The sequence below is a fragment of the Miniopterus natalensis genome, chromosome 9, assembly GCF_054644295.1.
Source record: "Miniopterus natalensis isolate mMinNat1 chromosome 9, mMinNat1.hap1, whole genome shotgun sequence".
Classification (NCBI taxonomy): Eukaryota; Metazoa; Chordata; class Mammalia; order Chiroptera; family Miniopteridae; genus Miniopterus; species Miniopterus natalensis.
In genome coordinates, this window is record NC_142089.1 from 26,118,223 (window position 1) to 26,400,813 (window position 282,591).

General features: G+C 44.3%; 12 protein-coding genes, 1 long non-coding RNA gene and 9 other non-coding genes across 29 annotated transcripts; 12 read left to right on the plus strand and 10 right to left on the minus strand.

The window, feature by feature from the left end:
• The first annotated feature begins 2,375 nt into the window (after positions 1-2,375).
• Positions 2,376-21,513, plus strand: ARMH1 (armadillo like helical domain containing 1). The gene is made up of 11 exons (XM_087820849.1): positions 2,376-2,572; positions 4,034-4,261; positions 7,613-7,681; positions 8,583-8,749; positions 10,558-10,754; positions 12,279-12,363; positions 19,956-20,229; positions 20,615-20,744; positions 20,818-20,895; positions 21,166-21,247; positions 21,330-21,513. Exons 2-11 carry the CDS (start codon positions 4,056-4,058, stop codon positions 21,443-21,445), a joined length of 1,404 nt encoding a protein of 467 aa, XP_087676975.1. The 5' UTR covers positions 2,376-2,572; positions 4,034-4,055; the 3' UTR covers positions 21,446-21,513.
• Positions 21,514-23,365: 1,852 nt separating this feature from the next.
• Positions 23,366-23,481, minus strand: LOC148092408 (U5 spliceosomal RNA). Its single transcript, XR_015715068.1, has one exon. It is a non-coding gene; the product is annotated as a U5 spliceosomal RNA (small nuclear RNA).
• Positions 23,482-29,297: 5,816 nt separating this feature from the next.
• Positions 29,298-29,512, plus strand: LOC148092409 (small nucleolar RNA U3). The gene has a single exon (XR_015715071.1). It is a non-coding gene; the product is annotated as a small nucleolar RNA U3 (small nucleolar RNA).
• A 442-nt stretch (positions 29,513-29,954) lies between these two features.
• On the plus strand, positions 29,955-30,057 carry LOC148092410 (U6 spliceosomal RNA). The gene has a single exon (XR_015715140.1). It is a non-coding gene; the product is annotated as a U6 spliceosomal RNA (small nuclear RNA).
• Positions 30,058-38,632: 8,575 nt separating this feature from the next.
• On the plus strand, positions 38,633-57,692 carry KIF2C (kinesin family member 2C). Of its 2 annotated transcripts, none has more exons than XM_016199243.2 (21): positions 38,633-38,806; positions 39,770-39,864; positions 42,818-42,913; positions 43,079-43,127; positions 45,181-45,303; positions 46,421-46,543; positions 47,093-47,193; positions 47,826-47,921; positions 48,388-48,442; positions 48,533-48,695; positions 50,093-50,183; positions 50,440-50,503; positions 50,581-50,672; positions 51,882-52,024; positions 53,060-53,264; positions 53,462-53,572; positions 54,145-54,212; positions 54,800-54,905; positions 55,007-55,120; positions 56,805-56,928; positions 57,040-57,692. In XM_016199243.2, the coding sequence occupies exons 1-21, from the start codon at positions 38,743-38,745 to the stop codon at positions 57,120-57,122; spliced, it is 2,166 nt and encodes a 721-aa protein (XP_016054729.2). In that variant the 5' UTR covers positions 38,633-38,742; the 3' UTR covers positions 57,123-57,692. The 2 variants fall into 2 exon arrangements, with proteins under 2 accessions (XP_016054729.2, XP_016054730.2); XM_016199244.2 differs by having other exon boundaries at positions 42,818-42,901.
• LOC148092411 (uncharacterized) lies at positions 42,774-69,516 on the minus strand. 4 transcript variants are annotated; one of them, XR_015715034.1, is made up of 6 exons: positions 69,469-69,516; positions 53,761-53,863; positions 52,974-53,168; positions 45,105-48,526; positions 44,861-45,018; positions 42,774-43,286 (listed from the first exon to the last, which is right to left on the minus strand). It is a non-coding gene; the product is annotated as an uncharacterized LOC148092411 (long non-coding RNA). The 4 variants fall into 4 exon arrangements; XR_015715033.1 differs by lacking the exon at positions 69,469-69,516 and having other exon boundaries at positions 53,761-53,929; XR_015715036.1 differs by lacking the exons at positions 42,774-43,286; positions 44,861-45,018; positions 45,105-48,526; positions 69,469-69,516 and adding exons at positions 49,956-50,233; positions 51,028-51,228 and having other exon boundaries at positions 53,761-53,934.
• Positions 63,399-66,141, plus strand: RPS8 (ribosomal protein S8). The gene is made up of 6 exons (XM_016199245.2): positions 63,399-63,473; positions 63,895-64,001; positions 64,498-64,597; positions 64,995-65,170; positions 65,410-65,539; positions 65,983-66,141. Exons 1-6 carry the CDS (start codon positions 63,470-63,472, stop codon positions 66,090-66,092), a joined length of 627 nt encoding a protein of 208 aa, XP_016054731.1. The 5' UTR covers positions 63,399-63,469; the 3' UTR covers positions 66,093-66,141.
• LOC148092412 (small nucleolar RNA SNORD55/SNORD39) lies at positions 63,728-63,809 on the plus strand. The gene has a single exon (XR_015715084.1). It is a non-coding gene; the product is annotated as a small nucleolar RNA SNORD55/SNORD39 (small nucleolar RNA).
• LOC148092413 (small nucleolar RNA SNORD46) lies at positions 64,317-64,420 on the plus strand. The gene has a single exon (XR_015715091.1). It is a non-coding gene; the product is annotated as a small nucleolar RNA SNORD46 (small nucleolar RNA).
• LOC148092414 (small nucleolar RNA SNORD38) lies at positions 65,233-65,303 on the plus strand. The gene has a single exon (XR_015715087.1). It is a non-coding gene; the product is annotated as a small nucleolar RNA SNORD38 (small nucleolar RNA).
• Positions 65,802-65,870, plus strand: LOC148092415 (small nucleolar RNA SNORD38). The gene has a single exon (XR_015715086.1). It is a non-coding gene; the product is annotated as a small nucleolar RNA SNORD38 (small nucleolar RNA).
• Positions 69,517-69,676: 160 nt separating the features above from the next.
• On the minus strand, positions 69,677-72,943 carry BEST4 (bestrophin 4). Its single transcript, XM_087820623.1, is given in 10 exon segments — positions 69,677-69,831; positions 69,834-69,918; positions 70,029-70,208; positions 70,281-70,361; positions 70,474-70,671; positions 70,983-71,060; positions 71,535-71,689; positions 71,803-72,036; positions 72,611-72,705; positions 72,792-72,943. Coding segments are annotated over 10 exon segments (1,413 nt in total).
• Positions 72,944-76,392: 3,449 nt separating this feature from the next.
• Positions 76,393-76,499, minus strand: LOC148092416 (U6 spliceosomal RNA). The gene has a single exon (XR_015715124.1). It is a non-coding gene; the product is annotated as a U6 spliceosomal RNA (small nuclear RNA).
• A 2,135-nt stretch (positions 76,500-78,634) lies between these two features.
• PLK3 (polo like kinase 3) lies at positions 78,635-83,371 on the plus strand. Its single transcript, XM_087820850.1, has 15 exons — positions 78,635-78,844; positions 78,972-79,079; positions 79,174-79,290; positions 79,430-79,559; positions 79,641-79,728; positions 80,536-80,631; positions 80,721-80,919; positions 81,027-81,153; positions 81,351-81,442; positions 81,683-81,776; positions 81,914-81,997; positions 82,091-82,253; positions 82,336-82,465; positions 82,626-82,739; positions 82,848-83,371. The coding sequence occupies exons 1-15, from the start codon at positions 78,635-78,637 to the stop codon at positions 83,037-83,039; spliced, it is 1,944 nt and encodes a 647-aa protein (XP_087676976.1). The 3' UTR covers positions 83,040-83,371.
• A 19-nt stretch (positions 83,372-83,390) lies between these two features.
• Positions 83,391-84,047, minus strand: DYNLT4 (dynein light chain Tctex-type 4). Its single transcript, XM_016199320.2, has one exon. It carries the CDS (start codon positions 84,045-84,047, stop codon positions 83,391-83,393), a length of 657 nt encoding a protein of 218 aa, XP_016054806.1.
• Positions 84,048-85,894: 1,847 nt separating this feature from the next.
• On the plus strand, positions 85,895-90,619 carry BTBD19 (BTB domain containing 19). 2 transcript variants are annotated; one of them, XM_016199321.2, is made up of 8 exons: positions 85,895-86,246; positions 87,440-87,653; positions 87,742-87,795; positions 89,027-89,086; positions 89,184-89,252; positions 89,324-89,455; positions 89,587-89,712; positions 89,832-90,619. In XM_016199321.2, exons 1-8 carry the CDS (start codon positions 86,164-86,166, stop codon positions 89,961-89,963), a joined length of 870 nt encoding a protein of 289 aa, XP_016054807.1. In that variant the 5' UTR covers positions 85,895-86,163; the 3' UTR covers positions 89,964-90,619. The 2 variants fall into 2 exon arrangements, with proteins under 2 accessions (XP_016054807.1, XP_016054808.1); XM_016199322.2 differs by lacking the exon at positions 89,587-89,712.
• A 3,730-nt stretch (positions 90,620-94,349) lies between these two features.
• LOC148092417 (U5 spliceosomal RNA) lies at positions 94,350-94,465 on the minus strand. Its single transcript, XR_015715151.1, has one exon. It is a non-coding gene; the product is annotated as a U5 spliceosomal RNA (small nuclear RNA).
• Positions 94,466-96,247: 1,782 nt separating this feature from the next.
• Positions 96,248-112,204, minus strand: PTCH2 (patched 2). Its single transcript, XM_087820393.1, has 22 exons — positions 112,048-112,204; positions 111,409-111,601; positions 104,775-104,964; positions 104,598-104,667; positions 104,320-104,411; positions 103,506-103,701; positions 102,836-102,957; positions 102,539-102,686; positions 102,330-102,461; positions 102,085-102,240; positions 101,868-101,999; positions 101,454-101,579; positions 101,246-101,364; positions 100,793-101,138; positions 100,367-100,679; positions 100,133-100,275; positions 99,875-100,055; positions 99,465-99,745; positions 99,220-99,357; positions 98,035-98,177; positions 97,852-97,951; positions 96,248-97,471 (listed from the first exon to the last, which is right to left on the minus strand). The coding sequence occupies exons 1-22, from the start codon at positions 112,117-112,119 to the stop codon at positions 97,217-97,219; spliced, it is 3,648 nt and encodes a 1,215-aa protein (XP_087676519.1). The 5' UTR covers positions 112,120-112,204; the 3' UTR covers positions 96,248-97,216.
• A 5,742-nt stretch (positions 112,205-117,946) lies between these two features.
• Positions 117,947-183,675, minus strand: EIF2B3 (eukaryotic translation initiation factor 2B subunit gamma). 2 transcript variants are annotated; one of them, XM_016199252.2, is made up of 12 exons: positions 183,651-183,675; positions 180,469-180,625; positions 177,286-177,431; positions 163,949-164,108; positions 154,916-155,027; positions 145,655-145,744; positions 137,858-137,985; positions 136,555-136,745; positions 134,425-134,502; positions 133,547-133,695; positions 124,008-124,111; positions 117,947-118,150 (listed from the first exon to the last, which is right to left on the minus strand). In XM_016199252.2, the coding sequence occupies exons 2-12, from the start codon at positions 180,614-180,616 to the stop codon at positions 118,098-118,100; spliced, it is 1,359 nt and encodes a 452-aa protein (XP_016054738.2). In that variant the 5' UTR covers positions 180,617-180,625; positions 183,651-183,675; the 3' UTR covers positions 117,947-118,097. The 2 variants fall into 2 exon arrangements, with proteins under 2 accessions (XP_016054738.2, XP_016054736.2); XM_016199250.2 differs by lacking the exons at positions 117,947-118,150; positions 124,008-124,111 and adding an exon at positions 128,393-129,246.
• Positions 183,676-188,142: 4,467 nt separating this feature from the next.
• On the minus strand, positions 188,143-198,557 carry HECTD3 (HECT domain E3 ubiquitin protein ligase 3). The gene is made up of 21 exons (XM_016199253.2): positions 198,187-198,557; positions 197,844-198,004; positions 197,482-197,574; positions 197,269-197,404; positions 196,878-196,993; positions 196,679-196,792; positions 196,463-196,545; positions 195,860-196,025; positions 195,553-195,634; positions 194,694-194,876; positions 194,490-194,542; positions 194,245-194,309; positions 193,979-194,082; positions 193,594-193,713; positions 193,389-193,478; positions 192,203-192,409; positions 191,797-191,926; positions 191,625-191,699; positions 191,445-191,526; positions 191,255-191,326; positions 188,143-191,092 (listed from the first exon to the last, which is right to left on the minus strand). Exons 1-21 carry the CDS (start codon positions 198,535-198,537, stop codon positions 191,008-191,010), a joined length of 2,568 nt encoding a protein of 855 aa, XP_016054739.2. The 5' UTR covers positions 198,538-198,557; the 3' UTR covers positions 188,143-191,007.
• Positions 198,558-200,811: 2,254 nt separating this feature from the next.
• Positions 200,812-204,078, plus strand: UROD (uroporphyrinogen decarboxylase). 2 transcript variants are annotated; one of them, XM_016199324.2, is made up of 10 exons: positions 200,812-200,884; positions 201,516-201,628; positions 201,749-201,828; positions 201,905-201,967; positions 202,155-202,352; positions 202,474-202,635; positions 202,958-203,095; positions 203,257-203,357; positions 203,439-203,505; positions 203,842-204,078. In XM_016199324.2, exons 1-10 carry the CDS (start codon positions 200,865-200,867, stop codon positions 204,001-204,003), a joined length of 1,104 nt encoding a protein of 367 aa, XP_016054810.1. In that variant the 5' UTR covers positions 200,812-200,864; the 3' UTR covers positions 204,004-204,078. The 2 variants fall into 2 exon arrangements, with proteins under 2 accessions (XP_016054810.1, XP_016054809.1); XM_016199323.2 differs by lacking the exon at positions 203,842-204,078 and having other exon boundaries at positions 203,439-203,833.
• Positions 204,079-207,066: 2,988 nt separating this feature from the next.
• ZSWIM5 (zinc finger SWIM-type containing 5) lies at positions 207,067-274,298 on the minus strand. The gene is made up of 14 exons (XM_016199255.2): positions 273,713-274,298; positions 235,260-235,616; positions 231,348-231,496; positions 229,938-230,088; positions 227,304-227,483; positions 222,164-222,340; positions 219,325-219,471; positions 218,694-218,831; positions 217,009-217,269; positions 216,658-216,793; positions 215,552-215,709; positions 209,322-209,485; positions 208,769-208,850; positions 207,067-208,027 (listed from the first exon to the last, which is right to left on the minus strand). Exons 1-14 carry the CDS (start codon positions 274,296-274,298, stop codon positions 207,165-207,167), a joined length of 3,549 nt encoding a protein of 1,182 aa, XP_016054741.2. The 3' UTR covers positions 207,067-207,164.
• Between the last annotated feature and the right edge of the window lie 8,293 nt (positions 274,299-282,591).

A 282,591-nucleotide genomic window follows, 5' to 3' on the forward strand; every position in this document is an offset into this window, starting at 1 on the left:
GTTCTTTTTAATTCTTTTTAAAATTGTATTCAATGGATTTTTTTTCCCAATTCTCATCAAATCTGCTTTGAAGAACAATTGAGATAAAAATAAATAATAGCCTAGCCAGGCGTGGCTCAGCAGTTGAGCATCAACCTGTGATCCAGGAGATGGAGGTTCGATTTCAAGTCAGGGCACAGGCCCAGGTTATGGGCTCAATGCCCAGTGGAGGGCGTGCAGGAGGCAGCTGATCAGTGACTCTCTCTCATCACTGATGTTTCTATCTCTCTCTCTCCCTCTCCCTTCCTCTGTCTGAAATCAATAAAGACATATCTTTAAATACATAAGTATAAATAAATAAATACCCTGGCCAGTTTTGCTCAGTAGTTAGACCGTCGGCCCTTGGACTGAATGGTCCTGGGTTCGATTCCAGCCAAGGCACGTACCTCCATTGCAGGCTCCGTCCCCAGTTGGGGTGCATGCAGGAGGCAACCAATCGATGTGTCTCACATTGATCTCTCTCTCTCCCTCCCTCCCTCCCTCCCTTTCACTCTCTCTGAAAAGCAATGGAAAAAATATCCTCGGGTAAGGATTAAAAAAAAAAAAAAGACATCAAGAGTGAATAAAACAAGCCACAGACAAAGGTAAAGGAGTCAATGAAGTCAGACTTCTCAACAGCAATACTGGGAGGCTCAATTCCAAGGAAGCTTATTTCTAACGTGAAATTACACACCCAACCAATCTAAAATGAGGTCAAAAGGATTTTTAGACTTCCAAGGACACACACGAAAATAATTTTCCTTTCTAAGAAAGCTACTGGAGAATGTGCTTCAACAAAAAGCATAAACCAAGGAGGAGGAGAAGGAGGTAAATCCAAGAAATAGGGTGATCAACAGAGAAAACTGGCAAAAGGAAATCCCAGGACATTTGTGCACCATCATGGTTGGCTTAGCAAGCAACCTTATCCAGAGGAGCAAAGGACAGTGGGCAGAGGTCTCCAGGGAAAAGATGGAACTGATCAGTTAGGCTGAACATTTGGAAAAACCACTGCTACATGTTTGGAACATTTAGAAGAAAATAGCTCTAGGTACACAGAAAATTAAACAATTGGGGGGAAAATTAACTCCAGGTAAAACCAATTTATAAGAGAAAGAAAATGTAATAGGTTACAGCTTGAGTACACAATGTTTATTTACTTGGCCAACATAAACACTGTTGATTTAACTATAAGTTGTGGGAAACTATACTATCGTGAGGATAAGGGGATAAAATTAGGGGTTAGAGTGTACAAGAGAGCTAGCTCCTCAACTGCCAGAATATTCATATTGTCTAAAATTGATAGTATTAATGTGCTAGTTTGCTAGAGCTCCCATAACAAAGTATCACAGACTGGGCAGCTTAAACAACAGAGACTTATTGTCTGACAGTTCTGGAGGCTCTGATAACACTTTGAGGTCACAAGTTACAGGGTTGGCTGCTTCTGTGGCCTCTTTGGCTTGTAGATGGCTGACTTCTATTGTCTTCATATGGTCTTCCTTCTTTATGTGTCTGTGCCCTAATCTTTTATAAGGACACAAATTATATTGGATTAGGGTCGACCCTAATGACCTCATTTTAACTTTATTACCTCTTTAAAGATCCTATCTCCAAATACCGTCACATTCTGAGGTACTAAGGGTTAGGGGGCGAGGGGGACACAATTCAGCCCATACCAAATAGTATAAACTCATTACTTGGGAATATAGAGGTAAACACCAGAAGAAATAGCCAGAAGAGTCTAAAGTGGTTGCCTCTGGAGTGAGACTGGAGGATGGCGAGGGATAAGGCAGTTATTATTGATGTTTTACAATAACAAGTGGGGAGCTGGACCTTTAACCTGGTCTGATGTCAGATCTGATGTTCTTCACTCTACACAAGATCTGGAGTTCCTCGGGGGCCATGGCACCGCCGTCTTCATCTCAGCATCTCCCACAGCACCTTGCACGATGCCATGTAATGCGTCTTCACCACATATTCACTGATTTAGAGCTATATTACTGTCACCTTCAATGCTGCCATTTGTTGGTTTTCTTTTCTATTTAAAAAAAAAGAAAATGGAATCTGAGATCCAAGGGAACCTCAGGTGGCCACAATCTGGAATGTCTAGCTGAAAGTTTCCTGCCCTTGAATTCTGTACCTAGAATTGCTGGGTACATCTCCAATAGCACTTTGAGTTTTGACCCTAGAATGGGTCCATCCACAGCAGGGTATGGGCACCGGGTGCTTTCCTGCCTGATTAAGCTAATGGTGGTGTTTCAACCCCTCCTCCCTGGGGTCCAGAACAACCACTTATCCCCAGTTTCTTGAGGCCAGTTTGGCTGTTGAAGATGGCCACGGACTCTTCAAAGTTATTCTCAGGCATAGGGTTGTGATGTTATTCACAGTGATTGATGAATGATCCCATGAAGGGTTTCGGTCATTTTTGTGTTTAGATGATCCACAGCTATTCATCTGGCTGTTTAGGCTGACAGGATTTCGTGGTTGACTCTGTCCCAGAGGCTACGTGACACCCTTCCTGGGAACACATATCCCGTGTCCTCTGGGGAGTAAGGAGGTTGGTGTGTATGTCTGTCTGTCTCAGCATGCTTCAGGTTATTGCTTCCTAATAAAATTCTGATAGCTGGGCCCCATCAATATCTCAAATACATGTGAGGAAACGTTAATTTAGAATCAATTTTAGGATGTTTCAGACTGTAAAGTCCTTTTAACTAGATCTCTGGCAAAGATGTAGAAGCACTTTATGAGACTGTAAATTTCATGTTGAACCGTCTTCGTGAAATACACATCTCCCCTACACACAAGCTGTTCTCTCCATATCAATCATGGCCACTGCAAGTAATGTTTCACAAATATTCTGTAAATCACAGAAAACCCCATGGTAATGTGAAATATGACTTTCACTTGTCTGTTAGACAAAAGAATCACACATGCCTCTCTCCCATCAGCACTAACATTTGTTATGGATAATAACACTTTCAATCACAACTATTTTTGGAAAACGGGTTTATTTTAAACCTTCCCTCCCCCCACTGAAAACATTCTCCCAAGGACACAGGCTCCTACAAACCACAGCCCATTAATCCAACTATGGAATGGGAACTTTTTCTTCCCACTAACTTTTTTTAAAAGTTGTTTTCAAGACTGGCTGGGTGGCTCAGTTGGTTGGAAAGGTTGTGGGTTCGATTCCTGGTCAGGGCACATACAGAAGGCAACCGATTGATGTTCCTCTCTCTCCCTTCCTCTCTAAGCATGTCCTTGGATGAGGATGTTTTGGAAATTAAGTTAAAATAAAAACATCCTCAGGTGAGGATTTTTTTAAATATATCTATTGGTTTCAGAAAGGAGAGAGAGAGAGGGAGAGAGAAAGATAGAAACATCAACGATGAGAGAGTCATCATTGATTGGCTGCCTCCTGCACACCCCTGACTGGAAATTGAGCCCACAACCCAGGCGTGTGCCTTGACCAGGAATTGAACCATGATCTCCTGGATCCTAGGTCAATGCTCAACCACTGAACTACGCCCGGCTGGGTGAGGATTTTTCTTTTAAGTTGTTGTTAAGAGAGTTAGTGTAAAAGCCCAAGGTACAAGGTTAAGGAGTACCTTAACTGATTGATTGGCATAAGAGGGGAACAGGTCTCAAAAGTCCGCACATCTCTGACCCTATGTGAAGTTAGAGATGAGAGAGGCCCATGTTGTTAGCGAGCACCTTCATCTCAGCTGGAGCCTGTGGCACTGGCAGAGACACCAAAAAGCTAAAATTTTAACCCTTAAAGTTGAGGCAGGCATTTACTACCTTGATATTCTTCATTTCATTACAATACAACTAGGTCTTCCCTGTTCGAGTAGCAGGTGACCAGTTGTAGAGGTATTTTGAATGTCACTATATCTGTGTGGGTGACAAAGGCTCACCTGCTTCCAGGTGATTGCCTGAAAAGCAAAACCTATAGAGCAGCCTATAGGACTTGCATGGTTCTAAGCACTTTGGTAACCTGTCTGTTTCCTTCCCTCTGTAGCCAACTTCAGGACTGACTGATCATGACTTCTATAAAGGAGCAGGCAGCAATTAGCCGGCTCTTGAGTTTTTTACAGGACTGGGACAATGCTGGAAAAGTCGCAAGGAATCACATCCTCAACACTTTCATTGAAGCCAACCAAGGCAAGACTGCACCCGAACTGGAGCAGGAGTTTTCCCAGGGAGCCAGCTTGTTCCTAGTACGCTTGACCACCTGTCTTAGACTCACGTATCCTTTCCCGAACAGAAAAGAAAAAAAAATAGGCCATCTTCAAAAGAAAAAAGAGGAGAAATTACTGAGGGAGCTCTTCTCTCCATTCTAAGATTTTAGACCAGGACATCCGGTGGTCAAAATATCATTCCTAGCCTGGCCAGCCATGGCTCAGCAGTTGAGCATCGGCCTATGATCCAGGAGATCGAGGTTCAGTTCCTGGTCAGGGCACATACCCAAGTTGCGGACTCAATCCCCAGTGGGGGGCATGCAAGAGGCAGCCAGTCAATGACTCTCTTATCATTGATGGTTCTCTATCTCTCTCCCTCTCCTTTCCTCTCTCCGAAATCAATAAAGATTTTTTTTTAAATCATCCCTACAGTCAAAGACTCCCTCAACTTCCTGTCTTCCCAACCTGTAAACATATCCTCATTCTCACTCCTAACCTCTTTCATGCCCATCAGAGTTGAAGTCAGTATTCCTTCTGTCTAGAGCTAACGCTCTATTGGTATTGCACTTGAATCTCCTCCCATCCCCTTAGAGATTTCATTCTTTCTCTCCTGTAGTTTCCATCTTTGCCTCATTACCACCTTTTTTCATCAGCATTTATATCTGCTCAAGTCTCTTCTACCTTAATTAAAGCCCTGTCTCAAACCTGTATTCTCCCCAGATCTTGCACTTCATGGTGAAGCTTCTAGAAAATGTTATTGGTCTCTGCCTCCACTTGCTCACCTGTCTCTTCTCCTCCACCCACTGCAGTCTGACTTCTGTCCCCCCACCCCCACCCCACTATGCAGAACTTGCCACGGTTACCATTCAACAACCTCTTTGACACCAATCTAGAGACTCTTTTCCCTCCTTATCTTGATGTTTTCCGTTTGACCACAGCATGGGGTGTGAGAGGCAGAATCATACATGTGCAGGGTCACATTAGATCTTTATTTAAATGTTGATATTTTCTGTATCATGGATTTTTATATTAATTTTTATTTTTCTAATAGTGCATTGAAATATTATTTGATTACTGAGTTCTCTGGTGCCCCTCTAAATTTTACACTGAAGCAAGTGCTTCACTCACCGGCCCTGCCTGACCACCGCCCCTTCTTAAGCTCCTTTCTCCTCCACCTTCTTCCATGTCTGTTTCTCAGCCACTGTTTTGGGATGTTTCCTACCCATCCCTTAAATGTTAGTGTTTCCAAGAATTCTGTTTTCAGCCCATCCATTTTCTTAATTATTGCATGGATTACCGGTATCCTTCTCTATATCCTAAGTGCCAATCAGAGTGCTTATTGAACGACTGAGTGAACCACACTTTTAATATACAGATGTATATCCAGTTTTTACACCTGAAGTTGTTCACAATTTCCTTTCTGCGACCTTGTCATAAAACAGAGAAAATAGACCAGCTGAGTGACATAGATTTTGAAGGAAAACAAATCAATATAGTATCATTATGTTTTACACAAATAACTAACACATAATCCCACATAAGCCTCAAACCCCTTTTTTGACCTTGAACTTCCAGAATATATGAGTGAAACTAAGGATTTGTATATTATAATGACAAAATTATTAGTTATCACTTATGGAGTCTTTTTCTAGGTGCTGAGTTATGTACTGTACAAATATTTCATTTGAGCCTAACACCAAGCCTAATAAGTAATTGGTATTATCCCATTTTATAGATAAGAAAGGTGAGTCTTTAAAAGGTTGAGTAATTTACTAGTAAATGGCAGAGATAAGGTTTGACAGGCCTGTCTGGCCCAAAGCCCACATGCCATCCACTCTACTTCAGTGTCTCCCACCCAGTGGACAGTGCAGACCCTCAGTTCCACCTCCAGCGCCATATAAGGAGATAATCTGCTTGAATAGCCCCCTCCCTCCACCTGTCTACAGGCAGGAAGACCTGACTATAAGAACTCAGACTCTGAGTTAGACTGCCTAGGTTCATATCCTGGTTCCATCAGTTAACACTGGGACCGTGGAATAGGTCATTAGCCTGTCTGAGGTGTTTCCTCATGAGTGAATGGAAATACTAATAGCACCCACTGCAGGGTGTGATGAGCCCAATGCAAGTGAAGTAGTTAGCACAGTGCCTGGCACACAATAAATGCTTTGCACTTGTTAGCTGCTGCTGATATTGTGGCAGACTTCTGAAACTAATTGCTGAAATAATGAACCAAGAATATCTATAAGTGAGTGGCTATGAACATAGGACTTGCCTGGGACAGAGGAAAAAGGAGGTGATGAAAGTTGGTCAGCCTAGCTGGTAATTGAAGGAAAGAGGGAAGGGAAATGCACTGGGGCAGGAGTGGGGGCTGGGGTTTAGGGGAACAGAGGGAGGAGGACAGGTAGGAATAGAGAGACTACCATGTGGGCTGATAGCCAGGCCCCCAGCTGTAGCGGCAACAGGCAGAGGAGCCTGGCTTCAGAGCAAACACTGTTTTCGCAGTAAAGAGCCTTTCCTAATGAGCCAATCTGTCTCTACTTCTATTGGCATCTTGGGAACCAGGGTGCAGCAGAGATAATTTGCCTCACACACCCTCCCCCCCAACAAAGCAGCATTACCTCCAACCCATTACATTAGCCTTTATCCGTCTTGGAAGCTCTCAGTCATCCTCCATGAGCTGCAATAATTTCAGCTAATTTCTTAAGTGTTCTAAGAGCCTGTGATGTGTTATGAGCCTAGTAATTGTTGACTGGTTCCTCTTCTGTTGTGGTTTGATTTCATACCTTGTATCTGAGCTGATGCGTGCTCTGGGTGCTTTATTACAATGAAGCTTTTTGCAAAGGCTCACATTAAAAATAACATTAAATACTGAGGTTGTTTTAAATCAGAGTTTAATTTTTCCACTATGTCCTGTTGTTCTTATTAAGAAGACATGCAATTCTTCATAAAGATAGTGACCTCCAGTGTAAAGCTCTGAGCAAGTACAAAATTGGGAATTAATGATGAAGCTGATTATTTTTAGGGAAGTCTAAGAATGAGGCACAAAGTAATGAACTATGCTGAGACCCGAGGGTGCAATGGTCATGGCAGAGAGAGGCTTGGAAAATTGACCACCGGCTTTCTCCACACACCCTTTTTTCATCAGAGCCTCCTTGCTCTCTAGAGAGCCAGTCAGAGCCAAGGTGGCTGAACTATCCCAGAAGAGCTTCCTGGAAAACCATGAACATGCCTGCCAGCACCCCCACCCCCCTACCCCATGTGTGCTGCTCCTCCTCCTTCAACCTAGTGGCCCTTCTCAGATAAAGGGCTCAATTCAGCTGTTGATCATCCGGGTCACTGGTGGTGCCAGTGATCAGACACAGGATCTGGTTTCTATGTGGAAAACTACCCTGAAATTCACTCTTTAACTTGTCATACAGCTATATGACTGGCTCTTGCCTGGAGAAGCTTTTAAGGTCCATTGGCATCTTCTTATCAGCTGTAAACAGGTGAGTTCTGTTCTGGAGAGATTCTGGGTTCTCAGTAGCATATTAGGCGCATGGTGTCCTTGGCATTTGCGCCACATGGAACCAGAGCTTCTAGTTATCCTTGGGTACCTGGTAGCCCCCAGGATAGGCCCAGAGGTAGTGTGAGCTGTGGTCCTGTTCTAGTTGCTCCTCCATCCCATGTTCTCCATTGACCCTTTACTAGTCAGCACCCTCTTAGTTGTGAAATACAGAAAATCAACTCATGCTGGACCAAGAAAAGGGGGAATTTATTAGCTCTGTTAACCGAAAAGCCCAGAGGGTAGAAATCCATATTTCAGGCCTGACTAGATCCTGGGGTTCAAAATATGTCATTGGCACTTGGTCTCTCCCTCTCTTTTTCTGCATGTCTCAGCCCTGTTCTCTGTGTTCATAGGCCTCATGCTGTGATCCTCAGAAGCTCCAGACATGCATCTTTGTAGCTCAACCACACCAAAAAGAGAGTATATCTTCCCCAAAGTTTCCCAAGAAAGTCTCAGATTTTGAGCCTCAGTGGAACAGCTTAGGTGACACCCTGGCCCCAAACCAATTATTGCAGTCAGAAGGATCACACACCCTGTCGCCTGCTTACCCTACCAAAACCACATGGCTCATGAGCGGTGGAGGGGTGATTCCCCAAAGGACAGTTGAGGTGCTATTACAAGAACAGATGCTAGAAAACCAGACACAAGAATTGTTCATTGTTTTGCATTTCCTGCTGAATGCAAAAGGAAGAATTTCCCAACCATTGTGTCACTTTACCCATGAGTATTTCCTGGATAGGAGGGCAAAGTATGTGAAGAAGGGAACTTGAGATCCCTTAGAAAGGTTAGTGCCAAGGAACTTGACAAATGTCTTGTTTCTACTCTTCTATCCCTCTGAACAGTAACCGGTACCTTATAGAATTTCTTGAGGTCGGAGGCGTCCTAACACTCTTGGAAATACTTGGGCTGGAGAAGATCACAGAGGAGGACAAGAAGGAATCCATCAAGCTACTCCAGGTTATTGCAAACTCTGGCAGGAAGTACAAGGAGCTCATTTGCGAAAGCTATGGTGGGTACCGTGTATGACAAGGGTGAACTCCCCTGGCTCCCTCGGGGCCTGGATGAAGTGGTGGCAGCACCCAGCACTGCTACAGGAAAGTGTGTCATGGAACTGGTCTCGCTGGAAGCACTCTGCCCAGTGGACGCAATTAGCTCCTGTCCATCTTGCCACCCGCAGACCCAGATTTATGATTTTCCTGATTTATCATCTGCTCAAATCTTTGTGTTGTGGTTTTGGAAATACGTTTTCCATTTTAAATATACCCTTTTTCATGCATCCATTCAACAGAGTTATTGAGCCATTGCCTGAAATCCCTTGTGAAACTGAGTTATGAATAACTCTAGAAATAAAATTGAAATAGAATCATTGAATATGAGTGCTAGGTATCTGCTAAGGTGCTGGGAATGCGAAGAATAAAACAGTCCCTGTCCTCAAAGAGTGTAGAGTGCGGTGAGAAAGGTAAGTAATCCAGGATTTTCAGTGTGATCTATCAAGTGCTCTGATTAAGGTGTGTAAAGGAGATGCCACCCCCTGTGCATCCCTTTGTCACAGCACTTCTGTCATTGCTCTTTAATCGTGGTTTTCTGTGTGTCCCCAGTGGACTCTCTGAGCCTCCATGTATTTATCCATAAAATGGGACTAACACCTTCCTCTCAGTATAGTTTCTGGGATTAAATGACATAATATCTGTGAAAACATTTTGTAAACTGCTGAGCACTATGCATGTGTTAGTTAACACATAGCAAGCAAAAGTGCATTTTTTTTTTTTTATTTGTGCATTTTGCAGAGCCATTTTAAATTTTAAAACATTTTGAGCCCTGACCGGTTTGGCTTAGTGGTTAGAGCGTAGGCCTGCAGACCGAAGGGTCCTGGGTTCGATTCCCGGTTAAGGGCGCATACCTCAGTTGCAGGTTCAATCCTCGGCCAACATCAGGGCTCGTACAGGAGACAAACAATTGATATGTCTCTCTCATGTCAATGTTTCTCTCTCTCTCTCCCCCTCCCTTCCACTCTCTCTAAAATCAATGGAAAAAATATCCTCGGGTGAGGATTTTAAAAAAATTTTTCATAAGCTCAGATTACTATGCTGAAACAAAACCCTCCAGCCACATAGCCAGAGGTGAACAAGACAATGGTGCAACATGAGGCTAAGCCTCAATTTTGCTTTGATTGAGCAGACTTGGTTAAATATATCTTAATCCTATTACTTCATGTTATGTAATTTTTTTTTAATCCTCACTGGAGGATATTTTTTTCCATTGCTTTTCAGAGAGTGGAAGGGAGAGAGAGAGAAACATGGACATGAGAGAGACACATCTATTGATTGACTCCTGTACGAGCCCTGATGGGGGCCAAGGATTGAACCTGCAACTGAGGTACGTGCCCTTGACCGGGAATTGAACCTAGGACCCTTCAGTCCATGGACCAACGCTTTAATCACTGAGCCAAACTGGCCAGAGCTAATCTTTTTTTAAATTGAATTTATCAGGGTATAAGTTTCAAGTGTACAACTCAATAAAGCATCACCTGCACACTGCATTGTGTGCCCATCTCCCCAGTAAAGTCTCTTTCCATCCTCATTTCACCCTTCTTTGCCCACCTCCACCTACCCCTCCATCCCCCTTTCCCTCTGGCTGTCATCACACTGTTGTCTGTGTCTGTGTTTTATATATATATATATATTTTTTTTTTTTTTTTTTTTTTTTCCTTCTCCTTAATCCCTTCACCGTCTTCCTGGATGAATATTATGTAATCTTGAGTGAGGATTGTTTTTATAAATCCCTTCCAATTTAGCATTTCCTCTCTTCTTTGCTCAGGTGTACGATCCATAGCAGAATTTTTGGCAAAGTCTAAGTCAGAAGAGACCCAGGAGGAAGTGCAGGTTCTGTTGGATTCTTTGGTCCACGGTAATCCCAAGTACCAGAATCAAGTGTACAAAGGTCTAATAGCTTTGCTGCCCTCTGCATGCCCAAAAGCTCAGCAGCTGGCCTTGCAGACCCTCAGGACTGCCCAGGTGAGCCCAGGCTGCATGCTCTTGCAGTCCTGATTCACACACACTGATCTTGCAATTGCCTTCCACAGTCGCACTCCACACAGGCTGGAGAAATGGAGCTCAGCCTCCCACTGCGTGAGCTGTTCAATCAGCGTCACTTCTGGAAGGCCAAGGCCGGGCAGAGAGTTCACATCTCCCATCAGAGTAATTTGTCCTGTTTACTTAAGGATCAGAAAGATGCTGGCAGACTTATAAGTGTTTGAAACAAGCCACAAGGATGATGAAAGGACTGTGGAAAAGATTAAAGTAGTCAATTTGATAGGGAAGGAATCATGGTGCATTTGTAGACAGTGCATAAGTGAAGAAACCAGATATCCGGTGCTCAGAAGAACTCCTGTTTTTCTTGGCTTTTGCCTTCCTCTCAGTGCCCTGGAATGAGAGCAAAGTCAGATTTGGGGCATGGTGACTATAGGAAGACACTGCCTAGTAAGGAGCGAATTAGCTACTCAAAGAATGGTTTCCAGATTAACTATCAGAAGCTCTCAAAACAGCTCCAGGGTGGGCTGGAAACAAGGGGACAATTAAGGGATCAAAGAGATGGTAAGGCCTGAACTGTGGCAATGGGAATGCAGGTGACCAGGTTAGACAGACATTTTGAAGGCAGAATGCATGGGACTTGGGACAATAAAAGGAAAGGAGTCAAAGATGACACCCAGCTTTGAACTTAGACAGCAGGGTGGGTTATGTGCCACGGAGAGAGTAGGAAAAACCTATTTGATTTGGAAAGAGTTAGGTCTTGACTCAATAAACTTGATGAGCTTTAGTGGCTCCCAAGTGCCCATCTGAGGAGCAGGCCAAGCTGGTTACAGAAGATAGGTCACTTGTTTAAAAGATACTTAATCCTGAGCCTCCCTCCCATAGACTCTGACAACTCTCTAGTAATGCTTTTTCTTTGTAAGCTCCCCAAGTAATTCTGATTCCTGGCTCAATTGAGGAATCACTGTTTAGAACATCTAGTAGAGATTGGACAGCAGAAAATAAAAGACTGAAGCTGCAAAGAGAGACCTGAGGTGAGGATGGCAGTTTGAATTTCATGAGCAGAGAAGTGATAACTGAAACCATGAAAGTAAATAAGATCACCAGGTAATATGTAAAAAGTAAGAAGAGAGCCCTGGCCGGTGTGGCTCGGTTGGTTGGAGCGTTGTCCTGTACTCAAAAAGGTTGTGGATTCGATTCCCCATCAGGGCACATACCTAGGTTCTGGGTTTGATCCCCAGCCAGATCACAGACAGGAGGCAACCTATAGAAGTTTCTCACCTCTCCTTCCTTCCCCCTTCTCCTCTCTCTAAAATCAATAAGCATGTCCCTGGGTAAGGATTAACAAAAAGAGAGCGAGAGAGAAGGAACACCACCACATTTGAGAGATGAGCTCAGGACACTCTCCCCGTTCAGCCAGGCTGTCTAGCTATTTGGAAGGCTGCTTTTCATTCCTGCCAGATGGACACCATGTCAAAAGTAACCACCTTGTCCTTTTTGTCTTGCCAGTCGATCATTGGAACCACACACCCCAGCATTGTGGACTGCGTGCTGAATGTGCTGCGTACAATGCACCTGGAAGTCCAGTATGAAGGTAGGGGAGGGGGCAGGTCTGCTCCACATCGCAGTGAGCGCTCGGCACATCCACTCTTAAAAGTTCTCTCCTATTCACAAAGAGCATTGTGGAGTGCCCTGGGTAGCCTTGGCAGGTGGAAGATGCTGATTCCATATTGATGGGCAAGTTATTCAGAAAATGATGGTCAACATCCTGTACTTCAAACCAACCACATGATGCTTTAATAGTTGTTTAGAATCTGCCTGGGTCTGGAGCTAGCTCTGGTTCCCAGTCTTAGGTGGTCCTTTCCCTCTAAACAGAAATCACCCTGAGGACTGTCCTTCTTCTAAGAAACTAAGTCTGATAATGGTAGTATTAGTAAGTTTTCATTTCTTGAGTACCCCTATGTGCCAGCCACTTAATTTTTTTAAATATATCTTTATTGATTTCAGAGAGAGGAAGGGAGAGGGAGAGAGAGAGATAGAAACATCAATGAGCCCGGCTGGGCGTGGCTCAGCGGTTAAGCATTGACCTGGGATCCAGGCAATCGGGGTTCGATTCCCGGTCAGGGCACATGCCCGCTCAGGGCACATGCCCGGTTGCGGGCTTGATCAATGACTCTCTCCTCATTGATGTTTCTATCTCTCTCTCCCTCGCCTTTCCTCTCTCTGAAATCAATAAAGATACATTTTTTAAAAAAAGAAAAAAGAAACATCAATGATGAGACAGTCATTGATCTGCTGTCTCCTGCACTCCCCCCCACCAAGCATCGAGCCTGTGACTCTGGACACGTGCCCTTACAGGAATCAAACCAAGGTCTCCTGGATTATAGGTCAATGCTCAACCACTGAGCCATGCCAGCCGGGCACCCTAGCCGATTTGGCTTAGTGGTTAGAGTGTTGGCCCATGGACTGAAGGGTCTCAGGTTCAATTTTGGTCTAGGGAACATACTTGGTTGCAGGCTCAATTCCTGCCCGGGTTGGGCTCATGCAGGAGACAACCAAGTGATGTGTCTCTCTCACATCAGGGTTTCTCTCCCCCCCATCCCCACCCCCTCCCAGTCTCTCTAAAAAGAAAAAAATGTCCTCAGGTGAGGATTTTTAAAAAAGTCTTCATGTAACGTGGAATATAGAGAATGTACGTGGAGTAGATTGTCCACTAGGGGGAACTGTTTCACATGGTCGATGGAGTGGAGGTTGAGGGAGAGAATGGAGTATTCAGCTTCTACTCACACTCCTCCAAAGGCAGGTAAGGGAAGCTGACAGGTCTGAAATGTGGCCCTAACTGGTGTGTGGAGAGGATCAGACATGAATTTTTCTTGAGAATGTCAAATTGCAAGACCAAGATGAAGCTTTGCCCTTACCTCCAGGATGATGGTAACAGTCAGGACAGAAAAGCCTGTGGCTAAGAAGAGTGGGTGTTATAGCTGACTGGGCTAACCTCAGAAGGTCAGGGTTGGTTTGTATTTTTTTTGTTTTGTTTTGTTGTTAATCCTCACTGGAGAATATTTTTTCCATTGATTTTAAAGAGAGTGGAAGGGAGGGAGGGAGGGAGGGAGAGAGAGAAACATTGATGTGAGAGAGACACATTAATTGGTTGCCTCCCGCATGCGCCCCAACCCGGGCCCGGGATTAAACCCTCAACCTATGTACGTGCCCTTGACCAGGAATCAAATCTGCAACCCTTTGGTGTATGGGATGCTCCAACCACTGAGCAACACCAGCCAGGGCATGGTTGGTTTGTTTTTTGAGAACAAATATTGATTGAACATCTGTGATGTGCCAAGTACTATGCCAAGTACTGGAGTTTTGTGCTTGTTTATACTGAGGAGAAAAGTGAATGGTTTGGAAAGAGGAGAGTGCACTCTCCCTCCCATGCTTTGCATGTGGTGGATGTGGAGATGACATCCTTCCCTGAGAAGGCTACAGAGAAAGTGGAATGTTTCTATCTCTCTCTCTCTCCCTCTCCCTTCCTCTCTCTGAAATCAATAAAGATATATATATTTTTTTAAATCTGCTGAATATTTTCTAAGGAGGTGATATTTCCCTAAAATTATATGAGAATTCTACCACTGAGCCACCAATGCAACAGCCCCCCCAGAATTATATGAGCACTTCAACTGCAACACTTTATTGATTTGAGAAAGAGAGACAGAGAGACAGAGACAGGCATCCCGTAACCTTGGTTTATCGGGACAACACTGGAATCAGCTGAGCTACCAGGCTGGGGCCTCAACTACAACACTTTATTTAGCATTCATAAGTTTACGTTTCATTATACACTCATCCAGAGTTCTGGGGTTTTTTTTAATAGAAAGCCCTTGGGGGAAAATTTGTTGCTAATTTCCCAGTTTGCCTGGCCCTCAAAACCTCTGTGTTTGCGCATGCCTAGTAGAGCAATGCTTGACTCTGGTGTCAGGAGCAGTTCAGAAGGTGCCAGCAAGTAGGCTGGTGGGATTCGGTGTGAGACTTGCCCAGAAGAGCAGATACCAGTGGAAGACACACATAGCAATTCATATACCACCAGAGTGCATAACATTAATTACTTTGTTGCCTGGCTTTTTAAAACAAAATAGTGCACAAAATATAATTTTAATGTTTCAATATTGGGCATTGAAAAGGATGTGGTGAAAGAGGTGGTGAAATATACAGAAATAAGAAACAGAATGTAATTGGTCAGGAAAATGCCTCCTTGCAACAGCGGAACTTTCCAAACACACTCTTACCCTGCTGGGAAAGGAAGCAAACCTGAGTATGGACACACACTGAGGCGCACTTCTCACCTGTGGCCAGGAGGTGGCAGTCTTGTCTGGAAGTGAAGATAAAGAACTGGACACGGTTTTCCAGGGCTCTAGGAGCAAAGAATTGTAAAACAAACCTCATCCCTGCTGAGTGACTTGGAAATTGTTGCATGGCACAGCCACAATTCCCAAGTGCAATCCCATTTCTAAGACTCGTTCTGCCAAAAGAATACCAAGCCTGCTGCTGCAGCTCTGTCTCCTCTTTTACCGTGATTCCCTGGACAAGTCATTTGTTCTGGGTTTCTTCATCTATCAGACAGGTGATCACCTCACTGAACTTTCTTCCAGTGCTGACAGGCTGTGGGTTCTATAGTTCCTCTTTGGATTGAAGGAATCTTTCCTCTTGCAATAAAGTTTCCCCTGAGTGTCAGTGGCCCACTCCTTGCATCAGTGCTGTTTTCTGCTGTTTCCATCAGCACTGGCATTGTAGCTGATACCTGCTCAATTTATATTTGTCAAGTGAATGAGCATGGGCCCTGCCGAGCTGCTTCTCAGCCTCACTGCTCAAATTCTCAACTGCTCAAATTCTCCTGATCCACCCTCTTCCCTGAATACTCTTCTCTTCCTCCCCAGACCCAGCTCTCCTGGCTTCCTCCCATCTCTCTGGAAACTACTTCTCAGATCCTTGTACATTCCTGCTGCTCCACCACTCCCCTTCTTTTCCTCTCAGGGTTCAACCCCAGGTCCTCTTCTCTTTCTTTTCTTTCTTTGGTCCCTAATGCACTCCCATGGTTTTAACTACCATCTATTATAATAGAAATAATAAGGGATAACATTTATAGAGTATTTACTGTATGCTAAGTATTGCTCTAGGTCTTTACTCATTTAACCCTCAAAACAAGCTGATGAGGTTGGCACTATCATTATTCCCATTTTACGGATGACGGGCAGAGTGGTTGAGTGACCTTTCTGCAGCTCAGACCCCTCCTGAGCTCCAGACCCTTACTTCCATTTGCCTTCTGAACATCTCCCCTTGGATGTCACTAACCACGTTCAGAATTGGACTCCTGATATTCCAGCTCCAAACCTTTCATTTTCCAAGGTCCCAACCTCAGTGAAAAATACCCAGTGGCCCAGAAATGTGGGCAGTCATCATTTCTTCCTGCTTCCCATCTTCAGCCAACTTCCAACAACGTAGTCAACTCTACCTCCTTAATAGCATTCAAGCCAGGCTGGGCATGGCTCAGCGGTTGAGCATCAACCTAGGATCCAGGAGATCGGGGTTCGATTCCCGGTCAGGACACATGCCCAGGTTGCAGGCTAGGCAGCTAATCAGTGACTCTCTCATCATTGATGTTTCTATCTCTCTCTCCCTCTCCTTTCCTCTCTCTGAAATCAATAAAGATATATTAAAAAAAAAAAAAAAAAAAGCATTCAAAGATGTCCCCTCTTCTCCATTCTGTCTCCTCTAATTCAGGTCTTTGTATTTCTCACCTCTAAAACAAACTCCGTCTCTCCAGTATGGTGCCCACACACAGCCTATTTTCCTGGTTCTCCACCAGAGCTTAGCGGTGAAGGATATGAACTGCAGAATCTGACAGTCATTCTACTACTTATCAACTGGCCAAGCTACTCAACTTTTTTGAATCTTAGTTTTCTCTGAAATGAAAGATGAGAAAACACCTATGCTACAGGGTTGTTGGCACATGCAAAACCCTCAGAAGCGGGGGCTGGCCTACCACAGGCTTAGCTCTCACAACACCCGGTGTCCCAGCCAGACCTCTCTGCTTGCCTGGTCACAAGGGTGTCATGAGCTTTCCAACATGGCACTTGCCACATTCTTCATCTGCATCCCTCCCTCCTCCCTATGACTTTGTCAGCTCATATGTTATCTTCTCCAAGGAAGCCTTCTGATTCTCTGTCCCCCACCCCCTCAACAAACCCTCACGTCAGCCTGGCTTCCTTTGTGCCCCATGGCTCTTTTAACATGACATCATAAATGCCAGTTTCCTTACTGATATCCATTAGATGTGTCATCCCTGAGGGCAGGGATTATATCTTAGTCATCCTCATTGCCCTAGCACAGGGGTCTGACATGGAGAAGATGCTCAATAAGTATTTGTTAGATAAATGAATGCATCAATGAATAAATCAGTGACTGCTTCAGTGCAGGACAGAGGTGTCATCAGCACTGCAGGCTTCAGGCAGAGCTGCCAAAGATGGTAGTCTCTGGTTGTCCCGGGCTTTCCGAATGAGTCTGCTATGCTTAGTAACTAACAGTGTAAAGAGTTGTAACTGGCTGTGTGGCTCTTGTGGAGACCTTTGGGCAGGGACAAGCACTTTCGCTTTGGATGTAAAAAGTGACAGCTGTGAATTTTATTTTTTTATTTTAAATATATCTTTATTGATTTCAGAGAGAGGCAGGGAGGGAGGGATAGAAACATCAGCCTGGCCAGGCGTGGCTCAGCGGTTGAGCATCGACCTAGGATCCAGGAGATCGGGGTTCGATTCCCGGTCAGGGCACATGCCCAGGTTGCAGGCTAGGCAGCTGATCAGTGACTCTCTCATCATTGATGTTTCTATCTTTCTCTCTCTCCCCCTCCTTTCCTCTCTCTGAAATCAATAAAGATATGTTTAAAAAAAAAAAGAAAGAAACATCAATGATGAGAGAGTCATCATTGATCAGCTAGCTCTGCCTCCTGCAGGCCCCCAACTGGGGATCGAGCCTACAACCTGGGCATGTGCCCTGACTGGGAATTGAACCTCTATCTCCTAGATCATAGGTCGATGCTCAACTGTTGAGCCACGCCCAGCCAGGCGACAGATGTGAATTTTAAAACAATCAAAAACGATTCAGTGCACAAATCTTCACTTTTCTGAGAAGCTCCAAGTGTTGCAGATACATAATCAATAAAGGATCAAGCATTCAGTGTAAAGTTAATAGGCAGAACCAGACATTTGTCGCCTGGAGTACTTGGTCTACGTAGGCAGAGAATGCCATTTGTAGTCAGGGAAATGTCATAAAATATCTTCATTTCTTCATTTCTACCCTGAATGTTCACTGAGTCACTTCTTGCCTCAGGAAGAGCTCTGTGAGGCACAGGTGGGCATTTTTCCCACCGTGTCCTCGCACTAAGGTGCTACCAGCTTGTGCCTGAAGAGCCCAACTATTACTGAGAGACGTGCTGCAGCTGACAAGGCCCAGTGTGTTGAGCATTAGGAGGAGCCAACCACTCAGATCCAAAAACCAAACTGCACTAATTCAAGAGCAAGGAAGAAAAGGTTTCATAACCGAACAGTAAGAGAACAAGTGAGAAAGACTTGGGGGTTTCAGGCTCCAGCCAGTGCAGGAAGTGGGTGCCAAGCAGCCAAAGGCACCCCAGGCTGCATTTCTATGCAGGTAGGAGAGTGTTTGGGGGTAGCCAGGAAGGCTTGGTGTGCTGGTCCCTTTCCCTCCACAATGTTGCTGGCTCTGTGATTCCAAATTAGAACCAAGTTAGCCCTGGCTGGGTGGCTCAGTTGGTTGGAACGTAGTCCAGTACACCGAAAAGTTGTGGGTCGGATTCCCGGTCAAGGCATATACCTAGGTTCTGGGCATGAGAGGCAACCAATCGATGTTTTCTCTCTCTCCCTTCCTCTCCCTCCAAAAAATCCATAAAAGCATATCCTTGGGTCATGATTAAAACAAAACAAAAAACAATTAGAACCAAATTAGAGCAACTGGTGGGTTTTCTCCCATTGTAGAGAATTATCCCAAATATGTTCTTACTGGGTAAACACAATAGTTCTGTGTCTACATTGCATTCTGGTATGCAAATGAGCTAGTTAGGGAGACAAGAACTGTTCCTAAGCCCAGTCTCCCCAGGAGTAAATGGAGAGATAGGCTCCACTTGGCTCCTGTGCTGGGGACAGCACCTTTCTAAGTCCTGTCACCATGCAGCAAGCGCGTGTGTTTAGAGTAACATTTCCTGAGGGTATGCCACGGTGTACTGTCCCATTACCATCTCAGCCTGCCCCATTCTAGCTCTGCCTCTCTATGGTTCCTCTCTCTTTACAAAAATATGCACTGCTTCCCACCTTCCCTGACACTCCCACAGCCTACTGACCCCTTTTATAGCCCTCCTGATCATACTGTGCACCTGGCACAACAGGCATCCTAGAGGCTGAGTGACTGTTGGAAGGAATGAATAACTGGAAAATAGCTACAGAAAATCCCTTCAATAAATTCTAACTGCCTCCTCCCTCTCACCAAATCTCTCTTTTGCTTCCACCACTTCCTAGCTGGGGTGCCTTAGGCAAAGTGCTTTACCTCTCCGAGCTTCATTCCCTCTGGGGATAACAGTCAGAGTGTTACTGCAAAGCGAATCTCATTGCCCTGAGCACAGAGCCAAGGCAAAGAGGGGCTCAGAATGGTCCATCAGAAACTAGTTTCTGTAACGCTGTCAACTCCGTCCACCCCTTTCTCATTCTGTGCCGCGCATCCCCTCCCACTTGCTGTCTCCCCTCCCCACCCCTTGTCTTTCCCCATCCTCGTCTCCCTGTGAAAGCCCATCCCTTCCCTCCTCCACGAATCCTTCCGGATTCCTCCAAGCGCCCTTGGTGGGTGGGCTCACCACCCAGCCCTTCCTCCCCCTGCTGTGGCTGGCTGGGGCAGGGAGGGCTGCCTCCCTCCTCCTCGGCTGCAGCCCAGGGCTCCTAGAAGGCGGGACTGAGGTGTCCCCTGCCCAGCTCTCCCCACACCTTGTACAGTGCTGGCCAGTGAAAGGTCAGGAAAGGTCAATGAGGAGGGTGGGGGCGAAGCAAAGCAACTTGGCTCAAGGGGCTCTTCGCTTGCTCGGCGCCGGCGGAGGGCGTCGGAGCGCCGGCTTCCCGCCGCCTCTGCCCTTCGCAGCCATCGAGCTGATGAAGGACCTGGTCAGCTACGACAGCGTGAGCGCGGCGCTGCTCCGGGGCCTCGTGGACCTGCTGGTGCCGTCCGTCGAGGAGACCGACAAACCGCAGCCCAAGATCCTCAAAGGCAGGGATCCGCGGGGCCTGGGGGGACGGCGGCGCGCGGGGGGCGGGCCCTGCCTCACCGCCGCGCCTCCCGCAGACCCCGCGGTGCGCCCCTTCGCCGCGCCCCTGCCGGTGTTTCTGCAGCAGGCCGGGGCCGCCAAGGCCATCGGGTAAGGGGGGGAGATGCGGGGGGGGGGGGCGGGTGCAGCAGGCGGGGGGGGAGTGGGGGGGCGGGTGCAGCAGGCGGGGGGGGAGTGGGGGGGCGGGTGCAGCAGGCGGGGGGGGGAGTGGGGGGGCGGGTGCAGCAGGCGGGGGGGGAGTGGGGGGGCGGGTGCAGCAGGCGGGGGGGGAGTGGGGGGCGGGTGCAGCAGGCGGGGGGGGGAGTGGGGGGCAGGTGCAGCAGGCGGGGGGGGAGTGGGGGGGCGGGTGCAGCAGGCGGGGGTGGGGGGTGCAGCGGGGGGGGATGCAGCAGGCGGGGCGGGGGGGGGGCCGGAAGCACCCCTGGCCGGCGCCAGGGAGCCCCCAGAGGTCGCGGCCACTCGGGTCCCGGCCCAGGGTGCTGGCGCGCAACAACACGAGCCTGGCCGAGGAGATGCTGAGCCTCCGCGTGGTGCACAACCTGATGACCGCCATGGGCAACACGGACCACAGCAACAGCCAGCGGCAGGCCAGCCTCACGCTGGAGGTGCGCGGGGGGCGCCGGGCGCCGGGCGGGCGGCGGGCGCGGGCACCGCAGTCACACCGCCCGCCTGTCGCAGTACTTCGTGCGGCTGTTCCCGGTGGTGGAGAAGCACGTGCATAAGTCCATGGGGGAGAAACTCTACGAGCTCTTCCTCGTGAGTGTTCCCGACTCGCCCGCCGCCACAGAGGCAGCTGGCCCAAACAGAACGGAGGCGCCTCCACACCGCCCCTCCCCAGTACCCCTCTCGCAAGCACTGGGCCGGGGCCGGGCCGGCGGCAGGGGAGGGCCGCCCTGGCTTGGCCTCCGCCTGGCACCTTTCCGTCCCTTTTCCTGCTCCTGCCTGCAACATCCCTCTGCTCGAGCCCATCTCCAAACCCACACTGCCCTGGCACCTCAGCCAGGTTCCCCTTGCTCCTGTCCTCAGAGCAACGCAGAGGACTTGTACATGAAAATGGATAACGTTCAGGTGGACATCTTGGCAACCAACAAAGTCAACGTTACCCGAGGTGAGTGGGGAGTGAGGAGGGGACCTGGAGCATTGATTGGTACAGCCGGGACCCAGACTCAGGCTCATCTCCTTGTTTCCAGCATTATCCTGCAGCGGCGTCTTCTACAGCAACAGGACCCTTTACTCAGGCGCTTGTGATCAGGAGCAGCTGGCTGATAGCACTCACTTCCAGGAGGATATGGAAGGAAAGGAGTGACAGAGCCTCTGAGGCAAGCCAGGAAGACCAAGGCAGAAAGTCCAGCTGGAGGAGGCTGGCGTCCATCTCAGGGCCACTCCACCTGGGCCTAGGGGGAGGCTGTGGGTTAGGCACACCAGGGGTGAGAGGGAGAGCTGCCGGCTGGGGAAAGTTCAATAAAGTCTTGCTATTTATGTGTTCTCTGTGTGAGGAGCGGGGAGGGAGATAAATGAGAGCAGGGCCTTAGGTGATCTAGTCTCCCATTGCCTCTGAACTGTCTCCTACTTCTCTCATTTGCCTTCACTGGCCCCAGACACACTTGCTGTGTGTTTCTTAAAATTAACAAACAAGCTCATGCCTTAGGACTTTTGTACTGACTTTTCTGCTGAATGGTGAGAGAGGTTCTGTTCTTAGAACCTATCACCCCAGATATCTAGCTGCATGGCTAACTCCCTCATCTCCTTTCAGCTCTACACAGAATCACCTTGTCATGGAGGGCTACTCTTGGTTTGATTGATTGATTGATTGATTGATTGATTGATTGATTGGAGAGAGAGAAACATTGATTTGTTGTTCTACTTACTTATGCATTCATTAGTTAATTCTTGTATGTACCCTGAGTGGGATCAAACCAGAAACCATGGCATATTAGGGGAATGCTCTAACCAAATGAGCTACCGGGCCAGGGCTGAGAGCTACCCTAACCCTATACCACTCCCTACACCATGGCCCCAGCCTCCTTGCAGTGCCATTTTTCCCTATAATATATATATATATATTTTTATTGTCTGTGTCCACCTGAATGCACTACGGGAAGGATGGATAGATAGACATAGATACATAGATAAGATATAGAGATATAATATGTACATTTTTTTATTTACTGATATATCCCAAACTGAGATCAATGTGCCTGGCCTGCATGAATACTGGAAGTATTGTGAAGGAATTGTCCCTCAAGTCAGAGAAAAGTCAGTCAGATGACAGTAATTCTCCAGGCTGCCACAAGAGGGCATCACCGGCCCTGATATTGTCAGTCTAAGGCGGCTAAGCTTCTGCTCAACTGATTGTGAGCTTCAGCTTTCCTCTATTTGGGCTCAGGGGGTAGAAAAAAGTTAGCAAAATATAGTTATATTTCCATAAAGCTAAATGGATTTCCTATTTTAAAGAAGTGTCTTGTCCTTTGGTGTCAAGTCATCCTTTAGTTTTTAGTCTCGAAATGGCCTTTCTTTTGTAGAACAATAGTAAAAAAAAATTAAAAATAGTATCCCAGAAATACTTTGGAAATTTTAATTGGAAAATCCAATATCTGTAAACAACTAGTCTAAGGTAATCATCATTTAATAAAAACCTAAAAAACCTTTAAAAAAAGGAAGAAACCTTAAGAATAATACAAAAATCTAAACTATAACTCTGTGTATACTGAGCAGGTATGATTAAATTAGAAGTCCCGTGTTCCCGGGTCCTTCCGAAGGAGGGCGCTTGTCCCTCCTTAGCTCCATCGGGGTCACTCCAACAAGAGCACGCAATTCCCAGAACAAGCTGCATATTCCAAAGTACATCTCTCTCTTCTTTTCTTCCTTCCTCCCTCTTTCTTTTAAGCCACACCAAAAGATATTTTTCCCATTGCTTTTCAGAGAGAGAAAAACACCAATGTGAGAGAAAACACACAGGCCCCGCCGCAGTTGGGACTGGGGAGTGTCAAATCTCTAAGCCATACTAGTTTGTTCAAAAGTGACAGGTGAGAAATCTATGGGTAAGCAATTTGGAAACTCCTAGAAAATCAGTAAGAAGACCTACGCACCCACCCATTACAGACACACTCTACTCAGTTTCCAACACCAATGAGATTTTACTGTACTTGAAGCTCCTCACAAACCTCTTTAACACCCACAACTTAAATAGGAACATCCCATGTCTTACTTTAATACACTTTTGTATAGTCCTGCTAACGCAAGACCTCAAAAAATTGAGTATAAACTCAGAATTGTTCCTCTCCACGGAAATCTTTAGTAAAAGGCGAAAGATTTATACGATCTGAAGAGAAACCAGAGTATGCGTCTGTAAGTTTTCACACAGTCCTCAGGTAACTGTAACTCCTAGAAAAGCAATGGTAACTATTTCCACAAAAGAACTAGTAGCTTCTGCCTTTAGTTCACATAAATCTGTAAAAGTAGTCTCATGTTCAGTGGATGGGGAAAGTTGAAAGAAAAATAATCTAGCCGTTTTAAAGTAGAAAAGATCCTATGCACAATGCATTGTGGGTATATAAATAAGATGAGTCACCGACTCCCGGTTTCCGGAAATACCTTAAATAGTCCTTTAGTTCTCCCGCGCGGCCTAGGGCCACCACCAGGGGGCAGAGCATAAACCAGATTGGCAGGAATACGGAACCCTGGTCCAACCAGAAAGTCTTTTATATACATGTAATTCCAACCTAACACTTCTCTTGAATTAAAAAATAAAATATTTCTTTTGGAATTTTTTTAAAGGCTTGAAAATAATTGTCTTCATACATTCATTCAACAAAAATTTATTGAGCGCTAGGTCAAACCCGCGCTAGGCCCCAGGAGGCAGGTTTGTGTGATGAGCACTAACAGAATGTTCCGGGACACATGGGCAGAGCATTAAAGGATCCATAGAAATAGGGCATTCTAGGCAAAGAGGCACCATAAACAGTGTGAGCACGCGTGGTGAAGGAAGGGCACGGGGTTAAGTGGCAGAGGCCAGATTTTGATGGGCCTTCGGTGGCGCCAAGCTAAGAGCTTGGATTTGCCTTGAGAGCAGTGGAGAACCATTGAAAAGCTTCAAAGGAGAATAATATGATCAGACTGCTGTCTTAAAGCATCATCAGCATCACTTGGTGTTATGAGTTGAATTGAGCCCCCCAACCCCCCAAAAAGTGTAAGTCCTAACCCTCAGTACCTCAAGAACTTGACCTTTGTTAGATAGGACAAGGGTCCCAGGGTCTGCCTGGCTCTTACTAAATGCTGTTCTTACTAAATGTTAAAATGTTAAAATGTTGCAGATGCTGCTGTAAACAGGATGAGCTTGACAAGAACTCAACCTGATAAGTGTAGCCAACTGCAAAGAAGAAATCAACATGTAATTAACCAAGTATTGTTATAAGCAATGGCTAAGCCTCCCTTGGGGAAGACGAAGGTTTGGATGTAAGTCCCTCTCCTTTACTTGCTGCAAGTAAATAAAACCACCTTACAACTAGGTCTTATTCTTGAATGGAACAGGGGCCTGAAGGAGGGATGTAGCAGAAGAAGCGTGTGAAATTAGGAAGTTTGGAGGAAAACCAGGAGTGTGGCCAGCACAGAAAGCAAGAGCAGAAAAGAAGTTTCAAGAAGAGAATGGTGAATACTGCCAAAAGAGAGATCGAGTGAGACAGGGGCTGCAAAGTCCATTCTCTTCAACACCAGGGCAGTTGCTGGTGACTTTGGCCTTCACTGTTTCCAGAGTGAGCCTGATGGAAGCCCAACTGTCCAAAGTTGGGAGTTGGTGAGTGAGGGCGTGGAGAGCAGAAAATGCAGGCAGAGAGTGTAGTCATCTCTTTTGAGAATTTTGACCCTGAAAAATTAAAGAGACTGTAGCTGGAAGGGGTGTGAGATTAAAGGCAGCCTTTCTCCCCCCATTTTTGTTAACAGTAAAGTGTTAAACTTATGTTTCAACGCTGATGGGAAGGAGCCAGCACAGAGGGAGAGAGTGAAGCTCCAGGAGAGAGGAATTAAACAATAGCTGGGCCAAACGAAGCTGCAAAACTGTTATTTTCAGGAGCGTTTACGATCTTGCTCCAAGGCCTATGTTTACGAGAAGGACACAGACTCTGACTCCGTGGTGACAAATGGAAGGAGGGGGAGGAAGGAGTCTCGGTAATAACTCCCCCACAAGGATGGTCATTTATGGAGCTGGTCCTCCTTTCTGTGGTTCCCGGCAGTTCCTCCTTCACTAACCCCTTTCGTCTTCCATCTTCCTCTACCTTTTCAGCAGCTGGTAAAGCCCCAATCTGCTCCATTCTAAGCATCTGTCCTTTAGCAGCTGAACTGTTGGAAAAATCAGACGACTGAGCCAAACCCTTGACGAAGGCCCCACTATTACTTGACATGTCTCTTGTTGGCTGTTTCCCACTCCCGAGGCACCCATGTTTTACCTTCTTCTCTCACCGAAACCATCCCACACCTCCTCCCCAACTCGCACTCTCAGCAGATTTCGCTGAGAAAGCACAAGCCATTTATTTCCCTTATCTTCCCACCCTGCAACCTAACAGCCCCCAGCTTCTGCCCTCCTCCCATCAGAGGCCGACCCCTCCACTAGGGCTGTGGCCCAGCCCAGCCCACAAGACCAGCTGCTTCTCATTCCCCCTCCGAGGCACCATCTCTCTGCTCACAACTGACCGGCTCTTCCCTGAAGACCAAGGAGGCTCCGTTATCTCCCAACTGACAGAGGGAGAAGGAAAGAGGGAGGGCAGGAAGGGAGAGAAGGGGCTCGCTAGACCGACAGCACCTTCCAGCCATGTTCTTATGGGAAACGGTGATCAACCACAACACGGAAAAAAGCTGCACTTTGTTTTTAATAGAGATTTCTGTCAGAATTTTCTTCCGAAACAAAAACCAAACTTTCCTGCAGCCACAAGAGAACAAATGGAACTTTTCATTCTAAACAGTTTCCACTGAGCTTCACCTTAAGAAAGAAACTTAGTAATCTTTACTGTGGATGCATTTACATCAGCTGATACAGTTTTGAATTGTTATATTAGACTTTTAAAAGTGACTTCTGTAATTTTCTAAACAGTGCTTCACAAATCTTGAAATTGATTCAAACATCAGAGACTTCAATATGTATGTGTGTGTGTATATGTGTGTATTTTTAATTAGGTGAAATGACTCCTATAGTAAAACAAGGTTCTTAATTTACTCTTTGTCTCTGCTTCCTCACTTCTCTTTCATTATGGCTTTTAAAATTCATCAGGAACTATTTCTAACTCCACAGAAAAGTATAAAGGACAAAAACACACCTGATACTCAGATTTAATTGATATAAACATTTACTCGAATGTGCTTTAGATCTACTTGAAAAGTAAATAAAGCCTTACATGGTCCTCTTTTCTCTATTTTGGAGCCTGTGGAGGCCTGCAGGAAACAGGACTTCTAAAACCACAATCATGTCTGGAAGGCTGTGGTCCAAGGCCATTTTTGCTGGCTATAGGCAAGATCTCTGGAAACAGAAGGAGCACACAACTCTTCTGAAAACTGAAGGTATGTATGCCCAAGGTAAAACAATTCTCTCTAGGCAAGAGATGCGCTTATGTGTACAAAGCAAAAAACAACACAGTGACTCCTGGTGTCAAACACACCCAGAGTGATCTGAAAGGTGATTCATGCCCATGGTAACAGTGGTGGGGTTCTTGCCGAATTTTGAAGCAACCTTCCTGCTAAGGCCATTGGACAACAGAATCTGTGTGATTCTGTACCCATCAAGGATTTAAACTCATTAAAAAGTAAATCAAGCCCAGCCAGCGGGGCGCAGTGTTAGAGCATTGGCTCGCTTACTGAAGGGACATGGTTTCACTTCTGGGTCAAGGGCACGTACCTGGGCTGCAGGTTCAATCCCTGGCCACAGTGCTGTTTCTCTTTTTTTTTTTTCTCTCTCCCTTCCTCTCTCTCAAACAATAAACATATGCTCACCCGGCCAGGTGTGACTCAGTGGCTGAGCATCACCCTAAGATCCAGGAGATCATGATTCGATTCCCAGTCAGGGCACATGCCCGGGTTGTGGGATCGATCCCCAGTCCGGGGGTGCAGGAGGCAGTTGATCAATGACTCTCTCATCATTGATGTTTCTCTCTCCCTTCCTCTCTCTGAAATCAATAAAGATATATACATTTTTAAAAAATTTAAAAGACAGAGGAGCCCTGGCATTAGCTCATCCTCCTGTCCTTGTGATGTGACAAGGTTTGGGTTCCATCCCCACTCAGGTCAGGTACAAGAATCAACCAGTTTATGCATGAATGGCTAGAACAACAAACAGATGTTTCTCTCTACCTTCCTCTCTCTCTAAAATCAATCAATCCATAGAATTTTTTTAAAAAAATTAAAAGACAGAAGACCTGGGAAGGATCAGAGAAGATTCCTGGTGATCTAGCATATTAGTTATTGCCCTGGGGGCAAATCCTGTCGGCCTTCTCTAGGAAGATCATGAATTGCTGGGTACCCCCGGTATGAGAGGGTGCAGGAGTTGTGCACCCTCAGTCAGTTTTAGGATTAGTTTCCTCTTGTGGAGGCTCTTTTCAGATCATCTTCGGGGATTGACTCGGTTTAATATAAACCTTCCTATTTCCGTAAGTACTTGTAAAGGCTTTTTATTTACTGTACACCTGCAGGAGCGCTAATGAGGGCTGGGGTCTGGCAATTCTCGGCCTTGGAGGCACCATTTCCCGCGTTTAACTCGCGGACCTTGGCGCCTGGACCCCGGGCCAGGGTCCCTGAGAGCGGCGGCGGCGACGGCGGGGGCGGGAGGGGCCTCCGGGCGAGAGCGGGGCGCGCGCCCGCGGGGGCTGAGAGGCTGGCGGGGGGCGGGGGCGGGGGCGGAGAGGCTGGCGGGGGCGGGGGGGCTGAGAGGCTGGCGGAGCGCGGGCCCGCGGGGGCTGAGAGGCTGGCGGGGGGCGGGGGCGGGGGCGGAGAGGCTGGCGGGGGCGGGGGGGGCTGAGAGGCTGGCGGGGGGCGGGGGCGGAGAGGCTCGCGGGGGGCGGGGGCGGAGAGGCTCGCGGGGGGCGGGGGCGGAGAGGCTCGCGGGGGGCGGGGGCGGAGAGGCTCGCGGGGGCGGGGGCTGAGAGGCTCGCGGGGGCGGGGGCTGAGAGGTGCCGGGAGGCCGGAGCGGGCCCGCTGTCCCCGGGGAGGGAGCAGAGGGAGGGCGGGGAGGAAAGTAGGGCCAGGGGAGTTCGGGCGCGGAGCTGGAGCGGAGACGGCGAGAGGAAGCGGCCCGGGCGGCGGGTGGGGCAGAGGCGGTGGCGGAGGTTCAGCCGGACGGTGAAGGAAGGACCTGGGCGCGGGGGAGGCAGGTCCGGGCGTCGGCTCCCTCCTCGTGAACCGCCTACTGGAACGAAACCACCCGGGACATTAAACAAGGGACATAAATAGTAGAATTGCTATAAAAAAATCCAGTTCCCATCCATCTGCTTATTTAAGGTTGCTCGGATCTCCCACTTTTTAAAACAAAATTAGGTATAGGATTAGTGGCAAACTGTTATTACACGTGAACCAACTGAAAAATATTTTATTCATCTCATTAGAAGATGCACTAACAATGATTTTTTTATGTTAAAACACCAACTAGCTTTATTTTAAGTACTCAAAGTGTGAACAGATAATGCAAACATGATACCAAAAAAAATTGTTTCCCAGCGCTGGTTCCCAACCGCCAGTTCCTCCCAGCCACAGCCATGGTGACCTGTCTCTAATCCATCAGAGTCTGAAAGACTCTTTTGGACAACCGCTGCGTGCAAGTTTTACTAATCACTGGAATCGACTGGATCCTCTCGGGAAGGAAAAGCCCGCCATTTCCTTTAGCTGCGGGGCGAGGCCGCTTCACGCGAGCTGTTGAGTGAACGCCTCGTGGGCTTTAACGGTGCAGATTGTGATTGGCTGACATTCAGTATTATGTTAATGAAGTGGCCGTTTTTAAAAACTTTTTACATTTCATTGCCACTTACAGTTTTTAAAATTCATTGTTAAGGGATAGCATTTTAAGGATTGTACATACTGGAAAGACTGTGTCTTTGCCAGTGAAACCAAAAAAAGGGAAACTATGTTACCATGACCGAAAAGCGTACGGCTGCCATGGACCCGGCAGGGGCGGCGGCGGTGGAGCTAAGACTATACTTTCAGGGATCATTTCTATAGTTTGTGACTAGAGAAGTTTCTCTGAACGTGTAGAGCACCCGAAACCACGAGGAGGAGACGCAGTGTTCTCTCCTGAGCGTGAAGCCGGCGCTTGGTGTTGCTCGCGCAACTGCCATTTGCCATTGATGATCGTTCTTCTCCCTCCTCTGAGGGAGCAAGAGGGAGAGGACGCAGTCTGAGTGGTTTTCGTTTTTTTCGTTGGTTGGAAAAAAAGGTTTTGTAATAGGTTTTCTTCCTTTGTAGTTGTCTCCTTTAAGTCTTTATCGAGCGGTGAAATGGACGTTTGATGAAAGTGAGTTATAAAGGGGGTTTTACTCGCAATTACTACTGTCTTTGCTTTTTATGCACTCGGTTTTCTGAGGGTGCTCATCAAGAAGTATTTTTTTGTTTTAGAGGGAAAGTGATTATTGACTTTCTTTCTCTTGCATATTCTCTTTTTGGGTATGTTTTTTTTTGGACGTGCGTGCCCAGAACTCGCGCACCGTGGGTCTCTCGGCCGCGGGAGGACGCTCAGCTAACCGAGCCATATTGGGGCTAACACGTCTGCTTCTTGATAATAGAATACGTAGTCTGAGTACTTATTCTTTAAGAGTTATCAAAATAAAGCGTTTAAAATGCATCTTTCTGTGCTCGATTCGGCAGCACATACACTACAATGGGAACGATACAGATTTTTAGCATGGCCCCTACGCAAGAATGATACAAATTCGTGAAGCATTCCATATTTTAAAATAAAAATGAAGTGCATCTTCGTATTTTCTTGTACAGTGGTTTAGTCTACCCCCACCCCAGTTCTTATTTCTTTGTTATTTAGCGAAGTTTTTATTAAATTTATTGTAACATTGGTAAATTTATTGTATAACATTATATAAATTTCAGGCATACAACTTTATAACACAATATCTGTATGCTCTATTGTGTTGGTTTAAAAATATATATATTGATTTCAGAAACGGAGAGGGAGAGAAAGATCAATGATGAGTCATCCATGGGCTACCTCCTGCACGCCCCCTACTGGGGATGAGCCTGTCTAACCGCAATCGCCTGGCTCATAGGTCGAGCCGTGGATCAACCGCTGAGCCATGCCCACCCCGCCTGTCCCTTCATTTTAAAGAGCTCTCTAGGTACTAAGGATATTAGTCCTTTATCTGCCATGTAAGTTGCTAATATTTTCATTTTTGTCAAGCAAAAATGTTGTTTAATGGAGTCAAATTTATCAATCTTTTATATTTTCTGGACTTTGAGTAATAGTTAAAAAGGCTTTCTTCACATACATATTAAGAAAAATTCACTTTTTTTCTACTACTCATGTAGGTTTATTTTTTACATTTAGATTCCTGGTCTGAAGTTTATTTTGGTATATTTATTCAGCTGTGGATCCAGTTTTATGTTTTCCCAAATGACTATAACTAGTGGTATGAGAAAGGAGCTAATTGCTCCTGGAAATTTTGGCAGAACTTATCTATAACCGTTACAACTTGGAGCTTTGGAGATGGAAGATTTTTAACCCTTTGCGGTCGTATGTCTACTCTCAGCCACCAAAACTTTTTTACCGTTCAGGTCGTATGTCTGCTCTCAGCCACCACAGCAAGGAACCGTACGAATCTTAACTCTATTCATGTATCAGTTCATAATTTCTCTGAAAGCTCTTAATTCCAACCAGTACGACACCCATGTCCAAATTTAATACGACCGCAAAGGGTTAAATGATCATTTCAATTTATTTAGTAGGTTTGCTATGTCTTTATTATGCCAGCTTTGACATATTACACATTTTTTCTAGAATTTTTCCACTTTATCTAAGTTTTGAAATTTATTGATGTAAAGTTTATTTTATTAAATTTTTTATTGATTTTTTTTTAGAGAAAGAAACATCAATCCACTGTTCTACCCACTCATGCATTCACTGGCTGTCTCCTGTATGTGCCCCCACAGGGGATCAAACCAGAAACCCTGGTGCATCAGGATGATGCTCCAACCAACTGAGCTACCTGGCCAGGGCTGTTCATTAATTTTTTAAAAATATTTTTATCTATGTTGTATTTGTCCTTGTTTCCCCTTTTTCGTTCTGTACTTTGATCATTTGCATATTTTTTTCTTTTTTATCACTCTCAACAGGTTTGTGTAGCTATTAAGACTTTCAAATAACTAAATATTTTTTGAACTTTTATAATTCTATTCAGCAACCGACAGTTCTCATCCTCATTAACTGTAGATTTTTGAAAGTGGTGACAGGTACACAGGTAACCAGCGTATAGACCTTGTTTGGTGAATCTTAGTCCTCCTTACATTTTCTGGACAACCACACCAGGACACAGTATGGAACATTCCTTATTCCTTTGGCGCAGGCAGCTTTGTTGAGCCTGGTGTCAATGCTCACATCTGAAGTTCCCATCTCCTTCGTGGCAAATTTCAGATCTCTTTGAGTGCCTGAGGGGCACACTTCTTGAAACCCACTCCATGGATGCACGTGTGAATGTTGACTCTCTGGTCACTACTTTGTTGATGGCAGAACAGCCCTTCTCCCATTCTTTATGAGAGCTGTTTGACTGGGCCAAGTTGGAAAGGCAAGCAAGAAGTTTTTAAAAATTCTTTTTAAATCTCTTTTTCACTGGCTCTGCCTCCCCCACCCCCACTCATTTCTTTGAATCCCAACGTGTGTGTGTGTGTGTGTGTGTGGTGGATATATTCTATATTTTTAGTTGACTTGAATTTTTTAAAAAATTTTTATTATTTTTTTAATCCTCACCCAAGGATATTTTTTTCCATTGATTTTCAGAGAGAGTGCAAGGGAAGGAGGGGAGAGAGAGAAACATGGATGTGAGAGAGACACATTAATTGGTTGGCTCCCGTGCACGCCCAAACTGGGCCTGGGATCAAACCTGCAACCGAGGTACTGGTATGGTATGTGCCACAAACCTCCAACCCTTTGGTACTCAGGCTGATGCTCTAACCACTGAGCCTCGCAAGCCAGGGCTGAATCCCACCTTTGTACCTTTTTCCAAATTATTGGACAAAGTATCAGGAATGTTTTCAGCTTCAGGTTAAAGAGAACATGAATAAAAGTGGCTTAAACAAATAGGTGGGTTTTTGTTTTGCTTTGTTTTGTGTTACACAACAAGGAGTCTGTATGTAGGCTGTTGCTGGCATTGGTTCAGTTGTTTAGTCAGGAACCTTCCTGGACTCTTCCTACCTTCCTACTTGGCTCCTGAGTGTTGGATTTTTGATCTGATGACTATCAACCTACCTCATGATCACAAGGCAGCTGTTACAACTCTAGACAGAACCTCCATGTCCAAGGCAAGAAAAAAAGGGGATGAGATGTCGTTAGCAAAGCATCCTCATGCCATTCCCTTCTATTAGAAAACAACATACCCTGCCCAGAAGTCCTCCAGAACACTCCCACTTATATCTCATTGGCCTGAGCTGTGTCTAATTGCATGGGAATCTGGGAAAGCAAGTACGTGGCTTTTTTAGTCTCCAATGTAGAGATGAGTAAGGAAGAAGGGGGCTGGGAACAGCTATGGGATTATCCACCAACGGTGTGTGTCACAAACAACTGGCTCATTTGTTTTCAAATCTTCCTTGTTTTCTTTATCACTTCCTGATGCCTTTTGGATGAATCCCCACCCTGGTCCTGTTGCTCATCCTTTCATTTTGGCTATAACCATTCTGCTATCCAACCCAATGGAGCAGATAATGATCCACCCAGGACCCTGGGGAGGAGGGCAGGGAGGGAAGGGGTAGTGGTGAACACAACTAAAAATCTCTCCCTCTTCTCACCCCCATCTCAAGGCGCCTGACCCTCTTCCACTGTGGCTGCAGTCTCTCCACAACTGGCTCCCAACTACCTTCTGTCTCCTTATGGATTTCTCAGTTTTCACTTTAGTTTCTCAAATCCCCAACCCTTCTTCACTTCTTTTTCTTCTTTGTTGCTGGTAAATAGAAAATTTCAAACAAACAAAAGTTGAGTGCAAGGATGCCATTTCAAATAGTGAGCACCATTATTTCTTGTATTCCCACTCATCACCTCTCACCCACTGGATTATTGGATTATTTTCAAACAAATCTAATTTCTAGTAACTTTCCTCTGGCTAAAATTTGCTCTGAAATTAACCTACCTACTCACTTTCTTTTGATTAGCATCAGCATGGTCTATCTCCATCCATTTATTTTTAATCTCTGTATGTCTTTATATATACTGTAAGTGGGTTTCTTATAAACAACATGTAGTTGGGTCTTTTTTTTCCCCTCTTCCCCCTGCCCTTCGGCAATCATCAGCTTGTTCTCCATACTTATGGGTCTGTTTCTGTTTTGTTTTTAAATTAACCTCACCCGAGGACATGTTTTATTGATTTTATAATTATTTTTCTTAAGTCTTATTGATTTTGAGAGAGAGAAACATCAATGGGTTGCCTCCTGTATGCACCCCACCAGGGGATGGAACCTGAAACCTAGGTATGTGCCCTGACCACGAATCAAACCCAAAACCTTTTTGGTGTATGGGATGATGCTCCAACCAATTGAGCTACCCGGCCAGAGTGGTCTGTTTCTGGTTTGTTTTGTTCATTTGTTTTAGTTTTTTAGATTCCACATATACATGGAATCATACGGTATTTGTCTTCCTCTCTCTGACGTTTCATTTAGCATAATACCCTCTAGGACCAAGGGAATTCTTTCTTTTCTTTTTTAAAAATATGTCTTTATTGATTTCAGAGAGAGGAAGGGAGAGGGAGAGAGAGAGAAACATCAATGATGAGAGAGTTGTCACGGATAGGCTGCCTCCTACATACCCCGGACCGGGGATCAAGCCCACAACCCGGGCATGTGCCCTGACTGGGAATCGAACCGCAATCTCCTGGATCCTAGGTCGATGCTCAACCGCTGAGCCAGGCCTGGCTGAGCGGGATTTATTTCTAATTTACTGAAGTATAATAATGATATTGTGATTTTGTAGGAGAATGTTCTATTTCTTGGAAAATGCATGCTGAAATACAGCTAAAGAGTCATGATGCTTGCAACTTTCAGGTAGTTCAGAAAAAAATAATGAAGGAAACCTAAGTCTAGAATCTGAACTGGATCTAGATTACACATTTTTGGCAAATCTCCTTTCTGAGGCATCTCCAGGGTCTACGGGAGGAATCTTCCACTATCAGTCTGGATTAGTTCACCATCTTATCTGCTCCATTTAGTAAATTTTCCCCAATACAGTATAATTAAAAACTAGTACATAACCACCTGTATACCAACCAACCAGATTCAACAACTCTTAATAGCGTGCCATCTTTAAGTTGAATTTGTGTGTAGGTTATTGTAGGGGAGGAAAGATTTTTTTTTTCCTTTTACCCTTCTAGGTTCTCTGCTGGGGCTCTGTGACAAAAGACAGATTAACGAGAAAAACAGAAAACAAACAAAAAAGAGAAAAACAGACAGAAGTTCCCTAATGTGTGTATCTCCTGTATACATGGGACAAACTCAGACATGAGTAACTCAAAAGGTGGCTAGAACTGGGGTTTTATATGCCATCTTCAATGGAGGACACAGTTGTAGAGAAATGACTGTCCAAAGGAAAATGGTTTTAGGTTTCTCAGGACTAGAAACTGAGAAGGTAAATATATGAGGGGAGACTAACAGAGTGTGAGGTTTGTCTGCAGATTCCTCTCCTGCCATTTACAGTCCTCTCCTGTAAAGGAAAATTTATATCCTGTCTTTTAGGCAGAAAGGAAATGAGTAGAGTTTTCCCTGTATTTGCTGCTTAACTGCCTTCAGTGAACAGTAATTCTTATGTCAAAGAGGCATATTTTGGGGTGACATAGTCTGATTTCCTTCTTTTCCCCCCCCTGAACTAAGTGAAAGTTGCAAACATCATTACTTTTGTGTCACAAATGTATTTCAGCATGCATCTCCCAATAAGAACATTCTCCCACATAATCATGGTATCGTCATTGTACTTAAATTAGAAATAATCTTCTAAAATCTTTCATGTTTAGTCCATATTAAAATTTCCCCAATTACTCCCAATTTTTTAAAACCACAATCCAATCACAAGTCATTCTCCTCTAACCTAGAACAGTTGTAGTACTCTTTTTTTTTTCTTGATAGGGAACTTTGTGGAGGCCAGGCCACATGTTTTTTAAAACAAGCTGCATCCTACATTTGCCTGATTATTTCTCACGGCGTTGGTCAATTTGTTCCTCCATCCCATCTTTGTTCGAAATAGGAAATTAAATCTAGAGGCTGAACTGGATTTAGGTTATACATTATTGGCATTATTATCTCCTGAATGATGCTGTGCACTTGGAGGCACATCATGTCAGGTGCCCTACTACTAGTGATGCTACGCTTGATCACTTGGTTACAGTGGCCAGTTGCCACATTTTTTTCAAAGGTATGCATTCCCTTTGCAAATTGTTAATGGAAATAAAATGTGGAGCAATACTCTGGCACCGTGCAACATCCTATACTCAGTAACCTTTACCATCCATTGAATCATATTTTTCATTGGGAATTGCAGTAGAGTTTTTGTTTTTATTTCAGTGGCTGTATTTTTTTTTTTAATTTCATTGGCTGTATTTTTAAAAGCTTTCCAGTTTTTTTTTCCCCAAATGTCTGTTCTTTTTTTTACATATTGCTCAATCCTTTCACAATGATTTTATTTTTTATACTTGCTATCTTTTTGTATATTAAGCATACCAGTTGTACATACTTTGTTCTATTACCAGCGTGAGGGGGGGGGGACGCTTTTTTCCCTCTGTCATGGTTATGTGTGCATGGTAATATGCTGTAGTTTCTGGCATGTGTTAAGTGTCCCTAATCTAATGGCTTCGTGTTTGCCGAGGTTTTAAGGGGTTCATTATTCTCAGACCATGGACTTCTCTAGGGCCAAGTCCCCTCACTGTTCTGACTTCTCTATTCGTCTTTGGCACAAAAGGAATTCTCAACTTTGGGAACTTTGAGTTTCCTATGGGTTTTAATGTTTTTTTGGACCACTCAATATTACTTTCTTGACTTCAAATTCCTATAACAGGAGGGTATTTTAATCAGAAACGAGTTCTGACTGCTGGAACTTTATTACTCATGTGTCTTTAGCCAGAAATCAAGAATCATCCATGATTACTCCTTCTCCTTCACCCCCACACCCAAACCATGTCAACCTAAATAAAAAGGTAAATTGAAGCAAGCTTGGATTACCAGAAATTGAGTTTGGGAATAGCAGAGGAATTGCAATTTTGGAAACACATACTGTAGCAAGCCGCAGGCTAGTCTGTTGAAGGTTTGGGACAGGATGTATATATGGGCAAGCAGCAGAAAGAGGGGGAATTTCAGCCAGAGTCCAAACAGTAATTTCACTGGCTTGAGAAGAAGGAGAGATTTTTAGTGGGTGTTCACTGGTCAGGAGGTAAGTCTCTCCATCTTCTGTACATCAGGCATTTATGGGAAATCAGTCTTTTTTTTTTTTTTAAACATATCTTTATTGATTTCAGAGAGAGGAAAGGAGCGGGGAAAGAGATAGAAACATCAATGATGAGAGTCACTGATCGGCTGCCTAGCCCGCAACCAGGGCATGTGCCCTGAATTGAACCCCGATGCCTGGATCCTAGGTCGATGCTCAACTGAGCCACGCCCAGCCAGGGGAAATCAGTCCCTTTTAAGTTCTTAAGTTCCTTTCCTCCGAGGGCGCGTGTGAGATTCTCCATTTCATATCCTCTGGTTTCATTTTAGATTGAAATCCTTTCACAAACCCATCAGCAAGATCCATTCACTCCACTTCCCAAACAAGATACACCTTTAATCCAGTCTCTTAGCTACATTTCCATTGTTACTACCCCAGGCTAGGGGGGCATACTGTCTTGCCTGCTAAATGCTCTCACTTCCAGTCTTGCCCCCTTCAAATCAGCTCTCCACCCAGCAGCACGCCTGATATACAGAACATCAAACGTAACTCAGATCTTGTCACTGCTTGTCATTCCTCCATTATTCTCTGTTCCAGGTCTGTTTTCCTCAGAGCACTTAACCACAATTTGTAATTTACTGGTTATTTACTTCTTTTTGTCTTCTGTTAGTATTAGAATGTTAAGTCAAGGATGGCGAGAACTACTAAGTCCAAAATCAAACAAACATCTCCAGCACCTAGCACGTGGTACACACAATAGATAATCTAGTCAATCTGTGTCTTCCAAGCACTTATTTTTTCAATCCTCACCAGAAGATTTTTTTTCAGTGCTTTTCAGAGAGAGGGGAAGGGGGAGGGAGAGGGAGAAGGCGAGAGAGAAACATCGATGTCATGGATTGGCTGCCTCCCGCACGCGCCCCTACAGGCCTGCAAACGGCTTGGCCTGAATTGAACAAGAGACCCTTCAGTCTGCCGGCGGCTGCTCTAATCACTGGGCACCGGCTAGGGTCCATGCCCTTTAAACATAGTCCCTTCTTTAAATTTAGCAGTAACTCTGCCAGGGAGGAAACATGCTCCTCCTTATGCAAAGGGCACCAAGACTGAAGTTTCTAACTTGTCCGTGTTCTGGCTACCGTGGCCAGAAGACTATACCTAAGGAACTAACAGTAAAGGTAGAACAAGATCCCTATTGTACAGGACAAGGCCCAACAAGCTAGCCCAATAATTACCAACCCCCCCCACCCACCAGAGTTCCCACAGAAAGAACAAACCAGTCACACTCCGGCCAAGCATAACCCCATTACTCATTGTAAAACAGTGTGTTTAAATCGTCCTTTTGTGTTGCTAAAGGTTCCCCCCTTGTTTCCTGTACCAAAAGCTGACAGCCTGACAAATTATTGGAAACCCCTTTACTGCAGTGCCTTTGCGGTTACTGAGCATAAAGTGAGGGAAGAGCTAAGGGTCAGGGCTGCAGTTCGGCTCGCACATGGGTGAGGCTGCAACTGTAGCCGCTGGCCGGCCAATAAAGGCTCCAAAATTCAAACACAAACTCCAGGGGCCGGATGTCGCCGGTCCCCCCAGAACAGTCCGCGGTCACTGAGCTAATACCTGAAAGAGTTGGGATTGGAACCCACGCCTGTCGGTCCCCAGAGCCCTCATTCAAACACCATACTGAAGTCTCCAGGCGGGGTAACCCAGCAGCACAGGAGTCCTTGGGTGACGCCAGCACCGAGAAACCACCGCCCTGCGGGCTCCCAAACGTCCCGGCAGGCCCTGCGCCCCAGGCGCTGCCGGAGGAGTGGGTGCAGGAAGACCGACCGGAAATATTATCCCAAAAGGCTCCGCCCGGCGCTGCTGATTGGCCGAAGCGAGGCCTGCGACAGCGTGATGACGTTCAGGGACGCTGGCGCGCGGGATTTAAACTACGGCGGTTTACGCTGCGTTTGGACTCTGTAGGATTAGCAGAGTTGTAGGTTCTTCTCATTTGGTGTTTCTTTCCCGGCTCACCCGCGGCCTGCCCGATGGACTCGTCGCTTCAGGCCCGCTTGTTTCCCGGTCTCGACATCAAGATCCAGCGTAGTAATGGTGAGGGGCGGGGTCCCGAGGCCCGGGAGACCCGTGGGCTGTAAGAGGGCTAAAATTATTGCCCCTCCCCAGACGGCAGGGCAGGAGACACTGTTGGGGATTCCCCTCACCCCGCAGATCCGGGTCTCTGCACTGGCCATCAGTCTTCCCTGCCCAAGCCCAGGGCCCCCTGCACTGGCGGTTGGTCCCCTCCCTGTCCTCTGTGAGTAGGCGGGGCTCCTCTGCGGGAATGGACCTTCCAGGGAAGTTAGGATTGCTAGAGTAACTTCCTCTCCAAAATTCTCCCCTGAAACTGCCCTGGTTTTGCAGGGACCTCGGCTTCCTTGCCCTTCTACTCTCCTATAAATATTGCGCGCCTGCAGCACGTCAGGCACTGGGAGTCAGTGTAACAAGACAGACCAGATCTCTGCTCTTCAGGAGCCTGCAGTTCATTCCCCCTCCCCCCTCCCCCTCCCTCCCCCCCCTCTTTCTCTCCCTCTCTCTCTCCCTCTCTCTCTCTCTCCCTCTCTCTCTCCCTCTCTCTCTCTCTCTCTCTCTCTCTCTCTCTCTCGTCAAGCAGTTCTGGCAGGTCTAATACCCGTGTCAATAGGCGAACCATCAGGAGTGAGGTAGGGAAAGCCAAGGGTGCTAGAGCCTCAGTGCTGTGTTGGGGAACAGTTCACCCAAGGACTTGAGTGACTCCCCTGCTCAAACATACCTTCACTCCACTCTGTAAGCTCTCTTGAGTGGGGCTGAGTCCTTATCCCTTGCAACTCGGTTTTAAGACTTGTTCTCTGCCTTCCTCGCTGTGGGATGCCCTAAGGGTGAAGTACCAGGAGGTTTATGTCTCCTACTGTTGGAAGAAAGAAAGAGAGAAAGGGAGGAAGGGAGCTATTCTTTCCTTCAGGTCAACTCCACATTGAGAGTTTCTGTGGGATCTTAAAAGTGAAAAAGATGGGTAACTCTGGCCTTTTCATACTATAGGTTTAATTCACAGTGCCAACGTAAGGACTGTTGACTTGGAGAAAGCCTGTGTTTCGGTGGAATGGACAGAAGGAGGTGCCACAAAGGGCAAAGAGGTACGTTCTGCCTGAAAGATCTGTGAAAATGGGACTTGTGAGAGCCTTTTTTTTTTTTTTTTAATTTTTATGTATTGATTTTAGGGAGAGAGAAACATTGGAAACATCAATTTGTTGTTCTGTTTATTTATGCATTCATTGGTTGCTTCTTGTATGTGCCCTGACTAGGGACTGAATGGGGACTGAACCTGCAACCTTGGCTGAGAGCCTTGCTTTGTTTTTGTTTTTTAAACATATTATTATTGATTTGAGAGAGAGGAAGGGGCGGAGAGAGAGATAGAAACATCAATGATGAGAGACTCATTGATCCTCTGACTCCTGCATGCCCCCTACAGGGGATCGAGCCCGAAACCGGACATGTGCCCTGACCAGGAATCGAATCATGATCTCCTGGATCACAGAGGCCAATGATCAACTGCTGAGCCACTCCGCTGGGCTGAGAGCCTTATTTTTGATGCTGTGTTGTTCTCTCTGATCTCAGACATGTTCATCTTTGGATGCATTGGGATTTTCTTTAGTAATACCTGTTCTAAATTGAAGCAATCAACAGTGTCTGGTGTGTTTGTAGAAAGCGAACTGCACAGAATCCTAAAACCTTGCTCACTCAAGCTAGCTTCTGAATGCATATAATTGTTTGGGGAGCAAAATTGATAAACTGGTAGGAAAGTATGTTTCCGAAACACCAAATAACAAGGCAGCTTGTGATAAATGGCACAGGTGAGTAGTCTAGAGCAGCTCGGAGGTGGAACTCATTGAGGATGAGCTGGGCTTGTGGGAGTGGGCAGGGAAGTTTAGCATATGGCCCTCGTGCGGACTAGTGAAGAAGCTGGCTACAGGCAGTAGAAGGCTCAGGGTGCTGGGTCTTCACCTCTGGCACTAAAATGTTTGAGATTTTATTCTATAGCCAGTGGGGTGCCTTGGAAGAATTTTGTGAAGAGGAGAGCTATGACTAAGACCTGTATGTTTTAGAGGCATTGCAGTGTGGTGAAGAGGTCACCAGGCTAGGAATATGAAAACCTGGATTCTTAATCTGTCTCTGCCACTACTTTATATATTCTCAGGCATGTTTCTGCCCCTCTTAGAAACTCAGTTTCCTCGTCAATAACATGAGGATGATAATATCTACCTCATAGGATTGTTGTGAGGACTTTTTTAACAAATCCTTTTGTGCCAGTTCCAAAATGCCAGAAAAGAGAAAACACACTACAAAAAAAAAAAAAAAAGAAAGGCAGACAATGTATTTTGTGCTAGGGATACAGAGGTGGATAAGATAGACCTGGACCCTCTTTCATGAAGCTTAATGAGATAAATGTAAAGGGCTTGCTTACGTTTGGTGCCTTATGGTAAGTATGCAGATATTTAGATGGTATATTGGAGAAATAAAAGTATTGAATACTTTACATTATCTGCCTTGGATATAGAAGTTCCTAAAATTTCTTTCAACTGGCTAGTTGCTAGTTCTTTATGATTTTTGTTTTGGTTTGTTGTTGTTTAGAATTACAGCTCTTGTTGGGTCTCTCTCCAGCTCAAATATTGCCTGTGGAATAAGGTCCAGACTTCTTGTGAAGCATTCAAAGGCTTTTAAAGATCTGATCCCAATGAACCTTTTTCTTTGTATCACACAAAATATTCTGTGCTAGGGGCAAATGGGGCAGTTCCGCACTCTGTGACCATGCCTAGTGCCTTGCTGCCTACACACTCTCCTATTCTTTCCTCCTGGAATGTTCACCCTTAATCATCAACATGAAAATCAGTTAATGTCAGAACTAAGATTAGGACTCTGGTTTCCTATGTTGTTTATGCTCTCTGTAGTTTAGGGATTGGAAATGGGGGAGGGATGTGTAGTAAGGGTCTGTAGCAATCCAAAGCAAGTGGATACAAGTGTGGTTACTGAAGTACTTGTCAGCTTTTTGCATTTGGTCATTCTGTCTCCCCTGTCTATCCCATGCTGCTTTGGTTTCCAGTCCTTTGTACATATGACTTCTCTTCCTGCATTAGAATGTAAGCTCACTAAAGGCAAGGGTGATATATGTCTTAATTCATCTTTTTTTTTTTTTTAAATATATCTTTACTGATTTCAGAGAAAGAAAGGGAGAGAGATAGAAACATTAATGATGAGAGTTATTGATCGGCTGCCTCCTACACGCCCCCAACTGGGGATTGAGCCCACAACCCGGGCATGTGCCCTGACCAGGAATCTAACTGCGATCTCCTGGATCCTAGGTCAATGCTCAACCCCTGAGCCACGCCCTGCCGGGCCTAATTCATCTTTGAATACCTTCTTCTTGCTGCCTTACTTATGAATAATAAACCTTTGAATAAGCCAGTTAATAAGTAGGAGGTAAAGCTCTCACTCTGGTGTGTTTGTGTTGTTCCTAGAGAGTTTCAGGACTCTGATGATGTAAACCTAGAATTGTGACCTCATTGCCGGCATGAGCAGATCACTGTGACTAGGGAAGAGTTTCTGGGCTTATTAGAAAATGTAGGTAGACTTAGGGTTAGGTAGCAGCTCTCTCTGGAACCTGTCCCTGCCCGTAAGATCCTGAAGGGCCCTCCATTTTGACTATCACTGGGACAGTTAGAACTTGTTTCCTCCTTTCTGTCAGCCAGCAAGAGGTGTTTGGGGCGCTGTGCCTAGCAGGATCCCACTGCCAGAACAGTAGGGGAGCCAGGCACCCTAGACCTACTGTGGACTGCCTGCCTGTTTGCCTGTCTTCCGCTTCACCTCATTCTCATCACTGACATAAACCATTAGCTTGGAAATCAGAAACCAATATCCATCTAGATGGTAAACCACATCTAAGGAATACATATTTGTTCATAACTATTAGTACTTGGTGGAACTTAAAGTTGGTAAAGTCTGAATCTAGAGGTAGCCTTGGTTGCAGAAATAGATGCAGTTGGCTTGAACAAGCTATGTTATTTCATTGAAACTTTAATTTGCTCTTTGCAGATTGATTTTGATGATGTGGCTGCAATAAACCCAGAACTCTTACAGCCTCTTCCCTTACACCCGAAGGATAATCTGCCCCTGCAGGTGAATGTAATGGTAGGTGCCTGTCACCTGGCTGCAGCCAGTGCCCCACAGGATTCACTTGGCTTGTTGGCTCTTTGCTGGGTTGTTTTCTGGGACTGCCTAGGACTTTAGCACAGCACGTGGGCCCTTGAGAATTAATAAGAGCCATATATGGTGGTGATGTGTTTTGTTTTTCAGAAACAAAAACGCAGATCAGTCAACTCCAAAATTCCTGCTCCAAAGGAAGGTAAATGGATTTCTACTTGCTTATTGTCATGGGATTGTGCCCGGAATGATGTTCCTAGGGTTCAGGAAGCTGTGAAGTAGACTCATTGTTCCAGTTTAGCAGGTGTTTTCTATGTGAGCAGAGTCCTGCCCTATCTTCCTCAGTGAGAAAGAATCCAACCTACAGGGAGGAGGAAATGGGGAGGTATTCGTCAAAGTGTACACAGTTTCAGTTATGCAAGATAAATAAGTTTGAGAGATCTAATGTATAACATAGGGCCTATGATTAACAATATTGCATTGTCTACTTAAAACATTACTGTAAGAGTATATCTTACATTAGTACAAAAGGAAAAAAGTAACCATAACATAGGGAGTGGGAGGAAACTTTTGGAGGTGATGGGTAAGTTCATGGCATTGATTGTGACGATGGTTTCATGGGTGTATACTTATCTCCAGACCCATTAAGTTGGACACATTAAATATCCACAGCTTTTGTATGGCAGTCATTCCTCAAGGCAGTTAAAAAAAAAAAATGAATCCAGCCATTCAACCTACAGCTCTTAGGCCAACCTTTTGGGGACCTGATAACATTTGGAAAATTTGCTGACTGGTCTAGAAGTCTTTGTTGTAGAACCCAGAGCAGTAGTCAGCCAAGTTTGTTTTCTTTCCTCAGGAGAACAATGTGCCTTGGAGTGAAGTGGTAAGCAGGTTGTGAGAAAAGCTAGGTCTGGGCTGTTTAAAAGTATAGTTGATGGTGCTATGGAGATCTGGGGGTGAGGTAGGATGGGTGGGATTTCAACAATTCCTTAAAAGGTTAGGCTGTCTCTATAGAAGGCAGCATAAACCTACTTTGACTATAATAGTCCATGACCATAGTCGGTGGCTGTAAGCACAAACTGCCCAAGAAATCCAGCTTATTGTTCAGAGCCAGCTATACCTGCATGGCCTATCCCAATCCAGGGAATGTCACTGCCCTGCATGGTCTAGCTACCTCAGGGGCCAAGATAACTGCTTGACTGGAGCTTCATATTCCTGGGAGCCCAGGGTGAAAGGTGGTGCAGTTGTAAGCTTGGGCTGGGCATGAGTGGTGTGATGCTGGTACTCTCTTGCTGGCCTGCAGGAGAGATGGGAGTGGCAGCGGTCTCACTCCGCATGCACAGCCCCAAGGGATATTGCCACAGTTCCTTGTAATGGAAAAAAATCTTAATAAAGGTGCATGTTATTGAACAGCAGAAATGAAACACAAGATTAGAAATCTTTTGGGAAATAGGAAAATAGTAATAATTCATGCTCTTTATGAAAAACATGGATTATATAGAGCCATCAGATCAGCCTAAATTTAGGAGACTCAGAAACTCAGTACAAGTTCATCTTTGCTATATGACACCACATGTTCTATTTCCAAATTTATGACTTCTTTTATTTTACAGGTGAATTGTTTCTCTCTTAAAATGTTAAGAGACATATAGATGGGTAAAAATGGACAAGAATTCAAATATAACTCATTTGTTTCTCTCAGTTAATCATTCTTCCAGAAAATCAAGGTAGCTGATTCCCTGGGTTTCTGATGATTTGGCCCTGGCTTGACTCTGTAGTTTCCTGAAACTGTAGTAAAAGCCCAGACTTTGGAATATGACAGTCCTGGGTTCCCATCCTGGCTCTGACACTTACAATTGAATTACACTGGGCAAGTTGCTTAATTTCTCTAAACTTTAATGTTCCCTTCCATCAGATGGGAATACTGATATTTACCTTATAACGTTGTTTTGAGGTATGGAAGGATTGTTGTAGAATGGTAGGTGCGGGATTAGGTCTATCTTTCCAGAAACGATCTCATATTGGCTGTAGGTCCCTCCATTTACTTAAGATGGTCATGTGGGAGATATCCTTGCCCTCAGGAGCTCTCAGATCTGCAGAATGTGAACAAATTAGATTTGGGATCATGAGTACTTAGCCTGTCTATTTTTCCTTTCCTGGTGGTGAGGGCCCATCTCACCCTGTATAGAATCTTGGAGGGTTGCTCCCATCTGCCCTTCTGATCATGGTGCACTGATTGTTCCCCGGTTCTTCAGGTCTCCGAAGCCGCTCCACTCGCATGTCCACTCTCTCGGAGGTTCGCATCACCACGAAGGAGGAGGATATGGAGGTGGAGCTGCCCGTACCTGCCAATTCCCGCAGGCAGTTTCCAGTTCCTAGTGAGTAATGAATCTGTTCTCCTGTTCGAGGCCCTGGAGCAGCTCCTCACATGTTGCCTGAACCTGTTCTGGAATATCCTAAGATTCCTACACTCCCCTGGCTTAGTACTGTTCTGCCCCTGCCCCCACAGTTCCCTTATCTAGAAAATAGCTTTCTTTTTTTTTTTTTTTAACTTTATTGAAACATAATATACAGTATATACAGAAGAGTGAACATATCGTTGAGTATATAGTTCTTGAACACATTCATGTAACTAACACCCAAATCAAACAGCATTACCAGCACCCAAAAGTCCCCCTCAGGCACCCTTCTAGTTCCTAAACCCCCAACAGAACCTATAATCCTGACTTCTTTTTTTATTTTTATTTTTTAAAGATTTTTTTATTGATTTGAGAGAGAGAGAGGAAGGCAGAGGGAGATGGGGAGAGAGAGAAACATTGATGTGAGAGCAAAACATCGATCGGCTGCCTCCTGCCCCCTACCAGGGATCAAATTGGTAACCTTTCGGTGCACAGGACCACACTCAACCAACTGTACCACACTGGCCAGGGCTAATCCTGACTTTTAATAGCATAAATTAGTTTTTTTCTCTTTTTGAACTTTGTATTTATGGGATTTTAAAACTATCTTTAATTGTCCATTTTTATTAGATACATAAAGTAGATGTCGATTTTGTAAGATACACAATCATTACATTTTATATGTATCAAATTTAGCTCTTATAAAATGAAGGTAGTTTTTGCTCAGGTTTCCATTATTGCTGCCTTTGTAGTCTTTGCTCCTGTTAGCCACCTGAATTCCAAGGCTCTTGAGAAGTTAAAAAGGTCTGGCTTTTCTCCCAATGAGTAGAAAGGCCTGGCCTAAGAACACATGCTTGGGTGAAGCCTAAGGAATTCAAACCTTGAAAAGCTTTTCCCGTCATGATGATGCCCATACTAAGGTACTCACACACCCTTTTAAGATTTTTTGACCCAGGAACCAGCCCCTGCAGAGCTCCTGGTCCGGGTCAGGGTGTGGGCTGAGGTGAAGGGGAAAGCCCAAGCTCTGCTCACACTGTAGGAGCCTGAGACCTTGCTGAGCTGGCCTGCTTCATCATTGACTCTTGTTCCCCCACAGCTGGTCCCCCTAGGAACTCCTGCCCTGCAGTGGCTGAAATACCATTTCCGATGGTCAGTGAGGAGGTGGAAGAACAAGTCCGTTCCATGCGAGGTAGCTCTTCTGCAAACCCTGTGAACTCAGGTAAACATGCTGAGCTGTCTGCTGCTCTGCTCCTACTGCAGGACACATAGTTACATCCTGTCTCAAACCTGGCCTGCCTGGGCACCTGAGTTCAAACTGCATTTGTCACTTGGGGGCCATGTTTCCCTGTGGCCATGGAGTCAATTTTTCACAAGAGGTGACCCTGTCTCCTTAAGCTGGCAGGAACCTTCTGATGTAATTGAGGTGTTGTCAAAGCTATAGTGTCTTGGCTGACACCTGAAGAACAGCCCAGAATAACCATGAAGACCAAGCAGAGATGGTCTCACGTCTGGTTGTTGAGAGAATGCCATAAGAGGTGTGGGGAGAGCTTGGGTTAGGCCTGAAGTATTCACATTAGCAAATCTTTACTTTGTGGGTTTGGCCTTCCCAAGAGTCACATCTACTGCTTCCTCTCCTTGCATATGGTAATTTAAGCGCAAGGGTCTAGACAAGGCCTAGTCCTGGAAAAGGCCCAGGACTCAGCACAGCAGCCAAAGAGCAGGCTGGCTGGCCTAGACAAGTAAAAGAATGAGCTTTCTCCACCCCTAGTTCGGAGGAAATCATGTATTGTGAAGGAAATGGAAAAAATGAAGAACAAGCGAGAAGAGAAGAGGGCCCAGATCTCTGAAATGAGAACAAAGCGAGCTCAGGTACCTTTCCTGGGAAGCTAGGGCAAGGGTTTTTGGACAGGCATCCTTAACTGCAGTGTTAACGGCAACACAGATATGGTTGGGCCCCAGCATTACTGAGGCTCTAATTCTGATATCCAGGAAGTTTAACTGGTATCTCATCAGAATTCAGAGAATAAATAAGTCAGATATTTTTCCGAGGGCCTTCAGATGAGGCCTATTTTATGCTGGTTGTCCATAAGCACGCCCATCACATAGGGCAGTGGCCAGCAGGCTGCTGGGCACAGTTGCCTGCTTTCCCCCAACCTCTTGTGTATGTGGTGGAGGTTCTGCAATGCAGTTCTAGTTTGGAGCATTTCCCCTTAGTTGGGGAATCCCAGCCTTTTGATCTCCTAAGATGTGGGACAGTGGCCCTTGCCCCAGTTCCTACAGTGGTTTGGTGCATGCCTAGGCCCCCCTGCCAGTCTCTATTCCTAGGGCTTTGTTCCTGGGTTCTCAGCCTAGAGCCAGGGTGGGAGGAAGTGAGATCCTGTGGGGTTTTGTCAACTCAGATGTGCCAATTGCACATGAAGAGATGTTGCTTTTGCTTAGTACTGAGGTCTAAGAACACTTACATCTTAGCAGTCAGTTTCTTTTGCTCTTGTCCCAAACAGGAATATGACAACAACTTTCCAAACTGGGAATTTGCCCGGATGATTAAAGAATTTCGGGCTACTTTGGATATTCATCCACTTACTATGACTGATCCTGTAAGTAAACCCAAAGGGCTTCTACCTCTCCTTCCTGCGTATTAGGTGTACAATTAAGAGACAGAAAACTTCTCTTTAAAGGAGAGCACTGAGAAATTTTCACTCATGCTTAAGGGTATTTTTAAGATCCTTTGGTGGGCTGGAGTTAGTGAGACCTGGATGGGAGAGTCAGATTTTTATAAACTCCTCTCTACCCCATCCCCCACTTCCATAGGTTGGCCAGATTCATACGAATAATTATGAAAGTGTGCTGAAACCTGTAGGCAGCAGAGTGAGAAAACTGGGAAGAAAATTCAGAGCTCCCTCTGTGCTCTTGAGTAACTACAGGGGAGGCAGGGTCCTAGTGTTAGATCTTGGCCCCTGACTAAGCCAGACATGGGATTAGAGAGGAGGGGTTCTGGAGAAGCTTTCTTTAATACTGCCCTAATCTTTTGTTTGTTGGTTGTCTCCTCTCATTCTCTTGAAGATAGAAGAGCACAGGATATGCGTTTGTGTTAGGAAACGCCCGCTGAATAAACAAGGTAAACTCCAGTCCGTCAGAAAGAGGCTTTGAAGTGACTGAGGGTTCCTGTGTCCAGGGAGCTTCTCCTGAAAATACTCTCCTTCTGCAGAATTGGCCAAGAAAGAAATTGATGTGATTTCCGTTCCTAGCAAGTGTCTCCTTTTCGTACACGAGCCCAAGTTAAAAGTGGACTTAACAAAGTATCTGGAGAACCAGGCATTCTGCTTTGACTTCGCATTTGATGAAACAGCTTCAAATGAAGTTGTCTATAGGTTTGCCCCTTGCCTCTTCCCAACCCCCCTTCCCTACCCCATTATTTGGTCTTTTTTTCTTCTTTTTTTAAAATATATCTATTGATTTCAGAGAGAGGGAGAGGGAGGGAGAGACATGGAAACATCAATGATGAGAGAGTCATTGATCGACTGCCTCCTGCACGCCCCCCACTGGGGATCGAGCCCGCAACCCAGGCATGTGCCCTGACCAGGAATCAAACCTCAATATCCTGGATCATAGGTCGATGCTCAGCCACTGAGCCATGCCGGCCTGACCACACAAGTCAGTTTCAAGTGCTTGGTAGCCACATGTGGAACTGGCTACTATTGGACAGCATAGATATAGAACATTTCCATCAGCGCAGAAAGTTCTATTGGGCAACACTGCTCCAAAACAGGAGCTGACAAACTTCGGGGCCAAATCTGGCTCACAATCCCTTTTTTTTTTTTTTTTTTAAATATATCTATTGATTTCAGAGAGAAGAGAGAAAGTGAGAGATAGAAACATCAATGATAGGAGAATTGTCATTGATCGGCTGCCTCCTGCACGCCCCTGACTGGGGATCGAACAGAGATGATCTGGATCCTAGGTCAATGATGCTCAACTGCTGAGCCACGCCTGGCTGGGCACAATCCCTTTTTATAATGACTCTAAAACCAAGACTGGTTTTTATGTTTTTTTAAAAAATGTGACAGCCCTAGCCGGTTCTGCTCAGTGGTTAGAGTGTCCATCCTCAGACTGAAGGGTCCCGGGTTCGACTCCAGCCAAGGGCATGTACCTTGTTTGCAGGCTCGATCTCCAAACCCGGGCACATACAGGAGGCAACCAATGGATGTGTCTCTCAACCATCGATGTTTGTTTCTCTCTCTCTCTCTCTCTCTCTCTCTCTCTCTCTCTCTCTCTCCTCCCTCCCTCCCTCTTTCCCTCCCTCCCTCTCCCACATTCTTAAAAAGCAACGGAAATATATCCTTGGCTAAGGATTTTTAAAAAAAGATGCTTAAATTTAAAAATGTGACCTATACATGGTGCACAAAGACTAAAATATTTTAGGCTCCTACTTTAGAGGGTTTCCTCTGATCTTATTATGTCTAAGTGTATCTTATGCTGGAAGTCAGCTAATAAGTTCAGGCTTTTGTCTTAGATCTTCAGAGTCAGGGGAGGGGCTGGTGGCTCAGAATGTGAGCCATCGGCATGCTCTTGGTAGGTCAGTCCAGCTCTCTCCAGTTGGCTAGGAGAATTTCAGATTTTAAGTGGGGATCCGTTTGCAGGAGAGAAGTACTAGTGCTTGGAAGGAGGAATCAAGGACCCAGAAATTCTGTAGTGGAAGGGCAGCAGGACCATGTTCCAGGGTGCACATTTTGGCCAGATATACACTCTTCCCTATCCTTTCTTCTAGGTTCACAGCAAGGCCACTGGTACACACAATTTTCCAAGGTGGAAAAGCGACCTGTTTTGCATATGGCCAGACAGGAAGTGGCAAGACACATGTGAGTATTCAGGCATAGTAGGGTGAGTTTCCCGTGGGGCAGCACTGGGTCTGAAAAGGAAGACAGTTTCTTGTAGAAAATCCCCTCCATGCAGATGCCCCATCACCAGATACGCCTGCTGTGCCACGTGCAGGTCGGGACCTTAACAGGTCCAGCCTCCCAGCTTTGGTACAGCCCACTGGGGTGATGGAGCCAGTAGTGCTCTAGCCTAGGCCAAGGGCCCTTTACCAACATCTTCTGCCCCTTCCCTTTGCAGACTATGGGCGGAGGCCTCTCTGGGAAAGCTCAGAATGCATCCAAAGGAATCTATGCGATGGCCTGTAAGTAGAATGTTCTGCTGTAGTGGGGTTGGGCACAGAAAGCAGGTTACTTACTTAATCCATGCTCTCTCCCATAGCCCAGGACGTCTTCCTCCTGAAGAATCAGCCCCGGTACCGGAACCTGGGTCTGGAAGTCTATGTGACATTTTTTGAGATCTATAATGGGAAGGTAGCTGACAAGGAGACCCTGTTTATGCTGTTGGGCCCCCTGAACTCTCTACGACCTTGATGTTGGCTAGAAATGGTAGAAGCCAATCTGTGGGCTGTGAAGCTTTTGGGCCACTCTGCCCTGACACATGGGGGGTTTCGTCTGATGGTGGGATAGTACTCAAGCTCAGCAAGTATGGCAGGAATACTCCTCAGGGCTCCCTCTCAGATAGGAGGTTTGCCTTGTGTGTGCCCTGTGCTCCCGTGACCCACCTCCCTCATACTTCTTTTCCTTTGATCACGCATATTTATTCATATTCATCCTTCCTCTCCCTCCCAACCCCCCTCTGGGTGTATATATATAAATAAATACATACCTCTCTGTGTTTTTGCAGAGTTGCTTTCTTCAGAGCAGGATCTATATATAATAATAGTTAATGTTGACTTTGTTTTTTAATTTAAAAAATTATTGATTGATTTTAAAGTGAGGAAGGGAGAGAAACAGATTTGTTGTTCCACTTATTTGTGCAACCATTGGTTGATTCTTTCTTTTAATCCTCATCTGAGGTATGTCCCCACTGATTTTAGAGAGAGAGGAAGGAAGGGAGAGAGAAAAATTGACTTGAGAGAGAAACATCGATCAGTTGCCTCCTGCACACACCCCGACCAAGGATTGAACCACAACCTGGGTATATGCCCTAACCTAGAATCGAACCCACTACCCTTTGGTGCACGGGACAATGCTCCAACCAGGGCAGGTTGATTATATTATTTATTTTATTTTATTTTTTCCAGTACCATGATTCTTGTATGTTTCTCTTTGGTGGATCTGGCAGGGATTGAACCTGCAGCCTTGACACTAACCGAGTTACCCAGCCAGGGCTGCTAATGTTGCTTAATATGACATTATGTGCTAAGTATTATTCTAAGCACTTCTTTCAATTCTCTTATCACAACAACCCTACAAAGAAGTATTACCATTACTATTTGCAAATGAAAAATAAGCCTAGGGTGGTTAAGTACTTATCCAGGCTCACACAGCTCATAAAGTATCAAACTAAGGCAGTCCAGTTCAGAACCCAAGCCCTCTGCTAGTCTACCCGGCTCAGCTTCTGTCTGCCTTTCCTGCTGTCTGCCCTTGTCTAAGCTGGGACCAGCCCTGAAGGAGGGAGGAGTCAGGTGGGGTGCCCAGTGCCTGATGGCCTTAGCCTTGTTCCCCTGCCTGGCACAGCTGTTCGACCTACTGAACAAGAAAGCCAAGTTGCGCGTGCTGGAGGACGGGAAGCAGCAGGTGCAGGTGCTGGGGCTGCAGGAGCACCTGGTTACCTGTGCTGACGATGTCATCAAGATGATCGACATAGGCAGTGCCTGCAGGTCAGAATTCTGGCGAGGGGAAGGTCCCACTTTCTAATGCCCAGTTCTGGTGACAGAAACTTGCTGAGCCCATTGTGGTTCCACAGAGCCCTGCTGTCTCCAGCTTGGGGAGGAATGTGAAGGCCTCTGCAGTAAGGGGTCCTAAGAGGCTCATCAGGAGCAATTCAAAATGTCTTTTTTTCCTTTTTTTAAATCCTCACCTGAGGATATTTTTTCCATTGCTTTTCAGAGAGTGGAAGGGGGTGGGGGGAGAGAGAGAGAAAGAAACATTGATGTGAGAGAGACACATCGATTGGTTGCCTCCTGCACACGCCCTGACCAGGGCCTGGATTGAGCCTGCAACCAAGGTATGTGCCCTAGAATCAAATCTGAGACCCTACAGTCTACAGGCCAACCCTCTAACCACTGAGCCAAACCGGCCAGGGTTCAAACTGTCTTAAATCTAACCAAGGTAGGCTTTATTCCCAGCCCCTTACTCCAAAGGCATGCTTCCTGACTTGTCTAGGTTTCTCTTTTCTGTTCCCTGCCTCTGTGATGGAGACAGGAGCTCTGGATCTGTTCTAGGCTGGAAGTGCTGGGACCATAGCTCCTGTATAGAGTTAGGGACACGCTCTTCTTCCAGAGCCCTAGGCGTGGTGCATTGGAGTGTTGCGGAACTTATGGTAGCTCAGAGCAAACTGCCCTCTGCAGGGCCCTCAAGTTTTGGCAAGTGTCTCATGACAACCCCTCCTTCCCTGTGTGCCCTGCAACAGAGGCAACTCATCTTTCCCCATGTCCTTATGGGCCCCCAGGTCTGTCCACACCCCTAACACAGAATCCAATACTGTGGCTGCCAGGAAAACTTACTACTTCCAGAGCTGGAGGGACAGTTTCTGCCCTGGGAAGGTAGAACAGAATTCTATGACAGAAAAACAGGACTTCTTAGAGTCCTGACCTGTGTCCCTCTTACCAGAGAATTCACTGGTGTGGACTGGGTGCCATGGTGGCTGGTGACTTCAGAAGCTCATAGCCATTCTTTGCCCTCCTTCATCACAGGACCTCTGGGCAGACATTTGCCAACTCCAACTCTTCCCGCTCCCACGCCTGCTTCCAGATTCTTCTTCGAGCCAAAGGGAGAGTGCATGGCAAGTTCTCTTTGGTGGATCTGGCAGGGAATGAACGAGGTGCGGACACTTCCAGTGCTGACCGGCAGACCCGCATGGAAGGCGCAGAAATCAACAAAAGTCTTCTGGCTCTGAAGGTAGCAGGGGCTAACTAGAGGTGGTTGGGGTAGCAGGGGCTAACTAGAGGTGGTTGGGGTAGCAGGGGCTAACTAGAGGTGGTTGGTCTGGGGGGCTGCTGGTGGAGGGAGGAAGTGGGCAGCGTGAGAGGAAGGAAGGTGTGCATTGGAGCGTTGGGCAGCTTATGGAGGCTTGCTGGCACTTGCTGTCCCCACAGGAGTGCATCAGGGCCCTGGGACAGAACAAGGCTCACACCCCATTCCGAGAGAGCAAGCTGACACAGGTGCTACGGGACTCCTTTATCGGGGAGAACTCAAGGACCTGTATGGTGAGTAGTGGTGCTCTGGAGGTGGTCTAGTCCTGTCCTGGGCAGGAGACCCGGTGCCCTTGACTGAGCTTCATTCCTGCCTTTCAGTTCCAGGCTCCTCTGACTACCCAAGAGGGGAGGGAAGGATGTGCTCCCTTTACCGTATGTCCCTGCAGCTCTAGGTTTGGGGGAGGTCATTCCTCCCTTACCTGGTGGAAAGGAGGCTGCAGAATTCAGAAGGAGGACCTTTGGGGAAGCAGGAAAGAGAAGTCCTGGCTTCTGTGACTTTCCTCAGATTCCTTGGCTCCTAGCCTAGAAAATAGGAAAGAGCTGTGGCCTTGAGTGGCTTTTTGTCCCTTATTTTATCCACAAGCCCCTCAAAGGCAGGGAACCAGTTTTTAAGAAGCCTTAATTTGCCATGCCTGGGGCAAGTTGCCTGGCACAGAGTGGATGCTTAATGAGCTCTCCCTCTAATACTATGTGGATTCAGTGACTTAGAGAAACTTCTCCTGGCAGCCTCTCCCCATGATCCTCGACCTCCCCCCCACGCCCCATGATCCTCAACCTTTAACCACCTATTCCCTCTCTTACAGATTGCCATGATCTCACCAGGCATAAGCTCCTGTGAATATACTTTAAATACGCTAAGATATGCAGACAGGTACCCGTACCTACGGCCATGTGGGATGGGGAGCAGGGTGTGGGAGTGGGGAAAGGAATGGCAGTGATGAAAGAACTCTGGGGCTCAGTGCCTACTGTCTACTCTTCTGTGATTCAGTGAACCTGAGGCTCAGGAGTTCAGACATGATGCTTAAAGATCTGTCCTAATCCCCTCCAGGCCTTGGTAGGGAGTCAGCATGCATGAGGGTCTTTTCCTAGGCCAGAAGCAAAGCTGCTACTCCATCCCCTCGAAGCCTCAAGTCTGGAGTCTTTTTTTTTTTTTTTTTTTTGTAATATATCTTTATTGATTTCAGAAAGAGGAAAGGAGAGGGAGAGAGAGAAACATCAATGATGAGAGAGTCATTGATCTTGATCAGCTGCCTCCTGCACGCCCCCTGCTAGGGATCGAGCCCACAACCTGTGCATGTGCCCTGACCAGGAATCAAACCCCGATCGCCTGGATCCTAGGTCAACGCTCAACCACTGAGCCACACCCGGCCGGGCAAGCCTGGCAGTCTTAAGTGGTGCAGCACTTTTATGAGTGCCAAGGAGGTTGCTTTGGGATCTGATACCTTCTTGTTTCCTCAGGGTCAAGGAGCTGAGCCCCCACAGTGGGCCTAGTGGGGAGCAGCCAACTCAAATGGAAACAGAAGAGACAGAAGCCAGCTCTCATGAGTCCCTGATCACAGGCAATGTAAGGGGCAGGGTGGGGCCTAGCAAGAGCAAGACAGAAACATGGCCTGCTGAGATGGGAACCATGCCATACCATTCTGTCTTTCCTTTTGACCCTCTTAGTTTTCCAAGGAAGAAGAGGAACTGTCTTCCCAGATGTCCAGTTTTAATGAAGCCATGACTCAGATCAGGGACCTGGAGGAGAGGGCCATTGAAGAGCTGAAGGAGATTGTGCAGGTGGGCAGCTGGCCCTGGCCAGGGATGGACTAGACATCCACCCTGGCACAGGCCTGCAGCTGTGCTCAGCACCATTCTCTGAATGTGACCTGGGCTTTGCTCCCACAGGTTTTCAGGTTGGCATGGCAAGAGGCAGCCCTCTACCCTCGCATTCCTTAATTCTTTACCTATTCATCCATCCATTCTTTCAGGGAACTAATATCATACCCCCTTCCTTGGCCTGGCACACACAAGCTCTTCTCCATCCTAGCCGGAGCCAGTCTCCACCACGCTCCTGGTTGGGGCTTTGGAGGGTGGTTTATATGCAGGGACTCTGTTACTCAGTGGCTGTTCGGTGAGTATGTTCTGTATGCCAGCTCCTGTGCTGAGACCAAGGACCAAAAACAGGAAGTATGGATGGTAGACCCTAAAGTAAGACTTGTTCAATCCTGATTCTTTCTTATAAGCTGATTTCCTGGTGAAAGTCGTTTAGCCTCATTGGACCTCAGTCTCTTCATCCCTTAAATGGCTAAGACAGGATAGTTTTGTCTGAGGGTTAAGTAATGTGCTTTTAAAGTGCTCAGCAGTGCCCAGCATGTGGTCAGTGTTTAGGAAGTCGTAGGTACTAGCACCGCCATGATCCTATGTGGAAGAGCAGGTGGAAGGCAGAGGCCTGAAAGTGCACTGTGACAATGGGGTTCTCAGTGCAGAGCAGAAAGGAAAAGCTTGGCGCCCTTGGAACTAAAGGGAATGTGAAGGATAATTGCTTAGTCATACCCTCCCTCCCTGGAGTACTTGGGTACACACGTTTAAAAGGACATGGTACTTTCAGAAAAATGAGAAGTTTGCTCTGGTCAGAGCAGAAGGTGTGAGCAGGTGATGGAAAGAGATTAAGCTGTGGACAGGTCAGCAGGGACTTGATGCTAAAGGGCCTTATGGCTCATACCAGAGGCCTAGACTTCGTTATGAGGGCAGTGGATGCCTTTGAAGGGAGTTAAACAGTGGTTCCATGGTCATATGAGAGCTTTGTGTATATCACTGTAGCCACAGTGTGGAGCCTGGTTTGGGGACATGGGGAGAGTGTGAGTAGAGGAAGTTAGGAGTTGAGTGCCATTAGGAGATGTTGGTGCCTAGACTGAGTGTGGTAAATGGCCATAGGATTCAAGAACCATTTAAAGGGTAGACTTGGGCCTTGGCCAATTTGCTCAGTGGTTAGAGCGTCGGCCCTTAGACTGAAGGGTTGCAAGTTAGATTCCTGGTCAAGGACATGAACCTCTGTTGCAGGCTCCATCCCTGACCCCAGTTGGGATGCATGCAGGAGGCAACCAATCAATGTGTCTCTCTCTGTCTCTTAAAAAAAAAAAATCAATGGAAAAAATATCCTCGGGTGAGGAATAACAAAATAAAATTTTAAAAAAAGGTGGACTTGGTAGGATTTGGGAATAAGTGAGGTGAAACAAAGTTGTTGCTCAGATTTCTGGCTCGGGCATCAAGACAGATGACAGCATTCGTTTGATATGAGCGACAGGGACAAGTTTGGGGTATGGAAGAGGCTGAATTCAGTCCAGAGGCTTCTGTAGGAGGCAGGCAGGCCATGCCTGGAGGAATGGGCATCTGCATTGCGGTTGGTGGGGTCCTAGGAATTATTTGCTAAATTAGTTTGGTCATTGTTTGAACTGACAGGGTCCTCCTGGTGTCGTTGCAGCAAGGGCCAAGCTGGCTTGAACTCTCCGAGATGACTGAGCAGCCAGACTATGACCTGGAGACCTTTGTGAACAAGACAGAGTCTGCCCTGGCCCAGCAAGCCAAGCACTTCTCAGCCCTGCAAGGTGGGTGCAGCAGGATGGAGTCTTTGCAGGTGATGGCAACTGTGCCCTGAGGGAATGGGGCCTCTTAAGACACCCACTAACCCCTAGTGTACCACCTCCCCTTCCTTCTAGATGTCATCAAGGCCTTACGCCTGGCTATGCAGCTGGAAGAACAGGCCAGCAAACAAATAAGCAGCAAGAAACGGCCCCAGTGACGATTGCAAATAAAGATGTTTGGTTTCACACCCAGCCTTTTCACCACCCCACTCCTCCCCAGTGAACTCTGGGCACCTGGTGGGTCTAGTCAGGTTCTGAGCTCAGACAAGCTTTGGTAAATGCCAAGTATTGGGGTATCAGAACCAGGGCGGCTGGGGAGGGGATCAGAGTGACATGGGACACTTTCCTTCCTCAATTGCAACCCTGAAGGGAGCAAGGATGGGAGGAGGGAACTTCTAACTATCTTGTGTGGCCCTTCTCTTCAAGTGGGGAAGGCTTGTTGGCATAGTTTTTCCTTGGTCAGCATTCTGCTGTGTGGACTGGCTGCTGGTGGAGGGCTCCCTGGGGTTGGCCTGGCTCTGGGGCAAGGGAAGGAGCCTCTAGTCTGGCTCTGCTGGCTGTGGCCTGCCATCCACACCCTTGGTCTGGGCACTGATATGTCTTGTACTTTTTAAAAGTTTCTGGAACATCTTCCTTCCTTGCTGTTTTTTAAGGTCCAAGAGGATCCATGCTGTTTTTTGTGTTGTGTTTGTACATTGTGTCTAACAATAAAGAAAGGGGAAAAATCAGCCTGTTGAGTGGTGTGTGTGAAGGGCCTGGGATGTGTCTGAGCCTTCTGAGACTAAGGACGCAGCTACATCTCTGGGTAGTGCTGATTCTGTCCTCTACTTGGGAAACCAAATCCACACCTTCCATTAAGTGACATGTTGAAGACTTGAACCTCTGTCTTGTTCAGTGATGCTTATGAGGCCCCAGGCTCTGTCCTGGGAACAGGAGCTATAAGCAGACAGGAGATGGGACTGTCAATTAGTCTGCTCGAGGCATGTTAAAAGATTCTGTGGGAACACTGACAAGAAAGCACTTGGCTTGCTAGACAGGAAAGGATCTGACAGGCAACACCAGCTTGGTCTTGAAAAATGAGAAGTTTCCCAGGTAGACTGAGGGACCATACAGGGGGTATGGACAGTTTGGGGACTGGAGGACTCCAGATTCAGTATCATAGAGCATGAATTATCTAGATGGACCACTAAAAGGTCTTTAGCCTCAGAGCCACACAATCCAATGTGTTCTAGGCCTCAGTCAGGGAGATGCGAGGGGAGCAGGAGCACGTGGGCTCCTATAGGAACTCAGAAGGGTGAGGTTGAACAGACCAAGTTCTGGCCCTCTAAGCCTTGGTTACTTCATTTGTAAAATAGTGTATTCTCTACCTCATGGTGAAACACATGAATTTGAGGTACCATTAAATAACCAAATATAAGACCTGGATTCAGAAATTCTGGTGAATCCGAAGTTAGAAATGGCACTAGCTCTACAGTCCTTAAAGCTTCCGGATACCTAACTTTTCCCCCCCCACCTATAAAATGTGGCCACCAATACCCACTCACAGAATTAAAAAGACTTAATGAAAGAACGCCACCAGCTGGGGCCTGATCACCTTCTCACCTGGAATATCTTCCAAGTCCCAAACTGGTCTCCTGTTTCAATTCTCGACTCCCAGTGATCCATTCTCCCCAGCCAGCCAGAGGAATCCTTATAAGTTACTCCCTGTTTGGAATCCTTTAATAACACCCCTTTGCACAAAGATAAATTCTGAATGCTCTACTGTGGCATATTAGGCACTGCCCAGGCAGCTCTTTATGGGTTCAGTGGGAATGTAATTTGGACAGAACAGTTTGGAGGCTAAAAATTCAGCTTGTGAAGCCACATTGCAGGGTGGGATCCTAGCTCTGAGTGCAGAGCCTTAAGTGGGTTGTTTACTCTCTGTGCAGTGAAATGGGGATAATATGAGCATAGAATCGTTATGACTATTGAGTTAATATACATACAGCAGTAAGTACAATGTCTCACATTTAATAACTGCTTGCTATTTAAGTACATAAGAACAAAGGTTTTTGTTACATTTAATGCTGTATCCACAATGTCTAGAACATGTGGTAAGCACACAGAACATGTTTTTGAATGAATAAATGCATCCTACACTCCCTGTTCTCCAGCCACACTGTCCTTTATATCTTGAATATGTCAGGGCGCTTTTTTTTTTCCGTTTTCTTTTTTTAGTAACAGTTTTATTGAGATATGATTCACAGACTATAAAATTCACTCTTTTAAAGTGTGCAATTCAATGGTTTTTAGCATACTCATTTATTTGGGCAACCATCACCACTAATTCCAGAATGTTTTCATCACCTCAAAAGAAACCCCATACCCATTAGCATTCACCCTCAATTCACTTCTCCCCCAGCCCTAGGAAACCACTAATCTTTATGAAGTTGCCTAGTCTGGATATTTCATATAAATGCAATCGTACAGTGTGTTGTCTTTTGTGTCTGGCATATGTTTTAAAGGGTAATTCAGTACTTCATTCCTTTTTGTGGCCAAATAATATTCCATTGTATGGCTATACCACCTTTTGTTTATCAGTTAATGAACATTTTGGGTTATTTCCACTTTTTGGCATGAATAAACCAGGCTATGAACATTCATGTACAAATTTTTAGGCATATGTTTTCAATTCTCTTGGGTATATATCCAAGTCCTTTGCTCATTTTTAAATTGGATTGTCTTTATTGTGGACTTTTAAGAGCTATATATATTCTGGATACTGTGGATACTGGACCTTATCAAATATATGATTTGCAAATATTTTCCCTCATTCTGTGAGTTGTCTTTCACTTTATTTTATTTTATTATTTTTTTAAATATATCTTTATTGATTTCAGAGAGAGGAAAGGAGAGGGAGAGAGAGAGAGAAACATCAATGATGAGAGAGACATTGATCGAGCCCACAACCCGGGCATGTACCCTGACCGGGAATCGAACCCTGATCGCCTGGATCCTAGGTCGACGCTCAACCGTTGAGCCACGCCAGGTCGGGCTGTCTTTCACTTAAAAAAAATTTTTTTTTTAAGTATTTTCAGTTATTTTTTATTTTTAGATTTTTACTGATTTTTAGAGAGGGAGGGAGAGAAACATTGATTGAGTGCAACTGATCGGCTGCCTTCTGCACACACCCCTCCCCCAAGGATCGAGCTGGCAACCCAGCTATGTGCCCTTGACCTGGAATTGAGCTGGAAACCTCCTGGTGCACGGGACAATGCCCAACCAACTGAGCCACACCAGCCAGGGCATCTTTCACTTTCTTGATCCTGTCCTTTGAAGCACAAAGGCTTAATTTTGATGTTCAACTTACCTTTTTTCTTTTTTAAATATATATTTTATTTCATTCTCACAACAATCCGAAGAGGAAGGTATTATCATTACCATTTTATAGATGACAAACTAAGGCTAGAGAGATTAAAGTACCTTATATACTACTTCAGCTCCCAAGAAAAGTCCTGATAGACTCCAAACCTTATATAAAATCTAAAATAGAATTTCATATGGAGTCCTTTACTTTTATAAAGATAAAAAAATTTCTCTCCACCTTTTACCTCCAGGCAAATAAATAAAGAAGTTATTTTATAAAGACTTGTCATAACGTTCCCTCTGACCAATGAATTCTATCTAAGCACAATACTCCTTTATGGTAGTTCAGTAAACTGGGGAGAAACTTTGGCTACATGTTATTCTCTAGTACATATGTGTTGTTCTTAAAAGCCTACCTCCGCAGAGAATTTTACAATGACTGGAGGAATTCAATCAACAGAAGACAGGTGCATCAGGGTGTAGGAAGAACCATGAAGAAGTTAGTTCATAGGCCAAGTAAGATGTCTGGATACACATACTAAGCCGGAGGTGAACTAAGAAGCCAGAAGAGCAACCATCAGCAGCAAAAAACTAAATCCAAGGATACCAGTATGAGCCATAACATAAACTAAGCCAAGGATGCCACTTCCCATGATGGCATTCATCAAATTAAAGACTGGGAAAACACATGAAATGAAACACGGGGGGGGGGGATCCCTGTCTGTGAAGTTTGTTGCTTAGCAATGGGCTCAACTCTCACCTCCACCGCCTCCTGGGGCTGCTGGGGGAAAAACGTACCAGCGGGGTTGGACATTGATGACCCCCCAGGGCACCTCCGTGCTGCTGGCTGGCCGACTACCAGGTCCATCCTCAACTTACCTTTTTCTATTGTTGCTTATGTTTTTAGTGTCATATCTAAGAATCCATTGCCAAATCCAAGGCTGTGAAGATTTATGTTTTTTCCTGAGAATTTTATATTTAGGTGGTCTATTTTAATTTTTGTAGGTGATATGTGGCAAGGGTCTGAATTCATTCTTTTGCATGTGGATATCCAGATTTTCTAGTACCATTTGTCAAAAAGACTATTGTCGCCCGGCTGGTGTGGCTCAGCAGTTGAGCATCATCCTAGGATCCAGGAGATCAAGGTTCAATTCCTGGTCAGGGCACATGCCTGGGTTGTGGGCTCATCCCCAGCAGGGGGCGTGCAGGAGGCAGCCAATCAATGACTCTCACCATTGATGTTTCTCTCCCTCTCCCTGCCTCTCTGAAATCAATAAAAATAAACACAAAAAAAACCTCCCCTCTGCTGTGTTCCTCTTCAGCCACCATCCTAATTTTCTCTTCCCCTTCAAACTTCTCAAAAGAATTACCTATTTTTAAATGTATTTTAAAATGTATTTTTAAAACTTCCCTTTTTCAAGTTTTTGAAAAAACTGATCGTTTTTGTCCACTCCATTCCATTGCACAGAAACTGCTCTTGCCAATGCCACTCAATAATCTAATAACCACTTTCTAGTCTTCCTTTTCACTAGACATTACAGTAGCGTGAGACCATGACATGACCCTCACCCTGTTCTGTCACTCTAATTGCTCCTTCTGGCTCCCTTGCAAGCCTCTTCTCTACCTGGCCTTAAATGTTGCCATTCCTCAAGCCTTGGGCCTAGGCCTTCTTCTTGTATTTCTTTATGCCAGAGGTTGGTGAACTACTGGAACTAATGAGGCCCATGAGCTGAGTGGCTTTTGTGTTAGAAAAAAATTCAAAAGCATAATATTTCATGACAAATGAATCCCAGCATAAAGTTTTACTGGAACATAGCCATATCCACTTGTTTACCCTTGTCTATGGCTGAATAGCTGTGACACAGACCCTATAGCCCACAAAACCTATTTACTTACCCTTTACAAGATAAATTTGCCTTATGCTGTCTCCCTAGATTACATTCATTCTGGTAGCATTAATTACCATTTATATACCAATGATTCCCAAAAGAACATCTTCTGTCCAGATCTCTTCAATAAGGATGACCAGACATGAACATTCAGCAGCCTGTTGTCAGGGAGAGGGAGAATTCCCCTTTTACCCTCTTTAGTTCTTATGGCGGGAATAGTAACAAAATAATAAAATTGACATAAGACTAGATTAACAGAAGAAAAATTTACATGTGCACATGGAAGAATCACAATATGATGTTCAGATAATAAAATGAGGCTCCAATAAATGATCAAACCAGGCATCTTTTAATTTTTTTTTTTTTTTTTTTAAAGAAACAAATTTGTGAGAAACTGACAGGACAAAGAAAGCTAGTGCTCAGGAGAAAGTAATCTAAGCAAAGTTTGGGTTTGGGTGGTAAATTAGTAAAAGCCAATGTTTGTTTATATACACTGCTCAGCTCTGAGCGCTTTAACTCTGTCAGTAAGGGGCAGGGAGGACACCTTTCACACGGGATACTTATTTCCCGCATTCAAGGAGACCAAGGGAGAGTCGGGGTGCCTTTCTGCTTCTCAAGTAACTAATTAAAGTAATCACTATGCCATATGTTACTTTGGAGTGGCCTGTCTCGGGCCTCAACAGTCATTGCCACTTAACACGAGTCACCAAGCTCCTACCTTAGCCTACTCTACTTCAATAAAAATGGCATCAATATTCACCCAACTGATCAAGTGAGTTATTGAAAATTCCTAACACATCTTCCTCTCCCTACACCCCCACATCCAATCTCACCAAACCCTTCAAAACAAACCCAAGCCCACCCTTCCTTTCCATCTCTACTGCCTTTCACCCTTTTCGAACGCACCCACGTCTCTCATCCTGGACCACTGGAAAAGCTTCTAAAAGGAGTCTTTTCAAAAAGTAAACAAAGCCAGGCTATTCCCCCTCGGTCGTGTCCCAAACAGAGCCTTCAACCTCCACCAAAGCTTGCACAGCTCTTGGCGCAGCGACACTCGCCACCTCAAGCCCTCCCCAGGGCTTCGGAGCTCAGAACTCACTTTCACGCCGGCGGGCTCCCACGCGGTTGCAGACACGCCGTAACTGCAGGCCTCTAGGACGCGTCGCAAAACCGTCGTAACTGCCTGCCACTTACAACGTACAGGGCGGGACTGCGTTTTACAAACCGGACCGTGATTCCTTGCGTTTTCTCTTTCCAGCCGGCGCCGAGCTATGGGTAAGTGTTGCTTGTGTGGCTGCTGGGGTTGAAGAGCTGTTCAATCCGGCGCCATCCTGTCTAGCAGCTAAGTTAGGAGGGTGGGCGCCTTGACCCTCGGCAACGAACAGCCATGAGGAGGGTGATGTTTGGGGTTGGGCCACCGAGCCGACTCTGGGGCTGGTGCCAGAGCGCGAGCCGGTGCCGGAGCGCGAGCCGGGGCTGCAAGCGGCACCAACATGGCTGCCGCGGGAAGGACTGCGGGCTGGGCAGCACGCGTATGATGACACCTTAGGACTGCTGTAAAAACTCCTGAGTGCTCAGTGGGGAAGCCAACCTTGGAGAACTGAGCGTGCGGCCCGCCCTGCTCGGGGTCTGGAGCGGCAAGGCTCGGCCCTGGGTCCAGTGGTTCAAGCTTCCTCGCCCCCTCCCCCGCATACAGGCATCTCTCGGGACAACTGGCACAAGCGCCGCAAAACCGGGGGCAAGAGAAAGCCCTACCACAAGAAGCGAAAATATGAGCTGGGACGCCCTGCTGCCAACACTAAGGTGCGTGCCGAGGCCTTGCCTCCGGCTGGGCTCTGTGGTCCGGCCTCTGTCCGTGGCTGTTGAATCTTGGGGGGTGGGGGGGGTCCGAGATGTTTCAGGTGTGAATGGCCTCTTCACTTTTACCTGTTGGGTAAATACTAAAGAGATGCACGGAAACATGCTGTATATTAGGATTGAAAAACGCCTGGAGGGAGTGGGCTCCGCACATGCTGGTTAGAAATCTGGGGTTTTTTTTGTTTCCACGAATTTGCGTGTGCCCATGCTAATCATCTCGGTATCGTTCCAATTTTTTATTTTATTTTTTATTTTGGAGGTAACTAGAGTGATGAAAAAAATACCCTTAGGTGTGGTGTGGCTGTCTTGGCCACCTGTGTACCACTTGCCAATGCTAGGACTTGTCATAGTTACACTGACTGTTTCCTCCATCCAGCCCAGGCTCCCTTCCCCTTGTCTTCCTTTCCTTGTAATCTAGTTCCTGTCTCCTTGTGTGTTGTAGATTGGACCCCGCCGCATACACACAGTTCGAGTGCGGGGAGGCAACAAGAAGTACCGAGCCTTGAGGTTGGATGTGGGCAACTTCTCCTGGGGCTCAGAGTGTGAGTGAGGCCCTCCAGGAGTGGGTGGGAACTCAGCACCTAAACCCTTCTAAGCTTCAGTAAGTGCTTTTAGCAGGAAGCCCATGGCCTCCACCCAGATACTGAAGTTTCTTCTTGACCCTGAGGTTGTGGTAACCAGAGCGGTCTCTCCAGCCTGTCCTCTTCTCTCTCAATTCCTATAGGCTCAGGGAGGGGGCTGAATCTAGAGACTATGTATGTGTGGTGTCAGCCACTTCTGGGAAGATGGGCTTGTGGAAGATGAGCTGGTGCCTTGTGGCTAGGTAAAGGGTTAGAGTTCCCTTGCTTCTCCTTAGGCCCTATTAAGGTGGAGGTGGGAAGGAAAGGCCAGCTGGCCTCTAGTTTACATGGCTTGATTCTGAATTTCTCTTGCAAGCAGGTTGTACGCGCAAAACGAGGATTATTGATGTTGTCTACAACGCATCCAACAACGAACTGGTCCGCACTAAGACCCTAGTAAAGAACTGCATTGTGCTCATTGACAGCACACCATACCGACAGTGGTACGAGTCCCACTATGCACTGCCCCTGGGCCGCAAGAAGGGGGCCAAGCTGGTGAGTTTTTAGGGAGCCAACCTCCCTGTAGGGGTGGGGGGAGGCCAACCTGATCCTAGCCGCCTTGTGATGAAAATTCTGTCCAGTTCTGCTACTGAATGGAGAGAGAAGAAAACCTTCAGTGCTGAGGAAGGCAGCAGAAGTTGAGGGGTGTGGGGTTCAAGGCTATGGTTACATTCTTTCCCCCGAGCTAGGACTTTGGGACCCCCAGCTAACCCATCTCTGTCTCCTTTATTCAGACTCCTGAGGAGGAAGAGATTTTAAACAAAAAACGATCAAAGAAAATTCAGAAGAAATATGATGAAAGGAAAAAGAATGCCAAAATCAGCAGTCTTCTAGAGGAGCAGTTCCAGCAGGGCAAGCTGCTTGGTAAGATGGCTGTTGTGTTGGAGTCGGGGAGTCATAAGCTGTGGTGTGCTCTCTGCATTTTACCCTTGCTTCACTCCTTTTGACTGCCAGCCATGTGGACTAGAGGGTTCACCAGGACAGTTTAATAACAGCATACAAGTCAATGTTTGGTCAACCTATTAGTGTGAAGCTAAAGTAGGAAATGGTAGGCAGGAGCCCATAGGTCTGAACTTGGCTTCTGCCTCTCAGTTTCAGGAGCAGTATTTTGAGAAGTTGGGGGCTGTCTCAATGATGAAAACTTTGTCCAGTTCTGCTACTGATTTTAAGTGACGATAAAGTATATCTGAGGAGACAGCAGGTTTCATGCCTGCCCCCCAGAATACCTAAACCAATGTGTGTGAGGGCACATAAGTATGGGTAGGGCCACATGATTATTTTGCTAAGGACCACATACTCTCTTACAGCATGCATCGCTTCAAGACCAGGCCAGTGTGGCCGAGCAGACGGCTATGTGCTCGAGGGCAAGGAGCTGGAGTTCTATCTGAGGAAAATCAAGGCCCGGAAAGGCAAATAAATCCTCTTTCTTCCTGTCCTAGCTCATGTAATAAAGGTGTTTAATCTGGGTTCTGTGTCCATGTTGTCTGAATACTTGATCACATGTTAAGAGTGCCCTAATTCCCTCTCCCTGAAGGCCAGGCCTGTTACATAGGCTGTTCCTTAACATACTACAGGGATCATTTCTCACCCCAAAGTGGGGGGTGGATGTGACATGCAGGCCAAACAAAGACCATATAAGGGAAGTATTGCAGCACTGGGGCCCCCAACAATATTGGGGTGTTGACCGTGATTGGAACCTAAGGCAATGTTACCTCTTAAGCTGGCTTTTTTAGAGATCCTGTGCCCCTTGGACCTTGGTTTTAATGGTCTAGAAATCTTGAAGTTACGATTTTCCCTTGAGCCCTAACCCCTTCCCCCTCACTTAAAAGGGTGTATTAGATTACCAGTGATTTCTGCATTGCTAAATCTGAGGGTCGGCTCTCTGTTTTGGCTACGTTGTCTCACCAGCATTTAAATAAGGTTTGTGTTCATTTTTCTGACTTTAGCCCAGACCTACTTGACACCTGCACTTTCAGCATGTTCAAAATTATCACATTCCTCTCAGCTTTCGATTTTCAAATTGTTTCTCAACTATTTGATCGTAACACATACTTGTCTTCATACAACTGCCTCAATCTAAATCTTGGGTCATTCTGACCTTTATTCTTAACACTCCTACATATAAGGTCACCAAATCTTGTTGGTTTAACCTTTACCACCACCTTTACCATTGTCACATTTTTTTATCTTACTTGTCAGTGCTGCTTCTGTTGCCCCCAGTGCAATCCTAGCAGTCAGTGATTATTTTTTTTAAAGATTGGGTGTTGTTTTTTTTTAATATGTCTTGATTGATTTGAGAGACGGGGAGAGAGAAACATCAACAATGAGAGTCATCGACCAGCCGCCTCCCATATCCCCCACTGGGGGGTTGAGCCCACAACCTTGGGCCTGTGCCAGGACCAGGAATCAAACCAGCTACCTGGGTCATAGGTCGTCAGTGCTCAACTGCTGAGCCACACTGGCCAGGTTAAAGATTGGGTTTTTGGCAAAACAGCTTCCCACCTCAAGATCCTGACCAAATACTATGGAACTCAGTATGACCTGGTACATTTTTTCTATAGTCACCAGCATCCTGGCCTTAATTTATGAACACTTCAAATGTCCACCTGGCCTACTCCCTCCAGACACCCTAGTGGGCTCTCTGATGACAGAATTTTACATTGCAGTCCACTCCATAGCGCCCTTTGCCCCAGTTTCTCCTTATCCCTTAACCTGGCATGTTTTGTTCATTTTATTTGTCTTTTTTGCCCTCATAAGGCAAACAGATATGTGTTTCCTGTTGTGTCTCCAGCTTCTGGAAAAGTGCATGGCAATGTGCCAGACACTCAAATATGTGCTGAATTAATGAGTTGGTGAAGATCCAATTTAAAGTTAATGGAAAGTGCAAATATCTTATGAACCAATTCGATTTTGCATTTAGCTTAATCCAATTGGTTCATCACCTTGGCTAAATTGCAGATTTAGGTGAAGAGTTAATTGGGAAAAGTGAACTAGAAGATTAACCCCCTTTTTGAGAACAAAAACTACTTAAGGATAAAAACCCAACCCTCTAAAACCTTACCATTGGCTCTGGGGAGACCTGGCCTCTGCCTTCCTATCCAGTGAGGATCTTCATGTACCACCTTAATAGCTAATGTTTAGCCCTGGTTGGCATGGCTCTGGTGGTAGCATTGTCCCAGTCAGGGCACATTCCGGAAGCAACCAATCGGTGTGTCTCTCACATTGATGTTTCTCTCCCACTCTGAAAAATGATGGAAAAAATACCTTCAGGTGAGGATTTAAAAAAAGAAAAGCTAATTTTATTGAGAAGTGTCAGGCATAGCAAAGCAACACTCAACAGTTTGCCTTTCCTTTTTTCCCCCCACCTTCTGATCAAGACTGGAGGACCTACTAGACAAATTCAGAAAGCTGTGAGCACTACTTTGCCTTTTCTAATTTGAGCTCTGCAAGGCATTGACCCTGATTCCTCTTCCTCCTTTACTTCTACCTCTAGTCTGTCAATGTAGGTTCTCTCTAAGGAGCTTCCACTGCCTTCACAGATGACATTCTTGCCCTGGAGCAAGGCTACCTTCCCCTTAAACCCAGCAAAAAACCTGATGGAAAGTACAAATAAGATATGTATTTGCACTTTTCAGTGAATGGCTCTGTAGAGGTGCTGCTGTCTCCACAATTATAGATTTGGCCACCGAGAGGCTATGAAATGTTCACTATCCCATGGTCACCCAGCAGAAAAGTAGCAAAACCAGCATTATAATCTAGTCAGTTAACGAATACCAGACGCTGCATTCAATCTCTATCTACTCCTGCCTCCCCTCTGAGTTCTGGCATTGGTCATCCTTTGGCCTTATGTTCAGTTGTTTTTTGTTTTTTTAAATCTTTATTGATTTCAGAGAGAGGAAGGGAGAGAGAAACATCAATGATGAGAGAGTCATTGATTGGCTGCCTCCTGCACGCCCCTGACTAGGGATTGAGCCTGCAACCCGGGCATGTGCCCTGACCGGGAATTGAACCCCGATGGCCTGGATCCTAGGTCGACGCTCAACCGCTGAGCCACACCCGGCCCGGCTTATGTTCACTTTTGACATTCACCAATTTATTTACTGGAGGCCGAGCTTAGAAGACAGGAACCTTAGAGAAGCTCAGTTTAGCAATGACTCCAACCCAGTGCTCTGGGACAGTTTTCCATAAGGTGCTTCTCTTAACCATGAACGGAGTGCTCCCAGCACTGCAGATAGACTACAGTTTTCACCCCTTACATTTATTCATTCTCCCCGTTTGGTTGGTGGGAGTGAAAATAGGGAGTGGAAGTCCAGGCTGGGTGGTGTATGTATGTATGACTGCCTTCACATCTGAGTTTAATCAGCCTCCAGGGCAGATCCCCAATCCCTTATCTATCTCACCACACAGCACGCCAACTCAATTTTAAACAATTGTGACTGTACAAGTGATAAATTCTCATTGTAATAAAAATGTACATTACACATAAAGCAAAAGTGCCCAACGCATGCACTTTGATCCGTCTTCAGAGTAAGGTGATCAGGATAAGGTATAGTCTTAAACATCTTATGTATGACTCAAATTGTGATCCTTGAGCTCCATTCCAGGTCTAATGAATCAGAAACGTTGGTACCTGGAACTTTTTAATGAGCCCTCAGTAATGCTGATGCTCCCTCAAGTCCGAGAACTGGCCAAGCCCCCCAATGCCAAGGAAATCAACTGCACCTGGGCTGCAGTCCTCTCTCCCTCGCCCCACGTATCCTTCCCGCTGCATCTCCCCAAACAATCCATCCTACCTTCTTCTCCCGCCAAAGTGAACACATTCCCTGCCTTGGCTCGGCTCTTCCCATCTTCCTCTTTCAAGGCTGGTCCCTAAATGCCCCGGGTCAGGTCACACAGAAGGTGCCGCTCTAATAGGCTGCCGGGGGCAGGACGGGCAATGTCCAGGAAGGGGGGGTGCGGGGGGGGGCTGGGCCTGAGGGCTGCCCGCCCGGCGGCCTCTGCTCAGGGATCCCGGGCCTGGTCCCCGGGACACCCCGCCCCCTCGATGCAGCCCGTCGCTTCGGCGTCCCCGCCCTCCTCGGCCCGGGAGCGCAGCAGAGGAGGGGTCCGGGAAGGTCCCCGTGTCCAGCCCAAGGTCCGGAGGCTGACGGCGGGGGGGGCGCTCCGGCGCCCAGGACGCGGCGGAGCAGCGGGGCCTGCGCCGAGGCGGACGCCGGCCGAGCGGCCCCGGGAGGCGCCGCCGCCTGCGGGCTCGGCTCGGGGGCGTCGCTCACGCCGCGGGCGGGAGACGCGGCGGGTGAGCCTCCCGCAGGCCCGCTGGGCGGCCGGCTGTGCAGAGGCGCGCAAGAGGCACCAAGGCCTTGGCGCCGCAGAGGGCGGGCGGGGGCCGCTCGCTCACCGCGGGGCGGAAGCGCCGCGACTCGGGCGCCGTGGCCGCGGGGCGGGGCGGCTGCGCCGAGCCTGCGTCCCAGCACAGGTCCTTCTCGGCGGGAGGCAGGTTCTGGTACATGGCGTCCACAGGCAGCAGGGACACCTGGGGTGGCAGCAAGTCACGCAGGCCCTCCTGTCCTCCACACCAGGGCTCTGTCCCTGGACCACTACTTACCTGCAAGTTGCGGTCAATGAGCTGGTTGGTTTCAAAGTCACCATCATCCTCACCAAAGGGGTTGATGATCTGTTCGGCCACCTGCAGGTTGTAAGACAGTGTTTTCTGCCCCATTCTCTGTGCCCAAAGTTGGGATGGGCCCTGGGTTCATGTCTGCACTGAGCACACTGGCATGACCACCTGAAGTGCCCACCTTGAGCCAGCCAGCATAGAAGAAGAACTGCAGCAGAGTGGTGAGAGGCACATACACGTCCAGGTCTTCCAGCGCTGGCCCTGGCTGCTGGCCTGGCTTGAGAGGCTCCCGAGGTTTGGCAGCCCCTGCCTCTGGCTCCACAAACTGGCGGCCAACCAGGGAGAGGGCAAAGAAGGAGTATACTGCTATGGTCACCACCTGGAGAAGGGGAAGCTTGGCTGACTGGGACAGGGAGGAATGCTGCCTCTGTCCCTAAGGGCCTGTGGAGGGGGGTGAGTGGAGGGGTGCGACAAGTAATGAAAACATGTAGCCAGGTGTAGCAGCACCAGAGAGGATGTGCTCATCTTAGGGGGTGTCCAGCGGGGCTTCGAGGATGAGCCCTTAGCTGTTCAGTGTCTCGCTAGACTGAACTACCCCAGGGCAGGTACTATCTCTAATTCCTCTCAGTGTCTCACGCATAGCACAGGACATACAGTAGGCACTGGGATTGGCAGGTAAGAGGCAGTTACTTGGGTGTAGACGAGAGGGATGCTGATCCAGTCATAGTGAAACAGCATGCTGCACTTGGCTCGGTACTTGTTCAGCTCCTGGTGGGACAGCGGGAAGAGGAAGTCAGTGAGGGTGAGGAATGAAGAACAGGGAGAGAAGAGGGGAGCCCAGCACAAACTAGGCCTGGGCCAGGTCGGGAGGCTCATTTTGTTCTGAGGTGTTTTCAGGCTGGGGTGCTTGTGATGGGAAGCAATTTAGCAAAGTAATTGTAAGCACAGAACCTGGAGCCAGAATGTCTGAGTATGAAGCCCAGCTTTTCTAGTTAGTTGGGTGACTTGGGTAAATTTCTTTTCCACTCTGTGCCTCAGTTTTCTCATCTGTGAAAGGGGGGCGGTAATGATAGTAACTATCTCAAGGATTGTGAGGTTTAAATGAATTAATGTAAGTACAGTGCTTCCAACAATGTGCAGTATATAGTTGGCACAATATAAGTGTTAAGTGCTAAAATTATTATTCCAGTTTGCAAAGCTAGGGGAAAGACAGCAGATGGGCCTGGCCCTAGTCTGACTCACTTCCAGGAGCAGGCAGAGAGCAATGTCATCATGGATTTGCCCATCCCTTCGTGCCTGGGCTGCCAGGTTGGTGAACCAGACACAGGGGACCCAGTATTTGTTGAAGTCAGATTTCAGGCTCTCAAACTTTTTCCTTTCTTCCTGAGACATGAAACCTGCCGAGATAAAGTGGGTGGAGCACAGACTCTGCCTCTAAAAGCTGTGATCCTGGGGCCCTGGAGCTCCCCCTGGGGGTCAGACCTCCCCTCCCAGGAGGCACATGAGGCACCTGCATCCACCACGTGCTCCATGGTGGGGAAGCGCTTGAGCACCCGGGTGCTGACGCAGCGCAGCACTAGCACTGACGCCAGGTTGGCATAGCGGACAAGGGTGCGGCGCAGCAGGCAGCCGTGCTGGTCCAGGCCATGCACGCTGGCCGAGATGACACACATCAGCTGGTCCGGCAGCGGGATGCTTGTGTACTGGGCCCACCAGCGGTTCACCACCAAGGTCACGTAGAAACCTGGTTGCCACCAAGGGTAGCAGGGATGGGATGGAAAGACGAAAGGCCTGGGAGTCAGCGTGTCCTGCCCCTCAGCCAGAGTGCCTGATCCAGGCCATGTTGAACCAAGGCAGAGGGAAGGTTGCATTTGGCTCCGATGCCCTGCCTTACTGTCAGTAGGACAACCTCTTCCTCTGGTCCCAACCTGATGTGCTAGACCAAGCTGGGAGGAAGGAGGGCAACCCTCCTCAGGCAGAGAAGTGGTGGTTCAAGGCCAGGTAATGGTTAACTCTGACCCCTGCTTAGGTGGGAATGGGGTGTCATCTCTCTCCAGCTCCCCTCCAGTACCCAGAGGTTGGTGATGCCAGTCAGCAAGTGGCTTGGGTTTGTTTGGAGTGAGGATCCACCAAGTGATAGGCAGGGCCTAGCACTCTGGAAACCCTGGACCCCGCACGCAGCTCCCATGCCCACTGAGCCCTCTCTGGTTGATCTCCAGGCTGCGCTGCTGGGGTAACTTCTGACCCTCAGAACTATCAACCAGCCCAAAGATCAGGGAAGACAGGAGGATACCAGGGAGAACTAGAGGGAGCCTTACCTAGGACAAAGGACAAGGGGATGAGATCTGCAGAGCGGTTGCAGTATCGGGCCACCTGAGCATACACATGCCTCTGCTCCTGAGTCAGCAGCAGCCTGGAGAAGGTGCGGGGTAGGCCTGGGTTAGAGGGAGGTGGGCAGCCTCGTCCCCCAAGACCAGCCCTGAGACCTCACCCTCGCACCGGTAGGTGATGCTGAGCAAAGCATACAGGACAGTGAAGAGTAGAAACTCCTTGTACAGGAGCTTGTAGATGCTTCCCCTCCAACGGAGAAGCAGCCCAGAGAAGCCTCCGAAGCGGGCCTCCGCCACTTTGAGAGTGTATGAAACCGTCATGGTGCTGGGGGCCTAGGGTAGGAGGTCACAAGAGCTGTCCCCAGAGCTGTCCCTTTCCCCCAGAAAGCCTTCTCCTTAGCTTGCCTTCTCATCACCAAGCTTAATTCCCCAGGCAACCTCCCTTCAACTCTGGACATACACACCCCAGCCTTCACCCAAGTAGACAAGGTGGGAGGGAGATGCAGAGCAGTTCTGAGTTCCCTCCAGAACTCAGGGTTGCAGGGGTCATGCCAGGGTGGGATGGGACAAGGAAGAGGTGAGATATAGGCCCTCTCATACATGAGGCTTCCCCAGGCTCCTCTTGTACTTGCAGGCCTAGGAATAATCAGATCTTGAACCACTAAAGACAGGAGATTCAACTCTAGCCCAGACCCACCACTATCCCTTGGGGTCTTGCTCTTGAAGCTGATACCTGGACTCCTGAGGCCCAAAGCCTTCTTACCCCCACCCACGCCTGCCTACCTGCTCTGGGCAGCAGCCTGCATTGAGGAAGGAGAACTGGGGTAGCCTTCACCCCACACACACTTAAGTATCTCCTGGGCCATTAAGTTTGACTGGACCAAGGTTATCATTGATGGATTGAGGCTGTCACCCAGCGTCTCCTGGCCCTGGGAACTAGATATGTTTCCCTACCAATGCAGGGCTGGGCTGCCCTTTGAGTGGCAGAATTGCCATCAGCACTGACCCCATAGCTCACACAGATGACACTATGTCCTTGAAGTCAGGATGACAGGGATTACTGTCCCAAGCTGGTCGAGGTGAGAAAATAGATGAATGACAAGTTGCTACAATTATAACAGCTGCTGATCCCAGAGCACTGACTGACAGGCACTGTGCCATAGGCCCCTCTACATCATTCTCTCATAGAATCCTCATTGCAACCCCAGGAGGTAGGAATCATTCCCATTTCACAGATGAGGCTCCAAGAAGCAAATGACTTGCCCAGGATCATACAGCTGGGACGTTTTGGACTTGATGGATTTCAAAGGCTGGAATTGGCCCATCTGGGCCTAAACAAGGGCTTCCATCCTGGGACCAGGGTCCTGTCACCAGCCACACTGCCAGGCTTCTAACCCAGGCTCTGGTGAGGCAGGGTGGCTGGCCTGGCCCTTCCCCATTCCCATTCCACAGGGCTGATGAGACCACAGATCTGGGACTCAGCCCTAGAGATTCAGACTCCTTCAGCCATGTCCAGCATCCTGACTCCTAGGGGTGCCCAGGATCTTGAGTGGTATTTCCACTTCTGGGCTTCAATTTCTTCATCTCTCAAGCAGAGGAAATAATACCTGAGACACCAGATAATTGTCCACCCAGTGCCAAGGTCACCCACAGAAACCCAGGAGTGGTGGTCCCACTTCTGATTTGTCTTGGGGAGCTCCTTCTCCTACACTGTGATCTGGTTCCCTCGCACAGATGTTTCCTAAAGAGGAAGCACGGAAGCGAGAGCCCAAGCTTGGGAGTCAGAGAAACCTGGGTTTAAATTCTAGCTCTCTGTAACCTTGTACAAGTTACCTAACCTCTCTGAACCTCAGTTTCCTCCTCTGCAAAACAGGATCAATAAGACCTTCCTCACAGGACAACTGGGACTATTCAAAGAAATGATGCCCAGACAGAGCCTGGAGCACTGCAGGCATTTAGCTTGAGCTGCTATTATCATGAAAAGCCATATCTGTTCCCTTTGGTTTCCACCTACTGGTTCACTGTTACATCCCAGAACCAGGCAAGCCTTCAGAGATGAAGATTCAGAACTTTCCCCTGATGCCCCACCAGCCTGCCCCCAAGCCAAACAGTGCCAGGGCCTGGCCTTTAACCTGGATACACAAGGCCCTCTGAGATACCCCCATCTCATCTTTACCCCCCCATCACCAGCCTCTACCCAGCTCCTTTTCACTGTTCCTTCACCATCCAGCTCAGAGCACCCTCTGGGAAGTCTGCCATGATCTTCCCATGGGTCACTTCTCAAAACCCTCTAGGTTTCCTCTCTCCTCTCGCAGCAGGTCATCCTATTAGTCTGTGATCTGTCTACAGGGAGATATCCACTCCAGCCCATGAGACCCTCGAGAACAGGACTGGACCTGATTCATCTTGGTAAAGCTGGAGAGGATTTGAACTCAGGCAGGCTTTTCCTTTCTTTTTTCTAGTTTGTGTCTTTTTTTTTTTTTTTTTTTAAATATGTCTTTATTGACTTCAGAGAGAGGAAAGGAGAGGGAGAGAGAGAGAGATAGAAACATCAATGACGAGAGAGTCATTGATCGGCTGCAGCCAGCAACCCAGGCATGTGCCCTGACCTGGAATCGAACCCCAATCGTTAGGATCCTAGGTCGACGCTCAACCGCTGAGCCACGCCTGGCCAGGCATCCCTTTTAACCTGAAAGACATCTGGTTCACTTCCCTCTTTTTCATTAACAATTTTTTGGATGAGTAAGTTCTAGAAACCTACTCATGGCCTGAGGAGTTCTATTCTCCTTCCAGGGCCTGGTGAGATGTCAATATGAGGAGAGAACAGGACAGGTGTGTGTGTGTGTGTGTGTGTGTGTGTATGTTCCTATCTCAGAAGCCTAGAAGACCCAGGGCCTGACCAGGGGAAGATGCGATACCAGCTCTGGGGCCTCTGGCCATCATGGCCATGTAGCCCTTTCCCAAGCTTTGATCTGTGGTTCCTGGAGCATTCTGAACTGCTTACCATTTAAAGAGTTTCTTGTACCTGGCTCCTCTGGGACTGGAGGAGCTCAGGCCCTGAAGTCCTGGGGGCTTCTCTCTGACTTCAATCCTTGAGGGTAACCCAGTTGGCTGCATTTCAGTCCTCCACCCCCAAGCCCCTCTGTGGCTCTCACACTTCTTGTTACCAACTCTGGATCACTGGACTGTGAATTTCCCACAGAGCCACCAACAGGGGAAAAGACCTGAAGCCTCTGCCAGAGGAAGGGGTTGGTCCCCAGGCCCCATCCAGCCCCTCCCTCCTGAGTTTGCTTATCTCCCTTCCCAGCTGCTGACGGGTCCCTTTGATTTATGGTCCAGGAGAGGGAACCACTCCACCCTAAATCACCTGGCCCACCCTTTTTTATCATCCTCTAGCTCTAGCCTCTCCTCCTGCCTGGCTACCTTTTTCTGATCCCAACCACCAGTGCCCCTCTCCCCTCCTTACAGCGGAGAGCTGGATTTAATGGCTTGGCAGTTTACAGCATGTAGTCTGGAGCCAGCCTGGTCAAATTTGCAAACCCATACTCCACCCTGAACTACTACACTAGCTATCAGCATCTCTCTTTTCTTTGGTCCGGCATTAGCACGTCCACCTCTGCACCAACCAAGGACCACCTGAGATCTCTTTATGGCTGAATCCAATAGGCCCTCCCTCCTGAGTCCCAGACTTATTTGACATCTCTCATTTTCGTAAGACTCCCTTAGCCTCTGTGACCTGATTCTGTCAAGAGATTCTTTTTTTTTTTTTTTTTAATATGAAACAGTTCACGAATTTGCATGTCATTCTTGCACAGGAGCCATGCTCATCTTCTCTGTATTGTTCCAATTTTAGTATATGTGCTGCCAAAGTGAGCATTCAAGAGATTTTTTTTTTTTGTATTGAAAAAAACTTTCCCCCAAGAGATTCTTGACTCTGAGTTGCCAAGTGGGCACGGAGTGTGGACATGTACTCACTAAGGGCAGCGGGCCTATCAACATCCATCCTCTGGGGGATGGAGATCCAGAGAGCTCAGAAAAACCTCAGTATGGGCAGAGGTTGTGAGAGACTTTGGGGGAGGAGAAAGGGCACTAGTAAAAGAGACATGCAGACACAGAGTAGTTAGTGTAGGAGGGCAGATGCAAGGACTCACCAGTGACTCCTAGAAAACCCCATCGCCCAGTGCCCCTCATCTGAGCTACTAGTGTTTCTCTATGCCTCAGGCTGTCTTGGTCTCCCTTCAGTAGCTGGGAAGGCCCCCTGAAGCCTGAGGAGGGGTTGGGTGGGATGGCTATGTGGAGGGAGGGTGAAAAGGAGATGAGACTAAAGAAGGGGCACCAGCAAGGTGTTGTAGCAAGAGTCCCAACCAGGGAGACTGTGACCCAGATTAGGGTGTGGAGGAAAGAAGGAGTGGACAGATCTCAGAGGTATTTGAGAGATAAAACTGACATGAGTTGGGTACTCAAAAATATTTGTTGGCCCGGCCAGGTGTGGCTCAGTGGTTGAGCATCAACCTAGGATCCAGGAGATCGCGGTTCGATTCCAGGTCAGGGCATATCCCCGGGTTGCGGGCTCACAGCCAATCAATGACGACTCTCTAATCATTTATATTTCAACTCTCTCTTTCTCCCTTCCTCTCTCTGAAATCAATAAAGATACATTTAAAAATATATAAAATTTAAAAAATTGCACATGAAATATATGAATATATTTTTAAAAAATATTTGTTGACTTTCCTGGTTATTCTTTCTAAAGTAGGCTCTTTGGTTACTCTTCTGTTTACTTCCTTCACAGCACTTTTCACAGCCAGCAATTATCTTATTTATGTATTTGCCTGTTGTATGTTTCCACCAAGCAGATTGTAAATTAAAGGACTGTACCCTTGACCAGTCTTATTCAGACAGTGCAGGGCTCTTAGCAGGTGCTCTCAATAAATCTTTGAGAACTGAATGGCGTAATAATTGGTTGGATCATACCGAATGAGGGCAGAAAGGTGAGGAGGACAAGGCCAGGAGACCTGTGATCCTGGGACAAACACTCCAGAGAGGTTAAGACCCCACCTCTCTGTCTCTGGCCCTGGGAAGGGTGGGCATGTACCAGGATTCTAGGGGTCCATTTGGCCCCCGGACCACCTGCCCAACTGTCCATTGCTAGGTCTGAGCAAATCCAATTCCCATTCTTCACTTTCTGGCCTTCTGATTGCTGACTCAGGGCAGTGGGTGTTTCCAGGAAAGGGAACAGGGGGCCCCGCCGGAATCCTAGACCTGCCCCTCGTGTGTGGAAGTGGATAGCAAAAGATGTAGCCTGGCGCAGGGTAAAAGCCTTGAATGCCAGGCTCTATTTGACCCCGAAACTCGGGGTGGCGGCCCCGGGCCCCGCCCCGCCCTTCCCCTCTCCCCTCGCGCAGGCCAGGCTCGGCTCGGGAATGTGCTTCTCCAAGGCCCTAGGGGGCAGCACTGGGCTGGGCCTGGCGGCTGTGGCCCGGGACGCAGACACTTAAAGGGGAGTGCAGGTGACGCGGCCCGGTGAAAGCGAACGTCGGCCCTGTCTCTTCCCTCCCGGTTGGGCTGCTGGTCCACCTAGTTGCTGGGGAAACTCCCCGGATGCCCAGAACCCACTCGGACTTCAGCCTAAACCCCGAAGGCTGAAATGGGAAAGAAATGCGCGCAGTCCCCAGGGCGGGTGGGTCGGCAAACCCCACATCCGGGCGGGACCCACATGGCGACTAGCAGTATGGCGGCGTCTTTAAGGCGTGGGCTTCGAGGAGGTTGGGTGGGAGGAGGAGCCTCCGGATGACGTAAGGCCTGGGAGGGGTGTGGCTTCCCCGCGACTCGCCGCCAGGAAGGGGGCGGGCTCTCGGCGACGAGCCACCCGGGAGGGGGCAGGCGTTCATTGATAAAAACGCCGGGCTCCCTCGGGCGCGAGCCCAGAGTAGCAAATCCGGACAGCGCCGCGCGCGGCCTCGGTCGGGCGCCACCGAGAAGAAGCCCGGCCCGCGCTGCGACGCAGTCCGCATGGAGCCCGCGGCCGGCATCCTGTCCCCGAGCCCCTTCCAGCGTGCGGCCGCTCCCCCCGCGCCGCCCGCCGGGCCCGGGCCCCCTCCCGGCGCCACGTCGGGACTCGAACTGGAGACGCTGGCCGAGCCCCCGGCGCCGGGCCCCGGGCGCCTCATCACGGACCCGGGCAGCGGCCGCACCTACGCCAAAGGCCGCCTGTTGGGCAAGGTGAGCTGAGGGTGAGGGTGGAGAGGGGCCTTGGCAGGCTCTGTGCCCGCGGTGGGGGCGCGTGGGACCTCTGCGGGCCAGATCCGGCCGCCCTTGGAGCACCATGCCCGATGCCCCCTCCTCACAGGGGGGCTTCGCGCGTTGTTACGAGGCCACTGACACAGAGACCGGCAGCGCCTACGCGGTCAAAGTCATCTCGCAGAGCCGCATTACGAAGCCGCATCAGCGCGAGAAGGTGGGCTCGGGCCCAGGCCCGGCGGACTAGGGCTGGGGTGGGGACGGTGGCGTGCGAGCCCTTGAAGGATGACAACCCTGCACCCCTACTGCAGATCCTAAATGAGATTGAGCTGCACCGCGGCCTGCAGCACCGCCACATCGTGCGCTTCTCGCATCACTTTGAGGATGCTGACAACATATACATTTTCTTGGAGCTCTGCAGCCGAAAGGTGAGGGATAGTGATGCGTGGGGAGCGGTAAAGGGGTCTTAAGATCCAAAGCTGGAGATGCTGTCTCCTCCTCATCAAACACAGGTTGAGGGAGGGCCAGGGAGGGTGGTCCAGGGACTGAGGCAGTGGCTCTCTGTAGTCCCTGGCCCACATCTGGAAGGCCCGGCACACCCTGTTGGAACCAGAGGTGCGCTACTACCTGCGGCAGATCCTTTCCGGACTCAAGTACTTGCACCAGCGTGGCATCTTGCACCGAGACCTTAAGCTGGGTGAGACTCCTGGGCCAGCAGGGTGGGTGGGGGTGGGGAGGCATAGAAAAGAGTGTGACACACCTCTCTGCCCCCTTCCAGGAAATTTTTTTATTACTGAGAACATGGAACTGAAGATGGGGGATTTTGGGCTGGCAACTCGGTTGGAACCCCCAGAGCATAGGAAGAAGTGAGTGTTTAAGGGAGGGGATAAAGCCTGTGTGTGACACAAATGACGTGCATGACAGACAGTATGTGGGAAGTACACTGATTGCCTGATATCTGTGTGTGTGTGTGTGTGTGTGTGTGTGAGTGTGTGATGGGGAAGAGATGATGGGCTGTTTGTGTGTGGAGGTGGCAGCCTGGGTTACTGGGACTGGTATAGAGGCTGAGGGTCCTATGGGTGTCTGGGTCCCTGAGGCAGATGGAGGTATCAGGATTCTTGGAGGTGTATGACTGATCTTGTGTGTGGATGAGGGAAGGCAACATAAATATTGTGTGTGTGAGACACAGAGTGTGGGAATGGCAGGACATGACACCCTGTGTGTAAGAAAACCCTGCTGTGGCCATGACTGGATGTGAATGACACAGATAGCATGTGTGGCAGGTGAGTGTTTATGAGGGATGTGACAGCTGGTGTTGGTGTGTGTATGTGGCGCAGACCGTAGGAGGTGACAGCCTGGTGTCTGACACACGGGAGTGGGGGAAGGAGTAAGGGATCAATGATGGACCCTCTGTTGACCCTGGAGGGTGGGACTGGGTTGGGGGCCAGGGCCTCCCTCCCCCTGTTCTGTAGAGCAGCTGAGCAGCTGGGCCAGGCGGGTGGGCGGGGAATCAGCTGCCATCCCCAGCATCCATTGTCCCAGGACAAGCAGGAGTTCTCTGGCCTTTGGTGACAGGCAGCTGCTTTGTCTGGACTCACAGTGGGGGCAGGGATGGGGCAGAGGCTAGCTGGGCTGGGCCTAAACCTTCCCCTCTCGTCCCTACCCCTTTTCAGGACCATCTGTGGCACCCCTAACTATGTGGCTCCCGAAGTGCTACAGAGACAGGGCCACGGCCCAGAGGCAGATGTGTGGTCCTTGGGCTGTGTCATGTGAGTCCCAGGGTCATCTGTACACAGATGGGTGCATGGGTGGAGCATACCTTCCACTTTACTCCTGAACCCTTATTTCTGCCCCACAGGTACACGCTGCTATGTGGGAGTCCCCCCTTTGAGACAGTCGACCTGAAGGAGACGTACCGCTGCATCAAACAGGTTCACTACACACTGCCTGCCAGCCTCTCACTGCCTGCCAGGCAGCTCCTGGCCTCCATCCTTCGAGCCTCACCCCAGGACCGCCCCTCAATTGACCAGATCTTGCGCCATGATTTCTTTACCAAGGTCTGTGGCTCACCAGACACTTAAGTCCAGTTTGCACATTCCCAGGGGGTTGGACAGGGGCAGGTGCAGGACCCTCTCTTTTCTGCTCACATGGCTTCACTCCTCAGGGCTACACCCCCGACCGGCTCCCTATCAACAGCTGCGTGACAGTCCCAGAACTGATACCCCTTAATCCAGCTAGGATTCTGTTTGTCAAAGTTACCAAGAGCCTCTTTGGCAGGAAGAAGAACAAAAGTGAGTCTAGGATGCCAGTGGTTTTGAGGGTACAGAGTGGCAGGGGGACTTGTTACATATACATACATTGTGGTGGTGTGAGTGTGAGTGTCTGTGAGCCCGGGGGAGAGCGTGTGTTATACAGGCACTTGGTTGTGCCAATCTGTATTATTCCTGTGGGAAGTAGGGTACTGAGGGTTATGTCTGCCCTCATCCAGGTAAGAACCATCCTGAGGAGCGGGATGAGGTTTCCTGTTTGGTGAGCGGCCTCACTAGGACGTCCATTGGCCATCAGGATGCCAGGCCCGAGGTGAGGTGCTCACGTGGGCATGTTCCCCTGACTCACCCCTACCCTAGCAGCTGCGGGAAGCTTGGGATAAAAGAGTCTGGTGAAGCATCTAGCCTCATGGTGGCCTAATTGGCTGTGTCTCATTAGCCAGCCGGGACTGACCTGGGGTGCCCTGGGTGCCAGGGTAGGGCTGGGCCATGGACTCTCAAGGATTTGGATTTCAGGACCTGTCTCACTCCCTCCCCCTACCCAACCCTCCAGGTTCCAGCAGCTTCTGGTCCAGTCCCCCTCAGCTTGGTAGAGACAGCTCCAGAAGACAGCTCACCCCGTGGGACACTGGCGAGTAGTGGAGATGGTGAGCAGCCAGGAATATGAGAGGTGCTAGAGATTGCTGGGGCTGAGACCAGGGGCCAGAGGGAAGGAATGGGCAGAAGGGCATGGCCTGGGTCCTAGGGGACTGATGCCTAATCCTGAGTTCCCCATTCCCTTTAGGGTTTGAAGAAGGTCTGACTGTGGCCACAGTAGTGGAGTCAGCCCTCTGTGCCCTGAGAAACTGCCTCGCCTTCATGCCCCCAGGTAAGGTTGGGGTCTGCTACATGTGAATGGTGGTGGGAGTTCTGTGGCTGGGAGGCCAGGAACAGGTCCTTACTCATTCCTCCCCCATGACAGCGGAGCAGAACCCAGCTCCTCTGGCACAGCCAGAGCCTTTGGTGTGGGTCAGCAAGTGGGTTGACTACTCAAACAAGTTTGGCTTTGGGTATCAGCTGTCCAGCCGCCGAGTGGCCGTGCTGTTCAACAATGGCACACACATGGCCCTGTCGGCCAACAGAAAGTAAGTGCTATTATGGGGTGCCTTGTATCCAGGCCTTTGTACCCTGCAGGGCTCCCTCTGACCTCTGTCTCCTCCCCTCCAGGACTGTGCACTACAACCCCACCAGCACAAAGCACTTCTCCTTCTCTGTCGGTGCTGTGCCTCGGGGCCTACAACCTCAGTTGGGTGTCTTGCAGTATTTCACCTCCTACATGGAGCAGCACCTCATGAAGGTGTGTGGACTGGGGAGCGGCACACTGAGGACTAACACATCCTGGTCCCTTCTATTCCCCTTTATGGAGGGGCTCAAAGCTAAAGGCTGAACTTCTAAGGGAGACATCAATGGGGAGGGCCCTGACTCATGTCAGACAAATGACTTGCCCCTGTTCCCAGGGTGGAGATCTGCCCAGTGTGGAAGAAGTGGAGGTGCCTGTCCCCCCACTCCTACTGCAGTGGGTCAAGACTGATCAGGCCCTACTCATGCTGTTTAGTGATGGCACGGTCCAGGTAAGAGCTTCTCCTGGAATTGGGGGAAGGTGTGGGAGGCCTAGGGTGGTGGGGAGGGAATTGGACCTGGGGCCTAGGCCCTGATTAACGCCACCCTCTTGTGCATAGGTGAACTTCTATGGAGACCACACCAAGCTGATCCTCAGTGGCTGGGAACCCCTCCTTGTGACTTTCGTGGCCCGCAATCGCAGCGCTTGTACTTACCTTGCTTCCCACCTTCGGCAGCTGGGCTGCTCCCCAGACCTGCGACAGCGGCTCCGCTATACTCTGCGCCTGCTCCGGGACCGCTGCTCAGCCTAGGCCCCAGCCTGCAGAGCAGGCTATGACCCAAGCCCTCAGGCCTGAGGCCTGTGCCTGTAAGGCTCTGGCCCTTGCCTCTGTGGCCCTCCCTGTCCCTTTGGTGCCTCACTGGGGGCTCTGGGCCTAATCCCCCAGGGAATCAGGGACCAGCTTTACTGGAGTTGGAGGCTGCCTGTCATAGCTGCCTCCTGCCCCTTCTCCAAGAAAAGCCTGAGCCTTAGCCCCCAGCTAGGGGGCATTATTTATGGACCACTTTTATTTATTGACAGACATTTATTTATTGGGATGTACGCCCTAGGAAGGGCCTCCTCCTGGGATAATAAACCATTTTTGCAGAATTTGGACACCTCCTCACTCGTAGTAGAGCCCATGGACCGTGGCCACTGCAAAGAGCGAGGCGTTGGTGAAGGTGGCAGAGGCCAGGCCGTCATGCGCTGAGTCCCAGAGCGCGCGGCTGACCACGTGCACACCCTGGCCAGTGTGCTGCCCCAGCACCACGCTGCACACCAGCTTGTAGCGCGGCGGGCTGAGCTCCCGCAGGCGCATGTGCACCAGTTCACACAGCTCTCGTGCCAGCGGCCCCGCCTTGGTGCCAGAGTAGTCTGTGTCCTGCAGTCGCTTGGCCAGCACTTCCTCCAGGGTACGTTGTGCTCGCGTGGCCTCCCAGCGCTCCCCAGGTGCTGGCTCAGTGCGATATGAGGGCGCCATCCGCCGGGGAGGTGCTAGGGGCAACCCGGAGAAGCTGACCCGCGAGCATAAGGGGGGCACTGGACCCAAGGATGGTCGCCGACCCCCAGGACCAATGCCTGGTCCAGCCTGCGAGTTGCAGCGGGAAAAGGAGGAAGCCAGGCCCAGCACGGAGCCACGGCGGGAGGCTGGGCCCGGACCTGCTGGCCGGGCCTCATCAACGCTGGGCAGGTGGCCTGGAGGCCGCACAGGTGATAGTTTCAACCCAGGGTCTTTGACAGTCTCCTCCTGGCGTCCGGGGGGCACAGGCCTGCCAGCCATGGACCTGCTGGCTGAGAGACCCACACTTGGATTGGGTGGCCTTCACTGGCCACCTTTGAATACCACCCAGTTTCTTACTTGGTTATAAGGGTTTTTATCCCCTAACCCTTTTCTTACCTGTGTTTTTGAGACAGGTAAATCAAATAGGGTGGGGCTGAGTGGATTCCTAGGTGCTTGGAGGGTTAAGGGCTGTTAGGGAAGTAGGCAAGGGAAGGATGCTGCTTAGACTATCATCTTGGGCTAGACCCTGTCCCCTTCACTCCGCCTTCCCTTGGGCACTGGAGGTTAGCCACGAGAAGGAGGAGAGGTATCTGCCCTTTGCCTAGACAGTGGTGCCTCCAACCCCTAACCAGAAGGAGGGACAGACAGACCCAACTCCAACCCCATAGGTCCTTCTAGCCCTGTGGGTACTGAATCCAGTCATCTTCTACCCCACCTCCTCCTAGAATGACAGGCACAACTATCTTCCCACAACTGGCTGAGTCTGGGGGCAGGTGACTCAGGAAGCTCCTTCCACCCCCTGCTTTTGGCCTCTAGTCCTACCTCCAGAATCAGTTTTGGGATGGCTGTTCTCTTCTTCCGAAACTCCCACAGGCACCCTGAGTCACCTGCAGCCTTTGGCTCCAGCTCTCACAGCCTGGCTGGCCTGACCAGCAGGTGGGAAAATAAGGGCCCCTTGCCTGTGTTGTGGAGTTGCTATGGGTTGCTGGGCAAGCACCCCTCCCTTCCTGGTTCCCTCCCTCCATCCAGGCTCTGACTTAACCTGGGAGTGTTACTACTCTGAGCACGTGCTGAGCGCAGGGCTCCTGAGTCATCAGTGGAGAGGGGACTACGGGCTTAGAGCCCAGGAACATTCTACCCTGACAAGGACAACTGAGGGAACAGATGTAGAGAGGGGCTCTGGTTAGAAAGGTATCCCTACCTCAGGGCTCTTAAGCCACTGTCCATTTCTCCCCTTGCGAAGAATGGCTCTTCACTTATAAGTCTCAGAGGCCTGGATATGGGGAGACCTTGAGGCTGCTATAGGGGTGGGTGGTCAGGAATCAGGATCTGGGCCCACAGGAAGGAACACATCATGACTATCCTCTCTCCTTCAGTCTAAACAAGGACAAATATTTCCGCTCCCTGAGCAGAGCTAGGGTGGGGCTTGGCTGACTTCCTCTACTCAGGGCTGCCTTAGCACATGGGGAGGGGGAAGGCTCGCTCAACAAGGCATCCAGCCTCCCGACCTCTGCTGACCCAAGTACTCTGGGGCTTGTCCCCAGCTTGCCACACCCTTTGTGTGGCATTTCAGGGATGCCAGAGGCCATGACTCCTTTGTCAGAGCTGACACCTCCTCACCTGACTCCCTCTGGGAGAGACAGGACTGCCCTCTCCCAAATAAGCCCTGTGTGGGCCCTGAAAACTGTTCAGGGCTTTCCCTGGATAAAAATCCCTTGCCTGTGTTAGGAAGTTGCCATGGGTTGCTGGATAAGCACTCCCTTCCTGGTTCCCTCCCTTGTTGGGGGTTCCCCAGACCTGGCTAACCTGATCCTAATACTGTGGGCATGTGGGTGGAAGGGTAAGAGGGGCAGGGAGTTAGAACTCTGAACCCAGGACAGGCAGGGCCAGGGTGCTAAGACCCTCTGACTCTGCTGAGGGCCCCTCTGAGGTTTAAAGTTTTCCCTAGGCCTGTGGAAGAGGGGCGGGGCCTCCTCAGGCCCGGCTCCAGTTTCCTTGGAAACCCACAGGCTTCCCACCCTAGCGGCGTCTGGGCAGGCTCCCAGCTGGGGCCTCATTTGCAGCTAGCTTCTCCTCCCCCATCTGGTCTGCTCCAATTTGGCCTCTTTTGGTCCCCTCCCTGAGTCCTGATCCCCAAACCGAGCCTCTGGCGGACTCCACCAGCCTCTGATGCCTTCTTCACAAACCTGGGCCTCTCCTGCCGCATCCCTAAACAGCTTCTCAGCAACACAGGCCTCCCAAACTCTTGCCCCTCCCCCTCAGGCCTTTCTAGTCTCCTTACCAGCTGTAAGGCCTGGCCAGGCATCTTACTCCTCACCTCCCGCCTCCCACATACCAACCGACAACAGACCTACTAGGCTATTTCACTCACTTATTCTCCTGCCCCACCCCATCCATGGAGACCCCTGGACTGGTGCATGGGGAGGCTGAGCCCTTTTCCAAAGCACTCCGAAGCCTCGTCAACAACCGCCTATACAGGTGAGAGGTTTGACCCGGTCTGTGGGTTTTTGATAGCTGGCTCTGCTGGGCCCCATGACTGTGAGGAAGCCCTGGGTATAGAAGAGGCGGGGAATTAGGACTTGACCCTCTTGCTTAACTCAGGGGCCATGATATCCTGAGAGCCAGAGGTGGAGGGCAGTGGGTGACTGTGACCTCAGGCAAAGGCCTTTCTTTTTTGAATCTTGGGCTCCTGGAAGAAAAGAACCCTCTGCTCCCTGGATCCCCATAGATGGGATATAACTTGAGTCCCTCCCTGGGGAGGCAGAGGAGCAGATGATCCTGTTCTGGGAACTGGGGAATCACTAGAGGAACAAAGTTCAAGGGATTGAGCCAAATTCTCAGACAGGAAGTGGTTCAAGGGTACTGCCTGGGGCTCAGTGGTGTCTGAAACCAGGGATAGAGTATGGGGGAAGGGCTGGTGGAGAGAACTAGAATGTAGCTTTCTGTCCTTACTGGCCCAGAGCTGAGCTCCTCCGCAAAGGTTGGTGAATCCCATAACCCTGCTGTTTTGGGGATCACAGGCTGGTCTGCGTAGTGTGAACTCCAGGTCTTAGACCTGGAACTAGGAGGCTCCAGGAACTCAAGTTTCATCTCCTGCCTCCTACCCACTGTATTGTCAAGAGGCCCAGAGGCTGGGCCGGAAGTGATCATGAAGATGGAAAATGTGGTCTGGCCTCTTGATGGTGCGTTACTGCTGTGTCTGCAGCCAGTGCACTCTGTACACCCCCATCCTTCCACCCCCTCCTACCTGGAGGAGGCTGAAAAAAGCTAGTTTGCAGTCTGTGGAGGAGGAGCCAGGAAGAGCTTTCCTTCCCCCAAGACTCAGACTGGAGAGGAGAGGGGTATGTGCGATCAGTCTTGCCTCAGCCCTGGAGCTCCCTCAGTGATCAAGCACAGCCACTTCTCTGAGACCTGAGAGTTTGGGATTACCATCCCATTTCATGGGGGAGAAACCTGAGATTCAAAGGTAGAAAGTACTGAGGTACTTATAGAGTAGAGCTGGGACTAGAACCCATGCCTGTGTGTCCCAGACCTTCAGTTGGAAGGTCTAAGCCCTGTCTCTTATATGACAGATAAAGAAACAGACGCCCAGAATGGACAAAGGCAAAGCCTAGAGTTGCACCCTAGACTCTAGCCTCTTCTCCCCTGCTCTCTGACCCTCTCTCCCACAGTGATGTTTGCTTTGTGGTCGGTCAAGAACGGCAGGAGGTGTTTGCCCACCGGTGCTTGTTGGCCTGTAGATGCAACTTTTTCCAGCGACTTCTGGGCCCAGAGCCAGGCCCTGGGGTGCCTAGCCCGGTGGTGCTAAGTACTGTACCAGCCGAGGCTTTCCTGGCAGTGCTGGAGTTCTTGTATACCAACAGTGTCAAGCTGCACCGCCATTCTGTGAGCCCAGTGGGCAGAGGTCTGGGTGGGAGGAGGGGGTGGGCTGAGGGGCGGGGACACTCTTCCATGCCAAACACCCACTTTGCAGGTGCTGGAGGTGCTGACAGCAGCTGTGGAGTATGGGCTGGAGGAACTGAGAGAGGTGGGTTTTCTGTGGCAGGCCTCTGTCTCATTTCCCTTGCCTCTTATGGGCTCAGTTAATACCCTTCCTCACACTCATTCTGTCCTGGAGAGGAACATGTACCAATACAGAGAGAAGTACGGATATGCCTGTGTTAATAGGCATTTGTGTGTGCCTGTGTGCAAAAGGATATGTGCATGCCTTGTGTGTGCTGTGGGGCATATGGAAGGTTTATGGCTGGTGTTTATTTGGTAGATACCAAGTAAGTCAGCCTCGATTCTTGTTCTTCAAAGAGAGACAGACACGTGAAAACTCTCCTGTGTGGAGGGCTGGGCTACATGCCTCTCAAGTCTCCAACTTGACCTCCCTTAACCCAGTAGCATAAGAAATGTGATAGATGAGGGTAAATGGTGCTGCGACTGTACAGAGGGTTTGTCTCTCTAGTCTCACCACCAGGGAGAGAGGAGGGGAAGACTTCCTGGAGGAGGAAACATTTGTGTTGGGTCAGGTAGAACGGGTAGGTGTTTGTTCAGGGGAGGATTCTAGTCACAGAAGCAGAAAAGGAGCTGGTGAGATGTTTAGTGTGGCTGGACTAAGAGTGTGAAGGAGGCAGGGAGAGATGAGATTGGAGAGGGTGCCAGGGCTGGTTCATGAAAGATATTAAAAAGTTTGTACTTTTATCCAGAGGGTAGTGGAGATCCACTGGCTGTTTCAAGTAAAGGAGTGAAGATTTGGGAGCTAAGGGGAGATAGGATTGGGAGGGATGAGAAAGATTTGCCAGTCCTATAGGAATGGGGGGGGGGGGGGGGCAGTGAAGCCCAAGGGAGCACTTCATGGCTTTGAGGAAAGTGGACCTGGCATGACCCAGGGCTTTTCTGGATGTGAGGATGAGAAGGCACTGTCATGGATGGAATTCAAGTTTCTAGTTCTGTTTTTGTGTGTCTTTAAGTCAGGAGGTGGACAGGTAGAATAAGATAAGCATCCTGAGTGAAAGGAAGAGTGGAATTTTTGCATGGCTCTTACCTAGTCTGATTAGTGGGGAATGTGCTAGAAGGTATGCTACTGGGCTTGGCTTGCCAAGGCTTAGGCCCTGGTGATTCCTTGTCCTTCCTGGCCTGGGGGGGTCAGTGGGCCTGGGTCTGCTAGGAGCGTGGGTGGATGACTATTCCAAGACTGTTCATTGCTTCTGGAATGTGTTGGGATCTGGGAGCAGGGATACCTCAGCACAATCCACATTCATTTCTGTTCCCAGTTATGCCTGGGGTTTGTTGTGAAGGTGCTGGACGTGGAGCTGGTCTGTGAGGCCCTGCAGGTGGGTGTTGCTGGACCCAGGCAGGTAGTCCCCAGGGTGGAGGGCTAGGCAACATGGCCTCTTATCTCTCACTTGATCTCTCTTATTCTGCTCCCAGGTGGCTGTAACCTTTGGCCTGGGACCATTGCAGGAGCATTGCATAGCCTTCATAGAGGCCCACAGCCAGGTACAGCTCCCGCTTTTCATACAATCTCACACACCTCCTGCTCTCCCGTGACCCCATTCTTGGACCCACAGGAGGCCCTTCGGACCCGCGGCTTCCTGGAGCTGTCGGCGCCCGCGTTGCTGCCCCTGCTGCGCAGTGACAAGCTCTGCATGGACGAGGCTGATCTCATCCTGGCGGCCAGGAGCTGGGCGCGCGTGGGCGCGGTGAGCGCGGAGGGGGGGCGGCGAAGGGGAGCGAGGGCCGAGGGTGCTGAAGGATCAGGCCGCAGGAACCCGGCGAGCGGGCGGTGGGCCAGGTGCCCCCGTCCGCCGGGGCTCAGGGCTGGTGTTCGCAGGCGGTGCTGGAGAGGCCTGTGGCAGAGGTAGCTGCCCCGGTAGTGCGGGAGCTGAGACTGGCCCTGCTGGCCCCCGCAGAGCTGAGCGCCCTGGAAGAGCAAAACCGGAGGGAGCCACTCATCCCGGTGCGGACACAGGGAACCAGGCTCAAAGCCACTGAAAGGCGCGGGGTGGGGGCCCAGGGTCTTCCGGGTGAGGGGGGCGCTGCGGGACTCCCCCGTGAGTGCCTGGCCTTCCCCTGCAGGTGGAGCAGATCGTGGAGGCGTGGAAATGCCACGCTCTGCGCAGAGATGCGGCCCGAGGGGCCTCGTGCCGCCGCCGGAGGGGCACCCTGCCCCGGGAGCATCACCGCTTTCTGGACCTGCCATTTAAGTGACCGAAGGCCACGTCTTGCGAGGAATTCTGCGCCTGCCTAAACTACATCTCCCGACATGCTCGGCCCTCTGAGCGGGCTTCCGCTCCCGGCATGCTCGGTGAGCCGGGCGCGGGAAGAGCCGCGGGCTGCTGGGCGCGGAGCTCTGCGGCGGGCGGAGGAGGAGGGCTAGGCTGGAGGAAAGGGCGTGGGCGTGGGCTGGGCCCAGCCTCCTGGCCACGCTGAAAACCGAAATCCTTTCCCCCGCACCGCACCCCGACTCTCCCCCGGGCCCCTGGGCACTCTCGTCCGCCCCGTTTACTTACAGCCACCTCATAGCTTTTCGGCTCAGCCCCTTAGATCCCAGACCTGCCTCCTGGAGATCTCTTTCTAAATGCCCCACGGATACCTCAGGCCCAGTTCAAAGCCGAGCTTCCTCGTCTTTGCCCAGGCCGATCCCAGCAGTGTTTCTCATGGCCTGGGCCCTGGGTTTCCTCCGGGCCTTATTCCCCTTCCTCACACCGGCTCCCCGCCTTCTACCTCGTCAGACACTGAAGGGTACGGCCTGCGCCGAGCTAAAATACGCCTTTTGGGCATAAGGGTTATTTTAAGCTGATTATTTTGAGAAACCGGAGAAGCTCTGAAAATAGAGTACAAGTTACCCTTTTGTAAGGGAAATTTCTATTTATAAAGGAAATCTCCTTTTGTAAGGGTGCCTCACTCTTCGTGCCAGGAAAGGGATGACTAACTCGGAAGCAGCTTATCAGTGAAGGTACCGCCGAAATCTGCCTGATAACCTTACCCGTGTTTACTGGGCTTTTCCTAGTGGCCCCCTCACTTTTCTTTCTTTTGTCTTTAGCCGAAGATGGTATCTAAGCGGGTGTTTTAGGCCACCTCAGGGAGCTACTCATTTCCCCCTGGGTATCGCCCATGTATACGTGAAGTGTACATGTTAATAAATTTCTGTTTGTTTTACTCTTATTAATCTGTTTTTTATTTACAGGGTCTCAGCCAAGAGCTCAGAGTTGAGGAAAAGTTATTTTTCCTCCTTTACAAGATCTTTACAGCAGTCTCAGCTCTTTCGGCCCCAGTTCTCAGTGCTCTCTGTGGCAGGAATTGCCCCACCAGACCCGTAGTTGGTCTTCTTGCCTTCATTCTGGCGCCCCTCCCCCAAATTCATTTCCCACAGTGCTGCCAGGCTTATCTAAGATTGTCAGCCCTACTCCCCTTATTAAGTTCCTCAACATCTCCATTGCCTGCACGACAAAACTTAATCTATTTTGCTTCCAGGGCACCCAAAATTTACTAGTGGCTTCAAATAATAGCAGTTTTTCTCTCAACAACTATGTTTTCAGGAATTCAGTGGTCCTGAAGGCACTAGTCCTCTAGCTCTGGATTTCCTCTCTTGGGTTATTGAAGACTCCCCATGCTAGTCTTTCATTTGTTACACATTTTGTCTTCCTGAGGATCTGAATCTCCCTGGAGAAAGATCCCTTAGGCCTGGAGTGGGACCTTATTAATTTCTGCTTCCCAGTCCCTATCACATAAATAGTGCTCTGTAAATGTTCAGTGATGACTTACCCCCACTTATTTAAATGCTATTTTATTGCATAAAGAGTTTAAAAGAACTGTGAAACAAAATACTATCAATCTAACATGAGGGAGAATTGACTATTTGGAAGAAAATAAAGTTAGACTAATATCTCAAAGATTTTATACAAAAATATATTGCATATGATTAACAGTACCACTTTATGACAGCAGTGTTTAGTTGATGAGAATTAATAACAATGTCCTAGAGGATTGGTTTACCCTAGAGGACTGGTTTAATTATCTATGGTATAGCCCTACAATGGTATAAAAAGATACCCGTGATCTTTGGTGAAAACACAGCGCAAACCAAATAGAGCATGAACCTGTCAATGTGAGAAATGTTCAAACCTGTAGAGAATTGATAAGAATTTATTTGAGTCAAACTGATGACAGTGCTGGAAAGCAAGATCTCAAGTGCTCTGGAGAATGACAGTTATGCAGTTTCTTTTTTAAAAACTCCTCATCCAAAGACATTTGTTTCATTGATTCCAAAGAGAAAGAGGAAGGGAGAGAGAGAGGAAAAGGAAGGGAGAGGGATATATATATACATATATATGTATATATACATATATATGTATATATACACACACACATATATCTATATATATATCAGTGTGAGAAAACATTGATCAGTTGCCGCCCGCATGCGCCCCCACCAGGGATCAAACCCACAACCTGGGTATATGCCCTGATTGGAATTTGGACCCACAACTCTTTGGTGTACAGGACGATGCTCTAACCACTAAGCACACTGGTCAGGGCAGTTGTGCAATTTCTTTTCTAAATTTGGAGTTAAGGAGGGAACGTAAGGAAGATTGCATCAAAGTTGGAGAAAGCAAGTTGGGGATTGGATTACAGGACAGTGCGTTCTTGATTGTGGTTACAGCGTTTTTCAAAGGCGGGTTAACTTAGATGTATAAAAGCATGGACAAGGCTTGCTTAAGGAAAAGGTAAGCCTTTTACTAAAGAAGTTATGGGCCTGGGGCATGATTACCTACCATGACCTGCCCAGTTAGGATTTTATGATCAGATCACCCTGTGAGGTTACTTTCAGTTAGATTTATTATGGTGCCCCTTTACACCCACAGTTCCTTTTGCTAAAAGAAAAGGTATTAGCTCGTCTGGTGTGGCTCAGTGGATTGAGCGTCATCCCATGTACCAAGAGGTCACTGGTTCAATTTCTAGTCAGGGCACATGCCTTGGTTTCGGGCTAGGTCTCTAGTGGGGGGCATTCAGGAGGCGGCCAGTCGTTTCTCTCTCATTAATGTTTCTATCTCCCTCTCTCCTCCCTCTTTCCCTAAAAATCAATAAAAATATATAAAAAGTTTAAAAAAAAGAAAAAGAAAGGTAGTGTTGAAGAGGAAAAGTTTTCTTTCCCCTTCTTAGGGTCCCTTGCTGGGTCTGAAATTAAACTAAGACAGATTAACAGGAGAAAAGCATAAACACTTATTTAAGTTTTACATGATACGGGAGCCTTCCTAAGGAAATGAAGACTGGAAGAAAAGGTTAAACCTGAGTATTTTTATGCTAGGTTTGATGAAGAAGTGGACTTCTGTAGAGAAGTATGATAGGTTACAGAGTAACTGGGGGAAACTTAGCAAAGCCTGTTGGTTAGGATTCTTCTCAGAGCCTTTGTCTTTGGCGATAAAGAGAGCACATTTCCTCCCGGTACAGTGATGGTTCCTCTCATGTGAGGATTTATGACCTGTTTTTAGGGGGAAGGGAGTGGGGTAGGGTGGGAAGGTCAAAGTACCTTTCCTGTTTTCTCTAATTCCTTCAGTTTAAAATAGTCCATATGCCAAGGTGCCATATTTTGGGGTAGCATGTCCTGAACCCCATCAGTAGCACAGTGATTAAGAGTATGCCTCTTCTGGAGCCAGGCTGCTGGGTTTGAATCCCAGCTCCACCACTTTCTGGCTTTGTGACTTGAGTGAGGCTATTTAACCTATCTAGGCTTCACTTTCCTTATTTATAAAATAGATATAATAATAGTACCTACTCAATAGGGTTCTTAGGAAGATTAATTTTGTAAAGTGCTTAGAACTGTAGTGGGAGAGATGAAATACTGTATATGTAGTTTAGAAAATAAATCTATTCATCCATTTGTTCCACAAATATACATTGAGTGTTCATGTGCCAGACATGGATTTTGAGTCATGGAATCCATCAGAGAACAAGTCAGGTGAAGTCCCTGACTCACGGAACTTACATTCTAGGAGGAGAACCGTGTAGCAAATGGATTAATGTATGCCATAATTAGGGAGTAGTTTGCGCTCTGAAGAAAAAGAAAGCAAGTTAAAAGGATAAGCGGTGATGTGGTGGGAATGGAACTGTTTAATACCGGATGGTGAGTGCTGACCTCTGATGAGATAACTTCGTCCTAGAGACCTGCGGGAGAACTGAGCTTGAGCCTTTGGTCCTGGGGAAAGGGAGGGGTCTGTGCGGAAGAGCGGTGTGTGTGATGGGATTTAAATTTAAAAAATAATTTGCTTGTAGTGCAGAGCCTTGGGAGGAACCAAGGGGTGGGGAGGATGGAGAGTAGGGGAAGGGCAATCTAAATAGAGTAGTTACAGAGGAGCCTATCGCTTGAAAACCATCAGGAGACCCTTGGCCCAGGGTGGCAGCAGTAGAGGGGTAAAAGATTGTATGAAGCGGTGCTGTGAACGTGGGAATCAATGGGACCTGGAGATGGGTGTAAAGCAGGTTAGCAACTACAAAACCTCCAAACAAGGTGTTTTACTTACGGGGAATAGTGTAGGACGAAACAAAAGACAGGACTTATCACTGATTTCTTCTTTTTTTTAACTTTAGTAAAGTAGCCTCGTAAAAACGAGGCCTCAAAAAATTGAGTGAAAACTCATAACTGTTCCTCTCCACGGAAATCTTTAGTAAAAGGCGAAAGATTTATGCGATCTGAAGAGAAACCAGAGTATACCTCCGCGTTTCGGCTGGAACTTCTTAGAGCAAGCTACCCCTTAGCTCACTTACGGTTGCTCCGCTCTCGCGCCGTCCGCGCTCCCGCGCCGGTGTTTGTGTAGAGCTCAGCTCTGTCGCCCGCAGTGTGCCCGCGCGCGTGAGAGATTCCCGCGGGGCTGGAGCGCGAGCGCCGGGAACCGCTGTCGCGGTGCACCATGGGTATGCAAATCGCAGGCGGCGGGGCCGCGGCGCGGCTGCCCGACCCCCAGCCGCGGCTCTTCCTCTTGGAACCTGCGCCCCGTTCGCCCGGAGAAAGGGCTGTTGCCGCCGCTGCCGGGCGCTTACTTCCGTGCGGGGCTGGGATTAAGTCCTAATCGTTGAGGTTCAGTCCTGTCATTCCATACTCGCAGGGACCCCCCAGTTCTAGGGGCAGAAGGGGAAACTGTCCAGCACAGACGTTCACGCGCAGTGGGACCACGGGAGTCACCCCCCCCCCGAAGGAGATGGCATCCAGTTTATCTGGAAGGATAGTTCAGTCAAGGGGAGGTGGAACAGTGCTAGCAGACGGGAAGGCCTAGGTGAACACGGAAAGTAATTCAGCTGGTGTAGAGCAGGGTGTGTCTAAATGAGGGCGTGTCTGGCGGGCGCAGTCACTGTCACCCAGAGAGCTGGGGGGGCGACAGAGGCTAAATGGAGTTGGGCCTGGAAAATGGCTTGGATTTTATCTTGTCAGTGATGGGGAGGGCTGGAAGGGAGTTAAAGTCGAGGGCTGAGGAGTGTGAGGTGCCACACAGGGTGCACTGCCCTGCAAGCAGTGGGCCCTGTCGCAGAGACTGGATGTGGTCAGTGCCCCAGGACGGGCATTCCTGCGGTTGGTGGAGCTCCAGCTGGCTGGAATCCCTTCAGCTGCTGCCATACCAGGACACAGCCTTCATTCCATGTTTCAGGGTTTTCCCCTAAGCATGCAATCAGAGCAAAATCTTTCAACAAAGCTAACATCTGTACAAACTGCAAAAACAGGGAGCACTTACGAAATGCCAGGTCATGTCTTACATAAATGACTTAATTTAAAATCCTGAAAGAAAAAGACAGCACCCTACAAGATAGACTAATCTTCCCATTTCACAGAGCAAGGCACTGAGGCTCATGAGGTTAAACATACAGCTGGTCACTCAGCTGGTGACACAGTGGACTGACAGCTTTTGCACGTTCCAGTCTGGTGAGCTCTCCTGCTCCACTAAAAAGCCCCTCCTAGTGAACCAAACACTCCTGGACCAAAATCCAGCCAACCTCCACCCCTTGGATGTGTTGGATGAGCCCACGTCCAAGCCAACTACTCACTTCTCTTGTCTTTTTAGGTGTTTTAGTGTTGATTCAGCTGCATTAAACATATTTAGTTATTTTTTTCATTTCTGGTCAGAACATGATTATCTGGCCTTTGGGGCGGTGGGTGAGGTGTGAGAAGGCAGTGCTCTCAGGATGGGACTGTTTCTGGTGAGTGGGTGGTATATGTGTCAGTTGAAACTGAGCCCTGGGATAGTTGGGGAAAAGCAATAAAGACCCCCACCCCGAGGGGTGAGGCACTGTATTCTAGCCCAGGGGTGTGACCAGAGTCTTCAAGACCTCTGTGCAGTGGAGCTGCTCAACCTTCACAGAACAAACAGCTTAAACACAGTGCCTCACTGGTTCCTAGCACAATTTCTGAAGTTCCCCCACTGATCCCCTGGATGTCTGGCCAAAGATGCTTCTGGGGCGCCAGGCTGATTGCTGACTTGTAGAAGCCTTTGCCTTGGAGGTCGGTCTGGGCACCAAACTCCTAAAATCTCTCTCTAGACCCTGCTGTCCTCATCTCTTCAGTTAGCTACTTTCCTGATCTTCCATCTCACTTCCCATTTGCTGCATGGCTGTGCCCTTCACCCATGGGCCCCATGCTGCTGAAACAGGAAGGTGGGTGATGAGTCTGGTGAAGTGCACGGGGCTGGATTATGATGCTCCGAAAGCCACACAGTAGGGTTTGACATCAAAAACATTCATATCATTTTGTATGCTAAGCACCTAACCTAGACCATTACCAAGTAGATGACCAACATAATGTTTGCTGAACATCATCTTCACTTTCAGGTGAATAAATAGACTACAGTGAAGTGACAAAAAATTAGAACCTGGGGCGCTTCCCAGCCAGGAACAGAGTAGCCCTAGGACCTTCGGTCCTGACATTTCTACTTGCAAACTCCCAACTCTGTTGGAAAGAAAAGTATCAGTCATTTGAGATGAGTTCATATAGAATATATTTCACTCTTTAAAAATAAAACTTTCAGCATAGCTAACATCTGTATAAACTACAAAAATAAACATCTTCATATAAATAATTTATGTGGTAGGAGGTAGGCAGGGATACAGGGAGCCTACGCAGGAGTCACCAAGCAGTGTGGGGCCAGGACTGGTAAAGGGTGCTGGAGGATCCCTCAGGCTTGGTCTGCTGGGGGCAGCAGTGGGGGGGGGCAGCCTGAAGTGCTAGCTTTTACTCCTACCCAGACACAGGGACGGCACACAGGACGCGGGTGTGGAAGGCTGCTCACAGCCTAGAAGCGTTGGTTTTGTATCGATATCAGGGAGGTCTGTGATGGCTGAGTCTGGGGAGGGAGTGCAGGCAGACAGGCAGCAGCAGTAGAGCTCTCCAGGAGTCCACCCTGCATTCAATAACCCACCCATTGCTTTTCAGTGATTTCATGTGGCCCAAGCAGGGTCTCCATGCTTCAGCTGCTCTTTCACTCAGTGGCTGGACATGGTGCCCTAGAAGTGAGGTTGCTGGAGCCGTTGGCAGTAGGGGACCAAGTAGGCTCATCAGAGGCTGGGTGGATGTAGGCACCAGGCAGTGGGGGTGGGTGGAGGGCCACGGTCATGGAGGTAGTCACTCTGGCAAAGCTCTGGGGCAGGGTGGGGGAAAACCCCCACCTGAGTCCTCCTGCTCGTGGAGCTGGGGGGTTCAGGATCTCCGGGCTCTCCTTGTATATCTGTACCACCTGTGGGGAGACACCAGCCTCAGTGAGCCCAGGGGCCGGAGCCTTAATCCCCTTCAGCACCTCCCTGGTGCATCACCAGGGTTGTTGGAAGCTGGGGGCCTTGTTGGCCTCCAGCAGGAAATGAGAGCTGTCAAGGGACAGGATGTCAACGCCCAAGATAAACAGGGCACCTTGCTCTGGACCCTAAAGGCTAAGGTGGGTTCTATGAAGAAGCCAGGAGAGATGAGGGGCAGAGGCATGGTGTCTGGGCAAAGGGGAAGGCTCCTTGTGAGCTGAGCCCTGTCTCTTGGCCACTGAGGGCCTTTGTCTTGGCTTTGTCCCTTCCCTTTGCCTGTCCCCCCTCGTCCCCTGGGCGAGGAGCAGAGGGAGGGTATGGTCACCTCTGGGGGGGGGCCCAGGATGGACAGCAGCACCGGCAGCAGCACAAGCCCATGGAGAAGGCCCAGGAGTGTGAGCACTGTCAGCACCACGAAGAAGTACCTGGGGGGGGGGGAGGTCAGCTTGAGCAGGCCCTGAGGTCAGCAGAGGCACGTCCTGCCTCCTGGGCCTGAGCCCTCACCTACCTTACGATGAAGTCAAAGTTGGAGCCAGCAAGCATGAGCAGACCCAGCAGTGTGGAGACGGCCCCATCAGTCACCGGGGCGAAGGTGTGCTCTAGGGCCCGGGCAGCCCGCAGGTTCCGGCTACCCTGGGTGGTCAGGAAGCCCTGCGGGAATAAAGTGGTCCTGTAGCTGCTCCTCAGCCAACCATGGCCAGCTCTCCTATGTCCCCAGCTTCTGTTCATCTGTCCCTGGGGGCCACTCATGCCTTGGCCCACAGAAGGCCAGGTAAGCTGAGCTCCTGGGAACTGTCCAGGCAGCGGGCATGAGTCCATTTAGGTAACACTGTAGAGATGTGTCTGGTGAGACACAGAGCAATGTCTAGAATAGGCTGGCAAACTATAGCCTGTCACCTACTTTTGTAAAGTTTTGTTTAACACACAGCCCCACCTATTCATTTCTATATTATTGCCTGTTTTTGCTTTAATGTTACAATGGTGGAGTTGCAATAGAGACTATATGACCTGCGAAGCCTAAAATATTTACAATCTGGGTCTTCACAGAAAAGTTTGTCTTCCCTGGTCTAGGAGAATGGACACCAAAGTGATAAGTTACTTCTCAGGGTGGCGGTTCAGAGGATTTCTATTCTTAGTACTTTTCTGCAGGCTGACCCCCCCCCCCCCAAGGAGTATATTGTTCTTATGATCAGAATAATAATAGAGCTATTATGGGCAGAAAAGAGAAGGGAACTGTTTGTGGGGTCTGGTTAGTGGTCCGTGGCCCCCTGTACCGCCCACTCCTCTTCTCCAGGAGGGCATGGAGCTTTGCCAGGCCTGTGTCTGCCTCACTTCTCCTACCTCTTTCCTGGTAGAATCCCTCCTTTACCCACATTGCCACCCGCTGCCATCCCATTTCTCCGATCCCCTTCACAGTATAACCATCTAAAAGAATCACTGGTTCCCATTTTCTTTCCCTCCATTCTTGTCAGGGCTTTGTCCCTCCTCTCTACTGAAATGGCTGCTTATTTATTTATTTGCTTACTTGTTTATCACTACACTCTAGAACATAAGCTCCTTGAAGGTAAAGCCTGTCTATATTGCTATTATATCCCCAATTCTTATACAGTCCCCAGCACACAGTAGGTGCTTGATAAATATTTGCTGCTTACTGAAGCTGCTGGCCCGCCCCTCCCCCAGTGCCTGTGCTCACCAGAGCCACATGAACTGTGAACTCGACACCAATGCCCACAGAGGCCACAAGGATCACCACAGGGATGGCGCTCAGCTTGATGCCCAGGAAACCCATGATGCCAAAGAGCTCCACGGTCATCACTGCCAGGACCAGCACCTGGGGAGGGCAGAGCTCACCCAGGGCTCCTCGGAGGGATAACAGGATGGGCAGGAGAGGGTGAAGGAACCCTGGGTCTCTCTGGCCCCAATCCTGCAAATACTCACTATGAGGCCAGCTGTCCAGGGGTTGAGCAGCAGCAGGGCACAGACGAGGAAAGTGCACACCAGCAGGATGCAGATAGCCAGCAGGAAGCAGCGCCGCAGGCCCAGATACTGCTCCCAGAAGAGGAAGGGGGAGCCGCTGGGGTAGGCACGCACCCCGGCCTGGCCTGCCTTGGCGCACGCGGCCCGGGCCCCCTCGATGGCCTCCACGAAGTCCGAAGTCTTCTGGAGGCCGCGCAGTAGGAAGGGGAACTGAGCAAACTCCAGGGGCTGGGCCGCTGGGACTGTGGAGGGGAGGGGGGAGCAAAGAGAGGGAGGGGTGGCCAGTGAGCACAGGGAACAGTGGGCAGGGCCTTAGGGTAGGGCCTGTGTGGGCCCAGGCCAAGGCTCTTGCTGGCTTCCCCAGGACTCACTGCGAAGGTTCTCCCCGGTAGTGTCGTACTTGTCATGCAGCCACTCGGGAGGTGGGGGGTAGAAGTTGGCCTGCGAGGCTGCCAGGCCCAGGGGGTCACTGCTCACCCACACGGTCAGCCCCAGGTAGAAGAGCTCGGGTGGAATCAGCCCCTCCTTGTCCACCAGCTTCCTTGTGGTCAGCTGCAGAGGCAGGGAGTGCTGAAGGCCTGGGCCTGTGAGGCCTGGAACCCCCCTAACCCATCCAGCCCTCTCCCAACCTGGCTGAAATCCAGAGGTTCCTGGGCATCACCAGTCTGGATGAGCAGTTTGTAGGCCAGGGCCCCATCCTCAGAACCATTGCGGTACGAGTGGCGGGTAATGTGCCCAGCAGCCCAGTCTTGGTCAAATGCAGCCTGGATTCCTGGGGGAGAACAGGGTAGGGTGCAGTTAGCCTGTGGCCCTGGGGGCTTCTGCTTGCAGCAGCCCTCCCTGCCAGTCTCCTGGCCTCTCACCCTGTAGCCAGTTGCGGTAATAGTGCAGCCAGGTGCGGGGAGCCTGAGTGGCAGGTGGAGGCAGCACGGCCTTGAGGGAACTGAAGTGCTGGTGCAGATCAAAGAGGGCGCGTTGGGAGTGGGCGTAGTCAAAGCCACCCTGTGTCACCAGGGCCACCTCATACAGGGAGAAGTACCTGAGCTGGGCGCTCAGGAAGGCATGCTCCTTGGTGCCCCGAGGCACCACATCTGTCAGGGCCAGCCCGTCCTGCACCAAGGTTGCTCCGTAGAGGCTCAGGCCCAGAAGAGCCCCAAAGAGTACCAGTACCACAGCCTGTGGGAAATGGCAACTTAGATGCGACACCCAGGGACGCCCCCCAGCCAGCAGATGGTGGGCTAGGCCCCCTGCCCTGACCCACCCCCACCCCTCCAGGCTTGGAGTCTTACCTTGGTGTGTGACTGGAGCAGCAAGGGCGCAAACTGATGGCGGGCAAAATGGGCTAGGGTCCAGCGGGCACAAGGCAGAGGCTTGCAGGCTGCCTTCTGCCTTGTCCCCTCCTCCTGGCCCAGAAGGTCCCGCGTGGACCCTCCTGGGCTGAAAAGTTCAGAGCTCAGTGGGTCAGAAGGTGGAGGCACCAGGTGGGCTTGGGGAGGCAGGCTGGTGACTACATGCTGGCTGCTGGATTCACAGTGGGCAAAAGCATGAATGGTGGCAGTCAGGTGGGCAATGCCCACTGGTACTGTCCTATCCGCCAACTCCTGGGGCAGAATCTGAATCACCCGAGAACAGGGGCTGAAAGAGGCAGAGACAGAATGATAGGTCTGTGCTGGGAAATATGAGTGAGGGGACAGGACGGGGTGGGACCTGGTGGGACAGGAGTGGGGGTACAGGGGCAGTACCTAGAGAAGCAGCAGAGCACATCAAGGCGCTGGCAGTGGCGCCGGTGCAGGTCCAGGCTGAGGACCGCTGGGAAGATAAGCATCACGGCTGCAAAGTTACAGCCAACCACTATGGCCGCCTGGGGTGGACAGGGAGGGCGCGAGGCTGGATGAAGCATGCCCCCAGCTTCACACCCGACCTGAGCTGGCCCCCTTCCTGAAGCCTCACCTGCAAGGAGAAGGCTCGCAAGGCGGGGATGGGGACAAGGGCGGCCATGAAGAAGGCGACCATGTTGTTGATGGATGTGAGTGCGACACTGGGGCCTGTGCGGAGCAGACACTCGCCCATCCGCTCCTGCCAGGACAGGGGAGGGGCCATGAGTCTTCAAGGTCGAGTGAAGGGGAGGCCTGAGAACTTGGGATGGCAGAGGAGGGACATAGCCACACAGCAAACATTTACTGAGTACCACGTGTGTGACACGCACACTGTTCTAAGAACTCGAATTATCTCACTGATCCTCACATCAGCCCTTACAGTACAAGCACTGTTATTACATTCACTCACAGATGAGGGAACCGAGGCGCAGAGAGGTTAATTACTAGCCCAACGTCACCCAAACCAAGAGACTCCTAACCCCTGTGCTGAACTCAGGCGAGCCCAGGCTGGAGAGGGGAGCCGCACCTGGAGGGGGGTGCCGGGTGGAGCCTCTGTAAAGGCATGTGCCAGCAGGAATATGTCATCCACGCCGATGCCCAGTGCCAAGAAGGGCAGCACCTGGAAGGGTACAGGGGCGGGCAGCTGGGGGAACCAAGTAGCCTGAGCTGTGGGCACCCAAGTCTGCCCTGCAGTTCTGTTGTACCTGGGTGGTGGCAGCATTGAAGGCGATGCCAAGCAGGGCACAGAGCCCAAGGCCTGATGCCACTGCCAGGGCCACCAGCAGCACCCCAGCAAGGCCCACGGCACCCTGGGACTGGGCACAGTCCCACCGCAGCATAGTCACGCAGGCGTAGGCCAGCTGTAAGGAGAGGGGACACTGTCTTGGACGGGGGTTCCCACGGTAGACACCGGGTGGAAGTGGGGCAAGGTGCTAGGAGTGGGACCCACCATAAGCAGATAGCCTCCCACCACACGGGCGGCACTGACTTCAGAGAAAGCGTGCAGGATGTCATCCAGGGTGGTGGAGGAGAAGGCGTGGATCTGCTGAGACGCATTCTCAGGCAGGGCCTCCTGGGCCAGCTGGAGAGACAGGGTGGATCTGAGGGGCAAGAGGGGGTGTGGCCTCAGGGTACCGCCCTGCCCTTCTCTGCACTGACCTGCACGAAGCGCCGCTGCCAGGCCTGCAGCACGGTGCCAGCCTGCTCCTCGCTCCAGCCGATGTCGTGTGTCTGGTAGTCGCCCCGGAAGTGCTCATACAGCTGGCGGGGGCTCATCAGCAGGAAGGTGCTCTGCAGGGCCTCTGCCCTGGTGAGGGGGCAGGAGAGTTGGATGTCAGAGCTGCTGGCCTAACACCCAGTGTGGGGCATGCAGGGGGCTTTTGACAGAGCTGCGTGGCACTGGAGTGTGGATTCCCAGCCTGGGGTCCCCTTGCCAAGTCCCAGGGGAAGCCCTACCTCAGCAGTTGTCCTTGGGGGTCTCTGGCCATGCCTCCCAGCAGCAATTCCTCCTGCCAGTGCATGAACTTGTGGGAGAAACCGTGGCAGCCCCCGCTCAATTCCTGAGTCATGTTGGGAGCCTGGAGGGGGACAGAGGAGAGGATTATTACTCAAGACCCTGGCTGTGGATAGCTGGTGTCCTCAGGAATCACGGAGCTCTATAGGCCTGAAGCATAGAAAACTGCCTCCTGAGCCTCTTGCCTATGCTTTAAATGAACAGCTAGCGTCCTGCAGAGACAAGGCCACAAGGAGGAGCAGGGGCCTGGGAATAGGCTGCCGGGAGGAGCTGGCATAACTTCGGTGGGTTTTGGAAAAAGGTCCACATTCACAGGTCCACAAGACAATCAGAGAACTAGGTGTGACACTCACGCTTACCTAATTGGTCCTGTTTCTCTGTACAAGTCTATTTCCCTGTACAGGCCTTTCTGGCTTAGGAAAGAACCAAGGGACTCATATGCCACTTGAGGATTCCTTAGGAGGACTCTAGGTGTCTAGCACAATGGAAACAGGGTAACCATATCCAGGAAATGGGGGGCAGAGCACAGAGCACGACCTGCTTTCTTCCCTAACAGGAACACGCGAGGAGGGGAAAGGCAAGGGAAAAAGCCTTTTCCTGGCTGGAACCCACCTGCCTGCTGCGATGGTTAGGAGCACTAGGTGGGCAGTGAGGGTCGTCAGGGTTCAGACAGGGCCGCCCCACGTAGGCCTGGCCCACCTGTGCCTTGTCGAGCAGCTCCCGGAAGCCCTCGAGGGAGGCAAAGGGACCCAGTTCTTCCAGCAGCTGCTCGGGATCCAGGTTGGTCCATTGGATGTCAGGACGGCCGCTGAGGGGAGAGCCCGTGGCTAGTGAGAATCAGGGATCAATTCCCACCCTCCAAACTGCTGTTAGGGAACCCATGCTGTACCCCACCCTCCTCTGTATGGAGGGAATGCGAGGCCCAGCTTTCCAAAGCTCCCAGGCTGCACCAGGTTGCTGCAGTGAGCTGTGGATGCAGGCAAGGGGCTGAGATGGACCTCAGGCTCAGAAAAGCCCCACTGAGTCCCTTCCCAAGCCATCTATCCTTGGTTCTAATACATAACCATATAGGCACCTGCCTCTAACAGGTTTTCTTTCTGGCCTGGGCAACAGCTTAGGTGATACCTAGCTAACTCCCTGGCATACTCTTTCTTGGGATCTTTTTTCTCCTCTGCTCAGGTCTTATAGACCTTTGTGTTTTGTTTTGTCTAAATAAGTCAGGCCTGCCTTTCCTTTGGAGTGAGGAGACAGGGGACATGGAGAGAGCCCGGGACAGCCCATGCTCTGACTCTGGCCTGGGAGGTCATTGGGCCCTTGGTAAGGTTTTGAAGGTTATCTTTATTCCCACCCCTCTTTTCTTCTGGAGAAGTCCCCACACCCCCACAAGACAAGGCAGGGCCCTGGGAGCAGCTGTAGTGGCACTCACGGCAAGTAGGCAGAGCCTCCTTGGAGCTTGGCTCCCTCCCAGAAGCAGTCCAGGGGAGTGAGGATCACGCATGGAAACAATTTCTCAATCATCTGCCAGGGACACGCCAGGCCACATCAATCCTGTTTCTGGGCTCCTTTCTCTATCACCTTTGTACAGTGCCCTCTACAACCCCCCACCTCCCAACTTTTAGCCTCCCGGAGTCTCTCTGAGTCTTCCCCTACTCCAGAAAAGGTTCCACTTTCACCCAGTCTCAGAGAACAGCTCATGCTACTCACCCGCTCAATCATCCCATTTTCAATTAGGGGAACTCCTGACTTGTAGCAGATTTTGTTCAAGTCCCACGACCTGCAGTAGCCAGGGGCACAGGAGATCAGCAGAAGAGGGGGATTCCTACTCTAGCCCTGCCGTAGTGCATGTCACCCCCAACTGCTCAAGGGACCAGCCAGACTCACTTTCCATAGAGTGATACTTGCACTTTACTGGCCGTGAGGGCTGCCTGGAGGTGGAGGCGAAGTGCTTCAGGTGTGAGGACGTTCTCTCCCTCCTGGCGTGGGGTCTGTATCAACATCTGGGAGGTGTACGCAGCCTCCTCCCCCAGTTTCTCCTTGGTGTACTGAAGCTCCTGGCTCACCCGGCTGCCCACTGCCAGAGAGAGAAAGCTCAGGAGAAAGAGCCTCGGTGGATCAGAGCTCTGGGGAATGTGGGACCCTAACCCACGGACGCAGCCCAGTACAAAAGGGGAAAGTGCTGCTGAGAGGAAATCCTGCCTTCTCCCTGATGGCCACACTGACTCCCCAGGCTCCTGTCCCTTTGCTCAGAATCTGGAATTCTACCACGGAAGCCAGAGCCTCAGCTGTGTAGCTCTAGGGAATTCTTGTGTGGTCTAGATTTAAGCATGAACCAAGCTGACTAGGTTTGGGGAAAATAACTTAAAAATGAGAGATCAGGCCCGGCTGGGCGTGGCTCAGCGGTTGAGCGTCGACCTAGGATCCAGGCGATCGGGGTTCGATTCCCGATCAGGGCACATGCCCGGGTTGCGGGCTTGATCAATGACTCTCTCATCATTGATATTTCTATCTCTCTCTCTCCCTCTCCCTTCCTCTCTCTGAAATCAATAAAGGTATATTAAAAAAGAAAAAAAAGAGAGAGATCAGGCCCTAGCCAGTTTGCTCAGTGGTTAGAGCGTCAGCCCACAGACTGACGGGTCCCAGGTTCGATTACGGCCAAGGGCATGTACCTTGGTCGCAGGCTCGATCCCTGGCCCTGGTTGGGGTGAGTGCAGGAGGCAACCAATCGGTGTGTCTCCCTCACATCGGTGTTTCTCTCTCTCTCCCTCCCTCCCCCTCTTCCACTCTCTCTGAAAAGCAATGGAAAAAATATCCTTAGGTGAGGATTAAAAAAAAAAAAGAGAGAGATCAGTATGAGCTGGGCCAAGGCTGGGACTGTGAGGGCACCCTGGTGAGGGAGCCTTCACTCGGTTCCTATCTGAGCTGTTAGGGAAGACAGAGGGACAACGGAACCAACAGGGAGGCTGCCACTGGGAGGGCGTCCTAAAAGAACAGGCCTGGGGTTGGGCCTGGGGCTGGTTCCTAGCTCAGGTTGCCGTAGGCAGCAATTTTATAGCCATACACCGTTTGTAAACTGTTCTGCCAAGAGGGTCAGGATGGGAGTGCCTGGTAACGATGGGCCCTGTGGTGGCACAGGCGAGGGGGAGGACCGGACAGTCGTGCAGTGTGATGCTGTTGACACTGCGTCCACTGACGCAAGAAATCCCTGGAGTCAGCTCATGTACCCTGGCGGAGGTGACAGCAAAGTGGGCCAAGGGGAACAACCGGGTCCAGGTCCCTTTCCCCAGTCTCACTGTCCAGACAACAGGGAGTCCCAGTGCGAAGCCCGCCTCAGTCTCCTTGGCGTCAGTGCCTCTCATGTCCTATGTTACGCTAGCTGTGGAGTCATGCTCTGTCACTGGCGCCTGGCGGAGGCAAGGACGCTGTGAGTGGGTACGACCTGACTGGTTGGAGGAGGGCGAGGGGCAGTGCCAAGTCACCCCGGAGGCTTTGTATATACACTTGGTCTGATCTTAGAGCCACTTCTGCCCCTCCCTGTCTGGGGCCCCTTCCTGTCAGTCACTGCTACCCCTGGGGCCCCCACATACTGCTTCTCTGAGATGTCATCGCCACCTGGGATCATCATGCTCCCCAACCTCTTTTTCAAACCCACATAATCTCACTCATGAGAGCCCCAAACCCTTGGTAACCCCTCAAAACAGATTTACCTATATGCTCACATCCCCCCACCCAAATCACATTCCTGGCCTTCCCTCACGAATCCAGTTTCTCACAGCCACCCTGCCCCCTTCCTGCTACTCTTTTTTCTTTTTTGAGAGAAGAAGAGAGAGAGAGAGAAAGAAAGAGCAACATGGATGTGAGAGAGAAACATCGATCGGTTGCCTCCCATACACGTTCCAACCAGGGATTGAACCTGCAACCTGGGTACGTGCCCTGACCAGGAATGGAACCTGCAGCCTGGCCAGGGCATCCACCTCCTCTTTCTCCTCCTCACCTGACTCCTCCTCCTCTCCCGGGCCTGCACTACAGTGCTTATTTCTCCCAGCGTGGGCCAGAGCTGCCGTGAGGGGACAGGAGGGGAGGACAGACGTAGCTCCCCACAGTGAGCGAGGGTGCTGAGGGGAAGGAGGGATGGGCGAAGGCAGGAACCCAGAAAGAACTAGTAGGAAAGCAGGAGAAAGAAGCATGGACAACCTAAAATACAACATCACAGAGAATAAAGAATCCTTAGGAAAAATGAGGAGGAGAAAGATGACCCCCGGCTGATGACAGACGTGAACTGGGACGTATTACACGGGCAGGAAGAGACACAGGGTGTCGGGGACAGCACAAGGGCTCTGTGCAGACCTGGCTTTGAGCCTCAGCTCTGACACCAAGTCTGTGCTTGGGGCAAATTACTTAGTCTCTGGCCCTTAATTTCCTCATCTCTAAAATGGAGACGATCCCTACCTTGGTGGAATTAGAATCAGTGTAGGCGAAGTACTTAGGAAACTGCCCAGCACGCAGTAGGCGCAGATACAGCGGTCCCTCGGTTTCCGAATGTGACCCGTTCCCGAAGCCCGAGTCTGAAACGTTCGAAAACCGAGGGATCAACAGCTGACAGCTGGGCCTCAGGGTCTTGCCCGCAGCGGGAGCCGCGTGGCGTGTTCCACTTCTGGGGCGTGTGTGGAAACCGAAGCATTTCCTTCTGGGTTTACGGCGTTCGTAAACCGAAATGTTCATCAACGTTAGAAAACCGAGGTACCACTGTACAAAGTTGTTATTCAATCGTTGCTGGGAGAGAAATGATGTGACAGAAAAATGAGAAAGAAGTGGAGAGAAAAATAACTGTGGGTGAGGAGGAGGTACGAGAAAAGGAGGAGACATCAAAATGAACATTTGTTAAAAACTTTTACCCTGCCCGGCCAGGTGTGGCCCAGCCGCTGAGCGTCGACCTAGGATCCAGGTGATCGGGTTCGATTCCCGGTCAGGGCACATGCCCGGGTTGTGGGCTCCATCCCCAGTCGGGGATGTGCAGGAGGCAGCCGATCAGTGACTCTCTCATCATTGATGTTTCTACCTCTCTCTCTCCCTCTCCTTTCCTCTCTCTGAAATCAATAAAGATATAAAAAAAACAAAGAACTTTTTTCCTACAGAAGGGAGACTATAACTGGTTAGCCAGCATGGAAAAAGAGCTCACCTTATAGCTAATCTTATAAATACAAATTAAAAGAACAATAAATTATTGTCTATCAGATTTGCAAAAATAAAAAGTTGATAGCACTCATTGCTGGCTTACAAGAGTGCATTCTAACCAACCATGGGAGTGTAATTTGGTACAATATTTTGAGAAAAGCAATACTGCAATATGTGTCAAGACCCTCGGAAATGTTCATAATGTTTGGTCTAGAAACTTCACCTGTAAGGCATGTAGGCTACTGTAGGGTCTCAGGAGGTTAGTGAAATGGGAGCCATGGCAGGTCTTGAGCAGAGAAGTGAGATGACCTGATTTTTCCATCACCTAACAATATATTCTAGAGCTGAGTTGTGAATGAGGAGTAGGAGTTGGCCAGGGGAAGAAGTCAAGGAAAGGCATTCTGGATCAAGTGTGTGCAAGGCTAAGCGTTGCTGGACTGCTAAGAGTGAGACAGAGACAATGCTGCAGAAGCGATTAAGAGTTAGATTGTGGAGGGTCTAGAAAGTATGCAAGAAGCTTGGCCTTCATTCTGGAGCTTCCCCAGAACCTAGTAGAAAGAGGCGGAAGGACTCTTATGCGGAGTAACTTGGCAAGACTTAGATACACCACAGGAGGGCAGTGTGGAGGCAGATTTGAAGGTGAGGGGACAGAAGATCAGCCACCTCTCTAACAGACCTTGATTTCATTGACCATCCTCTGACAGGCCTAGTGACTTAGGGCAGCAGCGCCCCTCCCCAGCCTCAGAGGGTGAAATCTGATTAGTCTAAGGAGTCAATCACAGTAATTCTATTGCTTTTGCTAGTGAAGAATTTAGGCACAGGGTGCTGCACATTCTTGCCAAAGTGACCATATGGGAAGTCAGCTGGGAGGCTTCTGGTAAATTTTTCCTCACTTGCAAAGAGGGATGCAAGAGAAGGATGACTTCTTTTTCTGCCACTGAAGCAGCCACAACAAGGAGGTGATGGGCTTGAGGACAAAAGCCCAACATGCTGAAGAATGCAGAGGAGAAGATAGCAAGGACCTGGGTCCTTGCTGATGTCCTTAGGTTGCTGAACTAACTATTCTGGGACTTCTCTACTGTCTACTGCCAGATTTCCTGTTACTGGGGATGATAAATCAATCTTCTCCCTTCCTCCCTCCCTCCTTTCCTTTCTTTCTCTTTCATGTGGCTAGAAGCATTCTAAATGATACAATCAGAAGTGTACTCCAGAGATTGAGAAAGGCTTCAACTAGAGCAATGGCCACAAAGGTGGGAAGGAGGGTCTGTAATGAGAGAAGGTAAGAAGGAAGAACTTGCTGATTTAGTAACTAATTAGCTGAGCAAGGGGAACGGAGCCTGACCTCCAAGCTTTTAGAAAGAAAATCTGCCCTAGCTGATTTGGCTCAGTAGTTAAAGTGTCGACCCTCGGACTGAAGGGTCCCAGGTTCAATTCTGGCCAAGGGCACGCACCTCGGTTGCAGGCTTGATCCCTGGCCCTGGTTGGGGTGCATGTGGGGGGCAACCAATCGATGTGTCTCTGTCACATTGCTGTTTCTCTCTCTCTCTCCCTTCCACTCCCTGAAAAGCAATGGAAAAAATATCCTCAGGTGAGGATTAAGAAAAAAAGAAACAAAGAAAACCAGAGTATTTTCCACCAACTGCTGAGGTATGGCCATCCCCTGCCTTCTACATAGAACGGGCTATATGTTTCTTATCTTCAGGGACAGCTCCAATTTCAAACCATCGCTACTACTGTTTCTGTAAGTACGAATTGGGCTATATGTTGTGATTTTTATTTTAACAACCCATTTCTGAGCCCTTTAGCTTTATTTTAAAATCGATCAGGAGGGACAAGTCAGATTCCAACTCTCACCATGGCAAAGCTGGAGAGGATCCTGAACTCTGGTCCAGAACTCTGACAGCCAATGTCCTGCTTCTTTCTTTGCTTTCTGTATTAGCAAAGTGGAAAGGAATAGAGAGCGTACCTTTCCATCCTCACCTAGATTAGCTCCTCACTGCCTAGGGCATTGCTGGGAGAAGCCTCAACAGCAGAAGCATGGAGAAAAGGTCAGGTCAAGATCACTGCTTTGACCTCACGCCCAGCCCTAGCCATACCGGGCAGACCAGTATTCTGAAATAAAGGAAGTGCTAGCCTGTCCTGGGCTAGAGTGCAGGAGGGAAGATGAAGACACATGGAGGTTCAAGCAGTGTTGAGATGGGGAAGATCTGGTGAGTGGAGAAGGAGGAAGAGGGGGAGACAGCCTGTATTGTGGCAGGAAATCCAAGAGTAATTTGGGACCACCCAGGCAGCAGTGGTGTGGGTGGGGATGTGTGCATGTGCGTGTATGCACATGTGTGTCCTGGGGCTGCGGGAAGGCAGGCAGGCACAGAGAAACATCTGCCCTGGACCCCCGGGCTGGCCTCGAGTGTATATGTATGTGAGAGTCTGCAGAGGGCTGGGGGTAGGGTGGGGATGGGGTGTGGGAGCCCAAAAGGCAGGCAGGCAGGCTCCAAGAAACATCTGCTCTGGATCCTAGAGCTTGCCAGCATTTGAAATAACTCAAGGGTGTGAGACTCTAACCTGGGCCCTGCCCTTGGGTGTGGGCTGGAGGAGGTTTGGGGGAACCTACAAACGCAAATTTTTAGGCAAGAATAGAGGGGAGTTTGACTCTGTTAAAGAGCTGCCATAAGAAACCAGGCTCCAGGAAAGGAGGGAGTTATGCCGAAATTATTAATAAGAAATCATTTTTATCTAATACTTCCGTTAGGAAGTGAGGATTTGGTCCCATTGGATCCTACCGTTGCTTCAAAGTGCAGATTCACTAAATGGCTGCAGGGGGCCTGGGGGCATGGGACGTCTCCCTGGAGCCCTGCCAGGTGATTTACTCAGTTTCCCCAGGCCTCCAGTTCTAACTGTTCTGGTTCTCCTGGTCAGATGTGATCTCTCCCTGCTTTCGCTATACAGCACAATCCTATTCTGCTTTGTATTATATCGTATATTTTATTCCAGTACATATTTTACTTTTCTTGCTACTAAAAGATGGGTCTTTTTTAGCTGACTTTGTAAACCCTGCCATGCAGTTAAAAAATATACATAAAAGGTGGGCAATAAATGCTAAACACACACACATTCACTTACTTGCAGATAACTAGTCTATATACCTATTCACAAGACGCCATCTGCAGATATCTATTTACAGGTGTGGGAGGGAGCAGTGCTCCCAGATGCCCAGGCTCTGCTGGGCAGGTGTCGCCTCCAGACCCAGAGCCAAGCCCACTAGAACTTAGTAGCCAGCTCCTCACCCTGTTTGTGCCTTGGGCTCACCATACCCAAGCAGCTATGGTCAGTGTCCACAACTCACCTTCCACCCAGAGCTGTTCTAGGTCTGTCTCAATGATGGCCACGCGAAGACCCAGTGCCAGGGCCCCAAAGGCCAACAGTCCCAGGAAGAGCACTTTGCCACAGTGTCTCTGGATCCTGCAGCCCAGAGAGAAGAGGAGGCCCTGGAAGTAAGCACGAAGCCAGAGCGGAGCCTTCAGGCTCCCAGCTAGGATCTGGGATGGAAAGAGAAGGGTCAGTAGGCATTACTGCAACCAGGCGTGAAATCCTTCCCCTTTCTCCCTGTGTACACTCTCTGCCAAGCCCTAGCTTCTTGGTTTCTGGATGCAGGACGGGGTGGATCTACACAGAGGCAGGGCCAAACAGGGAATAAGATTTAACTCCATCCCCTGTCCTCCCACCCAACACACCTGAGGAAGGCAGAGGCCCGTTTTCTGAGAGCAGGGTACCCACAGACACACCTGTTCTCAGGTGGGCAGAGGTGGAGCACAGACACGCTCCCCGGCTAAATGCCGAAGGAACAGACCTAAAGACACACCCCCTCCTGTCCCAGGCGGCAGCACCACCAGGCGCCGAGACGTCCCGCCTCGCACAGGCCGGCGCGGCAGACCTGGGGTCCCAGACCCGTCCCCACCCTCCTCCCGGCTTCCCCTCCACTCACCTGGGGTGCCGCGGCTCTAGCTGGGGGCGTGTAGTCCGGAGGCAGCTCCCCGAGGGGCGGCGGCCGGGCCATGCTGGTGGGGATGGGGGGGGCCTGGGCGCCCCCAACCCGCGTTATCTGGGGGCCCCCATAGGCTGGCCTGATCCCCGCGTCGGGATCGAGGGGGCCGCACGGGCCCGGGGCGTGGGAGGGGGTCGCGCGCAGGTGCGCCGCGGCGGCCGTGACCGGAGGACGCGGGAGGCGACCCGCGTGCCGCAGAGCTCCCCGCCCGCGACGCCCGCGCGGCTCGAGGTGGCGACCGCAGTGCCGGGGAGGCGTCTGTAGCCCCAGAAAAAGGGAGAGGGCAGGGGTAACGCTCTCCCATTGGCTGAGGGGTTCGCAAATTACCCGGATCCTCGCGGCCCGGATCCGCTGCTAGGCAACGGCCCCGCGGGGGGTAGCGCAGGAGACCACCCAGGCAGGGCCACCCCGCGCCTCGCTCCCCGCCCGCCCGCCCGCGGGGCCCTCGGGGAGGGGGGTCCCGGAGAGGCCCGGCGCTGGCCAAGGGTAAGTCCGGAGAGGCCGGGGCTGAGAAAGCGTATCTGCTGGCCCGCCCGGCCAAGGCACAGACCCTTCTTTTCACTCTTCTCTGCCTCCACTCCTGTCCCATTCAGCCCACTTTCTCCACGGAGGCCAGAGTCGTCTCTCTAAAGTGCAGCCCTGCTAACTCCCAAACCCGAAGCCCGTGTGGAGCGCAGCGCTCAGCACGGTCCAACTAAAAGCCTCATCTCCCGTAGTTTCTCCACACCCACCCAGTGTGCCTTCCAGCCCTGCAGAGCCACAGGTAATTTCCTAAAAGCACCATGCCTGCGTTTCTGCCTTTGTGCATGTCGTGGCAGACCACCTTTTGTTTCTGTAGACAACCTTCAGAACTAAGCATGCATCAGTCACCCCTCTTTGAAGCTTCCTTGATTCACACCTCCCTCCCCACAGTTCACTTCTCCCTTTGCACTTCTTATGGCACGCAACTTATGTATTTATTATTCCATTTATGATAATTTGTGTGCTTGAAAGTCTGCCTCCCTCACTAGAAAATAATTGAGTGAGTCACTGAGAGCTGCAGAAACCAGGGTGGAAAGGACTGGAAACAGGGAATAGTCTCTTAATTAAACTTTCATCAGCTGTCCCATCTGAGTGTGCTGCTCCTGCCAGGTTCCTGACTGATTAACCTTGGGTGGCAGAGGAGGTAAAAAAATCAATATTCTAAAGTAAAATTTGGGAAAAAGAATCTCCAATAAATTCATTACTTTAACGCAATGACTACTATCTCCAGCCAATTTCTTGGCCAGTTCTTCAGCCTTGTTTATCATTACATCATAAATATCTCATGTTACTACATAGTCTGTATCAATCATTTGGAGACTGTCCTTAGGACAGATTCCCAGAAGTGGGGGTGTTGAGTCAAAAAGCAGTGCATTCTTCTGGCTCTTGCTACAGATTGCCAAACCGCCTTTTGAAAACTTGTGTCAAGTACCATCAGCCCCAGAGCCTCAGTCCTGGGAAAGGGAATCTTTAGGCTGAGGGTGTGAATGCCTAACAGGTTTGCTGGTTCCACTGTTCCACTCACGTAGCAAAATGCCTGTGGAGCAACAAATATATGTATGATGCTGCTGGCCAAGTAGTAACTACACATTGAAAGCAGTGTATGTGCATAGCACTTTCTTCCTCCCTGTCACAGAGCAGTGAGTGGGTCCTGTTGTGGATAAAAATAGTATACCTGAACAATTCTCTGGAAATGGAAATAGCCTCTAAACTAGGCTGTATGGACACTCTACATTGTTCCTGGGGCTACAGCCAAAGATGGGTATGGCTGTGTGTCACCAGGACTACAAGTGGAGAGAATTAGCTGTAGTAGCTCTTGAGACCTCCTTCCTTCTTATCATCTCTGCAAGAGATAAGGTCCATGGAAAAATAGATTGGTAATTGCCTGGGCCTTGGAACTCTGCTTCCATAGCAGGCCCATCATTGCTAACAACTGTGGTGAAGTCCAACATGCTTGCAGGGTAGGGCCTGCCTGCTGAGAAAACTTTTTGCCTTGTAGTTCAAAGACCAGAGTGGGAGAAATTGGTCTGCAGTTCCAACCATTCCAACCCTGGGCCTAGGGACCTCTGGCTGCTCCAAAATGACCTTTCTTCTTCCCAAAAAAGCGATTTCCTGAGTGCAGCTGAGCTCAGCCAGGGTGCGCTAAAGCACAGACCCCAGGGAATAGGAAGGGAAGTAGAAGCTCCTCTTTCCTCTCTACAAGCAGCCTGCTTCACTGTGGAACAGCCGGCTCACTGTCGCTTCTCCTGGACCTCGGCATGTGTTTTGGGCTCAAACTAGAGAAGTTGTACAAAAAATAACAAGAGAAAAGCAACCTAATTAAATTCATTCTCACCAAGGAGTAAATATACTGATTAATGAGAGAAACATCCCTTAGGGTTTCTTATGTGTCTTACCCCTTTGCTAAACTCTGGGATTTGCAGAGTACCTGCTTTTTAGACATTCATAGCTTATGAGGGGAGCACAGAGGCCTCAGGGGAAACCACTGTGAGCTGGAATACTCAGGGAGGTTTCCAGAAGTGAGGAATTGGATTGGAGAGGTGGGAGGATGACTGAATCAAAAAGAAGATATGATTCCAGGTCTGAATCTTTAACTTTACTGGTCGTGAGTTCTTGGGTAAGTCAAATAATCTTTGACATTGACATAAAGATTAAATGAGGTAATATATACGGCTGAGGAACAGTGCCAGGAAAAGTGAGGTCACTCTCTCTCACACACACACATGTTGGGTAAAGTGACCAGGCCTGGCTTCAGGGTAGGGTCCATGTGGGAGAAGCCAGGGCAGGCCTCTTTCCTTGGCACTCCCCCAAGCTTCTCACCATGCTTGGGGCTGGCTTCTGTTATCTGGGCCAGGCTGAGTCAATGACCCTGAGATGTGGAGAGGCCAAGGCAGTCCCCACTGTCACCCATTTATGTTGAGGGACCAAGCCTGGGAACGTATGCCCCTTCCCAGTTGGCAGCTTTAGAGCCTGTCAAGGCTCTAGTGCCAGAGGCTGCCACCAGAGATCTGAGAATGCCTTTCACCTTGAGGGTGGGGGAAGGAGAGAGGTGGAGAATCAAAGTAGAATCTCCCCATTTACCCATGGCAGAAAAGCCATGATGCAATCCTTCTGGGTGGTGGCAGACAGCTCAGGCCAAGGAGAAGGTCATCCTGGCCTCCAGTAGAATGTGTTCTCCTGCCCAGCCCCTTTCCCTCCCTGTCAGCTGCATCAGAGCTGAGCTTTCTAGACCTTCTGTCTGGGTGGTCCTTCCCACACTCCTCTCCCCCTTCCTCAAACACATTTAACTATTTAGAAGGCAGTATACAAAGGCCCGGCTTATGTACCTCCTTAGGGGTAGAGATGGCTATGGATAAAGTACTCTCTGCAGTTCTCTGGAAATAGAAACAGCTTCTCAACTAGGCTGGGCAGGCCCCTGGATTGCTCATGGGGCTCCAGCTAAAGATGATCCCCGCCCCCACCCCCGCCTCCTCTGTGGATGAGAGTGCAATAGGAAGAATAATGCGAGGAAGAACTGGGAAGTTTAGCCTCTGGCCTTGGGAAAAAGCTTAGAGGGAACCTTAGCAGTCAGTTCCCTTACAGACTCAGGGAGCTCTTGCCAGCAGGTAGGGGTGAAGTGATAGTGGAGGAGGAATTCCTGGAGTAGTAGCCATCAAATTTTGTCTGGTCTGGCAAGCTCCCAGAACCCTGCTCCTCAGTACCTCCCCAGAGTCCCCCCTGATTTGGCACAGAAGGCCCTCTTCCTTCTCTCCTCCACTTCCCTCATGAGCATCACTGGGAGACGCAGGGCAGATCCTATCAACTGTTCCCTGCCTGGCTCTTCTGGCTTCTGTCCCACAGAGAGGTGGCTGGCCAGTGGACATTCAGTTGTGCACTGTATTTCAGACATACTCAAACCCTCTGTAGCTGCTGCCAAAAGGAAACAAAAACTGTCCCTGCCTTCTGGCAGACAAATAGAGCAAAGGGAAGAGAAATCAAAGCATCTTGGGCACCCAGCCAGTCCTGGAGTTATTAGAGACAATAGCAGCAGTGTCCTGAGCTGGGGGCTGCTCCCAGCTGGGACTCAAACTCAAGGCCTTCCCCTGGGAAACCCTTGCCTTGCCTGTTTCCTGGAGCAGGGGCTGCTCATGGGCTTGTGCAAGGGAAGGCAGGGAAGAGGTTTTTCCTCTATTTACCATCAGGGTTTCCAAGGGCTCAGTGGGGAAGATCAGGAAGAGGAATGGGAAGGCTCTGGGACAGTTTAGTCAATCCCTTCTCCCCCATCCAACCCTCCCTCCAAACCTACCCAGGTCCATCCCCTTTCTGTGGTCAAGGACCAGTCTTCTGGCCCCTTGGGCCACCCAGACCTCAAATGTCAGAAAGCTCTGAGAGTGGTGACAAAACCTGAGAATACGAAGGGCATTTAAAAGTTACCCAGTCCGACTTTCCAGTTTGCAGATGGGGAAACTTAGGGACAGAGGAGAGGCAGTGATTTGGCCAAAGCCAAACAACATTACAAAGGGCAGGTCTTCCTCCATCCACGCCAGGACTATCTCCAGCATCCTCTGGGCCCCACAAATTTAATTTCAGTGCCAAAGGGGACCATCTTGGGCACCACCACAGCTCTTTATTCCCACCTCCACTGTAGTTAATTCAACCACCTCTGCTGGGCCATTTCAGCAAACTTTCAGGAACCTTGTCCTGGCCAGTGGGAACAATGTGGAGCTCTCTAGAGCTCCCGAGAAGCCTGTGGAGGTGGAGGTTCCCCGGGGAAGGAAGGTCATGTAGTCTCTCTCACAAGTTCAAAAAGAACACTAAGATTCAGGCAAGATTACTCAAATTAACTTGAGAGACTTCAGATTTTTGAAGCAATGTAGAAACCAGTACTTTTATAATTATTGCCACCCACAGTGAGCACATCAAGAGAAACTTTTACTTTGTTAATTCTAGGAGGTGAAACCTCACCCCAGGAACTGCTTTTATCTTCCACCAAACTTCTGCAGGTTGTAAAAGCGGTACAGGGAGTGGTAAGGGCAGAGTGTACTTGAGTCTGGGAGTGGGGTGGTGAAGGGAAGGTGGATAGGACCCCAGGAGAGCTGTGAGTATGTAAATCTCATTTCTCAGTGATCTGCAGCAGGAGAGTCGATGTAATTAAGATATAAAGGAGTGCACCTGGAGTGGAGTCAGAAAGAATTTCAACCATGATATAGTTTCCTGGCTCTTCCTTACCAGGTTGAACAGACTTCACTAAGGTTAGATGCGAAGGGGTCTGGCTTCTCAGACCATGGCTTTTTTTTATTGCTCTTGCCTCCACTAAAACTGGTGAGGATATTGATGGCCAGGCATGGGCTACCTTCTGCTTGCTTTAAGAGTCTCCAAGGGATAATAGTTAACCTGGAGAAATTGGCTATAGACTGGGAGGTAGGGATGGCAGGGGTTAGAGGGTGAGGCTGGGGGTAGGGTGATGACAGGGGCTGGGAATCTGTGTGGCAGGTAGGATGGGGGCTGAGTGGTAAGTCCTGGGCTGAGGCTCAGGAGCCAGGCTGCCCAAACCGGCAGTTGTAGAGGGGGTATGATATGCAGAGACGGCACTGCTAACTAGGCCTATGGGCCAAGGACTGAAGTACTTCTAGATCTTTTCAGATGGGATATGCTTTTATGGACTAGGCTAGACCAGCCAGTCAGAAAGCAGTCCTCCTAGGAGCTTTACCACTGGACAGCTGCTGCCCCTGCCTGGTAACTTCAGTACGTGGGAGCTAGGCCTTTGTGTCCTATTTTGTTCTACACACTGGTTCTAGATGGTCTTGACCACATGACTCATGAACACACACTGTGTATCCCTGGAGCGCCCCAGGGCACCACTCCATAAGTCTCCAGCATGCCTGTGGGAGCCCTTCTTTATTGGGAAATAAATACAGAGTCAAACAGGTGGGCCGGCCAACAGCTGTAGTTCTGGGGGCCAAAAGGAAGGCGTCTGACTTGCACAGAACTCAGATCTCCATGAGCTGGTCATTCCCCACAATCACCTCATTAACTCGTTTGGCTACAAAAGAAAAGGAAAAGGTTGTTTGAGAACTGTCAGCAAAAGATGTCATTTTCAAACCCAATTACTTCTTATTCTGTGTTTGTAAGCATTTATTCCTTTCCTATGTGGTTCTGCTCCTGAGAAGCTCTTGGGAATATAACTTGCCAAAGGGACTGTAGGAGAGACAGCATCTTCCCACACAGCAGGAGGGACTGACTCTGTACACCTGGCTTTCAGGGAGACTTCACATAGGAGGGGGACTGGAGCGGAGTCTTAAAGAATGAATAGAGTTTTTTCAGGCAGTGTATCAAAGGGAAGGCACTCCAGGTTATTAAGACAACAGGAGCAAAAAATAAAGAGGTATGAGAGAAAGGAAACATGAAATAGTGCGGTGTGGCCTGGGGATGGGGAGTAGGGGGAAAGAGTGAGGAGAAATGAGACTCAATGGTTAAATGGAGATATCCAAAGGAAAAAAGGGAGGTGCCTCATATGTAATATGGAAATAACGCCACCAACTGTATAGGGTTGTCGTGAGGATTCAATGAGTTACAGAATCATTGAGTTCTCAACAGTGGCCATAATTCTTTTCATATGTCCAAACCCATAAGGCCCTCCATGGCCTGGCTCTTGCCTGCCTCATCTGTCCGTGACAGATTGTGAGCAGCTGGACAAGAGACAAGTCTTATTGATCTTCATACACACCCTACTAGCACCCAGACTAGAGAAGGCACTAACTCTGTGGAATGTGTGGGTATTCGGGGGGTTAAGTGAGAGTACAGATGTAGGAAAAAAAGTATGTATAGAAGAGAAGGCCTCCAATTTCCTTCTCAAAGAGAATATAATTGACACATTTGGTGCAGTAGAACAACAATGGTGCTTGGGGATCTGGAACCCTCTGGCCCATTTCTCTCACCTTCTCCACTGGGAAGAGAAACCTAGGTCCAGGTCTTTCACAAAGTTTGCTGTTATGGCATTGCATTGGACAGAGGCAATCTCATGTGAGAAAAGGACAGGAAAGAGAGGAAGGAAAGGTGACAATGCAGGAAAGGAAAGAGCTTCTGAGTCATAAAGACTTGAATTCTAATTTCACTTTGAGCAAACTGTTCCAGGTCTTTGGGCTTTAGTTTCCTCATAAAGTTGTGGGGATTTGGTAAGATAACTGATGTAAAGAGCCCAGCATAGTGCTTTGATAAGTATTAAACAGAAATTACAAAATGGGTCTGGGTCTGGTCTGTGTACTCCTGTCCTGGGAGGTGCTCCTTTTTGGACTACATAGCCATCTGCTTCCTTCAGTGAGAGGAATGGGGCGGAGGCCCAGACAGTGCTCAGGCTGCCAAATTCCCTAGGACTGGGCTGGTCCTGGAATGTGACTGTCAATGGGGCTCCGCCCTTGAGATAAGACTGACCAGAAGAGAAAGGAAATACTGCTCTGGCTACCTTCCCAGGGTACCTCCAAAAGCTCTACTTTACCCTTTATCCCTGTATAGCCATGAGTCAGCCTCATCGGCTCATATGCAGACTCTGACATTTGCTCTTCTTCCTTCATTCAGTCTCTTCCTAGTCTCCAGGGGCAATGGGCTATTCTGAAGACAGTCCCAGTTCCAACAAACATTCTTCTTGGCCTTCAGTGCTCCAGACCAGAGGAGCTAATTAGGTGCCTGGCTGGGGCAGACAATGCTCTACCAGGCTCCAAATAAACACCTGAGCCTTCATTGGCTTGCCCTTCCCACTCTCCTCTCTGTCCTCTGGTCTGCTCTTGGCCTGGGGGTGGGAAAAGACTCACTGGGATTCAGGGGAGAGAGACTCTATCTGGTATTGGGGGTAGATGTATTTTCATGGAGATTCAGTAAGGTGGGGGAAACCTGGAGGGGAGCAACAAGCAGTCCTAGTTCTGCTTGGCCAGGGCTGGAAGCAGGCTTCAGTAAACACGCTGGAAAAGCTCTGAGCTAGAATATGGTTGGGAAATATCTTAAAGGTAAGAGCACAAGGGAGGATGGTAAGTTGGGGAAAAACCAGTGGGCTAGAGGGGAATAACAAGGCACATATGAAAAGCTGTGCTGTTGGGAAGCTGGGAAGGAGTCCTGCTAGCCAGGACTTGACCTGTGCACCCATAACATCTACGTTCATGGCCAAAGGACTGATCACTGTGGTCATTGCGAAGAGATCCAAGTTCTCTTGCTGACAGTGATAAGAGACTCAGATGAAATATTTAATTAGAGTCTCCCAGGTTTTGACTTTGTTGGATATGGCTTTTCTACTGGCTTAAGCAGGAGGTCATACGTGGTTACCAGGATTTTTGCTAGAGATAATCTCACTGAGCATGGTGAGTTGGGTGAGAAAAGCCAGAATTGTCAGAAAATGGCTTGTTCTCCTGGTAGTGTTAAAATAGGGCAGAGAAGCCTGCACTTGGTTATGAGAGTCATATTTTTGGGGTAAAAGATTGCTATGGATGTGGTGACTGTGATATACAAGTAATTGGAATTTGGACAGGGGACAGCATTACTTCTGTATGAATGTTTTTTCCTGAAATTCCTCTATGTGAGAAAGACTGACTGTGGACTTTGCCATCTACTGAGCTCTTTGCTGGTGAAGACCTGAGTTGTTGATGTTTGTCTGAATCATCTATATGAATAGGTCTTGAGTGCTACACTAATGGATAGGAATTTGCTTTATCCATACAGTTCAGCCTCAAAGAAAAGTGATAGTGGAAACAGGTGACTGGCAAGGAGTCTTTGTAGCAGGAAGGCACTGACTACTGTGTTGGATACACAGGTCCTCCAGCATAGAGGACAGAGCAGGAGGTGTTGGGGCTCTCTACTTTAGAATCTAGATAACTTCCTGACCACCTCCCCTTCAGGAGGACCATTAAGAGGTCTCCTTGCTAAAAAATGGGAACATAGCCCAGCCAGTGTTGCTCAGTTGTTGAGCTCGACCTATGAACCAGGTCACAGTTGGATTCCCTGTCAGGGCATATACCTGGGTTTCAGGCTCAATCCCCAGTAGGGGGCATGCAGGAGACAGCTGATCAATGACTCTCCTCATCACTGATGTTTCTATCTCTCTCTCCCTCTGCCTTCTGCTCTCTGAAATCAATAAAAACATATTTAAAAAAAAAAAAAATGGTACATAGTGTCAGAGACAGAGAGCCCAGGAGACACTGAAGCCCAGCCCTGGGCTCCCTGATGGGAGATGCCATGCCTCAAACCCTCAGGAGCTGGCATTCATGCATTCTGCACATAGAATAAAAAGGGTCCTTGCAAAGTAAAAGGAAGGGGCACCACTACTTTGTTGGAAATGGGGAGAAGCAGCAGAAATTGAAATTCCAGGTTCCAGTACACAAGAAAGAAGGGACCTCTAGGGTGGTGGCAGATGGAGTTCACTCATTCAAATAAACCTACAGAGTAAAATCTTAAAAACAACAAAAGGAAGCAGCTCCTGGTTCCAGGAGAGACTGAAAGAAGAAAGCACCGGGGGATGTTTCTACTTTTTGTTGAGCAGGAGATAGTTTACAAAGAGGCAGGAAGGAGGTGGAAGAAACATTGTGTGGGGGTCACAAACCCAAACAGAAGAGAACAAAGGAGGGAGAAATACAATGAGGAGACAGGAGGGGACAGGATAACAAAGCAGCTCCACAGACCCGCTGAACAGCTGCTTTTGAAACTGTGGGGACCCCTTTTAAGTTCTTCCACAGTCAGAGGAAAGGCTGGGGTTCTGAATCCTACTTTAAAGAAACTACCAACAGGCCCCAGCTGCTCAAGAAACAAATTTCTCTGCAACCTCAGGGTAGGCCTCGGTGAGCTTATGTTGAGCAGGGGGAAAAAGCTAAGACCTGAGGTTCCTGAAGATCACAAAGAACTTGGATACTCAGGCCAAATACATTTTTCCTATTGGTCCAGGAAAGATGGATTAAAAGGAGAAACCAGATATCATTGATCAAATTCTGCTGGGCAAGCCAGGAGTGGCCTCTTCCTCTGGTCTTTTTTTAATTTTTAATTTTAGGGGAGAGAGCGGAAGGGAGGGAGGGAGAAGGGGAGAGTGAGAGAGAGAGAGAGAGACTGAGAGAAACATTGGTGTGAAAGAGACACATTGATTGGTTGCCTCCCATGCGGTGCCAGGGATGGAACCTGCAACCCAGATAAGTGCCCTTGACCGGAAATCAAACCCACCACTCTTTGGTGTGTGGGCCTATGTTCTAACCACTGAGCATACTGGCCAGGGTGTACGTAATTGTTTTATTAGCATAAGTTTAGAAAAAAAGCAAGAAGAGATCTTATGATAATTGCAACCATCTTGCACATGCCTTTCTGCCCTGAAATCCCCCAAAATATGCTCTATGGATCCAGGATTCACTCATTTACACACACACACACACACACACACACACACACACACCCACCCCCCCACCAGGATTCACTCATTTACACACACACACACACACACACACACACACACACACACCCCACCCCCCCACCTCAGCATCTACTATAAACCAGGACCTGCTCTGAGACCTAGGGATACATATTGGAATAAGTCAGTCTTTGCCCTTGAGGATCTCAGTCTGGTAGGGAAGGTATAGATTCATGGATAATTGCCATAACTTGTGAAAGTACTTTAATAAAGGTGTTGACAAAGTGCAGGGGTGTAGAGGAGGAAGGAATGCTCAGTTTGGCTGTAGGGAGTCATGGGAAGAGTGAGGGAAAGCTCTACAGAGAAAAAAACACTTGGGCAAAGTCTTCGAATGAAATTCCAGAGAGAGAGAGGGCATGTGCAAAGGCATGGAGAGGCAGAGCAGCACAGTGTGTATATGGAACTTTAAGTCCCTTGGTATGCTCCAGGAAGTGTGTGTACTCCTCACAACATTTGTTTGTATTTAATTCTCATAAAAATCCTTCAAGATATGTATTATTGTCTCAGTTTTTCTAGTTTTGAAAATCTGAGGCTAAAGATTAAAATTTTAACCTGGTGCACATCCATTGAGTTGTACATCTGAGATGTGAACCCAGGTCTGTTTGATTGGAAAGCTCAAAAAGGGAGGTATGCGACTCTATAAAGGGGAAGGAAAAAGACAGTGAAGGCCTTTGCTTATTGGGAAGAAGGGAAATGACGTGGTTCCTATCAATACAGAACTGGTGGGGTTCATTCCTTCAGCACCTTCCCTGTCCCACCCTGTTCTAGGTTTAGGAATAATCTAAAAAGGAATTAGCCATTCTTATTGATTTTGAGCTTTGTTTATTTTTTGGTTAAAAACATTCAGCCAGCCCAGCCAGGCGTGGCTCAGTGCTTGAGCATCGATCGACCTAGGATCCAGGAGATCGAGGTTCAATTCCCAATCAGGGCACATGCCCGGGTTGCGGGCTCTATCCCCAGCTGGGGGCCTGCAGGAGGCAGCCAATCAAGGACTCATCATTGATGTTTTTCTCTCTCTCCCTCTCCCTTCCTCTCTCTGAAATCAATAAATATATATTTAAATACACACACACCCCTCAGGTCAGACGAAGTGCTCAAGGACTTCGGGGGCCAGAGCCTTTGCTGGATTACTGGCCCTTCTCTCTCATGTCCAAGAGTCCTCGTAAACTATTGGTGCGAAGCAGGGCCATTCAATCTTTTTGGTATGTTTTAAATTTTTTGATAGTAACGATGCATACATATATGAGCTCATCTGTAAGATAAAGTCCTAAAAATGGAACTGTTCGGTCAAATTTTAAAAATTTGACAATGGTGTTAATCCCCCTACAAGAATAGCTTTATTAGTTTATGTTCTCACTGTAGTGTATGTATGTGCTTGTTCCTCAGTCCTCACCAGCACTGAGTATTGTCTGTGCTAGTGTGGTAGGTAAAAAGAGGCATCTGTGATTGTAATTTGGGTTTTGTTTACCTTTGGCTTCAATCCTTTGGCCACTTCCAACCAGGCAGTCCTTGATGTCTGCTCCCTTCTCTATCACAGCATTGTTGCAGATGACACTGCCGTGGATATTGCTTCTGTAACAGAGTAGCCAAGTTAGGAAGTGCTGAGGGCTCTCCTCACAATCCTCACCGCTATGGGCTGGGGTCTGGCTCCTCCATAAGCTAGGAATAGCTGGTCAGTCCAGTTAATGGCTACATGCTTGAAGCTATTACTGGAAGACACAATGGCTCAGCTGGGTCCAGGGAAGACCTGGCCTTAGGGAAGTCCAGAGTTTAGATATGCTCACAGTGATCTTTCTCCTAAAAGGCGACCCCAGGCCTAAATTCCACCCAATTTTTCCTCCTTTATTGAGGAGTAGAAGCTGGTGCTGGTCCCTAAACTGACCTATCCCTCCTGCCTCTCATCTGGGAATATATACCAAATTTCATTTGCAGCTCAGATCCTGTGAATCCTCCTAGATCAGCTCTGGAAATAATGGGTGCCTCACAGCTCTCATACTCATTTAATAAAGTTAAAAAAAGAAAAAAAATACTCATTTAGGAAAAAAAGGGATGCTTTTCAAACCAGCTCCACACCTCATAAAACACTACTCCAGACCCTATATTCACTCTCAAGAGTAGCACCGCTTGCTTGCTCTTAACATCCTTAAATGTGTTTAAATAGCATCTTCCTGGCCCCTGAAGTCTGGTGGGTGAGGAACGATCCTTTTGAAAATCATCACTGGCATTTATTGCATACCTACTCTGTGCCAGGTACTATGCTAAATACTCTATGTATATTACAGGAGTGACTTACAAATCTAGCCATTTTATCAGAAAAATCACGTGGGCAGTCAGTGATAAAACAGCAAACAAACACTCTCAATGTCCTGGCCCCATCAGCCTTTTTGGTAGGTCTAGGGTGAAGGGCCTTATGTATTTAATTAGGGGGGAAAAAGCTTCCTAGATGATTGTGTGAGTATCATTATTACCTCAGATATAGTAAAAATAACCACATTTTGTAGATAAGGCAACATAGAAGTTAAACCATTTACCCAAAACCATGTAACTGTGAAGTAGCAGATTCAAATAAATCTGGGTCTGCCTGACTCCAGGATCCACACATTTAACCATAATGCCATACAAAGAAATTAAGGGGAGAAAAGCCTGGAGGAAGCCTGGAACTGCCAAGTTGCTTTTCTGAGCCGAGATGGCTCTGGGAGGAGCTCGGTCTTAACAAGTTAATATTCAGTCCTAAAGAGTCCAGCAGCTGGAGGGGAAAAGGGGGTAAGAAGGGTGTGAGCATCCATTCAAACAAAACAAACAACAAACAAAAACAAAACATCTACTAAGGAAATATCCTCACGCAACCTAGGAGGCATGGGGGATAGAGAAGGGATGTTCTAAGGACTGAAACTATCGATGCACAGGCCATTAAAAAAGATTCTCCCAAACACCAAAACTTTAGTAAAATGCAAGATAAAATAAAATAAATCTAGCACTTTATGGCACTACAGAATCTTCTTTATTCTTCTTTAAGCCTGTCAGAAAGCAGTAAAAGGCCAAAGCCATAGCACCTCTGTGGTATGGGCTAGAGATGGGTGGAGACAGAATTAGTTTGTGTGTTTTTTTGGCTCAAACTCAGGATACACTCACTGGGTGGGCATTAAGGGACCCTCCAGAGCTTTTCAACTTGCCCTCTGCTTTAAGCAAAGCGGTCCAGTCAGAAGTTAGAGGAGTTCCTACTCCTTGGGAAAATTCTCCCAAAAAGAATAGTAATGACGTATAGAAAGCCTCAGATACACAGGCTCCTGGGACAGAGCAGGCTTGCAACTGGATATTAGTTTGTCACTGAAAAGTCTCCTTTCTTTTTCCAAGGTGGGAGTAGGGGATGTTTCCTGCTCAGTAGTTTTAAGAGCCTGTGAATGTGAAAGCATGCTCTGGAGCTAGGCAAGAGGTAAACATGGCCAGCAGACAAAAAACAGCCAACAGAAACTTAAGCAGCCATAATTAGAGACTACTAACTGGCTATTTTGGAATCTAGGATATAAGTGGGAACCATGTCTGAAAGGATGAGGCTGGAATGTCTGAGGTCAGATTCCCAAAGCAATGGATAGCCTGGGCTCTCCTTATGTTGAGCAGGTCTGACTGAGGTCTTCAGAACTTCCCATATGGCTTTTCTCATTTAGTTTGTGTGTAACACCCTCTGAGACACATAAACCATTACTGTGGAGTCTGCAGATGTGAAAGGGAAAAATTAGGTTGATTGATGGGAAGCTGGGGGCTCTCCTGAGGCTCTTGGTCAGTGGATCTGTGGGAGGCTTTGAGATGAACACCTGACAAAATGCTTAGTGAATGTGAAGCTCTTTCTACCACTTGTTTCTTCAATTGTTCCCCATGATCATGCTATGGTCACAAGTTACCTCCATTAGCAAGGCTGAGGTACTTTGGAAAAATTTCAAGTCACTATACCCCTTCCCTCTGTACAGAAAGAAACTCTAAGGTTAAAGATTTTACTGGAAGTGTGTGTGTTTGTTCATGCTAGAGGGGAAGGACAGATACTACTATATGAAACAAGCCCTCTCCAGGTTGCTAATCCACAGTAATGACTTTGCCTTTTCTGCTCAGTGCTTAAAGTGGGAAGGTAGCTTCCTATGTAACTCAAGAAAAGAACTGGCTCCAGTGCTAGAACTACAGTTTTTGCATCTATTAAAATTAATATAGCTTTATTGATTTCAGAGAGAGGAAGGGAGAGGGAGAGAGATAGAAACATCAACGATGAGAGGGTCATTGATCGGCTGCCTCCTGCACGCCCCCAACTGGGGATTGAGCCCGCAACCCGGGATGTGCCCTGGTTGGGAATCGAACCTCGATCTCCTGGATCCTAGGTCAATGCTCAATTGCTAGGCTGGGCTTGCATGTAGTTTTAACTCTCAACTGGGTACTAAGGGCTCTGTTGTGCTAATGCCTGGTTGTGTTCTCTAAGAAGCAGCTCAGAGATGGCCAAGATTAATGGAGTTTTGGTCCTCATTTCTCCTTGGTGGGGTTAAATTTTAAGCAAAGCTGTAGGTCTTGATAAATTACCCTGCAAATGAAGGGTAAATTACCCATACTTCAATGGAGAGGAGGCTAGGAGAAAACACAGAGGTCTACAATAAGATCACCACTTGGCCAGGCTCAGCAAGCCAGACGCTGTGGCATACGACATGAGGAAGAAGCCCTGAGCTGGGAAGCAAGAGTGCCTCCAAATTCTTGTTCCTCTTCTGGCTCCAGTTAGGGCTTTCTTCAGTTTATTCCAGGAGGAAAGGGAACTCACATAAATCTAATGTCTAACACATCTCGATTACACAAAGCACTTTATACTCATTATGTAACTTAATCCCTTTTTAAAATCATAACCCAAGGATATTTTTTCCATTGCTTTTCAGAGAGAGTGGAAGGGAGAGAGAGGGAGAGAAACATCAATGTGAGAGACATCGATTGGTTGCCTCCTGCATGCACCCTGAACAGGGCTGGGGATCCAGCCTGCAATCGAGGTACATGCCTTTGGCCAGAATCGAACCTAGGACGCTCTAACCACTGAGAAAAAGTGGCTAGGGCATAATTTAATCCTTTTAGGAAACCTGTAGGGTAATGGTATTTATTCTAATTTTTGCAGAGAAAATTGAGGATCAGAGAGGTTAAGCAATGTGCCCAAGCCTACATAGTGGTGACTCTCCACTGTGTCATGGGCTTCTGCCTCAGGTGTGGACTCGGCAGTATTCGGCAAAGAGCCATGAAACTCTGAAGATAGTAACTCTGAAGACAGGCAGGTTCTTCTCTGGGGTTAGTTGGCAGGCTTTCTAAACTTGCTCATAACCTTTTCTAGGCATGTGACTAAAGATCTGACTCGCTACTTCAGCCTAAAGATTATGTCTGAGTCATGCATATCTTCCCAGATGCCAGATCCTCCTAATCTTAGCCCAGTGATTTTTTTTAAATCCTCACCTGAGGATATGTTTAGAGGGAGGGAGGGAAGGAGAGGGAGGGGGAGAGAGAGAGAGAGAACCATTGATCGGTTGCCTCCATATGTGCCCTGACCGGCTATCAAACCCAAAACCTACGTATGTGCCCTGACTGGGAATCAAACCCGCGACCTTTAGGGGTATGGGACAATGCTCCAGTTGAGCCACCTGGCAGGGCAGATATGATCTAAATTTTATGTGTCTGGCAGATATTCTTTAGTCTGTGTATGGGTATGTGTGGCAGGAATCCAGGATTTATTTTCATTTGTTGAGCTTCAAGGAGTAAAATACTCTGAGATTTTTTTCTAGAAGTAGACAGGGCTCTCTTGACAGATACTCAGCCACTTATAGTAGAGGGGTTTAAATCAGGGGTTTAAATAATTTTCATTCAGTAAATACTTACATAGTATCTAGTATATACAATGTACAGCATTAGGAGTTAAGTAATACAAATACATATAAGAAGTATTTCTCTATTCAAGGAACTTACAGTCTTGTTGAGGAAAAAAGAAAGGTACAGTGTCATGTGAGCATAAGTAAAGTGTTATGGGTGCACAGGGAACACAGAAATGGGGAAAATGATTTCTGGCTAGGACAATTCAAGAAAGCTGCATGTAGGAACTAGAATACGTATTGGACCTTGAAAGATGAGTAGGATTTCTATAGGTAAAGATCTCTAGAGAGAGGCAATTCAGGCAGAATGCATGTCAGGAATAAAGGGTTGTAGAAAAGTAAGGGACCCAGTGGGCAGGGCAGTCAGTTGAACGTAGGTGAAGAGAACATTCAGGGTAACAGTGAGCAGTGGTATCATCTTGTTTGGTCCTGAGGGCTGCACTTGCTGCTTGCAGAAAGCATGGAAAATCTAGGTGAAAACCTGGTTTCCTGGCCTGCCTACATGTAAAGGTGCCACCCTAGACTGCAGCTTAGGTCATTCACCTTGGACTTGGAGAAAATGCAGGAGATGTTGCTCAGGATTAAGGGCCAAAGATGCAGAACACAGGACTGACATGGAAGTCTTGACAATGAAGTTTCTACTAGACTTTGGATTGCTGAGCATCAGCTGTCATATAAATTGGAAGTGGTAGAAAATGAGAAAGACAGGCAGGAGCCGTCTCTGCATAGTCTCGCCTACACCTTCCCCAAGGTGGTCCTATTAGCATCCCTTCAGCCCTGAGGACCTTGGGCAGGTGTCCAAGCCACTGTCCAGAAAGCTTCAGCCGTTCATCACTGTTGGCAGAGACAAGCAAACTAGTATGAGAAACTCCCTCTGGACAAATTCATGCTCCTACTCTACCACTCAGTCCAGATGTAATAGCAGCAGAGTAATCAAGTCTCACATGACTGCAATTTAATTACCTTCCCAAATTTATAAGTAATTAAAACTAAATGACCTGAAAATAATGAGAAAAAGTTCATGTGGGATTCAGGATGTCTGATCTTATCACTGAGCTAACTTGCAGGGCTGGGTAATCCCTAATGGCCTTCCTGGTCATTAACCCCATGCGGGCCATAACTTTACCTCAACTGTTTTAGTTGGAAAAATAGCAGCCGCCGCCATCTAAACCTTTATTATTTCCCCAGCTAGAAACCTTATTAGGCCATCCAAGATTCTACCTCTTCCAAAACTGTAATTGACTCTGGGATATTATGCTAGGCCTTTTTCATGAACTTCTCTCCTATAAGCAAGCTGGAGTTTCTTAGCCTTGGTTTTCTCACCAAGTCTCTTCATGTCAAACCAGGACACTAACACTGGACTTTAAAGAGGTGCTAGAGAGCTGTTCCTAAAGAAAAGTGTAGTTATGGTTTTCAAGAGAATGGGGAGGTCTGTCAGTCTCACACAGGAATCTAGAACGGGGCATGGAATAGCAAGGGTGCAAAGAGACAAAAGTCTGGAATGCCACAATTTATTTATCTGTAAAAATGCAGGAGGTGACACAGATGATTTCTAAGGACCCATCTCACTCTAACATTCCAGGACTCAGTGATGGAGCTAGATCATGAGAACTTGAAGTTCAAACTTAATTCTCTAAAGGTAATGGAGAGTCTTCAGAAGTTTTTTAATAGAACAGGGATATGATTAGAAATATCCTTTAGGAAGACAATGCTGGCAACACGCCACCTCAGTGCAATGAGATAAAGTAATGGTGATGATGATAAAATGACAGCTAACATTCTATGTGCCATGTACTGCTCTAAGGGCTTTATGTCTGTTAACTTGCTTTGTACTCCTAACATACCTGTGAGGTAGCTCAGTTTTTACTCCATTTTATAGAGAGAAAATCAGGCACAAAGAGGCAAAGCCAATTTCCTAAGTGACTAGTAAGTGACAGACCCAGGACTCAGTCTGGCAGTCTGACTCTAAAGTCATACTTTAGATGGTGGGTTACATGGTGGGAGGATTTGGAAGAGAAAGAAAAATGGAGACAGGAAAATAAATTAGAAAAGATCACAGTGATTCAGAAAGAGGTATCTGGGTTTGACCTTTTCTCTTAACCTCTAATCAAACTGGCTACTAGATACCTTTACATACCTGGATGAGGTACGTCCAACCTCATGTGCCCTTCACAGGCCTTCCATCCCCATAAACCTGCTCCTCCCTCACCCTTCCTCATCTCAGTGAGTATTGCACCATCTACCGTTTACCCAACTAGAAACGTGCGCTTCACCTACCAACTGACCTCTCCCTTGCCCTTTACACCCTTTCCCTGAGCACTTTGTCAGTCCCTTTAGATCCCATGTTTTATGTTTAAAACTGCTGATGTTCCCCAGGATTTTGTCTTGGTTTCTTTTCTTTTAATGCCACACACTATCCCTGAGTGATCTTATCTACTCCCCATGGCTTCAGTTACCATTTCTATGCCAACCACTCCCAAATCTGTACTTTGTACAGGCTTCTTTCCTGAGCTCCAGTCCTGCACATTGAGACTGCCTGCCATGAACTCAACTTGTCCCAAGAGGAACTCACCATTTCCCTGCCTACCACCTTGCAAATCTTGCTCCTCCTGTATTGATTCCTACCTTAGTGAACAGCACACGAGAAACCTTATTGCTCAAGCAAAACCCAGGCATCTTAATTTCTCACTCTTTTACCTCACATATCTAGGCAGCCACCATGTTTTATAGTTATTATCACCTTATTAGTTCTCCTTCCCATCTCCACTGCTGTAGCCTTAGTTTAGGACCTCTTTTTTAAATTTTATTTTAAATTAGTTCACATTCAATATTATTTTGTATCAGTTGCAGGTGTACAGCATAGTGGTTAGACAATCATATTACAAAATGTTCCCACTGATATTTCCAGTACCCACCTGGCAACATAGTTATTATAATGTTATTGACTATATTCCTTATGCTGTACTTTATATTCCCATGACTATTTTGTAACTACCAATCTGTACTTCCTCTTCTTTTTATTTATTTATTTATTTTTTTAGAGAGGGAGGAACAGGGGTGGGAGGAGAGAGACAGAGAGAGAGAGATTTTGTTGCTCCACTTATTTATGCATTCATTGGTTGCTTCTTGTATGTGCTCTGACTGGGGATTGAACCCTCAACCTTGGTGTATTGGGATGATGCTCTAACCAACCGAGCAACCTGGCCAGGGCCAATTTGTACTTCAGGCCAGGCAGTAAAAATGCTACAAAGGATATAAAATGCTACAAAGGTTGACATAATGGAATGTATTAGGACAGGTTACTACTGATAGGGTAGTCAGCCTTCTTCTTAAATAGTGAAATCTGAGCTAAGATCAAAATGAGGAGATGTTTCTAAAATAAGAAATATGTTACCATATTTTTAATTGCCTGAAGTTCTTTTTCTGTTCTTTGAAATGACAGGTTACTTGAAAGTATTTCTCTCTCCCTGCAGAGCCTCTGTTTCTTCTGAGTTGCTTTTTTCTATTTGTTTGACGTGGTCTCTATCTTTCATGATAGAAGCTTTCTTTAGATCTCTGGTAACCTTTGATTATGCCTCTATATTTAGGAGAGAATTCTTAAAAGCTGATTGGAGCCTGGCTGGGCATGGCTCAGAGGTTGAGCATCAACCTAGGATCCAGGAGATTGTGGTTTGATTCCCGGTCAGGGCACATGCCTGGGTTGTGGGCTCGATCCCCGGTCAGGGGCATGCAGGAGGCAGCCAATCAATGACTCTCTCATCATTGATGTTTTTTTTTCTCTCTCTCCCTTCCTCTCCCTGAAATCAATAAAGACATAAAAAAAAAAAAAAAGAAAAAAAAGCTGATTGGAAGCTCTAAGCACATAATAAAATTTGTCACTACAGGGTGATTTGACTGGGCTGTTAGAAATCTCTGATGTAAATAAATGTAGGTTTTTCTTCTTGGGCTGATTGGATTCGCCAGAGAAGATTCTTCCAAACTTTTGGCTGAAGGCATTAGGGCTGGTTGCAAGGGTTCTGGAAGTCAAGTCAGGTAGTGGGATTGGGGAACAACAGATCTTAGAGGCCAACATCCCTATGGTCTCCAACTGTCCTGGTTTTTATTATGGTACTTCCTCCCTAAATTCTGTCTATCGTTTTCCATTGTCATTCTTCCTAAAGAGCAAAGGCTTAACCTTTAGTTCTATCCCTCTTCCCAAAATGCTTCTCCCAACCCACCATGGCAGCTGTGAGAGGTAGTTCATCGTTTGCCAGCCTTGCAGTCTTCCCCTATTCTTCCCTCCTACCAGCTCCTGGACAGGGAAAGCCACAGATGCGTGAGCTAGAATCAATCTCAGGCTGATCCAGCCCAGTGGTTTTCAAAACTTGATTTATAGATCTGCTTCACATCCTATAGAAAGGACAAGTGCCCCTTCCCTGCTGTATTCCAAACTACCATGCATTTATCAGTTTTAAATACTACATTTAAGAAAAAGTCTGAAAACCTTTCTAAAGTCTGAAAACCATTGAATTGGTAATATCCTTCCTCTCTGCCATCACCTATGCTTGCTTTTTATACAAGAAAATACATGAGGTCCATAGAGAGGAAGAATCCTACTACATATCATTCAAGTTTTCTTACTCTAAGTATAGGCTGTTCATAAATCAAGATTTTAGGACAGTATGGTATCTCAAAATGGGGGGATATTCTCCATATTAGTAACAGAGAAACTCTCCCTCAAAAACAGTGTGTGGCTTATACATCTACTCCTCCTAAGCCTCTGTCTTTTTTCAGGGCTGCTCTGGACACTGAGATAAGGCAGGTGACCCTTAGATATCAGGAGAGTGTCATTCCAGCCCTGCCAGTGGCTCACTACTGAGGCCGTCCCATTAAGCAGGATATCAAAGCAAGAGAGGGCAGTTTCTTCCAGGACGACGATTGTCATAAGTGTGAGAAGGCTGCTGGAAATGATTTCAGAGATCATTTCACTACGGAACCAAAACTGAGACCTCAAAGGGCCTAGAGCCAGTCCCCCCTCGTTCTCTTTTCTTTCTTTCCTTCCCCAAGCAGAGCCCCTTCCTCGGCTCTACTGGCCCCCAAAGCCTCCAGGGGGTACCAGGGGCCTTGTCTCAAGTGGGCACAAAGGGAAACATACCCTTCCTCCACGGTGACTGAGTTCATGAGAAGGCAATTGGCGATAGTCACTCTGTCTCTTATGACGCAGGATGAACCAATGACTGAGTGCTTAATGGATGATTTCTCTCCAACCTGTGTATCTGGCCCGACGAGGCAGTCAACGCCAACCTGCAAAAGGCAAATATAAAACCTTGTCCATTCATCTCAGCCAAAAGCAAACTAACCCCCAAGATCCCTTGAGCTGGGGTCTAATAGGATATTTTCCCAGAGATGCTTCAGCAAGAGAAACCATCATCAGTATTTCTCAGGGCCACAAGGTCACATAATACCTCTGAAACCAACTCAAACTTACACACTCATGCACCTGGGTATATAGATATGCTCTCTTGAAGACAGTGCTGAAATTGGGGTAAGAAGAGGGAGAGAAATGGAGAGCTCCTGTGTCTGAGTTCCAGGATTATAATGGACCTTCCTTATAGGGTTTGTATACCTGTCCAGGCAGATTCTAGAGTGCCTAGGCTAGAAGGTGAAAAATAAATTTTGTTTTAAAGATTTTTTATTGATTTTTACAGCACGAAGAAGGGAGAGAGAGAGATATGAGAGCAAAACATCAATTGGCTGCCTCCTGTATGCTCCCCACTGAGGATCGAGCCCACAATGTGGGCATGTGCCCTCACTGGGAACGAACTGGCAACCCGTTGGTGCACAGGACACCGCCCAACCAACTGAGCCACACTGGCCAGGGCTGGAAGGTGAAATTTTATAACCAGAACCCAATTGGGATTTCCCTGGGACTAATGAGGTTCTGGGCTTGAGAGCCTAATTCAGCTTCACAAGGACAAGACTCGACATACCCAGAGATTGTCCCATACCTGCCCTGCCCAAGCTAGTACCTACCAAGTGTTTGTTGACAATCTGGGCTGATGAATGGACCAGGGATTCTTCTGGACAAAGATCAGGCAGCAATTTGGGCACCTTGAGGAAAGAGGTATGGTAATTAAAGTAAAACCAGAAAACACCTGAAAGCACCTTAGGTAGAAGCCAATGCCCAGCCAGAGATGTGGGGAGTTTTCAGCCACAGCTTCCTGTCTGGATGAGGCAGAGCAGGAGGCTACTGCATTTTTCCCTGGGACATGGGTTATTTATGCAGCAGCTTCTAGATGGTCTTACCCTCAGTTTTTGAGCTGAGAGTATCATCCCTGAAAGTAATGCTTGTCCCTCAGCTGGGAGGTGTTGAGATAAACCTTTGAGATACCCAGGTAGCACTTGGGAGAGGAGGCCTAAGGAAGGCAAGGAACATCCTGAGTCCTGACCATAGTGATTCTAGGATCTTGCTCATCTCCTAACCGCTGTGGCCATGTATGAGGTGAAGATGGGAGCAGTGTTGGACAAATTCCATAATCAGGACAGACCCTGAGAAAGCATCCATGTCCTTCACCAGCCAAAATAAAATGCTGAAGGGAAAGTCCCCACCATTCTCTCACCAGTATGAGAAAACTGAAAAGGTTCTGAGTATGGAGTTTTTTCGCTCTGGACCCGTTAAGAAGGCAGAGGTAGCATGCCTATCTGTGATTCTCTAGTGTGGGCAGAATAATATGATATCCTACTGTGTGTGGTGGCCACATGGCTGAGGGAGACCTTGCCAGGACTGGCTACACTGGCAATAGGAGTACGAATCCCTCAGTCCCTATCCTTGGGATCTCCTCTTTTACACTTCAACTGAGGCCATTCAGGCCTGTCCGCTGTACAGCCCTTGCTGGACTTCAGAGGATAACTCTCTAGCCTCAGGCTGTCCATGGACCTGCTTTTGACCAGTCTGACAGACTGTAGTCATAGAATTGAAGAAAGAGAATTAAAAGTCAAATTAGGGAAGCTTTCTAATAGCTCTGACCCTAAACTGGGGCGAACCTTATCTAGCATTGCCCGGAGTAAACAAGCGACTAGTCGTGATTTCCCATAAACTCCCTGGCCTGGATTCCCTTGGACCTATAACCAAGTCAGGATGAGGCCAGCTTGGACTCTGGGGCTGGGGATATACCCACCATATGGTGTGGGTTCTGAAGATTCCCAAGCCAGGTTTTCTTCAGGGACTCAGTCCCAATCCCAATTTTCAACATCTTTAATCACTCTACCTGACCTCTCCACCCCACTCCCCGGCTAACACCTGCACTGACAGTTTTCATAAGGTTCTACCAGGAATCGGCTAATCTTTTGACCATCTCATCCCTGTTGCCCTTGAGTGCCACTCTAATGCAGTTCCCTCAACCATCTATCTTTTCCTATTCTCATTTCAACCCTTTACTGCTCTGTGCTTCTTTTCATGGTCGCATCATCCCTCTCTCCTAAAACCTTCCCCCTGTGACGGCTACACAATAAAGAGCTCCCGTAAACCCTCAGCCTCTTCACTGCCCCCTCTGTACCCCTTAACTAAACTAAAGCCTGGCTTGTCTTTCATGGCACTGCTTCCCCTTCAATAGAAGCCACCCATTCCCCATATCTCATAAACCTCAGGGTTATAAAAAGGGGTTACGAAGACTCCCTACCCTCTAATGCTATTTCCAGACGTTTCTCTCTCATAGACATTCCTTCCTTGAGGCTTCGCCATCTCGCTACTCTATATTCTGTTCACTTTCTTAGGAAAGCCTCCTCTGTGTGCCTGTTTACCTCAACACAGTAATGATTATGCAGTATTTATTTGCTTGTTTATGAAGTACTGTAGATATCCCCATGCTGAGCAGAATAGAGGAAAGCTGCTGAACCCAGAGGCCATAAATTAGCGTTCCTGGAGATCTTAGCCTCTCCTTGGGGTCACAGAGGCTCTGCCTCTATAGACCAGGCTCTCTGCTGCCACTGTTGCTGTACCTGGGTACCCCAATGGTCTCCCGACAGTCCAGGTCTTTCTCAAACTTAGGAATGAAAGGATTCTGAACGAATCACTGTCTACCTAATGAAGAAATAATATAAAAGACTCAGTCTGTTTCTAGGGAAAGAGCTCCCATAATTTTTCTTCTAAACCCATCCTCTCACCTGTCTGTTTGCTTCTATGTAGAGTCCCAGGGTGCTCAATCGAAGGCAGAGCCCCTCTTTCATTATGTGGACATAGCAGCGCAACTGTGATCTGGATAAGTCTTCCCATCTGTCTCCTCGACAGGCATTCCAGCAGCCATCATAGGGAGCAAAGGTCAGTGTATTGGCTTCTTTGATAAAACTGTAAATATCTTCAGAACAAACAACCAAACCGAGCATGTGAACAAGAGAGATGACAGAGACTCAATAAGTTTTGAGAGGGCACAGCTCACACCTCTGCCCCTGGAACTCACCCATGCAGCATGGACCCTGGGGAAATCCCACTAAAACCTGAAAGACTAAGTAAAATTAAAAGAGGCAATGTGCTTTCTTGTACGTTTGAAATATTATATGATACAAAAATGCTTAAAAAGAGGTCCTAAAGCAAGTTTGACCAATAACCAAGCACTACTAGGGAAAATAAAATAGGTGACCCTTGTAAATCATCAAGTAACACAAGCAAATGTCCAGGTTTTAGCAACCTGCCATACTGTGGGGCTAGCCTCCATTACCATATCGGGTAGTTGTACCAGGACAGAAATAGCACAGACCTTGTTTTTCAACTCTTAAAATAATCACTTGGGGTCTCTTATTTTATGATAAGAAAACTGGGGTTCAGAAGACTGAATACAAAAAGTAATCTAAATCCATCTATATATCACAACTGAGACAAACTGGGGAGTATGTTGTCTAAGGTCAAATAAAATGTACCGGTTTAAAAAAAGAAAAAGAAGACTAAGTACCCTCCCTCAGGTCACAGAGGTAATAATTCACTTGATAAATATATATTTTTAGGCAGGGATATGAGAGCAAACAAATCAGACCTCAGTCCTACACCCTGGAAAGGAGACCTCTGGTTGGCCTTTGGTTGGACTGTAACCGTATACCTTTCTTTCCTTGACAGAAGAGGCTGAATTTAGTCAGAGGTGGGGCTGCCCAGAGCCTAGAAAACAGGGGAACTGAGAAGTGGTAGGCAGAATTTAAAGTTAAAATAGTCTAGTGAGGAACACAGCCAAACCAGAGCTATGAGTCAGAGACTGAACCTGGGGCATGATTAGCCTGTCCCTCAAGACCACAGCGACAGGATCTGCTTGGGCAAGCTGACCCAGAGCTCAGGGAGTGGCATCAGCCAGCCTGTCTTACCACCTAGCCAGACAAAAATCTGTTGCCTTGAGACAGGCATTTTGGGCTGGGTTAAGCTGCCCAGCCACTCTTTCCAAAGGAGCTGCTACCCTGACCTTATTGCACCAACCGAGGCACTGACCTAACGACTTCAGCTCCTTTTTCTTTAGATCTTCCTCTTTTTCTTCTTGTCCTTGTTGTGTGGAAGCTGAGGAAAACTGTTTTCTTACTAGGTATGGAATCAGTTCACTCCGGATAGAAGTGATTGACCTAGGAAGAAAGAGTGGTCAAATATGAGAAATCGGACTGGATCCTAGAGGGATCAAAAACTCTGTGCATCCAAGGAAAAGCCACCTTGGGGTTGATAGAGATCAAAATTGGCATGAGCTTGGCAGTTCTGGAGAAGCAGTGGGTCTAAGTTCTCTATCAGCTTTAGGCTGGAGGTAGGAGGGTGGTATACTGAATTTGGGACTCCTGTGATCTATGCAGAAAACAGTCTTTCACAAAGCCCCATCTACATAGCATGTATGTGTGTGCATGTGTGTATGTGTGTGTGTATTTTAACATGATGCCTTGACTCATAATTGGCAATAACCCATGAGAAGGTAGAATGCTCTGATCTTTTGAAAAAAGTTGTTTAAAAAACTTTCTCCATAAAGGCCTTGCTTATCTTCTGATAGAATAATCCTAAGTGTCATATATTTTTTGTTGGTATTATAAATGTTATCTTTTAAACAATTATTTTCTTCTTGTTGTTGGTTTATAGAAATTCAACTTATTCTCTATTTTGACATTATAGCCCATTGCCTTGCTAAAAAATCTTATTAATTCTAGTGATGTATTTGTTAATTCTGACAATCATACCAACTATGAAAACAACAATTTTCTTTCTTCCTTTCTAATCCCTATATATTTTATTTTCCCTCTTTTACCATATTGGCTAAGATCTCCAGTACAATGCTGAATAGAAGTACTGACAGCAGTCATCCTTATCTGTTCTTGATTTTAAAAAGAAAAATAATTCTTCTAGTATTTTATCACTTAGACTGAGATTGTTGTAGTTATTGTTTTCATCATCAAAGCTACCACTTACTGTCTTCTATGTGTAGATATTAGGCTTCATGCTTTATAGCTAATAGTTGGTACATGTTATAGGCTTTTTTGTATATACCCTTTATCAGATTATGGAAGTTCTCTTTTATTCCTAATTTGTTAAGAGCTTTCATCAATGAATGGGTATTAAATTTTACTTAAAATTTTTGTTGTTGCATCTATGGAGCTTATCATACTTTTTCTCCTTTAGTCTGTTTGGTGATGACTTTCTTTTTTTCTAATAATAACAGCTGTGTTATTCAAAGACTGTATACAAGATTTCTGCTCTGTATTTCCTCACAGTAGAGAGGATATGGGAGATTCTTTTATCTTTATGCAAATTATTGAATTCTACAATTTTACGCCATTCTTAAGTTTCTTGTCTCTCTTTTTCTTAGCTTCTATGAAACTGCTCTACTGGTTTGATTCAGATTCTGTAAATTTAAAATACAATTTAATGACTAAGTACTTCCCATGTAGATTTCATTCTTTTGAGGCAGGATAGTAAGAAGCTAGGAAAATTCCTGGGCAAGTGGAATGGGGAAACAGACAAGAAAATTAAACAAGGCCAAACAATTTGAATAACTTACAGCCAGCTAGTGAACTGCAAGACTTTATCTTCCCTAACCAAGGACAGTTGAAAGCAAATGGTTTATACCTCCCCTCCCTAACCAGAGAATACATAACTTAAATACATAACACCCACCGGCCAGTGTGGCTCAGCGGTTGAGCCTCGACCTATGATCCAGGAAATCATGGTTCGATTCCCAGTCAGGGCACATGCCCAGGTTGCGGACTTGATCCCCAGTAGGGAGCATGCAGGAGGCATCAATGACTCTCTCATCATTGGTATTTTTCTCTCTCTCCCTCTCCCTTCCTCTCTCTGAAATCAATAGACATATTTAAAAAGTAAAAAAAAAATTATATATTAAAACAACAACAACATAACATCCTGGGCGAGGAGATAGAGGACAGAGACCCAATTAATGTCATTTGTGCTAGCCAAATCCAGGGACAGATGAAGTCAGGGGAACAAAGAACAAAAACCCCATTAAAGTCAGACAGACCCAAGATAAAAGTTAAACAGTAAAGCAGACCAAAGAATAATCCCAAACTCCTCTATCGGCTCATTTTGATGCATCAACATATTAAAAATGTACCTGGAAAATGAATGTTCTACTGAAGCCCCCATCCCCTGCCCTAAAATTCTCACCCCAGAAGAAAGAAAAAACCCCTCAAGACAAAGAGCCAGTGCAGGCTCTCTCTGGACCACACCCATGCCCCTTCTTGGGCATGAACTTTATACTTCCTCCTAAATTTTAAGGGTCCCCACAAGACTTGCAAACAGGGGAGCAGTGGTAGGCAGCTACTCGTCCAGGGCTTACCCCCTGATCCTGTCTCCAAGGCCCCCTTTTTGTCTGATTTTCCAGTGAGCTAACAGCAGCCCTACTTTTGCTCCCTTCTTTCACATAACATTTCTAGGGATCCAAAGCAGAGCACTGCCTAGGCTCTCTCCTGTTGCTTTTTCTACCCTCTTTCCTTTGTTTCACTGTCCCCAGCTTTAATAAATGTACTCTCAAAATTACCCGGATTTGTATTGTGAAATATTTCCTGCATGAAGTCAAGAACCCACATACTACAGGCCAGACTGTAGCTGGTGGCATCTGGTAACACTTCTATCTACTTAAGAGAGGGTTCCCTCATATTACAACGGTTGTACTTATTTACCAATGGCTATCAAAGAATTTCTACAACAAAGTTAATTTCAATTTACTTTTATGTAATCAAATTAGTCTAGGGCAGTACTTACCGAAAATAAGATCAAAGATCAATGTGTAAAAGAACTTCCAGAAGCAAAAAAATTCCAGCACGATTTTTACATTACATTACATTACATTACATTACATTACATTACATTACATTACAAGCAGTAAGTAACTCTGGCCAAGAGGTTTGGAGCTCTCCTTCATTTGGGTTTTTTGGGTCTCAGGAAGGATGGTGCTTCCTAATGGTTATTGAGACAGGAATTTGTAACGGGGATGAAGGGACCTGATCCTTAGTAGAGTGAATATGCTTTTGATTTATAACGGGCAAAGGAAATGAAAGCACATAATGTTTAGTTTTCTCTCTCACACTGTGACCTTGTTAGAATTTTAAATCACTAATTAATTTATTTAGCATTTAACAAGCATCTATTAATATGTCAGTAACTGTGGTAGGGACTTGGAAATATAGTTTCTAACTTCAAATAATTCATAATCCAGTGGACAGTAGCCTGATTATGAATTTAAGGAGAAGGGTAGGAGATGAGGCTGATTAGGTAGTAAGGGAGCCAGTTCATAGAAGTCTTTTGTGGTAGTTTTTAAGCAGGAAAATGACATGATCAGTTTTATTTCTCAGTAAGATAATTCTAGTAGAAGTGAAAATAGGCCTGGAATGAAAAGAATGAACTCAGGGAGAGCAGTGACAGGACTAAAAACAGCTCTCTCTATAAATCTGGTTGCTGCCATATATTCTCCCCCACCCCTCACCCCCCATTCAAAGAAGCTCTGTAGGTAGGAAGGCAAGCTGGCAGCAGAGACTGAGGAGGGAAAGCAAAATTATGAACCCGGGAGCTACACAGTTCATGGTTTTTGTCATTTTTTAAAGGATCAAGTCAAACATCTTTGAAAAATTCTGCGTAAGCTGGATGCTCTGGTATTGAATTTCAATGACATTTTTCTTCTGACCCTTTGATGGAGATAAAAAATTTCCATATGAATAGAAAGAATGAAACCACATTTACTTTTAGCCCTTTTTCCTCCCTTTTAATGCATCAAACCAGTGTGGGTAGCAAATGTTCCTTGGCCCCCTCGGGTGGAAAACAAGTCAGTTCCCTTTGAAGAAATGACAAAGCATGGACAGCTGGGGGATTTCAGAGGTATTTACATCATGGACCAAACAGAAATGTCACTGCAAGAGGCAAGCAAACAAGTCTTGGCACACAGCCCCTTTAGGCAGTGCCCTTGAAGGAGATCAGGCAGTGATATGAGGAGAGGACATGAAGCAGTCCAGCCAATTCCTACCTGCCTCTGCTGGCACGAAACATCAGGTCAGTTCTCATAATGCAGTTGGCTTAGCAGCATAATGGAGGCCAAAATTACTCTTCCTGTTTCCTACTCAAAGTAGAGGCAGCTCAAAGCTGTGCTAAGAAGTGGGACAGGCTACTGTGAACCATTGTGAACATTTTGACCTTGGGGCCGAAGACCAGCAGTTGGATCCACTCACTGCCCTGGACCTGGGCAACCTCACTCTGTCCCTTCCCTCTTATACACAGCCTTCCCAGAAACACCCATCACATGAAATTATAAGCTCCTAAGAAATAAGAAATCACAAAGGAGAACAACAGACTTGACTACTAGCAGTAAACAAACAACTCCATCAAGTTAAAAAGAAAATAATTGCTACAAATAGGACAAAAGATTGATATCCTAAGTAGATATAAATGTTCAAAAAATATAAAAATGTTTTTAAAGAAATAAAAATTAAAACAAGCTGCAATTTTTAACCCCCAAATTAGCAGATTTAAAATAATTCTCATTACTAATAAGGGTGCTTTGAGATCATTACTCTCATACAAAGGGTGCCAGAGTATAAACTGGTAAAATCTTTTCTGAAAGGTAACTGGGATACATAGCAAAGACAGAATACTTTTTTTTTACTTAGTCAACTGCAGAAATCCTCATCTCTTTTTTCATTGCTGATGTACCAAATTACTTCTGCTGTTTGAACTGTCACTACATCTCCTTTCCTTCCATTCACCAAACATATAGAGGTGAGCAAAAATAGGTTTACAGTTGTTTGTATGAAAATAATACATAAATAATACAAGAGTAAACTGTTTCATGTACTCATAACTGTCAATCTACTTTTGCCCACCCCTGTATATTGAATGCTTACAAATCCAGGTAGGTATCTAATTTCAAAGAATTTTGGTGGAAGAATTAACATGTAAACAACTAAAAAAGGCACAGGGCAGAACAGATTACCTTTCATAAGTGAAAAATAACAAAGGATTGCTAAAGCAGTCTTTTCTTAGGTTGCATTTCCTAGATTTATTTTTCCTTTCCATCCTTAAAGAAGTCATGATTCCATAACCAGATTATTATAAATGCCTCCTACTTCCCTTGAAGGAGCCTCTTTCCCACCCAGAATCGTTCATGTTCCCCCACCAGGTTACATCACTGCTCATTCCACGTGGGACTATTCTGTTTAAAGATCTATAACTCCCTGCTCAGCTTTCAAGGCCTTCTACATGCTGCTCCCACCAACCTACTCAATCTTATCTCTCACAATTTTGAGACAAAATTTCCACTGAAATTCCAGCCAAGAATCAAGAATGTTCCTTGAGTACCATTCTAATTTGTCCTACTAGGTCTTTACATTTTTCCTAATATATTGAAATTTATCCGTTTTCAATATAATACTTTTATTCCCACAACTCTGAGAAGTGAAGGGTAGATGGGGAGAAAGAGATGAGGGTCTCTTTAACAGATCTTGAAATGGGGAGGCAGTTTGAGTTGAGGCTCTGAATCATTCTCTATAATAGCAGGTTCTGAGAAAGTCATGTTTGGCAGAGCTTCTGGCTAGAAGCCACAGAACCACCAAATTCAGGCTTGTCCTTAAGGGACATACAACTACACTACACTTGGCAGGTGTGGAAAGAGCTACTGGTGGTGGCCAAATGAGCTACAAAGGAATTACTATAGCTAGGATGCTGTTATCCTGTATCCAGACACCAAAAGCTATAATCCCATTTGGTAATATTAAGGAAGCACTGTTAGGTGTTTTGTTGTTGTTGTTGTTTTAAAGTTATAATGGTACTAAGGTCTTTGTTTACAAGATAAAAATATTGTTTATGTTTTAGAGATACATACTGAAATATTTACAGATAATTCAACTGAAATAATTACAGATGAAATTATATCATAGTGACTTGCTTTAAAATAATCTGGTGTGACAGTGGGTAGATGGGTAGTGGCGCATATGAAACAAGATTGACCATGAATTGATAATTTTTGAAGCGGTGCGATGGATCCATGGGAATTCATTACATTACTTTCTCTACTTTTGTATTTGTGTGAAATTTTCCATAGTAAATAGTTTTTAAAAATCATGATCTCTACTATTGCACCCCCACCAGTACATCAAGGAGAGCCTATTTCACAGGACTTCATATTCATTTGGGAATGAAAAATAAACCCTTTAATGGCCAAGAGTTAACTTCATTTTTGGAATACGAATAGCCCAGACTGGTAACTAGAAAACGGGTCCTGGAACACTCTCTAATCTTGGCAGTAAGTCTCCTTGCTATTTGAAAAGCAGAGCCTCTAAAATTCACTGTGGAGCTTAGCCGTAAGTTCTATGATGGCAGGGTCCATGCCACTTATTCACCATTGCTCCTACAACTGACATAGCACAATGCCTGCCTCATAACTGATGCTTAATAAGTATCTGTTGATTGAATGATAAAACAGAATAATAAGTCAGAGGAGAGCAGGGGAACAGTGTCCTGGGAGGGAAAATAGAGAAACTATAATCCCTGGGAAAGCAGTGAGTCCAAACGATTTGTTTTACCATTGACTCTACAAGGGCCTTCCCACAAGGGTTTAGCAGATGTTGTGGGGAATGAGGGTTAGGGTGCTGCAAGAAATACCATACGAAGCATAGGGGAACAATTCCCCTTCTCCTATATATCTAAGCCATCAGCCCAGGGCATGCTGGCATTTAAATTCAGGTTTAAGCCTCCATTTCTCAGCTGGTCTGAGGAAACTTGCTGCTGTGACACACCAGCCTACTTGCTTTCCAGTCTGTCAGTGCTATTATTCAAGGCAGAAACTTATTCAGCAGCCATCAGGGAGAATAGCTGCTCTTCTTGTTACCCATGTACTTATTAAATCTTTCCCCACCTGTTCCTCTGAGGACTCTAAATGCATTTCTTATCAAAAATCCTTGCAACAGGAGGTTTCCCCTCTGGAAACCAAGGCCTGTGATCTGCCAGACAGTCTCTGGGAATTATTAAAGCCCACAGTTCTGTTCTCAAAGCAAAATCAGAAAAGCACAAAATTTTGTTTCTCTGCATTCATGAAAGTTCTCAGTGAGGTGGACTTCTTTTCCAAAATCAGAGGGAAACTTGCTCTTCTTTTTTCCCTCCTCTTGGGGAATTCTCTGGCCCTTTGCTAAGAGGGCCCATCTAAAGGATAATTGGATGAGGAAGGACATCCACTTGGAGACAAAGAGCACTAGAGCAGGGAAGCTCACCCTTGCAGAAGGAAGCAAGAACAGCTTGGAGCTGTGCAGAAAGAGGCATCATAGGTTACTATTAGTTTTATAAAATATTTTTCTGGTTTATTATAACACAGGCCCCAAAAATACAATTGGGGGACTCTGCAGTATAGACAAAATAACAGTACGTTGATAACACGATTTCATTTCTAGAACAAAGATGAAAATAAATTGTTATTTATGTAAACTGGTTAGCTAACATTATCAAGGTTTAAAACTGTTAACTAAGTCTCCCTCCTGGGAGCACGCCTGCGCCTTTGTCTTTGCCTTTCCCTGTGCCCCGCCCCAATGTTACCATTACCTTCCTCACTCCCCAGCTCCAAGGGCCCTTCCTTTGCCTCTGTAACTTGTTTCCTAAGCTCATGTCTTCCAGGAATTACGTCTTGCACCTCTGTAATTTCACCAAATAAATGTCCTCATATAAAAAAACAAAACAAAACAAAACAAAACCCACAAAAAAACTGTTAACTAAGTCAGGCAGTAGCTTAAGCCCAGTGGGTCTAACACCCTCCCTCCTTCTTACTCATTTTCCATCAGGAAGTCCACGACGTATTTTTTCATGCAGTAGAGATGGGCGTCCACAAGGCCTGTGTGGAAACGTATTCTAGGGTGCCTGCAAAGAGAAAAGAGAATAGGGGCTCACAATCAGGTAACATGGGTTTTATCCTATTATTAGGTAGTAGGCATTAGAAAAATTTTAAGAGCCATGTTGCCTATACCCCACTCTGGGGAGACCAAGGTGGTGGATACCAGCTCTGATCCAACCACAGAAAAGATCTTCTCTTTAGAGAAGCCCCATTTCATACTTTATGAGGCTTTTAGGCTTCTAAAGACATCAAACAAAAACAGATAAGCCACCAAATCACTGACAAGCCACCTTCTATTCTATCACTCCTACCCACAAATCTTGTCACTAACCTTTTCCTGCTTGTACTCCAACTGCCCCACTTCCTGCAAGCCATGCTGTAGTCGTGCTTTCCTCCAGGATTTGGCACATGCTACTCCATTTTGCATAGAAGATAAAGTAAAATTCTAACTCCCACTTTTATTTACTTATTCACCAGGATTTCCCTAGTTATACTTCCTCCAGGAAACTTTCACCCAAATTTGTATTCTCACACTCATGCCCACCTATATTAGATAACTTATCATACACTAAGATAACAGCCTATTTACTTGTCTCTCTCCTACTAGACTAAAAACTCCCTGAGGGCAGCCTGGCCAGGTGTGGCTCAGAGGTTGAGCATTGACCTAGGATCCAGGAGATTGTGATTGATTCCTGGTTGGGGCACATGCCAAGGTTGCAGGCTCGATCCCCAGTCAGGGGCGTGCAGGAGGCAGCCGATCAATGACTCTCTCATCACTGATGTTTCAACTCTCTCTCTCCCTCTCTGAAATCAATAAAGATATATTTAAAAAACACACAAAAACTCCCTGAGGGCAGAGATTTATCTTTATAGATTGAGCCCTTATCTCACACAGAGTAAATGTTCAATATTAGTTGCTGAATAAACAAACAAATGAATATATTAGGTCAAATTAAGGCATCTGCCTGATTTGCTGTCTATGTTAGTTTGCCATTTTGGTTTCAGCCTTAAGAAATGTCATGCTTGCCCTGGCTGGTGGGGCTCCGTTGATTGGGCATCGTCTGTGGACCAAGAGGGCCTGGGTTCAATTCCTTGTCAGGGCACATGCCTGGGTTGCAGGTTTGATCCCTGGTGGGGGAGAGTACGGCATGTTCACCTCGTACCAGAGGCAACCCATCAATGTTTCTCTCACACCGATATTTCTCTCTCTCCCTTCTTCTCTCTCTCAAATCAATGAAAGCATGTCCTCAGGTGAGGATAAAGCAAGGCTTCCAGAGGATGCTCCTTCAGAAGGAAGCAGCACTAAAAGCACCCAGAATCAAGATGAGTGGGGAACCATCCCAATAAACACATTCGGGATTTTTAAAAAAAGAAAGTAGGTCTCAGGTTATATGTATAAGTAAAGGTAGCGGTATATAACACAAAATCTCCTCCTATGTCTCTGGCATATTCAATATCTTGAGACTAACGACCACCTGTATTCTGTGGTGATATCACTGGCTTAATAGCTAAATGAAAGTTGAAAGGCAGCTTGATGTAGGAAAAGGAGCAATGACAAAGAATCAGGGCTCTAGTTCTGAACTCACCACTAAATATGGCACAATCTTTCTTCATACCAGTTCCCTGTTATAAAGCGGAGCATTATGCTTCAATTAGTCCTAGAGTTTTGTGGAGGTGCTTTAGGAACTGCTAAGGGAAGCCTGACTAAGAATAACTCTGTGTTCTAAGTTTATATCTTAGGCTTCTAGATGAGATTTCACTTACAGAGAAAGTTCCACTCCCTTAAGAGAAAATTAGAAAATGATTGCAAATTTTTTTTTTTAATCCTCACCTGAGGATATTTTTTCCATTGCTTTTCAGAGAGAGTGGAACGAGGAGCTAGAAACATCATTGCGAAAGAGGCACACATTGATTAGTTGCCTCCTGCTCACGCACTGACAGGGCCAGGGATTGAGCATGCAAATGAGGTACATGCCCTTGGCCACACTTGAACCCAGGACCCTACAGTCCGCAGGCCGATGCTCTAACCACTGAGCCAAATTGGCTAGGGCATGACTGCAAATTTTATACCTTAGATAATATATTCATTAATTTATTCTATTCAACAAACACCGAGATCTATCATATTACCTACCTGTTGCAGTTATTAGGATGATCAGAAATTAAAGTGTGTACTTGGTAATTGTTGTATATTGGGCACTCATTAAGTGATAACTATTCTAATTACCATCATGAGCCAGGTACTGTGCTTTGGTACTGGGGACACAGAGCTGAAATAAACAGAGCTCCTTAGGAGCTCACAATCTAGTAGGGAAGACTACATGTTGTTGTTGTTGTTTTTAAAATATATCTTTATTGATTTCAGAGAGAGGAAAGGAGAGGGAGAGACAGAGATAGAAACATCAATGATGAGAGAGTCACTGATCGAGCCCGCAACCGGGCATGTGCCCTGACGGGGAATTGAACTCCAATCACCTGGATCCTAGGTCGATGCTCAACCACTAAGCCACGCCTGGCCAGGTGACTACATGTTAAAAAACATTTTACAATATACTGTGGTATATAAAAATGTAGGGAGCTAGTACAGAAGAGTATTCAATGAGCTGTCTAAGGGAGCAGGCACAGGATAAGGTCTCACAGGGGTGGATAAAGCTTGGGTAGGTTCTGAAAGATGAGAATAAATTTGCTAGGCAGTCAAAGCTGGAAAAGAATATTTCAGATTGAGGAACTAGCATATACAAAGGCAAAGAGGTAATGAAAAAAACAACAACAACACAACAATCCCAGGATACAATGGTAAAAAATTAAAGCTGGAGAGGCAACCAGAGGCCAGATCATGGAAAGCCTTCTATGACTCTTAGATGTCAAGTTAAGGAGTTTGGATTTTGTCTCTTAGGGGACGAAAAACCATGGAAAGTTATTGTTTTAAGTAAACAGTCATGTGCTGCATAGCCATGTTTTGGTCAATGACAGACCACATATATGACAGCTGTTCCATAAGATTATAACCAAGCTGAAAAATTCCTATGGCCTAGTGACATCATAGCCATTGTAAGGTTGTAGCACAACTCATTACTCATGTGTTTGCGGTGATGCTGGTGTAAATAAATCTACAGTGCTGTCTATCATATAAAAGTATAGCACATACAATTATGTACAGTACATAATACTTGATAATGATAATAAATGACCATGTTACTGGTTTACATATTTACTATACTATACTTTTTATCATTATCTTAGAGTATACTCTTTCTGCTAATATAAGTTTGTGTAAAACAGTATGCCGTGTTACACCAGCAGCAGGCTCACACATCTGTTTACCATGTCTCTGGATTGCATCATTTTCTCTTGTGTTTGATTTAATCTCCTATTGTTTTATATAGTAACATTCTGTATCAGCTTATAGCCTAGGAGCAATAGGCTATACCATATAACCTAGATGTGTAGTAGGCTGTACCATCTAGGTTTATGTAAGCGCATTCTATGATGTTGGCACAACAATGAAATCACCTAACAATGCACTTCTCAGAACGAATCCCTGTCATTAAGCAGAGCATGACTATACATATACATGGTATGCTGGCTGTGTATGTATTAACTTAGCTGAGATGGAATTATGTTATGCAAAATTCTCTTTTCTGAATGGTTCTGAGTCAGCGATGGCCACAGGAGATATTTTGTGTGACATTTAGAAGGCAGAAGTAAAGCTGCAGCCACATTTGTAATGCTCGGAAGGTCGATGGATGGTGCCAAGTACTATGGCTACTTGCACATGACGTCACTGACATGCTCGCTCACCTAGTAGGCATGGAACAGTGTCCAGTCCTGCAGCTCCTCTAGATCCTGCCAGATAGCCTCCTTCAGCTTCTCTTGCAGATTACCCACAGCAATGAGGTTGAAGGTGGTGAGACAGATGTGGGTCCTTGTTTTGTTCTTGCTCTTGTCTGCATCTAGCTTTCCTTTCTGTTGACCTGGCTGACTGATAGCAATTGCTGTCCTTGTGTAACTTATAGTCCAGAGCAATAAAGGTTATAGATGGTGTCTAGAAATCTCTACAGTATACAGGAGAGCACAAAGGAAGAAGGGTCAATTCTCAATTCTGCCCAGTGTGAAAAGGGTCAGAAGTTTCACAGAGAAGTGTTACATGAGCTGAGTCTTAAAAGAAGAGCAGGTATTTAGACAGGGAGAAAAGGATTAACTTTGGCTGAAGAAGTGCTAGGAATGGCGAGAGCAAAAGGACAGAGCTGGAAAAAGGAATGCAGAAGTCAGGGAACTATGAGCAACTCTACATAGCTATGTTGTAGAGTGCTGAGTATGGGGTTGCATTGGGGAAATGGGGAAATATAAGGTAAGTGTGGTTAAATGGCTGAGGGCTTTAGGAATTTGTAATTTATCCTGTAAGCAATGTGTTTACAGGTGTAGGAAAAAGAAGCAGTAGAAAGCAAAGCTGAAAATTCTGGAGAGCGTTGGAAAAAAGAAACAAGAGGAGGCAGAGGAGAATGGGGTAAAAGACATGAGTGAGGGGACTGGTCCTAAATAGGACAGAAACTTCTTCCTCTAAGGCCAGAGAAAAGGAACTGAAGGTGGGTCTGAGTAAAGATAAAATCATGGGTAGGGGTAGTATGCTGGGGAAATCAGTATCTGGTAGCCAGGATTTTCTTGCAGAAGGAGGAGGCAGAGCTATTTTCTGAGGGAAGAAAGTGGAAATGGTTGAGAACAGATACTGACAGAAGTGAGGTGGTTCAGGACAGGTATAAGAATATGGAGTGGTCTGAGGGCTCAGCTAAGATCGGAAGCATGAATGTACAGTGGTGCCAATTTACAACACTGCATAATACTTCTCCCGAAGTCTTTAACAGAACAGATGTAGAAGTAGACAAGGTAGATGTTAGAGTAAGCCAAAGTTGAAGGTCATGAGGGCAGACACAGCAAAAGGACAACGAGTGAGGATATGGAGGGAAATGCCTAAAATAATATCCCATAGAGTCTACATTGGAAGAAAAAAATGAAGGCGAGAACAAAGGCAAAGATGGGGTGTGGGGGTCGGGGGGAGTGGGGGGAAGGAGGGAAGGGCTGGTGAGGGAATGAAAGACATAATGGGATTGAAATGAAGGAAACAGGATTCTACGTAAAGATGGCAGATTAAACACAGGCATGAAGCCCTATTCCTTTTGAAAGCTCATTAAAGTGACAGTAAAGGGTTTTGTTGTTTTTAAAAAGGCATAACCCCCAAGGACAAAGATGAGGAAAAGAGAGGACAGAAACAAAAATTTGAAAGCTAGAAAGCAGAATGGTGGTAACAGATTTAGCATATCTAAGAAAGCTGAAATCTAAACCAGCTCTAAGGAAAGTTGAGTAGCAGCCTGATTTGTACTGCAGAAGCCCTGAAATGATCAGGAATTGGCTTAAGGAAAAGGCTTAAGGATGTATGACTTCATAGCAGTGAGAGTTAAAAGTATAGAAAAATAAGAATAAAAGTCTCACTGCTACACTGGACAAGATACCTTGGGAAAGGTTCTTGATCCTGACTTCTACAAGTCCCTCTGCACTCCTCCCCGACAAAACTGCAAAATTAGAGAAATACTTTAAGAATTTATGGCTGGTTTGCAGCCATGAGGATACTAATTTAAATAAATAGTATTTCACGACTTTCCATACCATTGGGAAAGTAATCAAGAGTGTAAACCCATTTTTCATCATATCATCATCCCTGAAATACAGATCTGGCCATGATCTTGGAGATCTCATTCAAGTTCTTGTCTTCCCTGATATAAATGTCTAAACTTTCCAAGATGAATGTGTGAACATTTTATTCCATTTAAAAGATATCCTTTAGAAGCTTGTTTTAATTTTTCATTACTCTTCCAGTAAAGAAAACAAACAAAAAAACCTTGACTAGTATTCAAAAGAAAACAACATAACATTGGAGAAAAGCTACATGATTTTCTTATTAAATATTTGGCAGAAATACCTTTTACTTATGAATTATTAAAAACACATGTGTTTCAGAAATAAAACAGGAATTTTAGAGCTGGAGGGGGTGTGTCTTTAAAGAACTAAGTCAATTTTAGTTGGGAAAACTGAGGCTTAGAGAAGAAGCAAAGTGATTTGCTCAAGGTCATATAGCTGGTTTTTCTCAAGACTAAATTCCAAATTCTCTGGTCTTGAATTTCCAATACCATGCCTTCTACCAGCAACATTCTTTTCTATTACATATAATGCCTCTCCTAGTCAGTAATGCATTAAAGTCAACATTTGGGGAAGGTTTTATGCTTTCTTTAAACGCACTGAGGCAGTAAGAATCTGGGTCCATTGGAGTCAAGTTACCAGTACTACCTGGTGACTAGACAGCTTGCTGGGGAGACTGCCTCTGTACCTAACTATAGGCTTAGCAGGACTCCTACTCCAACAGGTGTCTTACACTATTTCACTTTCCAGGATCAAATATTCCTGAGGCCCAACAAAACAGAACATTCTCTTGTAATCAAGCAAACACGTCATCCTTTCTCAGAAAGGGAGAAATCAAAGGCTGTACATTCCATCATCATTGCCCTTTTCTCCTACAACCACTACAAAAGTAAGAAAACTTTAAAACAAGAGGTTTCTGGCTCTCTCAGATATATACACAAAGGCCTTTTCCAAGATTCAGTGTCTGCCTAATAGGAACTAGTCCTCACTTTTGGAAATTCAGTTTTAAAAAAGGACAGGAAGTATTGGATTCTCATAGTCAAAAGTGTTTGAAAAAAAAATCTGAATCTAATTAGCTTTTACCTACCATCTCACTGAGGCCAGGAGGAGTACAATGCCCCAGAGGGTCATACGAATAGGGGGAAAAACATTTCATTGCTCGTTTATCTAGCCAGCTGCCCTATGACAACTACACTCCAAAGATCTTGAATCACTGGGGTGTAGATTACAAGTTAGAAGAATGGAGGGAAAAACCTTCCAACAACCAAAAAAGCAATCTAGTCTTAGGAAACTAGTAGAAGATCTGGTCTTAATGGCCCCAGTGCTTACCCAAGGCCCCAAGTTCAACAGCTCTGAGGGGAAAATACAGCTCCATCTGCTCTTCATTTTTACCTTACCTCTGGCTATATCCATCTTCTTTGCTCCCATCATGCCCAAACCTTGCTCTTTTTGGCAGGGATCACTGGGACTTAGGCATTTACTAATAGTCCACCATATGGAGCCATAAGCTAGTTCCCTGGGAGGTTAAAGAGAAAGCAGGAGACAGTTTCCACTCTCTAGTTGTAACTATAGAAACATGAGTAGCTTCTAAGAATTTACTGTATAAGCCTGACAACTCTAATGCAGAGCAAAGTATAAACACCAATGCCTGATGGATGCATAATGAGTAAGGTCCATTGTTCCACATGATAATAGATAATCACAATTACTTCTTTCTGCATTTGAAAGGACACAATTCCTTTACCCTATGAAGTCTTGTGAATTTAACAATACAACACTGTGATACTTTTCAGGTCTTATATTTTAAATCTATCTTGCTTACTGCTATCAGATCTTTACAGAATCCTGAATTTGAACCATCATTTCCCTCCTCAAAAGTCTTTAATAATTTCCTGGTAGTCAAGGCTTTCTGTACCGACTTAATTTTCCATTCTTATCTTCTAGTGCTCCCAAATAACAATCTTCCATTTGGGCCAAAATGCTCCTAAACAAGTCTTGCACACTCTGTCTCCACACCTTTGCTCATAGCACTCTCCCACACAGGATTCAGTTTCTCATGTCCCTTTCCATATCTGATCCAAATCTATCCTTTTTAAAAAATATGTTTTTATTTATTTTTAGAGAAAGGGGAAGGGAGAGGGAGAGAGAGAAACATCAATTGGCCTTGTCCTGCATGCCCCCTACTGGGGATTGAGTCAGCAGCCCAGGCATGCGCCCTGACCGGAAATTGAACCTGAGACCCCTGGGTGCACGGGCTGACACGCTATCCACTGAGCCATACCAGCCAGGCCATTATTTATAATATTCTTGAGTTTCACTTCCAGAGAATTCTGTGATATTATTCTTTTGGTATTGAATGCTATAAAGAACTTGGAGATAAGCTTAATTTTCATTCTCATGTAAGTGATTACCTTTTTGCCTCTAGATGGTTGAAGAATTCTTTCCTTATCCTTAAAGTTTCATAAATTTACAATGATACATCTGGCCAGATTTTCTTAGAATACACTATACTCTTAAAATTAGCAGATTTTTACTTGATTTAGGAAATCTTATTGTGTTACACAGTTCTGTAATTCTAAAAACTAAAATTGAAGTTATATATGCACTAGCAAATAGTTTCTCAAGGCTTACAATGAAAAATGTCAGTCCTCTGTTCCCTCTCCTCTCCATTTTCTGTTACCCAGAAGCACCCACTTTCAATTCTTTTTTGCAGATCCATTTAATATATATGCATTTCTAATAACATTCTTATAATGATATTTCTTAGTTTTCTCACTTCAGACCTCATCTGTTGATTTCCCACTATGGAAGATGAGGATTTGTCTTTCTTTCATCACCTGCCCTGCCTCTACCTCATACACCCATACTTCCTGTTTCACAACAATGTGAATATACTAACATTACTGAAATGTACACTTAAAAATGCTTAAGATAGTGCCCGGCTGGGCGTGGCTCAACGGTTGAGTGTCGACTTAGGATCCAGGCGGTCAGGGTTCGATCCCAGGTCAGGGCACATGCCCGGGTTGCGGGCTTTGATCCCCAGTGGGGGACGTGCAGGAGGCAGCTGATCAATGACTTTCTTATCATTGATGTTTCTCTCTCTCTCTCTCCCTCTCCTTTCCTCTCTCTGAAATCAAGAAAGATATATTTAAAAATGTTTAAGATAGTAAATTTTATGTTGTGAGTTTGTCACCATTTTTTTTTTTTTAAAAGGAAGTTCTATAACATTGTCAGAAAAACAGTGCTGCTCCCTGTTTTCCCCACAGCTGCTTTGCCCCACTCCTATGCAGGATTTGACTCTACCTTGGCAAGAAAAGACACAGGGAAAAGCTAAGCTTGTGTGGTGAAGGAAAGTCTTCATTCTATCTCACGGGAAAACATTCACATACTTTTGTTAATTTCACACAGTATAATCTAGTTTTCATTCCCTCTTTCCCATCCACTGGGTGGTTTTATTTTGTTTTAAGACAAGAAGAATTGCCAAGAAGAAAAACCCTAGGGCTTACTTCTGCAGGATGGATCCCTTAATGACCAGCTCTTCATCCAAGTCTGCTTCATTAGCCATGAAGAGCAGCCTCCTTCCTGTGCTGTCCACTCCAATGAAGTCACGCTGCTCCACTGAATCATTCAAAAGAAGGAAAATCAAACAAAGTCAGGGGATGGGGCACTTGCTCACATTTCTCTTGGAACTAAATTCAGAATTGAGTGTTATATAGCACATACTCATTACAATGTTTAAAACACAGGCAGTCAAAATTTTTTTATTGTTCAGGATATTATTAGAGTAACTGTGAATTTTAAGTAAGTTCTGTAAATTAAAGTATTGTGTCAATGTAATTTCCTATTTTAAGAGATCTGTCCTTTTTTGGGGGGAGTAGAGAATGAAGGGAAAGGATACATATTCGTGTATTTAAAGGCAAAGGGAATGGTGCCTGCAACTTATTCACAAATAGCTCAGAAAAATAATAATTATATATACATTGTGTATGCATATGATATCTCTTGAATATATAGTATGAGAGAGAATGATAAAGCAAATATTAACATTTTGGGGAATTTGGGTGAAGGATATATAAGTTCTTTATACTATTCTTGTAACCATTCTGTAAATTTGAAATTATTTAAAAAATAAAAAGCTAAGGAGGTGACAGATATGTTAGTGTGCCGTAATCACTTCACAAAGTCTACATTTACCAAAATGTCACCTTGTAAACCTTAAATATATATAATTTTTACTATAAATAAATAAATAAATAAATAAATAAATAAATAAATAAATAAATAAATAAAAAGTTTAAAAAAAGAGGGGCCATCAAGGTATAACCAATTAAGTGGATGAACCACAAGCCTACCACATGGCACAATAAGAAAGTACAAGGAAATCTTTCTTTGCAAGCAATCATCTAGGTCTGCTGTGAAAATGGAAATAACATTATTTAAGGACATCCACATTCAACCAACATTAACTATATGTCTACTATGCACTAGATTCTTTTTTGGTTATTTTTTCCATTGATTCTAGAGAGAGTGGAAGGGAGGTGGGGAGGGGAAGAGAGAGAGGACAGAGAAACATCAATGTGAGAGAGCCACATCAATTGGTTGCCTCCCACACATGCCCCAACCGGGGCGGGGAACCTGCAACCCAGGTATGTGCCCTTGACGGGGAATTGCACCCGAGACCCTTCAGGAAGTGCATGGGCAGATGTGTCAACCACCGAGCCATGGCAGCCACGTCTATGCACTAGATTTTATGCTGTGTATGGGATCATTTAAAGAAAATATTAAATTGTACATTTAATGTTATCTGGTAGATGGAGATTTTGCAGGCTGCCTTATTACTGCTGTTTTCTGCGCTACACTTCTTCACCCCAACCACATTATAAGCTCTTCAAATAAAGGCTTATAATTCCTTTAGATATAAATCCAATACAGTATTGGACACTTAACAAAATCTGCTAAGATCTATAGAGTACCTATCTATAGCTTACAAGAGCATTTTCACATAGAGGCTGCATAGCATATAGTTAAGAGAGCCTTTGAAGCCAGACCACTTGGGTATGAATACCACTTACTGGGTGTATGTCTTTGAGCAAGATACTAAACCTCTCTGTTCCTCAGTTTCATTTGTAAAGTGGGGATAATAACAGTGCCTACCTCAAAGGCTTGTTATAAGGACTAAATAAGTTAATACATGCTCTCATTTGATCCTCACAAAAATCAAATAAAACAATGACTTAACACCTCTTTGAAAAGGAGAAAGTGAAAGTTGAATTTGGGGAAGAATGTTATCTCTAAAGATGAATTTATCCGCCTCCTATTGACAGGTAATGACTACCATATAATTAATCATGCTTCCTTGTTGCCTTCAGCTGCCTCTATATCTAGAACCAAATGTATTACTCAAGTGTATAATGTGTTTAGCTCAGGGGCTAAAGCATTCATTTCTTTGGATGGTCTCTGGTCATCTTATTATCTGTAGTGTTTGAATATGAATAGGGAGAAGCCACCATAAAAAGTCATGTTATTTTTTTCAATATCTAAGATGAGTGAACTCCAAAGAAAGAAGGGTAAATAATGCCAACTTGAAGGTAACTTTTATAGAGACTTTCAATCAAAGCTAAAAACTGCAAAGAATTTCAAATGCTTTGACATATATCAATTCATTCATTTATCTATTACATGGAAATATGAGAGCATAACAAAGCCTGAAAAGGTCTGGTGATGAACCAGTATTTTATTTTATTTATTTTATTTTTTTAAATATATCTTTATTAATTTCAGAGAGAGGAAAGGAGAGGGAGAGAGAGAGAGACAGAAACATCAATGATGAGAGAGTCATTGATCAAGCCCACAACCGGGCATGTGCCCTGACCGGGAATCGAACCCTGATTGCCTGGATCCCAGGTCAACGCTCAACTGCTGAGCCACGCCCGGCCGGGCTGAACCAGTATTTTAAAAAGAAACACAGAGATGTTATTTTTGGATATAATTTGGAGTGCTTACCCTATCCAAGTCCTTAGGCCCACAAAAACCTTGAATTATTGAATGTCCTGGGAGCAATAATTTTCAACAAGTCCTTTTTCCAGTTATGATGCCCTTCAGTCACATTCCCCTCACTCTCAGGCCCCACTTTTTCTACTTGCTTCTTGGTAGCTACTGTAGTAACAGGGGTCTCAGAATATGATACAAATTATAGGAACTTGAAAATGTCTCTGTTCTGCTTTAACAAAGTGAATTCCACTTTGAGAGCAGAGCAGGTAACTAGAATACTCATCCTAGGAAGAAAGACCACACAAATAATGTTAAGACAACAGTTAAAACTATGAAGTTCCATTTTTAAAAATTCCGTCATATTCAACTATTCATATTTTGAAGTTGTTTTTTACTTCTTTGAACCCTTCTGTTTCCTCTATAGTCATTTACTTATCCATTTATTCATTCAACTAAAAAGTATATTTGTGCACCTCCCCTGTGACAGGCATTATGTTTGCTATGTGGAGAGAGGCCCAAGTGATTAAAAAAAAAGTGAGGGCGGCCTCTAGCTAACAACTAGTTAGAAACTGAGATTCTCTGTCCAACAGCCCTTAGGGAACTGAAATTCTACCAACAAACAAGTAAGCTTAGAAGAAATCCTTTTCTAGTTGAGCCTTCAGATGAGACGTCAGTCCTGGCTGACACCCTGATTTCAGCCTTGCAAAACACTTTTGGAAAATTATATCACTCTTTAAAATTATGAGAATATAAAACCTTGATAAAAATGAAAACTAAATTAAAAAAAGAAAGCCCAGGTTATGGTGTTGGAAGGCATGGGCTCAAGTTCTGATTCTACCACTTATCACTGATGTGGTCTTGAACAACTATTCACAAAATGCTATTAGGCCACTAATGGATATAAAAACTTGGTAAATAACAAAACTATCTAGTTCCATTCACTGGATTTTAGTGTGAGAGCAAATCTTGATTATCTCTGTTTCCCATATAGGGCTTAGTTTAGCACAGATAATATGTATAGTATGTCTTAAATGCAATGACTATAACAAAATGTAATGCATTTGACCCATCCAGCGTGGCTCAGTGGTTGAGCATCGACCTAGGATCCAAGAGATAGGGGTTTGATTCCTGGTCAGGGCACATGCCCGGGTTGTGGCTTTATCCCTAGTGGGGGGGGGTGCAGGAGGCAGCCGATCGATGACTCTCTCATCATTGATGTTTCTATCTCTTTCTCTCCCTTTCCCTTCCTCTCCCTGAAATCAATAGAGATATATTTTTTAAAAAAAGCATTTGTAGGTCAGGGATCTGATTTCATACCCACTACCCCGTTTGCACATAAGTAAATTGCTTACCTCTTTTTAAATATTGTGTTTTAAAATATATTTTCCTATAACATTAAATTGCTCCCTGTATTTTGCACATTGCGACTGATGAATTCTAGGTACATTTGAACAGACTTTTGTATATTGTTTCCTCAATCACAAGAATTTCAGTTTTGGCTCTGGCCAGTGTGGGTCAGTTGGTTGAGTGTCATCCCAGTCAGGGATGCTGGTTCGATTCCCAGTCAGGACACATGCCTGGGTGGTGGGCTCAATCTCCAGTAGGGGGCATGTAAGGGGCAGCAGGTTGATGTTTTTCTCTTACATTATGTTTCTCTCTCTCTCTCTCTCCCTTCCTCTCTCTAAAAAATAATAATAATAATAATAATTTCAGTTTTGAATATGCAGGGATTTCAAGTCACTTCTGTTGGATATAATTAGGAAAAAAGGAGCAGGGGGCAGAGTGAGAATTTAGAAAATAGATCAAGCAGAAGCCCAAGCAGGAGTAGAAGTTTTTTTGCAGTACAGCTTTAAGAAAAATGAAGGGAGCTGAAGCAAAAGTAACACAGGCTCAGAACTGCCTACCAATATTTGTTAGTGCAGAGGGAGCTAAGTTGATTGAGAGGTGACAGCCAAGTGACAGCTTTCACTTGTGTGATTCTGACATACACTAATATATACAGATTCTAGTCTGGATTAAGACTATATAACTCTGAGAACTGGAGAGGAATTTGAGAAATACTACTACAGTAAACTGGGTTAAATAAAAGTTTCCTGTAATTTTTTTCATTTCAAATATCCCAAGAGACACAGTGGAACTACAGAGATAACAGTTAAAAATTTGTGTCATAAAATCAATAGCACAAAACATCTGCACAGAGGAATATACCAAAAAGACAAGCCCCTTAATAAACATGTTATCTGTAACAAAGCAAAAGTAAATATACTATGTTCTCACTGAAACAGAGGAAAAAAGGAAATCTTGAAGTTCCTAACAAGCAAGGGATGCTAAATGGGAATTAATGATCTTTACACATCATTGCAAGTTTAAGATATATATGTTTTATAGTATCACTGATATTCTCTTTATATAATGTGTTAGCTTTACTGTTTGATTTTTGTGACTGCGAAGATTACATATACGAGGCTTTCATTGGTTCTCTCAAGATCACAGTTTCTATCCAATTTTTCCCTTCAGGTTTCAGGTTTCTCAAAATGTCCTACGATTAGGGAGGGTCTAATGAACACTTGTCTGCCTACCCTTTAGCTAGAGATATTATATAGGTTCCCCCTGCCCCCATTTATATGGGCCTTGGTACCTAGTTCTGCGCTTGGCATAACACATACCCAGTAACTATATTAAACTGATCTGTTGTCCCATTCACTCAATAAGTAATACTCAGCAATGACGGAACAATGGCTAAATACTGACAAGTGGCAGATTTTATATTTCAGTTGGGTACTCAATGCTGCAACCATCAGTACATAGGATCTGCCAGAGTTTATATACCCCATTTCCCTGCACAGCTTAGCTGAGTTTCTGGGTCCCTCTTACACCTCTAAGTCATTCAATCTTTTTTTCTGAGAAGTTGATACCTAAAAAAGGCTTTAGAAAGCACAGCCCGTTTGAATCACCAGAAAAAGTTACATGTGACCCTTCCAAAGAGGCCAGACTAGACATTTAGGCTGTCGCTATTAATTTCCCTATAAACCGATAAGCTATAATGCAAACAAAACCATTTTGATATATTGTGGCCTTTAAAGGATTGCCATTTTACATAAAATATAAAAAATTCCCTTCCAAAACAACATAGAATGCTCGCAAAATTATTAAATGTGATTTTTTAGGCTACAGGACCAAATTACTTCCAATAGGAGTATTTCTAAAATACATGTGAAAATGATAATGATGATAGGAATAGCAATTACGATTTATTAAGCAACTACTATGTCTCAAGGAGTAAACAGAATGCTTTACAAACACCTTGTTTCTCACAAAAAAATCCTGAAAGGATTCAGTTGCACTTTACAGCTTCAGCTCAAGATGGTTAGATAGTTTGCCCAATATCATACAGTTTGGGGGGCATTGAAAGCTACACAGTCTGAAGTCTAGAGCTTGTGCTCTTAACTGCCATGCTACAGCAGTAGGTGTTTATTTTAAAATCTTGAAAACATTTCTAAACATAAATTAATAGACAATGTAGTATCAGTCTACAAAATCATTATAAATTTGTGCTCTTATAATACCCATGCATGAATCCAACAACAGCTCAGACTCACAGTTTTAGGATTTAAACTGCTAGGGCTTGAATCTACTTTCTCTTACTTGGGGGCAAGAAGAGCTGCCTTTATAGGCAGATCCCTCAATCATTCAGTAATATCTACTGACTGCTCACCATGGGCCATAACTGGGCCAGATCCCGGAGATAAAGACAACAAAACAGACATGATCCCTGCTTTCATGGAGCTTACAGTCCAGTAGAGGAGAGAGTAAATAAGAGGGCAGGGCTACCATATACAGGCAAATAACAGGATATAATTTCACATTTGAGGATCAAGGAAGGCCTCGTTCAGAGTCTAATTTGAAGGCTAAGCTGGTTTTAGAGTGTGTGTGTTGTGGGAGAGGAGAGGATGGAGAGCATTTCAGGCAAAGAACATGTGTAACAGCATGCAGCAGGAAAAAAATAGTCCAAAAACCCAAACACGAATTTGATCCTGCCTTCCTCAGTATCTACTGAGCGGCAAGTGGGAAATAGATGGCTCCTAAACATCTAGTCACAGCCATACTCCTATAAGTCAGTAAATGGTGATTTGGGAAACTCGGACCTAGTAGCCAAGAAACAGACCAAATACACAGTCTGAGAAATTTAGGATTCTTTAAAAAAATGCTTATCACTAAAATGCATAGCATCCCATGGGAGGAATTCAAAACCCAGGTTATTTAGGTGAAAGTTTAGTCTTCAAATATAACAAAATATAGAAAATTAGAAGTTTGAAATTTCTTGTTAAGAATGAAAAATCTTGCCCGGCTGGGCGTGGCTCAGCGGTTGAGCATCGACCTAGGATCCAGGGGATCGAGGTTCGATTCCCAGTCAGGGCACATGCCCGGGTTGTGGGCTTGATCCCCAGCTGGGGGTGTGCAGGAGGCAGCTGATCAATGACTCTCTCATCATTGATATTTCTATCTCTCTCTCTCCCTTCCTCTCTCTGAAATCAATAAAGACATATAAAAAAAAAAAAGAATGAAAAATCTTTCTAAAACACAAATCAAATTATGGCATTCTCTTGTTTAAAATTCCTCAGTAACTCCTCACTCTTTTGGGGATAAAGTTCAAGCTCTTTAGTATGATCCCTGTTTCCTCTCCACTCCCATTTCCTGCTTCCCTGCCCTCCATGCTCACACTCTAGTTAAAGAGCAAGTTACCAGTATACATCATACTTTTTCAAAGAGGATGATAAAAGAGCCAGCTTAAAGGAACTTCCACTGGCCAGGTTGCGACAACTTAAGCATCAAAACACTTTAAAATGGATGGGCAGATAGATAATAGTTACAGTTCATTTAAAATAAAATTGTAAAAGGCTATGCATTTATGATGATACCTAAGAGATAAAAGCTAGCATAAAATGTACTAAAACATTCTAATACCAAGAAGAGTAACTCTAACAGGGTATTTGATTTTTAAAATTATTATAAATAGAGGAGAATATTAAAAATTATATTTATAAAATGTACATCTGTTTATAAAGTTTGGATATACAGTGTTCCTATCTGTGTAAGCTGAAAAGGTTGAATACAGGGAATTATGAGTAAGCAAACCAGACCCTGCAAAAGTAAAAAATATGTCAAGAATGAAAGGAATGCCTGATATGAGGATTATACATAATAATAAGGTAGAAAGGGGATCCAACAATTAATCTGCACCAGTGATTACCTGAAACAAAAAGCAACTAGAAAGAAGTTTCAATGCTATCATCCAAAATTGTAAGTTAACCAAATGCCCTAAAGCATAAAGAAAGCTAAAAACACAGACTAGATTACTCAAGTCCTAGAAATGAAAGTTCTAAGTGGCTCTATTAATAGTAGGATACTAATAAGCCCTGGTAATTGTAAGAGACTACATCAATTATATAATGATAGGACAATGGGTTACATAATGCTGGATAAGCAAAATCTAAAGAACTCATTATTCCTGGGAAAAACTCCAGGGTAAAAACACATCATTCCAGGAAAAACTAAAACCTAAAAAGTATGATCTTACAAAGCTTTTTGGTCGTAAGTTCAGTTATTAAAAGTAGTCCAGTCACAGAATCAGTGGCTCAGGTTTGAAATATCCTAGGAAAAGCAATAAGGAACTATGCTTTAACCAAAATCAACTAGTCAATAACCCAAATTCTATAACCTTGAGTGACTAGAGTATTTTTCCTTTTCTTTTTGGTCTATTAAGGTTACTATAACTCTTTGAAGATTAAAAAAAAATTAACCTACTACTAGAATCTTAGGAAAATATAAAGATAAGTGTGTTGTAATCCTAAGAAGACAAAGCATGGCTAATGACTATCTTATTTATTTAGGGTGATTGGACCATTCAAAAGAATCAACCATAATACCTTTGTAATAGTAATTCTAATTGCTTAAAGGTATCTAGTTAAATTTGCAATCAAACTTTAAATGTTTTTAAAAACTTGTTTTAAAATTAAAATTTTACTTTTTAATCCTCACCTGAGGATATATTTTCCATTGCTTTTCAGAGACAGTGGAAGGAGAGAGAGAAACATTGATGTGTCATCAATTGGTTGCCTCCTGCACACGCCCTGATGGGGGCCGGGGATCGAGTCTGCAACCAAGGTAAGTGCCCTTGGTTGGAATCAAACCCAGGACCCTTTAGTCTGCAGGCCAATGCTCTAACCACTGAGCAAAACCGGCTAGGGCTAAAATTAAGTTTTTTGATTCTTAGATATATGCACTGGATTACTTGAGCCTCAAACACAATGCAAACAGTTCTGAATGCTCTGCTCTGCATACAAAAGCCTCATGGACCTTACAGAATCTAATCAATAGTTATAAACCTCTTCAAGTCAGCTACTGTGTCTTATTGGACTTTACATCATCAACTGCTAGCACAGTGCCTGCACTGAGTCAGTTTTCAATAAATGCTTCTTAAGAGAAAGTATGAATGACAATAATAATTATAAAAACCCAACAAACAAATCACACTCCTGTCTCCTTACCTGCTTTTTTTTTCCCCTTTTGACCTGGAACTGGTTCTATGCCATCTTGACCTTTTCTCATTAACATGGCGAGTGAAGCATCATGAGCTCTGAATAGGTCCACAACCTCATGTAAGGCAACATTTGTTATTAGATCACAGCTCAGGACCAGTACATCTGTCTGTCAAAAGAAAAAGGGGAAAGTCAATATCACAAAGGACAATGGATCACACAAATCATCACGGGATAAATTACAATGGCTTAGAAACATGCACTTATTTTCAAACCTTTTTTATAGTAGTAAAATAAGTAAAATAAATGGAGTTATTTTAACTGAACTGTACTGAGGGCGAGAAAAATTTTTTTATGCATGGATTTATTAAGTCATTCATTCATCAATTTACTAAGTGCCTATTATGTGCCAGACACTGTGATAGGTAGGCCTCATATTTCTTATCCTTTCTATTTCTCTAAGCTTCTTTAATAATAAGAGGACAGTTTTGCAAGCTGATTGTTCTTCAAGAAATTCAATTTTTAAGTATACTACAAAGTGAAGAAAATGACCCCAAAGCAGATGCCTCTGAAGTGGTGTCAATGTTGTCTTGGAAAAGAAATGTTATTCAATATCTGCAAAAAAAAACCCCGTCAGTATAGTGAATGCCAAACAAGTTCTGCATAATTGTGAATGGTCCACAGCCTCATTTTCCTCTTCGCTTTTAGACAACTTTTTGCTAAGCTCAATGCAAAATCCCCAAGGAACAGAAGCAACAGACCCCTCCTCCAAATGTCTGGTTGCCATCTGTTCTCAGTGTGAAAAGAAAGGCATCAGTCTGAAAGGTCAAGGTCTGGGATACAGATGGAGGTGCTATCCGTCAGGCCCTCTCCTGCTTATGTTCCCAAAGAATGCACCATATAAGACTCACTGAGACCAAATACATGCCCATCCTCTTTGTGACTCCACCACTTCCAAAGGGAAGTCTTTACTATCTGATCAATGTACTTTGTTTCCAAAGCTGGAAATCCTGGAAGAAGAAACAAAAGTCTAAAAGGAAAACTAAATAGTCTTCACATCTTTGTGTCGCATCTTCATAATACTATCCATTTTCCTTTACATTTTTATAAGCCAGCGATTTTCAACCAGTGTGCCACAAAAGTCACACCAACGTGCCGCAAGAATTTTTATAACATGCAATACCTGACTATTTAGTCAGGGGCACTGGCCTCTTTTCCTTTAGACTGTCAAGTTAAAAAAATGACACAGCCAATAAGACAATAGCCGGCTGGTGTGAATGAATCAAATTTATACCTTCTTTTTTCAGTCAGATTGGCAAAAAATATATTTTTGGGTGTACCGCAAATTTTAGTAATTAATTTATGTATGCCATGAGATGAAAAAGGTTGAAAATCGTCGTTATAAGCTACAAGAGAAAGAAAATAAATAACTATTGTTTTGATTTTTATTCTAAAAATGTAAAGCCCATTCTAGAAATGCAAATGTTCTTCTACTAACAGGAGCCCAGAGAGAAAAGCTGAAAAATTGTTAAGAGCCAGAAGTATTTCTGATCACGTGTGACCACAAGCAATGAATAAACATAGACTGTTTGGACTGTAAAGCAACTGTACAGTATATCTGAAATGCAATTAACTTTAAATTGCCCTGGACACACCAACCCTCAGTTGCCTTGTGTTTTGGGTTACCACTTCTTTTCTAACACCAACAGTACGCCTCTTCTCCTGCAGAGGCAAACTGAAATCCCCACAGACCTCCCTACTTACTATTTTAAGAGTCCTCAGTATACCTTATCCCAAGCCTGTTCCACCAGAGAAGCCAAGGCAATATCAAGGGCAAAAAGCACAGCTCTAAATGAAGGCAAATTTGTGTATTTTTGACAAAGTAGAAACATACAAGGTCTTCAAGGGAAGGTGGAAGATAGCACATTAGTGTTTGGGGGGAATTCAAGACACCCAGGAATTCAAGCTCAAACTGCTGCCTGTTAGTTTTGGCTAAAGCAAACAAATTAAGCAGGGAAAACCCAATTACCAAGCCATGGCAAAGCCCAAAAATCTCTCATTACTAGAATATTTTCAATCAAGCCAAAACCACTGGGTAAAACTAGAAGAAAAAAAACAAAAGTTAAATCAGAAAACCGGATGCATGTGTGTGTGGTGGTAATGGTGGGGTGGGAGGTGGGGAGAGCTACTGGGAATAGCCTCTTTTCTTTTCCTGGCAGCTGTTCCATGACAGATTGTTATAAATAACACAATCTGGCAAATAATTTCCTACAGCAAGGAGAAAGGAAAACATACTTACTCCCCTGGAAAAAACTGTCAGGGCAAGGTAACTAACATGCTTTTACCCACCCAGCACTTCTACAAACCATGGCTATGATCCAAATCACCACCCTGTACTCCGCCCCTGCCCATATGGAACTAATGAATTCAGTTACTTGGTTATGACTATGAATGGTCACAATTTACATTTTCCTATGTGGTCCAATACCAATCCTATACCCAAGAGTAGTTTGTTGCTTTAACAAAATAAACACCAATGGCTGACTGCAATGGAAACTTCACTATGCTCAATTTTGGTTGAAAATGCTTGGAAAAGATTCTCAGTCTGCAGTCCCCAAAGTGTATGGCAAAAGGCCAACTGCCATTTTGTTTTTACTGAGTTTGGGGCATTAGGTGCAGGATGGAATGACCAAGTCATCTGTAACAAATGTGATAATCTTTAGGTTGAGAGCGAAATATCCTTCCTGTGATCCTTAGCTTAATCACAGTGTCACCACCATACAGGCAGGATCTGAAGTCAAAAATCTGCCCAGTCTAGGAATGATGTCTTTCTTCCCTCTCTTGCCCAGTCCCTTACCCAGCATCTCACCGACCCCCATGTCCTCCTCTTTTAGCTCCACTGCACTATCTTAGTTCAGGCCTTGAAATATTTTCCCAGTCTCTTAACTGGTCCCGCTCTCGCACTCCAGTTTTCCCTTGTTCTAATCCATACTCTAGTTCCACTGCATATTTCATTTCCCTGCTTAAAGCCAGCCCAAAATAGTGTACTCCAGGGTGGGGGTAGGTAGGAGAGGGGAAAATGGGGGGAACAAGACAAAATAAAAAATAGTGTTCTCCAAACATAAAAAATGTTGAACATATCCACTTATTCCTACTTACTTTTAAAATGTATTTTAAAATACATGAATCACTATTAATGATACAATATGCCCTTTATATAACACACAAGAATAGACATTTAAAAAAGAAGAGACAAAATGAAAAGAACTAGAGATTCCAGTGTTTTCCTCTGGTAGTCCGTACCTCATACCTCCTGGCCTTGAGAACATCCCATTTTGGAGATCACTGCTCTATAGGACTGCATTCAAATTCCTTAGCATGACATTAAGTGTTTTCAAAATATGACTCCACCTACCTAATTCAGCCTTCTCTCCCACAATTTCCCCTCCATATAGCCAATGTTAACTTGCTAGAGTAAACTGCCAAGAATGCATGCCCTATTCTCTCTTTCCGCCCACTACACATTCATCCATTAAGATTCAGGTCTTGTCACAGTTATTATAAAGGGCAGAACCAATATATTATCTCCTCTAGAGATGAAGTCTTTTCTGATCCATTACAGACCTTAAATCACTAAATTGGATTACATGGTTTCTTTCCCATCCAGACTTTGTGCTTCATAAGGAGCTCTTTCATCTTTGTATCTCCAAAGTTCAACCAAGTGCTGGCAAACAAGAATCAGTAAATGTTAGCACTCTTCCTATTACTTCCTCTCCTTGTTTGAACTGACTCAAAGATGAAAACATCCAATTTTAGATATTTAGAAGTAGCACACTTTCTGACAGAGCTGAGTGTCCCCCCTTCATAGAGACTGTGACTGGTTAGAGTTAGGAGAGGGACCATAAAGGTAACTTTGCAGCTCCCTAAAGCAATGAGGTAGGGACCAAACCTGCTGCCTCCAAAGAAGAAAAGGGCAGAGACGTCTGAAAGGAAAGAAATCAGATATAACTGTCCTGGAAGGCATGGATAGATTTATAATTATAAAATGGAGGCTCATCATTTATAGTTCTAAAGTTTTCCTCTTCAAAGCAAGAACAAATAGAGGAATTCTACTCCTGTTTCCTGGGTGTAGGTAAGAAGTAACTGAGAATGTGCTAATTTCTAACTCTGTTAAATGAGTTCTCTGTAAAAATGCTAGCCACTTCTCTTCCAGGATGTAGATATCTGCAATTAATTTTAATCTTCAAATGCACTGATATTAATAGAGAAATAACAAAGGTTTTTTGTTCTCTGAAATCAAACCTTCACTTTGAAATAATTTATTATTCTGAATTTATATTAAATAATTTCATTCTTTTTCTTTGGTCAGATACTAATATGCCATAGGAAAAAAATATTATTATCCCATTTCAAGACCATGGAACATGTTCTTACAATTACATTATATATTTCCTGCCTATAGCTTGAATTTTAATTATATCCTTAAGTATGACATGGAAATATTGTCCAGTTTACTTGGAAACCAGAAAGCTTGGGAGAAGATCAGCAGGGGGTAGTTAGGAGCTATGACAAAGGTAAGTTTATAACAACATAAGAAAAAGACAACTAACAAGTTAAAAAAACAACAACACTAAACTAAAACCAGGGTTTTATCAGTCCCCAAAAGAAATTTCTAAGATTAGGTATGTTTTCTTTTCCCATTAATTCCACCTGTAACTTTAAGTAAGTCACTCTCTCCTTGGGCCTATTTCCTCATCTATAAGATAAGAGGGATGCATTTTCTCTGAAGTAATTTATGGCATAAAACTGTATGTTTACAAGGGTCAGGCTATTTTCAATTCTTTATCTAGAACTATACTCTGGGTTCAGTGGCATTAATAATGGTGGTGACCCTTAAAGTCCTGAGTTTCTCATCCACTTTGGGAATCATCATAAAAAATTAAATCATGCTAATATAGTTTTGATGCTCAGCATATTTAATTAAACCAAATATTTCAAAAATAATAATCCATTTATGGCATGTATGGCAATTCTTAGTTAATCAGAGAAATCAAGCACAAAAATCCATAACCAGCTAACCATCCTGTTACTATCCAAGTTCATTAATTAAAGGATGTGTGAATACCTTTTCAGCAACAGCCTGAGTGATCACACACTTTTAGGTTTCCAATCCATAAAGATTCCAGTTTGCAACCAATGGTTACACTCTACCTGCTATTATCAGTTATCAACTCAACTGGTTCTCTAAGGTTACGCTAACTTTAAATTGATGGCACAAACAAGTCAAAATTGAACAGCATTTTACTGTTTACAAACCTCTTGCACATACTTTATTTCACTTAATTCTCACATAATTCTCTAATATCTATACAATCAAACCCATTTTTTCCCCCCATTGCTTTTCAGAGCGTGGAAGGGAGAGAGAAAGAGAAACATCGATGTGATGGAGACACATCTATCGGTTGCCTCCCGCACACTCCCCGACTGGGCCCGGGGATGGAGCCTGCAATCTATGTATTTGCCCTTGGCCAGAAATGAACCTGGGAACCTTCAGTCCGCAGGCCAACACTCTAACCACTGAGCAAAACCAGGTAGGGAAACCCATTTTATAGACAAGAAAACAGAGGCCCAGAAATACTATGTGATCTGCCCCTTTACCATCACATTGCCTTTTTAAAACACACACACACACACACACACACACACACACACACACACACACACACACACACACACACACACACCCCAGTGGTGATGCTAAATGTATCTAGTCCCTGTTTAAAATGTACCCATGTCACAGTTAAATTTGGTCAGACACCTTACTATTTAAAACCAAATATCTCAAGAGGAGATTAGACAACTAGTAAAAAGGTTGGAGTTGAATTAATATAGTTCTTTTCCCACAGTCTCATGCAGGGAGATGATATTAACAGATACTTTTAATCCTCTGTACAAGTGCAAAAAAATGGTACCTAATCTAGCCTTAGAAAGTCAGGGAAAGCTTGTTGGAGCAGATAATGCCCAAGTTAAGAGCTGAAAAAAGGTTGGGTAGCTACAGGCTATTTCAAATGAACTCCCTGGTTGCGATGACAGAATGCTTACTGACTTTCCACAAATTCTATGGTCCATTCCACTAGTCAAGGTAGTGTTACTTTAGGATTCAAAGCATACAGGGGGACCAACCAAGAGTGTCCAAAAATCTAAGCCATGTGAGCTGCTTGTCACTCAAAGATAGTTTGTGATGACAGCCTGGGCTTTCTACCTAGCTATCACCGCCCCTCCCCCCTTCATTCCATAAAAGTGTCCCTATAGATGAAGGAAAGTGACTCAAATGAATCGGAAATCTTGAAAGTTTTCCAGCTACCAAATGCAGTATAGAGCTGCAGAAATACCATCCCAAAGACCAGAGTTCCAACAAGTTACAGTCTGAAAGGTTAAGATGAAAACACTTCAAGCTTGTGCATACATATACTTGGTTAGTAAGGTCAATAGAAAAGCTCCATTGAGATTTCTGGGGGGGGGGGGGGGGGGGGGGGGTGCCGGGAGAGGAGGTTCAAAAATTCCCTCATTCAACTTGTTAACTTGTTTCTGCTATAACTGCTGGGCTTTACACTATGCCACCAGCAGGCTCAAAGAAAGCATCATTGGGGATATACTGAGGCCCTCCTAGTCAACCACAGCCCACCAAAGCAGTCATAAGAAAAAAAGTTGCCACCTAAAAAAATCTTCAAGCAAGTTGGGGCCAAGTTCTCAGATCTTCACTTGACCAAACTGTACCCCTTCTTTTCAAGGAGATAGAAATCTGCCAAAAACAAGTCCCTGGGCAAAATGAAAGGTTCCAGGAAAGAACGAGAGAGATTTGTAATTTGATAAAGACATCAAACACTCAACTGAAAAGAACTTGCACTTAGCTTTTTGAACATCTAAAAATAGCATGTATGCTCAATCTTTCTAATAAGCTGTCTCTGGGATGGGGAATTCATCGGCATAGTTTGTTCTCTGTTGTAGCATGTTAGCTGTTTCATAAGACAGGTAACAATAGTCCTTTTCCTACATCAAAGGATTTAAATAACTAAACCTCTAATCTGTTGGTATCATTATCCCTATTTTCTTGGTTGTGAAACTGAGGCAAAGGATAGATGAAGCTTGCCTGAGGCCAAAAAAAGATTCCTGTCTAGAGTAAATAAAAAATTATTAGCTCCATAATCTCTAAATTAAGAGAAGCCATGAGACCTCCAATATAAGATAAGTGCTTTATAAACATAGACTACAGAAATCAATTATAGATTTAGTCTGCTGAGGCTTCTTAATATACTTCACTAACCTATTCTCAAAACACTTATCTAAGGAATAAATCACATTGTTTCCAAAGCACAAAAATGGCACCAATGGCCGATTTCCTCAGCCAATCAGAGGAACATCTTATGTGGGTGGGTCAGGTTCAATGTCTGAGGAGGCAGTCAGCTTTGATTTATGTGCTGATCACAGACTGCATCCTTACTTCTTGCCCAAGAAGAGTTCTTACTCAAGAAGAGCCAGGCTTCTTGCTCATATGGCTCTAGACAGGATAGAATCTAGTCTTCCTACAACAATGGATCTCCCTCCACTCAGAGAAGGATATTAACAAGCAACAGCAGCCCACTTGCAAGACAAGGATACTACATAGTTCTCTGAGTCTTATTAGGAGACTTACTAATTTTAAACTATGTTTTATACAAAAATATTTAATTACGAGCTCTATGCATACTAAGAACCACTGAATTGCATACTTTAAAAGAGTTCTATATACATGGTGGGGCAAAAGTAGGTTTACACTTGTTCGTATGGAAAATACAATAAATAACTAATAATACAAGAATAAACTCTGTTTCACATACTCACAACTGTAAACCTACTTTTGCCCCACCCTGTATACATACAGTTATCTAATGTACAAAAAATTCTACAAACATGAACCCTACAGACTCACAAGAAAAAAGTAATTTTGAAATATTAGACCAACTATACCTGTTCTAAAGCCAAGGGTTTAGAATTAGAGTAGATTATAAGGGCCACTGATGCTTGCCTTTTGAAGGCAACATGGTAGAATGAAAAACTCATGGGTATTTGAGATGCACAAATGCATCTCATAACCCAGGACTGGATTCTAGCTCTGGCTCAACATCTAACCAGGTGTGGGATTTGGGACAGGTTATTTAAACTCTATGAGTATGAGGTTTCTCAACTGAAAAACAGAATACTATCTACCTTTTAAGGTTGCTGTGGGGATAAAAAAAAGTCTACAAAGCCAGACAGAGTAAATAGGAAAAATCTCCCCTGTGATCTTCAGAGCAAACATTCCAGGTAACCCCAAGAAAAATAAAATTTACATCCTCATAATCAGCTAACAAATTAACTCCCCACTTTAGGGTAGTCTCTAAGAACAGAAACTAATGTTCTGAAGTAAATAATTAATTTCTCAAATGTACTCATTTATAAAGCTTTTGCAAATTTAAGTATCCTTAGAAGTGCTCAAATGGCTACAGATAGAGATCTTGTGTGAATAATCAGCTATTACTGCAAAGCAGGTTTCTAATGCTTTCCAATTTTACTTTTCATTTGCCTTTCTTCTCTCCCCCGAATTATTCAACTTCTAAATAAAAGATCAAGTTACACCTTAAATGTACAGTCTGGCCAGTGTGGCTAAGTGGATTGAACGTCATCCCACGCACCAAGAGGTCACTGGTTAGATTCCCAGTCAGGGCACATGCCCAGGCTTCGGCTTGATCCCCAGTGTGGGGGGTGCAGGAAGCAGATGATCAATGTTTCTCTCTCATCAATGTTTCTATCTTTCCCTCTCCCTTCCTCTCTCTAAAATCAATAAAAACATATTTAAAAAAGAAGTATATAATTGAGGCTGCCACTCAGAAAGAAAAGACTACCAATAAAGTTATTTAATCGACATTTTATTTTTTAGTATATATCAAAGAAATATAGATTGAGGTAAACGTTTTAAAGGTATATGCTAACAGACTGAGGCCTTCAGATGACATAATTTGTAACTAAAAATACCCTGTCGCATCTCAGCTTTGCAGTAATTCTTCAACTATTAAAGTACAGGATCTACCAACATTTTAATGCTTTTTCTGAAGCTATTCTATCCCCTTCACACTAGGAATATCTATCCCTACATATCACTCCACCATCACAAATTCCAATTCTTCCTGTAAGACTCAAACAGTGACATTCTTGAAGCAGTACAAGCTGTGTTTCCTGATACTCCTCTAGAGGGCGCATAGTACTCTTCTAACTCTTTCTTGTCATTCATAACCCTTTGGTATGTGGGCAAACACTCCAACCACTGCGCCACACAGGCCAGGGCTTACTTTGTTCTTACTGGCTGTGTAGGAGTCTACTTATATTCCTCCACAGATTAGCTTTGTTGCCTTCTACTCCAGGCTGGAATGCAAGCTGATGTGAAGGCAGGATTTCAGGAGTCACTGCTATAGAAGAAACCATGTACAGATAGCAAAGACAGCAGAAACTTGCTAGTCAAAGTCACAGCTTGAGAAGAAGGCACAGAGGTAGGATTACATGTAAAAGATACTGTATAAATGATGTGGAAACAAAGGGCTAAAGGAAAAAAAGAAATGAGACTGTGCCAAATGACTTAATAAGGAGGAAATGATCAAAACCCTAAGAAGAGGTAGTAACTTCAGAGTAAAATGTCCTTTTGCCAGTCATTATTCTCCTCCTCATGCCCTTTCCTATTAATAGTTGGGACTATTACTTCTCAAGCCTCTAAGAGTTATAGGAATTCATTTCCATGAGACTTCCAGTTCCAGCCTAGGGTATAGATAATATTTCCAAGATTTACAAATGAAGAAACAATGAGGATTCACACCTACATCCTAAATTTTTGGACAATAGTTAAAACAGCCCCTGGGAAGACCACTAAACACCCTAAGCTTCTTGGTAAACCTGGCATCTGGCCTGTGAAAGAACAGGATTCTCATTTCATTATCTTAGTGAAATTCCCCATATTTTCCCTAAAGAAATAAGCAGCTGCACTCCAGAAAGTCACACACCCAACATTATGGTATTGGAAATCCCCAGACTAATCAGAAGCACCAACTTGAGCAAAAGCTTAGAAAAACAAAAAGGGAGGCCAGAAAGTAAATGGAAATGCCTATATATATTGCACTGGAGGCCCTGGCCAGGGCAATAAGACAATAAGAAGAAATAAAAAGTGCCCTGGTCAGGTGGCTCAGTTGGTTGGAGCATTGTCCTATACACTAAAAGGTTGCAGGTCTGATTTCCAGTCAGGGCACATACCTAGGTTGCAGGTTCAATCCCTGGTCGGGGCATATATGGGAGGCAACAGATCAATGTTATTCTCTCACATCAATATTTCTCTCTCTCTCTGAAATACAAAACAACAATAACAACAAAGAACATATCCTCAGGTGAGGATAAAAATAAATAAATAAAAAGCATAAAGATTAAAAAGGGAGAGTAATATGTTTTTATTTGCAGGCAACATGGAAACCAGTTGTATGTCTATACACAAGTAATAAACAATTGAAAAATAGAATAAAAAATACCAGTTACAATATCATTAAAAACATTTACCTTACCTAGGAATCATTTATCAAGAGATGGTCAAAACCTCTAAAATGAAAATTAAAAAACACTATTGACAGAAATGAAAGGAAATCTAAATAAATAGATGTTCAAGAATTGGAATAATCAATATTAAGGTGTCAATTCTTCCCAAATTGATCTATAGATTCAATGGAATCCCAAAACAAATTCCAGAAAGTTTTTTTTTGTTAAAACTGACAAACTAATTCTAAAATTTATACGGAAATCCAAAGGACCTACAATAGCCAAGACAATCTTAAAATAAAGGACTAAAGCTGGAAGACCTACTATAAAATTAAAATAATCAAGACATTACTCAATGTGGTACTGAAGTAAAGGTAGACAAATAGACCAATGGAACAAGACAGAGGACAGAAATAGAGTATGCTGGAATAAGCAAATATCCACATACAAAAAAAGCAAACCTTTATCCCTAACTCACACCACATACAAAATTAAATCAAGATGGGCTATACATTTTTAGAAGTAAACATAAAAGGATCTCTTCACAAACTTGGGGTAGGCAAAAATTTCTTAGACAAGACAAAAAAACTAACCATAAAAGAAAAAAAATCAGTAATCTGGATTTCATCATTTAAAACTTCTGGTCATCAAAAGACATCATTAAGAAAGTGAAAAGGTAAGCCGCAGACTGTCAGAAAATATTCATAAGACATATCTGACAAAAGACTTTGCATCTAGAATGTACAAAGAATATCTATATTCAATAACAAAAAGATAAACAACCCAATTAAAAAATAGGCCAATGCCTTGAACAGACACTCCATGAAGATATATACAAATGGCCAATAAACACATGAAAAGGTGGTCAGCATCATAACTATCAAGGAAATGTAAATTAAAACCACAGTGAGATACCGCTACATACACACTCACTAGAATGATTAAAATTAGGAAGACTGACAATATCAAGCATTGACAAGGATGTGAAGCAAAAGCATCTCTTATACAGTGTTGATGGAAGTGTAAAATGGTACAACCACTTGGAAAACAACTGGCAGTTTCTAACAGGATCAACCCTACAACCTAGAATATTTTCACAAAAAGTCTTGTAGAACAATATTCGTAATAGCTTTATTCTAAATATCCAAAATTAGAAACAATCCAAAGGACCATCAACAGGAAAATAAGTAAAGAGTGGTATATTTATTCAATGGAATACTACTCAGCAATAAAAAAGCATAAACTAGTTATACCTGCAATAACATTACGTTGAACAAAAGAAACCAGAATAAAATTGTATGATTCCATTTATATCTAGTTCATAAATAAACAAAATTAATATACGGTGATAGAAATCAGAACAGCAGTTGGTGCTATAGGTGGGAACTGACAAAAAAGAAACACAAAGGAAATGTCAGAGGTAACGGAAATGTTCTAGATTTGGGTAATGGTAAATTGGATGTATATCTTTGTCCAAACTCATTGAACTATAAATAACTTAATATCTATGTGTATTTTACTGTGTCTAAATTACTCCCCAATAAAGAGAAAGGAAGGTCATGTACATTTCTGCATGAATTTTTTGTTCATTAGTGCATCGATAGGTTAAACATATTAATACATCTGTTTGCAGTCACCAGAAATAACAGAAGAAGGTCTGCTCCCCAATTCAATCAAGATGGCAACATTATCACACAGACTGGATTTTTTCCAAAGGACATCAATTTTAGCCTGGCAGGGAGTGGCTCAGTGGTTGAGCATTGACCTAGGATTCAAGAGATCCCAGTTCGATTCCTGGTCAGGGCACATGCCCAGGTTGCAGGCTTAATCCCTAGTCAGGGGTGTGCAGGAGGCAGCCAATCAATGACTCTCTCATCATTGATGTTCCTCTCTCTCCCTCTCCCTTCCTCTCTCTCTGAAATCAATAAAGATATATTTAAAAAAAAAAAAAGGACTTAGGACAATTTATGATGGCTCTTTCTCAGTTTATGAGCCACTGGCCACTGGGGAGACTATCCTCATATACATATGCCCTTGCTAGTCTCTTAATCAAAGGAGACTAAAAGTTTAAATATTATCATGTGAGGGGATCTGGAATTTTTAAAAGTTCCTTTGTACTTCTTTCCAGTTAATCTGTCATTTGCAGTCAACTGCTGCTCTGATTTTTATCACTACATAATAATTTTGCTTATTCATGAATTTCATATAAATAGAATCTTTTAAAGTAAATTTGAAGTATATATTTTTTAATAAAGATTTACTATTACTTTAAAATATTGGAAACCAGTAACTGACAACTAAATGTCTAAATCTTCACTAGTAATTAAACTAAAAACAGTTGAAGAATATATGGACAACAAAGTATGTAATATAATAATATATATATTTTTAAAAAGCATTGTAAACTATAAAGTAGTGGGAAAACATAAGATGACATTTACCTTTAATAAACAATAAAAATCAAGAAATAATGCCCAGCCTGAGTGGCTCAGCAGTTGAGCATTGACCTAGGATCCAGGAGATCACGGTTAGATTCCCGGTTAGGGCACATGCCTGGGTTTCCAGCTCGATCCCCAGCAGGGGGCGTGCAGAAGGCAGACAATCAATGACTCTCTCATCATTGATGTCTCCCTCTCTCTCTCTCTCTCTCTCTTTCTCTTTCTCTCTCTCTCTCTCTCTCCCTTCCTCTCTCTGAAATCAATAAATACATATCTAAAACAAAAAACTAAAAACAGAACAAAACAAGAAACAGTTTTCACCTTAAGTTTTGGATATATGTGGCGCAGAGAATCTGCAGTTCCCTTGTCAGCTTCATCAGGAATACACACAATATCTAGCTTCATTTTCATCTTGAATTCCGCAGATAGAGCCTTTTGGACTTCCCTAGTTGTAACAACAATGACTTCTATAGCACAAAAGAAAAAAAAAGGAAAAACACAAAAACTCTCATTCGTTAGATAATGATTTGTCTATTTCAATTCGATTTGGTCTGTTTCTAACAGTTAATATTATTGAGTCTTTTCAATGTCTTTTACATGCATTCTCTCAATTCTTACAACAATCTCATTTTACAAGTGAGAAAACTTGGATTATAAGTTGTTTGACTTTGTTCAAGGTCACACAACTAGTAAGCAATAGATTCAAGAAAAACTCAGTTCTGTCTGATTAAAGCCCACACTTTAATATATATTACATGATACTTTTAAAAATATATATATATATCTTTATTTATTTCAGAGAGAGGAAAGGAAGGGGAGAGGGAGAGATAGAAACATCAATGATGAGAGACTCATTGATCAGCTGCCTAGCCCACAACCAAGGCATGTGCTCTGACCGGGAATCAAACCCCGATCTCCTGGATTCTATGTCGATGCTCAACCAATGAGCCACGCCTGGCCGGGCACTTCTCCTCTTAATCATCAACTCTCTCAAATGTTCCCTCTTCTCCATCCTTAATGCTACTTCTCTAGTTCAGGCCCTCTCCATTGCTGGTGTGAACTTTTGTATCAATCTCCTAACTCATCTCCTATTTAGAGTCTTGACTCCCTCAAATTCATTTCTCATATAGCTTCCAAAGCAATTTTTAAAAAATGTAAATATAAGTTATCAAATTTATTACCATAAAGTTGTTCATAATATTCCCTTATCTTTTTAAAGTCTGTAGGATCTGTAGTTATGTCTCCTCTCTCATTCCTGTTATTAGTAGTCTTTTTCCCCCCAGATCAATCTAACTAAAGATTTAACAATTTTATTGATTTTTCTCTAATGTTTTTGTTTTCTATTTCATTTATTTCTGCTCTTATCTTTTAAAAAATATCCTTTCTACTGCCCAGCAGGGCGTGGCTTAGAGGTTGAGCGTGAACCTAGGATCCAGGAGATTGGGGTTCGATTCCTGGTCAGGGCACATACCCAGGTTGTGGGCTACAGCCGATCAATGACTCTCTCTTCATTGATATTTCTATCTCTCTCTCTCCCTCTCGCTTTCTTTCTGAAATCAATAAAGATATATTTAAAAATACATATATCCTTTCTACTTATTTAGGTTTCATTTGCTCTTCTTTTTCTAGTTTGTGAAAGTAAAATTTGATGTTAACTTGAGATATTTCTTTTTTTCTAACATAATGCTTAATGCTATAATTTTTCCTCTGAACAGTACTTTAGCTATATCCCTCAAATTTTAATACAGTGTATTTAATTTTTAGTAAATTTAAAATATTTTCTAATTTCCTTTGTGATTTTTTTTCTTAAACATATGGGTTATATAGAAGTGTGTGATTTCATCTCCAAATTCTTAGGGATTATCTTAATATATTTCTGTTATTGATGTCTAATTTAACTCTACTGTGGTCAGAGAATATACTTTGTATGATTCTAATCCTTATAAATTTATTGAGACCTATTTTATTTCCAAAAATATAGTCTATCTTGGTAAAAGTACTTGAAAAGAATGTATATTCTGCTTTACTGGGTGAAATGTTCTATAAATGTCAATTAAGTCAAATTGTAAAAAATCCTAAGGAATCTACAAAAAAAGCCATCAGAATTAATAAATGTATTAAGCAAAGTTGCAGGATAAAAGGTTAATATTAAAAACTATATTTTTATATACTAGCAACAAACAACTGGAAATTAGAATATAACAATTACCATTTACAATAGCATCAAAGATATAAACTACTTAGAGATAACTTTAACAAAATATGTGTAAGTTGTACACAGTGAAAACTATTAAGTTACTGAGAGAAATTAGAGAAGATATAAATAAATGGAGCGATATACAATGTTCATGGATCAGAAGACTTAGTATTATTATGATGTGTATTCTCTTCCTATTGGCCTATAGATTCAATTCAATCACAATCAAAATCCCAGCAATTCTTTTATAGAAATTGATAAGCTAATTCTAATATTTATACAAAGGTGCAAATGACATAGTATAGCTAAAGTACAAATCTAACCACATTATACCATTGTTTAAACCTTTCACTGGTTTCTCACTGCTTTCAGGAAAAAAACCCTAACTTCCTCAGCACGAAATACAAGGCCCTTTATAGCATGACCCCTGCTTCTCTCTCTCACTACATCTATTCCTTCCCCTTACACTTTATATTATAGCCACATGCCTCATAGTCAGTACTTGCTGTGAATCTTATGTGCCAAGTAATATATTAAGCACTGGGGTACAGAATTGAAAAGATAACTCAGGTCCTGAGTTATCTATTTATATGTGTATCTCTCCATTAGACTTTATGGTCTAATGGAGATCAGGTCCTGAGTTATCTATTTATATGTGTATCTCTCCATTAGACTTTATGGTCTAATGGAGATCAGGACCTGAGTTATCTTTTCAATTCTGTACCCCAGTGCTTAATATATTACTTGGCACATAAGATTCACAGCAAGTACTGACTATGAGGCATGTGCATACCCACTAGTTCTTTCTGATATCCTTACAGGGTTCATTTTAAATATTTTTTTAAAAATATGTTTTTATTGATTTCAGAGAGAGAAAGGAAAAGGGAGAGAGAGACAGAAACATCAATGATGAGAAAGAATCACTGATTGTCTGACTCTTGCATGCCCCCTACTGGGGATCAAGCCTGCAACCTGTGCATGTGTCCTGACCGGGAATCAAACTGTGACTTCCTGGTCCATAGGTTGATGCTTAACCACTGAGCCATGCCGGCTGGGCACAGGGTTCATTTTAGATCACTATGGAGACCAGCTCTAAAACAGTAACACTTAGTGCTATCTTCTCAACCTTTTTCACACAACAATAGAGTACTTCTATGTTCCTATTTTAAAGTGGCCAGTCTCCAGCCAACACTGAGTCCTAGCCTTCTCTCATTCATCCTCTCCTCCCTCACCCTCATAAAACTGACAAATCATCAGGATCAAGCACCCTAAAAGTTTTATGAGTGCATCTCATTACCATAGCTCACCTTCAAATCCAACACGCTCAAGCAGGTTCAATGGATACCAAATTAAAGGTTTGTTCCCAACTGGAAGAAGAGGCTTAGGAATGCTGGAAGTCAGGTCTGTCATCCGAGATCCCCCTCCAACTGCCATTACTACTGCTTGAAATTCCATTTTTACAAACTGCAATCACAGAGAAAAACAATTAACAGGAAAAAAAGTAACAAAAATCAAAGCTATTTCTATTTAGGTTATTGATACCCACTATGTCAAATGCATCACTTCCAACTACAATAACCAGGTAAGAAAGGTTCTTTAGCTGCAATATAAACATCACCTTTATATATTCTCTTACTCATCAATACAGGGTATGGCAACAGTTGGTTTACAGTTGTTCATATGGAAAATAATACAAGAATAAATTGTGTGTTTCTCGTACTTAAAACTCTAAACCTACTTTCACCCCACCCTGTATATACTCTCAGCTCCAGGCTGAGGAGATGGGCTGGAGGAGAAATACAAATTTTAAAAACCTGGCCCTTGCCCTTGAGTTTCTCACAATTAAGTGGAGAAGACAAATTCAGTAAATTATAATATGCTATCATTAGTGCCATTGCAGGGATATATCCAAGATGCAGTAGGCAAGTAGTGAAGGTAATAACTAAGTCTTTCTAGAAAAGTCAGGGAAGATTTTATAGGAAGATCATGCTTGAGCTGACTCTTGAAGGAGTAAGAGTTTAACCAAGTGTGCTTCTAATTCAGTTTTTATCCTTGAAAATTTTTATAACTTCTGGCTAAAATTAACAGCACATTACAAGCATATTAGGTCTCTGAAAGTGTGAAATGACTTAAGATTCCTCCAATAGTTAGGCCAACTGCTCCCATCTTCTCATTACCCCTAACTATAGATATTAAACACAAATGTAGCCTTGTATCTGGATCTAGATTTGAAGAGCCCAATTGCAGAAACAATCCAAATTAATTCCTTTTTTCAAATTTAAGGAACCTACTTGACTTTCAAAAGAATCCCTTTACAGCAGCTACCACAGAAGAGAGTCACAGTAAAAGATCATAAATCTTTATTGATTAAAAATAAAAGTACTTTTTGCCCTGGCCAGGTGGCTCAGTTGGTTGAAGCATTGTCCTGTACACCAAAAGGTTGACGGTTTGATTCCAGTCAGGGCACATACCTAGGTTGCGGGGTAGATTCCCGGTCGGAGCATATATGGGAGGCAACTGATTGATGTTTCTTAATCTATGTTTCTCTCTCTCTCTCTCTTCCTTCCCCTCTCTAAACATATCCTTGGGTGAGGATTTAAAAAAATAAAAAAATAAGAATAAAGTACTCTTCTACTTACGACAAACGATGTAACTGTTAAATACAAGTGTAGAATGCAATGTTCAGAAATTTATTTACCATCAGTTGGCAAATAATGTTGCACCTTTACCATAACTATGATCAGCCCTGCACCCTCACATTAATATCCAAACTGCAGCACTTACACTCAGTACATCCAAGTCATAAAGTGAAGGCTCTTGAACAATATCCACACTTAAAGATGCGGTAATTTGTATTGCAGCAAGCATTGACTCAGATTGGAATTTAACTTCAATTTGGCACTGTACAACTCCCATCACATCTGATGTTATTAAGAAAAGAGCACTGGACAGACATTCTGGAGTCAAAAGACCTGAGTCTGAGTTCTGGTTCGGCCACTTATAGGTGATGTGACCAGGGGCCTGACATTTAAAACTCTGCATGTCTCAGTTTCCAGAAAGGAGAGCCTGGTGCTTAAGTTCACAGACCCTTGAGCCAGTTTGACTGGGTTTGAATTCTACCTCTACAATGTATTAGCTGTGTGAACTAAGGCAAGGTATGTAAGTTTTCTATACCTCAGTTTTCTTCATTTTCTAAGTGAGGATAATTATAGTTTCTACTTCACAGAGTTGTGAAGAGTAAATGAGTTAAACTATATAAAGCACACAAAGTAATGTCAATCCCACAGCAAGCACTATAAAAGTGTTTGATATTATTAGACAGAGGCTAGATAATGGAAAGCCTCCTGTGCCAACTGAACCATGCTGTTGCATAATTCTGGTCTCCGTATGATTATTCTTGCTTCCTAAGTACCTTTCCCTGTGCCTAGTAATCATGTATTAAAAGACTCAGTTCTAAGAATCACCTTGCCTAAAAAGCCATTCCTAATCCTTCCCACCCTCCTGGTAGAAGCGGCTTCTTTCCCCTTAGGTGCTTGCACTCTGCCGTGTACAGACCATCTCTGCCTTTACAGGCTTTAATACTCAAGTATTTAAATGTCTATTTCCTGGGAGTTCCTTGAAGGCAGGGACTGTTTGTCATCACTGTATTCCCAGTACCTAACACAACTCCCATCAGATGCCAGGCACTCAGTGTTTGTGGAATGAGCATCTGTGAACTTCACAACCCCGTGTATGAGTCGAGCTCAAACATGTGCAGAGGGTCAGTAGGACTCAGCCCACTAGGATCTGCGGTCCCTCCTCTGTGAGGCTCTGGGTGACAATCATGAACATAACCATGATACCCGGCGGACTGTCAAATGCCCCAAAGCCTCTGCCACGACTCTGTGATGGGAATCAAGGCAACGAGTCTCTCCGCAGCTTCTCGAGTTTGAGAGAGGGCGGTCACGGCATCTCAGACATGCCGCCACCACAGCACTCACTGCTTTCTGCCTTTGTAAATTGGTAAGATAAAACACTGTATCATAATTGGTCTCTCAAGCGGACCTTACTGTATTCCATTTTATATTTCATTGCCTTGCACCGAAACAAATAAAAATAGGCGACTAATAAATGAAGGGCTTAAGTGGAAAGAGTTCGGGCACTATGCTAGGGCGCCCGGTGCTGACTTCGGTGCTCACTCGCCGTAACTTCGAGCAGATCCTCCCCTCCCTGAAACTCGGTTTCTCCATCTGCTGCACACGGCGGCTGGCTCGGATTCTCCCCGAGTTCTCTTCTAGTTCGGGTACTTGGCTCCCCTGCCGGGTCGCGCAGGGACTCGAGCCGGCGACACTGGGGCTCCGCACCCTCGCGCACCCCCTCAGGCCCTCCTCGGCAAGGCTCGAGGAGCCGCCTCCCTCGGATGAAGCGGGGCCGAGCGGCCCCCACAGCGCCGCTCACCCCCGCCCGCCTGCTCGAAGGCGGCCTGGCGGCGCAGAAACCGCGGCTTTACCTCAGCTCCCGGCGCGCGGCCGCCGCTCCCAGCGCTCCCCACGCCGCCTCCGATTGACAGCCCGAAGGCGCAGGCGCGCGATGGCCGAGCCGATCGATGGGGCCGGCCGAGCGCCGAGCGGTAGATTGAGGACCAGAAGCGCGCGCACCTCCAGCAGGCCAGTAGGCCGTCCTCGCTCTTCGTTCACAAATCACCAACGCCCACTGCGTGTGCCTCCCGCTGCTGGGCTCCCGGAACCCAGCCTGGGAACAGTCACGGTCTTCCTCCAGCGAGTTCTCATTCTAGGGCCTGGGTCCGACTACTACTCCGTGAACAGAGAGCTCGTTTGGGAACCGCGGTTTTGGACTCGCCTGTGGAGAAATCACCAAATGCCTTTGCAGGCCGGGGCTTGCTATGTCCGTGATGTCCAACGCGGCGACTCACGTCTGCTTTCTGAACCAGGCTATTATTGTACGGAAAACATCCACATTCAGCCATCAAGAGTGGGAGGTAGGGGGAGAGTCAACGACGACCTTAATTGAGTCAGTGACAGGAACAACAGTTTGAAGAAAGTGAATCAGGTGGAGATCTTGGGTAAGAGCCTTTCAAGCGGACTAGCCAACAAGTGCAAAGGCCCTAAGGAGAGGCTGCGTGTTCAAAGAATACAAAAGAGACCAATAAGACTGAAGGGAGGTAAGCTGGGGAAGAATGAATGATGGCACAGGAGGTCAGAGAGGCAATGGGGGAAAAGATGAATTCAGATCCTGCGGGTCTTGTAGGCCATTGTGAGGACCTTGAATTAAGTAGAGGAAGAACTTAACGTGACAGGGTTTGGAAGGATCACTCTGGGTGCTGTAATAATACTCTGGGAAGCAGGGAGTCCACTTAAGAGGCTGCAATTGCATGAGACCGCAAATATCTGAGTCTAGACAATTCCAATTTTGAGAGGCAATAAAATGTTTTAAGCAGAAAGTTTTTGGGTGGTGGGTTAAGTTGCAGCAGATTGCAGAAACAATGGTCATTCTCTCTTTCCCACACATCCCTGCAACTTCCAATCTTGTGGAAGCTTCCTCTTTTTATATCCATCTCTTAAACGTTGAGTTGCTTTAGCTCCCTGCCAGTTAGGAGGCAGAGACTAATTTCTGCAATAAAATTAAAGGAGCTTGACTTCATTTAACAGTATTTATTGAGTACATAATATGTGCCAAGCAGTGTCTTAGATGCTAGATGATGCGGATACAGCAATCAGTGAGAAAGACAGGACTTGTAATTTTTCCCAGGCTTTTAGCCAGGAGAATACAAGCTCAGCTTCAGTCCTGCTAAAGAGTAAGACCTGAGGCCATATCCATACAACCAGCCTTATTCCAGCACTGCCTCTCCTTCACTTTGTGATGCTGTTGATCAGTTATTGAATATTATTTTAAATTTTATTTTTGTTTAAAATATTACAGATGTCCCTTTTTCTCCCCAATGACCCGTTCCACCCCGTCCCATCCCCCTGCCCAGTCCCTCTCCCCACCATTGTCTGTGTCCTTGGGTTGTGCATATAGAATTATTTTAACTGAACTATAACACTGAATATATTGGTAAAAATGAGCCGTGGAGTGATTGGTCACAAAAGCCCTGAAATTTGACTATTTTTTCCTTCTGCAGCAAGATTCTCTTTCCTTCGTATAAGCTCAAGCAAGCAGAAGCCTTTGGAATTACAGCATAGTTTTGAAGAACTAGTTATAAAATAAGAATAGCATTCAACCCTGTATCTATCACTCATTTTATTTATTTTTAAAAATATATCTTTATTGATTTCAGAGAGAGGAAGGGAGGAGAGATGGAAACATCAATGATGAGTCATTGATTGGCTGCCTCCTGCATGCTCCCTACTGGGGATCGAGCCCCGAAACCTGGACATGTGCCCTGACTAGGAATCGAGCCATGATCTTCTGGACCATAGGTCAATGCTCAACCACTGAGCCACATCCAGCCAGGCAGTGCTCATCTTAAATGCTCATGTTTAAACTAGCCAATGTTTTCAGGGAACTTGATGAGTTCCTCCTCTAGTTGAGGAAAAGTAGTTGAGGGATTGCTTCATTTAAACTCACTTTAAATTATTCCCTCAGGGCAGTGGTTCTTTTTTTAAAAAACAAACTATTTTTTTAAAGATTTTTAAAGTGATTTTTAGAGAGAGGGGGAGGGAGACAGAGAAACACTGATGTGAGAGCAGAATATCCACCAGCTGCCTCCTGCATGCCTCCTACTGGTGATGGAGCCCACAACCAGGGCATGTGCCCTGACCAGGAATCAATCAAGCAACCTTTCAGTGCACTGGGCAATGCCCAACCAACTGAGCCACAACAGCCAGGGCAGGGCAGATCCTCTTAAACTTTTTGGTCTCTGGACACTTTACACTCTTAAAAATTATTGGGACCCCCAAAGAACTTTTGTTTATATGGATTACATTTATTGATATTTGCCACATTAAAAATTCAAACTGAGAAATTATAAAAACATTAATTCATTTAAAAAATAAAAATAATAAAATCACTACATAGTAACATAAATAACATTTTTATGTAAACATATAATCTGTTTTCAAAATAAAACATTTACTGAGAAGAATGCCATGGTTTTGCCTTTACAAACTCTTTAATGTCTGGCTAAGTAGAAAACAGCTGGATTTTCCCATCAGTTGTGATACACTGTTTTGGGTGAATTATATGATGAAAACCTGACCACACAGATAGGTAATTGGAAAAGAGAGATATTTTAATAACTTTGTCATATAGTTGTAGGTATTCTTCTTTTGATACTACACCAAAACTCAGTAAGTGGTAGTTTGTAAAGATTAGTTGCAATTTAGAATAATTATATCAATGAACATTTTGTACTTTGTTATAATACTTGCACTTTGAATGGACATTTTATCCATGCATGATTTTGCAACTTGACGCACTGATCATTTGTAAAACATTGGTTCACTGAGTTATGCAGATTTTCCCAGTGTTAACTCATTTTATTATCTTATTTTTTATTTTTTAATTCTCACCAGAGGATATTTTTTCCATTGCTTTTCAGAGAGAGTAGAAGGGGGGTAGAGAGAGAGACACATCAATTGGTTGCCTTCCACATGCAACCAGGGCCGGGGAATGAACCTGCAACTGAGGTACGTGTCCTTGACCGGAATCGAACCCTTCAGTCCAAGGGCCGGCGCTCTAACCACTGAGTTAAATCAGCTAGGGTTGTTGACTCATTTTATACAATATTTTAAAATCACATTTGTTATTATCACCACTAATCTCATCAGAAAAGTCCTTAAATATTGGAAAGCTGGCAAGCTGATAATGACAGACACCACTTTCCCAAACTTTTGATTTTCTTCTGAAGGCTCAAATATTATCATTGGCAACAAATACTGTTAGTGGTTTTCCTTGAAGTGGCTGGCTTACTTCATTTAGATAATTTGTTGGCCATATAAGAATACAAGAAATGATAAGATGTGAAAAGGTAGCATTTCAAATCAATGGGAAATTGATTTTTCAAATCAATTTAAAAAAGGAAGCTAAGGATACTGGTTAACAGCTAGGATGTGGTAAAGTTAGGATATGAATATAGGCAAACTGACTCTAGAGAATGTGTTCTTGCCCTGGCCAGCATAGCTCAGTAGTTAGAGCATTGGCCTGTGCACTGGAGGGTCAAGGGTTTGATTCCCAGTCAAGGGCTCATACCTGGGTTGCAGGTTCAATCCCCAGGCCTGGTTGGTCAGGGTGTGTGCAGGAGGCAACCAATCGATGTGTCTCTCTCACATTGATGTTTTTCCTCTCTCTCTCCCCTTCCCCCTCCCTTCTACTCTCTCTAAAAATCAATGGAAAAAATATCCTCACCCCTCATGCGAAGGTTAAATAAATAAATAATATATAAAATAGAGAATGTGCTCTTAACAAGTAAACTATATTGCCTTCCCATGGTATATATCCAATAAGTGGTTTTTTCCATAAAGACTTTGAATTCATAAAATGTAAAATTTTATACATTAGGAAAGAATATTTATGAAATTAAATATTAAAGTACAGACTGAGAAACAATGACAACACCTGACACAACAAAGGGGTTAATATAGAAGTTAAGGCACCTTAGTTACCATGTCAGCAGGCTTTGGAGGCCCTTCCTTTTTTCACTGTCCCCAGCTTTTTTTTTTAATCCTCACCTGAGGGTATTTTTTCCACTGGTTTTCAGAGAGTGGAAGGGAGGTAGGGAGGGAAGGGGGACAGAGAGAGAGAGAAAGAGAGAGAGAGAGAGGAAGGAGAGAGAGAAACATTGATGTGAGAGAGACACATGGATCGGTTGCCTCCTGCACATGCCCAACCGGTGCCAGGTACCCCGCCTGCAACCTAGGTACATGCCCCTAACCAGAATCGAACCCAGGACCCTTCAGCCCACGGGCTGATGCTCTAACCACTGAGCAAAACTCGCTAGGACTCACTGTCCCTAGCTTCAATAAATGTACTCTCAAAATCAAAATCAATAAGAAAAGTATAATCAAACCAATAGAAAATCAGACAAAAATATATAAAGAGCAGTTTATAAGGAAGAAAAACAATTGCTCAATGTAGTAAATAATCAAAGCAATGAAAATTAATATAATCATACCATTTTTAGGACATTAAATTATCAAATAACATTTTTAAGTGTTAGTACTCAAAGATTGGTAAGAGTTTAGGAAATAGACACTACAGAGAGTAAAAATTGATACATCCTGGCAATTTGGCAGTTTGACAAAGCGATTTTAGTTATTCTAAGGAAATAATCAAATAGGTATGTGCAAGGATATATGCATGAGAATATTTATTGTAACACTTGTAGTTTTCAATATCGAAAATTTGTAAACAACCTTAATGTCCATCTGTAGAGGGTTTTAAATGAATAGACAGTATGAAAATTCCCTACAATGTAATAATACAATAGTCAATAAAAATGATTAAAATGGTCTGTGACCATCATTTCCTGCTCAGATTACTCCCTGCCTCCAGTGTCTCCCTCTCAATTCATTCTCTACACAGCTGCCAAACCAAAATCTAATCATGTCTCTCCCTTGCTTGATGCCCTCTTGGCTGCTCATTGCAAAACCCTAAAACGGCCCTCTAAGGCTGGTCTCTTCTCTCTTCCTTCTCACATCAGTAACACAGGACTCAACATGTTCCTCAGCTGGCCTTTGTGCCCAATTGCTCTCCCTCAGGATTTAGCATTCCTGAGAGCCCGACTGGTTAGAATCATCCTGTTCTGTCCTCTAACAATACCCTTCACTTCTCCTTTGGAGCTCTTACACACAAGTTATTAAATGTTGTGGGTTTTTTTTATGCCATTATTTGTTTACTATGTGTCTTTCCCATTAGAGTTTAAATCTCGAGAGGGCAAAAATTATCTGTTTAGCCACCATTTAATCCCCTGCATCTGGTATGGTGCCAAACATAAGTGCTTGATGCATTTATTTAAAGGATGAATGATTAAATGAAAAGAAAGCTGCAAAATATATAGTGTGAGGCCAGTTTGTTAAAAGAGGGACCAAAGACTCATATGGCCCATAACAGATAAAAAAGGACTGCCTCCTGCAGGTTGGCGCTGGCCAGGTCTTTCCCAGAAAACTGGAAGGCACACCTGAGAAGGGCAGGACACAGGGGTGGGAACTTGCTGGGAAGAGCAGAGCTGGGTGGGAGGGACAGCCTCTAGGGCTCCAGCCACTTCAGCTCTCTGCAATTGAATGGGCTGCTAGAGGACAGAGGTTGTCTCCTGTGGACCCCCAAAGCACAGGGATTGAGCAGCCACAAGATGAGAGTTGCCTGAGAAGCTCACCTAGGGTGTTAGAGCTATGTAGAGATAGGCCTTTGGGTGCACACAGCCCGGGGGGAAGGGCCCTGTGCCACCACAAGGAATTTCCAGCCAGAACAGTCAGGGTGCACCCTAGAGGGCAGCCTGGGAAAGAGGTGGGAGCTACCCCATGCATGCTTCTTCACTTGTGATCATTTGAAGGACTGCCCACTGTAAGAGTGAGGGGACTATATCGGCACTTCTCTCAGGGGTGGGAGGGTAGGGGTGTACTTTGTTCTTAAAGACTTCACCTTAGCTGTGAGGCAACTAGAGGGGGCATGGGGATGGGTAGCAATGCTGCTGCCTCTTCTGTCAAAATCCTGACCTGGGTGGTTTATCAGCCACCTCAGGGGCTTGCCCTCTATGATGTCAAATTCTTCTGCTCACTTGGTTCCTGAAGGAGGACTCCCATCCTCCAAATCACCACATCCATCCCAGATGATGCCAAGCCAGCTTTTTCCCCCCTTTTCTGGGTAGTGGGATCTTTATTTCCCTGCTCAGTTCCAGATTTAATGTTTGCCTCTAAGAAGCCCACCACTCCCACTTAACACACTTTACCTTGGAGCCCAGCAGAACCCTAAAGTCCTGGAAAAGCCTTCTCTAACATCCCTCAAGAGCCCAATAAACACATTCTAAAGGAATAAATTCACCCATTTATTCAACTTTTCCCACATGCAAGACATTCTTTGATGGAGTTTCATGGAGGCCCTTAAGGGAGGGAGAGGTGGAGCAGGGATGTGCATAAGGCCTAGTAGGTTTAAAGTCTAGGCTTTATTTTAGAGTTGGGTAAAGAAGAGCTAGTGAAGATTTCAGAGGGGACAACTGGCCTTAACTTGTGCAGAAGTGATTAATATGGGGCGGTAATGGCAGTAAATATTTAACATTGAGTGAATGTATGTTCTGAGCCAGGGAGGTAGTGGCACTTATCAGTTGAGACTGGGTTGGAGAAAGAAGGAGAGAGCTAACACCTTGGGTATTGAGGGAGAGGAGGAAAAGACCAGTATATGAGGGAGGGGTATTCAGTTGTCAGTTCATTCTTGCGGCAGGTGACTAAGGAGGAAGACCATCACTCCCTATCCATCCCTGATGCCTTGTTTGGGGGAGATTCCACCACCCTCCATAGTTTTTGTTTTGAGTCCATGCTAAAGCCAGAGAAAAACAAGGATAAATAAAAGAGGAACCAAAAATTGAAGCAAAGTCCCTGGCGGGTAGGGAGCTAGAAGGCCTCCTTCAAGTAATTCAGGCCTGGCAGCTTGTGCTGGGCTTATGGAAGGTTCCCTCACAAAGGCAAAATAACTCAGGAAGCAAGCCCGAGCACGGGTAGGGCTTATGCATCTGCAGGCCTGGGCCACCAGTGTCAAGTCACTGCCCACACTGCAACCACACACAGGGGCTGTGCATGCTGGCTTTATCTGAGTGCATCAGCTCACGTTCTGCCCCAGTTGGTCTAGGTGAGGTGTCTTGCCCTAGGCAAGGCTGAGTGGGACACTGCTGGCCTGTGGCTGTCCCTGGCACCAACTCACTCCTCCCAAGGGCTCATGTCGGTGTCGATGGCCACACAGTTGTAAGCCGCATAGCGGAGCTTCTCCTCACACACCTTGGCGCTGGAGGGTGGGGAGAGAGCGTTTGTCAGTGCCAGGTGTAGAGGCCCCCCATTATTACCAGGGGCGATGAGACTCCAATTGGTACACTCAGCACTTCATCCACCCTAGGATGTCACTTTTCCCCTGCTCCCCATTCTCTGGGCTTGAACCTAGGAAACCCACCTGACATAGTGTGGTAGGAAGAGGGTGCTGGAGCAGGTGGAAGACTCAGGCAGTGCGTCTGTGGTCTCACAGCTGGAGGTGTGGAGGGGCCAGAGATCAGGAAGAATTGTAGGGGCACTGGGCAGGGGTCTGACATGTATGGGGGGGGCTGGGCAGAAGGCCAGCTATAGCTCCTCCCCTCGGCACTCACCCCAGCTTGTCCGGGTAGATGTAGATCCGTGCAGGCAGACGGCTGCGGCCAGTGACAAAGCGCAGGAAGCGGCTCCGGTCCTCTGGATGGAGAAGGAAATCAGTGCCCGCACTTACAGCCTGATTCTGTATCCCACAAGTGGGGTCAAATCCAGATACTACTCTGCCCTCTACCACTGACCATTGGTGAAGCTGTTCAGTGCCTCCCAGAAATACTGCACCCGTGTGTCAGATGGTTCGAAGTCCTCGAATCGGGCTGGTGGGGACAAGGTCAGAATTCATTCTTGTCCTGATGGACAGAGCTCTTAAGCCCTACCCAGTGCTACACTGCCCCTGCTCTGCCCCACACTCACTGAGCTTGCGCAGAGCGTCCACAGTGACCTCTGGGTCCCCACACACTTTCTTCTCTAACTCTTGCCAGGTCAGCAAGTCCAGCACAGCCTGAGGCACCACCTTCAGCAGACCGGTCTGCATGGCTGCCACCTGGGGAGGAGAGAAAAGGCCTGGCTGGGGAAGAGGGCACAACTCCCAGCTCAGTGTGTGGTGGGGCCACATGGCCTCCACTCACGGAGATAATGGGGGACATGGTCTTTGCTTAGCACTGGGATATCTTTGTACTTCAATGATTGGCAGAAATGTGAGACAGAGGGATGATGGGGGACAGAGTTCTTGGGATTGGGTACTGGTGGCCTATCAGGCTGGGCTCTGGCTACTAGGAGCTGTCCAAAGCTCTCTGTTCTTCTGGCCTCTGGGCAGTACCTGCTCCTTGCTTTCCTCTAGCCGTGCCTTCTGTACCAGTTGGATGAAACGGACGCGATCCTCATATCCCACCACAATGCCTGCACCCCCGGGGATCAGCTCCACCACCTGCTGGTCACTCAGTACAGTGGTGAATGTTAGTTCCTTCCCAAATTTGAACTCAAATGTCTCCTTGTCCATTCCTTCCATCACTTCCAAGAGCTTCACCTAGGAGTTAGAGAGAGGCAGGAAGGTCAGCTTTTCATTGTTTAACAGTCCTTGTTTTTCCTCAAGATGCTCACAGGGAAGCAGGACAGAAAGCCAGGCAAGGAAGTCCCCATGCCGGCCATGAGAGAAATGAAGGGATCAGTCCAAGGGCTGTGAATGCAACAAGACAACATGTAATCAGGCTTGGAGGCCAGGGAAGGCATCCTGGAGGAAATGGCATCTATGCTGAGACCCAAAGCATGGTTGGGAATTGGCTGGGTCACAAGGAAGTCAGGAGAGAGAATATTGGAAAAAGGTGGAAACAATAAAAAGCCTAAGCAATCTGTTTGGCTGAAATGTGAACCAAATGACCACATATACATGGGTCATGTACGACCTTTCTGGATTTTCAATTTATCCTAAACCCAGGGCAGAGCCACTGAAGGGTTTAAATGAGTGCGAAATGAATTACTCTGGCTGCTGGAGATCAGATGGGTAAGCATAGATAGGGGTGCTAGCCTTTGTAGTTAGTGGTTAGGTTAGAAAGGAAGGTAGCCTGAACCAGGAGTATAGGAGTGAGATGGGAAAAGTAGACAGATTCCAGAAGGAGATGTGACAGAATGTGGAAGGTGAGGGAGAAGGAGTGAAGAATGAGCCTGAGGGCCTTGGCAGGGGAAGGGGTGGGTGGCAGTGCCATTCTGAGACAGGGAGTTCAAGAGGGCAGTAGAAGGGGGAGTTGAAGTGTATGCTGAACTTGAGGTGCCATCATAGGGCAGACATCCAGCAGGCAGATGCATATATGGTCCAGGCTTTGGAGAGAAGCTGGGTCTAGAGGTAAAGGTTTAGAAGTCACCAGAATGTGAGCAGTAGCTGAAACCGTGGGAATAGATGGGATTGGAGAGGGAGAATGTGTATCGTAAGAGACGGTTCAGGACAGCCCTGGGGAACAGCAACATTTGGGGCCTGGACAGAGGAAACACTAGCTCCAAGCCCTACTCACCAGCACAGAGTCCACGGCTGGGAAGTCCTTGCTCCAGCTCACCTCCTCACCAGACAGCTGCTTCCACACAAAACCAGGCAGAGCCAGGACCTGGGGGACAAATATTCATTAATGTCTTCTTATCCTGAGCTACCCAGGTTTGGCTGGTCCTTTTTCCTTCCAGGGCCGAGGGCTGATTTGGTGGGGTGCAGATTAGGCTACTCACCAGGAACTCCTTACCCCGAAGGGCAGCACCCATCAGCTGTCCAATCCACTCGTACTTGGCAAAGTCTCGGCAGGAGGGGTTGGGCACATACATGTCCCGGGCCTCACCTGTGCCATTGCCCTGCCCCCGAGACAGAGCTGTCAGCATGGCATGGGGTGGACCTACTTTGTTACCTGAGATTCCCCAAAGACTTCCCTGAACACCTTCCACTGGGGACCCTGAATGATCACTGAATATATAATGGCTACTCCTTCCCTGCCTGCCCTGAGGCTGCCCAGGGCAACTTGGACCCTCTTCTGCCCCCTCTCTAGCTCAGCCTGGTACTTGAGAGGTTTGCAGAGACAAAACAGCAGAAACAACTTGTGAGATAGGGGTGGGAGATTACCTGGTTGGCTGTACGCACAAAAAAGGGCAGAGGCACAGGGGTATCTGCCGAGCTAGGACATAGTTCTTCTGACATGTCTGCCAGGCTATCCCGGAAACCACCCCCTGAAATGACAGAGAGATGCCTTCAGCTGGGGCACTCAAGAGCTCCAGCCCCGATAATGGAATAATAAAAGTAGGTCCCCTATCTTGGTTAGCTGGTGACCCCAGAAGCCTCTACCACTCTAACTAGGGCAGGACACTTACTATCCTCCCTCAGGGCCTCACCTTGGTCAATAATGCCTTCTGCAATGAATTTACACTCCCACCACTGGTCATAGCGCATGGGCCACCTGTAAATAGGGGTGGACCTCTGTCATCATGCTGGGCCAGGGCTTGGGACGATTCACCAACCCAGACACCAGCCAGGAGTAGGGCTACAGAGTGGTAATGGTGAGGGGTGCCAGAGGCAGTGTGTGGGTGTATATGCGTACATGAATGCTCTGAGTAAGTCTCTCACCCTCGTGCCATACCTGTAGTCCAGGGGCTTCTCATACTTGTCAGAGGGCTTGAGGCCTTCATAAACCTGGGGTATGGGAAAGAGGAAGGAGCTATAGGAAAGTCTGTGTCAAGACCTGGCCCCATTCTTGCCCAAAGACCCTGCTCAAGTCCCTCTTGGCCCAGCCCCCTAAGCCCCTTACTGACCCTCCCTAAGTATAACCCCAGGTAGTCCAGACCTGGGTGAAGACAGCATTCTTGCAGGCAGGGTCCCTTAAGGGGCAAGCACGGTGTTCCATGGCAAGGCGCCGGTTGATGTACAGGCGTGGCATGAAACTGGGCTTGCTGCTCTCTGAATCACGCAGGCACTGGGCCACCAGGCTTGGCCGCTGATGCGACAGCAGCAGGAACTGCTTCACTTGCTGGTGAGAAAAGGTGGCCAGAGCAGGACCGGTAGGCAGTCAGCCTCTGTTCAGGCCCTGGAATCTTCCTCTATGCCTGAACCCAATTCCACTGTTCAAGTTCAAGCCTAGTCCATCCCTGTCCTTGCTTCCAGTCCCTCCCTTAGTCCAGCCACCAGGGGGAGCTTTCTAAAACAAACAAACAAAAAATCCAACTTTGTTATTACCTTACTTAAAATCTTTCCAATGGCTCCACTGACCTGGGACAAAGTCTCTGCTTCACAGTCTGGTCCACAGTGACCTTTGCTACCAGAGCCTGTTTCCTGTCCACTCCCAGCCTCATCTCCATGCCATAATCACATCATTTAGATGCTGCTAGTATGCTGCTCTCACTTCATCTAGAGTTGCTAGCAACTCCCATATGCACCTTTTATGCAACCTGTTCTATTCACACTGTCACCTTTCCTCCACCAGCTCTTTCCTCCACCAGTGTCTTTCACACACTGCCTGAGGAATAGCACCAGAAAGACTAAATTTTGACTATGAGTCTGGCTTTCTTCCTATGTACCCAGAGCCCAGCAAAGGTCCAGGTCTAGAGTAGGTTTTAAGAAATCTCTGCTGAAGAGTGAACGACTGCATGAGCAGAAAGGGGGAAGGAGCCCACTGCTAAGACCAGCACTGGATGGGCCAGGCTCACCTTAATCTCACTGAAAGTGCCCAGCGTGTGGTCCCAGGCAGGTACCAGGTGGTGCAGGACGCTGTCTAGGATCTTTATGAATCTGGGGTGGGTGGGTAAAGGTAACTGCAGCTAAAGAATTTGGCATGGATGTCAGACCCCTCAATCCCCAACACATAGGTACAGGAGCAGCCAGGGTCCAGAGGCTGCTCTGACACTTGAAGTAGAACAGATTATAGTATAAGACTTGGGGACCTCCTCCACATAGACATACAAGGCTCAGGGTTGGGGGAAGGGAAGGGCCTGGCAGGCCCAGGACCACAGCCACCTCTGCAGGAGAACAGCTCTGCGGTATAGTACTTCTGGGTCAGTGCCTTCCAGGCGTGGATATCGCACCAGGCTGGCAGGCTGGAAAAGGTCTGCATTCAACCCTAGCTCCCGCTGTCTAGATGACTTGATCTTGACCCCTCGAAGCCGTACATCAATCCCGTCATCTGGGAGGAGACAGAGTGAGGTCACTTGCTGTGCTTGTTGCTTCCTTGCCCTCAGACCTGAGAACATTTCCTTAAGGCTCAGCCTTTTGTCACCTTTTGCCCCTAGACACTTGGGACCTTTGAGATCTCCTACTCACCTATTTCTGATTACTATATTTTTTGCTGGTTCTTCTGTCCATCACTAAATTGTTGGAATGCCTGAGGGTCCCAACTCAGTTCCTGTTTCAGATGAGCCTTAAAATCTCTATGGCTTTAAGGCAGGTCTATACCTGGTACCTTTCACCTGGATCAGGCTCCAAAGCTTCAAATCCTGGAGTTAGTTCGCTATCACCTTCATCTCAACTACAAGCCCACCCCCTTCCCTCCACACTCACTGCCAGCTAGCCCCCATCTACACAATGGGGCACCTTTTTCCTCCTTAAGGCCTTAAGCCCCACCTCGGCACTCCACAATGCGGATCTCAATGATTGGAAGGTGGACAGTCATATCCTCCAGGACACAGACATCCCCTATCAGGGTCCTGAGGAGAGAGATGTGAGACACTTTGGATACTCACCTTCAGGGATTGCCAGGGTCTCACCCAACCTTCCAAGGTGGGCCAGTCCCCATTGCTAGGATCATGCCCCACCTCCCACCCAGGCCAGCTTGCTCACTCGTCAATGCTCACGTCACTCAGCTTCTTCAGGTTGTCCCCTTCGCCCCCATAGACAACCACCCGCTTAGGCATAAAGTTGTCATCTGTGGTATCAACTGTGAGTAGCAGCTTCCTAGGGGGTCAGAATATGCATGTGGGTCTCTGTACACCCACAGACATGTGGCTCATCCACCTTGTCCTACTCAGAGCCCACTCACTTGACAATGGTGCCCTTTTTCATGGTAAGCCGCACCCAATGCTGACACTGGGACCCATCACTCTCCCAGTAGGTGTCTGCATTGCTGTCTGTCAGGCAGGACACATTGAACTCCTCCTGAGGAGGGGGAGAGAGGCAGAATCAGTGTTTACCCCATTCCCTGCACTGGGAGTGTGCTTTGGGTCAGGCGGGAGAGAAAACACAGTGGGTTAAATGCACACCCGGTATGGGTGGAATTGTCTCAGGGTTCTAATAGGATTTCCAAGATGGGGAGCTGGAATGAGTCTGGCCTATGGGGATTCAGGTTTAACTCTCGGTCTAAAGGTGAGGGTTCTGGATCTAGCAAGATGTGACTACCTCTTGCTTGGGGTGGGAGGAGTCCCAGCACCCACCGTGTAGGAAGAAACGTCTATGCTCTCCACATACTGCTTCACGCTACCCAGGTTCTCATCCTCCTTGCCCAGGTGGTCGTACAAGAAGTGGATCAGGTCCTCGTCGCACTCGTAGGTCCACGTTGGGGGCACATAGCTAAGCAATCCCAAATCCCTAATTAGGTCGGGCCAGACCTGGGTTACTTCCTCCCCATCTCACACCAGCTCACTCACAGTAGCCTTTGTACTGCCTCTGTGTATGCCTCGGCTGGCTGAGGCCTCGATCCAAGGCGATGTGAGTATGTCAGGTCCACCACCTGTTCCCATCTGTAGGCAGAGAGTGGGGGGCGTGGTGGGATGAGGAGACATCAGTGCCTAGAAGGACAACCCCCCCAAGGCCTGGAACCTTATCCAGCGCTCCATCCCCTCCAAACTACGCCACGAGAAGCCCCACCCCAGCTCCTTCAGACCCCGCCCCTTCCTGCTCTTAACCTGGCCTTCGCTCCTATCCCACCGAAAGGGCGGTGCCAGACAGCTTTCCAACCTTCCGGTGCCCGGCCGACCTACTGCAAGCCCCGCCCCTCCAGCAGCAATACCTGAGCAGCGGGCGGTAGTCCACGCCGAAGAGCTGCTGCTGCCGCTGGAGGTGGTCCGGAGTGTCTATGGGTACGAGGCGGGCCCCGCCTTCTGCGGGGCGGCACACCAGCAGCCAGCCTTCGTCCAGCCCGCAGTCGCCCAGGTGCTCTGCCAGTTGCTCCTGCCGGATGCGTCAGATGGGGGCAGGCGTCAGGGAACTGCCCAGCCCAAGGCAAAGGGCACTGAACGCAATGCCAGCTCAATACGGGGAGGGGAGGGGAGGGGAGGGGAGGAAGGAGAACAGCCAGAGGCTTCCCAGGCCCCAGGGGTCTTTTGCGGGGTTCAGGGCAGGCCAGGGCGCACCTTGGTCAGCTTCACCCAAAGCCCGTGGCCGTTGCACAGCTCCTCGCCGGTGGTGCGCACGCAGGAGCCGCGCCGGAGCTCGATGCTGTTGCGGGCAGCGCGGAGGGGCCCGGAGCCCGCAGCTCCCACGCGCAGCCCCAGGCCCTCCGCCTCCCATACCGGCAGCAGCACGCGCGACGGGCCCGCGGGGTCCTTGTACAGCTTGTAGAGCACCTCGCGCGGCACGAAAGCCAGCGCCGCCGGCAGAGGCCGTCCGGCGCGGAGGCTCTGCGCTGCCTCCGCCAGGAAGCGTATTCGACCCAGCAGCTGCCGGGGGGTCTCCAGGGCCGCGCCCGGGCCCGGACCCGCCATGGCGAAGTGGCCGAGGGAAGCCCGGGAGCGACCCGGCTCTAGCAGCAGCCGCCGCAACGGCTGACAGAGCTTCCCATTAAGCTCTGCCCCGCCTTCGGCCAGCCTTTGCCGTATGTTCTGGACTAAGCGCACCTCACGTATTGCCTTCTGTTCTCGGATCCTCAACCATATTACCTATCTCTGTGCCTCCCACTCCTCCAACCAGGCCCAAGTTCAGTAGTTTCTACCTGATCAATCTCCCCTTCGCTACCCATTTCTACTACCATTTTATCGTCACTGCTACCACCCTTATTCAAGCCACCACCCTATCCAGCCAGGATCATTGCAACCGCCATTTTTCTGGTCCTTCGGCTTTCTATTTTGCCTCCTCACCAAGTCATATTACAGCCAGAAGAATCTTTTACAATTTTCTAGACATATTCTCGGGCTTCCCATCCTAGGGACAGTGTGACTTAAATGACTGGGAGAATAACGTCCTCCCCAGCCCTGCCACTGACGCGAGTCTTGAGTCACGCAGGCGTGATCCTGGCTGTTAGTCCAAATCCTAGGATACTACCGATAATTGTTCAGTTTCTCCCAGTAATTTTAAACCGAATGAGAAGAAAAGCCTAGATAGGAAGGGAAGAGGCAAAAAAGATGGACAAGAGCTGTTGATGAAGTACAATCACGGAGGAAAAGGAGACTGTCCCCTCCCCCATTAAAAAAAGTTTTCTTGAAATATAATTCACATACCATTCAATTCACCCATTTAAACTACAATTCGATGGTTTTTGATACATTAATTTTTAAAAATTGTGGTAAAATATATATAACAATTTGCCATATTAAGCATTTTTAAGTGCACAATTATCTATTTTCAAAACTTTTCATCACCCCAAACAGAAACCCTTTAAGCAATTAATTCATTGCCTCCTCTCTCCGGCCCTTGGTAAACTCTAATTTCTGCCTCTATGAATTTGCCTGTTCTAGATATTCCATGTGAGTGGAACACACAGTATTTGTCCTTTTGTGTCTGTCTTATTCCACTCAGCATAATGTTACAACAATGTTGTAGCATGTATCAGAACTTAAATTCTTTTTATGGCTGAATAATAAATATTCTATTGTATGTATATACAATATTTTATCTAGTCAGCTGTTGATGGACACTAAGGTGGAAAACTTTTTTTTTTTTTTTTTTTAGAGAGAGAGGGAAAGAGAGAAACATCAATGTGAAAAAGCAACATCCATTGACTGCCTCCTGTATGCCCTTGTCCAGGAATCTTAACTGGCAACCCTTTGATGCGAGGGACAACTAACATTCAACCAACTGACCCACACCAGCCAGGGATGAAACTTTGTTTTGATATATTTTTCAAATAATTGAAGTTATCAAGAAATAAATGATAAATAATCCCATGTAATTTTGACAGTTTTCCTTTTTTTTTTCCTTCCTAGAAAATTGGGAACAGTGCTTCTCTTTCCCTCTTTTCAGGCTATTCGTATGCTATCACACTACTACAGAATAAAGTGAACAAATGCATCTCACAAAGGTCTGCGTGACCTGAACTCTGCAGACATCTCCAACCTCTTGAATTCCACCAAATTGATTTCCTGGTTTTCATAATAATAGCTATTTGCTCTTGTGCCTCTTTGCTTTACACATGCGGTTCCCTTTGCTTAGAACACCCCCACTGCTTTCCTCAATTAAGTGAGAAGCCCTTGGGAGGCAGCTTGGGAGGCAGCCGATCGATGTTTCTCTCTCTCCCTCTCCCTTCCTCTCTCTTTAAAAATAAATAAAAACATATTTTAAAAACACATTTATTATTGTGATTGCTTATTTCTCTTTTCCCCCATCGATCTGTAGCTCCTTAAAGGAAGGGGCTATCTTGTTCACCACTGAAACTTTCACATCTATTATAGGCTCTTAGTAGGTAATATAAATATTTAATTATTTCAGTTTCCTCTGCAGCTTGGTTCCATAATCCACTGTATGTATGCCTGGCTGGGCCAGGCATAAAAAGTTGTTAGAATCATGGACAGTTGGAGAGAAAGTGAGACTTAGGCTGAGCCGTCGGGATTCCTAGGCTGTCAGAGGAGGGCAAATTCCTCAAGCCACAGGAAGGTACAGTTTAAAGGGAAGTTATTTTGGGGGGTTGTTTCTGCGTCGCTACTCCCGACTTTACGGTGAAGTGAGATAGTTGGTTCAACCTGAAGCTAGAGTCTAATCATGTGACTTCCAACATGGCCACCGCCGGGGCTCAGTCCAGGAAGGGGCGGAGCCTGGGGAGGGGCAGGCTCAGACTCCGGTTCAAGTGCGACAGGCTCGCAGTTGCAGACCTATTACCATGGAGGCGAACGGATTGGGGTGAGTTCTCTGCACCACGCGCGATGTGGTCAGCGACGCTTCTGAGCTGTCTTCCAGCTGAGGGATCTGTCCCAATACCCCGTCCCCCCTGGAGAGTCCCCAAACAGAACCCCAGAGTTTGGAATCCCGAATATCATCCAACCTTGGATTCCTGAATTATCCCAGGGTCCGCCTCGCTGGACTGCATCCCCTAGACTTTCATTTAGGGGATGCACCTCGGACATTCTAATCTTCAACTAGGTCCCCTATTTCCGGACCGTCAACTCTGATTCTTGACCAGCCCCCAGAGCCGGAACCAGCCCACTTATACTCCTGTTCCAGTGATTTTCTTCTGGTCCAGAGACCCTCAAACTATCCTTTCTGCACCCCTCCCCCAGTCTTTCCTGCGGCTTTGGGCTTGAGGAAGCTGGGACTGTGCGTAGAGGCGAGGCCCCAGCGCGGGCCCTTGTGGTCCTGTGCACCACCTGATAGGCAGAGAGGAGGCGGAGTGGGCCGGGAGCCACAGCTTGGGAGCTGGTCTGGATAAAGTAGATAACGGTGCTGGCCTCAATCCGCCTTAAGAACCCGAGCCTTCCCCAACCTTCAGCCTAGCTTACTGACACTTAGCTCCCACCCCAACTCCTACCTCCAGACCCCAGGGCTTTCCGGAGCTGAAGAATGACACATTCCTGCGGGCAGCCTGGGGAGAAGACACGGACTACACTCCGGTTTGGTGCATGCGGCAGGCAGGCCGCTACTTACCAGGTCAGGGTTAGGTCCTGAGAGTTTGGGTAAAACTCTGGAGGACAAAATGTTTTTGAGGTGCAGGAAAGGACTCTAGAGGTTCCTCAAGGCTGAGCCCTGCCTTCCCTCTCCTGTCTACAGAGTTTAGGGAAACTCGGGCTGCCCAGGACTTTTTCAGCACCTGTCGATCCCCAGAGGCCTGCTGTGAACTGACTCTGCAGGTGAGGGGTCCACAAAAGAGGGAGGGATTTATGCCCTCAGCTCACCACTTAGTAACCTGTCTTCTATTCCCTATAGCCACTACGTCGTTTTCCTCTGGATGCTGCCATCATCTTCTCCGACATCCTTGTTGTACCCCAGGTACCCGCTCAAACCTGATCTGGAATATGGACACTTATCCTCACTGGACAGTAGGAAAAACTTAGCCTGGAAGAGATGGAGTTTGGCTGAGCTTTATTCTCCTTTTTCTCTTTCCTGGCATGGGCTGAATAGAGCCTTTCCTCCTGGAGTTATAGGTTGGGAACACAGATGTTTTCTCCCCCTCCAGGCACTGGGCATGGAGGTGACCATGGTGCCTGGCAAAGGTCCCAGCTTCCCAGAGCCGTTAAGAGAAGAGAGGGATTTAGAGCGCCTCCGGGATCCAGCAGCAGTGGCCTCTGAGCTGGCCTATGTATTCCAGGCCATCACCCTCACTCGACAACGGCTGGCTGGACGTGTGCCACTGATTGGCTTTGCTGGTGCCCCGGTAATGTGGAACAGGGCAGGTTCTTGGGCATGGGGAAATCACTCTCACAGGTCTGCTGTAGGCAGAGGAAGGAAGTGTCAGACTTCCACACCTGTGATATTCTCTCTGCATCCTTTCACAGTGGACTCTGATGACATACATGATTGAGGGTGGCAGCTCAAGCACCATGGCTCAGGCGAAGCGCTGGCTTTACCAGAGACCAAAGGCCAGTCACCAGCTGCTTCGCATTCTCACTGATGCTCTGGTACCATATCTGGTGGGACAAGTGGTTGCTGGTGCCCAGGTAAGTCCTGAGGGAGAGACAAATAGGCTGGAGTTTAGTCTTTATGGACCAGAAGCAACATAGTTCCCTACACCTGGCTGGAGCAGCTTAGTCCACTCCGACATTGGCAGGAAGGCTTAATGTTTCATGTGTTCAAAGACCAAAGCTAGCACTGGCATCTGGAGGAAAAGACAAAGCTTTTTGAGTGGAACTGGGTTTATAGACTTAGGCAGTACAGGGGTTGAAGTCACTTGGGGGAAATTGAGGCCTATTCTGTGTGGGGGGCCTGAGATATTTCCTTTTTGTGTGTTAACTATTTCTCTTCACCACCACCTAACTGTAGGCATTGCAGCTCTTTGAGTCTCATGCAGGACATCTTGGCCCACAGCTCTTCAGTAAGTTTGCACTACCCTACATCCGTGATGTGGCCAAGCGAGTAAAGGCCATGCTGCAGGAGGCAGGCCTGGCACCAGTGCCCATGGTAAGAATGGGAATAGAGTGAAGGTGCGATTGGGACTTTCAGGGTCAGTCTTGCATGGAATGTAGTGACCACTGGAGGGCAGCAAAGGTACAGCTGAGATAGGTTAGTGGGCATAGTAAGGCCCTCTGTAGGCTCAGAAATCTGACCTTTCTTTCCCCCAGATTGTCTTTGCTAAGGATGGACATTTTGCTCTGGAGGAGCTGGCTAAGGCTGGCTATGAGGTGGTTGGGCTTGACTGGACAGTGGCCCCACAGAAAGCCCGGTAAGTAATGGAGGATGAGGTAAAGGGAGTGCAGTTTCCCTATGAACAGTCACCAGAACATAGCACTAACTCTGCTTCCAGGGAGCTTGTGGGGAAGACCGTGACCTTGCAGGGCAATCTGGACCCCTGTGCCCTGTATGCACCTGAGGTAACAACCAGGGTCCCTATGTATGTCTGTGAGTTTGTCTCTTTGCACTCCCATGGCTATGGATATGGTTGTATTATTGTGTGTTTTTATGTCTGTCTCTCCCCTCTACCGCATACACACCATGTGAACTCTAGGAAGGCAGGAATTTCTTTTTATTGTTGTTTGTGTTTTCTTAGTGCCTGGCCTATCCTAGGCATCCAATTAATTTTTTTGAATTAATGATTGAATGAATAACACTGAGTAGACTCATGCCTACAGATATGTGTGTCACTATTATATAGGGAGGACAGAGGCTTGCAGGCCCTCCCTGTAGCCAGTGTCCTGTTGGTCCCCCAGGAGGAGATTGGGAGGCTGGTGAAGCAGATGCTGGATGACTTTGGGCCACAGCGCTACATTGCCAACCTGGGCCATGGACTTTACCCTGACATGGACCCAGAACATGTGGGGGCCTTTGTGGATGCCGTGCACAAATACTCACGAGCGATTCGACAGAACTGAGCATACATTTTCCCCCCCGCAAGTACTACCAACACAGAAGATTGTTTCCAGGAGAATAAAAGTCCCATAGTTGGAGTCTAGCATGTGGTTTGTGAAAGATCTGTGCATTTATCTTCAGTTACTTCTTAGCTTCTGCTCCTTCCCTGGGGCCTCTTTCTGCATCCTCTCCCAAAGTCATGGGAACTCAGATATCAGAATATGTACTTAGGACTTAATATTAGGGTTCTCATCACCATCTTTTAAAAAAAAAATACGGGTATTGTTTTTGTGCGTGTGTTTTTTTCTAGAGAGGAAGGGAGAGGGAGAGAGAGAGAGAAACATCAATGATGAGAATCATTGATCAGCTGTCTCCTGCATACACCCCCACCCCCACCCCCACTGGGGATCGAGCCACCAACCCAGGCATGTGCCCTGATCGGGAATCGAACAGTGATCTCTGGGTTAATGGGTCAACACTCAATGACCAAGCCATGCCAGCCAGGTTCTCACCACTATCTCAACCTTAGATCTGCAAGCCCCAGAGTTATATGGGTTTGGGTAGAGCTTCCCAACAGTTGAAGCGATGACATTTGCAGAAAAATGGGGTCCCTACAGCTTATGAGGCCAAACTGACAAGACTTTGTGTCTGAGGAGGGAGGGGAGAATAGATCAGAGAGGGGCACAGGAATGGCTAGAATACTTCAGAGAGGCCTGTCAAGGAAGATGGAGTCTAGGTAAGCAGGGAGAAGCTGAGAAGCCTTCAGCTTTGACTCCAAAAGATAGGAGGACATAAAACCTTAGAGGTAGGCTGCTTAGTATTAGAGCCTTAGACTTGCATCACTGAGGTGAGAATGGCCTTTGAAGCCAAAAGTCCCTATGGTATTCAGGGTTGCTCTGCATTCTTTCCTGAGCATACCCTCTAAATTTCTTAGGATCTTGATGTTTCTGCCCATTTTGATAGTACCTACTTCATGGGAGAAGGCTTTGGCTGCCTGTGAGCTCTGGAGAGGGGTCTGGTGTAGCAGGAAATTCTTCATTTGTCATTCCATATCTTATGGCACTAGAAACCCACTGTGCTATAGGCTCAACCAGCTCCCTGTCCTAAGGCAATGTCAATACTGAAGAGAGAGAAGAGCCCCATTTATTGAGAAAACACAATTTCTGATTTTACAAAAATGATCTTTGCTGTGATCCATGATTTATTTATAGAAAAGCACTGAGTTCACATACTTGCTAAAAAATGGCAATCGTGATACAGAAATGGGAGTCGCTTTTTTTTTCTTTAAACCAAACCGATGGGCTGAGAGGTTGTAGGGGCCCATGGCTGAACAGTAAGACTTCGTTAGCCACACACAGCAAATAGAGCTTACTGGTTAGTGTGGAGGGGAAAAAAAAAGTGATACAGTTTGTCAAAGAAAAGAAAATAGAGCAGACAGGTCCTTAGTTCACACTCTAGCTATACCACCCTTTCCCTAACACACCCCACCCCCTACTTGGGAACTAAAACATAAAACAGTAAACACCAAGACACTGGCATCCAAATGACTCTTCTGAATGCCCTTGCTACCTCCAATAACAATTCCAGGCTAAGCATAGGGGCAGGAAGGTAGCAGGAACATCATATGCTGTGGAGGTAAGCCAGAGCTAACACAGGGGTTGCCCACTAGGGCTAGAAACTAATCAGAAAGGGAAAGGCCAAATGCATCCTAGCCCCATCCTCCAAATCAGTAACCAGTGGAACTGTGACAAAAGCAGGCAAAGGAAGCTTGAGGTAGAGAGGCAGGGGAAGAAAGCAAGTACAGGGTAAGAAGAGAACTGTGGAGCTGAAGAAGCCACTCTTAAGGTAGAGGGAGACTAGTGCTTAGAAGCTTGTTTGGTGAGAGAATACAGGAGGCACAGAGATGGGGACATGTTTAGCTGGTGAGAAAGACTAAGAGAAAGACATCTGGCAAAAAGAGAAGAGCCACATTCATGCAGATCCTCAAACGAATTCAGACATACCTACATGTTGAAATATACAGTTACACATGTAAAGACAGATCAATGGAGAGCAAGCATACACACAGACACAAACATGTTTATACACATGAACTCATGTGTGCCCAGATACACACTAAACATGCATCAACAAACATGAACACAAACACATAAGTATTCCTACATGTTCACAAATGTGTATACTCTCACACAGAAACCCATAGCCCAGCACACAGATGTGTTCACAGGCACATAGGTGCACATACAGCCATGCACAGATATACCTATGCATACAGACACATGTACTTAGCCATACAGATATATACACATACATAATTAGAGATGAAACCAGACACTCTCTAACACAAAGGTGACCAGAGCAGATGAATATTATGAGCTCAGTGGCCTCCCAGACCTCCACCTTCTCCCTGCACTTGTTTCTCAGGAGCTCAGCAGGCTCCTAGAGGCTGTGTGAGGCAGGAGCAAGAGCTTCAGCGTCCTCATGGCTTCGTGCAGCAAAAGTCTAAGTCCAGTCCTGGCCCAGCCCCTCACCCACCACAGAGCTACAGATGCCTCGTCTGTAGGCTGCGGTTTCTGCATAGACTAGACTTAGGATTTATTCTAACTGGCCATTTTTCTCCCTGCCACCTCCACTCTTCTGCTGCCAACAGCATATATTCTGCAAGAGAAACCTGAGAAATGGTGTGAGTCTCCTCAGAAAACAAGCCTATCTTCCCACCCACAGCTATTTCAAGTACCCATCAAATTAGAACCAGAATTATAAATAGTTACAACTTTACAATGTAGTTGGCAACACATATACTATAATATTTACAGTACCATAAATGCTTCTGTTTCTCTGGTTAAGCAATCCCTGAGACGGAACAGTGTTCTGTGTTTGCCAAGGGAGAGAGGACCAATGCCCAGGACACGCAGGATATAGGGGCGTGAGGTGGCACGTTGTAGGGTTTCTGATTGATCTGCAGGGCCCAGGCTCCTCCAGGATCAGTGGGCTACAGTGAGAACCTTGCCAAGGCAGGCATATTGGCTAGAGTTGGACTCTCCCCATGCTTAGCCCTGTGGGCCTTTGGTTCAGCCACAGGTGCTTAGAGTCCTCTCAGGGTGGAAAAACGTGTCAGCATCCTCGGCCTGATCTGATGGTACCTGGGAGCCCAGGCTGCCCCAGCAGTGAGTTGTCTGCTTTCTCAGCCAAAGCGCTCTCGCACCAGCAGCATCAGCTTCTTCTTGCCTTTGTAGATTTGTTTGAGGTTGTCGATGAATTGGGCAAACTGTAGGTGGCCATCCTGCGGCAACAGGAAGGTCTCCCGAGCCTTGCTCAGAAACTCAATAAACTCTCCATAGTGGCGAGGGCTGATGTGTGTCAAGCGTGAGTGTGTAGTGTTGATATAGGCATTGATGGTGGCATCCAGCAGCTGGCGCAGTGGAGCTTTGTCAGTGGACATGAGCTTTCCAGAGCTGCGGCGACCTGGGATGCCAGCCAGGCCAGGTGCAGTCACTGTGCAGCGCCGCAGGATGTCTGAAAGCACTGTAGCACAGTGCACGCTCTTCACCACCAGGGGAATGAGGGCAGCCAGCTCATTCTTGCCCAGAGAGTGGCTGAGGGCACATGCCCAGAGCACATCATTGATGGCCGGATGGGTGTCCTGGTTGTAGGCTAGGTTGAGATGGCTCATGGCCAGTGAGGCCAGCTTGAAGGCACGTAGCGGGTAGCCACGGAGCTCCATGTAGCGGGCAATGGTGAACAGCTGTGAGTGGGTCATGCCACCAGCAGCAGCATCAATGGCAATCTGGTAGGCTGCCTCAAAGGCGATGTGGTCTTTCTCACAGAGTGTAAGGGCTGAGAGGGCACAGCTTTGGGGATCCTTCATAGCACACTGCAGGGCCAGCGTGCGAGCACAGCTAGCCAGCTCCTCTCGCTGTGGATAGTCAAGACTGAGGCGCAGGATAGTGGTGTGGGATACGGCTGTGGCAGCCACAATGCTAGTAGCCTCCGTGGGGGTGAAGAGTGTGTACCAGCTCTGCAAGATGCTCACCAGGGCCCGCACACCTGTCAGGGAGAGCCTGAGCTCAGCCGTGGCCATCCGGGTCCCGATCCAGGTCTGCCCAGATTACCATTTGGGGTCAGAACTTGGCCTGCAGAGACGAGTTCTCCCTTCTCCTCAGCAGCCTTGAGATGATCTGAGGCAAACCAGGGCAAGGGGAACATCCCGAATGGCCAGACCCTGTTTAGGGTCTTTTCCCATCCCTTCCTTCCCCAGGTCAGAGGACTGAAGGTCTCAGCAGGTGCTCTTAGCCCCTCACAAGGATGGAGCAGCAGAGCCTGTGGTTTGTTTGCCCCAAAGCAGGGGTTGCAGATCTGCCTGGGGGTTCTAGCTGAAGTGGGGCCTCTCAGGGTAGAGTCTTGTGCTGGGGCTTTGGGCTCTAGATGGAGTCCTGAGCCTCCAAGTTGTTTGGGGTATCTCAGAAGGACAGGGACTGGGACCAAACCACTGGGTCAACTACCTGCGCGAGGGTGTACTTGAGTACTGGTGGTTGAAAATTTATTCTCTCAGATGTCTCTGATCAGGGGGACAAAGTGCTGCTGACATCAGGATATAGTCCAAGCAGAGATGGCAGAGCTTGGGCCAGCTTGGGCTGGCTGAACAGAGGCCATCTTCTATAGTAGCCCCATCCTTTCTTAGGCCATCAGTAATAGGAATATGAGAGCTCTAATGATTTGTTGTCCTGTCACAAGAGTAGGGCCCAGGAACTCCTTTACCCTTAGGGTAGAGGGAGGTGGGAGACTCACCCACTTCCGTAGCACATGTCACCAACCACCGCACCATCTCTCGGCGTCTCCAGTTAAGGGTTGATAAGGTCATCCTCATCACCTGGGCAAAAAAGAGACGTTCCCAGTGAGTTAAGCATAACTGTTATGAACTCCCTCTCCCTAATTCCCCCTGCCATTTCTTCATGCAACAAGTATTTATTGGTGCTTTAAGCAGCCATCTCTCCCCTGATAAGTAGAGACAGTTTTAATTTCAGCCCCACACCTATAAAACAGAAGGCTTCACCGATGACCTCTAACAAATAAAATCTTTATTTACCACATCTTGCTTGACTTGGAGGAATGGGAGTGGAGTGGGGAGAAGATAGGGACCCCATGGAGCCTAAAGTTATGCTTCTTCTGGACTTCAAAATGGAGCCCAATTTATAGAATTCTTACCTTATTCCTAGGCTAGAAGTTGTGTTCTGGGGACACAGAAAGAACCAGACTTGGCTTATGCCCAGTCCCCCTAAGATCTTTTGTTAATTTTCACTAGGCCAGAAGCCTAAAGCTGGGATGGCCCATTTCTCCATACCTGTAACCCCAGCTCCAGAGCCACATTGAGCAGGGTGCTGTCAGTACTACTGTCTGTGGGAGTAGCAATCTTGAATGCATCTTGGGCTAGTTTGAAGATGAGAGAGGAAGAATGGATGTGCTTCTGTATTGCTTCCAGGATTGTTCGTAGCCTCAGAGTGTCCCCTATAGGTATCAAGAGAAGAAGCAGGGACAGGGTCTTCTTTCAGGCTTCCCCAAATGGTCTGCTGATCACAATAGGTACTGGTTGAACTGGCTATCAATTCACTGAATGCTTCACAATGCTGCCACCCCTTCTGGATGATCAAGCTCTGTCTCCACTGAACGCACCACCGGAGGCTGCTTCCTTCCCCAGACACCCACACAAATTCACTTCTCTTCACCTTTACATCTGCCTCTACCCCTCACCCTCCTTTTCCTCAGGCTCTTTAGGTCTCAGAAATAATTTTCATGAACACCTGAATTTTGAGAACTGCTTATACAGAAGACAGGAAGCAATATAAATTCCAAAAAAGTATGCTAGTCCCATTGTTTGCCTGCCGGGAGCAAAAAGAAGCTGGGCCACTACTTCCTATTCAGTAGGCGAGGATTCTAAACAAAGCATAGAGTTAAGGAATACTCCACAGGAAGGGCATGTATACCATCAGAAGTGAAGGTAACTGTATGAAGGCAGTATGGTGTATGAAAGATTGGTATATCTTATAAAGGAGTAAAATGCTAAATAAAGGTAGAACAAAAAGTATAGGTATAGTGGTAAGAATATATAGGCTTTGGAATAAAATACATTGGAAATTGAACCTAGTTCAGCCATTTACCAGCTCAATTACTTCATCTACAAAATGGAAACAATAACCTTTTAGGGTAGTGGGATTTATAAACAATTTGTGTATAGGTAATATTCTATGATCTACTTTATTTAAAAATAGGTAATTAGTAGTGTGTGTATAGTGTATGTGTGTCCATACATATGAATAGAAAGTAAATAGAGTACTTAACGAATGTCTTAGTGGTAGTTATCTTTGGGTGTCAGGATTATGGGAGAGATTACCTTTTTTCTTCTGTCAGCTCTAAAAACAATTTTTAAAATTAATAGACTTGCCCGGCCAGGCGTGGCTCAGTGGTTGAGTGTCAACCTAGGATCCAGGTAATCAGGGTTCGATTCCCAGTCAGGGCACATGCCTGGGTTGCAGGCTCGATCCCCAGTCGGGGGCATGCAGGAGGCAGTCAATCAATGACTGGCTCATCATTGATGTTTCTATCTCTCTCTCCTTTCCTCTCTCTGAAATCAATAAAGATTATTTTTAAAAAATAAAATTAATAGACTTTGGTTTTTTAAAAATGTTCTTTATCTTTTTATTATTTTTTAAAATATGTTATTTATTTTTTTTAGAGAGAGAGGATGGGAGAGGGAGAGAGAGAAACATCAATGAGGATGAGAGAAACATTGATCAGCTCTCTTCTGCATGACCCCCACTGGGGATTGAGTCCGAAACCTGGACATTTGCTCTGACCTTGTACCTCTCGGTACATGGGCCACCACTCAACCAACTGAGCCACACTGGCCAGGGCTAATAGACTTTGTTTTTAAAGCAGTTTTAGGTTTACAGAAAACTGAGCAGATGGTACAGAGTTCCCACTTCCCCACTTCCAGTTTCCCCTATTATTAACATTTTACATTAGTGTGGTACATTGGATGAACCAACATTCATACATTACTAACTAAAGTCCATAGTTTGCATTAAAGTCCATTGTGGTTGTACAGGTCTATGGTTTTTGACAAATGCCTAGTATCATGGATCCTCCGTTACTGTATCATACAGAATAGATTCACCGCTCTAAAAATTCACCTGTGCTACACCTACCTATTTATCTCTCCTCATTCTGTGACTACTGATCTTTTTCTGTATCTATAGTTTTGCCAAGTACAATGCCATGTACTTGGAATTAAGAGTCCGTAACATTCCCAGACTGGCTTCCTTCACCAAGCAATATACATTTAAGGTTCCTCCATGTCTTTTTGTGGCTTGATAGCTCATTTCTTTTTAATGGTAAATAATATTCCATTGTATGGATATATCAGTTTGTTAATCCATTCACTTTTCGAAGAACACCTTGGTTGCTTCCAGTTTGGGGCAATTACAAATAAATTTGCTGTAAACATTAGTGTGCAAGTTTTTGTGTGTGCATAGGTTTTCAAATCATTTTGGTAAATACCTAGGAGTGCAACTGCTGGATCCTATGGTAAGACTATGTATAGCTTTGTAAAAAGCTGCCAAACTGTCTTCCAAATTGTCTGCAACTTTTGCATTCCCAATGAGTTCCTGTTGCTCCACATCCTCCCCTAAGTTTGGTGTTGTCTGGTTTGTGATCAGCCTTTGTAATAGGTATGTAGTGGTATCTCACTTTTGTTTTATTTCTTTTCCCTAATAACATATGCTGAGCATCTTTTCATATGCTTCTTTGCCACCTGTATATCCGTTTTGGTGAGGCATCCGCTCGAGTCGTTGGCCCATTTTTATTTTTTCAGAGAGAGGAAGAGAGAGGGAGAAAGAGATAGAAACATCCATTATGAGAGAGTCATTGATCTATTGCCTCCCTACTGGGGATTGAGTCCAACCCAGGCATGGGTCCTGACTGGGAATCAAACCTCAGTCTTCTGGTTCATGGGTTGATGCTCAACCACTGAGTCATGAAGGCTGGGCAACCCATTTTTAAATTCAGTTGTTTTCTTATTAAGTTATAAGTGTTAATTGTATATTTGGGATACAAGTGCTTTATCAGATAAGTGTTTTACAAATATTTTCTCCCAGTCTGTGGCTTATCTTTTCAGTTTCTTAACAGTGTTTTTCACTAAGCAGAAGTTTTTCATTTTTTTCATGGACTGTGTTTTTGGTATTATTGTATCTAAAAAGTCATTGCCAAACTTAAGGTCACCTAGATTTTCTGTTATCTTCTGTAAGTTTTATAGTTTTGCATTTTATTTTTTGTCTATGATCCATTCTGAGTTAATTTTTTTTAATGTTTTTTTACTGATTTTGAGAGAGAGGGAGAGGGAGATAGAAACCTTGATGGGAGAGAAACATAAGTTGGATGCCTCCTGCACACCCCCTACCAGGGATCGAGCCCAAAATCCAGGCATGTTCCTTGACCGAGAATTGAACCTGTGACTGCTTGGTACATGGGACAACACTCAATCCATTGAGCCACCCCGGATGTGCATTCTGAGTTAATTTTTATGGAAGGTGTAAGGTCAGTGTCTATCTTCACTTTTTTTGCATGTGGATGTCCAGTTTTCCCAGTACCATTTGTTGAAAAAAACTATTCTTTGCTCCTTTGTAAAACATTAGTTGACTATATCTGTGTGGGTCTATTTCTGAGCTCTCTATATTCTGTTCCACTTACCTAGTTGTCTGTTCTTTTGCCAATACCACAATGTCTTGATTACTATAGCTTTACAGTAAGTCTTAAAGTTGGGTAGTATTAGTTCTCTATCTTTGTTCTTCTTCAATATTGTGTTGGCTATTCTAGGTCTTTTGCTTTTCCATATAAACTCTGGCAAGAGTTTTTATCCACAAACTAACTTGCTGGGATTTTGGTTGCGATTATATTGAATCTATAGATCAAGTTGGGAAAAACTGACATAAAAATAATATTGAGTCTTCCTCTCTATGGACATGAAATATCTATTATTTAGATCTTCTTTGCTTTTTTTCATCAAAGTTTTATAGTTTTCTTCATACAGATACTGTTATCTGAAATAAACCCCACTTGGACATGGGTACAATTATTTTTATACTTTACTGGATCCAGTTAGCTAATTATACTTTTTAATATTTTAAAAAATATTTGTATTTCGTTTTAGAGAGAAGGGAGAGGGAAAGAGAAACAATGATGTGAGAGTGGAACCTCGATTGGCTGCCTGCTTCCTGCACACCCCCTACCAGGGATCATGCCCTGACCAGGAATTGAACCAGCAACCTTCTGGTGCATGGGATCACACCCAACCAAGCCATACCAGCCAGGGCCAATTAGCTAATATTTTGTTGAAGATTTTTGCATTTATTTTCATGAGTGATATTGGTCTGTAGTTTTCCTTTCTCGTATTATCTTTACCTTGTTTTGGTATTACAGTAATGCTGGCCTCACTGGATGACTTCAGAGGTGTTCTCTCTGCTTCTATTTTCTGGAAGAGATTGTAGAGAATTGGTATCATTTTTTTCCTTAAATATTTGATAGAACTCACCAGTGAACTCATCTGGGCCAAGTGTTTTCTGTTTCAAAGATAATTGAATCAATTGCTTTAACATAGATAGGCCTGATCAGATTATTTATTTCTACATGTGTGAGTTTTAGTAGATTGTGTTTTTCAAGGAATTGGTTCATTTTGTTATCTAAAATGGCAAATTTATGAGCATACAGTTGTTCATAATTTTCCTTTATTATCCTTTTAATGCCCATGGGATCAGTAATGATGGCCCCTCTTTCATTTATGGTATTAGTCATTTATTTCTTCTTTCTCTTCTTGGTTAGCTGGATAGAGGTTTATCAAATTTAATGATCTTTTCAAAGAAGCAGCTTTTGTTTTCATTGGTTTTCTCTATTTTTTTCCCTATTTTAAATTTCATTGATTTCTGCTCTAATTATTATTATTTTTTCCTGCTAGCTTTAGGTTTATATTGCTTCCAGGTGATGTTGATGCTGCTTGTCCACTGACTATACTTTGAGTAGCAAGGCTGACTTATTTAGACTTTTAGTCAATAAACTTCTAGTGAAAGTAATGAGACTATATATATCTTTTCATTAGGGACACAAAATCCTTCAAAGTCTTTTTTATCTACAGGTTCACTTTCAAAAATTATTGTAAGCCACAGTCTCTGCCAAATATTTATCAGTCATCATTCCAAGCACCAGTAAGGTATTAAGGTATGCCTGATCAAACTTTTAAGAAGCCTTGGAAGTTAACTGTTGCAAGTATAGAGTATGAAAATAAAAAATAAACATTTATATTTTCTCTTCATTGCAAGTAAAATTTCTTGGTCACAAGAAGTTCAGAAGGAGTATGTGTGGAATAGTGGCCCAAGAATAATATAATTATACAGTTTTCTTCCATTCTAGCTTGTGTGCAATGAGCTCATGTCATTGGTAAAGATTATTGAGCCAGTTGGAAAATATCTCTTTGATTACCCATGGGTTTTTTGTTTATATACCAAGAAATAAATTTTAAACAACTTTGAAACATCTTGCATGTGGGCTTTTTCTAAATTTACCCATCTGATGCACTGGCACATCCCAGAATTTTCAATCTGTGCTTAGCAAGTCCTTAAAACCTCTTGACTGCTAATCAATCATTGTTAATTTTTTTTTAAAATACAGGCCAGAACAGAGCTGTTTCAGTAGTACTCTACACGTTTGGGATTAAGTTTTTCATTAAAAACTATCTTTAAGCCCTGGCCAGGTAGCTCAGTTTGTTGGAGTGTTGTCCCATGCACCAAAAGGTTGTGGGTTTGATTCCCCTCAGGGCACTTCTAACTGTATCTTTTACCTTTTTAAAATGAGCATGCATTTTTGGGGGCAACAAGAAGATACAACATAAAAGTTATTTTTAATAAAAAATGCTTTGAAAACTCCATGTATTACCTCGTATCAGAAAAATACAGTACATGGTAGCTAGTATTTTATTATAGCTTCCCAGGGGCTTATTTTCATTTTTCTTTGTGGTGAAACCTCCATAGCTAACAGGGAGTATGTGAGCTTGAAAGCCTGAGAGTCATTTTGGCTGCCTATCTTTTGACCAGGGCCTTGGAAAATCACAAACTCTCCTATCTGTAAAGAGATCTGCAGCTCCATTTTAGTCATCACTTCACTGATTCTTCCTATGGTCCTGGGAGGCTGAAAGGTCATTGACAATGATTCCCGTTTTATAGATTTTGAACCTGAGGCTTGGAAAGGTGAAGTGCCTTTATCATATGAATGGGTAGATTTAGAAGTTACCTTAAAGATCATCTCATTCTATGTACTCAGGATCCTGTAATTAGTAAGTAGGGCAAAACTTTGGACTGGACCCAGGTGCTCATTCTCATGGCAAAAATCAAAGTAAGGATCCCTATTAGTGTAAGAGTTCAACGAAGGATGACCTCTCTTCTTCAGGAGATTGCAGCTCAAGCCCTTGATAGGACCATGACTGGGCTGGCATGGTGAGGGTACTGAAGCCTAATATCTGTCTATGCTCACCTTTAGCAGCAGTCAGCATGGTGGAGGCCAGTTCACACTGCTGTGATTCCAAGTGTCCAAGTGTGAACCAGCGTGGATAACGGCTGGGCACCATAGATACCATATGGTGAGGGTGGGAAGTGTCGCTTGTAGAAGTTGAGTTTTCTAGAACAGGTAACCTAGAAGACCCAAGGAGAGTCATTAGCCAACATCTAGACTCTTCCCATTTTGAGCCATCTTAGAAATGCTTATCTTTGCAGCGAAGTAAATGAGCAGGAAAGGGTTAACTAAGAAATTTGAAGATTTAAAAATCTAAGGTACTATACTCTTCATGAGGTGAGTGCCTGGGCACTTGTAGAACACAGGCTGAATAGTCAGTGCAAATGGGCTTGAAAGGCAGTTCAAGAACCATAAGATTATTTTTAAAAGTATAAGAAATATATGGCAAGGAATCCTCAGCAGTTCTTTCCTGGTTGAGGTGAGAAGCTCTCAACCTATGGTCTAACTAAAATTCTTCTGTATGGTCTGCTGCATCCTTAAAGTCCACCTGCCTAAACCAAGGATTCTGTTCTAGTGTTCTAGTTGGGGAACAAGATGCCCATAACTCATTGTTCTCAAGTTTTGGCATAGACAGACTTATTTCTCTCTTCCCAGGTGCATCTGGTGACCTGTTCCTGGGAACCATGACTCAGTTGAGCTATGGAAAGGCTCAAACCCCTTCTTAGTTGCTTAACTGGCCCCAGAACAGGAAAATTCAGGTCATGAGTGCTCCATATCTATTAAAAACTCAGGGATGACTAGACTGTAAGGCAGCATGCAGCTCTCAAGATAGGTTCCCAGTGGCCCAGAGAGGGCGCTGATGAAAAAAAACACCAAAAACAATTCAGGGACTTCAAATGACCTGCCAAGAGTAGAGCCAGGGAGCCAACTAGGTCACTAGTAAGGCATCCCAGATAGGAATTCTAGATCATATGAAAATGTCTAAGTCATTTTAGGGCAGGCTTGGTGGTAGGTCCAAAAGAATAGATAAAAAAAGGAAAGCGATAAAAGTGAGATAAACAAAGAAAAAAGAACATCAAAGACTTTTGCTTTGGTGGAGGCAACTGGATTGGGAAACAGTTACCCACCTCATGGCACGTAAGGCTAATTTATAGGACAGATCTGGATCATGAGGCAGCAGAGCTGAGAACAAATACTTGGCAAAGGTATGCATGGGAACACTCTCTCGGTGAATGACTTCTCCCAGACCACTGAAGGGGCCTCCTGCAGGAAGAAGATAAGCCAGCCAGTTATTTATCTGTATGCTTACATTTACCAGCCTAGACTTGAGCCCTAGGATCCCCACACATGTTTGATAGCCATGGGAACCTTCAGTATACTTTAATGCCAAAAATGTTTCTATACCTGTGCTCTATTATAGACGGGCACCCAAAGTCACAGGTCAAAGACACAGTGACAATAACTCCTTCTCAACTTACCTTCCAGTAGTAAGATGCACTGTTTCTGCAGTGTTTGCACTAGCTCATTGTCCAGCTGCAGCTCCTGGAGTCGACTCAGGAGCTGCTCCTCATTACGGCACACCTTGTCCTGTGCGTAGAGGCCTTCAGGCATCACCCTCTGTTGACCCATCCCCATCAGAGCAACTTCCAAGGCCAATGACAGGTAGGACTCACTGCTGTTTGGGCAGCCTGCTGCCATGGGTACATGTTGATACACAGGGGGTCTGCTTTCATTCATATCTGAGGGCAACAGGTCACCAGATTCCTTAGGTCAGGCCCTGTGGATTCATCTGCTCCTTTTTCCCTCCCACTTTGGAATACAGCTTGGTCAGCAGCTGTCACAGGGAAGCTGTGTCAGAACCCCATAGCAGTAAGAAAAATAAACTGAAGAAAGTTTACACAGAGCCACAAAGATTCCTAGCTCCTTCCTAATATATGACTGGCTGGGCCAGTTGGGTAAGTATAGAAATCTTATACTAATCTTTTGCTAGCACATAATGTAATACCATAATTATCTGTTTTTGTGTCATCTCTTTCACCAGAGTTTGAGCTTCTTAATGGGAAGAAACTTTATCTCATTGCCCTAGGTATTTCCAGGGCCTGGTGTATAAAAGGAGCTAAGTGTATGTTAGTGGTGAATACATCCCAAGTGCAACCTCAGGCTTTGCACATGCAAGTGTCACTGTAGAAACCAAATAGGCTTTGCAAATGCAAGTGTTTCCCTTTTAAGGGAAAGATGATGATTCCCTTTTAAGGGATGAGAAGGAGGATAAGGGCAGCCCTCACGTGGGTTGGGGCCACCCCTTGTATCTTTACCCAGAGAAATCCAAATCCACCCAGCTAAACAATTACTTTTATAACACTTGCAACTTCTATGTTATTATTACTTTATATTCTCCACCTTTGGGTTCAAAGTTTCAGGAAAAGAGCACATGTTTAAAAGTCAGAGTTTGGTTTCTTTCTTTTTCCCTTTCATTCATCTGGTAAGTATTTATGATAGACTATTAAATGGGAGGTATTATACTAAGTGCTGGGATCATAAAGATAAGTCCGTCATAATTTCTGCTTTCAAGGAGCTGACAGCTGAGTAAGAGACACTCACTTGTAAACAAATTGTAATGCAGTATGTTAAATACTGTAATAGATGTATGTATACAATATAGTGATGGCATAAATGAGAGAAGAATCAATTCTGTTTCTCGTCCTTGCTACTTTGAGACTCTACTGAATTACGTCCCTTCTATTTCTTATTTTAAAAATTGGTACAAAACCATAGCGAGGAAGAAAGTTCAAAGGAAACATGAGTATTATACATGAGTCTAATTGCAAGGGATACACACTCTTGATGGAAGTTCTTTCCCACTTCCAGACTTGGCCTCTGACTCCTGAAATATCTCTACCCCTTATTTCCCTTGGCTCACAATTTGTAGGTATTCATAGGAAGTAAGAGGAGCAAAGGAAGGTGGCAAGGTAAAATGTGAGAGAAGTACAGGGCTAGCCCACAAGATAGGAAAGGTGGGAGAGAAAGGAAGCCTAAGGAAACCTCGCAGGGGAGGTGCTGCTTTGATAAGAGAAACAAAGGCTGCAGGAGGGGAGAACAGATCAAGCAGGAAGGAGAAGGCTAACAAAGGCAATTCCGGCTTGCCTCAGGCTGACACCCATACCTGACACTTCCAGATAGCTATCATCATTCAGGCGGCAGGCCTCGGTTAAAGTAAGAAATAGGCAGCCAATAGGATCTAGGGGGTGGCCCACCCAGCCTTCCAGGTTTGTGATGGTTGTGGTTCCTCTCTGCAACAGCTCTGGAAACAAGCAGGTCAAAATTTCAGAGAATGATAGAGATACATTGCTCTCTGTCCCTGGGATCTCCTACCAGTTTCTTTCAGGACTTGGCCCTGAGAATCAGAGAAAGCTTCCCTCATTGTCTTGCCTTGGGTTGATAGGACTGGTCACAAGCTTATCAGTCAGTTGTAAGGACTTATGGTCTGCATTTAGGCTTCCTGCTGGCAGCTCGCATGCACAGATACAGTTTTAAAAGGGTGTTCTCATATCAGATCTTAGTGGGCTTTCCAACTGCTTTCTGAGGGAGGCATGCTAGCATTATTATTCCCATTTCATAGACAAAGATTCAAAGAGGTAAAGTGACACATTCCACATAGCAGGGAGAATGACTGGAATCCCCTACGCTCCGCCAAACCATGAAACTTTATGAACATTAAATCCTACAACTTGTAGCCCCTGAGGATCCTCATCAGCCTTAACTTAAAGAGTTAGGATAGCTCTTAATCACTGTACCTTTCTTCTGATGCTTGTAGATTTCCAGCTGCCGTTGCTGCTGCAATCTCAGAGTATTGATAATGGCCACTGTGAGTCTAAGTGCCTCTTTTGGATAACCATGGGAACGCAGGGCATCTACCCGAGCACAGGCTGTAGGCACATGTTCTACCAGATGAGAAGAAAATATTTTGGTTGAGTTAAATTTTCAAATCAGAAAAATTCATGTTTGAGAAAGGGCGTTTGTATTTTGTTCAGTTCCCCAAATTCAACCTGACCTCTACTGTGTACCAGAAACCGTATTTTATCTTTTAAGCATATAAAGTTGAATAAGTCACAGGCATTCCCTTAAAGAGCTACCTTGAAGCCTCAGGCTATGGTATAGAAAGGGACACACAACCAGGATAATAAAATATTGTATGTCTTTGTGAAAATGTACTATGGGAACCCAGCAGAAGTAGCAACTAACTGTCTAAAGGGAGAAACTATTAATTTATTAATCCTACATTTCCTGAGAACCTATTATTTCCCAAATGAAAGTACAAAGATAAATAAGAAATAGTCACTTCCTTCAAAAGGGCTCAAAAATGATTTACATAAACAGATCATTATAAAAGAGTTAAAAGGAAATGACATGATAGAAATATATACAGATAAATAATATTTGAACTGCACTTTGTAATACAAGTAAGATTTAAAATAGGCAGACAAACAGGAAAAGATGTTCCTGGCAAAGGGAACATATAAGCAAAGGCATACAAGTAAAAGCATAAAAAAGTATTCTATATAGCATCTTCATAGTATGACAAATAGTTCTATGTAGAATTAGGTTATGTGTCTAGGGATAGCCTGGAAAGGTAGAATCATAAATGTAAAGAGCTTTGAATGCCATACTAAGAGTATGGATTTACCTTAGGAATAATAGAGGACTAACAAAGGACTGTAAATGGGCAAGTGATTAAATGAGATTTATGACTTATTTTTGTGATTTCTTTTAAAAAAAACATTAAGCCCGGCCGGGCGTGGCTCAGCAGTTGAGCATTGACCTAGGATCCAGGCAATTGGAGTTCAATTTCCGGTCAGGGCACATGCCCGGGTTGCAGGCTGCAGCCGATCAATGACTCTCTCATCATTGATGTTTCTATCTCTCTATCCCTCTCCTTTCCTCTCTCTGAAATCAATAAAGATACATTTTTTTAAAAAATTTTAAAAAATAAAGGAAACATTAAAAATAATTGAAAAAAATTAGAAAACATAGATAAGCAAAATAGAAAATAAACATCAGAGATAAGCATTATTTCCACTTTCATGTGTGTGTGTATATACACACAGATTTTTCTATTCAATTTTAATTACAATGGGGTGATGTTATAATTATTGTTCTGTAACTGGATTTTTCCACTTCATACAATATAAACACTTTTCTATGTCATTAAATGTACTTCTATAACACTAAAAATGATTACATATCACTTTACTGAATATGTGTACTATCCACTGAGTCAATCAATCCCCTATTGTTGGATATTAGATAATTTCCAATTTTTCTCAACTGTACATTATTTATAACCATGCTCTAACAGACCCCCTCGTTTTATGCATATTTTTAGGTAATTATAGCTCAGGATAAACTCCTAGATGCAGAATTCTTGGATCAAAGGGTATGAATGTGATTTAAAGGCTTTTGGTAAGTGTTGCTGAAATACCATTCAGAAAGGTGGTAAGCATTTATACTCCTACCAGTAGTATGAGAATACCTATCTCTATGCAACCTCTTCCAACCAAAAACTAATTATCTTTAAAATCCTTGACCAACCATTTGACAATCAAAAAATGGTAATTCAATGTTGTTTTGATTTGCATCTTTGTTTATTCATGAAGCGTATCTGTTTTTCACAGTCTTGTTAGATTTATGAAGAAGTGTTGGATCAGAGAAGAGGTAAGATAATCAAAGGGAACTTCAGGTAGTGACCCACAATGAGTTTGGCCAAGGCTTTAAAGAAAGAGACAGGGACATATCCAGATTCAGCAAGATCTCAATAAAGACAACGATAATGAGCTGAGGGATAGAGGTAAGGAATTGGGAGCAGACAATAAAAATGTATACCATTATTGTAAGACTCAGAAAATGAATATATTTAAAAAGAAGGTCTATTTTGTAGTGGGGATCCTGTAATAAAGTCAAGAATAGATTGATAGGAGGCCAGAGGATGGTTTAAACTGATAATGGAACAGCTTTATTCTGTTATGATGAAGGAAGGAAAGGTGAGAAAGAAGCTTGTTGACAAATGCAGCTTGTGCCCTAGCTACTAGCACAGGGTAATTTAAGTTTCAAATGCAGTGCCCTTTCAGTAAAACATAATTTCAGAGTAGATTATAATGTTGCTCAGTAACTGTTGACTAACAGAGCCTATGAACTAATGTCTAATGGCTTTTGTTTTTTGGTTTTTTTTTTGACATTTTAAATACAAGCTTTATTTTAAATTTAAAGGAAAACTGCTTTTTTTACAAATTATATCAACACTTAAAACACAATTTGGGAATGTTGAACATTAATTCTTTATGTCTAATGGTTTTGAAAGTACTTGTTGGGATTTATTAACTCCTTTCCCCTCCCAAAATTTAGGATACAGAATATAAATTCCTCTACTTGAGGTTATTGTACCTCAGCTGAGTACATACACCAAAGGCTTAGGCTTCACGTAAATACTGAGGCCCAAATCAAGGCCCCAAAAGATCTGCATGAAGACTATGCAAATTGTAGTTGTATTGCTGGTACCAATGCAGATGGCTTGCCCATTCAGGCCAAGAGGTGAGACTGGCCTCCAAAAGTCTTAGAGTAGAAGAGAGGTACACTTACCAAGCCACAGTGGCTGGCCTTGGGAATTAAAGAGTAATCTCTCACTTTCCTGCTGACAGGCAGTAGCTATATATATATCGCTGCTAATTATTCGCTGTAGGTGGCTGTCTTGCCAATGCAATTCACGGCCCTCGATGGCTCTAGTAAACACTGTTCGTCTTGGTCTGGATAACGAGTCTGGGGAAAGAAAGAAATGCGGCAGTTCAATGACAGGTTATATGAAGCTCTAACTCCTGTCTTCTTCAGGGTGGGAGGGTGGGCAGAGGAACAGCATGTGGTTAGTGAGAGCAGCCACTCTGCTATCTGTCTGGGTGTTTGTTGTGTTACCTGTTCACTGGATAGCTTTTAGTGTGTCTGTGCCCTCCATGGAAAGATCTTTCCTTTTTCCTTCTTCTTCTTCTTTTTAAATGTTTTTATTGATTTCAGAGAGAGAGGAAGAGAGAGGGAGATAGAAACATCAATAATGAGTCATTGCTCAGCTGCCTCCTGCACGCCCCCTACTGGGGACTGCAAGCCAGTAACCTAAGCATTCACCCTGACTGGGAATAGAACCATGATCTCTTGGTTCATAGGTTGACACTCAACCACTGAGCAACACCAGCCAGGCTATGGAAAGATCTTTTCTACAGAGATCTATGGCTGCCTTTCTACTTCCTACAGAAAACTAATTTCTCCTAGGACCCAGAGCCGCCTGAAAGAGAAGGGGAACAATGGTGTTCAGGTGCTCAATTATGAGGATACAAACTGCTTCTACAGAAGTCAGAGGAAGAGAGAAGTAGTTAGGTAATTTCCCTGGTCAATCCATAACCTGTCTCATTTACAGCACGACCCTTCTCAGACTGAGGACTTCCATGAAATTCATATTAAAAGCTGAAATAAAGAGCCGAAGCCCTGTGTATTCTGGTATCTTTATCACACTGATAACTGCAGGCTTCTAGCCTTGTTCTCCACTAAGAAAAACTGATGCTGACAAAAGACTTATTTTCTCATTAGAATCTTACCATGCCATCTCTCTTCCAGAAAAAAGCTGCAGGGAAACCAAAACAGCAAACAAATTAGGTTCAATTCTTAAAAGTGGTGTGTATGAAGACCAAATGGAAGATACATTGTCATAAACTGCAGATATAGGAGGAGTCATTGAAATGACATTTAAGAAAATATTAAAAAGTGTAAAAGATTATTTAACTGACTGCCAAATTAAGGTCAGTTGAAACTATTTTGAGATAAAGAACTGAAGTGCCGTCCAGCCGGGCGTGGCTCAGCGGTTGAGCATTGATCTAGGATCCAGGAGATAGCAGTTCGATTCCCAGTCAGGGCACATGCCCAGGTTGCAGGCTCAATGCCCAGTTAGGGGCGTGCAGGAGGCAGCCGATCAATGACGACTCTCTCATCACTGATGTTTCAACTCTCTCTCCACCCCCTCCTTTCCTCTCTGTGGAATCAATAAAGATATATTAAAAAAAAAAGAACTGAAGTGCTGTACAGATATGTTTCCAGAGATGCCCAAATGAGGTATACATCTACTGAGCCTGTGCAAAAATATTAGGAGGGAAAGTCAGAAGATTCACACAGCATGAAAGAAATGAACGTATTCATCCACTAAGCAGAAGTCCTTGGAGTCTGGTCATCTCTTCAGAATCTGATATATTCCACAGAATATGGGCTCAGAGAATTAAACGAGAATAACATTGACAGTATTTACTGAAACTGCTTCTTCATGTTGTCCCTCAGTGAAGTACAATGACCCTTCTACTGGCTGCAGTCTAAGCCCTGGTTCTGAGAACCCTGCACTGTGGGTCTACTCATCCCACAGTGGGGATTAGGTTCCCAGTAGGTTTTGTAATTCATTAAATTATACAGGTGCTCAACATTATACAAAGTCCCTGCCTTCAGGGACCTTTACATTCAAATGGGGAAAGACAGTTAAATAAATATATATCAGATGGTTATAAATGCTATAGAAAGATGAGAGCAGAGTTAGGGAGAAAGGCAAGCTGTTGTTAGGTGGGGGTAATTGTTTTATATAGAATTGTCTCTAATAAGGTAACATTTGAACAGAGACCTGAAGGAACTAAAAGCAAGACATAACTAAGAGAAGAGCATTCCAGAGAAAAGAAACAGCAAGTGCTGAGATCCTGAGGTGGGAAAATATCTGGAGTGTTTGAGGGCAGCAAAGAGTCCAGTGTAGTTGGAATGGAATGAGCAAGCAGGGAAATCATAGGAGATGAGGTCAGAAACATACTAGGGAGCCAGATCATGAGTGCCTTGCAGGACATGAGTGAAAGATGACTTTGGCTTTCTGAGTAAGATGAGAAGCCACTGGAGGGCTTTGAGATGTTAAAGGTATATGATGTGACTTGCATTTTAAAAGGCTAACTGGAAGCAATATTTTGAACAGACTATAAAGTGGAAGGGCAGAAGCAGGAGGAGCAGTTAGGAGGCTGCTGCAATAATTTGTGAAAGATGATAACTTGGCCAGAGTAATAAGCAGTGGGAGTGACAAGAGTAGAGGGATTCTTGATGTATTCTGAAGGTAAAGGCAATAGGATTTACTCATGAATTAGATCTGGGGTGAGAGAAAAAGGGAAAAATCAAGAATAACTCCAAGGTTTTTAAGACAGACTTGCCATATATAGAGATACGGAAGACTACAGGAAGTACAGGTTTGGGTGGGGCTTGAGAGGTAAGAAATACTACTGGATGCCTATAAATATCTAAGTGGAGATATTGAAAGGTCATTGAACATACAAGTGTGGAGTTGAAAGGAAATCTCTGAGTAGGAGGTATAAATTTGGGAGTTGTTAGTATATAGATGATTATTAAAACAATGCAATGAAATAAGTATAGAAGGAGAAGTGGTTTAGTGACTGAGCCCTGGGCACTCTAGCATTTTAGGTTGGGAATTGGGGAGGAGAGAGTAAAAAAGACTGAGGAGGAGAGGCCAATAAAGTAAGAGAAGAACCAAGAGAGTAGTAGTGTTATGGAAATAAGATGAAAAAGGTATTTCAAGGAGGAAGAGATGACAGCCTAACTAGAGTGAGGTCGAGGGAGAACAAGAGCAGAAGAGAGAGAGATGATAAAAATATATTATTTTTTGAATTACTTTTCTTAAATCTACCACTTGTTTCTACTACCTCAGAAAAACAGGGAGGTATACCAGAGAGGCATGTGAGGCCACAAGTATTTTTTGTTTTGTTTTGGGATGAGAGATAAAACAATGTGCTTGTATACTCACAGGAATAATCCATGAAAATTTGTGATGCAGGAGAGAGGGGAAAGAATTCCAAAATGATGTCCTGGATAAAAAAGAAGAAACAGGATCTCTAGAGTAAGTGGAAGGCTTGTGTTTAGATAAAAGAACAAATAAAAACAGTGGAAGAAGCACAGTAGATGGGCATAGGCTGAGGCAGATATGGTGATATAATTTTGGAAATTATCTTCTGATTGATTCTATATTCTTAGTGAATAGGAAGCAAGACTATCTGCTAAAAGTGAGGAAAGAAAGGGATATAAAAAGTTTTAATGAAAAGATGGTGGGAAGTAGTAATTTAGAAGGGTGAAACAAGGCACAGACTAGGGAAATGCAAGGGATGTCTAGTCTACACAGTACTAAAGATCCACTTGAGATTAGTGGTCATAAACTTAAAATAAGACCAGTTACCATGGGTGTATTTCTCTTCACCATGTTCAGCTGTGCAGGTGTGAGCACCAAGTAATTAGAGTGTTAGACTGAACTACTAACATTAGGGATTTGCTGCATGAGTGTAACAAAGGGAAAAGGGGGATTGAGTATGTATGTATGCAAGGGAGTGATTATAATGATGCACCAAGGAATCTAACCTGGGTAAGGAGGAAAATGAAACTATCAAGAGAATGAAAAAAATAGTAGGATCAAAATTCCTAGTGGGCTAAAAGATTACTGGAATTGGGATAGTAAAGAAAATAAGCTAGTAAAGACTGGAGGTGGTAATTAGAGCTGCTTCAAATTGAGATTATGAAGAAAGTTATTGGTAATGACAAAGTTTAGGGTAGGATCTTGGGATTCTATGGCTAAGTTATGTTGGAAGATGAGACTATTAAAAGAAAGGTCAAAGAACTGAAAGACTAGAATACTGGAAGAATCATCTATGTGGCTACTGAAATCATTAAGAATTATGATAGAAATAGTGACAGAATAGTTGTAAGCCAATAGCCAAAAATCTTCAGGGAATGAGGGGAAATTGACACAGAGGTCTACAAATGACCAAAACCAGAAAGATAGCAGACAATATATTTTGATGGTATAAACTTTAAAGCTGAGGTGTATTTTAGGAAGGAGTGAAGGACACTGATGTAGAAACAGCAATGAAGAATAAGCAGGATGCCTATTGCTTTATCAGGTCCAATGGCAAAGAGATGTGAAATAAATCAGCTACAATTTTAAAAGACCACAGAGGAAGCAACCTACTTAAATAAGAACCAGTAACAATAAGTAGCACCAATACACTATGATAAGGAAGAAAATGCCAGACTGGAGGCATATATTTATATGCATTTTACTCTCATGAACTAAAACTGATGTGAATGCTGATGCCAAGCGATATCAGTAGGGCCAGTAGGCTCAAAATGCAGAGGGTACAGTATCATTGTACAGGATTTGTCTTAAAATGAGGCAAAAGTCCTAAGAGTAACTTGGGAGCCTGACTCCTCCTAGCTATCTGCTGTATAAACATTTGAGGAAAACAGAGAAAAGTAAGAAAGGCAACTGTCATGACATTTTTTAAAGCTGTTTTCTGCAGGCATTCCATCCTGCCATTGAGATGGGTCTTCTGAGCTAAAACCAACCCCAACTGAGGCCAAGATCCATTAGTCATGAAGAACTTGAAGGGTAAAGAAGGCTCATGCAGAGGGCTCTAGGATTTTATGCTGAGCACTATAAGGACACTCTAGATGTGGAAAAAGACAGCATCCCCAATGTCAAATATAAAAGCTTACCCTTATTTAAAGTTTTACATTTCAAGACAAACAAAAGGACTGGTTTTTCTTATTTGAGATGACAATTCTGATAGCCAAAAGTTTTTCCAGCTACCTTTGTTCTAGGGCTTTTCCCTCAACCTTTTGGACTTACAGGCACAAGGACCCTAAAAATATATCTGCTCACCTGGGCTGTGACTGGCATTCTGGGGAAGCGCATTGGTGATATTGGGCAGCTCATGCCCATAGTTCCCATCCTCCAGAGGACAGACATCCAAGTCACTCCACTTCTGCAGTTGCTGCAGCCAAGAGGACTTTTCCTCCAGTTTGCAATGTGGATTTAAAATGATGCACACCCATAAGGCCCCTGGAAAATAAAACAACCCACATTCTTCATATCTGTTCTTCGATGTATGGCTTACTCTTTTCTTCCATTTTTAGCTGGTAGGAAAAGTTTGTTTCTCAATATAAAAAATGAGATCTGCTAAAGTTTTCAGAGCTGGCTTAATTTTCCTTCCCAAAGCTTCCTTAAAGCAGAGTGACTATCTTGGTATCTGGATCTGTGCCTGTGATAATGAAGACAGATTTGAGCTTGAATTCTTAGCTTGAATCCGTAGTCCAACAAACATTTATTGAGAGCTTTCCATGTTCAAGGCCCTGTACTGGAGAATAAGACATTGTTCCTACCCTTGAGTAGCTTTCCAGAGGGGGAGATAGATAAACAAACAGACTGCCACTTGAGTATGGTAAGCATCAAGCTAAAGCTATGTTTAAGGTATACAAGAGCAGCACAGAGGAAGGGTATTTAGTGCAAGGACAGGGGTCAGAAGAGAGGCGCTACGGAAATGTTTCAATTTTTGGTTAGTTGACCTTGGACTGAAATTCAAATCCCTCAACAGTAAAACTGAGATCATAAAAACACCTACGTTGTAGGGATATTGTGAGAATTAAATAAGGTAACATTTGTAAAGGGCTTAGCATATTCCTTGGCATGTAGTAAAGTTTCAGTATTTCATTTTTCCAGGGAAAATGGTTTATTTGGATTTGGATTTTTTGTTGTTGTTGTTAATCCTCACCCAAGGATAGTTTTTCCATTGACTGTTTTTTTTCCAGAGAGAGTGGGAGGGAGGAGGGGCGAGAGAGACAGGGAAGGGGGGGGAGGGAGAGAGAGAGAGAGGGAGAAATATCAATGTAAGAGAGACACATAAGTTGGATGCCTCCCACACACCCCGACTGGGGCTGGGGATTGAACCTGCAACCCAGGTATGTGCTCTTAACCAGGAATCGAACCTATGACCCTTCGGTGAACGGGCAGATGCTCTAACCACTGAGAATGCTGGCCAGAGCTATAATTCTTTATTTTATTATGTACCCAGAAGTAACCAGAGCTATCACAATTACTTCATAGTGTTGCTATGAGAATTAAATGAAACAATGCGAGTACAGTCTTTAACACGGAGATTGGCATATAACAATAATATAGTTATTTGTTATTAATGAAAGCTCCAAAGCCATTAGTGCTCCAGGTGACATAAAAAAACCTCCGCACCCAAACCAAAACCCCACCTTTACCAGCCCCAAAATAACCAAGTATGTCCCAGAGTCATTAAACCTCATTCCCCAAGGCTTTGGCCCTAACATTATAAAACATATGCTTCAGGGGCTTCGATCCAGAAGAATTCACTAAAATCTTAAACTGCAGTTTTTCTTGTGCTATTTTGTACAAGGGGAAAGTCTGTTGTTGCTTTCTGGGGTGGAGGAAGTACCAAGGAGCTATATTAGAACTTTTAGAATATGTCATATAGAACTTTTTCAGTATAGCCCATGATTAGATTGGTAAGTCCAAGGTATGGAAGATTTTGAAAACAAGGAGAGGAGCTGAGTCTTAGTATTGCAAGACTGGTGTTGGAGCAAGGGAATGATAAAGAGAAATGGTGACCAAAGAACACAGCCTTAAGAAGAATGTGCAACAAAGGCCATTCACGAGGCCACAGTTCTAATGTAACTTATAAGTCCCAAGACCCTCAACAAGAACAGTGGTGATGGGAAATAAAAAGTGGGAATGGACACTAAATTGCATTTCAAAGACTGGAGAATCAAATGAAGTTGGTGACTGTGTGTAGAGAATGAAAGAAAAATAAGTGCTCAACAAGTTTGGAAGAGTAAGGAATGATGGAGGCAATGCCAGAGTCAGGGGAACCTTTCTTTGTAGGAGGCCTGAGTTCGTTTTAGACTTCTTAAGCTTAAGGTGATGAGAGGATTTTTCAGTGGAAATATATGGAGCAGGAACTGGAGCTGGAACTGGAACTCAGATAAATGGGAAAAAGATGAGGCTGAGATCACCACAGAGGTAAGCTCTGAAGCCATGATGTTTAAAAAAAAAAAAAAGTTTTCAAGGGAGTATAGAGAAAGAACAGAAGTCCAAGCCCCAAATCTTGGAAACTGCCCTATGTATAAGAGGTCTGTTTAGGACTGAAAAAGAACAGACCCAGGGAAAGGGAGAAAAATAAGGCTGATAAGAGCCAGGCTAGTGCCATGCAACGGAAGCCAAGGGAAGAAGTTTTCTCTCAGCAAAGGTTTCTATGTGGTATCATCTGGAACAGAATGCTAATGTCAATAACAAAGCACAACACTGTGAAAGCAACACAAGTGAGTTCAGAATTACTCTGGTGGCCTCTGAGCCTAAATCTTTCACCAGCTGGGCTGAAGTTTACTCAGCAAGATCTATATAATGATTGATGGCAAGTGTTCACTAACACTGTTGCCAGGGAGCAAGCTGGTAGAGACAGACATAGTGCTTCTCTGAGATATGGGGACTTACCTAGCTCATCCCAGAGCTGCCTGCACTTATCTGTCATGCTCGTTCCTTGCTGCCTCCAGAGTGTGAGTCGTGGGTCGGCCATAAACTGCTCAGTTATTAGTGTCAGCATCCTGGCTCCATTGGAATCTCTCATCCGCAGCATCTCTCGAACCTGACACATAAGGAAGGGCAAGGGGTTGGTGACTACACATCATACAAAAGTAGGATAAGAAGAAAGGAGAGGAGTGGGAGGAGAAGGTGACGTATCTAAGCACATTTCCAAAGAGCCTTTATAAGGCCTCCTGTTCTGTAAGTAAGTTCTCTGCATGTATCAAAAAAGCCTGCTGTGCACAATGAGATACCGCTTCACACCCACTAGGATGGCTAGAATCAGAAAGTCAGATAACAACAAGTGTACATGAGGATATAGAGAAATTGGAACTCTCATATACCATTGGTGGGAATGTAAAATGATGCAGCCACTTTGGAAATCAGTTTAGTAGTTCCTCAAACAATTTAACACAGAGTTATCATATGACCCATCAATTCCATGTCCTAGAGAGAAATGAAAACATATGTCCACATAGAAACTTATACAAGAATGTTTCTAGCAGCATTATTTATAATAGCCAAATGGTGGAAACAATCCAAATGGCCACCAATAGGCAAATGGATAAACAAAATGTGGGGTTTCTATACAATGGAATATTATTAGGCCATCAAAAGGAATGAAGTACTGATACATGCTATTATCGTAGATGACCCTTGAAAATGTTAAGCTAAGTGAAAGAAGCCAGTCACAAAAGACTATATACTATATGATTCCATTCCTATTAAGGTCCAGAATAGGGAAATCTATAGATAAAAAATGAATTAGTGGTTACTTAGGGGTGGTGGAGAGGACATGCAGGATAGGGGAATGATAACTAAAAGTTATGGGGTTTCTTTTTAAGGTGATGAAAATGTTCTAAAGTTGACTGTGGTGATGGGTGCACATATCTGAATATACTAAAAACCACTGAATTATATACTTAAAAATGGGTGAATTTTATGGTATGTGAATTATACCTCACTAAATGTGTTACTTTAAAAAAGGAAAGAAAGCCTGCTGTGAGAACCCCCAGCAACAAAAATCTCTTCAAGGTCTCACTGGGCAATCTTAGGTTCAAATCTTTATTGCTAAAACCCCAGCAATGCTAACTCATTTAGAGAGTGGAGCAGAAGGAAGAGGACTACCAGGCTGAGATAGTAGGGCTCCCGGGATGTAACCTGTTCAGGTCTGCTCTGATCAACCTCTCCCATTAGTTTTCAAGCATTTGGTACAGCTAGAACAAGTGAATTGGCTCAATGCATGAAGCCAAAAGTGTGGTGAGCTCAGGTTACTTAAAAAAGTAAAAAAACAAAACAAAACAAACCCTTTTCATATCTTACCTTGGCAAACATTGAATTGAGCTGCTTTCCAGAGCCATAGTAACCACCCTGGGAGAGAAAGAGCTTCACTTGTTCTTTTACCTGTTCTTCATCCAAATGCCAACAGTTCTCATCATCAATGCTGGCCCCAGCTGTGGGGTCAGGAGCACCTATGAGGAATGGGAACAGTGAAATAATTCCTTGAGTTCATATGCTTCAAATTCAGCAGGAGAGGAAATTTGTAAGTATATTCAAAAACATTTGCAGATGACATAATATTATATATAAAAAACCCTAAAGAATTCACCAAAAATTAATAGAATTAAAAGAACTCAGTAGAGTAACAGGATACAAAATTAATATACAGAAGCCTGTTGAATTCCTATATACTAATAACAAACAATCAGAAAGAGACATTAAGAAAACAATCCCATTTACAATTACATCATAAAGAGTAAAATATCAAGGAATAAATTTAAGCAAGGAGTAAAAAACACCTGTACTCTGAAAACTATAGGACATTGAAGAAAGAAACTGAAAAGGATACAAATAAATGAAAGGATATACCATAGTCATGAACTGGAAAAATTAATGTTGCTAAAATAGCCATACTACCCCAAAGCAATCTACAGATTTAATGCAATTTCTATCAAAATACCAATGACATTCTTCTTAGAATTAGAATAATCCTAAGCTTTATATGGAACCACAAAAGACCACAAATAGCCAAAACAACCTTGAGAGAGAAGTACAAAGTTGGAGGTGTCATGCTCCCTGATTTCAAACTATACTCCAAAGTTACAATAATCAAAACAGTATGGTACTGGCACAAAAACAGGCACATAGAACAGACTAGAGAGCCCAGAAACAGACCCTTGCTTGTATGGTCAACTAATCTACAACAAAGGAGGTAAGAACATACAATGAAGAAATAACAGTTTCTACAACAAGTGGTGTTGGGAAAACTGGACTGATAGATGCAAAAAGCTCAGACTGGACAATTCTCTTACACCACACATAAAAATAAACTCAAAATGGATTAAAGACTTAAATGTAAGGCCTAAAACTATAAAACCACCTGAAGAAAACATAGGTAGTAAACTATTTGACATAAACCTGAGTAATATCTTTTGGATACATCCCCTAGAGCAGAGACGAAGAATGTCCGGCCCTCGGGCCATATACGGCCTGTGAAATCATTTGATCTGGCCCTGCCAAGGCCTCACCAAAGAGAAGGAGTTCCGGCCAACACATTAAGGGTGAGTTAATTAAGTGTTTGACCAAACATAGCAGGCTAATTTTTAAGTTGATAATTTTGTATGGCCATCGAATGATGCTATAAATATCCAAATGGCCCTTGGCAGAAAAAAGGTTCCCCACCCTTGCCCTAGAGCAAGGGAAACAAAAGCAAGAGTAAACAAGAGAGACACCATCAAACTACAAAACTTCTGCACAATGAAGGAAACCATCAACAAAACAAAAAGACTACCTACTGAGTGGGAGAATATATTCACAAATGATATATCTGATAGGGATTGGTATCCAAAATATATAAGAAACTCATACAACTCAATAGCAAAAAAACCAACAACAATCCAATCAAAAAATGCACAGAAGACATGAAAAGACATTTCTCCAAAGAAGACCTACAAATGACCAATAGACACATGAAAAGATGCTCAACATCACAAATCAAAACCACAATGATATGCTACCTCACACCAGCCAGAATGACTATTATAAAAAAGTCAACAAATAATGTGTTGGAAAGAATGTAGATAAAAGGGAACACTCATCCACTGTTTCTGGGCACTGCAAATTGGTGTAGCTGCTATGGAAAACAGTATGGAGATTCCTCAAAAAACTGAAAATAGATCTATCATTGGACTCACCAATTCTACTTCTGGGTATTTATCCAAAGAAAATGAAAACACTAATTTGAAAAGATATATGCGCTTCTATGTACAATGCAACATTATTTATAATAGCCAAGATATGGAAACAAGCTAGCTGTCTATCAATAGATGAATGGATAAAGAAGATGTGGTATAGCCCAGCAGGTGTTGTTCAGTGGCTGAGTGTTGACCTATGAACCAGGAGGTCACAGTTCAATTCCCAGTCAGGGCACATGCCTGGGGTTTCAGGCTTGATCCCTAGTAGGGGGTGTACAGGAGGCAGCTGATCAATGATTCTCTCTCATCACTGATGTTTCTATCCCTCTCTTCCTCTCTCTGAAATCAATAAAAACATGCAAGAGAGAAAAAAAGAAGGAAAAAAAAACAAGGAAGAGAGACTCTTTAAAAAAAAAAAAAAAGATGTGGAATATATACACAATGGAATATTATGCAGCAATAAAAAAGAATGAAATCTTGCCATTTGAGACAACATGAATGGACCTAGAGGGTATTATGCTAGGTGAAATAGGTCAGACAGAGAAGGACAAATACTCTATGGTTTCACTGATATGTGAAATCTAAAAACAAACTAACAAAATACAACAAAAACAAACTAACAGAAACAGAGACCAAAGGGATGGTTGTCAGAGGGGAGGGGATAGAGGGATAAATTTAAAAGGTGAAAGGGAATATAGTCAATAACATTGTGATAAGTTTGCATGGTGACTGATGATTCCTAGAATTAGTGGGGTAATCACACTGTAAAGTACAAAAAATGTCAAACCCCTATACTGTACATATAAAATTAATATAATCAAAATAATATTGTATACCAACTATATTTAAATATGTTTTTGTTGATTTTTTTTTTCTTTTGTGAGAGAGAGAGAGGAAGGGCGGGGGAGAAAGAAACATTAATGAGAGAGAATCACTGACTGGTTACCTCCTGCATGCCCCCTACTGGGGATCGAGCCCACAACATGGGCATGTACCCTGACCAGGAATCGAACTGGTGACCTCTTGGTGCACCGGATGATGCTCAATCCACTGAATCTCACCAGTCGGGCTATCAACTATACTTAAATAAAAAAATTTAAAAAATGAAAAATTTCCAAATGGGTATTCTGCTTTAATCTGGGCTTTTTCAATTGTGTGGTCCAGAATAAATGTAAGAGATCTAATGCTAGTTTCTTGTTCACTCAAATTTCAGTTGTATCCACTTCCAAGATCAACACATACCATCCTAATGCAAAAAAGCCTTGAAGGAAATACACAAACATGAAATAGTGACTTTAATTTTCTTAGGAGGGTGACATTTATGTTTTTCTTCTTTTTGTCTTTCTATGAGCTCAAATAAGCTTTAGAGTACAAGTATTCCCTGCTCAAAAGTCTTCAGTGGTGATTCAGATTCTGACTAAGTCCAGATGCTGTAGTTTGGCATTCAAGGGCCTTTATGCACAGGCCCTATCTTTCATTTCTAGTACTGTTTTCCCTGTACTTATGCTATGTTCCAGCTAGAAACTTAGTGTCCCCAGAAGTCAACATTTCCTTATGACTTTAGTTTTGCTTTTCCCTTTATTTCCCTCCCCCTCTTCTCAGCCTGTTCTATGACTAAAAACACTTCTCATTGTCAGTACTGCCTCAGCTCTAGAGTCAGGGCAACAATGAGAAATGGAAACCATAAAATAAGTACACAAAGAGGCTAACACTGGCCAAGGTTCATATACTGTTTAGTTCACTTGGCAGGAGGGACTCTTTTTTACCTCCTTTCTGAATTAGTCATATACCTCATTGCCACCTGTAAAAGTGTGTCCATCTTATGCTCATGTGCATATAAAAGAGTAACACTCTTCTGAGCACTTTATTACTTCTCTTAAAGACCTGTTACTTTTTTCTTACAATGAAATTTTCATTTTTCATATATTCCCAACTAAACTGATAAAGGTTAACCAATTATAACTTCAAAAATATCCCAACCTCTAAACATGCAATAAAGCAACAAAGTAGATTTTTAGCAACGAAAATATTGTATAATTACCATTCACTTGGTTGATTTCTGAGTTGGAGGACAGAATCTCATCTGCCAGTTTCTGTGCAGTAGGAAGAACTTCAGTGTGGTGTGCTGTGATTAAATATTGAATAAACTTTTGTAGCTGGTCCCTATTCATCTGGAAAAGGGTTTCTGAGATAGGAAGACGCAATTTTACTTGGTCTGGTTTACGGATCCTGTAGAGTGAGAGTGCTACCACATGAGCACAGTAGAATATGTCCTTGTTGCCACAGCCACATGTCACTGAAGTAATTTTGCATCGATCAAAACTGATTGCAACTTTGTAAGTCATTGCTGGTTCAGAAGTAGTAGCTGGCTCGGTCACTGTGCCACTGAGATGGAAGCCTAAGGAAACAAAGAAAGTGTGTTTAGAGATTCTGTAGTAAGAAACTTGAAGATTTTCATCTTGCGTTTTAATCAGTTCAGATACTATTTGCAGAGTATCTCCTATATATATAGTAGACCCTGCCAAAGATAGGTCAATGCAACATAGGTGTTGCTCTTCAGGAACACACAATCTAGAAAGAGTCTTTTCCCTGGAGTCCTCGTGAATAAGAAAACTTTTGTTTGTACATATATATGCACATTTTTCTAGGGAGGTAGTTTATAGCTTTCATCGCAAGTCTCAAAAAGGTTAATAAGGAAACCCAAATAAGTTAAAAACCTCTGTAGTAAATTTTGAGTTCTATCAACTGATCTCAAGGCTCGTCCCAGCACCTATTGGGCAGTGGGTTTGAGGAACAGAGATTGCAAGTGAAAGGTGCTTTCTCCCTCTATCCTGATGTTCAGAATGGCTTTACTTAGTCTCTGAACTGCAGCTAGGTAGCTGGCTAATTAGGGATGGTGTCTAACAGGATGTCTGATCATAGAGAACCTCATGCTGTATGGGCCTGAATAGCGTGTCCTCACGTTTGGCCTTCCCCTTCCCCTATGTGTGTGCACGCACACACACACAGTTTGTATTCCCTGGGAATGCCTCCTGCCATCACAGGGGGTTTATCTGTGGTTCACTGTCCCAAGAGAGCAGATGCAGAGGGCTGTGTCAGGACTTCCTCCAGAGCTATCCTCTCTCCCCACGCCAAAATGCCTTACGAGGTGCAGCTCTTCACTGGGCGACATCACTGCTTGAGAAACCATGGGTCACTGACTGGATATTGTGCAGAAGTGTCATATCTAGTATCACTTCCCCCTCTGGGTTTAATGTGCTTCATCCATTGTGCTCGTCGTTTCTATATAGTCACTTCCTGCCCAGATCCTACCTGTCCTTTAAAGTCCTGGGTAGACCGAGAAGCTCAGTGATTCCTGAATAAAAATCATAGCTTGGTGTTCTGAATCATATGGGAAGAAGGTGCACCTTCCCCCTTCTCTCCCTTGCTGGCATCAATTCTAAGAGGCTTAGAACTCTTTGTCTTTAGGGAGGCTGTCACTCTGGTCCATCTTGCTCATTAGATCCCTACCAGAGTGTGAGTTTATGAGTGGCAGCACTCAGTTTCCTTGATTTCCCCCCTGCTTCTGATTCACCTTTTATGGCACATGTCTCCTGTTAGAGTTCTCTTTATGTTCTGTGGAATCCCAGAACCTAGGGGAACCCAAGACTTTCCTAAGTCAGGCAGCCAGAGACTTTCACTCTGTTAACTCAGAAGTACTTCATCCATGTTCAGCAGGAAGCATTACAGAAATATGATCCGTATCTCCATTCCCTCAAGAATGAGGCTTAAAGCCCAGCTGGTGTGGCTCAGTGGTTGAGTCAACCCATGTACCAGTAGGTCACTGGTTAGATTCCCATCAGGGCATACGCCCAGGTTTTGGGCTCAATCCCCAGCATGCGGCATGCAGGAGGCAGCTGATGGATTCTGATGTTTCTTATGGACGTTTGTCTCTCTCTCCCTCTCCCTCTCTCTCTAAAACCAATAAAAATATAAAAAAGAGAAAAAAGAATGAGGAGTAAAAAATCTCAGGGAAGAATTGTTAGATAGGACAAGTCTCAAGATCTGGGTGGTTCTTACTAAGTACTATTCTTGCTAAATGTTAAAATGTAGCACAGTATTTTGCAGATGCAGCTGTAAACAGGATGACCTTGATAGGAGCCCAACCAGATAAATGTAGCCAAATGCAAAGAAGAAATCACCCTATAATTGACCAAATAGTATATATAAGCAATTGGCTAAGCCTTCCTTCAAGGAGACATAGCTTTGAATGTAAATTTCCTGTCTCCTTTACTTTCCACAAGTAAATAAAACTACCTAATGACAACTGTATCTCGTTCTGGAATAGAACACTCCAAGTGGTAAACCCCTTGAGTTCAGTAACACTATTATTGTCCCCATTTTTTTGTAGGTAAAAAATCTTGAGGCTTAAAAATTAACTTGCCTAAGTTTACATAGCCATTAAGTGGCAGAGCTAAGTTTTGAAACTTGGCAGTCTGACTTCACAGTCTAAGCTCCTAACAATCACATTTTCTTACCATTATAATGCTTCCAACACACCAACCTTATTTTCCTAACTTAGAAAATTAGAGTGATGCTTGTTATTGTTTCCTAAAAAATTTTTTTTAAAAGGACATTGCTAAATCGTACTAACTCAATTTTAATCTTTTGTTTACATAGTCAGATACTAAGATACTCAACTACCAAACTGATGGAAAAAAGGAATCCTAATAGGGACAAATGGCAGAGAATATGCAATATGTGGTCTCCTTGGTCAAATTCTTTCCCTTAGGGACCATCAGAAATTCAAAGAGCCAAAACACATAAAGATGTTAATCTTTCTCTTTTTAAAACAAGAAATCTTAAATCAAGGTTAAATCATTCACTCAACTAATAATTAAATGAAATCTACTATATGTTAGGTCCGAAGGATACATCCATGAAAAGACCAAATAATCTCCAACTTTATGGCATTTATATTCTAACTGGGAAAATAACTAAGTCCACAGGTAATGATTATTTCAAATTGTGATTAAGTCCTATGAAGAAGAAATACAGAATGACAGGATAGTATATAGTAGGAAAGGCCAGACATGTTTTAGGGCCAGGGGTGGTAAGGTACGAGTTGCTAGAGGAAATAACATTTTGAGAATTTTATAGAATAAATAAGAATTAAGTGAAAAGATGGGTAATGGCAAAATAGTGATAAAGTGGGCTGAAGGAGGGGCACTTATGCAGAGGTGCTAAGGCCAAGAGAAACAAGGAATGTTCAAAGAACAGAAAGACCAGCAACTAGAGAGCCAACAGAAAGGAGTCAAGTGGCATGCAATGAGGCTAGAGAGGCAAGCAGAAGCTGTGGCTTTGGGATTCATCCTAGCTTCTCCCTCTGCTTCATATTGAAGAGGTCAATAAATCTGTGGATTCTACCTCCTAAACATCTCTCCATTCTAGCTGCAACTTCCCTAACACTGTCTCAGATCAAGATCATAATAACCTTCTACCTGGATTAATGAATCTTCCTGCCTTCAAATCTTATTCCCTCTACCCACCTTCCATAATATGAGCAGAATAATCTTTCTAAAAGAAAAATAAAATCATCATTCCTACTAAATTGTGACCTATTCATTTTATATTCTTAGTACCTTATGGAGTCTGGCATAGAATAAACATTTAGAAAAATGTTTGCTGAACTAAATTGCTTAAAATCTTCCAAATGGTTTCTCACTGATTACAGGATAAAGTTGACTTCTATCTCTTCAGACTTGCTTCCCACCACTTCTCAACACACTAAACCACTTGCAGATTCTTGACTATGCTATGTTTTTTCAGACTCTATGTTTTTGCATATGAAGTTGCCACTCTTCTCATCTAATTCTCATAATTTTTTACTCAAATGATACCTACTCTTGAAAGTCTTCCCTGATCTCTGGAGAATTAAATGCTTCTTCCTGAGCTCTCTTGCTCTGTCTTTTTGTGTGTGTCAGTCATATCTTTCTTACAGCACTTGATATCAGTGTAATAACAGTTTTTATGTTTGTCTTTTCCATTTGGCTAGTGAACTACTTGAAAGCAGGGGCTATGTCCTTCTTCATTTCTATAGTCTGATCTCAGGCACACTGTAAGGGCATAATAAGTCTATTTATGGATGAATGAATAAGTGAACACTAAACTAAATCTTTATATATTCCTATCCACGATTCACAGAGAATTAAGCATATTTATAAAATTCTTGGTTTTGTGATTAAAATGAAATCAGCCAATAATTAAATAATTTTACTGGGATGGTGAATACAGTAACACAAGCTAATAATAGTGAAGCACCAAGATCATTTTCCATAAATCATATTTATGTCTGAAATGGACAGCAGTTATGCTTCTGCCAATTTTCAACTCATTTTTAAAAATATAAAATATGAGCTATTACTTGTTCTAAGTACTGTCTATACATTAACTAATTAAATCTTCACAACAATCCTATAAAATAGATTTATTATCTCCCTTTTTCAGATGAGGAAACAGGCTCAGAAAGGAAAAGGAACTTGTCTAAAATCCCACAGCCTGGACTTCTGGTCAAGATGGTGGCACAGGAAAATGTGGTGCTTGAATCTTCCCACAAACCACATCAAAATTACAGTTAAACTAGAGAACAGTCATTCAGAACTGCCTGAAATCTAGCTAAATGGAAGTTCTAAGATGAGGGATTTAAAGAGCCACATTGAGACTGATAGGAGGGGCAGAGATGCAGGACAGTGCTGGTCCCATACCCACATGTGACAGATAAAAACTGGGAGGGATAACTCAGCTGTGGAGGTCCCCTCTGAGGAGTGAGGGTTCCCAGCCCCATACCAGGCTCCCAGCCCCAGGGTTCCAGGGCCAGGAAGAGAAGTCCTCATAACTCCTGTCTGTAAAAACCAAGGTGGGTTGTGACTGAGTAAGATGGAGAGGCTGCTGGAGTCCCAGGGAGTTCCCCTTAAAGGGCCTGTACGTGGACTTACTAGGACTCATTCCCTCTGAGCTCCAGCGCTGGGGCAGCAGCTTGAAAGGAATCAGATACATATATGGAGGAACTGAACTGCATGGCATCAAGGCGAGAACTGGTGGGGTGGGGGACAACTTTCTGCCAAACAAAAGTGCTGGCAAAGGCCATTGTTCCTTCTCTGAGACCCCCCACCTCAACATAAGAGCCAGGAACTGGCACCATATCTAAGTATCCATCAACTTGGCTCACACTGTCCCTCCCACCCCAGGGCCTGACTCCCTGAGACCCTGTTCTACCCAACTTGTGGGCCCACCCAAGCTGTTGCCAGTGGCTTTTCTATACCAATGGTCTATCTTGCTCATGCTTCAGACTTTCCTAAAAATCTCTCAAACAAGCAACATCTGGCCTCAGCATGCCCTGTACCTCTTGCTAAGTGGCCCTAGGCCTGGCACTAGGAGCAGCCAGCTTTGGTTTGCAGCTTGGCCACTCCTGGACACCTCCAACCCCAGCACAAGTGGAAGCCATCTGCAGATCGCTTTGTACCTCATTCCAGGTGGCCCTGGGTAGAACACAGGTGGCAGCAGACCCTGATTTGCACCTTGGGTAGGCCCCAGAGCCAGCACACCCCATGGACAGCTTCAGACCTCATCGAAGCACCATCCAACCACCTCTACAAATAATACACTCAAAGGGGGACTCAGCAGGCACCAGAGCCCGTTGAAGTAAATTCTGCTCTATGGGGTGGGCCCCTGAATAGCTGATCCTCCTTGGTGGTCAGTGGCTGAAACCAGTCCTTGTAGCTGATAGACCTGGGGATAAATCCCTCCCATTGACGTTCTAACAGTAATCAAGGCTCAACTACAATGGAAGGGTGTACACAGCCCACACAAGGGCAGGGGGGTGGGGCCGAAGTGCCCAGCTTGGATGATTGGGGAGGCTATGCCACTGGACCCTACAGAACATCTACTAAAAAAGCCCAGAAGACAGAGCAGCTCTACTTAATACATAAAAACAAACACAGGGAGGCTGCAAAAATGAGACAAAGAAATATATCCCAAATGAAAGAACAGAACAAAACTCCAGAAAAAGAACTAAACAAAATGGAGACAAGCAATCTAACAGATGCAGAGTTCAAAACATAGGTTATAAGGATACTCAATGATCTCAGTGAGAACTTCAACAAAGAAAGAGGAAACATAAAAATGAAGTTAGAAAACATAAAAAGAACCAGTCAAAAACAAAGAATACAATAATTGAAATGAAGAATACATTACAGGGAATCAATAGTAGAGTATATGAAACAGAGAATCAAATCAGAGATTTGAAGATAAGGAAGCAAAAAACACCCAGTACGAACAGCAAAAAGAAAAAAGGGCCCGGCCGGGCGTGGCTCAGTGGTTAAGCGTTGACCTAGGATCCAGGCAATCAGGGTTCGATTCCCGGTCAGGGCACATGCTCGGGTTCCGGGCTGCAGCCGATCAATGACTCTCTCATCATTGATGTTTCTAGCTCTCTCTCTCCCTCTCCTTTCCTCTCGCTGAAATCAATAAAGATATATTAAAAAAAAAAGAAAAAAGGAATCCACAAAAAAATCAGTACAGTTTAAGGAGCCTGTGGGACAACTTCAAGCATACCAACATTCACATCATGGGGATACCAGAAAGAGAAGAGAGAGAACAAGGAGTAGAAAACTTATTATAAAAAATAATCATGGAAACCTTCCCTAACCTGGCAAAGGAAACAGACATTTACGTCCAGGAAGCACAGAGAGTCCCAAACAAGATGAACCCAAAGAGGCCTACATGAAGACACATCATAATTAAAACAGCAAAGGTTAAAGATAAACCGCTGAGCCACGCCCAGCCGGGCTACAGAGAACATTTTGATGGTTGCCAGATGGGAGGGGTGTTGGGGGAATGGTGAAAAGGTGAAGGAATTAAGAAGTACAAATTGGATGTTACAGAATAGTCACGTGATGTAAAGTACAGCATAAGGAACACAGTCAATAATATTCTAATAACTATATATGGTGTCAGTGTGAGACTTATCGGGATGATCATTTAGGAAGTTATAAAATGTCTGATCACTGGGGTGTACACCTGAAACTAATATAATATTTTATGTCAACTGTAATTGAAAAATGATTTAAAATAATAATAATAAAATAAAATCCCACAGTCTGTAAAAAGTTAGAATTGGGATATGAACACAAGTAGTCTGGCTCCAGAGCCTTCGTTCTTAACTATTGCAATATATTGAATATGACTATGCAGTTTAATTATGTATACAAAACTTTAGAAAAGTAATTAGCACACCGGCCGGTGTGGCTCAGCGGTTGAGCATTGACCTATGAACTTGGAGGTTGAAGTTCGATTCCTGGTCAGGGCACATGCCTGGGATGAGGGCTCAGTCACCAGTCGGGGTTGTGCAGGAGGCAGACGTTCGATGATTCTCTCTCATCATTAATATTTCTATCTCTCTCTCCTTCTTCCTTCCTCTTTCTAAAATCAATAAAAACATATTTTTAAAAAAATTATTAAGGAACTCAAAAACATTTTAAAAAGTAACTAGCAAGTGCAATTCTATAAAACTGCACTAATGACAAGTCTGTAAACTCTGATGTTTGCCTAGTTTCCTGGGCAATTGTTCAAGGCAACTGAACCTGACTGCTTTGTGTTGCTCTCACAGTTGGAATGAAGATGGGCTCATGAACTCATCTGTACAAGACAATGTCTCAGCACAGTGAGTGAATCATCTGCTGAAGGGTTCTAAAGGAAAGCACTTCTCAGTACAGCCCTCTGACACTATTCAGTCTTTTGTGTTTCTGAGTGCAAGAAAGGCTCTCCTAAAGCTTGGACAATTAAAACCACTTTGCTCATTGCTCTTTTGATTCACCAGACCCATGAGCAGGTGCTAATGCATGAAAATGAATGTAATTTCAGCCAAAGGCAGGGGAAGGAAAGCTCTGGTTTATAGAAAGAATTATTTCTCTCATAGTCAGTTTAAGAGTGTGTGTACACACTATATATAAGCTAGGCAACTCCTTTGAATGAGTATGCTTTCCTCTTGAATACATTTGGTTTTGATGATACTGCATCATGTAAATTAGACTTTCTCACTTAATTCCTGTCTCCTGGAAGGCGGTAACAGTATAGCAGCAGTAACTCTTTCTCCTTTCTGTCACCTAGCAAAAGGGTAGCCACACAAAGGTGTAACAGTGAGAGTGACATCCTTAAAATAACTAATTTCCTCTCCAGAAATCCTTATTCAAAAGCTGGATAACTACTCCTAGACAAGAGCATTGAAGTAGCTCTGTGGACTCATACTCTGATATAAAGAACTTCGGAATCAGCCCTATCCAGTTTTGCTCAGGGGTTACAGCGTCAGTCTGTGGACTGAAGGGTCTCAGGTTCGATTCCAGTCAAGGGCACATACCTTGGTTGCAGGCCCGGTCGGGGCTTGTGCAGGAGGCAACCAATTGATGCGTCTCTCTCATATCACATTGATGCTTCCCTCTCTTTCTCTCTCTCTCCTCCTCCTCCTCCTCCTTTCACTCTCTCTGAAAATCAATGGAGAAAATATCCTTGGGTAAGGATTAAAAACAAACAAACTCAGGAATCAGGGTGCTTGAATTCTAATTCCAGTATCCCTCAATTCCTCTTTGCCTCAGTTTCTTAATTGTGCAAAAAGACATAATAATACTTATATGCCTATCAGACTCATGTGAAAGTAATTCGTAAAGAACACATTTCCCAGAGATATCATTCAATAACAATCCAAACTGGCCAGGGCCAGCACCTACATAAGTTCACGAGAAGCAGATGGTGCCCACAACACTGAGTGTGCGTGAGAGAGACTACAGTGAGGAACAGTATTGTTATTTGGGAATACAAATGATGCTGCCCCATTTCCCTGGGAGCTACTTGGTTTGTTTTTATTAGAGAGGTCACCCTAAGCTTCTCGGAGCAGCTGAGTAAGCTGGAGGGCCCTTCTTGTGGCCATCTGCTCCCCTCCCAGACTCCTCTAGCAAATCAAGAGGTTTTCCTTTTATTAACCTCTGGCCCTTCTCAAGCATCAGCTTCTGCAAGCAATGGTCTCCACTCTCCATCTGTGCCAGCAACCAGTTAAAGAACAATGAGGCTTCCCTAGCCCATGCATTCACTTAGAGAGATGCCCTTGCATTACCTAGTTTTCTAGTATTCTTTAACTTGGATCTCTATAAGGGAAGTAGGAATATAGTTTAAAAGACTGAGTTATTTTTCTTTTGTTATTTTAGAAACACTTTATGTAGAAAAAATAAAATGGGAAGAATTTGTCTTGAAAATTCATTTTAAAACCTAACATGCATAAAACAAGCACTTTAAAAATAGCATTTCATCCCCCCACCAATTACTCTGTGGACCATTAGGACTTAGAGAACAAGTTCTCTTATATATTGATGGATAACCAATCTATTCTAGAACTGCAGATCAGATACCTGCGCTTCAGTTTACCAATTTGAACATAGATTGGGGGGAAAATACCACATTCTTTAGGCAGTTTTCTGCATAAACAATGTGCACATATACAAGGTACACATGATGTCAAAATGAATGTTATAAGCTAGTAATTACCATATGGGTTATTGATTTGAACAGAGAAAGGGCAACATATAATGGTAAAATGATTTCAGAAATTACCCTATTCCATTCCGTAGCCTACATCAGTAGGGGAAAAGACACTCTAATTTTAAGAAGAGCCTAACCTCAAATGATCTAAAAAAGAATGCCTATGCATAAATGTCCTATGAATTGTAATCAGATTATTTTTTTGCTATTCTTTTTAATTAATTTTTTTTCAATTACCATTTACATTCATTATTATTTTGTATTAGTTTCAGATGTCCAGCATAGTGGTTAGACAATCATATACTTTACAAAGTGTTCCCTCTGATATTTCCAGTACCCAACTGGCACCATACATAATTATTACAATATTATTGACTATATTTCCCATGTTGTAATCAAATTCCTATAGTAATCAAAAGACTAATTTTCAGGTGATCTTAATCCTCATCTTTCCTAAATTCCATGGCATTTTATTTCTAACACAGTCTTTTTAATATGGAGATAAATACATATCCCACATAACATTCTTTATTTAAAGGTTTCATATGTTAGTAAGAATGAACAGCATTTACATTTACAGCATTTTGGTTAAGGCCTCATATTACCCTCCAACTTTATTCTTTTGTTTGATCTTGCAATTTGACCTGTGTAGGGCAACAAGAATGTCAAAATAAATTCAATTAGGACAATGCTTTTCATTTTGTTTAAAAACTGCAGCAAAATCATTTTTCCACATTCTACAGTAACCTGATTCCATACGAACACCAATCAAATAGAAGACATTCTCATTAAGCCTTCACTCAGGATTCTAAATGCATTCACATTATTCACTGGATCCGAGGAGCAGTTCTTCATAGGAAAAAGCTCTAGCATCAGCAACTCTTCTGAATCAAATTACATTCTTACTGTACAGTTCCATCAATTGGACAGCATCTCCTTATGCCCACTGTTCTTATATGGCTTTTAACTTCTTTGCAGCTCTAACCCCAAAGGCAGGGAACAAAATTGTTAAAGGAAATGTTCCTCCTCATTTATACTTCTTTGTAAGGACTCCATGAACAACTTTAGAATGTCTAAATCATGAATTACGCATTTATGGGTTCTCATGCTCTGTGTAGTAAGATTTATTTTTCTCTCCTTTAAATTGAGTTTAAATTTGTTTATAAAAGTCATGATCTATCTTACTTTTCTGAGTGTGTGTGTGTTTAATGAAGAATAGGTGTTGCCCTAGCCGATTTGGCTCAGTGGTTAGAGTGTCAGCCCGCAGACTGAAGAGTTTGATTCTGGCCAGGGCACATACCTCGGTTGCAGGCTTTTCTTTTCATTTTCTTTTATTTCTTTCCAGTGTCTTTCAGAGAAGGTTTTAATTGAAGGAAGTCTACCTTATCAGTTTTTTTCTTTCACAGATTGTGCTTTTGATTTTATACCTAAAAACTCATTGCCAATCTCAAGGTCACCTAGATTTTCTCATATGTAACTTCTAGAAGTTTTAAATACAAATACAAATAATAAAATGGCAATAACTACGTACCTATCAATAATCACTTGAAATGCAAATAGATTAAATGCTCCAATCAAAAGACATTGGGTAGCTGAACAGATAAGAAAACAAGACTCATACATGTGTTGTCTATGAGAGACCCATTTCAGATCAAAAGACACACACAAACTGAAAGTAAGAGAGATAAGAAAAGATATTTCATGCTAAAAAACACTCAACAAACTAGGAATAGAAGGAAACTACCTTAACATCCTAAGTCTGAATATTACAGATCAATATTTCTGATGAACACAAGATGTAAAAATCCTCAACAAAACATTAACTAACAGAATTCAACAACACATGAAAAGGATCAGATACCATGATAAAGTGGAATTTATTCTAGAGACTCAGGATTGTTTAGCATCTGCAAATCAATCAGTGTGATACACCACACTAACCAAATGAAGAATAAAAATCATATGATCATTTCAATAGATGTAAAATACCCATGTGACAAAATTCAACATCTGTTCATAATAAAAATTTTCAACACAGTGGATAAACAAGGAACATATCCCAATACAATAAAGGCTATATATGACAAGCCCACAGCTAACATTATATTCCACAGAAAAACTGAAAGCTTTTCCTCTAAGATCAAGAACAAGGCAAATATGCCCACTCTTGCAACTCTTACTCAACAAAGTACTGGAAGTCCAAGTCAGAGCAATTAGGCAAGAAAAAGAAATAAAAGGTATCCAAATCAGAAAGGAAGATGTAAAACTGTCTCTATTTGCAGATGGTATGATGACATTATATACAGGAAATCCTGTTAAAACAAATAAACCAATTCAGTAAAGTTGCAGGATACAAAATCAACTGTTAAAACAACTGTTAAAACAAATAAACCAATTCAGTAAAGTTGCAGGATACAAAATCAAAATACATAAATCAGTTTCATTTCTATATACTAATAAAGAACTATCAGAAAAAGAAATTAATAACACAATCCCATTTAGAGTTGCATCAAAAAGACTAAAATATCTAGAAATAAATTTAACCAAGGAGAAAGATCTGTACAATGAAACTATAAGACATTGGTAAAGAAATTGGAGATGACACATATGAAGGGAAAGATATCCCATGCTCATGGATTATAATTAATACTGTTAAAAGTCCACATTACCCAAAGATTCAGTGTAATCCTTATTAAAATTCCAATGGTATTTTTCACAGAATAATCTCAAAATTTGTAAGGAACCACAAAAGATCCTGAATAGCCAAAGCATTCTGAGAAAGAACAAAGCTAGAGACATTAGAGTTCCTGATTACAAACTAAAGGGATGGGCAAAAATAGGTTACATTATCAGCCATCATTACCTAAAAGATAAATCAGAAGTAAGGATATGAAATAATAAAAATAAGACAAAAAATACAATAATTAATAAACGAACAATAATACAAGAATACACTGTTTCTCATACTCACAAATGTAAACCTACATTTGCCTATCCCTTTGTATATTACAAAGTTATAGTAACCAAAACATTAGATAGTATTAGAATAAAAACAACGCCCAGCCGGGCATGGCTCAGCGGTTGAATGTCGACCTAGGATCCAGGAGATCGGGGTTCGATTCCCGGTCAGGGCACATGCCCAGGTTGCAGGCTTGATTCCCAGTTGGGGGCATGTAGGAGGCAGCTGATCAATGACTCTCTCATCATCGATGTTTCTCTCTCTTTCTCCCTCTCCCTTCCTCTCTCTGAAATCAATAAAGATATATTATTTAAAAAAAGAAAAGAGCTCGTGCCCAGCAGTTTCGATCTCGCGAGTGTGGGAAGCAACCGATCAGATGTTTCTCTCTCTCTCCCCCTCGCATCCTCCTTTTCACTCTCTCTGAAAATCAATGGAAAAAATATCCTCAGGAGAGGATTAAAAATACAAACAAACAAAAATATTGTTTAAAAAATTGGAAGAGGACCTAAGTAGACATTTCTCCAAGGAAGACAGACAGATGGCCAACAGACGTATGGGAAGATGCTCAACATCACTAATCATCAGGGAAATGCAAATCAAAACCACAATGAGATACCACATCACACCTGTCAGAATAGCTATTATCACAGTCAAAAAAATAACAAGTGTTGGCAAGGATGTAGAGAAAAGGGAACCCTCATGCACTGTCAGGAGTATTGTACATTGGTGCAACCATCATGGAAAACAGCATGGAAATTCCTAAAAAAATTAAAAATAGAACTACCACATGGCCCAGAAATTCCACATCTGGGTATTTATCTGAAGAAATCTAAAGCACTAATTCAAAAAGATATATGCACCTCTATGTTCACTGCAGCATTATTTACAATAACCAAGATATGAAATCAGCCTAAGAGACCATTGACAGAGAAATGGATAAAGATGATGTGGTACATATATGCAACAGAATACTACTCAGCCATAAAAAAGAATAAAATGTTATTCTTACAGAGAAAGACAAACACCATATAATTTCACTTATGTGGAACCTTAAAAGAAATACTAATAAGCAAACAAAACAAAAACAGACTCATAGATAGTTGAACAAACCGATGGTTGCCAGAGTGAAGGTGGGTGGGGGAATGAGTGAAAGAGGTGAAGGGGAATAAAAGGTACAAACTTCTAGTTATAAAATAAATAAGCCAGAGAATGTAGTGTACAGCATAGGGAATACAGTAAATAATAACTTCTCACGGTGACAGGTGATTACAGTACTAGACTTATTGTGGTGATCACATTGTAAGGTACATAAATGTCAAATCGCTATGTGGTACATCTGTAACTAATACAATATTGTATGCCAACTATACTTTAATAAAATAATTAAAAAATAAAATTAGGAGAGTCATTTAAAAAAACCTAAATTTTGAAAGTAGGAAATCCTAATTCAAACATGACTAAACTTCTATGTAGATACCAGTTTGGATGAAATGTCACATTAATTCAAGAAACAATTTTTGTACATAAAACCCCTCCAATTACCACAAAAAGGGAAAAGAAAAAAGATTTTATATGTGTGTGTGTGTGTATGTTTCAGCTTGACAGCTTCACTAGTAAATGTACAATTACCATTACAGGAAAGGTTTCTGCTTTGCAGAACTCTGTGCATTCAAAAACAGTTCTAAGAAAAGCCTCTAATCTGTTCCATTGTTAGTCAAGTGGTTTATACATGCAGGAAAAAAAGAAAAGAAAATCAGATGTATATAATATGAAAAGAAAAATGTGGGGCCAGAAGCAATCACCTTCAACAATTCTTACTTTTCTCCTTTCCCAAAAACTCTTTCTTATTGCCCCCTTTTCTCATTCCTCCCTCCCAAAAGAATAAAAAAGCCAAGATATTTGCCAAACCCCACAAAAACCCTTAGGCCTCTCTCAAGCATGCAAATGTAATTTTCTACCCAGACAACACACTCCCTTTTTAATGAACTCTAAAAACAATCTGTGAATGCCCACAGAAGAGAAAAGAGGAAAATTACAGTGAAAGAAAATACAAACAGAGAGATGTGGGGGAGGGTCAAGATGGATATGGCAAGTCCACAGCTTAAATAGACATAAAAGATAATTAAGGTAAAGGGACTGCAATCAAATAAAATGGTCTGCAGGCTGTCATTTCATACAAATTAGGGAAACCTAAGACAGAGAAATATATGAATATTCACTTGAATAAAAATCACTCATTACAGGAGTGGTCCTTCAAGTAAAAGGATCCCTGTCAAGACCCAATGTGGCTGTCACTCTGTTCCATTTTGTAATTAAAAATCAAAAACAAAAAAAAATTGTGTATAGACAAAAAAGAGAAAAAATAATTTTGCATATGCACCCACCTCTTAAACAATCAGGAGCAAGAGCAAGTTTCTTCAGGATATAACCAAATACTATGTGAAAATTAGATATTCAAAGAATGTAAATAAATGACAAGAGACACTTTAGTCAGTCACATGATTCAGGATCCCTCCAGATGCACATTATGATTCAGATCTGAACACTAAACAGAGTAGGGCACAGGATAGGGTGGGAAGACTTGAAGAAAAACACAATGCAGGAAGGTCATCAAAATGAAAACTGTCTTCTTGCCTCACAATTTAAAGAGAAGTTTTATTGGAAAAAAAAAAAAAAGGTTTAAACCAATCTATGCTGAAATAATTACAACATTTTACCATCTAACCTCTTAACGATGAATAGAATTCTTCTCCCTGCTTAAGGATCAAATTGGTTGGGCTCTACACTTGTCTGGCACCATGCTGTGGGCTATTTCCTTTAAAATATAACCAATCAAAGATGTATTCAGGCTTTTGTGAGATCCAAAGCTTTGCTAACTGCTTATCCTAGAGCATCATTAAGTTTCTCTAAAAGGAATAGACAAAGCTACATACAGTGATAGCCTCCCTTGGATATAGCTAATGTTCAGCCGCCATTCGTTTCGCAAAGGTAGACATTGAACCCTTTTATAATACACCAAGTAGACACTTTTAAAATAATATTTATAGTGCTTGTCCTATAATATTTATACTATATTTATACTAATTTTTGTCCCTTCAATTTGTATCAACACACCACAAGATCACAGATGCTTAAGGGTGTGACAAAGGAAAATAAACTCTTCAAAATATGTAACTGCTACAAACACGATAATCTATAAGCACCAACTGAAAACTAATACTATTATATCAGGCTTAATAATAAATGTGATTAATTGAATATACCATTTAGCATAAATCTTTGCAGAGTGACTATGCTCTGTAAGGCATGAATGCTATACCATTGTCAAATTTATGATTTATAGGTGAAAGTAATTTTACATATTGGCACAACATCTATATAAATAAGAGGCTGAACATATAGCCTTTGGGGGGGGGGGCAGCAACTCCTTTCCTTTATTCCTTGCCTTTGTACAGGGAAATTCAAGTTCAACAGCATTCCTTTCCTGCCCCCAAGTCTCCAACCAGACCAGACTGCAGGCCCCAAATCTTGGGTAACAGCACAGGCCTCACACCTCTCCCACAGCAGAGCTGCCACAGCCATTCCTATCACCAGGTTAGCATGAAATCCACAAAAAAAGAGCAGCACCACTCAGAGACCAGGGATCACTGGGCCAGAGGCTTTCAGGTGGAGCAAGAGGCAGGTGTGGAGTGATGAGACTCAAGACAACTGGCCACATAAGTTTGACTAGATATAGCCTTTTAAAACCTTCCTAACAAAATGTATTAAGATAACCAAGTTAAATCAAGGATTTAAGCATAAAAGAACATACATACCCATATACATGAGTTAAATCTTGCTTTCAGTTATTTATAACAGGTATATCACACAAGACACCCACATAGAAATGCAGAACACAAACAGAGCTAAATATTTGTTTATATTGAAAAATCACATGTATCTTTGTAATAAATCTATTTCAAGTTTATCATTTTTTCCAAAACAATATTTTTCATTTTCCCTATAAATTATGTTGAAATCTAAATGAATGATATAATAACTTTTAGACTACCAAAGAAAAGCTGCTACAAATGGCCAACAAGCTCATGAAAAGATATTTCATCAATCATTAAGAAAATGTGAATCCAAACCACAGTGAGATACCACTTCACACCCCCAAGATGGTTATAATCAAAACAAAGGAAATTAACAAGTGTTGAGAGGGATGTGGAGATATAAAAACCCTTGTGCATTGCTGGCAGAAATGTCAAAATGAAAAATGGCTCAGCTGCTTTAGAAAACAATTTGGCAATTCCTTAAAAAGCTGAATGCAGAATTACCATATGACTGAGCAATTCCACTCCTAGGTATATACCCAAGAAAAATGAAAACATATGTCCACCCAGACACTTGTATACAAATGTTTATAACAGCATTATTCATCAAAGCAAAAAGGTAGAAACCACCCAATGTCCACCACTGATGAATGAATAAACAAACTGTGGTATATCCATACAACTGAATACATACTATTCAGCCACAAAAAAGTATAATGCTAGAACCTGAATGAAGCTTGAAAACATTAAGAGAAAGAAGCAGGTCACAAAAGGCCACATCATATAATTCTATTTATATGAAATATCCAGAATAAACAAATCTATAGACAGAAAGCAGATTAGAAGTTTCTAGCAGTTTTAGACAACTTAATGGGTACTGTGCATTCTTCTGAGATAATGAAAAAGTTCTGAAACAAGAGAAAGGTGGTGGTTGCACAACATTGTGAATGCATCAAATGTCACTAAACTGTACACTTTAAAATGGTTAATTGTGTTGTGTAAATTCCATCTCAGTAAAAAAAAGTTTCCATAATTTGAAAAATTAGGATTTAAATGGTATATATTATATAAGTTCTGAAAGGAAAAAGAGAGAAAGTATAAAGTAAGATAATATCATCATTTATGGTAGAGGTAATAGTAAGATTCAAAGGATACCATTTTTAAAATGTTTTTATTGATTTTAGAGAGCAAGGAAGGGAGAGGGAGAAAGAGAAACATCAATCGGTTGCCTCCTGTATGCACACTGACTAGGGATCAAACTTGCAACTTGGGTATGTGCCCTGACCAGGAATCGAACCAGCAACCTTTTGGTGCATGGGACAACATTCAACCATCTGAGCCACACTGGCCAGGGCAAAGGATACCATTTAAAACTGACAAACCATAGTTTTTATTTACTTTCTGACAATTCCATCCTAATAGATATGAAATAGGTACTGCTGTTCTCATTTTAGAGCAACTTACCCAAAGTCACACAGAAAACTGTTGGTGTTATTCCAAGGATTGGTCTCTCCACTTCATCCACTGAAAAAATTGATAATGACCCACAACCTTCCATTCTACTACAAGTCAGTGCCATTATGTGGCTGTCTTCAGCATCCATGTGGATAAGCAAACTGAAAACCTGCCTCTAAATTCTTTAACTTTCATATTTCCAGGGTTCTTATCCTACACTTCATTTCAAGTTACACACTCCCTTGGCCAATCTTTAGAACTTATCTTCCCAAACTGCTCCACTCTCTTCTAACTCCTTTCCTTCTTGGGTGATCAGTCACTTATCCCATTATAGCTGTTCTTCCAACTCACTAGGATTTCCAGTCCATTAACTAGTCCATTAATTTTCTCTACCTATTCTTCACTCATCTCCTAGGTGCCTGGTACACAGCAATCACTTAATAAATAACATATTAAATTATCATTATCATCCAGCTTAGATTCCTTGGATGATTATTTTAATTACTCTCTTAATATCCTAAGTCTGTTACTCAACTATCTTTGACAACTACCTGGCAAAATGTTAATCCTAGAACTACTATCTACCTTCTCTATACTTGTAACCAGGCTGACACACTATCGAATGAAAAATACATAATTAGGTTGACTGGAGCTATTGAAAATTTAGGTTCACGGATTTTATTTGGGCCCACAACACTGTCAAGCATTCTTATTATGTTTTTTTTTCAGATCTTACTCTCCCAATTCTCAACATCAAAGTTCTTCAAAACTCTACTTGTTATCTACACTTGGATGTCTCACAGACATTTCAAATTCAACACATTGAAGAATGAATTCAACATCTTTCCCACCCAACACCTGCCCTCAACCATCCAAATACATTCTGCCCTCTTCTCCAGCCCCCTTTCCTTGGTAATGATACCACCATAAGGCCAGAAGCCTGGTAGTCATCCTTGTCTTTAACTGTTGCTTCAACCACAATCCTCCCAAAACCTAGTCAATCACCAAGTTATGTTGACTACTTTCTGTATATGTCTAGAATCTAACCACTTTTTTTCATGGGTTCCACTACCCAGATCAACATTATTTTCTGTTTATAGTTTTTCAAAACCCACTCTCTTTGCCTCCATTCTTACCCTAATTCTTTCTCTAAACTGCAGAGTTAGCTTTCTAATTAGCTTAAGACTCTTATAAGGCTCTATTTAATCTGACCCTAGCAAAACTCTCTAACTTTATTAAATTTCTTTCAGTCCCAAATGTGTCACCCTCTTATCTTTAGGACTTCCCATGCACTATTCTCTCTACTTGAGATACTTTCCTTATACCTCTTAATCTGGCTAATTATTATTCAAACTTCAGGTCTCAAATTAAACATCACTTACTCTAGTCTCTATTCTAGTTCCCAAAATATTTAATAGCCTGCTGTCATTTATCTCCCACAATATATTGTCCCCGTTCCCAAGAAATTTACAATCTAATATAAACAAACACAATACAGAGCATTACTTACAATATCTAAGAAGTATACAAGAAAGGAGTCTCTTTTTTTCTACCTAAGAGAATCACAGAGATGGTAACATCTGAATATAATTTTAAAGGATGAAGAGAAGTTTGGCAGAATAATGAGGATACTACTCCCCCACCCCTACTCCCACCCTTCCACCCCTACCCTCCACACGGAGAAGATATGAGAGGATAGTGTCCAGATATACAAGTGTGCATGTGCAAAGGCAGGAGGAAGGCCTGATGGGAGGGAGAGGAGGAGGGAGGTCAAGGACAAGTAATTCTGAGTACATAGAGGAGTGTGCGAGAATCTATTCAGTAATTTCCAAAGGTTGTCTGCAGACCATCTGCTTCAGAATCGCCAGGCATTTGTTAAAATATGCCAATTTCTAGGCCTCATATCAAATCTTATCCATCAGAATCTCTGGAATTGGGAGTCCAGTAATATGTAATCTTAGCAATAGCCCAAGAGATCTTATGCACAAAAATGTTTAAGAACTGTAAGTGATAATGTTTTTTAAGAGAGAAACTGACCTTTGTCCTGAAAAGGGTCACTGAAGCAGTTTAATTTTTATGTAAATATAAAAAAGCAGGGCCCGGCCAGCATGGCTCAGCAGTTGAGCATCGACCTATGATCCAGGAGATTGAGGTTTGACTCCTCATCAGGGCACATGCCTGGCGGGCTCAATCCCCAGTAGGGGGTGTACAGGAGGCAGCTGATCAATGACTCTCTCATCACTGATGTTTCTATCTCTCTCTCTCTCACTTCCTCTCTCTGAAATAAAGACATATTTTTTAAAAAAAGACAGGAAGATTTGTTTAGTGGTTAGAGTTTAGTAAAATACTTTGAGAGTCAAGAATAGATACTGGCCCAGCCAGGCGTGGCTCAGCGGTTGAGCGTCGACCGAGGATCCAGGCGATCAGGGTTCGATTCCCGGTCAGGGCACGTGCCCAGGTTGCAGGCTGCAGCCAACCAATGACTCTCATCATTGATGTTTTTATATCTCTCTCTCCATCTCCTTTCCTCTCTCTGAAATCAATAAAGATATATTTAAAAAAAAAAAAAAAAAAAAGAATAGATACCACACTCTAGATCCCTCCATTTCTGGTTACTACGGAGAAATAATTGGCTTAAACAAACCAAGACTTTCTAGAAGGGACACAAAATGAGGTCTTTTGCATTTGCATGGTACAAAACAAACAAACAAACAAAAAAAACCTGCTTAATTCTTGGGGGATTCTCATAAAGAGACACTGATTGTGGTCTCAGCAATGAGAGGATACCCAAACTCAGCTAGGCACAACTCCTTTGTGACAGCAGGGCCTTATAAAAGAATGGATTGTGTTATATGCCTGAAGGGATTGGTAACAAAAAGTATACAAAGAGGGACATTCTGGGTGAATTGGAGCAATGAGAGAGTAAACTTGTCCATGGAATCATCCTCATTTGAAAGGACCTCACCAGCCTTTGCCAAAAGCTCAGCCAGTGAAATTTTGCTGTGTGGGGACTACCCCCGCAAACAATGGAGGGATTTGACATCTGTACTAACTGGCAACAGAGAACAACACTAACAGCAGGTTGGGAGTCACCAAGATTCCTCCCTGCTTAGAAATGGGAATCAGATATACCTTCTGTTTGGAATAAACAAATGTTTTGACGCTTCCAGACAATACAGGGGAAAGGGAAATGCCTATATTTCAGACTTTCCATGGGAAAGGTTGATATTGATCTTTCTGCTAAATATAGCATATAGGAACTTGGGTTGGTTTTAATTCAAATCTAAGAAATAAGAGATGAACTGCATTTTCACTTTTGAGTTTTGTGAGGCAGGTCATACCAGTTACATAATGTATGTAAAATGTTTAGCACAGCGTCTGGCTCACTGCAATTAATCAATAAATGATAGTTATTGTGGTTGTTGTTATTTTAGAGGGACAGAGAAACAAAAGCAGTTGCAAGGCTTATAGTCTGAATATTGGGAGTGTGATCACAAACAAGGAAATTATGAGAAAGATCTGAGATCATGGAAAATATTTGGCTTTACACATGCTAAGTTTGGAGCAGGAAAAAAGCATCCAAATAGAGATGCTCATTTGCTTCAAATGCATTTCTACCATGTCTGTTGGTTGAAATCTTGTCCTTCCTCTAGTAGTTTTCACCTTCTAGCTCCCTTTCTAGCCCCACACCCTCTGCAATTACTCCCTTCTTCTTTTTGATACTTTAGCACATTTCTACTATTACTCTATTACATTCTGTTTTATATCATAATTATTACTCTACATGTATGTCTTGTCAACTAGACTGTGAGCTTCTTGAGAGCTGGAAGAGATTAAGTCAGGCGATTTCTGTTTGTACCACAGGATCTTGCCAGTGGTTAGTACATTATAAATCTATCAGCAGCAACCAGGGAAACATTCAGAGCTGTATGTGCTCCAGATAAAATCACCTAAACTTCCACATCACCATTTGCAGGATGTACAGAAGGAGCCCAGAATTCTGTGTAATCCTAGCAAGATGACGGCCTGATCCTCTCTTGCTCAAGACTCAGCTTCCCTAATTGCCTTGAGGCCTTCAGGCCTAATCTCATAATGCCCCTGTCACTCCAAGGAGTCCAGAATTCCTAGATCATCCCTCAATGCCCAGATTCTAATCCCTATATGTTTCTATGGGCAATGAGACAAACTCTCCATATGCATCAGCACTATTTATTCCCATCCCTTGCTTTATTTTTCTCCAAAATATTTACCACCATCTGACTATTTAATTGTCTGTGTCTTAACTCTCAAATATAAGTTTCATAAGTACAGAGATTTGTGTGTGTGTGTTTTGTTCACAGCTGTAATTTCAGAACCTGGTTCATGGTAGGGCTCAATGGATATTCATAGAATAAATGGATACATACTTTGTTAATTCAGTCAATAAATATTTGCTTGCCTATAATATATCCCTAGAATATATTAGTGAACAAGAAAGGCATAGTCCCTATCCTCATGAAGCTTATAGTCTAGGGGAAAAGATAACATTAAACAAAATATTACATAATTAGGTATAATTATGAGAAATGCTCTGAAGGAAAGTATAAGATATATAATAGGGAAACCTAATCTAGTGGGACAGGAAAGGAGATTCTAAGCTAGATCCTGAGGAAATATTTAAGCAAAGACTGAAGAACTGATAGGAATCAGATAGAGCAAAGAAAAGCAAAAGAAGATTTCAGACAAAAAGAAGGTGTGAAGACCCTAAGAAGAAACATAGTTGTTTGTTTAGCAGCTTTAATGAGAAAAAACTGACATGCAATAAATTGTATGTATATAAAGTGTACAACTGGTTACATTTTGACATATGTTAAGTTTGACATTAAGTTTTGACAGAATGAAACTATCATCACAATTAATATAATGAACATATCCATCTCCACCTTGGCACATAATGTATATTTACTCAACTAATATTTATTGGTACCTATCATGTGTGATTGCTGCCCTTTTAGTACTTAAAATTCAATAGGTGTCTAGTTCAAGGAAGCAAAAGAAAATCAATGTAATAATGGCTGGGGAGGTAGGCAGGTGCCATATCTTACAGGGCCCTGCAGACCATATTTTGATCTTCATACAAAGAGCAATGGAAAGCAAGCAGTCAGGGACTCAAGCCATGCTAGACTGGAACAGGAAGCCATTAGGAGGTTTTAAGTAAAGTAGTGACATCATCACATTTGTCTTTTCAGAAACATCACACTGACAGAAAGGTGAAAAACAGATGAGAAATTCAAGAATAGCTTCTGAGGGAACCTAGCAAGAGATGATAGTAGTTTAGTGAAGGGTAGTGGTGGCAGGAAAGATAAGTTTTAGACTGATTCAAGAGATATTTAGGAAACAGAACCATCAGGACTTAAGGATGATTCTCAGTTTTCTGGCTAAATAATTAGTTGGATGTGATATCATACCAAGATAGGGGACTCTGGAGAATGAAGACTTTGGTAAAAAAGATGAGTTGCAGGCTTGGACATAGTGAGTTTGATGACCTATAGAGATATGCAGGTGGACATACCCAGAAGGCAGTTAATTATACCAAAGTTGGGTAGAGTAGAAACAGACTGTAAAGTTGACTGAGAAAGGGCAATTAAGCAAAGAAAAGAAATAAAGGGCATCCACACTAGGAGGGAAGAAGTAAAACTACTATCTTAGATACAGAAAATCCTGAGGAATCTTCACAAAACCTGTTAGAGATAATAAACAAGTTCAGCAAGTTTATAAGATGAATATACAAAAATCAACTATTTGTATTCATTTGCAATGAGCAATCTAAATATGAAATTTTAAAAATTCAAGATATAGAACCTTATCATTAGCCCAGATAGTTCTTTCATGACCCTTACCAGTCAATCCCCTCTATAGATAACCACTGTCCTGATTTTTTAATCATTAATTAGTTTTACCTATTTCAGAACTTCTTATAATGAAATCAAACAATATGTACTCAGCACAATATTTTTGAGATATATTCATGTTGCCTGTATCAGTAGTTTGCTCCTTTTTTAAAAAAAAATGTTTTTATTTATTTTTAGAGAAAGCTGAAGGGAGAGGGAGGGAGGTAGAAACATTGATCAGCTGCCTCCTGCACAGCCCCCTCCTGCATATGCCCTGACCAGGGATCCAACTGACAACCTGTTGGTGTATGGGTAGATATGCTCAACCACTGAGCCACACGGGCAGGGCAATTTGCTCTTTTTTATTATTGAATAGTTTGGTTCATGTACAACTAGGCTGTTTCCAGCTTGGGGCTATTACAACTAAAGCTGCTACAAACATTCTTGTACAAGGTTTTTTTGTTGACATTATTGAAATGTGCTTTAATTTATCTTAGGTAAGTACTTGAGTGGAATTTCCAGATCATGGGGTAGGTGTATGTGTAGACCTTTTTTCAAAGTGGTTATACCATTTTATATTCCCAACAACAATGTATAAGATCTCTGATTGCTCCACTTCCTTGCCAACATTTGGCTTTAGAATTTTAGCCACCCTGGTGGAAATGTAGTAATATCTCATTGTGGTTTTAATTTACATTTCCCTGATTGAGTGTTTTTAATGTGTTTATTAGCCATCTGTATAAAATCTTTTGTGATATATTTGTTTATACCTTTTGCCTATATTATCTCGGGTTACTTATCTTATTATTATTTTTTTTAATCTTCACCCGAGGATATTTTTACCACTGCTTTTCAGAGAGAGTGGAAGGGGGAGAGAGAGAAAGAGATGTGAGAGAGACACACTGATTGGCTGCCTCCTGCAAGCGCCCTGACCCAGCTGAACCTGCAACTGAGGTATGTGCCGTTGGCCAGAATCAAACCTGGGACCCTTTAGTCCGAGGGCTAACACTCTAACCACTGAGCAAAACCAGCTAGGACTCAGGTTACTTGTCTTATTGTTGAATTGCAAGAGTTCTTTATATATCTTAGATACTAATCTTTTGTTAAACATTTGTTTGGCAAATATTATCACTCAAGGGATAAGTATTTATTGACTAAGCTACTTACATATTACTTATCTCTTTGAAATCAAATACACTTGAATTTAAATCCTGGCTCTACCTATAACTAGCTATGGGAATCTGAGTGAGGTATTTAACTTTTGGGGCATTTCTTCCCATCAGCAAAATAGAGATAATACCTTTACAGGGTTGTTGTGATGATTTAGACAATGGATTTTGACATATCTAGCATGTAAAAGGTTTTCAATAAGTGTTAGTTTCATTCTTTCCTATCCATTCTATGGTAATACGGCAGTAGCTGCCTTAAACAGCTGAACTGCAATTTTTATACTGCAAAACTATAAAATTTTCAATTTTCACAATGGTAAAAATCATTGCAATAGTGGAGACCATGAAGAATTAGGGCTCCTGTGAAGAGAATAATATCTTTCTTTTATTCTAGTTGCATAACATATTCAAAATAAAGCTGAATCCAAAAGTAGTCAAATCAAATGAAATTCATCTGGAGGTGAAATTGAAAAGAAAAAGGTAACAAATTCAAACTGTGTTAACAGTCATCTGCTACAGCACGAGAAAATTTTAAATGACATGCTTTTGCAAATAACAACTCTACTGAATTCTATCTATACCAGAGTTAGTTGTCTTTTGTCTCTTGTGGAAATTCACATTAAAAAATAGGTTTAATCCAAAAGCATTTTTAGGAAATAACTTCAACATATTAATAATACTTTTAGCCTGGCCGGGCGTGGTTCAGCGGTTGAGCGTCGACCTAGGATCCAGGTGATCGGGGTTCGATTCCCGGTCAGGGCACATGCCCAGGTTGCAGGCTTGATCCCCAGCTGAGGGCGTGCAGGAGGCAGCTGATTAATGACTATCTCGTCATTGATGTTTCTATCTCTCTCTCTACCTCTCCTTTCCTCTCTCTGAAATCAATAAAGATATATTTTAAAAATAATAATAATAATACTTTTAAGTACAAGTTATACTGATACTTACTATAAAAAAGCTGGTGTAAATTATGGTAATTACTACAAGTAAGTGTTATTATACAGTAAAGAACTTGCTTTACTGTTTTCTATTCCTGTATTTATTTGTTGTTATAAAAATTTCACATTCTGGATCCAAATTCTGTCCCCTTAATTTACTAGGGAAGTTAGTTAACTCTTCTAAACTTCATTTCTTTCATTTGTAAAATGGGGATAATACTATCGATTTTATATAATTGCAATGAAGATTAAATGAAATAAACTTATAAATCCCTTAGCATAGAATACTTTTAGCATACAGCAAGTGATCAGTAAATATTAGTTATTTATTATTGCTGTTGTTAAAGCATGTTAGTGAAGGTTTTTGTTGTTGTTGTTTTTAATCCTTACCCGAGAGTATTTTTTCCATTGCTTTTCAGAGAGAGTGGAAGGGAGAGAGAGAGAGAGAAACATCAATGTGCGAGAGAGACACATCAATTGGTTGCATCCTGCGCATACCCTGACTGGGGCCGGAATCAAGCCTGCAACAAAGGTATGTGCCCAAGACCCTTCTGTCCTCGGGCCAGCTAGGGCAGTCAAGTTCTTTTAAGTTTCTGTGAGGAGTCTGAACTTCACATTTTCCAATCTGGATAAGTAATTGAGACATGATTATGATTCATTTGTCAAACTGACTGGAAAACAGTGACAAATTATATAATTTTGCAATCTTCAGATCTCAGCTTAAATGTCACTTTCTTTTTTTTTTTAAATCCTCACCCGAGGGCATTTTCACTTTTTAGAAAGAGGGATTGAGAGGGAGAGAGAGAGATATCCTTGGTTTATGTTTCTCTCTCACACTGATGTTCTCATTCTCCATCTCTCTCTAAAAAATCAAATAAAATATTTTTTATAAACAATAAAAGAAAAAACAGATATACTGTATTTCAAATTAAAAACTTTTGTTCTTCAAAAGGATATTGTCAATAAAGTGAAAAGACAACCCATAAAGTGGGACAATATGTTTGTAAATCATATATCAAATAAGGGACTAGTATCTCAAATAAAGAGCTCTTGCAACTCAACAATAAAAAGACAAATAACTCAATTTAAAAATGGAGAAAGGAGTCCGGCCGGTGTGGCTCAGTCGTTGAGCATCACCCTATGAACCAGGAGTTCATGGTTCAATTCTCAGTCAGGGCACATGCTTGGGTTTTGGGTTCGATTCCCAGTGAAGGCCGTGCAGGAGGCAGTCGATCAATGACTATTTCTCATTATTGATGTTTCTATCTCTCTCCATCTCCCTTCCTCTCTCTGAAATCAATAAAAACATATTTTTTAAAATGGGCAAAGGATCTGAATAGTCATTTCTCCAAAGAAGATACAAAATGAACAATTAGCACATGGAAAGATGCTCAACATCATTAGTCATCAAAGAACTGGAAATCAAAACCAACTACAATAAATACCACTTTACCCTCACTATGATAGTAATAATGAAAAAGATTGATAGTAACAAGTGTTGACAAGCATGAAGAAAACTGGACCCTCATACATTGCTAGTTGGATTATAAAACAGTGCAGCTACTTTGGAAAATAGTTTGGCAGTTCTTCAAAAAGTTAACATAGAGTTATCACATGGCTCAACAATTCTATTCCCAAAAGAAATAAAAACATATGTCCACACAAAAGCTTGTATGTAAATATTCATGGTAGCATTAATCATAACCAAAAGGAAACAACTCAAAAATCCAACAACTAATGAATGAATAAACAAAATGTAGTATAGCCATATAATGGAATATTATATTCAGCCATAAAAAGAAATTAAGTAATGATACATGCTACAATATGGATGAACCTTGAAAACATTATGCTAAATGAAAGAAGCCAGTTTCAAACAACTACATATTATATGACTCCATTTATATAAAATATACGGAACAGTCACAGAGACATAAATTAGTGGCTGCTTAAGTGCTAGAGGGAATGGGAGGATTGGGGAGTGATATTAAAGGGTACAAGGTTTCTTTTGAGATGATGAAAAGGTTCTAAAATTGACTATGGTGATAGCTGCCCATATCTGTGAATATACTAAAAAACATTTAATTGTACACTTTAAATGAGTGAGTGGTCTGGTATGTTACTAAAAGTGTTAAGGAAAAAAGAAAGAAAGCCTGCTGTGTGAGAGCCCTCAGTTCCAAAACACTAAGTTTCTTCAGGTACACTGCTGACACTCTGGTCTTCAAGGCTTCATCAGGCAGCCTTGGGCTCAAAACAAAGGGAAGGTAGCTTTCTTACTCAAATCTCCCAGCAATGCTGAGTTGTCTTGTTGGTCTGCTAAATGATATTTTTATCACATGGCTGTATAACTGCAATAAGTTAAAATCAAACTCTTCCATTTTTCAATTCTAATTTCTAAGTGAATAGGTAATGGGGAACAGGTACTAGAAAACTCACTACTAAATGAAGTTCTAAATAAAACTACACTAAAATACTAGAAATAAAAACAGAAGATTTTGGTTGAGTGACTTCTTTTGTTGTTAATTATCCTGATAATATACTAATAACAATTGCAAGGGACAACACAAGAGGTGAAAATCTACAAACCTCTGCAATTAGCACCTTGATAATGTATCAAAGAAACATTAATAAAGCAGATTCAACAATGTTTTATTTGATCTTTAAAGGGTACAAGGTTTCTTTAAAGCCTACATAATAGACCTGATTTTAATGTTGCATAATGTGCTACCTTAGCAACATATGGTGTTTATGAAATAAAGATTCACCCACACAAAGAAAAGTAACATCAGGGAATAGATGACATTTAGTACCCAGGTTATCACTGGGGCATGACTTGGTACTCCCCTGCTCAGTTTTGACAGTAAATGAACAAGTACAGTGGCCAAGGCCTAAAAAGGGCATAGTAACTGGGCTCATGACAGTCACCCCATCTGGTAAGCCACCTAGACAAGTAGAGATTCTGGCCAAGAATCTAGAATGAAGATTAGAGGAGTGTCTGTTGCGATCTGGAGACTAGCTGAAGTCACAGAGGCTGCAATTTGCCCACTGATCTTACTCTTATAAATTCCCCAGAAAAAGAAACAAAACAGAATGCTAGAGGAGTTGTTCCTGCATGGAGTGAATTTACTATATGAAATGAATCTAAACAGCACAATGGGTGCAGTGACTAGATACTCCCTTAAGAATCAAGGCATTCATTCCTCTAACTGCCAGGAGAGCTAGCTATTAGCAGCTCACAACTGTCTTCCTGCACAAACTGCCCTCAACCAGTATCATGGATTGAGTTCTCTGAAAGCAGACACTGAGATGGACTTTGGGATGCAAGATACTTATTTAGAAATCAACACGTCTGAAGGAAAGGCAGCAGACGCAGAGCTGAGAAGAGGAAAAAGTCAAACTGCAATACAGGCCGGACAACCAGGTATAATTCTCTGAAGCAAGTATCACCTGTCAGAGAGTTCCATGTTAGACTGAAATAGCTGGACCTTCATACCCCTACCTTGCTCAGCCATTTGTAAGCTGCCCCGAGAAGATTGTGACCTCAAGTGAAGGAGCTCTCTCTGTAGCTGAGGCAAATGCTGAACCAGCTGACAGTTGGAAGCTGTCTGCTGAAAGCACCTTCTGCAGCTGGGAGGGGGAAATGTGAGTTCATCTCCATCTCTACCACACAAAAAAACTGCCTCACCCAAGGCTATGCTGCCTCCTCCTCAGGTCAGCCCACATCTAATTCCAGACAACTTTGAAGTGTCATCCTAGCTCCAGGGTTCCAAAAAGAACTGACTAAAGTCTATGTTGCACCTGCATCAGTTCAATCTCTCTTCCCTCCCAATCTTGCTTCCCTCACTCCATTACAAGTGTTGTTCCTCAATAAACCTTCTGCAAGCAAATCTCCATCTCAGAATCTATTTCCCAGGGAACATAACCTAAAAAACCTGATTCCACAGGAAGATGCAATAAAAAAGTAGCTATGACCTACTCTGTTCAGTAGTAACCTCACTGGATATTATTTTATTTCAGCTAGGGCAAATCATTAAAACTCAGCTGCCTATGGCACAATAATATCAAGCCATCATTCTGTTGAAACAAACAAACAAAAAAGCAACTTATACAGCATTTAGATAAGTAGCAGACAGGATGAATATATCAGAGATGCCAAAACTGAAATATTTAACTAGGAGAAGTAGTAAATAGTAGATCTGTGCTAACCTTTAAGAAAGTAAAGTAACTATTCAATCCATAACCTGAAAATGGGTGGAATAAAAAAGATTAATGGCCCAGCGGGAGTGGCTCGGCTGTTGAGCGATCCAGGCGATCGGGGTTCGATTCTCAGTCAGGCCACATGCCCGGGTTGTGGGCTCGATCAATGACTCTCTCATCATTGATGTTTCTCTCTCTCTCCCTCTCTTTTCCTCTCTCTGAAATCAATAAAGACATATTTTTAAAAAAATAAAAATTAAAAAAATAAAAAAGGTTAATGAACCACATTCACCTATATTATATGTATATCAAGGCTCAAAGGCAACAGAGAAATTAATTGTAGATTTTTTTTATCAAATAAAGGAGATTCATTTGCATAAATGAGTGGTTCCTGAACTTATTTGAGTCATGGATCCCTCTGAGTATCAAATGACAATTATAGACTGTCTTCTCTCAAAAATGCCTAAATATTTTTTGAAAAATCTGAAAATAATTTCAGGAGTTCATGGATCCCTGAAAGCCATTTACTGATGCCAGGTTAAGAACCCTTGACCTAGCCCAGCCGGCATTGCTCAGTAGTTGAGCATTGGCCCATGAACCAGAATTATCACCGTTCGATTCCAGGTCAGGGCACATGTATAGGTTTCCAGCTCAACTCCCAGTAGGGGGCATGCAGGAGGCAGCCAATCAATGACTCATCACTGATGTTTCTATCTCTCTCTCCCTCTCCCTTCCTCTCTCTAAAATAAATAAAAACGTATTTAAAAAAAAACTAAAAAAAAAACAAAAACCTTGACCTAAATCAGGTTTATAAAGGTAAGATGATATCTCTCTAACCCTCGTTAACTTAAAAGGCAAAAGATGCTGATCAAGCCCTGTCAGGTATTCCAGTTGGTTACAGCACCATCCCAATATGCCAAGGTTGCAGGTCTGATCAGGGCACATACAAAAATCAACTAATGAACGTATAAATGGGTGGAACAACAAATCAATGTTTCTCTCCTTCCCTCCCTCCCTCTCTCTCTCCCTTCCCTTCTCTCTAGAAATAAATAAATAATTTTTTAAAAGATGCTGAGCAAAAAATGCAGATGAATAAAGCATATTGTCCTTCACTTACTTTAATTACATTATTATACTGGAATACATAAATATGGTTCTCACCATAAAATAATTCAAACAATACAGATTAAACCACATTTCCTCTTGGCCATCACCCATTTCCCCTTTCTCTTCAGGGACATAAATCCTTTCAGAGTTTTTCAATGCTTTTTTAAAAACTATGTACCTATCAAAATGTAGAGAATTATTTTGAGTGAACTATATTAAGAACTAGCATTTTTTAAAACATACATAGATATTAGAGATTTTCCTATTATCGACAAATTGTAGGATTGCTGAGTTTAATTACTTTTTCATATAACTCTTTCCAGTATCCAGTCTTTCCATTTAATTCTATTTGACCCACAAGTTCCAAATCTGGTTTGGAACAAATTAGTATAAATAAATCAATAAATCAATTCAACCAACATTTACCAAGTACATTCTATGTAAATCACTGTACTTAAGTGCTATGGAGCAGTGGTTCCCAAACATCTAAACCTGGAGACATTGTAGAAAATACAGATTCTTAATGTAACTGAAAAATAAAAAATTTTAAATATATATATTCCTGAGCCCCAGTACAATCTTAGTTAACTAGAATTTCCAAGAGTGAAACCCCAGGATTTATATTTTGCGAAATCTCCTGAAGTGACCTGAATAAAGTTTAAAATGGCCAGTGCTGGGAATCACTATTATGAAAGTCAAAGAAAAGGACAGGATAATGTTCTCAATTCAATTCCACAAAGACCTTCTTAAAAGTCCAATATGAAGCCTACTAGATATTATGCTGAATGCTAAATATATTGTAGTCCTTGCCCTGGAAACGTTTGCAGAACTCAAGGGAAGAGAATACTTGCAACAAACAATTATAACACAAGTTGAAAGTGGAAAGTGTTGTCTCTCCTCCCCTTACTAAAATGTATGCTCCATGAAAGCAGGAACTTTGCTTTATTCACTGCCACATCTCCAGTCACTAGATCAGAGCCTAGCACATAATAGGTATTCAATAAACAATTGTGGAATAATGTATAGGACTAAAGTGGAAAGAAAGTTTTTCATTTCAACTAAATAGATAAGGAAATGGCACTTTTAACAACAGATGTATACACTGTTAAGAGGAAGGAAAGAAGAAAACAAAGAACTAATATTCCAAGCTGACTTTGTAGGAACTACTATTCCTACAAAGAAATTCCAAGCTGACTTTGAATACATTATCTCATTTAACTATTATATAAATGTTCTGAGATGGTATTATATCTTCATTTTACAGATGAAGAAACTGAGGCATAGAGAGATTAAATAATTTGTCATCCCAAGTTATACAGCTAGAAAGCGACAGAACTGGAATTTAAACCCAGGTCTCCAAAAATAAGGCTTAGGAATTTAGACCTCATTCCCTAAAGAACAGAACGTCTTTGAAGGTTTTCTTTTTTTCTATTTGGAATGTCTGCTTTTTTATTTTATTTTTAAATTTATCTTTATTGTTGAAAGTATTACAGATGTCCCTTTTTCCCCATTGATTCCCTCCACCCGGCTTTATTGTGATATAATTCATATCTCATAGAATTCACCCTTTTAGAGTGTACAATTCAGTAGTATTTAGTATATTTACCGATTTGTGCAACATCACGACTAATTTTAGAACATTTCATCACCCCCAAAGGAAACCCCATACCCATTAGCAATTACTTCCCCTAGCCCAGCCCACAGAAACCACTAATCTCCTTTCTGTCTCTAGGATTTGCCTATTCTGGACATTTCACATAAATGGAATCATATAACATATAGTCCTTTTTTACTGTTGCAAAATATACATAAGATTTACCATTTAACCATTTTCAAGTGTACAGTTCTGTACCATTAAGTATATTCACAATGTTGTACAACCATCACCACTATCCATCTCCAGACCTTTTTCATCAACCCATATAAACTCTGTATTCCTATTAAATAACTCTCCATTCTCCTCCCTTCCCAACCCCTGGTAACCTCTATTTTACTTTCTCTATGTATTTACCTATTCTAGGTAGTTCATATAAATGAAGTAATATAATGGAGTAATATAATTTTTGCCCTTTTGTGTCTGGCTTATTTCACTTAGCATAATGTCTTCAAGGTTCATCCACATTGTAGCATGTATCAGGATTTCCTTCCTTTTTAAGGTTGAATAATATTCCATTATATGTATATACCAAATTTTGTTTATCTATCAATGGATACTTGGGTTGCTTCTACCTTTGACTATTGTGACTAATGCTGCTATAAACATGGGTGTACAAATATCTGTTCAAGTTCCTACTTTCAGTTGTTTTAGTTATATACCGAGAAATGGAATTACTGGATCATACGTTAATTTTGTGTTTAATTTTTGAGGAACTCCCATACCATTTTCCACAGCAGCAGCACCATTTTATATACCTACTAGGGATGTGCAAGGATTACAATGTCTCCATATCCTCACTAACAGTTGTTATTTTGTGTGTGTTTTTTCATAATAGCCATCCTAATTAATGGATATGAAGTGGTATCCCATTGTGGTTTTGAGTTGCATTTCCCTAATGATGAGTGATGTTAGGCATCCTTGCATTTGCTCATTGGCCATTTGCATATCTTCTTTGTAGAAGTGTTTATTCAAGTCCTTTGCCCATTTTTTAATCACATTGTTTTTTGTTGTTGAGTTGTAAGAGTTCTTTATATATTCTGGACATTAATCTCTTACTAGACATGTTGTTTTGAGTGGCTAGCAAGGTACCCACTTAGAAATATCTAGCAGGCAAATATACATGTTGATCTTGAATTCCAGAGGGAGAAACAACGATGCAAACTTGAGTCATATTATTTGCAGTGACATTTATAAAGTACTTTCACATATATTAGTTGATTTAGAATCTCACAAAAATCCTGACACTTTTACAGATGAGAAAGTAAAGCAGATCTCCTGACTCCAAATCCCAATATAAGATTACTTGGAAGTGTATCAGGGATTCAAAGAGAAAAAGATGGCCAAGCTGGTAAGAGTTCTGAACCCTACTCCAACTACCAAAACAGCTCAAATTTTTCTGCTGCAAAACTGGAATACCATGTAGGATTTCATTTGAAAATGAATAGAGTTGGTTTAAACAAAACTTAAACCACTACATTATATGATGCTACCTTATGTTCATAGAACAGTAACTGAAGTTATAGAAATAAGTGAGATGGCTAATTTAGAAAGCTTGGACAAGAATGTACATCCTACTTTTGTGGGGTAAGAGAATAAAGAAGGTAGACCCCGGCTGGTGTGGCTCAGTGGTTCAGCATTGACCTATGATACAGGAGGTGGAGGTTTGATTTCCAGTCAGGGCACATCCCTGGGTTGCAGGCTTGATCCCCAGTAGGGGGCGTGCAAGAGGCAGCCGATCAATGGCTCTCATCATTGATGTTTCTCTCTCTCTCTCCCTCTCCTTTCCTCTCTCTGATATCAATAAAGTTTTGTTGTTTTTTTTAAAGAAGATAGGAGGAAAACTACAATGAAGTAAAACAAAAATCTAGGAAGTATTTCAAGAGGAAGGTGCAGTAAACTACAGAAATTCTATACACAGATTACAAAGGATGACTAGAAAAGGGATACTGTGTTTGGCAATTATGAGGTCACTGGTGACCTTTATGAGATCAATATTAACATAGCGAGTAAGAGCACAAGTCAGACTGAAAAGGCTTCAGAGGTGGGGAGAAGGTTGAAGAAGGTAATAAGTACATAATACTCTCAACAATTTTGGTATAATAATAATAGAAAATATTTACTTAGTACCTAATAAGTACTAGGCACTGTCCTAAATACATTACATTAATTTATCCTCAAAACTACCATTGGCACCATCATTCTGTCCATTTACTGTTGAGGAAACTGAGACATAGTGAGGAGCCAAAATTCTGAGACTACCTGCTACACAGTCCTTGCTTGTATGTGATTATATTATACTATATTAGTGATAATATATATGATCGATATATGTGATAGTACAGATTAAATATATATGATAGTACAGATTACAATAATATAATATTGAGAGTAAAGATTAGCAACATTATTTTTTCACCTTAGGGAACCATAACATGGAAACGGATTTTATATTGCTAACATCAACGATATTTCTCTCACATTGATATTTTTTTCTCTCTCACTCCCTTCCCATCCTCTCTTTCTAAAATCAATAATAATTTTTAAAAAAGCAATGTGATTTTAAAACTTGGTAAGTTTCTATCCTAAAAAATGTTACCATTTACCCCTTAAAGGTATGCAGCTGCCTTCTGTGTTGAGGTACCTTACATATAAACTAAGTAATTTTTCCCCACATGAAGTTTTATTATGATTTTATATCTATTCTAAGTAACACACATGCTATAGCTATAAAGCTTTTTAGGTGAGGATATTTTTTATTCTCCCAAATAATATAGAACAAAACAAATTATATATAAGATTCAACAACTGTAATAGTGGACTGCTGCATTTCACAAAAATTGTACTACAGAAAATTTTCATTGGCATTTATTGATATTTAAGCTATGGATAACTTCCTGAAATGGACTTTTTTATTTTAACTGACTTTGTAATTACACTTTTTCCACATAAGGTAGTACTTAGCATTGTGGTTCTCTAGTCTTAAAGATTATCCAATGACAAATTATTTGATTATTAGAAAATGTGTACACTGAAAATAGTCTAGGGTTTTGTTGAAGTCAACTGTCAGAATCTACGACAATTTCTGGATAAATATTTATATAATTAGGATATACAAGAACAGAAGGCCCCTGCATGCCTTTACCCAATTTTTTAAAATCTAAATATGCAAATAAATATAAAATTTCTGCATTTAAGAGAGAAAAGCTGTAATGCTTCTTTTCCCCCAATCAATTCAGATGTCTTTGAAAAGGCACAAACTTCTTTTAAGTTTTATCAAACAAAGAGAACTTAATTTAAAATATGATGGGTAGCAAAAAAGGGTCCACATTTTAAAATTATAGTAAATTATAGTTGTCCCATTCTTATACCATCTGCAGACTCCTGAATAAGTATTTTCCCAGGGTTTATACTATTGCTTTTTCCATGGGCTTCTTAAACAGGTTAAAAATGCAGATGCTTAAAGCATCTGAACTCTATTACCTTCATAATACTGACAGATCCGACTCTAAGTCTATTTGCACAGCTTCAAACTTACAGATGTCCATGAAAAGACTAATTTACAATTTTCCCCTTTTAAAAGGAACAATACTTCTGATTCAACACTGTTATGTAAAAAAAAAAAATGCATCCTTTGAGCTTAGCAATCTATAGGTCTCCAATTTGTTTACATCAAGCTGGAAAAGTTTTAGCTCTGATTTAAAATCTGATGTTTTCTAGAGTACTTGCTTTTCATCCAGTACATGATTTCCCATTACCAGATTCCATGTGAAAAGTAATCAGAAGTTATTGAACTTAATATACCTACTTTTTGTACAAGTTTTGTTGTTGTCTAATCTGTTTTTCCTTCAAAATTTTTGTTTTGTGTTGTGCCGTTTTCTTTATTTTTTTTTTAAATATGTCTTTCTCGATTTCAGAGAGAGGAAAGGAGAGGGAGAGAGAGAGAAACATCAATGATGAGAGAGTCATTGATCAGCTGCCTCCTGCACACCCCCTAATGGGGATCCAGCCTGAAACCTGGGCATATGCCCTGACCAGGAATTGAACCACAGTCTCCTGGATCATAGGTAGATGTTCAACCACTCAGCCACGCCAGCCAGGCTATATACCTCTTTAAAAATTTCCTCTCTCCCATGTGCCCCCTCAAGTTTAAAAATTCTTTCAAATCCATCCCTTACTATAAACGGCCACATAAACTGACAATTTTCAATTTAAAATATTGTAAACAAGAATCTTAAAAATTGACTGACCTAAGCTTATACAAAGAATAAAGTTTACAGACTAATAGAGAAATGCCTATATTCATTTTCATGTTTTCAGTATTTCAGTGTTAAAATTGTACATCTTAATTGATTATTTAATTCATTCTTTCAAAAATACACACAGATACACAAAGGATTAGCCTTTTTCAAATAAAACTTCCTCAATACACTGTCACTGTATTCTGACATGGGATAAATTTAGATAAATTCAGATTTCACATTTGCAAAACAAATTGTGGCATACTGTTGTTTTAAAAAGAAACACAGGATTCAGTGATTCTCAATAACCAGAAATAGATTACTTTATATGAAACACCACAATGTACTACTCTTCAAAAGAAAAAACAATCAAATATGTTAGTTTTACCTGGTGAGAAAAGAGCTAGATGTTTGGAGTATCTGTGTGTTCCTGTGCTTAATTCTAAATACAACCTCTCTCCAACTCCTTTCAAAAATCAGTCATTTTTCAACAAATATGAGCATATAATGTACAATAAAGTGCATAAAGATAATGTACACTTCCAAAATGCTATAATAATTCAAATAGAAAAAAAATGAGCGCTTTAATTTTCCACATAGCAAGTCAATGTTAAACAATGTCATTTTTCCCCCTTTCTCCCTAACCATTCCAGAAATCAGAACTACTGTATTTGTGTATTTAATAAGATTAACAAACTGACTAGAAGCTCCGGAGGAGTAAAAGAAAAATAAATCCTTTTTCATTTTCCACAAACAAAAAGATAAAACAAAAAGCAAATACGAAGACTTGTTCAATGAGAAGCATTTGAAAATCCCAACGTGACCGGCTTTTGATTTACCCCAGTGTGACAAGGAAGACAGACCCCACCCCCACTCCAGATTGTGTAGGTTTTTTTTCCTTGGGTGGGGGTGTAGAGAAGCGAAGCTGTCACATTTCCATCTTCGGTTATTGTTAAGTCCGAAGCCTAGATTCCCAAGTATCACTGGTCCAGGAGGAAAAAAATAAAAATAAAAGCAGAAAATTTTAATTGCCTGAAATGCACTGTATTTTGTTGATTTTTTCCAATTTTAAAGTTAATTATACCCAGCTTCAATGTGCTAAGACCATAGATTGCCTTTGACTGCCTGTCCCTCGAGCACTCCCTATTAAGACAGCTTGCTCCAGATTCACGAACAATTCTCTCCTCTCTAAACTTAAATTAGAAAAATGCATTCCTGAAATTATTACATCCAAAGAGGCATTCCTCCCCATCCTTTTTTCCTTTGGTGTGGGTGTAGAATAAAGAGTAAAGAGATCTATTCGCTCTTCAGACAAAATGAAATGGGGGAAGAGGGCCAGTGAAGGAAAGAGCAGCAGTGGACCTGAGTGAAATTTGGAGAAAAGTTTTTAGGTGGGGAGTTTGTCCTTGAGCAGGGGAACAGGAGTTGGGCAGAAAGCCGGAGTCTCGGCCCAGGGCTCGGGCAAGAGAAGGCACCTGCGGAGGAAGAGGCCGGGGACCAGAGAGGAGCCGGGCGAGCACCTACCGACTTGCAGCACGTTCTCCACGGAACCGCTGTCCAGCAGACGGATGCCCCGGCGGAACGGCAGCCCCTCGCCGGCTGCTGCGGCCCCAGGGCCCAGCCCGGGGGACGCCCCCGCCGCAGCAGCCCCGGGGGCGGAGCCGGCCGAAGCGGCGGCCCCGGGGGGTGGCGGCGGCCCCTCCTCAGCCGGCGAAGCCCCCGCGGCGCAGGCAGCCGCGCCGGCGCCGGGGCCGCCCCGGTACTGGAAGCTGGAATACATGCAGATCTCCCGCTCATTCCGCGGGAAGGACCAGTAGACGATGCGGCGCTGCACGGGCTCCGGGATCCGCTCGAAGCGTTCCTCCACCCGTTCGTACGCCCACTTTTCCGCCACCGTCTTGGCGGCGCAGTCCAGCAAGGACTCGGGCTGCAGGTGGGGGCGGGCCCCGGGGGGCAGGCAGCTGCCGCCGCCATCCCCCACCCCGCCGCTGGCCGCCCCGGGCGAACCGCGAGGGTGATGAGCCCGCGGGCTGGGCCACGAGCACAGGCGCTTGGCCGGAGAGACTGGCGACGGCGAGAGCAGTTCCTCTCGCTCACCTCCTTCCGCCATTGCTCGGGACTGACTGACTGACTGACTGAGGCGGCGGCGGCGGCGGCCGCGGCGGCACCGACTGCGGCGGAGACCCCGGCCACGGCCACGCGCCCCGCGCAAGCGCCCAGCTGCGGTGCCCGGGCGCGGGGGCGGGGCGAGTAAACCCGCGGGCCGGCCGGCCGGAGTGGGGTGCCTGTGCGCGGCCGGTGCGCGCGCCGCGAAGGCCGACCGGGGCGACCTGAGGACTAGCGTGAGGTGGCGCGCGCTGTCCGGGCCGCCGCGAGCGCGAGAAGGGGCGGGAGCGAGAAGAGGCGGCGGCGCGCGCCCGGCGCAGACAGCGCGGAACGCGCGCCGAGCGCTCGCGGGGGGCAGACGGCCACCTGGGGGCGAGGAGCGCCCGGCGCCCTCGCCCGTTCGCACGCCTCCGGCCCACCTGCCGCTCGGCCAGAGACCGGTGCGCTGTGTGGCCGGGTCGGGCCGCGAGCCCCCCGAGGAGCCGCCTGCGTGAAGTTCCAGGCTTGCGGGCACAGGGAGAAAGAAAACTCAAAATCAGGCTCCTGTGGCAAAGACAGGAGACTGCCACAGCTGAGCGGAGGATCTGGCAGGAAGATACTAGAAAAAATCGGAAAGTTTCAGTAATGAAAACTGTCCTCACGCCACAACGATGTAGAAACAGTTAGCGGTCCCCCCCAGAGCCGGGCAAAGTCGCACCAGCCGCTGACTGGACAGTGGGGCGCCAAGAAACCGCCACAGCGGCTGCACCCTCCTAGGGCTCGGGAAGGCTTAGCAGCTTGCATCCTAGGAAACAGAAACACTTTGTGTGGTTTTTTATAGACTTCTCCGCTTCTCTGTCCAACCTAAAGAAGGTCTTTCGTTTTATCTTACTTTCAGACTTCTACAACTTTCATATTATCTATAACAAATTGTACACATTTTTACATATTTGTGTAATGTCAGACTGCCCGGCTGTAACTCCATCAGAGCGAGGAGCTCTTTTTCTATTTTAGTCTGTTTTCTTCGCTATCATGTATCCTCTGTCCTGCAGGGATTTTTCTTGGAATTACATTATATTTAGAGATTAATTTGGGGGCAACTAATATCTTTATAAATGAGTCTTCCTAAATATAGTATCTCTCTCCATTTATATGAGTCTTCTTGACCAGTCTTTTCTAAAGGTCTAAATATTTTGTTATCATTTATTTTGTGACCTTAGTGATCACTAGATCTTTTCCAAAATACCATTAAACAAGAAACAATCTGGCCCTGAGCCGTGGCTCAGTTGATTGGAGTGTCAACTCGGGTTGATCCCGAGTCAGGGCACATGCAGGGGTCAACCAATGACTGCATGAGTGGGTGGAGCAACACCCCTCTCTCTCCCTTCCTCTCTCAAAAATTAAATAAACACATGAACAAACAAGAAACAATCTCACCTCTGGTAGTTTAACATCTAGTTATCGAGATAAGATAAGCATGAAAAATAATAGTAAAAGACAAATAATACAAAAAAGCCATAGCTTCAGAGGATTGTCAAGTGACTTGAAGAAGCAGTCATTATTTTGGGAATTTGAAGAAAAATCACTTTGAATAGAAATTATGAGAAGAAACTACTATATAGTCTTATTTCATCTAGATCTTGAATGAGTAGGATTGGACTAGGCCAAAGGCTTAAGGAGGGAATTTTAATTGGGGTGAACAACTTCAACAAAAACCCAAAAGCTGAAAATACAAAACATTTTCATGAAACTGCTAAAAAGAAATCTGGTTGCCCTGGCTGGTGTGGCACAGTTGGTTGGAGCATTGTCCCCTACACCGAAAGGTATATCAGGTTTGATTCCCAATCAGGGCACATACCCAGTTTTCCGGCTGGATTGGGGGCATCGTGCGGGAGGCAACCAATCACTGTTTCCCTCTCACATCTCTCTCCTTCTCTCTAAAATCAATAAAAAAGGTTATCTTTAAAAATAAAAATAATCTGATTATAAAAAATATTAGGTCTTTTAAAGCCAAATTATGGATAATCTTAAATGCCAGGTTAAGGAATTTGACAATGAATATACAGTATGGGCAATGAGGAACAAACATAGTGAAAATTGTTAGACATCTATATAGCATTAAAACACGGAATATAACCTATTTTTTTCCACATCTTTGCCCAAATTAGTCTGTGCTTTGTACTAAGCACATTAATAAGTCCTCTATAAATGTTTCATGAATGAATAAATGAAAGATCTGGCTGTGATGTGGAGAACCTATTTGAAGGGGAGAAATGGGATATATAGAAACCTCTTAGGTACCTATTCCAGTAATCTGGTCATGAGATTTTAGTGGCCTCAATTCAGATGACAGTAGGAAAACAAAAATTTCCCTGAATAAAGTGCTTCTGCCCTATTGTTACTAAAAGCTGATACAATTAATATTTATTAACATCTACTCTGTACTTAGAGCAGCAGGGTGATTTTTAATTTTTTTAAATTTTTTGATCGATACTTTAGACAGACTTTTCTGGTATATTTGCCATTTATAAATAAATAAAAATAAACTATTTGGGAGGCATTATAAGTTAAATATAGTGAAGGATACTAAGTTGTTTAAGACAGTCTGAGCATTAGGAATGGAAAAAACCATATGTAGGCCTGAGCTGAGGCTGGAAATTGATACAGAGGAAGTTGTAGGAAGATAAGGAAGCAAGGGCATCTAATAATAATATTTAAAATTGATACAGTGCTTTACAGTTTTTAGCTAGGAAATAAGGTGTTGCTGAAGAAAATTCACTGAATTGTCCTGACCAAGAATACTAATTTCCTTTGGGCCCTAAATGCTGCTTAGTAAACCTGTTATGCATCCCTAATTGACTAGCACCTTTATCCCCATTTTTCACCTACAAAGAAAGGCTCAAAAAAGTTGTGTCTTTATCAAGGTCACTAGAAAATGAGTGACGGAACCAGAACCCCAATCCATGTGGTGAATTCTAAGTCCAGTGAAATGTCCTTTCAATACTATAGTTGTTTCACCTAGGAGCCAAAGGATTTTGTAAGGATAAAATCAAAGTGACCATATATTCTCTCTCCTGGACATGGACTCAAATTTGGTCAGAAATGGGCTCTCAGAGTAATTTAGAAGGGAATTGGCAGTTAAATTTCTCAGTAAAGCATGAGAACCATTCCACTGGCTATAGTCAAATAGTGAAACTTAAGAGGGAGAGGAAAGGGGGCAAGAACAAGAAGAAGGCAAAGAAGATAGATGAGAAGGTACAGGAGAGGCAGAAGTGACTTACGATAAGAGACTGTAATACACTGAAACTATCAGCAAGTAGAATAATAATGAGACCCAAAGTAAGACCTTATTAATATGCGGCTTATATGGAGTAAATACTGAGTGTAGTGTTATTTAGAGCTATGTGAGGCCATTGTTGACATCTGCCAACTCTTTTTAAGATTAGCCTAGCCCTAGCCAGTTTGGTTGTGTTTAGAGTGTCAGCCTGCAGACTGAAGGGTCCTGGGTTCGATTCCAGCCAAGGGCATGTACCTTGGTTGCAGGTTCAATCCCCAGCCCTGGTCAGTGCTCGAGTGGGAGACAACCAATTGATGTCTCCCTCACATCATTGTTTCTCTCTCTTCCTCTCCCCCTTCCACTCTCTCTGAAAAGCAACGGAAAAAATATCCTCAGGTGAGGAGTAAAAAAAAGATTAACCTAAACATTGGTTCAGATTAAAATAATACTAATTTGTTGAAATAATACCCATTTGTTGACATTAGCACAATTATTCTAATGCTTCAAATACTACAGTCAACATACAATGGAGCTTTTAGTCTAGTTTGGGAAACAGACATTAAACAAATTTATAAGTACATAAATACAGATGGTAATAACATGGCATATAAGACTTCAGGGAATATGTAAAATGTGGTTGGAAATAGCAAGTACTCTGGGTTAATTGGAACACAAAGATTGTGGTGAGAAGTAACAGGAAAAGACTGTAAAGGAGACTTGAGAGACATTGTGAAAACCTTTAAAATGCTAACTTAAGAAATCTGAATTCTCTTAGGTTGGCAGAGGGAAGCTGATAAAGATGTTTTGAGCAAAAGAGTAACATGATAAAAGGCAGTGTTTTTAGAAGATTAATCAGACAGAAACACAGGATCAATGGGGAGGAGAATAAGAGCCTAGAGGCAAAGGATGAGTTAGGAGGCTATGGTGACATGTGAGAAGGATGTGATGAAGTCCTGTAGAGGGCATAGGACATCTAGACATAGGGGCTGAAATCCAGCCTGCACTCCACTTGCCCAACCTTACACCTAAAGGATTGCATTTGGGTGCCTTTTTCTAATTCTCACCAAGAGACTATATGGGTAGTGTCTCTAGGCCTGTATTACTCTGATTTCTTTCCCCTGGGGAGAGAATTGACCTATTTCAAAGAGACTGTGGGAGTCTAAAGATACTTCTTTTATAGCGTTGCAATGTCAAGGGTGAAAACACAAATACCAAAATCAATGACCAGTAAGAATACATGACAGTTTACAAAAGCTCTTTTGATCTCAGGAAATGTTTTGGCCAACCTTAAAAACAAATCTTTAAAATTATATTTGTGAAACATCCTCAGCGCCTCAGGAATGGAACAAAAAATCAGGGATAAGATGGGGTTGAGGGATAGAGGGAGACTTGGAGATGAGGATTTGGGCATCATCTGGCAAGCAAATTATATGCATCCCAGAATCACTTATTTAGTAATAGAATTTATTCTGATTTCCATTTCAAAATGTAGAAGATGGATATTGTTTCTAAAATGTAGCTAGCTGATAATGCTAACTTTAGGCATATATTATATACTGAATGAAATGGGGGTAGGGAAAGATATTTGGGAAATAAAAAGGAAAACCATGATTAAAACAATATTGAGTTGATTGGACCCATTACCCAACTCTGCTGTATTTCTCGTAGTAAAAAACAGCCATAAAAGTAGAGGGTTTAGCTCCAAGGATAAGCCCCAACTTGTCTAATCAATTGGAATAATCCCATATACCATTCTAAAGTGATTCATTCAGGGACAGGCAGATGTAAGTCAATCTGTGTATAGCATTTCCCTGGTCATAGGGATTGTTTCAGGAATGGGCATAACCCATTAAGCCAATAAGACTTGTGACTTGCTAGCAACGTTCAGGAAAGCAATGTTCTCACTGTTTTTAAGAGCGCTCATGAAAGCAATTATCTTAGCTCTGTGATACAGAAAAAGAGATTGCTGGCAGCATGTTATGAATATAAGGGTAAGTCAGGCTTGGGTTGAGGCTGACACACCAGAAAACATGGAAAAAATAGGAAATAACTAGATTTCTGATGGCATTGTTGAACAACTGAATCAAACCTACTTGTAGCCCTCTGTGCCTATTGACATCCAGTTACATGAGCCAATAAATCCCCTTTATTGTTTTTTCATTATTTTATTGAGGTATAATTTACATGCATTAAAATGCACAAGTCTGAAATATACAGCTTAATGATTAAGAGTCGTCTATGTTATTTACATTTATCAGTCGCTCGTTTTGTTTTAATCCTGAGTAGTATTCCATTATATAAATGTACCACATATTGTCTACCCAGTTTCCCTTTGATGGGCATTTGGGATGTGTATTAGTCAAGAAGGATTAGATGTGCAAGAGATTTATTAGAATTTACACTTGATAGGGAACATGGAGTGGTAACTAGGAGCAAGCACGACTGTGCAGCTGAAGAAAAGCAGTTTGGGTGGAAGAGTCTTAGACTGCAGTGCGGTTCTAAGGAAGTTAGGCAAAACCAAAGGCACCCTTCAAAGGAATCCTGCATTTCCCAGGAACAGGCCTGCCTTAGCCCCTTCTGTACTTGGTCAGAGGAGCAACCTGTGGAAACTATGGCCCCTGGTGAATGCAGGCATAGATTTTAGAGCACAGCAGTTAAGATGGTCAATAAAGTATGTTCCCCACAGCCAGATATCTGAGAAGAGCATTTTCATGGATGCTACAGTCCACCCTTGTACCTCACAGATTTACTTCTCCATGCAGCATTAGGGAGCTGATCCTCCATAGTTCTCTTTATGAGGGGAAACTCAGAAGAAAGAGGTTGGTGGGGTAGCAAGACCTCATTGCTACAATTGGTCTTGGGGCCACAATTAGTATTATCTTCCTTCTCCACTTACCCATTCTGAATTCCCCTCACCCTCAGCTATCTCAGCAGGTCTTAGAGCTTGCTTAGTGGTGTGACCCAAACCCTCGGTCCTTGAGGTTCTGAGCCCTTAGTATTCAAATCTTTTTCAAAGCCAGGATTGTTTCATGTATCTGTACACAGTTACAGTGGGGCAAGAGGGAACTAGGAGGCACTCAAGTAGATCTCTTGGGTTCTACATGTATTCCTCCCTGACCCCAGTAACATTACGTCCTTCTGCTAAAGGGTCAATGACTCCTGCCAGTATTGTAATTCCTCTTCCCACCTGCTAGTCTCTGGGCACATGGAGTCTCTGGTGCCCTGGTAGCAGTGACAATTTGTGGTATAATGGACCAGGACCTTTAATCCTGCAGAGCCTAGTGTTGTGGAGACAGGAAGCACAAAATCCCCCCTTCCGCCCTCCCTTCCACTCTCTCTGAAAAAGCAATGGGAAAAATATCCTTGGGTGGTCCCTGATTCAAAGCATATACTGCATGCTGTAAGATAGAATCCCATCTTTTCATGGTGTTGTCTCCTAACCTGATAATCCAAAGTCATTCTCCAAGGTCCATCCAACTTCTGGAGATGCCATACAGGTGTGTTAAGTGTAGATGTGATAGGAATCAGTATCCCAGCATGTTTCAGATCTTTGGTGGTGACACTAATATCTGCAATTCCTACAGGGATGCAGTATTGCTATTTTGGTAGAGAGGGTTAGCCTTTCTACCACAATGGCTCTCATAAACATGTTTATTTCTATTATACATTCAGGACTAGGGAAATAAGTATAGGATATGCCTGTGGACCAACTGGTCCCACCTTAATTTAGGCTAAGACTCCATCTATCACCTACCAACAGTAGCCCCAACTGTGAGACACTGTTATTTTGGATCCCCAGTAATCAGCATCAATTCAGAGGCAGTGTGTATTAATACCTGAAAGGTCTGGATAGTCATTTTTTTCCAGTGCACAGCCACTTTAGCAAATGGGTGAAGGTACCTTTAAATAAGGCCTGAAGGAAGATTTATGATGTGCTCATGTGGCAATGCTGCAGGATCATTCCTCAAGGGAAAGAAGCTTCCCATTCAATCAAGGACTCCACATTTGTGAACTTGCCTGAGTCTGGAAACTGACCAATTGGCATGACCCCTTTTTCCCCCCAAATGTTTTATTGATTTCAGAGAGAGGAAGGGAGAAGGAGAGTTAGAAACATCTATGATGAGAGTCATTGATTAGCTGCCTCCTGCACGCCCCCTATTGGGATCGAGCCCACAACCTGGGCATGTGCCCTGACTGGGCATTGAACCTGTGACCACCTGGTTCACAAATTGATGCTCAACCCCTGAGCGACGCCAGCCAGATGAAGCATGACTCTTTATTGTGGTAACTCAGTCAGGTTTTTGGCCACCAGACACAGACCAGGATGTTCATCTATTTCACTACAAGGGACATCATGATCAATTAGCCACAACCAAAGGCCCCTATGGGCCAACACATTCTCACTACTGATAAAACCCTGCTGCCCTTTACAGTAAACACACACACCTTGTCTTTCATGGTTAAGTGCTGCCACTTGACCTCTGCTACTTGGGATCCCATTATTGCTAGTGAAATCAGGGAGTTCATCTCAATGACAGCATCTTGCATGGTCATACGTTTCCCATAAAGGAAAGCAACCACAGACCTCTCTAATGTATTTTATCAATGCCTTAGTATTCCTTTCTCAGTAATGTATTTCTCAATGCCTTAGTGACAGGAATGCCTTCCAGATCTCCTCAGGAATTATAGTGGGGGGATGAGTGTGCAGTCTACATGATAAACCCACTCCTACCTTCCTATCTCCTTATGTCTTTGTATTCCCTTCTTTACTTCATGCCAGTAAAGTTCTGGTATCTTATCCTCATTAAGCACAGGCCACCAATAAGTCAAAAGTTTAGTCAACCAACCCATTAAGTTGTTAGACACACTTCCATTTGCACAAATTAAATCAGTAAATCTGGAATGTCTAGTAAGCAACTACATATCAATGAATTCTTCCTGATCTAGTTTCATTTTGCCTTAGAATCTAGTCTGACACATATTTCTGCTGATACTATATTATTAGCTAAACCTAGTAATAATTCATTTAATGTATTAGCTA

Excerpts from the sequence above, each read along its gene's own strand:
- ARMH1 (XM_087820849.1), top strand. The coding sequence starts at position 4,056 with ATGACTTCTATAAAGGAGCAGGCAGCAATTAGCCGGCTCTTGAGTTTT. Across the intron at positions 12,364-19,955 it reads CCTGGAAGTCCAGTATGAAG|CCATCGAGCTGATGAAGGAC; the intron begins GTAGGGGAGGGG and ends TGCCCTTCGCAG. Across the intron at positions 21,248-21,329 it reads CAAAGTCAACGTTACCCGAG|CATTATCCTGCAGCGGCGTC; the intron begins GTGAGTGGGGAG and ends CCTTGTTTCCAG.
- KIF2C (XM_016199243.2), top strand. The coding sequence starts at position 38,743 with ATGGACTCGTCGCTTCAGGCCCGCTTGTTTCCCGGTCTCGACATCAAG. Across the intron at positions 43,128-45,180 it reads AATTCCTGCTCCAAAGGAAG|GTCTCCGAAGCCGCTCCACT; the intron begins GTAAATGGATTT and ends CCGGTTCTTCAG. Across the intron at positions 47,194-47,825 it reads TGAGAACAAAGCGAGCTCAG|GAATATGACAACAACTTTCC; the intron begins GTACCTTTCCTG and ends TGTCCCAAACAG.
- RPS8 (XM_016199245.2), top strand. Across the intron at positions 64,002-64,497 it reads GCCCTGCTGCCAACACTAAG|ATTGGACCCCGCCGCATACA; the intron begins GTGCGTGCCGAG and ends TGTGTGTTGTAG. Across the intron at positions 65,540-65,982 it reads CCAGCAGGGCAAGCTGCTTG|CATGCATCGCTTCAAGACCA; the intron begins GTAAGATGGCTG and ends ACTCTCTTACAG.
- PLK3 (XM_087820850.1), top strand. The coding sequence starts at position 78,635 with ATGGAGCCCGCGGCCGGCATCCTGTCCCCGAGCCCCTTCCAGCGTGCG. Across the intron at positions 79,729-80,535 it reads CCCCCAGAGCATAGGAAGAA|GACCATCTGTGGCACCCCTA; the intron begins GTGAGTGTTTAA and ends ACCCCTTTTCAG. Across the intron at positions 81,998-82,090 it reads CCTCGCCTTCATGCCCCCAG|CGGAGCAGAACCCAGCTCCT; the intron begins GTAAGGTTGGGG and ends CCCCCATGACAG.
- DYNLT4 (XM_016199320.2), bottom strand. The coding sequence starts at position 84,047 with ATGGCTGGCAGGCCTGTGCCCCCCGGACGCCAGGAGGAGACTGTCAAA.
- BTBD19 (XM_016199321.2), top strand. The coding sequence starts at position 86,164 with ATGGAGACCCCTGGACTGGTGCATGGGGAGGCTGAGCCCTTTTCCAAA. Across the intron at positions 87,796-89,026 it reads GGCTGGAGGAACTGAGAGAG|TTATGCCTGGGGTTTGTTGT; the intron begins GTGGGTTTTCTG and ends TTCTGTTCCCAG. Across the intron at positions 89,253-89,323 it reads TCATAGAGGCCCACAGCCAG|GAGGCCCTTCGGACCCGCGG; the intron begins GTACAGCTCCCG and ends TTGGACCCACAG.
- PTCH2 (XM_087820393.1), bottom strand. The coding sequence starts at position 112,119 with ATGGCCCGGCCGCCGCCCCTCGGGGAGCTGCCTCCGGACTACACGCCC. Across the intron at positions 104,412-104,597 it reads AAAATGGGATGATTGAGCGG|ATGATTGAGAAATTGTTTCC; the intron begins GTGAGTAGCATG and ends TGTCCCTGGCAG. Across the intron at positions 102,000-102,084 it reads TCAATGCTGCCACCACCCAG|GTGCTGCCCTTCTTGGCACT; the intron begins GTACAACAGAAC and ends GTACCCTTCCAG.
- EIF2B3 (XM_016199250.2), bottom strand. The coding sequence starts at position 180,616 with ATGGAATTTCAAGCAGTAGTAATGGCAGTTGGAGGGGGATCTCGGATG. Across the intron at positions 136,746-137,857 it reads AAAGGAGCTGAAGTCGTTAG|ATATTTACAGTTTTATCAAA; the intron begins GTCAGTGCCTCG and ends TTTGTTCTGAAG. Across the intron at positions 134,503-136,554 it reads ACATAGAAGCAAACAGACAG|GTGCCCAAATTGCTGCCTGA; the intron begins GTGAGAGGATGG and ends TCTTTCCTCAAG.
- HECTD3 (XM_016199253.2), bottom strand. The coding sequence starts at position 198,537 with ATGGCGGGTCCGGGCCCGGGCGCGGCCCTGGAGACCCCCCGGCAGCTG. Across the intron at positions 196,994-197,268 it reads TAGACGTTTCTTCCTACACG|GAGGAGTTCAATGTGTCCTG; the intron begins GTGGGTGCTGGG and ends CCCCCTCCTCAG. Across the intron at positions 194,877-195,552 it reads GCACTTTCAGTGAGATTAAG|CAAGTGAAGCAGTTCCTGCT; the intron begins GTGAGCCTGGCC and ends TTTTCTCACCAG.
- UROD (XM_016199323.2), top strand. The coding sequence starts at position 200,865 with ATGGAGGCGAACGGATTGGG. Across the intron at positions 201,968-202,154 it reads ACATCCTTGTTGTACCCCAG|GCACTGGGCATGGAGGTGAC; the intron begins GTACCCGCTCAA and ends CTCCCCCTCCAG. Across the intron at positions 203,096-203,256 it reads GCCTGGCACCAGTGCCCATG|ATTGTCTTTGCTAAGGATGG; the intron begins GTAAGAATGGGA and ends TCTTTCCCCCAG.
- ZSWIM5 (XM_016199255.2), bottom strand. The coding sequence starts at position 274,298 with ATGGCGGAAGGAGGTGAGCGAGAGGAACTGCTCTCGCCGTCGCCAGTC. Across the intron at positions 231,497-235,259 it reads AGAAATCAACCAAGTGAATG|GTGCTCCTGACCCCACAGCT; the intron begins GTAATTATACAA and ends CATTCCTCATAG. Across the intron at positions 219,472-222,163 it reads AGGCCAGCCACTGTGGCTTG|AACATGTGCCTACAGCCTGT; the intron begins GTAAGTGTACCT and ends CTCATCTGGTAG.